This window comes from Stegostoma tigrinum, chromosome 7 (genome assembly GCF_030684315.1).
Source record: "Stegostoma tigrinum isolate sSteTig4 chromosome 7, sSteTig4.hap1, whole genome shotgun sequence".
In the NCBI taxonomy this organism is placed as follows: Eukaryota; Metazoa; Chordata; class Chondrichthyes; order Orectolobiformes; family Stegostomatidae; genus Stegostoma; species Stegostoma tigrinum.
The window spans coordinates 66,644,830-66,866,976 of NC_081360.1; the positions used below are offsets into that span (position 1 = coordinate 66,644,830).

General features: G+C 41.1%; 3 protein-coding genes across 12 annotated transcripts; 1 reads left to right on the forward strand and 2 right to left on the reverse strand.

The window, feature by feature from the left end:
• Positions 1-2,365: 2,365 nt before the first annotated feature.
• On the reverse strand, positions 2,366-32,636 carry faima (Fas apoptotic inhibitory molecule a). 2 transcript variants are annotated; one of them, XM_048535273.2, is made up of 6 exons: positions 32,380-32,630; positions 32,120-32,274; positions 16,914-17,047; positions 12,004-12,232; positions 9,464-9,513; positions 2,366-3,439 (listed from the first exon to the last, which is right to left on the reverse strand). In XM_048535273.2, exons 3-6 carry the CDS (start codon positions 17,022-17,024, stop codon positions 3,290-3,292), a joined length of 540 nt encoding a protein of 179 aa, XP_048391230.1. In that variant the 5' UTR covers positions 17,025-17,047; positions 32,120-32,274; positions 32,380-32,630; the 3' UTR covers positions 2,366-3,289. The 2 variants fall into 2 exon arrangements, with proteins under 2 accessions (XP_048391230.1, XP_048391231.1); XM_048535274.2 differs by lacking the exon at positions 32,120-32,274 and having other exon boundaries at positions 32,380-32,636.
• On the forward strand, positions 32,487-77,220 carry cep70 (centrosomal protein 70). 7 transcript variants are annotated; one of them, XM_059647384.1, is made up of 14 exons: positions 32,487-32,831; positions 44,730-44,865; positions 45,767-45,792; positions 47,038-47,137; positions 48,374-48,497; positions 54,046-54,226; positions 55,883-56,058; positions 60,840-60,957; positions 64,059-64,141; positions 66,128-66,233; positions 73,059-73,227; positions 73,775-73,889; positions 76,782-76,861; positions 77,066-77,220. In XM_059647384.1, exons 2-14 carry the CDS (start codon positions 44,835-44,837, stop codon positions 77,125-77,127), a joined length of 1,371 nt encoding a protein of 456 aa, XP_059503367.1. In that variant the 5' UTR covers positions 32,487-32,831; positions 44,730-44,834; the 3' UTR covers positions 77,128-77,220. The 7 variants fall into 7 exon arrangements, with proteins under 7 accessions (XP_059503367.1, XP_059503366.1, XP_059503368.1 ...); XM_059647383.1 differs by lacking the exon at positions 32,487-32,831 and adding an exon at positions 32,998-33,123; XM_059647385.1 differs by lacking the exon at positions 32,487-32,831 and adding an exon at positions 32,998-33,123 and having other exon boundaries at positions 44,730-44,807.
• A 554-nt stretch (positions 77,221-77,774) lies between these two features.
• On the reverse strand, positions 77,775-219,073 carry LOC125454261 (extended synaptotagmin-3-like). Of its 3 annotated transcripts, XM_048534852.2 has the most exons (24): positions 219,057-219,073; positions 218,217-218,659; positions 201,925-201,966; positions 197,903-198,037; positions 173,288-173,364; positions 137,469-137,538; positions 133,904-133,993; positions 123,046-123,101; positions 111,505-111,625; positions 106,607-106,783; positions 106,345-106,427; positions 105,621-105,669; positions 102,781-102,870; positions 102,260-102,325; positions 100,407-100,475; positions 98,361-98,435; positions 97,404-97,490; positions 92,456-92,605; positions 86,161-86,501; positions 83,737-83,835; positions 82,148-82,279; positions 81,643-81,748; positions 80,356-80,405; positions 77,775-79,513 (listed from the first exon to the last, which is right to left on the reverse strand). In XM_048534852.2, the coding sequence occupies exons 2-24, from the start codon at positions 218,583-218,585 to the stop codon at positions 79,462-79,464; spliced, it is 2,586 nt and encodes an 861-aa protein (XP_048390809.2). In that variant the 5' UTR covers positions 218,586-218,659; positions 219,057-219,073; the 3' UTR covers positions 77,775-79,461. The 3 variants fall into 3 exon arrangements, with proteins under 3 accessions (XP_048390809.2, XP_048390810.2, XP_048390811.2); XM_048534853.2 differs by lacking the exon at positions 219,057-219,073 and having other exon boundaries at positions 102,260-102,322; positions 218,217-218,997; XM_048534854.2 differs by lacking the exon at positions 219,057-219,073 and having other exon boundaries at positions 82,148-82,210; positions 218,217-218,997.
• Positions 219,074-222,147: the final 3,074 nt, after the last annotated feature.

The following is a 222,147-nucleotide window of genomic DNA, read 5'->3' on the forward strand; positions in this document are numbered from 1 at the left end:
TCTTATAGCAGAATTGGGAATAGAGCAGTCTGGGGGTAACTCTTTAAGAAACTAAATCTGCGTCAGAGAAGTACCCTACCATGGAAAGGGAGACTTTGGAATTATATTGGCCCTTCAATAATGTTTAATCTATGCCCGTCATAGAAACAAAGAAATTTTGGGCCAATACGAGGACCGGGGGTTTGTACACAAAGTCAGCCAGTAAAAGGTTGCTGATTGGTTTGTGGAGCTGTGACCAGCTTTGGAAACCAAAGGCCATCAGCCTGACCGCAATTATCTAGTTGGCTCCAAGGTAGTTGAACTGCATGTGGGTGTGAATGATACCGACAGAAGCCTCCGTACTGCTCAAAGGAAATATGGTGTATCTCTCTCAGTCCAGTGAAGTACCTAAAGCCCGAAGAAAGCTGGTTTATTTTCTCCAATTGGTTGTTGCTTTTAATAAATATAGTTTTATTAAAACCAATAGTGTAGTTTTATTAAAACTAATAAATCACACTTTTTTTATAATTTGTGAAACAGTCACTTTGTGCATCCCGTGAAGAAATGAGAGAACTTGAAAGAAAAGGTTAGAGAACCGAATGGAACAAAAAGAACACTGTCAAATCCTAAGGACTGGTTCCCTTGAAATGTTTCCTAGTTATTTCTTTCCCTTCATTCACAACACCATTGGGGTTTGGCTGTGTGTTTGTCCTGTGTACAGGGTTTAGAAGAGGGTTAGAGTTCTAACTAGTATAGTTATAGGTTAACAGTTTATAACTGCTTGAGAGTAGCTCTTAGTAAGTACAGGAACCTGATTTGTGTTTTCTGTTAACCTGGGTCTATCCACTAAGGAAATTGGGAACTTTGCATACTTTGATAAAATTTTTAACTTTTGAGACAACGCCAAGAATGATGGGGCTTCATTTCCAGCATGCTACCCAGTGAAATATAACACCATGGATGTTCAATCTCTTTCCAAGTCCATTCTCCCATCAGGAAGGTCTGAAGTCTCTGCTTCTTTCTTGAAAAAAGATCTGAACAGTCATTATCCTCCTTCAGCTGGCTGAGCTTGGTTTCACTTTGAACTGTTTAACTATGGACTTGTTTCACTTTCTCCTAGTCAAAGGTATGGCTGTGGGTACCTGCCTGTCTCTTTGTAGTGTAACTGCAATATTCCTGTTCCATTCCTACCTCTCACAACTCTTTCAATGAAATCAATGCTGCTTCCTGCTTTTGTCCAAACTGGAAAATCAATTTTGTTTCAAATTTTCATCCTCCTCTCATTTTCACCTGGTCCATTTGGACTGTTCCCTTCCTGGACTTATGGGGATAGACTGACCACCAATATCCATTACAAGCCAATCAACTCCTACAGTAACTCTGACTACACTGCCCCACACCCTACTTCCTGTAAAGGCTCAATTTGATTCTCCCAATTTCTCTATTTCTATTGCATCTGCTCTAATAATGCTACTTCGTAAATGGATGCATCCTCCTTTATCCATGACTGAGGATGCCTCCAACCCTCCTCACCACAGTGGACAGGGCCCTCAGCTACGTCCAACCCATTTCTTCTACTTCTAGCCGACCTGCTGGTGTGCCAAATGAACAAACAGCAGGAAATTCAGTCCCCAGTGGGAGGAAATCTTGCCCTTGAGAACTGCCAGACAATCTAATTGGCCATCATGTCCAGCAATCCCAGCAGCAGCTGAACTGAGTCCCAGGTACTGCATGGGGTTGCAAGGCCCAGGACAGAGACAACCTTGGGAATTGGATTGTTACACCTGGTGTCTTGGGCAGAGAGGGATTGGGAAGTGGGGAGTGAGGTATGTAGGGCATGCTTTTCAGGCCAGGTGGGGAGGAACAAAGTGGTGACACTGCACCAGTGCTCCGAGCGAACACTGAATAATATACCCCGCATTCATTTTTTTCCCATATGCTGTTTTAAAAACAGCATTCACATTTCTGTCCTCATCAACTATACTATAATATGGGCAAGCTAAATTTTGATTAATCATTTAGTTTACGATGTTGTGAGGGTTACTTATTTTGATGCCCATCTGCCTACTGTTTTATGAGGACCAGGTCAAAAAATGTGCAGTAAAACAGCGGTCTAGCTACCTATTGTATTTTTTTCCACACCCATTACCCGAGAGGCATCTAACACCTAACCTGTCATCTAAAGTAATGGTAGAAAGACAACGGGCATGAATATTATAAGTTTCGTTGTGATAAATGCAATGCAATGTACTCTCCTGAAATTTTATTTAATTTCACTGTTACTTTAGAACATAGTCTACTTGCTTTGAGTAATGTAGAAATCCACATAAAAACCATAAAGAGATAATTTAATAAATTGTTTCATGCTCATAGAAAATCAGACTACTCCAATGCAAAAACATTTATTTGTATTAAAAAAAATGTCCATATCATAAAGTCTTCCATAAAAAGAAACTCTACCAATACAATATGCCTACTTGGGCCCATATTTTTCAATGTATTGAGGCAAACAGGATTAGTTACATGAAACAGTTTAAAACATTTACATAAACTCTTGTTTAGGGAGCATCATTTTAAAAAAAAAATGACCTGGCAATTGTTGTACCAGACATTGGTTTCAGCATGGACGTGCATCAACAGAACAGCATACAGCCTGAAAGCCATGTGTTCCGAATAAAGTTCCTTTCTTGTCCATATCAATGTTTATGTCAGCCTTGCCGCTGAAAATAAAATGCAAATTTACCAGGTAAAGAAATCTCAACCTATTTAATGTAGCTGTGTTTTTTCATAATGTGAGGTGCACAGCACAATTTGAAAAACTGATGAATTATATTTGTATTTTTCAAATGATTCTATGGTGTTTAATGCTAGAAGATATGGAAGAGGTCTATTGTCACAAAATAGTGAAAACTAGTTACACTATAAAAGAATGGATTAATTCATTAAAACTAAAAACATGAAAGTTAACATGATGTTTCAATTTTAAAAATTAATATTTCTTAATTCATTCCTTGTACTGAGTATTTTATTGATATGCACCCCATATAATTTGCTTTGAAATACAGAGAATAGAAAAGCTGTAGTTACTCATAAAATGTTTGTCATTGATGGTCGCATAGCAACAGAGTAGTTTTAGGTCAACCAACTAATTCTAATTATCTTTGAAGTTTGATTATTGCACAGAATATGAATTTTCTCAACCAACATCTTCAAGAGTAGTATTTCTTCATATTGTGGCATGAATGATATCAGAGCATCTGAATAATTTTTCAAGAAAATTTGTTCTTCTGTATGGTTGGTGTACAGGTAGTCACTCAGCAGATTCAGGAATTTCCTGGTCATCCATAATAAGAGTGTGGATTATTCCTTCTCTTCGTTTCCCACTGCTAACAGCTTTGATACAGCAGTCATGGTTCCCAATAGTGAAGTGAGTTTCAGTGCCATCATCCACAAATTCACCCTATAACATTAATAAAATGGTTTAGGTCAACAAAGGGACTTGTATCAATATAGAATCTTATGGTTAATAGAGGAATTCTGTCTAACTTGTCCATGCCAACCAGATAGCCTAAATTGATCTAATTCTATTTGCCAGCATTTGGTACATATCCCTCTAAATTCCTCCTATTCATGTACCTATCCAGATGTCTTTTAAATGTTGCAATTGTACCAGCCACCATGCTTCCTCTGGCAGTTCATTCCATACATGCACTGCCCTCAGCATGAAAAATCACCCCTCAAGTCTCTTTTAGATCTTTCCCTTTTCACCTTAAACCTAAGCACTCTAGTACTAGAGTTTCCTACCCTGGGAAAAAAAAACCTTGGCTATTCACCCTATCCATGCCCCTCATGATTTTATAAACCTCTACAAAGTCACCCCTCAGCTTTCAATGCTCCAGGGAAAAGAGCCCCAGCCTATTCAACGTCTCCCTAAAATTCAAACCCTCCAACGCCAGCAATATCCTTGTAAATCTTTTTTGAACCCTTTCAGGTTTAACAGCATCTTTCCTGTAGCAGGGCGACCAGGATTGAATGCAGTATTCTAAAAGTGGCCTCGCCAATGTCCTGTACAGCCACAACATTACATCCCAACTTCTATAATCAATGCACTGACCAATGTTCTAATATTCTAAAGGCTTTTAGAATTTGTGCAATGATCCATAAACAGGAAACAATGAGATATATAACTTGTAAATCTGTTTTTAGTAGAACATCAATGAAATACTGCTCTTAAAACAGCAGTATTTAGAGATACTTACTGGCCTCAGTTTAATGTCTTAACAGAAATACATCATAACTGTCAATGCTACCTAACACCACATAATGGGGTCAAGTCTTGGATTTTACATGCAGCTGCACGGTTCATTTTTGATGGGAGTGAGGGTGGTGCTCACATAAGGCATAATGAATGCCCAGCCAACCATCTTTCCAACCTATAATATAGGGTGGGGATGCTGAAATTCTCAGTGCACCTACCATTTCCTAAATGAATAAAGGTGAATTCAGCTTGATCACCGTTAAATACACCTCACAAGATCTCCCTGCCTATGCTGTTAAATAGTTGGCATTGTTTCACATCATTCAAAGCTGTACATTTTTGCAGTAGATTAGGCAAGCAGGAAAAACAATTAAAATGCCACTTTATTATTTGGATAAGGTACTAACATTTCAATGAAAAGACACACTAGAATAGCATACTTAAAATCTATCCAATCTAAGTGGAATTAAGTGGATATATTGTACAGCCCACTTAGATGTGTTTCATGAATATGGTAGATCATTAAAACTTTTATCTTGTTATTCGCAGACGGTCAATGTAGCATTTTATAAATCCCTACTTTGGAAATAAAACCAGTCTGGCTCCAAATCGATACATAGCCAGATTCTAAACAAGGCCTCATACCTAAAATTCATTGTCTGACCTGGGAGGTCACCTCCGGTGAACTGAGGGAACTGATAAAATCTTTAACAAAAACTGAAAGAACTGCGGACGCTGTAAATCAGGAACAAAAACAAAGTTGCTGGAGAAGCTCAGCAGATCTGGCAGCATCTGTGAAGGGAAAAAACAGAGTTTACGTTTCAGGTCCGGTGAGGTTTCTCAGAAATGATGGTGAAAAAAACCTTTAGTTATCTTGGGACAGTGACTTGAAAGAAATTCTTGAATTTGCATATTAATCCTTTCTAACTCATGAAAGATTTAACAGACTTCTTGGATTTGCTCAACACATTTGCATCAATTTTATGGTTGATCTTCTGCTTATAAATTCTGTATCTGGTACCACCTCTCTCACTGACACCTGAAGAAGCAGCGAGAGTCCAAAAGCTTGTGTCTTCAAATAAACCTGCTGAACTATAGGGGATGAAGGGAGCTCCTCTCTTCTTACCTTGACTCAGTCTTCTCCCCATGGTCTAATCCCTACCCATATACATCCATGATTCATCTGACGTCTTATGCCGGTTTCAAAGCTTCCAGTTTACTGGCTCCAGCCACCTCCTCTTTACTATGGATGTGCAATCCCTTTACACATCCATTCCTCACCTGGAGGGTCTTGGGGTTCTCCGCTTCTTCCTGGAGCAAAGACCTGAACCATCCCCATCCACCACCCTCCTCCACATGGCTGAGCTTGTCCTCACCCTCAACAACTTCTCTTTCAACTCCTCTTATTTTCTTCAGGTAAGAGACCATAAGACCATAAGACATAGGAGTGGAAGTAAGGCCATTCAGCCCATCGAGTCCACTCTGCCATTTAATCATGGCTGATGGGCATTTCAAATCCACTTCCCTGCACTCTCCCCGTAGCCCTTGATTCCTTCCGAGATCAAGAATTTACCAATCTCTGCCTTGAAGACATTTAACATCCTGGCCTCCAAAGCACTCCATGGCAATGAATTCCACAGGTCCACCACTCCCTGGCTGAAGAAATGTCTCCTCATTTCCATTCTAAATTGACCCCTCTCTAATTCTAAGGCTGTGCCCACGGGTCCTAGTCTCCCCGCCTAATGGAAACAAGTTCCCAGCGTCCACCCTTTCTAAGCCATACATTATCCTGTAAGTTTCTATTAGATCTCCCCTAAACCTTCTAAACTCTAATGAATACAATCCCAGGTTCCTCAGCCATTCATCGTACGTTAAATCTACCATTCCAGGTATCATCCGTGTGAATCTCCACTGGACACGCTTCAGCGCCAGTATATCCTTCCTAAGGTGTGGGGCCCAAAATTGGACACAGTATTCTAAATGGGGTCTAACTAGAGCTTTATAAAGTCTCAGAAGCACATCACTGCTTTTGTATTCCAACCCTCTTGAGATAAATGACAACATTACATTCGCTTTCTTAATCACAGACTCTACCTGCAAGTTAGCCTTTAGAGAATCCTGGACCAACACTCCCAGATCCCTTTGTACTTCTAAGAGGGGTTGCCATGGGTACCTGCATGGGCCCTAATTATGCCTGCCTCTTCGTGGGGTACGTGGAACATTCCTTGTCCCAGTCCTATTCCGGTCCCCACCCATAACTCTTTCTCTGATATATCAATGATATCATCGGTGCTGCTTCCCTCTCTCATCTGGAACTGGAAAACTTCAGTTTTGCCTCCAATTTCCACCCTGCCCTCACCTTCACCTGGTCTATCTCTGACTCCTCCCTTCCCTTCCTCGACATTTCTGTTTCTATTTCTGGGGATAGACTGGCCACTAATATTCATTACAAACCCACCGACTCCTACAGCTACCTGGACTATACATCCTCACACTCCAAATCTTGTAAAGACTCCATCCCATTCTCTCAGTTCCTCCGTCTCCATCACATATGTTCAGATGAGGCCAACTTCAATAAAAGGAGCCTCCGAAATGTCCACATTCTTCCACAAACGATGATTCCCCAGCTCCATTATTGATGGGGCCCTCAATCAGGTCCGACCCATCTCCCGCACATCTGCCCTTACCCCTTCTCTTCCTTCCCGCAACAGTGATAGGGTTCCCCTTATCCTCACCTAACATCCCACCAGCATCTGCATCCAGAAGATCATCAGATGCCATTTCCACCACCTCCAGCAAGATGCCACCACCGGACACCAATTCCCCTCCCCTCCCCTCCCTTGTCCGCCTTCCGCAGTGACCGTTCCCTCCGGGACACCCTGGTCCACACTTCCATCACTCCCAACACATCCCCAAAAGCCTACGCCACATTCTCCTGTAACCGGCAAAGGTGCAACACGTGTGCATTTACCTCCTGCCTCCCCAGAAGCCAAGGGCCCAAACATACCTTCCAGGTGAAGCAACACTTCACCTGCACTTCGAGAATCTAGTCTACTGCATTCGCTGCTCACAATGTGGTCTCCTCAACATTGGGGAAATGAAGCATAGACTTGGCAACTGCTTTGCAGAACATCTACATTCTACTCGCAAAAAAGACCCTGAACTACCTGTCGCCTGCCACTTCAATGCACGACCTTGCTCCCTGGCCACCATCTCTGTCTCCAGCTTGCTGCAGTGTTCCACTGAAGCCCAACACAAGCTGGAGGAACAACACCTCATTTTCCACTTGGGGTTGCTACATCCCTCTGGACTCAATATTGAGTTCAATAACTTTAGGGCCTAAACTCTGCCATGTCCCAGCCCCAATCCCACACACCAGGCCTTGTTACCACATAGCCTGCCACTACACACCCCGTTATTAGTCACTAACAGTCCCCATTAACAACTACTCACCCTCCCAGCCTTTTTGTTAGCAACTCCTTTGTCTGTCCAACTGTCTTTCTCTCTCTTTGGGCTCTATCCTATTGTTTACTCCCTATCCCACCAACGTCCCTATTTTTGGAGGAAGGGTCACCGGACCGGAAACATGAACTCTGTTTTCTACTCCACAGACGCTGCCAGACCAGTTAAGCTTTTGCAGCCACTTTGTTTTTGTTCCTGTTGGACTATAACCTGGTGTCATGCAATTTTTGACCTTGTCCACCCCAGTCCAACACTGGCACCTCCACATCATTAAAAATATTCAAGGATTTTGCTGCCACCACTTTTCCAGTTAGAGATTTCTAAACACTCATGACAAAAAAAAATCATCTAACTTTTGTTTCAAATGGATAATTCCTGACTTTTTGGTTTTAAGTAGGAATTCCTGGTTTTAGATTCTCTCATAAAAAGGAAAAAAAATTCTCTCTATATCTCTGCACATTCTCGAGTTTGAACCCAAGTAGTTGAATGTTGGAAGGCTATTTAGCTGGAGGGGAAGCACAGATTGTATTGCACTCGATTCATTTCTGACCTTGAACTTTCAGCACACGTATTCCAGGGAGGGTGATGACGGTTAGGGCTCAGGTTAATTTTTCCCTTTTTTAATCAAAAGACATTCATGACAGATTCAGCATTCTTACATTTAAAATTGTGCTAGTCTTTCTAGTTCATTACCCTATCTAACTGAAGCATTATTCATGCCTTTCAAGTCAGTAACACAGATCCTTGAAAGTTGCCACCCAGGTTGACAGGGCTGTTAAGAAGGCATACAGTGTTTTAGCTTTTATTAATAGAGGGATCGAGTTCCGGAACCAAGAGGTTATGGTGAAGCTGTACAAAACTCTGGTGCGGCCACACTTGGAGTATTGCGTACAGTTCTGGTCACCGCACTATAAGAAGGAGGTGGAAGCTTTGGAAAGGGTGCAGAGGAGATTTACTAGGATGTTGCCTGGTATGGAGGGAAGGTCTTACAAGGAAAGGCTGAGGGACTTGAGGCTGTTTTCATTAGAGAGAAGAAGGTTGAGAGGTGACTTAATTGAAACATATAAAATAATCAGAGGGTTAGATAGGGAGGATAGGGAGAGCCTTTTTCCTAGGATGGTGACGGCGAGCATGAGGGGGCATAGCTTTAAATTGAGGGGTGAAAGATATAGGACAGATGTCAGAGGTAGTTTCTTTACTCAGAGAGTAGTAAGGGAATGGAATGCTTTGCCTGCAACGGTAGTAGATTCGCCAACTTTAGGTACATTTAAGTCGTCATTGGATAGGCATATGGACGTACATGGAATAGTGTTGGTTAGATGGGCTTGAGGTCGGTATGACAGGTCGGCACAACATCGAGGGCCGAAGGGCCTGTACTGTGCTGTCATGTTCTATGTTCTACGTTCTATGTTCTGTTAAATTTGTATGTGAAACTAAATGAACGCAATTTCAGTTCTTGGGGCAACTATAATAACACATGTGCAATATCAGAACAGCAACCTTGGTGCTTTAAGTTTAGAGCAGGCCATCCAAGGGATTGTACAGGTCCTCCCACCCTCAAATCTGATGATAAAAGACTGGTCATTTGTTTCATCATTATAAGTTAAGTTAATTAATGTAGTGGGTTATTTAAAATTTTTCTTGTTGAAAATGCAACCCTAAAAAGAAAAACAAAGTTTATTAACCAAATTCATATTTTAGTTTGGATGCCTCCCTTTCAATACAAAAGAAAAGTAAAGTAATCTGTAAGCTTGTAAAACTTACTGCTGTCTCCACTTTCTTCCCATTGCACCAAACATCCATGGTATCCTTCTCTGCACAGGACCAAAGTCAAAGAATGATTAAAATTATTAGAGAAAAATACCAAATGTTAAGAGTGTATTTCTCAATTTCTCTATTTTGCTAGCCAAACTATTTCTCTAATTTACTTTTCCTTCAACTAAAGTAACATTTCTTCACATTTAGTTACCAATAAACAACAGTGATTTGATTTTTTTTATGGTGGATGCATACAATAAAAATAAATGCACATGAGATTGTAGTTTATAAAATTAGGCCAGTTATTTTGATAAGGGCATAAAAATCTGCAGAAAGGAAAAACATTACACTTGACTCTGGGATGTGTTACACTGAAGAAAATGATAACCCAAATATAAAATGCAGTGAAAACTGTAAAGGAATAGAAAGAACTATGACAGATTAATATTTAAAAAAAAGTGAAGACTTTTACAGGTGTATTAAAATGAAATTAAAAAGTGGGATTGTGGAGAGCATCGAAGTTAAACTCACTGCAAAGATAATAAACAAATAAAGAATTTAGAAATTTTGGTATAATACAGAATGTAGCAAAACATATTATCAAGTTGAGGATGGACAAGAAACAAGATTGCTTATGCTGGAAAAGTCTTGGAAGTGGCAAACTGCAACCAGCTTGTACTAGGTTCACTTCTGTTCCTGAATATACATGATTTGGTCATAGTCTTAGAAATTTATTGACGACACAAATAGATTTTGGTAAATTGTGTAAAATATCATAAAAAAACCTTGAAAAAGACAGATTACAGATTTAACAATGTGTGACAGATCAAATTTAATGTGGATAAGTGGGATACAACACATTTTAGGAAGAACAATATGGAAGAATATATAAAAGGTGTTGAAGACGTGGATGAATGAAGACCTGGGGAAAATCATAAAATATACTCGTCTCAAACCTGTGTCTAACCAAACAAACCAATAGAAAACTAATGGGAATTTAGAAATCGAGGTATAAAGTACAAGAATAAAAAGCAGCGTTCATTATTTGAACAAAAATTTGTGTTGCTGAGACCAGTTTCAAACCACTATCCCTGTGCCCAAACCATAAGGAATTGTGCTGACAGCCAAACCGGAAACTGGTGGCTTCTAACGGTTGGGAGTACCCACACATAATTGGCAATAGCAGACTCGAATATGCAAATCATAGTTCTAACACCTGTTTTCAGGATTTCACTCCAGATTAATCATTGACAGGGCTGCTGAACAATCAAAATTTCTTGAGACCAATTATTCCAGTATTTAAAGAATCAACAAACAGTGAGTTTGAAAATTTGAAGTGGACACTTAACATATACCAGGAAGAGGAAATCAATAGAGATACAAAGGACAGAACTGGGGAATGGGATTCATTGTGGCTGGGGTCCAAAGAACAAATCTTAGTTTACATCAGATTGAATTTGTGAGGCTAATAAAGCTTTAAGAAGCCCTGCTTTGGAATAAGAACATAGAAAAAGTAGGTCATTTAGCCCCTCAAGTACATTCAAACATTCAATTAGATCATAGCTGCGCAGTATCTTAACTCCAAATATCTGCCTTACTTCCAAAACCATTGTTTCTTGTTAGGCAAAGGTATTAGGTTCCCTTTTGACAATTTTATTTTCTGGAAATGTGGTGAAGGCAAGTTCAAATCAAGGAAAGTTCAATTGAGGCATTCAAGGGGGCATGGATGATTATTTGGATGAAAACAGTGTGCAAGGGAATGGGGAAAAGCAGGAGATTGGCACTCATTAATGATGGTCATTTGAGTGCATAGGCCAAATGGTTTTTATCTGCACTGTAACAATTCTGTGATTTTCAAATTGATTATATCTTAACAGCTTTTATTGAAAGTTAGTTCCAGATTTTCACTATACTTTGTGTGAAGAAGTGCTTCCTGGCATCACCCTTGAAAAGTCTAGCTTTGATTTTAAGGTCACACCACCAACCCCCAAAGCAAAATGTCACGATAAGAGTAAAATTGACAGTATATCATAACTGCAGTTCCAAAGAATGCTGACTGTGTATGGGGAAGTGTCACTGCCAAGCGCAAATGGCAAAGCAATTGTAAGAACTTGAATGCAATAAATGGGAAAAGTGAGCACAAATTTTCTTGGGCGTTTGGTTCAAGAATTATGGAATGAAACAGAGAGGTTAGCAATAAAATAGCCTCAAAAGAGAATGGAAAGTTTGATAGTGCCTTTTGAAGAGTCTGATGACAGCAATTTAAAAAGGTGTTAGGAGAAGTGTCTAAGGAAAGCGACATCTTGGTGTCAACAAGAAAGACTAGTTCAGAGAGGTAGTCAAGGTTCTAAGGGGTTAGACTATAAGGAAGTTGAAAGTGCAGCAAATATACATCATGCCAGAGATGGACTGATGAGTACATGTTAAAATGACTGAATTTAGACAGAAACCATTCAGAAACACTTTATAGATTTCTTAAACCAGGTCAATATATATATACAGTCAATTGCAACGAAGGAACAAAACATACCCTAATGTGCACCTACCCAGCACAATTCGTGCATCTATTCCATCCAGATTTAATATCCATGTGTTTGTAGTTTTTGATCTGTTCTCCATGTACTTCTTAAGGCTTTTCCCATTGATCTCCAATGTGTATTCATAAGCAAAACCACTAATTGCATCAATATTGATTGTTGCTTTAGTGTTAGTAGCTCCAACTGCAAATGTTTCCTTCCCAACAAGTTTGAACATCCAGTCCTTCCGTATAACCTCCTGACAATAAAATATTGTTCGTCGCACACAAAGAAAATAAACAATGACTGAAGATTTTCAAACTTTAATGACCGAACCAAGTTATAATAAATAAAACATTGTATGCTGAATCAAAGACTAACACTACGTTACACAATTTAACACACCATTAGAGTATTAAAAAGAACAAAATCAATCAATCAGCAGAGGCTAGAAAGGAAAGCTTGTTAAACCATCACATGGAAAGGAAAGTAAAACAAACAGATTGATAAATTATCAGATTATATAGAATGCATTCAAGCCAATTAACACAGGTACTCTACTCTATTAATAAGGCCTAGAGTACAGTATGGTTTACCAACAGTTCTCTCAACCTGTCTTGCCAACTTCAGTAACCATATGTATAGACACCCAGGTCCCTCTGCTTCTGCAAACTCCTTTAGAGTTGCAGCCTCTCTTTTATACTGTCTTTATTTGTGGTACAATCACAATTAGGTAGATATCATTAGCAGGCACTTTGCATTTGGAGTCTCACAAACAACAAATAAATTAATCACTAGATAATCTATTTCTGTCAAACTATGAAAAAAAAAGAATGTTGGCTGAGACAATGAAAAATCTCCCTGGTCTTTGAACAAACTCAGAATCATTTACTGCTGATAGGTGGCACGTCAAACAAAGCAATGCTCCTGGAGTACTGCACTGGATGTTAAACTACATTTGACAGCTCAAATCCATAATGGAGTGGACTTTAAATATTGCAACTGAAGGAAGGAACCAGCTCCCAACTGAGCCAAGTTAATATACTAACAAAATCATGATGACACATCAGCATTTAATTTCCAATAAGCATTCTTTTTTGACAAATTATTGCAGAGGTTTTGCTTCTTTTTGTGCACATCCAGCTAATGGTTGTCTTACTTGAAAATTTCACAAGGTTCATTTGATTATGCTGGAACATTAAAACAAAAGCAGATAAACTACCTTATATTCAGTATAAACAATAAGATCCCTTGGGGATCGTCAATACATAATAGAAATAACCTTTAGAGTGAAGTACAGAAACCCCAAAGTCAGATAGAGGCCATTTGGCCCGTCATGTCAGCAGTGATTATCCCTTCACGAAAATAATGATCACTGGTTCCCTAGCTCCATTTAGTCTCAGGCATTCCTGCGAGACCCTAAGAAATGAAAACATGTTTGCTTCGAAGTTACTGTAAGGTGAGTATTAGTAATACTAATATTATAGTATTACTGTATTACTATGGTAATTAGTGAGAAATAGTTTGCAATGCATTAGGGAGATGCCAATAGAAGATGTAGCAAATGCACGGAAGTTCACCGATAGAAAACCAGTTGCACTTGTGGCATCCTGAGCAAGAAGCCTTGAAAAGGACACAGTGATGACCCTTCCCTGAAGTTTGGTTGTTTACTGAAGAACACTGCTGGGAAAAAGAGGTGTAGTGTCAGCTTGAATCATTTTCTGATGGTAATTAAACTCAACCATTTTGGCTACTGTAATAAAGTTCATGTCTTCTCTTGTTCAGTAAAGACTTGGTGTTAAATGCACATAGGCAGACAGCTGTGAATGTGTTCAGCAGCAGAGCTCCATAGTTTGAAATAAAAACCAAATGTGTCCATCAAGCTAGGTTTACTTTTTGGGATCCCAGTGAACCAATACGAACATCAGCTGGGAACATAATAATAATTATTGCTGAATTATTCTAATCCTGCTGCTACGAATGTAAATATCCAATAGGTCACCACAAATACAGAAGACAATGTTAGTATATTCACTGCATCATCTGTGAAAGGAATTATCGTGAATGATAAAGGAGCTCCTGAAACTCAAAAGGTCATCCTCAAAGATCAAAAAATAGCCCTGGAGATCTTCTTAAGCACTTAAGGGAAACGGATTTTTTGATTCCTGCTTTGAGATACACAGAGGTGACAGGGGCATCATTTGCCATTTCCACGAAAACAGGGATTGAAGAACTATGCAGGGTGACATTCAAGTACTTGACCACAGCTAGCAATATGTTCTAAGTTTCTTTCTTGCCCATTCTGGGCATCAGCACGTAACCTCTCAGAGCAGCACTCACAAGTAATTGAACTGACATTGGTCAGACTTGTTTTAAATGATCCTCCGTCTCACAATTCCATAGAATTCAAGCCAACCTTATTGCTTGATGGGTAACCAACCAGCAAAATCCCTAGAAGTACTAAACATTAGACCCCCCATGTTATCATCTGCCATGCACGATCTGTAACATAGCATACATAGTGATAAAGTTCAAGTCTAATACTTCTATTTTATTTCCTCAATGCCAGTTTGCCATCAATCTATCAAAACACCTTGCAACTTTTTGTTAGCTGTGTAACTCAGGCATGACAAAGGCAAAGTTTGGAGTGGGTGGTGGGATTGGTGAGCAGCCTCTCTCTGCAGTGAATTAGGTATCTGAAGGAATGTAATGGGGTCATACATAGTTGCCACTCCAGATCGTAAATTGACTGGTTGGAAACATCAGTTACTCAGGAAATTTTTCAGCAGGGCAAATGACATAGTACAGTACTCCGGGAGCAGAAACATGGAAGATACAGCAACTGGATAAGTATCTTTTAAAGTTTAAACTATTTTTATCACTATTGTGTTTCAGAGCAGTACTTATATAAAATGTGTTTTCTAGTTCACATACTTGTAATGTCATTCTATTATCCAGAAAATTCTGATATCTAGAAAGCACTTTGTCTCCGGTATTCCAGGTTGGAGAGGTGATGTTGCATTAATGTGCATCTGTCATGAGAATTAATGATTTAATGCTCAAAATGGAAAGGTGTTCCTTTCTTTGCCATGGACTAACATCAGCTATCAGCTATCTTGCTGAAAAAAATTAACTGAATTAAGATGTAGAACAATAAGATTTTAGAATAATACAATATCACATCTCAGTTGCACAATTTACAAACTTTTTTGGTTACGAGACTTTCAACGACAATAACTTAAAGTCCCAATTTATTCTGTTCTATAATTTTCTGTACTTTATATTTTAATTGCAACGATTGATTGTAAAACCTACCTCATGTCAGCACTTTGCAATGACTGAAGTTGTTTTATAAAATCAGTTAAAAAATCAATTTTATTATTTTTAAATGAAAATGTTTAAATTTTTTAAAATTAAAAACCTGTTAATTTAAACAAACAATTCTCATGAATTTAATAATATAATATTAATAACATATTGGCCTATTGGATATTATTTCTTGAGCACTATTGAAAATCTGTCCAAATAACTAATTTTCTTGTATGGACACAGCGCTGGCAAGTTACTTGACAATGAAAAGCATTGCAACAGATGTTAATAACAAAGTGTGGAGCTGGATGAACACAGCAGGCCAAGCAGCATCTTAGGAGTATAAAAGCTGACGTTTCGGGCCGAGACCCTTCATCAGAAAAGGGGGTTGGGGAGAAGATTCTGAAATAAATAGGGAGAGATGGGGAGGCGGACTGAAGATGGATAGAGGAGAAGATAGGTGGAGAGGAGAGTATGGGTGGGGAGGTAGGGAGGGGATAGGTCAGTCCTGGGAGGACAGACAGGTCAAGGGGGTGGGATGAGGTTAGTAGGTAGGAAATGGAGGTGCGGCTTGAGGTGGGAGGAGTGGATAGGGGAGAGGAAAAACAGGTTAGGCAGGCTGGGACGTGCTGGGTTGGTTTTGGGATGTGTTGGGCGGGGGGGGGTAGATTTTGAAGCTGGTGAAATCCACATTGATGCCATTGGGCTGCAGGATTCCCAAGTGGAATATGAGTTGCTGTTCCTGCAACCTATGGGTGGCATCGTTGTGACACTGCAGGAGGCCCAGGATGGACACGTCGTCTGAGGAATGGGAGGGGGAGTTGAAATGGTTCGCGACTGGGAGGTGCAGTTGTTTACTGTGAACCGAGCGTAGGTGTTCTGCAAAGCGGCCCCCAAGCCTCTACTTGGTTTCCCCAATGTAGAGGGAGCCAGACCGTGTACAGCGGATGCAGTATATCACACTGGCGGATGTGCAGGTGAAAATCTGCTTGATGTGGAAAGTCATCTTGGGGCCTGGGATGGGGGTGAGTGAGGTGGTGTGGGGCAGGTGTCGCACTTCCTGCGGTTGCAGGGGAAAGTGCTGGGTGTGTTGGGGTTGGAGGGGAGTGTGGGGCGGACAGGTGAGTCACAGAGAGAGTGGTCTCTCCGGAAGGCAGGCAAGGGTGGGGTGGGAAAAAATGTCTTTGGTGGTGGGGTTGGATTGTAGATGGCGGAAGTGTCGGAGGATGATGCGTTGTATCTTGAGGTGCGGGAAATGTGGGCGTTCTTGACCACTGCGGGGGAGGGGGGTGGTGTGTGTGTGGTAGTTGCGGCCCTTGAAGAACGAGGACATCTGGGATGTGCGGGAGTGGAATGCCTCATCCTGGGAGCAGATCCGATGGAGGCGAAGGAATTAGTTCTCAACATGGCTTATTGAACAGTTGAAGGTTTGCTCAATTTTCATTCTTCTGAACCAACATCAATATTAGTTACATCATTTCAACTGATATCCCAACTACAGTTCTATTCTATAACTTTTTGGTCTGAATGGATTAGCATGACACCACAAACGTTATTTATTGATTAGGAGAGTTTTATACAAAAAATCTTGGCAAATTAAATATAATGGTTGAGCCAGTATGATATCTTACCTTTCCATCAACATAAACCACTCGCTTTCCTGAGGTGGTGCCATGCTCAAATTCTATTTTGTGAACACCATCGCTTAGAGCAACTTCCCAAAATGCCACCAGGTCAGCCATTTTCTCAGGGGGTAAACGGAGGGCTAAGAAAACACAAATATAAATGCTTGGCAAAAGTACAGGACTGATTATGAATACTGTGAAGTCTGTCAAGGCAACCTAGAATTCTAAATCTACAGACATAACTAACACATCTAAAAATGAATATATCATGAAATATTGAGATTCATGAGTGCAAGTATTCTAAATAATAGATTGCGATTACAATAAACAGCATCACTTCCTCATAAGGAACTTATAACTATACAGTTAATGAATCAGAAATCAACAAGTAGATAACTGAATATTGCCTACCATAACAGGTGTAATGTCAAAAGAACAGCAACACATTACCGTTTTTAAAAAAATGATTGAAGTGGACAGTGAAGAAAGTTATCTAAGCTTACAATGAGATTTTGATCAATTGGGTCACAGGGCTGGGGAGTGCCAGAGGTAGTTTAATTTGGATAAATGTGAGGTACTGCAGTTTGGTAAAACAAACAAGGGCAGGGCTTATACAGTTAATAGTAGGGCCCTGGGTAGTGTTGTAGACAAGACAGACCTAAAGTTTCAGGTACATAATTCTTTGAAATTTGTGTCACTGGTAGACAGGCTGGTTAAGAAGGCTTTTAGCACACTTGCCTTCATTGCGGAGACCTTTTAGTGTAGGAGTTTGGACGTCATGTTGAGGTTGTACAGGATGTTGGGGAGGCCTCTTGTGGACCACTGTGTGTTGTTCTGGTCACCCTGTTATAGGAAGGATATTACTAAACTGGAGAGGGTTCAGCAAAGATTTACCAGGATGTTGCTGGAAATGATCGGTTTGAGTTATAAAAATGGGCTGGATAGGCTGGGTCATTTTTTCACTGGATGGTAGGAAGTTGATCTTATAGAAGATTATAAAATAATGAAGGGCATAAATACAGTGAACAGCAAAGATAAAAGATCTTTGCATGAAGGCAGGGAGATCAAAACTTGGGGGCATATTTATAAGGTGAGAGAGGAGAAAGATTTAAAAAGCACATGAGGTGAAACTTTTTTTTTTAAAAAACACAGCGTGGTTAGTTTACAGAATGAACTGCCAAAGGAAGTGGTGGATGCAGGTACAGTTACAATGTTTAAAAGACATTTGGATAAATCCGTGAACAGGAAAGGTTTGGAGGGATATGGGCCAAAATTCAAGCAAATGGGACTAGTTTAGGTTAGGAACATGGTTGGCATGCACTAATTGGACCCATGTGTCTGTTTCCATGCTCTATAATTCTATAGCTAGGACCTTGACTCTATATTTAGGGAGAGATTCTCGGATGATAGAAAACTGCAATATGGATCAGTTGTCTTGTAGGGGGTAAACACAAGACAGGCTTGCAAAATGAATGTGACATATTTTTGCAGTAAAAGCTCTTGATTATCTTGACCATCCAGTATTGTTCTCATTATTTTACAATATTGATCATCTATAAACTTTTAAATTTTCCATTACAATTGTGTTGTTTAAGCAACATTACAGCATTAATTGATGCATTTGAGATATTGTCTTTGTAGACTTTACATCATTGCTAGCTACATGTTCAAATCATTTCATGAAATCCTGTTGTACTTTAATATCAGAAATATCTACAAACACAAAGGCAAATAGTATCAAATGACAACATTTTTATTTATTTTAGATTGTTTGTTTTTGTTAATTTATAATACAATCAGTAATTATATGTAACAAATTCTCACATAGAAACCAATTATCAAGCAAAACAGACAGATATGTAGCAATAATGTCACTAGAATTGGAAGGTAATAGTAATAGTCTACCATCCCAATACCAAAGAAAGCACATGCAATGTGCCTCAACGACAACCGTCCATTTGCTCTGACCTCCATAATCATGAAGAACTTTGAAAGGCTGGTCATATAGTCTATGTCAAATCTAGCCTCCCAGCCTGCCTTGATCCCTTGCAATTTGCCTACTGGGGAAACAGATCCACGATGGACGCCATTTCCCTAGTCCTACTGTCATTCCTGGAACATCTGGATAAAAAGGACATCTACATCAGGAACCTACTCATCGACTACAGATCCACCTTCAACACGATTATTCCTTCCCGACTAATCTCAGAACTCCAAGACCTAGGTCTCAGCTCTGTCCTCTGCAACTGGATCCTCAGCTTTCCGAACAACAGACCACAATCAGTGAAGCTAGAAAGCAGCACCTCCATGACAATCCTTAATACTGATGCTCTGCAAGTATGTGTTCTCAGGCCCCTATTGTACTCCCTGTACATCCATAACTGTGTAGCCAAATTACGTACAAATGCCATCTACTTGTTTGCTGATGACATCGCTGTGGTATGCAGGATATCAAACAATGATGCATCAGATTACAGGAAGGATATAGAGTGCTTGGTCTTGCAGTGCAATGATACGATCTCTCTCTCAATGTTGACAAAAAAGGAAGAACTGATCATTGACAAAGAAAGGAGGAGCACATGCCCCTACCTACATCAATGGAGCTGAGGTAGAGAAGGTGAACAGCATCAAGTTCCTAGGAGTGACGATGACTAACAATCTGTCTTGGACCTCCCGTGTAGATGCAACGGTCAAGATGGCACAACAATGCCTCTTCTTCCTTAGGCGGCTTAGGAAATTTGGCATATTAATGAGGACGCTCATCAACTTTTGCAGATACACTATAAAAAGCATTCTATCCAGTTGCATATTGACATGGTAAGGCAACTGCTCTACCCCGGATCGTACGGAACGGCAGAAAGTTATGTACACAGTCCAGACCATCACGGAAACCAACCTTCCTTACATTGATTCCGTTTACGTGGCTCGTTGCCACAGAAAGGCTACTAACATCATCAAAGACCCCTCCCACCCCAGTAATGCTCTCTTTCAACCTCTTCCATCAGGCAGAAGATACTGAACCAACAGGATCAAGAACAGTTTCTTCCCTATTATTATTAGACTTCTTGATGGACCTCTCTAACTCCGAATAATGTTGATCATGTTAATGTTAACCTTGCATGGTGTACCCCCTGTGCAGCTATAACCTTGTATTCCTCACTCTGTCTAAGCACTCTAAGATCTGAGTGACCTTGTTTGCTATGAACTACCTGTGCTGCTCGCAAAACAAAATTTTTCACTGTACTTAGGTGAATAGGAGTACAATAAATCAAATATGGTCATGGTTTGTCTTGAGATGATTTTGTAATTTGTTCTTAACAACTTAAAGAGTACATTAGTAATATATACCAGTACTTTTAAACTACATGAACATTCAGTAACTCAGGAGACAATGAGCTTATTTTAATCAAACTCTACTAGATTTGCACTAGATTTTAGGATATTTTTTCTACTTACAGATTTATGGGCAAATTTAGTACAGTGGGTTTTGAATCTCGAATCTTCTGAGTCAGAGGTATTAGTGCTGCCAAGGGAGTCACAGCTGACACACAAGATCAATGGATTATGTTGTGAATGCTAGTAGATTAAACAAGACATGGTGGCAAAGTGGTTAGTACTGCTGCCTCACAGTGCCAGGGTCCTGGGTTCGATTCCAGCCTAGGGTCACTTTCCATGTGGAGTTTGCACATTCTCCCCATGTCTGAGAGTGTTTCCTCCGGGTTCTCTGGTTTCCTTCCACAGTCCAAAGATGTGCAGGTTAGGTGGATTGGCCATGCTAAATTGCCCATAGTGTTCAGGGAGGTGTAGATTAGGTGGATTATAGGGGGACGGGGCTGGGTGGGATAGAACATAGAACAGTACAGCACAGAACAGGCCCTTCAGCCCACAATGTTGTGCCGACCATTGATCCTCATGTATGCACCCTCAAATTTCTGTGACCATATACATGTCCAGCAGTCTCTTAAATGACCCCAATGACCTTGCTTCCACAACTGCTGCTGGCAACGCATTCCATGCTCTCACAACTCTCTGCGTAAAGAACCTGCCTCTGACATCCCCTCTATACTTTCCACCAACCAGCTTAAAACTATGACCCCTCGTGCTAGCCATTTCTGCCCTGGGAAATAGTCTCTGGCTATCAACTCTATCTATGCCTCTCATTATCTTGTATACCTCAATTAGGTCCCCTCTCCTCCTCCTTTTCTCCAATGAAAAGAGACCGAGCTCAGTCAACCTCTCTTCATAAGATAAGCCCTCCAGTCCAGGCAGCATCCTGGTAAACCTCCTCTGAACCCTCTCCAAAGCATCCACATCTTTCCTATAATAGGGCGCCCAGAACTGGACGCAGTATTCCAAGTGCGGTCTAACCAAAGTTTTGTAGAGCTGCAACAAGATCTCACGACTCTTAAACTCAATCCCCCTGTTAATGAAAGCCAAAACACCATATGCTTTCTTAACAACCCTGTCCACTTGGGTGGCCATTTTAAGGGATCTGTGTATCTGCACACCGAGATCCCTCTGTTCCTCCACGCTGCCAAGAATCCTATCCTTAATCCTGTACTCAACTTTCAAATTGGACCTTCCAAAATGCATCACCTCGCATTTATCCAGGTTGAACTCCATCTGCCACCTCTCAGCCCATCTCTGCATCCTGTCAATGTCCCGCTGCAGCCTACAACAGCCCTCTACACTGTCAACGACACCTCCGACCTTTGTGTCGTCTGCAAACTTGCTGACCCATCCTTCAATTCCCTCGTCCAAGTCATTAATAAAAATTACAAACAGTAGAGGCCCAAGGACAGAGCCCTGTGGAACTCCACTCACCACTGACTTCCAGGCAGAATATTTTCCTTCTACTACCACTCGCTGTCTTCTGTTGGCCAGCCAATTCTGTATCCAAGCAGCTAAGTTCCCCTGTATCCCATTCCTCCTGACCTTCTGAATGAGCCTACCATGGGGAACCTTATCAAATGCCTTACTGAAGTCCATATACACCACATCCACAGCTCGACCCTCATCAACGTTTCTAGTCACATCCTCAAAAAACTCGATAAGGTTTGTAAGGCATGACCTACCCCTCACAAAGCCGTGTTGACTGTATTTGATCAAGCCATGCTCTTCCAGATGGTCATAAATCTTATCCCTCAGAATCCTTTCTAACACCTTGCAGACGACAGACGTGAGACTTACCGGTCTATAATTGCCGGGGATTTCCCTATTTCCTTTCTTGAAGAGAGGAATTACATTTGCCTCTCTCCAGTCCTCAGGTACGACTCCAGTGGAGAGCGAGGATGCAAAGATCTTCGCAAGTGGCGAAGCAATTGCATTTCTCTCTTCCCAAAGCAGCCGAGGACAAATCTGATCCGGGCCTGGCGACTTGTCAATCTTAATGTTTGACAAAATTTTCAGCACATCGGCTTCGTCTATCTCTATCCATTCCAGCATGCACACCTGCTCTTCAAAGGTTTCATTCACTACAAAGTTGGTTTCTTTCGTAAAGACAGAAGCAAAAAACTCATTTAGGGCTTCCCCCACCTCCTCAGGCTCCACACACAAGTTCCCTATGCTATCCCTGATCGGCCCTACTCTTTCTTTGACCATTTTCTTATTCCTCACGTAAGTGTAAAATGCCTTTGTGTTTTCCCGGATTCCTTCTGCCAAGCCTTTCTCGTGCCCCCTCCTGGCTCTCCTCAGACCATTTTTGAGCTCCTTCCTTGCCTGCATGTAATCCTCTCTAGCTGAACTTGACCCTAGCTTCCTCCACCTTATGTAAGCTACCTTCTTCCTTTTCACTAGAAGCTCCACCGCTCTCGTCATCCAAGGTTCCTTAATCTTACCCCTTCTTGCCTGTCTCAGAGGGACATATTTACTCATCACTCCCAACAACTGTTCCTTAAACAGTCTCCACATGTCTATAGTTCCCTTACCATGGAACAACTGCTCCCAGTCCATGCTTCCTAACTCATGTCTAATCGCATCATAGTTTCCTCTTCCCCAATTAAATATCCTCCCATTCTGCCTAATCCTCTCCTTCTCCATAGCTATGTAGAATGTGAGGCAGTTATGGTCACTATCACAAAAATGCTCTCCCACCACAAGATCTGATACCTGCCCCGGCTCGTTTCCGAGCACCAAGTCTAGAATGGCCTCTCCCCTCGTCGGCCTGTCAACGTACTGTGTTAGGAAACCCTCCTGAACACACCTTACAAAAACAGCTCCATTCAAATCTTATGCTCGAAGGAGGTTCCAATCAATATTAGGAAAGTTAAAGTCACCCATTACAACAACCCTACTGCGTGCACACTTTTCCAAAATCTGTCGACCTATGCTTTCTTCAATCTCCCTGCTGCTATTGGGGGGCCTGTAGTAAACCCCTAACGAGGCGACTCCTCCCTTGCTGTTCCTAATTTCCACCCATACTGACTCAGTAGGCAGATCTTCCTCGACAATGGAAGCTTCTGTAGCTGTGATACCCTCTCTGATTAGTAGCGCTACACCCCCTCCTCTTTTTCCCCCCTCCCTATTCTTTTTAAATGTTCTAAACCCTGGAACATCCAGCAACCATTCCTGCCCATGAGATGTTCTGAGGTTCAGAACTTGTTTGGCTGAAGGACCTGTTTCCACACTGTAGGGATTCTATTCTGTGTAAAGGCAGAACCTAAAAATGACTCTATGCTATTAGCCCAGTTTACTTGACTGGTAACGTATTACAGCACTTTAATGACATTCACATTTAACTTGCTGTACTGACAAACAAACTGTGTTAATAACTTTCCATTATAATCAATGCTGAAAGCAGTTTTTTTGTGGTAGAAACCCTGCTGGCTGGTTTAATGTTCTTTTGTAGCATACTGCTTACATAAAGGTCCTTTAAATACTTTAACTGGTTAAGAGTTGTGACTGTACACTGAATAATTTGGCGAACACATAGTAAGCAGAGTGCATTTGCTGAAAAATTAAATTTTAGTCGTTATAATTATTTTCTGTAAAATAATAACACCTTACAACAGATCACTAACCTGTAAAGTTTGAAAACATGCCCAAAATTTGATGTTTTCAAACAACAGACAATTGACAAAGGAACATCTCCTTTCAAAGCAGCTTGTATTTATTACAATTTTATCTGAATAAGGCAAAGTAATTTCATTCATATAATTTATTCACACTAATATAAATATAATTATGACTTTACAAGTCATAGTTTCATGCATTCTACATAGATATATAAATAAGGAAATATCTTCTGGAGTAATAATGGAGTTATTATACCTTTCTTTGATTCAGCACTTTTCAAACTAACCACTGACAGCACAATTTACACTGTAAAATATAAGCCAGTATTTCGGTAAGAAATCTCTCCCTTCCACTCCTGGTTTTACAAAATAATATACAATACATCACAGAAACTGGCTCTTTGGCCCATCAAATCTGTGCTGATTCCTAATACTTATTTAGGCCTGCTACTTATTGCCCATATGCGGTTTTTATTCCTCCATCTGCCTCCTGTTCATGTGTCTATCAAGATAAGCCTACAACATAATGTGCTTGCTTCCACCAGTTCCACTGGCAGTGCATTGCAGACACTTACAACTCTCTGTGTGAAGAGTATTCCTTGCACTTCTCCCGTAAACTTACCCCCTCTCATCTTGAACATGTGCCCTCGTCGGTGACCTTTCCACCCTGGGAAAAAGACTTTGACTATCCAACATATTTTCATAATTTTGTAGGCCTCTATCAGGTCGTCCCACAGCTTTATTTTTTCCAGTAGAAACTATCCAAGTTTATTCAACCTCTCCTCATAACTAAAACCCTCAGACCAGGCAACATTCTGATAAACCTTCTTTGCACCCTCTCCAAAGCAGGCACATCCTTCTGGTACTGTGGTGCTCAGAACTGCACACAATATTTCAAATCTGGCCTAGATGAAGCTTTATTCAGCTGTAACACACCTTAGCAACTCTTGAGGTTGTAGACTTGCTCGCCAAGCCAGTGTGTTTGGTTGCAGACATTTCATCACCCTAAGTAATATTGTCAGAGCGCCTCCAGTGAAGCACAATCTGTGACTACCACTGCGACAAACCACAAGATGATAAAACACGGCCAGACATAATACTCACCCTACCGTACATTTGGGACATATCAAATATGACCACAAGAATACTTAGGCCCCTAGGTACCACGGTAGCCCACAAACCAACAAATACTCTGCAACTTTACTGATGAACGTAAAGGATCCTGTAGCCAAAACCAATAAAACTAACATTGTGTATAAAATACCATGCAAGAACTGTGAAAAACATTACATAAGCCAAAATGGAAGAAAACTGACAATAAAGATACACGGACATCAACCAGCTAACAAGAGACATGACCAATTCCCACTGGTCTCAATACATACAGACAAACAGGACATAAATTTGACAGAGACAACATATCCATAATAGCACGAGCCAAACTAGAGACATGTCAAGGAATGCCTGGAGGCCTAGCATTCCAACCATAACTCCATCAGCAAATATACTGAGATAATAAAATGTGAGGCTGGATGAACACAGCAGGCCCAACAGCATCTCAGGGGCACAAAAGCTGACCTTTCAGGCCTAGACCCTTCATCAGAGAGGAGGATGGGCTGAGGGTTCTGGAATAAATAGGGAGAGAGGGGGAGGTGGACCGAAGATGGAGAGAAAAGGAGATAGGTGGAGAGGAGAGTATAGGTGGGGAGGTAGGGAGGGGATAGGTCAGTCCAGAGAAGACGGACAGGTCAAGGAGGTGGGATGAGGTTAGTAGGTAGGAGATGGAGGTGCAGCTTGGGGTGGGAGGAAGGGATGGGTGAGAGGAAGAACAGGTTAGGGAGGCAGAGACAGGTTGGACTGGTTTTGGGATGCAGTGGGGGGAGGGGAGATTTTGAAGCTGGTGAAGTCCACATTGATGCCATTGGGCTGCAGGGTTCCCAAGCGGAATATGAGTTGCTGTTCCTGCAACCTTCGGGTGGCATCATTGTGACACTGCAGGAGGCCCATGATGGACATGTCATCTAAAGAATGGGAGGGTGAGTGGAAATAGTTTGCGACTGGGTGCAGTTGCTTATTGCGAACCGAGCGGAGGTGTTCTGCAAAGCGGTCCCCATGCCTCCACTTCGTTTCCCCAATGTAACTACACTTGCCACCACACCTCCTTCCTCACCACTATCCCAGGCCCCAAGATGACTTTCCATATCAAGCAGAGGTTCACCTGCACATCTGGCAATGTGGTATACTGCATCCATTGTACCCGGTGTGGCTTCCTCTATATTGGGGAAACGAAGCGGAGGCATGGGGACCGCTTTGCAGAACACCTCCGCTTGGTTCGCAATAAGCAACTGCACCGCCCCCAGTCGCAAACCATTTCCACTCCCCCTCCCATTCTTGAGATGACATGTCCATCATGGGCCTCCTGCACTGCCACAATGATGCCACCCGAAGGTTGCAGGAACAGCAACTCATATTCCGCTTGGGAACCCTGCAGCCCAATGGTATCAATGTGGACTTCACCAGCTTCAAAATCTCCCCTTCCCCCACTGCATCCCAAAACCAGCCCAGTTCGTCCCCTTCCCCCACTGCACCACACAACCAGCCCAGCTCTTCCCCTCCACCCACTGCATCCCAAAACCAGTCCAACCTGTCTCTGCCTCCCTAGCCTGCTCTTCCTCTCACCCATCCCTTCCTCCCACCCCAAGCCGCACCTCCATTTCCTACCTACTAACCTCATCCCACCTCCTTGACCTGTACGTCTTCCCTGGACTGACCTATCCCCTCCCTACCTATACTCTCCTCTCCACCTATTTTCTTTTCTCTCCATCTTCGGTCCACCTCCCCCTCTCTCCCTATTTATTCCAGAACCCTCAGCCCATCCCCCTCTCTGATGAAGGGTCTAGGCCCGAAACGTCAGCTTTTGTGCCCCTGAGATGCTGTTGGGCCTGCTGTGTTCATCCAGCCTCACATTTTATTATCTTGGATCCTCCAGCATCTGCAGTTCCCATTATCACAGCAAATATACTGAACTGGACTTGACATACAAACCACTGAAAAACAGAACCAGAAGTAATGCCAACCACCTCAGCAAATCAAGGTATATAAAGAACAAGCAGGACAGAACACCGATGCTTCACCGGAGGTGCACTGATGATGTTACCTCGCAGAGTGATGAAACATCTGCAAGCAAACACACTGGCTCGTTGAGCAAGTCTACAACCTTGTCCACAACCTGAGCTACAAATCTTCTCAAAACTTGTCAATTCTTATATTCAATGCCCCAGCCAATGAAGGCAGGCTGACTGCCTTCTTGGCCACCTTGTCCACCTGTGTTGCCACTTTCATGGATCTGCGGACCTGTTTGATCAGATCTCCCTGTATGTCAATGCTCTTAAGGGCTCTGCAATTTGTTGTATAATTTTAAGTGTCAATATTTAATTTTGCAGAAGTATTCAAACTACGTTATTCTCAAGGCCAATGTTTGGGTAGATTGTAACTTTTCAAAAATAACATAATGGCACAACACTGTGATGAATTATTCCAAAGTTTTCAAGGAGATCGCTCTTTGACTCAGTGGACAAAAATCTTCCCACCCCTGAACAATGTGGTTCATGGCAAGAAAGCTGGGAAAATTGGGGAAGATGCCTCACAAGAGTTTCCATTTTCCAACAAAGTTTTTAATGGCGAGTTGAGATTCATGCTAGTGAGTAGAGAGAACCTATTTGTATGAATTATCACACATTATGCACCGAAATTACTTCATTTTGCCACATTAACATGCAGTTTCCAAGTCACACAGGAAAGGAAGAAAGGAACTAGACATCAAGAATTCCCGACATGAAAGTCAAATGGTTACCTGGTGACTCCTCCGAACATCCATCTTGGAGACTGCTACCAACATTCAGGGAACATTCCATGGGCAGTGTCTACATGCACCTCATGTCCACAGACCTTGGCTTCTGACATGTGCCAGTCTCACTACATCATCATGGCATCTCTCATCCTCACAGCGGAGTTCTGGCATTTAATTCTATACTTAGAAGTGCACTGGCATCTCTCATTGCAACGCTGCAGCAAGACACTGCGTGCACGGCCGGGCATCCAGTCTAATTCTGAATTAGACGAGAGTGGATTTCAGGGATCCTCATATGCTGTTTTAGCACTCACTTATTTTAAGCCCAATTGAATACTCAAAGTCTCTACTTCGCCTCACCTTGTCTTTCCTTCTGTGTTTTCCCTCAGACTAATAGGCTCCTGTATTTCTGTTTTGCCTTGCCTTTCAGTGCTGATACAAAGTCAAGCAGCTTGTCATCAGTCACGAGTCAAGGAGTGGAAATGTTGGTGATGGCACCATGCTATGTCAATGTCACATCTACACCATGTACTCATCATACGTGTGCTAAATGCACTGCATGAGCATTATGGGCAAGTCAATGGCCTAGTGGCATTATCACTACACCAGTAAACTAGAGACCTAGGTAAAATCTAGGGACTCAGGTTTGAATCTCACCACAGCGGATGGTGAAATTTGAATTCAATCCAATTTCTGGACCACAAAACCAATGGTATAAAAACCTGTAGGATTGACAAATATCTAGACAAGGAAAATAGCCTCTGTGTGAGTCTAGACCCATAGCAATATGGATGACTTTTAACTGCCTTCCTAAATGGCATATCAAGCCATTCAGTTGCATCAATAACAACTTCAGTTGTATAAATTGCTAGAAAGCCAAGCTAGTTGGACCACCTAGAATTTAGTACCTGAAATTACAATGGTAAATGCAGCCCTGTTGACTCTGCAATATCCTACTTACTAACACCAGGAGGTTTGTGCCAAAATCAGGAGAGGGTTTCACAGACCAATGAAACAAAAGCCTGACAAAGACATTCACAAGGAATCACACCTTACACATATTTCAGAGAACATTAGCACCCCTGGGTATAGACTGGCAAGACAGATGCATAGTGTAGTGTGATGGTAACACAATCAGCACAAAACATCCTGCTGATTACCAACTATGATCTCCCCCTGCCTCCTTCCAAGCAGATGAATCAGTACACTTTTGTGTACAACACCACTTGCAGAAAGTAATGAGGATGGTTATGGCGAAGAATGTTCTGTGGGTTTGGGACTTCAATGTCTACCAAGAATTGCTCAGCAGTATTACTACTGATGAAACTGACAAAGTCCTCAAGAACACGGCTGGATCTGCTGCAGGTGGTGAGGGAATCAAGAGGGAAAAACACCGCTAACCTCACCCTCATCAAGCTGACTGTGGCAAATACATCTGTTTATGACAGTATCGGTATGAGCGACCACGGTATGGTGGTCTTCTGTGAAGACGAAGTTCCATTTCAAATTGAATAAACCTTGCACTGTTCTGTGTAACACAATCACCACGTGAAATGGGATAGATCAGATAGATCTAGCACGTCAAGACTGGGTATTCATGAGGTGCTGTCGGGCATTCGAACTAACAGAATTGTATTCCAATCTATGGCCATAAGACCAGGAGTCTGAGAGCAGAAATAGGTTATTCAGCCATTTAATTTTGCTGCATCATTCAATGAAATCATGGCTCATCTTGTAATCCTTAACTCCATCACCTAAACTTTTCACCATAATCCAGGAATGCCTTATTAATGAAAAATCTATCCATCTCAGCCTTGAACATACTTGATGACCCAGTTCTACAGTCCTCTGCAGTAAAGAATCCTGCAGATTCATAGAGTCAAACAGCATGGAAACAAACCCAGCAGTCCAATTAGGCAATGCCAATCATATTCCAAAACTAAATTAGTCCTAGTGCCTGCATTTGGCCCACATCCATCCAAAACTTTCCAATTCATATACTGATCTCATCTCAAAGTCCCTACAGTGTGGAAACAGGTCCTTTGGCCTAACAAGTCCACACCAACCCTCAGAGCATCCGACCCAGACCTATCCTTATAACCCACCTAATCTACACATCTCTGAACACGACGGGCAATTTAGCACAGCCAATCCACCTAGCTTGCACGTCTTTTGACTGTGGGAGGAAACCAGAGCACCCGGGGGAAACCCACTCAGACACTGCTAGAATGTGCAAACTCGACACAGACAGTCACCCGAGGGTGGAAGTGAACCTAGGTCCCTGGTGCTGTGAGGCAGCAGTGCTAACAACTGAGCCATCATGCCAACCTGTAAAGAGGGTTGTGGTGGGGTCTGGAAGGTTGGTTGAGGACTTATCCAAATGTTTTTTAAACACTGTAACTGTACCTGCATTCACCATTTCCTTTAACAGTTCATTCCACACACAAACCACTGTGTGTAAAAAAAAATTGCCCCTCGCCATTCTAAAACTTTCCCCTCACACCTTAAAAATATGCCCCCTAGTTTTGAATTCACCCACCTTAGTGAAAAGACCTTTGCTATACACATTTTCTTTGAGTCTAATGATTTTATAAACCTCTACAAGGTCACCCCTCAACCTCCTATGCTCTTGTGAAAGAAGTCCCAGCATATTTCTATAACTGAAACCCCCTCATTCCAAGCAATATCTTGCTAAATATTTTCCGAACCCTCTCCAATTTGATAAAATCCTTCCTAACCAGAACTTTAAGGATAGACTGTTAACCTGCTTTTGTTTGTGATAATAGTCCTACACAATCTACTAACACTCAACTAAATCGTTCTTTAAAAAAAAACAGCTTGGCTATCAATGCTGCTGGTTTGATTTCATGGTGAGGTTTTTCTACCATCTGATACATATGAAATCTTGACCATGTAAATTATCTATGTTTCAATGCCTGTGTTTTCTGTATTCCTATATGCCCTGTCATAGGAACTCCATGTGCATTTTTTTCTTATGATATCTGGGCAGATATTTGATGAACAACCATTCAGACTTTGTCATCAAAACTTTGCTTGTAGTACATAAACAGTCTAGAACTCCGGCAGCCTCAATGTTAGCTTTCTGTGTTAACTCACTTCACTCTGGATTTGCTCTGCAAGCCTCTAATAATGAAAAAATGCCAAACACTTCTTTTGAATTATCTTAAGAACATTCTTAAGTACAGTTTCAGCTACCTTGGCATCTGCTGTGGTATTACTGTGGTCCAGCGATAGATTTTCTGTGGCTATTGCTCTGGTTGCTAATCAGTAAAGCAAAGGAACAACACCTACTCCTGCATCTCTGGTCATATAATAAGCCACTTGCTTTGGAAGAAGTATTCGTTCACAATTAAAGAAATTTTAGTTTAAAATAAACACTAAATCATGGGACACTTTTGAGTGAAAGGTGGGAGGTCTGGAGGAGACTTGGGGAAATTTTTATTTTGCGCGGAGGGCAGAGGATCTGGAGTGCGCTGCCTAGAAGGCTGGCTGAGGTGATTAAACTCCCATTCTTAAAAAAAAACTTAGATGAACACTTGAAGTGACATTGGTGGTTAAAATTGTTTCTAAGATAGTAGGGACTGCAGATGCTGGAGAATTCTGAAGAAGGGTCTAGGCCTGAAACGTCAGCCTTCCTGCTCCTCTGATGCTGCTTGGCCAGCTGTGTTCATCCAGCTCTACACCTTGTTATCTCTGATATTGGTAGTTATTTACTTCATTTGCTTTACTCGTTAAGATGCCGTCCTAAACACTGATTACAATCATGAGTATATTTTATTCTAGCCTATGAAACGGTTGGTAAATACTGACTGAATATATTTGCTTTAAACGCCTTCAACTAGTTGGACCACCTGGAATTTAGTAAGTTCAGCGATAAACAATGACTTGTTACTTCATTAAAATGTCAGGAGACAGCCATGTGTGATCTGCTCTAAAAAAAATACTAAATAGAAACCAGAAGAACTGCCGATGCTGTATGTCAGGAACAAAAACAAAGTGGTTGGAAAAGCTTAGCAGGTCTAGCAACATCTGTGAAGGAAATAAAAAAACAGAATTAGCGTTTCGGGTCCGGTGACCCTTCCTCAGAACAGAATCTACTTTTTTGATGAAGGGTCTAGGCCCGAAACGTCAGCTCTTGTGCTCCTAATGTGCTGGTTGACCTGCTGTGCTCATCCAGCTCCACACTTTTGTTATCTACATTAATCCCAGTTTACAGCACTAATGACTTCGATAAGGGACTTAAAAATTAACTCTAAAATAGGAAGGTAAAGTTTAATCTTAGACTGAGCAGGAATCACAATGTTTCTAAAGGAAAATTTAAAGGCCACCTGTTATTTATTAGCTCTGAGCTCCTCCGCGTCTGGCCAACACCGACCGTAACTATGGCAACTCGCAGCCACAACCTTCCTCGCGACAGCGGCCGTGTTCTTCACATAGATATCCAAGGAAAACCCCGGATCGCTGCCTGATTTGCATCTGACACCTTCAGCAGTAAACACAGCCGTCAGGATAGTCGTGCACACAAAATACACATTTTCCCCTAACTCCCTCCACTGCTGCGCAGACCAGATCTCGCGAAAACACTCACCTCTCTCCCGCTCCAACGGGAAGAATCCCCGTTCGCGTTCCCTAATCCGATTGGCTAATCCGATTGGTTCATTGCATGTGATTTCATTGGCTAACTCCCACCGATCCGATTTGTTTATTCATCCTCTGATGAAGGGTCCAGGCCCGAAACGTCAGCTTTTGCGCTCCTGGGATGCTGCTTGGCCTGCTGTGTTCATCCAGCTTCACACTTTATTATCTTAGATTCTCCAGCATCTGCAGTTCCCATTATCTCCGATTTGTTTATTTCCTGCTTTCTGATTGGTTTTTTCTCTGTATGTAACCTGAGTGGCTAATTTGTACTTGAGGGTGCGGTTACCTTGCGCGTCGACGTTCAGGGGGTTGGCTCTGCCCATGGGAGCGTATCATCTTGAGGGAAAGGGAGAAGCTGATAAAGGCGATTGAAATTATTGACGATGATAAAGAAGCTAAGCAGTAAGTATGTGTGTTTTGGAAACGGTTTGAATTTGTTTGTGGTAATATTGGAAAAGTTGTAGTAAACCTTTTTTTGAAAAAAAAAACGATGTTGATAATATGGAATAACTGTAATTTGCTCCCCCCCCCCGTATCGCTTTGTGGTGGGGTCTCCCCTCCCGCCGAATGTCCGGCTGTTGAACAGCTCGGCCTGTGGAGGGTGGGTTAACGGCGGTTGCGTATTAGAAAGAAGAGACCGGAGGGAGGCGTTCATTCATTTTTGAAACTGTAGATACAGTAAGGTGGAGAATTGGTATGTATTAAGCGACGATATTGGCCGAAATATTATTCTGCTAGTGGTTTGAAGTAGTAATTGAGGTACAGTCATTGATTCAATATTTCGATATTCACACAGCTTTCACTCAGGTTGTTTGATCCAGCTGAACGTTGCCAGCATTTTCTGTTACTATTTCTGAGTATGTACACTCTTACTTGCTCTCCGTTGATAACTGCAACGAACCGTTTCTCCTACTTATCATTTACAGATTTTTCAGTCTGCAGATCCGACAACTCATGTCATCTCTGCTTTGTGGCTGTGGCCTGTCTGTGAATAAGATATGCATATATTTGCTATTTTAAAAATGACATGTACTTCATAGAATATGAAAAAGTGTTTGATCATGTTTATCGCCCAAAAAAAGGTAATAGACATGTTGCTGAAATATGATCAGAGATAATGGGAACTGCAGATGCTGGAGAATCCGAGATAACAAAGTGTGGAGCTGGATGAACACAGCAGGCCAAGCAGTATCTCAGGAGCACAAAAGCTGTCGTTTTGGGCCTAGACCCTTCATCAGAGCGGGTCTGATGAAGGGTCTAGGTCTGAAATGTCAGCTTTTGTGATCCTGAAATGCTGCTTGGCCTGCTGTGTTCATCCCGCTACACGCTTTGTTATCTTGCTGAAATGTGATATTGATAATGAAGATAAGAATCCAAAGTCTGGAGAGGTTCTAAGTAGTGAACACTGGCCTACAAAGAAGCAATGAAATGCATTTTGAGTAAAAGGAAAAGTGTTGTAAACCACATTATTGTTCAATTTATTTACAGAACAAGTGTTTAGGATTAATCAGAAGCAATAACTAATCTTGTGTGCTGATGAGCACATTGCTGCTTGCAGAACTGGATGTGGGCTAACAAAATATCAAGTAAAATCTATAAATTCAGAATATTCATTGTGTGTATACCAAAAAGGCAATAGAATGATTGTTTAAAAATGAGTACATTGAAAGAAACCAGAATGAAATGAATGTTGTTACCTGAAATAATTACTTAAATTGGCTACTTAGGACAAACGAAGACAGAAGATGACAGATGCAGTGCAGAGGTTAGAAAAATGATTGAGATAGTTAGAAATGCTTGTTGTGAAGATGGAGACTGTGATGACCAGAAAACTGAAGTTTGTAACAAGGCAAAAACTGAAGATATCACATTTTGTGTTGCTTTGTATCTGAACAGGAGTTCACGTACAATAGGAATCTGTGCTTAAAAAAGGGGAAGAGCATCCAACAGAGGCTCGTTGTTCTCTTATATGTCCCTGACTTTTTTAAAACAAAGTGTGGAGCTGGATGAACACTGCAGGTCAAGCAGCATCTCAGGAGCACAAAAGCTGACGTTTCGGGCCTAGACCCTTCATCAGACCCCCTCTGATGAAGGGTCTAGGCCCAAAACGACAGCTTTTGTGCTCCTGAGATGCTGCTTGGCCTGCTGTGTTCATCCAGCTCCACACTTTGTTACCTTGGATTCTCCAGCATCTGCAGTTCCCATTATCTCAGGGACATGTAAGAGACCAACTTTCCCTTCCTACTGGTAGCATATTAAAGGAAAGTGAGCTCTTGTGGGAGTGGCCGCTTTGGAGAAGGGCTGTGAGCTTGAGTTCAACGTGTGGGCTTTTGTAATGAGGGCAAGTAACATTAAGATGCAGCAAGGTCAAGTCTTTCCTTTTTCCTTTTTAATCTAGTAATTTCCAGAGGGGTAGTAATGGAAGTTGGAGTGGTATGCACCCCCTGAGAGATCTGGGAGAGGTCATGTATCCCTGACAACTGTGTCCACCTTGCAGCTCCTCTTGAACTTTGTGGATGGGTTGGAGCAGTAGTTGGACTCATTGCGAAGTATACTGGAGGCAGAAAGTTTTATAGCTATAAGTTTTGGGATATGGCCAAAACAAAGGTTCAGTCACTGATGTGTTTGCCAGGAGGGGCAGGCAGGAATTGTACGAATCCACTGTAGCTATTCATCTGTCAAAGAAGTATATTAGTTTGGATATTAGTGGGTTGTGGGGAGGGAAGATATGGGCTCTTTCAGGATAGCAACTGCAGCAGTTAGGACAGTGGCACCATGATTGACTCTGTTGTACAACAGGGAGGATCGAAGTTTAGGTGAGTGGTTGTAATAGGAGACTCTGTAGTCTCGTTCACAGATGTTTCTCTGGCCATGAGCAAGGCTTCTGGATGATATGTTGCCTCTCTGGTGCAAGGTTTGAGAATGGCTCTAAGTGGGCACATAACATTCTGAAACGGAAGGGTGAGCAGTCAGAGATCATGGTCCATATTGGTACCAACGGCAGAAGCAGGAAGAGAGATGAGGTCCTGCAAAGAAAGTTTAAGGAATAAGATAGAAAAACGAAGAGCAGGACTTCTAGCATTGTAATCTCTGGACTACACCCTGTACCATTTGCTAGTGAGGCCAGAAGTTTTGAAAGATAATGTGGTTGAATGCGTGGCTGAGGAGCTGGTGTAGGAAGGAGGGCATCAGTGTTCTGCATCGTTGGGATCTCTTTCAGCGCAGGAGAGATGGATACAAGAAGGACCTGTTGCCCCTAAACTAGAGGGGTACCAATATTCTTGCGGGGAAGTTCGCAAGTGCCACTCGTGAGGGTTTAAGCTAGTGCTGCAAGGAATTGGGAATCAGTGCAGTGTAAGTCACTTGAATAGGAAGAGCAGGCCTGACAAGGTTATTGAACTAGATCAGAGTGGCAGCCTGAAGTGTACTTATTTCAAGGAGCATAATAGTTAAGGCAGATGAACTTGGAGAACTGGATTAGTAAAAGGAACTACAATGTTGAAACTTGTTTGAGTGAAGTTCGGTACTGGCAGTTCAACATTACAGGATTTAGACGTTTCATGCATGTTAAAGAGTGATACAAAGGACTGGGGGAGTTGCATTACTGATTATGGCTGCACGAACAGGACTTTTGGAGGTCTTATCCAGTGAGGCAATATGGGTAGAACTCAGGAAGAAGAAAGGTGCAATCATTATGATGGGGTATGCTACATGCCTTCGAGTAGCAAGTGGGTGACAGAGGAACAGATATGTAGTCAGATCATGGAAAGATGTAAAAACAGGATTGTTGTTGTGGGTGATTTTTTTTATTTTTAACTTCTCCAATATTGACCAGACTCCCTTAGTACCAGGGGTTTAGATGGGGCAGAATTTGTTAGGTGCATCCTGGAGAGCTTATTAAAACAATATGTAGATAGTCCAACTAAGGAAGGGGCCGTATTAGAGCTGGCCAGGTGATCCAAGTTTTAGAGGGGGAGCATTTTGGGAACAGTGATCATATGCTTTTGGGGGTGTGCTCTAGGTGGGATGCTGTAAGGGTCAGTGTGGACTTGTTGGGCTGAAGGGCCTGTTTCCACACTGTACGGATTCCATGATCTGTGATAATTCTGTTAAACTTTAAGATAGTTATGGAAAAGGATAAATGTGCTAAATTGGAGGAAGGCTAATTGCAACATTATTAGGGAGGAATTTGAGAAATTAGATTGGGGGTGGATGTTTGAGAGTGAATCCACATTTGATATATGGGAGTCTTTTAAATACTAATTATGTGGGTTCAGGACTAGTATGTTCCTGGTGGCAGGGGGTTGGGGGGGAGCGGAATGAAATATAAGGATGGCAAGATGTTGATGCCCTTTTTTTTTAAGGGATGCAACTTCATCTCCACAGTGGTCGAAAATGCCCTCAACCATGTCTCTTGCATTTCCCGCAACTCATCCCTCACACTCCCTCCCTGCAACAACAGCCAAAACAGAATCCCCCTCGTCCTCACGTACCACCCCACCAACCTCCGGATCCAACACACCATCCTCTGGCACTTCCGCCATCTGCAATCTGATCCCACTACCAAAGACATTTTTCCCTCCCCACCCTTATCTGCCTTTCAAAGGGACCACTCTCTCAGTGACATCCTTGTCCCCTCCACAGTCTCCCCCAGCCCCACCACACCCGGCACTTCTCCCTGCAACTGCAGGAAGTGCTACATTTGCCCCTACGCCACATCGCTCACCCACGTCCCAGGCCCCAGAAAAACCACCTCCATCAAGCAGATGTTCACCTGCACATCTGCTAATGTGGTATACTGTATCTGCTGTTCCTCTACATCTGGGAAACCAAGCGGAGGCTCGGAGACCACTTTGTGGAATACCTAAGCTCGATTAGCAACAAATGACTGCACCTCCCAGTTGCGAACCATTTCAACTACCCCTCCCACTCCTTCGACATCTCCATCCTGGGCCTCCTCCAGTGCCACAACGATGCCACCTGAAGGTTGCAGGAACAGCAGCTCATATTTCGCTTGGGAACCCTGCAGCCAAATGGTATCAATGTGGACTTCACAAGCTTCAAAATCTTTCCTGCCCTGACTGCCTCCCAAAACCAGCCCAGCTCGTCCCCGCCTCCCTAACCTGTCTGTCGTTCCTCCCACCTATCCATTCCTACCTACCAGCCTCATCCTGCCTCCTTGACCTGTCTGTCCTCCCTGGACTGACCTATCCTCACCCTAACTCTTCATCTCTACTGGCTCCATCCCCGCCTCTTTGACCTGTCTGTCTCCTCTCCACCTATCTGCTCCTTTATCCATCTTCCATCTGCCTCCCGCCGTCTCTCTATTTATTTCAGAATCCCCTTCCCCTCCCCCATTTCTGAAGAAGTGCCCAGACCCAAAACATCAGCTTTCCTGATCCTCTGATGCTGCTTGGCCAGCTGTGTTCATCCAGCTGTACACCTTGTTATCTCAGATTCTCAAGCATCAGCAGTTCCCACTATCCCTTATTAGGGATAGTCAGCATGGCTTTTTGCAGGGAGGTCTTGACTCAAAGATGGTTTGAGGGTAGGGCAATGACTGTTGACTATATGGATTTACTAAAGAATATCAGCGAGGTCGCACATGGTAGGCCTGTCCAGAAGGTTGTTACATTGGATCCATGATAAGTTGGTAAATTGGATACAAAATTGGTATGGTCTTCGAAGATAGGTTAGTTGCGAAGCAGTGATTTTCAGACTGGAGGTCTGTGACCAGTGGTGTTCCAAAAGGATCAGTGCTGGTAATATATAAATGACTTGGATAAAAATTTAGGCGGTCTTCCTGGTAATTTTGCAGACAACATAAAATTTTGGAGTTGAGGATGGTGTGGAAGGTTGTAAGAGAATATAGTAGGATATTGGTTGGAAAGTTGGGTGGAGAAACAGTCGATGGAATTTAATCTGGCTAAGTGAGATATTTTGCATTTTGGGAGGTAAAGTGCAAGGGGAAGGTATGTGCTAAATGTTAGGATCCATAAGAGCATTGCTGTACAGAAGGACTTTAGGATGTATGTCCATAGCTCCCTGAAAGTGGCAACACAAGTGGATAAGATTGTAAAGTACGTGTATCATGTGCTTGTCTTCATTGATCAGGGTACAGAGTAATAATTTGGCAAGTCATGTTGCAGCTTTATTAACTACTTTTGGGGTGTTCTACGCTGTTCTGTTTGGCACACTGTATGAAGGATGTGGGGGCTTTAGAGAGGATGCAAAAGAGGTTTACCAGGATGTTACCTAGATTAGAGTGCATTAGCTAGAAGGAGAGGTTGGACAAACTTGGATTGTTTCTGCTTGAGTGTTGGAAGCTGAGGGACTACCTGATTGAAGTTTGAGAGGTGTGGATAGTGTGGACAGTCAGTCTTTTTATTTCTCCAAAGTAGAAATGTTAAATACTAGGGTACATAGGTTTAAGGTGAGAGGGGAAAAGTTTAATGGAAATGTGAGGCAATTTTTTTTTACACAGAATCTGGAATATACAGGAATGGGCACTTTGGCCCACTTTGTTATGCCAATCATGGCACCACATTAAACTAATCCCTTCTGCCAGCCTTTGGCCCATATCCCTCCATTCGTTCCAGAAATTCCCTCGTTTATCCTTAAGTGGTCTTACCTGCTCCCTAGTTATCTCCTTAGTTTTTTAATAAATGAATTGAATGCCTTGGGATTCTCTTTAACCCTACTTGCCAAAGTCATTTCATGGCCTCTTCTAGCTGCCCTAATTCCCTGCTTTCTTTATATTCCTCATGGGCCCTGTCTGAGTTTAGCTTCCAAAACCTTATGAATACTTCTTTTTATTCCTTTTGACTAAATTCATAACTCCCTTGTTGTCCAAGGGTCCCTTACCTTGCCATCCTTATCCTTATTCCTTACTGGAGCAGGCCAGCCCTGAACTCTCATTAGCAGATCTTTAAGCCATCCCCGCATGTCAAATGTGCACTTGTCTGATAACAGTTCCTCGCAATTAACACTCCCTAACTCCTGCCTAATACTGATGTAATTTGCCCTCCTCCAATTTGGTAACTTGCCACAAAGTCCTGGCTTATTCATTGCTGCCTTAAAACTTAAGGAGTCCAAAATGCCCTCCCAATGAAAGTTCAGTCACCTGGCTGTCCTCAAGTTGGATTATCCCCATAGTGTTTCAAGAAACCCCCTTGGATGCACTAACAGTCATTGAGATATACAGCGTGGAAACAGACCATTTGATCTAATTTGCCCAGACCGACCAACTATCCTAATTAAATCTAGTCCCATTTGACCCATATCCCCCTCAACCCTTCCTATTTGTATATCCATGTAGATGCTTTTTAAATGTTTTAATTGCACCAGCATCTTCCACTTCCTCTGGCAGTTCATGTCACACATGCACTACTCTCTATGAAAAGTAAGTCCCTTTTAAGTCCTGCCCTCCTCATCTTAAACCTGTACCCTCTAGTTTTCAACTTCCCCACCTAGGGAAAATACCTTGTCTATTTACCCTATCCATGCCCCTCATGTTTTTATAAACCTCAATAAGGCCATCCTTCAGCCTTCAATGCTCTAGGGAAAATAGTCCCAGTCTATTCAAACTCTCCTGATAGCTCAGGTCTCTTTTTGTTCAGCATCACTCCCCAGGACCTCACCATTAAATGTTTAGGCTGTGATTTGCCTTTCCAAAATACAGTACCTCAGATTTTTCTAAATTAAACTCTGTCTGCCATTCCTTGGCCCATCTGATCAAGATCTCATTTTATTCTGAGGTAAGCTTCTTCACTGTCCACTACACATCAAATTTTAGTGTTCTCTGCAAACTTATTAAACAGACAAATTCAGTCTCATCTAAGCCTCTTGCTCTAAGATAGGCTTGGTCAATATTGGAGAAATTAAAGTCACTTACTACGACAACTCTGGTAAATATTGCATCTCCATTATCTGCTTACATATTAATGCCTCAATGTCTTGGTGGATGCTGGGGGGCCATTTTGTATAATTCAATCAGTGATTGCACCTATCTAATTTTTGAGGTCTACACATGTTGCCTCAGTGGATGAGCCCTCCAGTGTGTCTTCTCTGGGTGCAGATGTAATATTCTGCCTGATTAGTAATGCAACTCCTTCACCTTTTCTTACCTTTCTCTCTAACTCGTCGAAAACACCGAAACCCTGGAACATTGAGCGATCTTGTTCATCTCTTAACCAAGTCTGTGTATATGCCACAACATCATTGTCCCATGTACTGATCCATGCTCTACTTGTTAATACTGCTTGCATTGAAATAAACACACTTCAACCTATTAGTACTGTCATGATCATTTACCTGTCTCTGCCAGTTCTTTCTCTCTGAATTACAGGTCCTGACATCTAACTTCCTCTTAAGTTCTCTACTTGTTGATCTTGTGTTCTGGTTCTCACCCCTCTGCCACTCTAGTTTAAACCCTCCCAAGCAGCACCAGCAAACCTCACTGTGAGGATATTGGTTCATCTCCAGTTTAGGTGCAACCCGTCCTACTTGTACAAGTTATCCCTGCGCCAGAAGAGGCCCCAATGATCCAAGAACCTGAAACCTTGCCCCCTGTACCACGCCCTCAGCCATGCATTCATCTTTCCTATCTTTCTATTCCTAGCCTCACTAGCATGTGGAATTGGTAGTAATCCCAGAGATTACTACCCTTGAGATCATGCTTTTCAGCTTCTTTCCTAATACCCTGTACTCATTCTGCGTGTTTTGAGTCTGAGATGACCTATTTGCTCCATCACCAAGTCTGCCTAATTCAGTTTTTAGTATTGACAAACCCTTGCCTTTGTCTTGGTTCCATCTCCTGCTAAAATCCATATGGATACCTTTGCCACGTTTACACTATTTCACTGTTCTGCTGTCTGTCTATCTTTCATTCTCCTTTAACTTGAATTCAGCCAAACCTCTGCCTGTCTTGTTACTCAGACCAATCCCATTCTTTTGTTAACTGTCCTACATTGCCTCCTGATGTGGCAAACACCCTCTGAAAATTTTGATTTGTTTTGAATCTGAGCATGGTACTACAATTTTTGAACTCTAATCTAGCCCTTACACAATCTCTGTACATGTTTGATTTAATCTTGCGCACATCCTGATCTCAATTGCTTTGCTATACCTTCAGCTGCTGATACACAGCTATTTTTTGTATACTGACTTATCAGATGAGGGTATTACTAGGTTGGTCAGTATTATTGACAGTCCCTCTGTCACTGCTGCAGACAATAGAATTGGTCTTTCTGGGAGTCAACCAAATGTCAATTCCTTGTTCTAGAAAGGGAGTAGGGATAATCCTAGAAATTACAGACTGGTCAGTCTTACTTCTGTGGTTGGCAAATTATTGGAGAGGATTGTGAGAGAGAGTATTTACGCATATTTGGAAAAGCACAATTTGATTAGAAGTAGTCAGCATGGCTTTGTGAGGGGCAGGTCATGCCTCACAAGTCTTATTGAATTCTTTGAGGATGTGACAAAACACATTGAAGAAAGAGCAGTGGATGTGGCGTATATGGATTTTAGCAAGGTGTTTGATAAGGTCCCAAGTGGTAGGATCATTCAGAAAGTAAGGAGGTATGGGATCGAGGGAAATTTGGCTGTCTGTATACAAAACTGGCTGTCCAATAGAAGACAGAGGGTGGCAGTAGATGGAAAGTATTCAACCAGGAGCTCGGTGACCAGTGGTGTTCTGCAGGGATCTGTTCTGGGACCTCTGCTGTTTGTAATCTTTATAAATGACTTGGGTGAGGCAATGGAGGGTGGGTTAGTCCGTTTGACAATGACACGCAAGTTAGTGGAGTTGTGTACGGCATGGAGGGCAGTTCTAAGTTACAATGGGACATTGACAGGATGCAGAGCTGGGCAAAGAAGTGGTAGAATCCAGAAACCTATGAAGTGATTCATTTTGGAAGGTCGAATTTGAATGCAGATTACAGGGTTAATGGCAGGATTCTCCGAAATGTAGAGGAACAGCGGGATCTTGGGGTCCATATCCATAGATCCCAAGTTGATAGGGTTGTACAGAAGGCATATGGTGTGTTGGCTTTCATTGGCAGGGGAATTGAGTTCAAGAACCGTGAGGTTATGCTGCAGCTTTATAAAATTCTGGTCAGAATATTGTGTTCAGTTCTGATCGCCTCATTATAGGAAAGATGTGGAAGCTTTAGAGAGGGTGCAGGGGAGATTTACCAGGATGCTGCCTGGACTGGAAGGCAGGTCTTATGAGGAGCTAGGGCTTTTCTTCATTGGAGCGAAGAAGAATGAGAGGTGATTTGATAGAGGTGTACAAGATGATGAGTGGCATGGATAGAGTGAATAGTCAGAGACTTTTCCCAGGGTGGAAATGACTATTATGAAGCGGCATAATTTTAAGGTGATTGGAGGAAGGGATAGGGGAAATGTCAGAGGTAGGTTCCTCACACAGAGAGTGGTGGGTGTGTGGAAGGCGCTGCCAGCAATGGTAGTGGAGTCAGGTAATTTAGAGACTTTTAAGTGACTCTTGGAAATGCACATAGTGGATAGTAAAATGTAGGGTGTGCAGGGTAGATTGATCTTAGTAGGATAATACATTGGCACAACATCGTGGACTGAAGGGCCTGTACTGTGCTGTTCTGTGTATAACACAAGGAAAGCAACAGGCCCAGATGGAGTCCCTGGATAAGCTCTTAGACTTTGTATGGACCAGCTGGCGGAGCTATTCACTGGTATCTTCAACCTCTCCTTCCAACAAGCCGAAGTCCCCACCTCTTTCAAGACGGCCAACATCATGCTAGTATCGAAGAAAGCACATGCAGTGTCCCTTAATAACTGCCATGCATTGGCTCTGACCTCCAAAATCATTGAGAGGCTGGTCATAGCCCACATCAACTCTAATCTTCCAGCCTACCTAGATCCCCTACAATTTGCCTACAGATATAGCAGGTCCATCAGAAACGTAATTTCCCTGGCCCTGCACTCATCCCTGGAACATCTGGACAACAAGGACATCGTTGACTCCTGCTTATCAACTACAGCTCCACCTTCAACATCATTATCCCTTCCAGACTAATCTCAAAAGTCCAAGGCATTGGTCTCTGCTCTGCCCTCTGTAACTAGATCCTCTGCTTTCTCACCCACAGACTGCAATCAGTGAAGATAAACAGCTGCACCACCCCACAATAACACTCAACACTAGAGCCACCCCAAACCAAAGCATGCATCTTCAGCCCCCTACTGTACTCCCTGTTCGCACATGAATGTGTTGCCATCTACAGCATTGCTGTCAACAACACCGTTGTAATATAGATACCTAACGAGTCAGAATACAAAAAGGAGTTAGACGGCTTGGTGACGTGCAATGAGAACAACCACTCTCAACATCAGCAAAACTGAAGAACTGATCAGTCTTTTCAGAAAGAAAGGAGGACAACATTCCCCATTGACATCAATGGAGCTGAAGTTGACGGAATGGAAAGCGTCATGTTCCTAGGGGTGACAATAAACAACAACCTGTTCTGGACTTCACATGTAGGTGCAATGGTCAAGAAGGCACAACAATGCCTCTTTCTTCTCAGGAGGCTCAGGAAATTTGGCATGCCCATAAGGACTTTGACATAAGCTTTAAACAATGCCTATTGCCTTTTGCTGTCTCACTGTAACCCTTGATTTTCCCCTTTTTATAATCAAGAGCCGATCTAATTCTGTCTTAAATATAATCAATAATTTGGTATCCACAGCCCGCTTTGACAAGAATTCCACAGGTTAACCATCCTCTGGCCTAGAACACTATGCTGAGGGACTTGTGCAGAAATGTCTTATTCTGATGCTGAGACGACTGACCTTTAACAATCAGAACCGTCTTCCCTTTGTGCGAGGCATGACTCCAACGAGTGGAGAATTATTCGTCTTCCCATTTTCTACAGATCTTTACCACATTTTTTCAAATGCAGCTATGGTGTCAAGGGTAAACACTCTCCCTTTAATATCTGGAATTCAACTCTTTTTGTTTATATTTGAATTAAGGCTGAATGAGGTTGGGAACTGTAGCTCCGATGGAACCCGAACTGAGTATCAGTGAGCAGGCTATGGTCTCTTGAAATCTCTTCCTAAGCCCCTCTACTTCTGCTGCCTCCTTTTTAGAGTTCCTTACATCACCCTATACATAATGGTTCAATGTCAAAATTTGTATGATAACTGTTGCGAAGCACAATAGAAAAATTTCAATATTCACAATGCTATGTACATACAATATATTGTTGCTACTTTGATCACAAAAAGTGATATTATGCTATTTTCACTTTTTTTCTTCTTATCCAGAACTGGACAACAAAAAGACTTTGCTGTTTGTTTGCCTGTCCAACATCTGTTTTGTTGGCTGATGAAAGAACAAAACTCGTACGTTGTAAAGGCACTAGTGATGCAATGAGCTCCACCTATGGACACTTAAGTTGGGGTACAATTTTGTCTATTGATTTATTTTTCAGCAGTTAACAACAGTGTGAGGCATTCTGTAATGAACCTGTTCAGAGATACTATTACACTTGGAACAGGTGGAAATTGAATGCAGGCCCCCCAGGCCAACCAGTTAGGGACACCAATATTGCACCATTGCAAGCTTGAGCATTGTACTTTTCCCCAAAATTGAATATTTTATTAATGGTACAAGTTGGGAAGTGGTAGCCTGCAGATGCATAATAGTATACATTTTGACATAAAAAAAACTGTATGATTTAAAAACCAACACTATAGATCATCCAGACAAATGTAACCTTTAGTCCAAGTATTCATCATCCAGACATAGAAAGCAGAAGCTCTTTTGAAATTGGTCACCAAAGGGACCTGTCAACATGCTAAGTTCTGGCCCTTTGGAAAAGCACTTTGCTTGGCCTGAACAGAGTGAAAAGCAAAGGGCCAAACCCCTTTTCTGATGAAGTGTCTAGGTCCGAAACGTCAGCTTTTGTGCTCCTAAGATGCTAGTTGGCCTGCTGTGTTCATCCAGCAACCCCCCCCCCCCCCCCCCACCACTTTGTTATCTTGGATTCTCCAGCATCTGCAGTTCCCATTATCTCTGATCTCAGTGTGTCAACAGGTCTGTCTGAGCCCACCAGGGGGTTGAAACAAATTTCTCGTTTTAGGTCTGTTTGCATGAAAGGAAGATCTTTTTTTAAATCCAAAGGACTCGATAGACTATATTGGACCCAAATACCAAAAATATCTATAGACCAGTTCAGCTGATAGATTCCTGATCTATATTGTAAATGATCTCGGCTAAAATTAATTGCAAGTTTACATTTTTAAGGAAGATGATAAGATTGAGTTCCACTCTGTACATGACATTTTGTTTCTTATTACAGGGGCGGATAAAGATAACTTGCAACAGGTAAATGCTTTTTAAAGAGATTTAGAATTGTCTTTGCTATGGATGGTAAAGAATACCTTTATTTCAACATGTGATAGTGTAACATTATGCTATTTGTAAATAATGCCGAAAACAATTGATGAAGACTTGACTGATAAAGGTTAATGTTGGAATTTTTGGGGAAAAGTAATTTAATTTTGTTGGTTAGTGAGCTTACTGGGCTTTTGGGTATATGCAACAAAATTTTGGCTGATGTAAAATTTACACTGTCGTAAATTTTATTCTCCTGTTGTGCTGAATAAATGCTAAGATGCAGCAAATGCAATCAATCCAAAGACTGCTCACTTCCACGTCCTGTAAAATCACCGGACTTTGCTTTGGTTCTGCTTATACATGCTTTTCTTACCTCCAGTCTTGGCTTTTTCAAAAGTCATATGATTGGCCTACAACCTTGCACCCTTCCTAAACTTGAGTCCATATTCCAACACCTATTCACTCAAGCTTGCTGGAGATTAAGCAAGCTACTTGGTTCCTGGTCCAGCAATGTCTGGGTGTTTAAAATTAGTCTTGATATATTGCATTGTTGTCTTACTGTGGCTGTCTAATTCTCCAACTCTGAGATGCCAAGCGCCTTCAACTCTAGTGTCTTGTGTATCTCTGATTTTATTAGCTCACTTGCCACATGTTGTCATCTGCCCAGGCCTTAAACTCCAGAATTCAAGTGAACATAAGAAATAGAGGGAAGAGTTGGCCATTCAATCGTTCAAGCCTGCCCCAGCCATTCGATAGATCATGCCTCCCCTTTCAGGCTTCAACTCCTCAATACTTAAAAATGTATGAACTCCTGTAAAGTTTGTTGTGCTCCCCTGCAACCCTGTATAAGGTCAACATTTGTTCCCTTTCCTAAATTGAGAAGGTGGTGATATGACTTTTTGAGCCTCTTCAGTCCCTTTTGTGAAGATGCACTCTTTCTGCTGTTTCTGAAGGGCTAAATATTTTTTTTTGTTTTGCCTTGAATTGTGCCCTGGGATCTTTTTACATCCTGAGAAGGCCAGTTTAATATCTCTTCTGAAATACAGCACAATATTTGTAACATTTAAAGTATGTGTTTTATTTGCTGCTCTGCAGACAGACTTTGATTAAAGCTACAAGTGTACTATTTCAGTATCACACTTAAAATAAAAAGCAATCCAGCATAGTTATTCAATTTTCTGCCTGCTTGGAAAACTTTTTATTTACAAAATGTTCTTTCTCTTCCCTCTGTAGTATGAACGATCTGAATGGGACAGGTTAAACAAGCTCCTTCGGCAACATGGCTTCAAAGCAGTCCAGCTTGCAGATCCACAAACGACTAAAAACTGGAGAGGTGAACAAGTGGCTGAGCTAGTGTACTGATATCTTTGATGTCAAATTCGTGTTTCAGTTAGAGATTCTGTCTTAACAAGTGGAACATGATAATCTTTTGTTGGAGACACCCCGTAACAACTGTCCCCTATTTCAATCAAGTTGTTATCATTACTTGTAACTGCTGTTTCATGTGTTGTGTTATCTGTGGGAAAACTGGTGTGTTGTTTCTCCAGTGTGTGAGTTTGGTTAAAATTTACAAAGACCTTGGTCTGTCTGTACATTACAAACCACCTCTCAATTTCAGACAGCAGGCTGCACTCCAGTTTTTTTTTTGTTCAAGGTTTATTCCCATAACCTTCTACTCTTCTGAAAGTATCCACAAGGGACTGGTACCATTTGTCCATAGATAGAAGTTTACATGAGTGCCAGGCTGTTTACATACTAGTAGAACTGAACAGTGCATGGCTGGGCTGAACATCCTCTGGAATCCAAATAGTTACTTTGGGGCCATGGGACACATGGGACAGTTCATGTGTCAGCATGAAGAGTCAAAGCAGTGGACCTGCTTATGGCTGACTATTGATGGAGATACTTTGACTTGTGGTTTTTTTTTCAAATTGCTGCTGGCCAGGGCTATAGGCTGTAAATGATTACCATGATGTGACATTTAATTTGACATTCCCTGTGATTAAAAATTCAATACTCAAACTATTTTTTTTCTGGTGGGTAATTTTTTTTAAAATCAAGAATGTTTAATTTTCTGATTAAAATGATGTTGCTTGGGAGTGAAATTGGGGAAGCACTTTCCACGGTGACACGGTTGCCTGGAACTTAGTCCAGGTGGAAGATGACAGAAACATTGCTGTTTTGACAAGTGCAAAGGCAATGCAATGAAAGAGCTACTGAAGCCTTCTCTTGAGACAAAAGTGTTGTTGTCACCCTTCTGTTTCAAGCACTTTGGAAGAATTACACTGCTCCATTTTACATAATAGCAAGCAATGTGGAGATCTGGTGAGCTTTAACTGTCATTTTGGAACAATACAGTAATGATATAACTTTAATTATTGTAAGATAAAGATTTATTATAGCGATCAATTTGTTACGGTACCTGAGATTGCGAACCTTTAGCCACCTCCAGTGTTCTCGTGTTTTACATTTCCAAATGTCTAATTATTGTGAGTAGCCATTGTTCTCTTGACTTATTACTTTTTGTTGGCAAGCATGCTCACTAGATTTTTTTTTGAAAATTTGGTAGGTATGGTTCTTCTGGATAAACAGTCAATTGTGGAAATAAACAAGATGGTGAGCACTTTAATGAAAGATGCAGAACGACGACAAACTTTGATCTGTGATCTTATTCAGTCCAATAGGGAATTGAGGTAAAGCTATTTATTGACAGTTTCACCGAACCAAAAAAAGTTAAAATCCAATTTTTTTATTTTTTGCTGCATTCACAAATATAAATAATGTCACCTGCTCTAATTTGTATGTAATGTTACAGTACTGTATAAATGTAATGTTTGTTGGTCTGTGGTAGATGTGTCATTAAATCATGATTGCCACCTGGGCCGAGAAATGGAAAGTAACATTTGTGCCACACAAATGCCAGGCAATGACCATCTTCATGAAAAGACAATCTGACTACAGCCCCTTGACATTCTATAGAGGAGTGTTACCATCACTGAATCCCCACTTTCAATATCCTGGGAGTTGCCTTTGACCAGAAACTCACCTGGGCAGGTCATATAAATATAGCGGTTACAAATACAAGTTAAAGGCAAGGAATACTGTAGAGAGTAACTTACCTCCTGACTCCCCATAGCCAGTCCACTATCTACAAGGTGCAAGTCAGGAGTATGATGGAACACTCCCAACTTGGTTGGATAGGTACAGCTCTGACAACACTTAAGAAGCTTGATAACATCAGGTCAAAGCAGCCTGCATCCACAAACATCTACTCCCTCCACCAACAATCCCAGTAGCAGCAATATGTATTATCTACAAGATGCACTGCAAAAATTCACCAAAGATCCTTAGCACCTTCCAAACAACGAACTTTACCATCTGGATGGACAAGGGCAGCAGATGCCCAGGAACACCACTGCAAGTTCCCCGACAAGCTGTTCACCATCCTCACTTGGAAATTTATTGCCTTTTCATCATGCTGGGTTAAAATCCTGGAATTCTCTCCCTGAAGACATTACGGATCACCCTAAACCATCTGGACTGCAGCAGTTCAAGAAGGCAGCTCATCACCATATTCTCGAGCAACAAAAACAAAGTTACTGGAAAAGCTCAGTGGGTCTGGCAGCATCTGTGGAGGAGAAAACAGAGTTAACGTTTTGGATCTGGTGACTCTTCCTCAGAACAACCCCCAACCCTTCTGTGACCCCCCCCTCCAAAAAAAAATACTTTTCAGTTTGACCGAATGTCGCATTTTAGCTTGTTAAACAATAACTTATAGCCTTCTTAACAACAGAGTATAATGTCTCAAGCTGTTTTGTAGGAGCCTAAACAAATAAGATTTAACACAAAACCATATTAATCACACCATTTGTAAAGAACAGCACCAGATTGGACAAAGGTGAGTTTTAAGTAGCATTGTGAAGGAGGACATTGGAATGGAGATGTCTAGGGAGGAAATTCCTTAAGGCCATGACAAATGAAAAAAGGGAGTCAGAGTTGTGGATTGTCTAGTTCATGCTTGCTTTGATATTAATGGATAAACATAATTTTGTGAAAATGTGGCATTTTGAAATACTACATCAGTTTTAACTGGTAAATGTTTAGTAGGTACACTTTTTTTTTGAAACTTTGGGTGAGGATTAGAATGAGAATTACTACAATTGACAGCCATTTTTGTATGAGACCTTTTGGAGCTGCTCGATTACAAGTTGTAGAGTGCTAAGAACGCTGTTGAACCTAAACTACTGCTGCTTTTCCAGTTTAATACCTAATTATTAGAGCATATGTATTATAGACATAAACTTGTTCCTTTTTTTTAGTCTAGTAAAAAGAAGTTTAAATATACTTAGATCTTACGAGAAGGAACAAGCCCTTTATTTTTTCGGTAGTAGTCGGTTGACTGCTACACTTCTAACCAACTTATTGACTGATTAATATTGTAACTGAGTCTGGTTTCCAATTACTCTTTTTAGAGTTCTAAGCAATGCTATGTACTTGCAAATTTTCAAAGGAATAGTAAAAATTAAACTTCACTAATCTCATTTTAATAAGAAGAGGACCCCAATTCGGAGCTCGGACAGATTTTAATGTATAATTTACACTAAGGATCATCAACAGCTCCAGCAGATTGTGAGAAAGTGGAAACCCAAAGCCAGGACATTCAACTCCTTTTAAAAACTAGTTGGATGCTTTGAGGGTGCTAGCATTGCTTTCTTATAAGGTCATCAATGGGCTTATTTTCTCACTTCTGTACATAGTCTCAAAATGGTATGAGTTCTTTTTAGAATACTATGTTTCTTTTCCACTGGGTGTAGATTCAGCCTGATAGAGATAATGTAGCATGAGTTGGATAGAGGAAAAGTATTTGTTTTGCTTTGTAGAATGCAGTGATTACTATCAGAACTTTTGGATTTCTAAACAATAAAATATAGTCCTTGGTTATTATTCAGAAGGTTTTAGCAAAATGTTGTAACGCACTTCAGCCTGTCATATGATAACGGATTAAATTCGCCTGTTACATGGAGAAAAGATTTTCATTTATACTAGAGATAGTAGGAACTGCTGATGCTGGAGAATCTGAGGTAACAAGGTATAGAGCTGGATGAATACAGCATAGTAATCACTGCACTCTACACAGCAAAGCAGATACTTCTCGTCTATCCCACTCATGCTATATTATCTCTATCAGGCTGAATCTACACCCAGTGAAAAAGAAACATAGTATTCTAAAAAGAACTCAAATCCTTTATACAGTGATAATGGGAACTGCAGATGCTGTAGAATCCAAGATAAAGTGTGGAGCTGGATGAACACAGCAGGCCAAGCAGCATCTTAGGAGCACAAAAGCTGACATTTCGGGCCTAGACCCTTCATCAGAGAGCTCTAGGCCTGAAACGTCACCTTTTGTGCTCCTGAGATGCTGCTTGGCCTGCTGTGTTCATCCCGCTCCACATTTTGTATCTCAAATCCTTTTTATACAATGTGTTTTGAGCAACTGGCTTTTCAAACTCTCTGCCACAACCTGCTTTACAACAATGAAGTACTTTTTGAGTGTAGTCATTGCAGGAAACGCAGCACTTGCTTTGTGAAAAGCTGTGTTAGCAACAAAAATTAGACAAGCTGCTGTAGTGATTCTGGTGGAGGGATAACTAATAGAAGATCAGGACAAAATTGCTTGCACTTGAATATATTGCAATGGATTCCTTTTAATGTGCTCATGTAAGCAGGTAAAGGCTTTAGTTAAACTTCTCATGGTCCCTGGTGGTATTTAACTGTGCAGCAGACCTTTGTCACTGCATGGAAGTGTCAGCCTAGCTTCTTTGTGGGAGGGGGCACAATTCAAGGCAAAACAAAAATCAACATGCTTTAATGTGTCAACACATGTTTAACTTATGACCTCAACATTAATATTCTATAAATCCAAACTTTACTAAAACACTGCCCAAGCTCAGGAAAAATATAGTCGAGATTCTGGATACTTATCCAATTCAGGTAGTCATATGACTTTTTAATCATATGTGCCCCTCTGTGGTATGTTGAAATCCTAATGTTGGAGTGAAGGAGTGTACATATTAACTATTTATTCTGGATGTGAGTTTGCTCGCTGAGCTGGAAGGTTAGTTTTCAGACGTTTTGTCACCATACTAGGTAACATCATCAGTGAGCCTCCGATGAAGCGCTGGTGTTATGTCCCGCTTTCTATTTATCTGGTTAGGTTTCCTTGGGTTTTTTGGTGATGTCATTTCCTGCTTTGGTGATGTCATTTCCTGTTCTTTTTCTCAGGGGATGGTAGATTGATTTGGAGCCAATGTGGCTGGTGATGGAGTTCCGGTTGGAATGCCATCCTTCTAGGAATTCTCGTGCGTGTCTCTGTTTGGCTTGTCCTAGGATGGATGTGTTGTCCCAATCAAAGTGGTGTCCTTCCTCATCTGTATGTAAGGATACGAGTGATAGTGGGTCATGTTGTTTTGTGGCTAGTTGATGTTCATGTATCCTGGTGGCTAGCTTTCTGCCAGTTTGTCCAATGTAGTGTTTGTCACAGTTCTTGCAAGGTATTTTGTAGATGACGTTCGTTTTATTTGTTGTCTGTATAGAGTCTTTTAAGTTCATTAGCTGCTGTTTTAGTGTGTTGGTGGGTTTGTGGGCTACCCTGATGCCAAGAGGTCCGAGTAGTCTGGCAGTCATTTCGGAAATGTCTTTGATGTTATGCCAGTAAAGCAGAGGCAGTAATGCAGAGACTCGAACAAAGAGCTCTGTCAATCATCCAACCCAAACTTTGGGTCCGCTATGTGGATGACACCTTTTGTCATCACTAAACAAAACAAATTAGAGGAAACCTTCAAGACCATCAATAATACACTTACTGGCATAACATTCACAAAAGAGGAGGAAAACAACAACACACTGCCATTCCTAGATGTCACAGTACAGCGAACAGTCAATGGGGAACTTCAACCAGCGTCTACGGGAAAACAACACATACGGACCAAATACTGAACTACAGGAGCAACCATCCCAACACCCACAAACGAAGCTGCATTAGAACATTATTCCAACGAGCCACTACACACTGCAGCGCAGAGGAAAATCACCTATACAGCGTATTCAAAAAGAATGGGTACCCTATGAACATAATCCGCCGATTCCTCAGCAATAAACCCAAACAAACAGACAAAACGGGCTCAGAAACCATAACCACTCTCCCCTACATCAAAGACATTTCCGAAATGACTGACAGACTACTCGGACCTCTTGGCATCAGGGTAGCCCACAAACCCACCAACACACTAAAACAGCAGCTAATGAACTTAAAAGACCCTATACAGACAGCACATAAAACGAACATCATCTACAAAATACCTTGCAAGAACTGTGACAAACACTACATTGGACAAACTGGCAGGAAGCTAGCCACCAGGATACATGAACATCAACTCGCCACAAAATGACATGACCCACTATCACTCGTATCCTTACATACAGATGAGGAAGGACACCACTTTGATTGGGACAACACATCCATCCTAGGATAAGCCAAACAGAGACACGCACGAGCATTCCTAGAAGCATGGCATTCCAACCGGAACTCCATCAACAACCACATTGATTTGGAGCCAATCTACCATCCCCTGAGAAAAAGAACAGGAAATGACATCACCAACCCAGGGAAACCTAACCAGATAAATAGAAAGCGGGACATAACACCAGCGCTTCGTCGGAGGCTCACTGATGATGTTACCTAGTATGGTGACGAAACGTCTGAAAACGAACCTTCCAGCTCAGCGGGCAAACTCACATCCAGAACCTCAACCTGAGCTACAAATCTTCTCAAAACTCGCCATCTATTTATTGAAATGCTGGGGACAAAATTGGCTATATTCCATTTTCTGAGATCAAGGAGGAAGAGATCTTGCCTTCTGATGCCTTCTGGTGCTACATCTTCTTGAGAGAAAGGAATGAATTTATACATGGATTTTCTTTTTCAAATTGAAGTTGTAGCAATACTCCATTGAATAATATCAAGTGGCTTATTGTTATAAAACTTTGAAAGCATATAGCTTTGCATTATGAAACTTTTAAAAAATTTTTCCTTGATTAGAGATTAATTAAGACGTACGAAGGCTTGTGAAGGAAGTTGAATACCCAATTATATTCTTTACTTGGTACAATAAAACAGAATTTTACACATTTTATTGTGCTTTTACCTGTTTTTAAGCTGAATTTCTTTTTCTTCCATTACAGGAATGAGCTTTGCCAATGGCAGAATAAAATGTCTTCCAAAGAACAGCGTACATCTAATGCAGAGCAACTCCAATATGCTGCTAAACTGAAAATTCAGGAGATGCAAGGTGACTATTTTATGAAGTGTTGTCGCCTGCGAAAGCAAGTTGAGCACCTGCAGCGTGATGAACAAGATATGCAGGTAACAGAGTTGATGGAAACTAGTGTTTTAAGACTTCAAATTCATTCTTGTCTCAGACTGTGGGTAATAAATTTGATTTCTGTTATTCATGAATGTTCTAACAATTATTTCAATGATTAGTGCAATTTTAAAAAAAATCAATAACACTGACATCCGATTCCCTTACACTTCCTTCGCCTATCAGGATAGGATGGTCAGAGTTCAGACGCAAAAATAGAAATTGCTAGAAAAGCTCAGCTGTCTGGCAGCATCTGACCTGAGCTCTTCCAGCAATTTCCATTTTTGTTTCTGATTTACAGTGTCTGCAGTTCTTTTTGGTTTTTATTTGGTCAGAGTTCAACTTTATTTTCTGTAAAGGTCCAATTTGTCACCACTTTCCAACCACAAAGAGGGAGGTGGTTGACAAACTGCTGCTTCCACTCTACTCACTTGCTGCAAGAAGAAAGTTCCAATTTTTTTTTCTTTTGTGAGAGATGTGGTGCATCCTGTGACTCCAGAGTGGGGAGAAGTTGCGTAGATCATTGCCTAACTTCTGAGATGGTGTTTTTTTAAAAATTCCCTTTGAAGGCATCATTGGAGACTGTCCACATCATCATGATTGTCATAGAATCCCTACAGTGTGGAAACAGGCCCTTTAGCTGAACAAATCCACACTGACCCTCAGGGCAATCACCCAAACCCATCCGCCAATAACCCACCTAATCTACACACCCCTGAACACTACAGGCAATTTAGCACGGCCAAACCATCTAGCCTGTACATCTTTGGACTGTGGGAGGAAACTAGAGCACCTGGGGGAAACCAACGCAGACACTGGGACAATGTGCAAACTCCACACAGACAGCCGCCCGAGGCTGGAATCGAATCCAGGTCCCTGGCGCTGTGAGGCAGCAGTGCTAACACTGCCAGCAGGGGAAATTTAGGTGACATGATGTGTTTTATCTTGGCTATGGGGACACAGTGCAGTAAAAGTTGAAACACTTTGGATGGAGTTCCACTTCATGTGCTCCTTCGCTGCCACCCCTTTCCTGAACAAGTGCCAGATTTTTCCTAAGAATCTGTGGAAGACCAAGCCAATCAAGATTTGTGATACCTTGTAAGGCCATGTATAAAATATGTCATCCTGTTTAGGGCAGCAGAGACGTTTGCACTCCAGAGCCTGCTTTGCTTTGACCTGGTCATCTCATTGCTTTTTGAGTGCCTTGCTGTGTGCAAAATAATTTACTACGGGCACCTGCATTTGTCAATAAACCTTTGACGTTATTAGTGCAGCAGACATTCTGAGCCATTTAAAACAGAAGATGAAGTATGACTGGGACCTTTTCTTTTATTTGGGACATTAACACTTTTTAGCAATTTTTGAATGAAATTACTTGATTAATCACTTTTTTGAGTTTTCAGTTGCATTGAAGTAGACAAATTAACTAAAATTTGGTGCTCTAATTTTTAGTTATTGTTTTTATTAATAGTTAATTGCGAAGTCAATGTATCTATGACACAGTATTTGTTTCAACAATTAAACTTACTGCAATTCAGATTTATTATTGAAACTTATGCTTAGTCATTACACAGAGAGGGTCTAAAATTAAACCATGCTATACTTTTTTGTGATTGACATCTTGTATGTTATTATGAGCATTTTCACCTGCCCATCAGATACAGCTTCAGCAGCTGAACCAAAATTTACAAGAGAAGGAGAAAACAATTGTACGATTGAAGAAAAAGTTGTACATGATTGTGACTGAGGAAGAACAGCACATTGAACGACAAAATAAATTGTTCCTTCAGTTTCATAAGCTGACTACTAGAGAGCAGACTACATCAAATAAAATGTAAGGCTACATGTTTGTTTGAATTTTTTGGCACGGTGGAAGTAGAATATATTATCCTTTTTCACATCAGTTGGAATGATTGGCAAATAGCCAATCATTCAGCTCCCTCCACATTATGCCATTTGGTTGATGTCTGTGTTACACACTTTTTTTTTTTGTAAAGTGACATCTTGATTCTCTGTGCATGAAAATGTGCATGTTTCAAGTCCAAATGAGGCCACAGATGCTGCTAAACACGTTGAGTTTTTACAGCACTTTTTAAAAAAATTTCAGATCTCCAGCATCCACTGTATTTTGCTAACATATGGTTCACGAATGCCGTTTAGAGAACACAGTCTGGCCTACCTGTGACTGTAGAGCTACAGCAATATGGTTGACTTAACTGCTTACTAGACAAGGTGGGATGGGCTATAAATGTAGGACTAGTAACGCTGACTTCCTATAGTCAAATTTTAAAGGTGAAAATGATCCTAGATTGAGAGCAAGTGGACATTGATTGTTAAGAAATTTTCAAAAGCAAAACTTATGAGGAACTAAGTTTTCAAATAACTAGTTAGGATCTGGAATGTACTGCCTTGGAGAGTGTGTTGGAGGTAGGTTCTGTAGAGCAATTCAGAAAAGAAACTAGGTAGTTGTTTAAAATTTAAGAAATTGCAGCATTCTGGGGAGAAGGCAGAATGAATGGCACCAAGTGAGATGTTTACCTGGAGCATTGATGCTGGCATGATGGATCAAATGGCCTCCTGCGCTGCATTTGTATATTTGATTCTGTGGAAATAAAAACAAAATGATGGACCTTGCACTTTTTTTGGCCAGGCGTTGTTGACTGACGCCTTCATCTATGGGCAACTAAACATAGAACATAGAACATAGAACAGTACAGCACAGAACAGGCCCTTCAGCCCACAATGTTGTGCCGACCATTGATCCTCATGTATGCACCCTCAAATTTCTGTGACCATATACATGTCCAGCAGTCTCTTAAATGACCCCAATGACCTTGCTTCCACAACTGCTGCTGGCAACGCATTCCATGCTCTCACAACTCTCTGCGTAAAGAACCTGCCTCTGACATCCCCTCGATACTTTCCACCAACCAGCTTAAAACTATGACCCCTCGTGCTAGCCATTTCTGCCCTGGGAAATAGTCTCTGGCTATCAACTCTATCTATGCCTCTCATTATCTTGTATACCTCAATTAGGTCCCCTCTCCTCCTCCTTTTCTCCAATGAAAAGAGACCGAGCTCAGTCAACCTCTCTTCATAAGATAGGCCCTCCAGTCCAGGCAGCATCCTGGTAAACCTCCTCTGAACCCTCTCCAAAGCATCCACATCTTTCCTATAATAGGGCGCCCAGAACTGGACGCAGTATTCCAAGTGCGGTCTAACCAAAGTTTTATAGAGCTGCAACAAGATCTCACGACTCTTAAACTCAATCCCCCTGTTAATGAAAGCCAAAACACCATATGCTTTCTTAACAACCCTGTCCACTTGGGTGGCCATTTTAAGGGATCTATGTATCTGCACACCAAGATCCCTCTGTTCCTCCACGCTGCCAAGAATCCTATCCTTAATCCTGTACTCAGCTTTCAAATTGGACCTTCCAAAATGCATCACCTCGCATTTATCCAGGTTGAACTCCATCTGCCACCTCTCAGCCCATCTCTGCATCCTGTCAATGTCCCGCTGCAGCCTACAACAGCCCTCTACACTGTCAACGACACCTCCGACCTTTGTGTCGTCTGCAAACTTGCTGACCCATCCTTCAATTCCCTCGTCCAAGTCATTAATAAAAATTACAAACAGTAGAGGCCCAAGGACAGAGCCCTGTGGAACTCCACTCACCACTGACTTCCAGGCAGAATATTTTCCTTCTACTACCACTCGCTGTCTTCTGTTGGCCAGCCAACATGCATGCTAATTTGGAAACTCACATGATTCCATGCACAATAGGTGACCATGTGGGATTTACAAGTGATGTCACGGACAAATGTAGTACCCTGCATGCACAAGGAAGGGTGCACGCTTTAGAAATAGAGTTCATTGGTGAGAGGGGACACCGGATGTGATTTGAGGAAGGAAGAAAGCGCAGTAGCTGGTATTGTGGGGCAAAAAGAGGGCCTTGGATCCAGAGGTAGGGGCAATAGGGAGACCGCAGGACCTCCACTCAGCCTTTTACTGATCTGTCTCTGGCTGTCTCTCACTCTTCTTTTCCCTCCCCCCCACCCCCACTCTCTCCCCTATTTTCTGACAGTATTTTCCATTGCCTAAGGTACCCCATGAGTATGTATGTTTTTTGTTTTCTGATACTTATTTTTATTCATGCATACTGCAGCATTTTTGCATCTTGAAGTAAACCATTGCTTGCCATGATCTGAAACGTGAATTTATATGCAAAATGTTTAGTATAGCCTGTTGATAGTCAGTAAAATACTGCAGATGCTGGAGAACTGAAATTAAAGCATAATACAGGAAACCTAGTAGGTCAGGCATTCTCTTTTTGGTTCCAATATTTCTGGTTGACCTGTTGTCAAGGTGTTCTTTCCAGAAGCTAATACAAAAAAAAGTAGCTTCCACAAAACAATAGAGCTGCAGAAAACTTGTTCTAAGGGATTACACATCTTTCTTGTTATTGTAATGAGGTACAATGGATCACTTCTTGGGTATTAACCTTGCTAATAGTCAACCTCTGCTATCTGTTTAAACATAATGCTCTTCCCTCATGAAAAAGCATCTAATGAACCTTTTAATCAGGAACTAACAACTTTCAGGCCTCGCCTCAAGAATAAAATAAGCTTGTTTGTTCTCTTTTCCTTCCAGTAGGAGCTATTAATCAGAGCGCAAAATGCATCTTTAACTCTCAGTTCACAACTCCAAATCAATATTGATAAAAGAATAAAAATAATAAAAAGTCAGTCAGGGCCCTAGTCCCTTTATTGTAAGGAATGATTTTGTAACATTCCAAGCGATCTAGTGTTTTTGTTTTGCTTTTTGCATTCAGTACTCACGTGAACCCAGACGAGAGCTTGCATCCTATGTTTTTGCGTTACTGTTGTTGGGTGTACACGAATGAAGACTGACTTTGTGTAACTTCTGTTCATAACACTTAGAGTACAACAGAACCAGCTGAAATGAAATTCCAACATGTGTGTGATCTCAAAAATAACAATTTTAATTCTTCTGCATATGCAGAAAATGTCCTCAGTTTTGTAGTGGCAAGTCTTTGCTATTTTGACAGAAATCGGTCAGAATTTTAATATGTTCAGTCAAACAAATAATGATATGAAATGTAGGTTACAGTGGGTTTGTGAAGTAGATAACATCTTTGAAAACTGAAATAATATAACTACAAATCTATTATCCTGTGTCTGATTTTTCAGTTATAACTGAGAATTAACTTGTAGGTTAATTATACCATTTAGAATTGTTGTACGTTCTCCATGTATAATGTAGTTATCATAATTTAATTGGTTTTGTGAAAAGGTGATGATGAATATTGAGTAGTGCAATTGATTTGTTTTACGTGAACTCGAGTAAAGCCTTTGACAAGGTCCCCATATGGAAGCCTGGCCCAAAAGGTAAGGATCTTTGGGATCCAAGTTAAGTTGGCAAACTGAGTCCAAAATTAGCTTACCAATAGGTGACAAAGGATGATCATGGAGTGATGTTTTTGTGATTTATAACCCTGTGTCCAGCAGTGTATCACAGGGATTGGTGCTGGAACCCTTGCTGCTTAAATATGTTAACAACTTGGATATCAATATTGCAGGTATAATTAATAAGTTTGCAGATGACACAGAAATGGGAAAGAGGATGATCTCCGGCTACTGTCTGATGTTGATCAGCTAGCAAATTGGGCAGAGCAATGGCAGAATTTCAGTAAGTGCAAGATGATGCAGTTTGGGAGGCGTAACAAAGGAAGGAAAGACACAAGTCCATAGATTCCTGAAGGTGTCAGCACAGGTAGACAGGGTGGTGAAGAAGGCTTATGGGATGCTTGGCTTCATTAGTTAGAGTGTAGAATATAGGAGCATGGAAGTCTTCTTACAACTTTATAAAACATTTGATTAGGCTACAGAAGGAATGCTGTATGCAGTTCTGGTCACCACACTATTGGAAGGACGTGATAAAAATGTGATTGTTCTGGAGAGGATGCAGAGGAGATTTATCAGGATGTGGCTTGGGATGAAAAATCTCAGTTATGAGGACAGACTGTGTTTGTTTTCTTTGGAGCAGAGGAGGCTGAGGGTGGAATCTGAGGTCCACAGAATTGAGGCATGTACAGAGTGTATCGTGGGAATCTTTTTTTTCCCACTGCAGATGTTAGCCGTGATGTGGAGGTGCTGGTATTGGACTGGGGTGGATAACCTGGTATTGTTACTTCTGACCATGGCAGATGCGCCTAGGACCAGAGGGCATAATGCTTAACGCTGGGAGTAGGTGGTTTAGAGGAGATCTGAGAAGAATTTTTTTTCACCAGATGATGGTAGAAAAATGGAACATGCTGCCTGAGAAGATGGTGGTGGCAAGTACTCTCTCAAAACATTTTAAGAAGCATCTGGTTGAAAACTTAAATTGCCATGGGCAGTAAGCTATGGACCAAGTGCAGGAAAATGGGATTAGTGTAGTTTGGTGCTTGTTGGTCAGCATAGACATGGTGGACAAAAGAGCCTATTTCTGTGCTCTGTGGCTAACTCTAAAATTAAAGTATTTGAGTAGTATTGTAAATGACCAGATGCTTTACTGGTTTCGTTTTGTAATGGATCCTTTTATTTATCATAGTACTCGCAAAAGTGTATTTGAAGACATTCCCAGAAAAAGAAAAGAGCAATTAGGAAACAATAGGAAACAGAAATATTCAGTCCTGGATGAGATCCCAGAAGGCAAAATATTGATAAAGGTATGATTTGAATAAATTACATTTGAGATTCAAAACGTGTGGGTTAATTAGATGCTTACAAACATTTACTTTACATTAATTGTATTTAAAGAGTACATTTTGATCATTCAAGATACCAGTTTTTAAGAGTTATCAAGAAGGATAAGGAAGTTTTGGCTGTAAGTAATTGAGATTATTGTGACATCAATTTTATTTGATTCACAGAATCATTTCACGCATGAGGAGCTTATTCAGCTCATCATTTTTACAGCAGGAGAAATTGTTGGGAGCTTGTTAGGACCTACAGAATTAATCCTAATCCTTGACTCTTTCCCTGTCATTGGCTAATGTATCAAATTTCCTTTGAAAGTTACTATTATGAAGCTATTATTGTTACATCATCTGACTTCACTAATCACTCTTAACAGCTTTTGGCAGATAGAATCCACTATCCTGATGCAAGTAGATAGATAAATACTGGAGACCACAGTGGATTTGAAAATTGCTGCCAGAGCCCCGATATCATCTTTGTTGGCTTTGTCAATGACTTTTGATACATCCAATCTCGGTCTGCAGATTTATCCACTTTTAATGCTGCTAAATTTGCTAATACTTCCTAACTATTTTCATTTCTTCTGATATTTCACAGCCCTCTATCATGTTGTCTATACTGGCATCATACTTTTCCATCGTGAAGACCAATGCAAAGTATTCATCGAGAACCTTGCGAACATCTCCCAGGTCCACCATCAAATTGCCTCTGTGATGCCTAATGGCTTAACTTTATGCCCAGTTATTCTGTTGCTCTTTTATATATTTAAGCAACGCTTAAATTTTCCTTTAATCAACTCGTTATTGTTTTCTCCTGCACTTTCTTTCCTTTTAAGTTTCTCTTTCCTTCCCACCACTGCACTTAGTATATTTATCTAGCAACTCTACCCTAAGTTTCCCTTTTAACTTAATTCTAATCCTTCTGTCCTTTGTATCCAGGATTCTTTGGATTTAGTCACACCTTTTGTCTTTAGGAGTGCATATTTGCCCTGTACTTTATAACACGGGTGGAGCTGGAGGAACACAACAGGCCGGGCAGCATCAGAGGAGTAGGAAAGCTGACGTTTCGGATCCTTTTTCAGAAGAAGAGCCCTGACCCAAAACGTTAGCTTTCCAGCTCCTCTGATGCTGCCTGGCCTGCTGTGTTCGTCCACCTCCACACTGTGTTATCTCAGCCTCCAGCATCGGTAGTTCTTATTATCTCTTTGCCCGTATTTTGCTATTTCCTCCTTGAATGCCACCTACTGCACTGCTATTTTATCTGAAACTAACTGTATCCGGTCCATTTGGACCAAGTTGTGTATTTTCTTCTGATATATACTAGATTGTACTATGTAAGTGTACAATTCTCCTCACATCCCAACATCAGATTTCTTTAGCTATTTGTTTTGCCGCAGTCTCTGTAGAGAGGGATAACCATGTCCATTGTTTGTTAATAAAAGGAAAAATTTCACTACAAAATTTTCCATTTGAAGACAGTGTAACAAAGAAACTACAAAAAATTGAATGAATGTTTCTCAATTTGCATCTAATAGACTAAAATAAATAAAAGGTATGTTCTCATTAACACAATCAAAAATGCTTTATGCTACATTTGTATGTCACACCACATTCTCACTAGTTATATGCCCTTGTGGATTACATCTCAAACTCCACCTAGATTTCTAATAGAATCCCTTCTCTTTGATACACCAGTGCAAGTTTTCAAATGTCCTTGGCAAAATCCCTTCACTCAGCCTCTCTCTTTTGTATCGTTGAGCTGGTTTCCCATAAATGGGCATCACCTCGGTCTTTAAATCACTATAAATCCAATCCCTGCAAACAGGCTGCATTTTTCACCAAAACAGTCGTCTCATTCTCTCTGTCTGTCTTTTTTTTTTGCTAAAATGTTGAGGTTCATATTAATCTAAATAAAAGTTTTTCATTTTATAGAATTGAGTACAGAAGACAAGCGTGTAATAAAGTAGCTCAACACGCTATGTTATGTATTTGCGACCAGAAAAGGCGCTCAAACTTCACTTGTAGACAAAATAATCCACCCATCACCATTCTGCTACCCCGACCCCACCTTATCTACAGTTCCCCTGCCACCAACTCCACCTTATTTGTAGTTATCACTACCCCACCTCATCCACCTCTAAAGAAGGATAATACCTGAAATGTTGACTCTTCTCCAGATACTGCCTGGCTTGCTGTGTTTTTCCAGCCTCCTGTTTATTTATCTTCCTTTGCTGCGCCTTCCAATTGCCACCTACTGGATGCAAAAAGATACCTTTAGAACGTAGGGAAAACTCACGCAGAAGTATATTTGACACATTATGCCCCTGCTAAACTGGTTTTGTAGAACTTTCTAATTTATGTTCAGTCTTCTCCTCAACACTTCTGTTTTTTTTTTAGTTTTGCCTCTACCTCCTGTTCCTGAACCCCCCTCTTTCCGTCCCTGGCTGGAATCCGCACATCACCACACGGTTACTTAATAAGCCTTATTATTTTGCAGTTTTCTTTGATTGCTACTCATAAATCTGCATTGATGACCCTTTCAAGTAATGTATTCTAGATCAGTGATTTGCTGTGTTAAAACAAAATGTTTTTTCATGTTTGTTCTGGTTCCTTTTCTAAGCACACTAAATTCCTCTGTTTATTGGAAGAATTTCCCCTTATTTACTGTATCAGGAGTACCTGTAATATTCTTCTTTTGAAGACAGTTAAGTAGAACTCAAAATTGTAACAATTCTTATTTCACCACAAGAAAGTGAACAGTGGGGGCATAGCGATGGAAAATTTGAAGGATTTTGTGCAAAACTAGAAAAACAAAACTCAAAGGCCCAAATGTATTTTTATGAAAATACCAGCTAAATATTTAAAAAACTTAGGAGTGACCAGGCAAGGCACAGGGCAGTTGATTGTCGAACAATGCAAAAGGGAATAGATTAATTCAACTGGGGGAGTAACCTGGATAAAATGGTCTGCCTATCAGTTCATGTCAACTTGATTAGGATAAATGAACGGCAAAATATCTTACTATTTTCCTATATTTTTGTTTTAAAACAAAGTAATTTTTTTTCACTTAGGCCTGTGAAGACCAATTAAAAGGAACAAGCTACAGAAATCATCAAACTTTTGAGAAAAATCAAAATTTTCAAGCCATTGAAAGGTGAAAAAACTGAACTATCTTTCCTCATTGATGATGTGTGTAATGATTGAGAAAATGTGTAATTTTATTCAAAAGTTCTGATTCATTGCTTTTAATTCCCACAATTTGCCAGCGACAACTAATCACACATTCAGTTCATGCTTAAATCCTTACAAATATATTTTAATTCATTCATTATTTTCTTTATAGTAGTTCAACAGTTAAATATTTTTCTACATTATTTAAACTGAAAAGGCATTCATTTACTTTTTGCCATGCTATATTTTAATACTGGTACATGGTGACTGGCTTTATAAAACTTCTTTTACGTTTGAGTTAGCCACCGGAAAATTGTATTGTTCATTCGTTCACCCACCACATCAAATTAAAGTTTTATTCAATTGTTACAACTAGTAATATTAAATTTAAAGAAGACTATCCTTTATCTGATCACTTTTTACTTGCTCTATATTATCCATCACTAATTTGTTTGCAATTTATGAAGTTCCAAAATGAATTTAATATGTTTCTGTCATCTGGCATGAAGGAGCAACCAAGTCAATCTTTAGCACATTACAAATTTGTAGTAACAAACAAGGGTGTTTTGTGTTTTTCTTTTTGTTTTTGTTTTTTTTTGTTGCAGCATTGCAACAAAAAAAAAATTCTTATTTCACCACAAGAAAGTGAACGGTGGGGGAATAGCGATGGAAACTTTGAAGAATTCTGTGCAAAACTAGAAAAACAAAACTCAAAGGCCCAAATGTAATTTTATGAAAATATCAGCTAAATATTTGAAAATCTTAGGAGTGACTAGGCAAGGCACGGGGACAGTTGATTGTCGAACAATGCAAAAGGGAATAGAGGGGAGTAACAGAGCACAAGTTATACAATGCAACTTGGTTAATATGAATGAATGTGACAAATTATCTTCATAAACTGATGTATGATGTATTATGTAAAGTATGTTCCCTACTTCATTCAATGTAATGGAAAGAATAAGTGTATAATTTTTAAAAATATGCATTCTAATTTAGCCATAGCACAATTTGTAATGCAACTTCTATTTGTGAAATGCAATTTTTCAGTGTGCACCATTGCTTTAGAATGAAGAAGACATACTGGGGGTTAAATAGTATCACATTTCATTTTTTAATCATACCATCTTCAACAATAATTAAAATATAAAAGCATGGAACTAGTTACCTGTGGTGAAATAAGAATTGGTACTGGAGAGTGATTAGCTATAATTAAGACTTAAAAGTGCTTTTTTTTGTAAGGTGGCATTTTATTGGTATTAACAAATCAGAATCACTTCTGGAAATTTCAATGAATATCTATCATGTAGAGCAACATCACACTGCATATTTTCAATGCTGAGTCGCTCAATAAGATAATGATTTAGTGAAGGTTCCTGAGGAGTAGGCAACTGAAGGCACCAGCTTCCTGTTTTCTGTGTTCAACTATGCATCTGTGGTTGCTGTCAATTTTGCACTTTAATTTTGACAAATGCTAAATGCCTTACTGTTTTCTTTACTGTAAGATTGAGAGTTCTGAATTTATTAGTTGCTTTATAGTAGGATACCTGATTCTTTTCTTGAAGTTAAATATGGCAGTTGCTAAAAATTGGAGCTGAAAACAAAGTGCTGGAAACTCTCAGCAGGTCAGGTGTTATCCATGGAGAAACAAGTAGAAATAATCTTTCAGGTTAAGGATGTTTTTATCAGATTTTGGAAAAGTGAAAAACATTTTTGAGCAAGGGGTGAGTGGGACAAACATTTTCTTGGCCTGGTTTTTCTTTCTTCCCAATCCCTCACTCGTTTGTTTATTCATGCCAGTTGAAGAGTATTAATGTTTTTTCAGTTATGATGCAGATTCTGTGTCTGAAAATGCTGCTTTGCTGAGATACCTCTGTATTTCTTCACTTTCTGAGATTATTTTCTTATGATTGAAGCCCTTTTTTTTGTTTAAACCATCAAGGGTGTTTTATTTATAATGTTTTGGATTTAGTTTCACAGGTAGCAGCTGTAACGCTGAGAATGAAGAAGAATTTATCAGTGCTAAGGTTGAAGCTGTAGATTGCATGCAGGAAGCTGCCTGTAAAAGATTACTCAAGGTATTGGGTGTATTCTTTATTAGTGGTCAGTGTCTGAAGTGCCTTAGATTTAAATACATGGTTGATTCATGTCATGATATTAGCAAGTCATTCTTGTTTTCTACTGTATGGAAGAAAATGTCTTCTCCGTCTGAAAACTTGGTTTCAGAGCCTTTGATGTTATCTCTTTCTAAATGGTGAGAAAATTCGCAAAGCTGAAGTACAAAGGGATCTGGGAGTGTTGGTCCAGGATTCTGTAAAGGTTAACTTGCAGGTAGAGTCCGTAATTAAGAAAGCGAATATAATGTTGTCATTTATCTCGAGGGTTGGAATATAAAAGCAGTGATGTGCTTCTGAGGCTTTATAAAGCTCTAGTTAGGCCCTATTTGGAATACTGTCCAATTTTGAGCCCCACACCTCATGAAGGACATACTAGCCCTGGAGCATGTCCAGCGGAGATTCACACGGATGATCCCTGGAATGGTAGGTTTAACGGATGATGAATGGCTAAGGATCCTGGGATTCTACTCATTAGAGTTTAGAAGGTTGAGGGGAGGTCTAATAGAAACTTACAAGATAACGTATGGTTTAGAAGGGGTGGACGCTAGGAAGTTGTTTCCGTTAGGCGAGGAGACTATGACCCGTGGGCACAGCCTTAAAATTAGAGGGGGTAAATTTAAAACTGAAATGAGACGACATTTCTTCAGCCAGAGAGTGGTGGGCTTGTGGAATTCATTGCCACGGAGTGCAGTGGAGGCTGGGACGTTGGATGCCTTCAAGGCAGAGATCGACAAATTCTTGATCTCAAAAGGAATCAAGGGCTATGGGGAGAGTGCAGGGAAGTGGAGTTGAAATGCCCATCAGCCATGATTTAAATGGCGGAGTGGACTTGATGGGCCGAATGGCCTTACTTCCACTCCTATGGTCTTATGGACCCTTTCTTCTGCCAGTTGGGCACTATCCTCATGTCAAGTGTAGCCTCAGGTATTTCGCCGATGGATGTTTACTGACTTCATGCTGTTTCTGAATCTGTAAAATTTAGGCTGTCACATGCAAAATAAAAATTGATCTTCTTAATTTTAGAACACGTTAACTCCAAACTAAAAGGCCATGAGTTATAGGGCACTGTTTCTTTCACTAACCCTTTTGATACTACAGTTGTTTTCTGCCGCCTGAAAACTTTGTGAAATGGAAGCTCCTTGGAATGAAGAAAAAAACATGAATTTACTAGTTTTTATTCTGTGTTGGAGATTATGGATATGACACTTATATTCAATTCTGCATTACTAAATATTAGTACCTGTCTGTTTTTCAAAAAAAAAGTGTGGTGTGATTTACTCAGTATTAGACCCACTATATACAATTGTTGTAATTACTGGTTCCCCAAAGACCACTGTTATAGAATGGATATTATATTGCTAAATCATTTAGCAGAAGAAAGGTCTGGGTGATCTAGTGGATCGGCCGTGTGCTTTTGAACTTCAGATCTGCATAATGAACCAACCTCTTACTGAAGTGCATCTGGCACTGATTAACAGATAAAGCAGAGAATAGGAATAAGCGGATCACTCTTGGGATGGCAGACTGTTACTAAATTATGATAAGTCCACAGCGTTAGACTTAAATCTGACAGTCTGGAAATACTGAATAAGTACTTTACATCAGTGTTTACTGTGGAGAAGAAAATGGAAGATAGAGAACATGGGGAAATAAATAGCAATATCTTGGAAAATTGTCCATTTTACAAAGGTGGTGGTTCTGGACATCTTAAAATGCATAAAGGTGGATAAATCCCTGGGACGAGATCAGGTGTACCCTAGAACTCTGTGGGAAGCTAGGGAAGAGATTGCTGGGCACCTTGCTGAGAGATCATCAATAGTCACAGGCGGGGTCCCAAAAGACTGCAGGCTGGCTAATGCAGTGCCTCTATTTGAGAAAGGTGGTAAGGAAAAGCCAGGGCACTATAGACCAGTGAGCCTGACATTAATGGTGGACAGGTTGTTGGAGGGAATCCTGAGGGACAGGATTTAAATGTATTTGGATAGGCAAGAACTAATTCAGTAAGGCGCTTGATAAGGTTTCCACATGGTAGGCTGATGGCGAAAGTGAACTCGCATGGGGTCCAGTGTGTGCTAGCTAGATGGATAAAAAACTGGCTAGGCAACAGGAGACAGTAATAGTGGGAGGGGATTTCTCAAATTGGAGACCTGTACCAGTGGTGTTCCTCAGGGATCTGTGCTGGGACCACTGTTTGTGATATACATAAATGATTTGGAGGAAGGTAGAGGTGGTCTGATTAGCAAGTTTGCAGATGACACAAAGATTGGTGGAGTAGCAGATAGTGAAGGGGACTGTCAGATTACAGCAGAATATAGATAGATTGGACAGTTGGGCAGATAAATGGCAGATGGAATTCAATCTGGACAAATGCAAGGTGACGCATTTTGGAAGATCTAATTCACGAGCGAACCATACAATAAATGGAAAAGTCCTGGGGAAAATTGATGTTGAGAGAGATCTGGGTGTTCAGGTCCATTGTACCCTGAAGGTGGCAATGCAGGTCAATAGAGTGGGCAAGAAGGCATACGGCATGCTTTCCCTTCATCGGATGGGGTATTGAGTACAAGAGTTGGCAGGTCATGTAACAGTTGTATAAGACCTTGGTTCGGCCACATTTAGAGTACTGCATACAGTTCTGGTTGCCACATTACCAAAAGGATGTGGATGCTTTGGAGAGGATGCAGAGGATGTTCATCAAGATGTTGCCTGGTATGGAGGGTGCTAGCTATGAAGAAAGTTTGAGTAGATTGGATTATTTTCATTAGAAGGATGGAGATTGAGGGGTGAATCTGATTGAGGCTTCCAAAATCATGAGGGGTATAGACAAGGTGGTTAGCAAGAAGCTTTTTCCCAGAGTGGGGGACTCAATTATTAGGGGTCATGAGGAGAAAAGTTCTTTCCACAGAGGGTGGGGGGTGCCTGGGACGTGTTCCCAGTGGAGGTGGTAGACGCAGACACGACAGTTTCTTTTAAGAGGTATCCGGACAGGTACATGGATGGGCAGGGAGCAAAGGGATACAGACTCTTAGAAAATAGATGACAAGTTTAGACAGAGGATCTCGATTGGTGCAGGCTTGGAGGGCCAAAGAGCCTGTTCCTGTGCTGTAATTTTCATTGTTCTTTGTTCTTTAATTAAGGATAGTCAGTGTGGCTTTATGTGTGGAAATGGTGTCTCAAACCTGATTGAGTTTTTTTTGAAGAAGTAACAAAGAGGATTGAGGGCAGGGTGGTGGATGTGATCTATATGGACTTTAGTAAGGTGTTCAACAAATTTCTTCATGGTAGACTGGTTAGCAAGGTTAGATCACATGGAATAGAGGGAGAATTAGCTGTTGGGATACAGAACTGGTTTGAAGGTAGAAGATAGAAGGTGCGATTTGGTGGAGGCTTACTTTTCAGACTGGAGGCCTGTGACCATTTGTGTGCCACATGGATCATGCCACATACTGGGTCCATTGCTTTTCTTAATTTACATAAATGATTTGGATTTGAACATAGGAGGTATGGTTAGTAAGTTTGCAGATGACATCAGAATAGATGGTGCAGTGGACAGGAATGAAGGCTATCTCCAAGTACCTCTTATGTTCAAATCCAAATCATTGGGAATAGACCAAGGGTTGGCTGATGGAGTTTAATTTAGATAAATGTGAGTGTTTCATTTTGAAAGGTAAATCAGGAAAGTACTTACGCTTAATGTTAAGGTCCTGGGGAGTGTTGCCGAACAAAGAGACCCTGGTTCATAGTTCCTTGAACGTGGAGTCACAAGTAGACAGCATAGTGAAGGAGGTGTTTGGTATGCTTGCCTTTATTAGTCAGTGCATTGAGTATAGGAGTTGGGGAGGTCACAATATGGCTGTACAGGACATTGGTTAGCCTGCTTTTAGAATACTTGTGCAATTCTGGTCTCCCTGCTGTAGAAGTATGTTGTGAAACTTGAAAGGCTTCAGAAAGTATTTACAAGGATGTTGCCAGGGTTGGAGGATTTGAGCTATAGGTTTATAGAGGTTTATAAAATCATGAGGGGCATGGAAAGAGTGGATAGCCAAGGTCTTTTCCCCAGGGTGGAGAAGCTCAAAAGTAGACGAATTGGTTTAGGGTGAGAGGGGAAAGATTTGAGAGATCTAAGGGGCAACATATTCATGCAGAGGGTGGTGCAAGTATGGAATGACAACACTTAATTAACATCTAGATGGGTACATTAAGAAAGTTTTAGAGGGATGTGGGCCAAATGCTGGCAAATGGGACCAGATTTATTTAGGATATTTAATCGGCATGGATGAGTTGGACTGATTAATTTCAGAGATGGCTGGATTATGTTCAGAGGAAAGATTGAGGAGACTGTCTCTGTATTTTCTCTATCCCTCGTTTTCCAAAACTCTAGTCTCATTGAAACATGTTTTAGTACATGTTCGTAGGATGTCGTCATTGTTGATGATGCCAGCATTTATTGCCCATCCCTACTTTCCACAGAGGTTCGTTCCATCAATGCTATTGCTTTGGGTCTGGAGTCACGTGCAGAGGAGACCAAGTAGAAAAGGCAGATTTCTTTTTCTGAAGAACATTAGTGAACCAAATGATCTTTTTTTAATAAAAAATGGCACATGGCAGTTATCAGGTCACTGGATTAGCTTTCTTATTCCAGATTTATGCATTTATTTATTATTTATTTATTGAAATTCAAATCTCCCTGTCTGCCGTGTTATGATATGGACACGTCCTCAGTGTTGACTTAGCATGACTATAAAACCAAAGTGCACAATCACAGAGGAAAGAGTAGGCCATTTCGGATATAGAGGAGGAGGAATTTCAGCGGTCAGACTAGTAATTCTTTGAATTCTGTAGCTCAGAGGGGTTGCTTAAGCTCAATCATTGAGCATGTGTTCAAGGCAGAAGTCAAAAGAATTTTGGATACCAATGACATGAAGTAATATGTAAGATGTGGGCAGGTGATACTGTGTTAGATGATCAGCTGTGTCTTGAAGTAGGCTTAAAGTGCTGAATGACCTACATCATCTACTATGTTTCTATTCACTCTTAAACCCAAAGAAATTTGCTTATATAATGCTTAAGGGACTATGTTTACTATATTTTATCATCCAGTTTTGTTTCCTTTCTCAAGAATATTTGCAAAGAATTGGGAGTCACTGATTGTAAATGATCTTCTACCTGTGGTTTGTGAGAGGTCTTGGTTCACAGCAGCTCATTCCAGACTACAGAAAGTAAATTTCAGAATAAAATTTCATACACTTCTCCTTTACTCCAGACTATTTACACTTTTTAAAAAAAATCCTTGTGGGGTGTAGAAACTGACAATGGGTAGAACGTGTTGCATATATCAAGGAAATATGTGGAGTATTTTTGTCAACCAATTAGATCAAAAGGTTCATTTAAAGCAGTATAAATGTGACATGGGTCTCTATTAGGCACGCTGCTACAATGTTGAAACTGACTTCAGTTCCAAGAATCTGTGGAGTCTGGACAGGTAGAATGTTTGATTAGAAGAAAGAAAACATTATTTGCTGCTATCCTTCAACCACTTCAATATGTTAATTCTAAACTTCAACCTTTTCACTTGTTCTTGTGCAGAATTCATCTGTAATAACCAATTAAGGATAGAAAAACTGCCAAAAGGCCAGATCTTGCTGATTAAATATTTTAGTCTCCATAGTCTTAAAAGACCATAGACTGCACTCTCATTAGAGACAATTGGTGGTTTAACCTAAATTTTATACTGGCTTTGACAAACACGTCATTAATAGCTACAGTTCAACTGATATTGCCGCTATTTTCTTGTTCCGCATTCACTAAGATGGTTGATTCTCAATGCAATATTTCCACTTTCTGCCCCTGTATTTGATACCTTTAAAATCTACAAACTTGTATGTCTATCCCTTTCCTCTAACAAGTAGAAATCTCTATCTTGGATCTATTTATTCAATTATCAGTTACCTTTTTTGCCATGTAAATCTGTTTACCTAGTTGCGTAATGCTTCTGCCTGTTTGTTTACTGTTTCTAACATTATCTATTAGTTTATGAAGACAGCACAGGAGAGTAATTTTTTTGCATGACTCTCTTCAAAATATAATACCTTGGGACAGGCATGTGCAATCTCCTGGTGGGTTGGCATTTAGAATTAGTTGAAACTTGCCCGCCATCTAAAATTGTGAACATAAGAACTCAATTTTGTTTTAGTAACACTACCAGCTAATTCTGTAAGTCACAAGAAAAGTATGTTGAGGTACGTGGAAAGTGAGCCTGCCTTTCTGTTGTATCAGAGATAATGGGAACTGCAGATGCTGGAGAATTCCAAGATAATAAAATGTGAGGCTGGATGAACACAGCAGGCCAAGCAGCATCTCAGGAGCACAAAAGCTGACGTTTCGGGCCTAGACCCTTCCCGAAACGTCAGCTTTTGTGCTCCTGAGATGCTGCTTGGCCTGCTGTGTTCATCTAGCCTCACATTTTATTATCCTGCCTTTCTGTTGTAATTGTTTTATTTCTATAAATGATCCAATGGGTGCAGCAATTTGACCTCTGGATCAGGGCTGAGTGATCATTAATGTTTGTGCTTTTTTTTAAACTTTGGAGATTTTATATGTACACATTTCTCTAACTGCTTTGCCAATAGGACATTTGTGTTAAAAATTTTTAATCTAGTAATTGATTTTGGCATTATACGATAAGTCTTGTTTGCTGATATTGATAAAATCATATTGCTAATAATTTATTGTCACCTTTTGTGAAATAATGAGGGATAAGGATAAACCAGTTGTTTACCTTTCTAGGGATGTAAGAGTGCTTCACCACAAACACTGGAGGCTATTGTATCTCATTTCCAAAAACTGTTTGATGTGAGTTCTCTCAGTGGAATCTATCCTAGAATGAATGAAGTATATTGTAAACTTGGTGAGATGAACAATGCTATGAAAAATCTCCGACAAGTTTTAGGGTTGGGTAAGAAACTTAATTTGTGTACTTTTTATGGGTCTCATTATGATTTTAAAAAAAATGTAATAATGTTAGGGGAGGTAATGGCCTAGTGGGATTATCGCTAGAGTGTTTATCCAAGAGGCCCAGATAACATTCTGAACCTCGGTTCAAATTCTACCGTGGCAGATGGTGGAATTTGAATTCAATAAAATATCTGGAATTAAGAATCTAATAATGACCGTGAATCCATTTTGGAAAAACACACCTGGTTCAAAAATGTCCTTTTTAGGGAAGGAAATCTGCCCTTGTTACGGGGTCTGGCTTACGTGTGACTCCAGACCCACAGCATTGTGGTTGACTTTCAGCTGCCCTCTGGACAATTGATGATGGGCAATAAATGCTATCCAGCCAGCGACACCCTCATCTCATTAGTGAATAAAGGAAAAAAAAATAAACTTGGCACGAATTAAATGATGGCTACCTAAACTTTAGTTAAATCTTATTTAAGTAATTTTAACATTTCTATTTTCTTGCAATAGTATAACTTTGAAAACTTCCAACTACTTTCCAGCTGAAACCACACCACCAAGTGTGTTAGTAAATATGATTGGAAAACTGTGTTCTCTTGTCAATGCTGACACCTACAGTCAAGTGCAGCGACTTCTGGGCACTCAGGATGTAGACAGGTAATGTTTTGTCATTAATCAGTTAACATTTGTATATGGTTTGATGTTTATAGAATCGTATCATAGAATCCCTGCAGTGTGGAAGCAGGCCCATCGGCCCAACAAGTCCACACTGACACTCGGTGCATCTCACTCCGACCCCCCCCCCCCCCCCCCCCCGCCCGCCCAATAACCCACCTAATCTATACATCCCTGGGCAATTTAGCATGGCTAATCCACCTAGCCTGCACATCTGTGGAAGGAAACCCATGCAGACATGGGGAGAATGTGTGGAGTTTACACACAGTCACCAGAGGTTGGAATCGAACCCGGGATCCTGGGGCTGTAAGGCAGCAGTGCTACTCGCCGTCCTGCCCTACGTAATCTACATAGCTTCTCATTGAAGAATCTTTGAAAATAGAATTAATTTGCTGTTGGCGTTGCCGACATCTTAGTTTCTGCAAGTTTATATTTTGGTGATAATCTCATCAGAAAAAACCTCAATCAGGATTTTTGCTTTTAAAGTTTATGGGAACTGCAGATGCTGGAGAATCTGAGATAACACCGTGTGGAGCTGGATGAACACAGCAGCCCAAGCAGCATCTTAGGAGCACAATAGCTGATGTTTTGGGCCTAGACCCTAGGCCCGAAATGTCAGCTTTTGTGCTCCTAAGATGCTGCTTGGCCTGCTGTGTTCATCCAGCTCCAAACTTTATCTCTTTTTGCTTTTTAAAAAGGAATAGAAAGGTGGCAGTGATTTTAAGTATTGTTGACAGTTAAGCCTACATTATCTGTTGACAGATTCAGGTGTAACACCGCTGAGCCAAAGCTAATGCCAGATAACCAAGTGTGGAGCTGGATGAACACAGCAGGCCAAGCAGCATCTCAGGAGCACAAAAGCTGACGTTTCGGGACTAAACCCTTTATCAGAGAGGGGGATGGGGAGAGGGAACTGGAATAAATAGGGAGAGAGGGGGAGGCGGACCGAAGATGGAGAGAAAACAAGATAGGTAGAGAGGACAGTATAGGTGAGGAGGTAGGGAGGGGATTTGTTAGTTCAGGGAAGATGGACAGGTCAAGGAAGGGGGGTGAGGCGGTAGGTAGGAAATGGAGGTGCGGCTTGAGGTGGAAGGGATGGGTGAGAGGAAGAACAGGTTAGGGAAGCAGAGACCGACTGGGCTGGTTTTGGGATGCAGTGGGGGAAGGGGAGATTTTGAAGCTTGTGAAGTCCACATTGATACCATGGGGCTGCAGGGTTCCTAAGCAGAATATGAGTTGCTGTTCTTGCAACCTTCGGGTGGCATCATTGTGGCACTGCAGGAGGCCCATGATGGACATGTCGCCTGAGGAATGGGAGGGGGAGTTGAAATGGTTCGCGACTGGGAGGTGCAGCTGTTTGTTGCGAACCGAGCAGAGGTGTTCTGCAAAGCGGTCCCCAAGCCTCTGCTTGGTTTCCCCAATGTAGAGGATGCCACACCAGGTGCAATGGATACAATATACCACATTGGCAGATGTGCAGTTGAACATCTGCTTGATATGTAAGGTCATCTTGGGGCCTGGGAGAGGGGTGAGGGAGGAGGTGTGGGGACAAGTGTAGCACTTGCGCGGTTGCAGGGGAAGGTGCCAGGTGTGGTGGGGTTGGACGGGAGTGTGGAGCGGACAAGGGAATCACGGAGAGAGTGGCCTCTCCGGAAGGCAGACAAGGGTGGGGATGGAAAAATAGCTTGGGTGGTGGGGTCGGATTGTAGATGGCAGAAGTGCCGGAGGATGATACGTTGTATCCGGAGGTTGGTGGGGTGGTATGTGAGAACGAGGGGGATCCTCTGGGGGCAGTTATGGCGGGGGCTGGGTGTGAGGGATGTGTTGCGGGAAATGCGGGAAACATGGTCAAGGGCGTTCTCGACCACTGTGGGTGGAAAGTCGAGGTCCTTGAAGAACGTGGACATGTGGGATGTGGAGTGGAATGCCTCATCCTGGGAGCAGATGCGGAGGAATTGGGAATAGGGGTTGGAATTTTTGCAGGAGGGTGGGTGGGAGGACCGCTTTGCAGAACACCTCTGTTCGATTCGCAACAAACAACTGCACCTCCCAGTCGTGAACCATTTCAACTCCCCCTCCCATTCCTTAGATGACATGTCCATCATGGGCCTCCTGCAGTGCCACAATGATGCCACCCAAAGGTTGCAAGAACAGCAATTCATATTCCGCTTGGGAACCCTGCAGCCCAATGGTATCAATGTGGACTTCACAAGTTTCAAAATCTCCCCTTCCCCCACTGCATCCCAAAACCAGCACAGCCTGTCTCTGCCTCCCTAACCTGTTCTTCCTCTCACCCATCCCTTCCTCCCACCTCAAGCCGCACCTCCATTTCCTACCTACCACCTCATCACCCCCCTCCTTGACCTGTCCATCTTCCCTGGACTGACCAATCCCCTCCCTACCTCCCCACCTATACTCTCCTCTCTACCTATCTTGTTTTCTCTCCATCTGCTGTGTTCATCCAGCTCCACACTTTGTTATCTTGGATTCTCCAGCATCTGCAGTTCCCATTATCACTGATAAAGCTAATGCCAATTCTTTTAAACATGGTGGAATGGTTTTTATCACCAGCACTGCAACCCCGGTAATTGATAGCATTTAACATTTTGGAAATTCCAAACTACATGCTACCAGCGTACTACAATGTTATTATAGTACAACAACTTTGCTGGAAGATGAACAAAGGATCACTGTTGTATTATTGATTGGTTGCACATTGCTATGTAAAAGGACCAGGAGGATTGGTTTTTTCACTGTCCACAATCAAATGAATATCAATGACATAAGGTATATGATCTCTAGGAGTGCATGTGCAGTAGTTAAAAGCATATTGATTGCTTTGAAAGACATTTCATTTTACTACTTCTTTTAAAGCATAATCACTAAATTGGAAGAACATGAAGAATTCTTTCCAGTATTCTACACTGTTTTTAAGGACTTGCTTCAGATATTAGGTAAGAACTACTCATTTTACCAATTCCAGTCAAATGTAGATTTTTGTGTGAATCTCATATTCAGAGTGGTTAACGTCTGTGGTGTCACCCTGTATTTATCATAGGATTTCCTAAAAAGTTGGAAAATTACATTGATATTTTAAGCATTATTTGGACTTAATACTGTTTCCTATTCAAATTTTTGCCATGCTTCTTTTGTTTCAGAGGTCGATAGTATGGATCATGTTTTACCAGCAGTCTCTGCACTCAAGCTGAAAACCAGATAAAATAAAGCTCAGAATTATAAGCATCTCTATTGGAAACCACTCCAGTCTTCAGTTTTACAATATGATGTTATAAAGTCTGTACACTTTTCTATTTTTGGACATACTTGGTAAAATAAATTTAATCAGGTTTGTGAAACGTTCTCTTTGCTAGTCATTTACTTAACTTTACTTCATGTATGAAATGTTCATTTCTGATTCTGAGAGCAATAAGACTTCACAACTGAGTCTCTTTATTTCACCAAACTGCAGAATTTTTGATATTTCCTACAGAGATATTAATCAAGAAAATCTTAAAGCAAGTACTTCATATGATAAGATCTTATGGAAGAAGCAGTATGAACTGTCCCCCTTCTATCCATCTAACAATCCAATTTCAGACCTTATTTACCTTGCCTGCTGAAACTTTTCTTTGGGACAGTTTTCACTTACCATCTCCCTGTGCAAAGAATGAGTAAGTGCAGTGGATTAGCCACACAAGTTGAATGGGCTATGTCACTAACTTGGCTGTAGAATCTGAAAGTTAAACAATAACTAATGGCTTGGAATTTTTTTTTATACCTAAGCTTTGTAGGTTGATTACATTTTAGTGACTAATCACTAGAAAGTCAGGTTTTTGTTTGTTACATTTATTTATTGCCAGGAACCAGATCAAGTAAACACAGTTGTTTATTTGAAATTAGTTTATTTACAGCTGCTAACAAATAGCAAATCATTTCAGTGGCCATGCTCAGTCATGAGCATATTCTTTAAAGCAGCATACTCTAACCAACATCAAATAATATTTACAAATGTAAACACTTCGATAAAAATAGACCTATTTTCCTTAATATAAGTGTTAACTGGCAATATTTGCAACATTTTTAATTGTTGTAAGAATTAGTCAATCAGTTCTTAAATTGTTTTCCATAACCCATTAATGTGAATCAATAGCATGACTCACTATTTGGTTATTAGACAATTCCAGCTCCACAAGTAAAAGTACCTTGTACAAAGTTGGTTTCTCAAGCCAGGAAACTTATGTAAAAATTAATTAGTAGCAAAACAAGTTAAATAGGATCTGGGGAAATAATCAATTAATGCATGCACCCAGAATACTAGTACAAATCAACTTTATCTAGTGTATAAGCTGACATCAGCAATGAGATTTTTAACATAGTTCATTCAGAAAAGTAAAGAAAATGTTTGGTACTGTCAATTTTTCTCAGTTCAATGAGTTCAACACAAATGGGTATGAAAGCCAAGATGAGATTGTTATGGCACATAAGCTATCAGATATTTCCTTAAAGATTGAGAAATGGGGAAATGAGAGAGAGTGAAAGATCTTGAGTCCATGTACACATTGGTAAAGTTACTGCGTGGTTTCTAAAATCCCAATATTTTAAATGGGATAGAACACTGGACAGGCTACTCGCAGGAAATACCCAAGATTGACCATGGTTGTATTTAAAGATTTGGAGTAATCACAAGGTTTACTCCTGCTGCTGTATCTTGTGATTATTCAGTCCCCTGACCCTATTCGACTATTCAGATGGGTCTTACTGATCTGTACTTAAGCTCCATTATTTGGCTTTGATCTACATCCCTTTTTGCCAATCAACTCATTTGTAACATCAATTAGCTAAGGATTTTGAACCAACAGCCTTGATTGGACCCGAACTTGAATACTGTATATCATTTCAGGCTTTACACCACAAATGATCACACTACTTTTCTCTAAAACCAATAACTGGTATTTTGAAGGACTAAACTGATGATAGTTTGCTTAAACTCTCAAATTGTATAAGCTTCAGATATGTAGTGATTCATTTTAGATTCTATAACAAATAAATCTTAGTGGACTAACAAAAACACTGTATCAAATCTCTAAATTCAGGACTGGAAGTGGGAATGTAGATTGTTTTTCCTTCAGAAGGCTTTGGTCCTGGTTTAATGAAATTTGCAAGACTTTGCTGTTGATCTTGGACAAAGTTGTCGAGGATTTAAAGTGCAGGACAACTTGAATTACATTTCTATTAACCTATATATACAACTGACTAGGGCGATTGGCCGTGCAGGCTGGAGGATGAATAGTGCACTTCTTTTCTGTAGCGCTATATCCATAAAGCTGTAGCTACTTAACTTGAATATAGCAGTGATTAGAGCACCTGGCTTAGTGAAAGAATTGACCTTTTTGGATACGTAGTCAAGAAATGTAGGCATATACACAGTTCTGTCTCCTGCAATGTGGTCGTCAAGTCTTAACAGTATGCACATTCAGTGATTTAACATGAAAATATACAGATCTTTCACCAAACAAAACCACTAAATATCAAACGAGCTTCTGGATTAATAGCATTAAAGGTTTTCTGTCACTTTGCTTGGCAATCCATCATTGGTCAGTTTATACCTATGAAGATGACGAAAAGGAAAATCAGTAAAATGTTAGGAAAGAAACAAATTTTCCACATTGAACATTGCAAATCTGACACATTCAGCAAAATGTTTGTTAAAAGCCACAGTCATTGAGTACTCATTTCACTATTTCCCCAGGTCAAAATTGTAGCTAGTGTCAGAATGGACATATTAATTGGCAACTCCAGAATTCAGAACCATTTAATTTAAATTATTGTGCGCTACACTGAAGACATATTGGATGTTTAACAAAATTGGTGATGTAAATTTTGACCTCTTTCTTCTTTTCCACATGTCCAGCCCAACCAGGTTACTTCACTCATTTAGTAGTATTGATTCCAGGAAATTAAGAAAAAGGGACCTAATTGAATGATAAACAGATTTGGATCACAATGTTCTTGTACTTTCTTTTCAATTGCACAAGATTAAAAAGTTAGTTAGTTTAAGAAAGAAATAGTAAGAAATCAGGTTAATATTTCAGGACTAAATGAAAAAGCAGTTGACTGCTGTGAATTTCAGAACACACTCTCCATAACCTGCAGTCCTTAGTTTAGTTACACATGTGAAATTGATATTTGGATTGTTCTCGTATTTCTTCTAAATCAGCTAAAGACAGACAATAAGAAGCAAAATTGGCTATATTCTGATTTACACCATTGTGGCAGGAGGGGATGAAGAACAGGCAATATGGGGATTTGGAAATACTTAAGAGGTCATTGAAGTAATACTTGAGTTTAAAAGTTTTTGTAAAATAGTTTAGTTTTTGTCATAATTGTTTAAAAGAAAAATCAATCTTGGTGATTACTTTAATATTTAGACACAAAGAATACATCTTACCATTCTGTAAAACCTGGGGTTAATTTATCATTTGGGATGTCAATCAAAACCTTCAAAAAAAAAATCAAAATAAGTTAGACTATAATTGCCAATATTTATTTTATTTATACTTGATTTACACACTGAAAATCAAATGCTACAGAAACATGGATTTTAAAAGAAATCCCAATACTGAGGTTATCTTGGATAGAAGAATCTACGCATTAATATTTCTGCAGTAAAGTTTCAACAATTAAAGGAAAAGTAATGAGTCACATAGCAAACAAGCTTGCAATGGCTAAATGCAGAGAGTAGACAACTACGAGACACTAGTCTGATTCAGAATTCTGCCAAGTGTATGTGTAGGGTGCTGCAATATTTCTGTCCTTAGAGGCAAGCTGGAGCAGGGGTGCCGCATGCGTTCCAACTTCTATTCGCTGTTCAATGATTCCTGCTCATAATAGCAAGAGGAGAGGGGCATCAAGCTTTGCTGTAAGCAGCATTCTTCTCTCAATTCAGACACTTAGCAAGATTTCCATCTTCAGTTCAGGAAGTTACTGAAAGCCTGACTTCCAAAGTGAGCTCATTCACCCAGTTTTTGGTCTCTGGGATTTGGGTGTATGCTGAGGTCTAGCCCATGACCTGTCAAGGTGACAATGGACGTGGGTGGATGACAAGGCCAGCAGATGGCCTGACTCAATTTATTAGAAAATAGGGTGTGTTGAATTTATTTCCCCCTTGCCCCTCCATCCCCCAACAAAAAGGAAGTGGTGAATACTTGATTGAAATTCAAAAAATTTTAAAAAAAACAAAGACATGCCAATGTTTTGTGATGGCTTTATAAGCCAGGAACAGGAATGAGGGTAGATTCCTACAATTTGTCCTAGAATGGACAAAGGCGTGAAAATCCAGCTCTCAAGTGAAAAATAGCCATCTGCACAGGATTCCTCAGGGTTGTTCAATCCATGAAACCATCTAATGTAATTTTCTACCTTTTGATACAAAGTACATTCATACATAAGAAATTTGAGTGAGATACTGAAAATTTCTTATGTAATTTAGTTTTTGCTACATCAAATCTGATGCAATTAAGTTAGACAATAAAAGCAAAATTATGCACAATTATTCTATAGGCACTTATTAACTACTTAACTAAATTTGATTTGTAGTAGATGCAAAATACTGATCGTTCTGCTGTTTCTAAACCATAAATGTATTCTTAGCAATAAACAACTGCTCATGGAATGCTAAGAACCTGAATATATTACATCATATTTTGTGCAATCATGATATCTAGAGATTACTTACCTTTCCAAGTTCTTTCCTTTCATGGGATCCAAATGACCGGTTGTTCTTTACAGCAATATCTAATTTTCGTTTTGGAATGTCATCTATTGAAACTGTAAACTCAAATCTGAAAAACAGGTGCAAATGAAACTACAATCAGTGCTGATTTAAATTAAAAACACAACATCTATTAAGCATATACATGCTGAGAATCCTGGATATGTTCTACATTCTCTCTAATTAGCCATGTCCTCTCCATCTGGATCAAATACAAACTGGGATTCTGTTGCTATCATGGAAATGTAACTTGGCAGCCTTTTAAAAGATAATGGATAATAGCCTTGCAAATTGATTGTACAATTAATCATAAACGCAAAAATTAGTTTCAAATGATTCAGTGTTTAGGTATTCAAAACTTACTGTCAATCAGAACAAAAATTTCATGCCACTTGAGCAATCATGTCTGCTTAGTTCCATGGTTTATGAAGCAGATACACAGTATACTTCTGCCTATACATGTACTTACTTTTCATCGTATTGTGGATCCACAGTCTTCTTTTTGACATGTGTTCTCCTCCGGCCTGACCAGCTTTTGTTAGGAAGAAGATAAAGCCGTACATAAGGATCTGATCCATCATTTGAACAGGATATCAGGTTTCTGCAGTACAAATATCAAGCCCATTCAAATTAAATTAAATGGTGCACACAATTCCAGTTATCTTTAGTGAATATAAAAACTTATGTATTACACTAACACCATAAAAAATCTTATATAGTTTGAGGCTTTACAAATATCCTTTATTTGTAATGGAATGAGGGCGTCGCTGATCAGGCAGCATATATTGCTCATTCCAAATGGCCCAGAGTCAATCACACTGCTGTGGATCTGGAGTCACATGGAGGCCAGTCCAGGTAAGGATGGCAGTTTTGCTCCCTAAAGAACATTAGTGAACTAGATGGGTATTTCCAGCAATGAACAACGGATTCATGGTCAACATTAGATTCTTAATTCCAGGTATTTTATTGAATTCAAATCTTCCCACCTGCCATGGCGAGATTCGAGCCTGGGTACCCAGAACATATGTTGGCCAATGAATCCTTTGTAAGAACCTTTTACTTGTATTCTGCTGTTCTATGGCAGAGGTGTGCCTGTACCTAAGCAGTCGGCCTTTGATCCATATATCTTTTTAAATATCCATATTTTTAAAAAAAATCTGTAACTATCAGGTCTTGAATATTGTAAGTGAATCAACTCATCCAGGCTTTTTGGGAAAGGATTCTAGAAACTCATTAACCTTTGTTTGAATTTGATTTAACTCCTAACTGGTTACTCTATATTTTTCAAATTGTACTCCTTTACTCTGGATATCTCAGTGAACAATATTTCTCTGCACTGACCCTCTTAGAATAATTTTAAGTTTCTTAAATATGTTGATTCATCCTTAGTGGCAACGTTTTTACCTTTTGAATCCCAACTTCTTAGGTTGCATTGAAATTCCTAATTTGTTAATCAATAAAGAATATCCAAGTATTAGGTAAAAATAAGGACAGACTCTTGACTTTTAGGTAACTGAATCACATGTGTACCTCCTAACTCAATTATTTCCCAACTTTTATTACAACTTGACCTGAATACCATACCTGCTCTTGCACCACAAGCTATCAACAGAGTACTGGCAGGGAAGTTATCCAAAAAGGAGGATGATGCAGCAAAGTCAACTAATGCATAACATTAAAGATGCTATCGATAAAACTATACATACAAAAATGTTTAGAATTTTTAAAAATAACTTACCTCCTGATTTTAAGACTAGAACAGGCCCTAACACTCTTTTGCTTTGAAAATGCCCATAAGCTGTATGCTTAAGTTTCAGCCTGCAATCTTGAATCAACAGATTAAAACGGTTCATGAAAAACTATGGCATACTGGTGTGATGACCAATGTTTCATTCTATAGTTGCTAGAAACAAAATCAGGCCTCTAGCAAGATTGGTTCGTTGCTTGATTTATTTCACTCCCATTCAGCAGGCAGGGCATGTTTAAGCCACTTATTTTCCTTTATTATCTTTTGCTAATTTATGTACTAACTTAATTGGATCAATTCAGAAGTATTACCTGCAGCAGTGAACAATTACAATCAGACTGTGACGTGCAGTAGAATATCGCACGGTGAGCTGGATTTTGCCTAAAGATTCTTTATTAAGGGCCACACCACTGAAAGAAAAAAATAATTTAAATAGTTTGCTTACTTACTACACATCTGAATGTATTTCAAGTGGTTTGAAACCTTCATTTATGCAATTACTTAGTTGTGTCTTCTCGACATTAGTTACAATAGTTAATACGTACAAACTATGGCAATTAATGTTCACTGACAAACATTGAACTTGACTTGATCACTTTGTAGACTAAGTACCCCTTCAAAGGAAATGTTCTGAATTTCCTAATTCCACTTAATTTTACTTTACAATAGTGTATCTAGAAATTAACATTATTAGCAGCTATTCAGAAAATTTAAAAGCTCAAGAAAGACATTTAGACTCTAATTGTATGCCAACTATCCAACTATTATCCTAGGATAATGTCTGACCGGATATCTGTCCATTAGCTTCAGAGGACGACCCAGGGCATGAGAATTCCTGTCAAAGGTATTACTTGTATGGGCAAGCTGTGTTTCCATTACCATTTCCCTAGCTAATTTATGGCCCTTTCTGGTAAACCCATCATATTTTGGGAGTACGAGATAACAAAGTGTGAAAGATGCTGCTTGGCCTGCTGTGTTCATCCAGCTTCACACTTTGTTATCTCGGATTCTCCAGCACCTGCAGTTCCCATGATCTCTGATCATATTTTGGGAGTAGGCGGTTCAGCATCTTAAGCTTGCTCTACCATGTAATACAATCATAGCTGATTTCATCTTTGCCTCAATTCCGCTTTCTTGCCTGCTGGTCCTTCAACCCGTTACAAAGTAAATATCTGTCTACCTCCTTCTTAAACTTATTCTATGTCCCCACACCACTGCACTCTGGAGTAATGAATTCCAGATTCATGGCCCTTTGAGAGAAGAATCTGTTTTAAATCTGCTACGCCTTATCCTAAAACTATGACCTTTCATTCTAGATTGCTCCACACGAGGAAACATCCATTCTATGTATACTTTATCAATCTACTTTAGCATCTTATATGCCTCAATTTGACATCCTCTTGTTCTTCTAAACTCAACATATAGCCCTGGAATTGCTCAATCTCTCTTCATTAGACCAACTCATCTCTGGAATCAATCTAGTTAACCTACTCAGAACTGTCTTCAATACATCTCCACTTAAGTGAGGAGACCAACATTGCATGCAATATTCCAGGGCAGTCTCACTAATGCCTTTTCATGGATTTACTCTAATTGGTTAGAGATATGTGAACAGATTTTTCATTATACTTTCTTCCTATTCTACTGTAAAATATGGTTAAGAAACTTTCACATCAAGCTTTTGTTAGCTCTCCTGTTTGTGAATAATTGTTCCTAAAATATTCTGCTCAGCAGGGACAGTTTTGATATTGAAATTTTATGATTTAATTTCCAATTTCTAGGCATTAGTAGTTATCTCATTCTCTGATTTATTTTGATTGTGATCAGCCGGCATGGATCTTGCTATACATTCAAAGTCTAGTAACTTTAGGCTACATTTGGGAAAAACTTATAAAGTAACTGAAAATCAATTGATAGCTCTGCAATTGAAGATACAACCTATAAATAAAATGTGAAAAACTGAAGCAGAAACTAAGACAAAGCCAAATCCACAAATAGATCAAGGTGAGATGAGATTAGTTGAGAATGTCAATGTTTTTCTGGCTATTACCCAGGAAGTTTCAAATAATACTTATCATTAGAATTAGAATTATCAGAAAATAACATCAGCACTCATTAGTTTACACAGTAAATTTTATATTTGAGAAAGTAAGGTGGTGGTTTTAACATCTTCAATGGTTTGTATTGTTTTGCAAATCACTGTGCCAAATTTTAGCCTGATACAAGTTAATTGTTCTGTGCTTCTTTCAGTCGTCATCATCTCAAAGTTGTGATGACTCTTAGTTTCACCCGAAATTCCTACCTAGTTAGATTAGATTAGATTCCCTACAGTGTGGGAACAGGCCCTTTGGCCCAACAAGTCCACACCACCCCTGGAGCATCCCACCCAGACCCATCCCCACATAACCCCTGAACACTACGGGCAATTTAGCATGGCCAATCCACCTAGCCTGCACATCTTTGGACTGTGGGAGGAAACTGGAGCACCCGGACGAAACCCACGCAGACACAGGGAGAATGTGCAAACTCCGCACAGACAGTAGCCCGAGGCTGGAATTGAACCTGGGTCCCTGGCACTGTGAGGCTGCAGTGCTAACCACTGAGCCACCGTGCTGCCCCGTTATATTTTAACATGTGTCTCACAGGCTAAAAAAGTAATCTTTAAACAATTAAATTCTGTACTTTAAGTTTCAAAACACAAAATGTTTAATTACAAAAATCAAAATAGACCATACTTTGGCAGCTGCTGAGCGTCAAGGGTAGAAATGGTGAATGACGAGTCAAAAGCAGTCCCAGTCATATCTTTTATAGCATCTGATGAGCTGGATTGTGTTGGAGATATTGGCAGTTCTGATTTAATTTCGTCAGCATCTTTAGGCTGCCTTTCTTCTTTCTCCATTGGGTCATATACTGTACTATCACCACATGACTTTGGAACACTTGTTGATCCTAAAGTTGGAGGAGGAGTGTTTGGCTGGCTTCCATTTTTCTTTTTCTTTATTGAAATAGGACCCTTTTTAAGGGCATTCAGTCCTGTGTAGACACTGTCAGGATCTGGTTCCTCAGTGGTGAGTATCTGTATTTCACAAAGAACAAATATCAACAAGAAACTCTCACCTGGAAACTCTCAGTTTCTAATATTTATCATGATAATTTAATAGTTACTTTTCTCAGATGCTTAGAAGTATGAAGTGATGGATCTTGGTAGAAAGAACATGGACAGACAATGCAAAATAAGGAGAACAATTCTTAAGAGGATGCAGGAGTGGAGGTACCTGGATATAGATATGTATAGATTGTTGAGGGTGGCAAATGGCAGAATACAGCATACAGTATTCTGGTTTTTAAAAAGGGGCAGATAGTGCAGGAGCAAGGTTATATTGAACTTGTACGAGACACTGATAGTCAGCTGGAGTATTGTGTACAGTTCTGGGCACTGTATTTTAAGAATGTAAACATTTTGGAGAGGGAGTGCAGAATAGGTTAACAAGGCCTGTTCCAAAGATGAGAAACTTCAGTTACGAGCATAGCTTGGAGTAATTGAGACTGCTTTCCTTCGAGAGAAAGCTAAGAGCAGATTTGATTGAAGTTTTCAAAATCTTGAAGGAGCTGGACTGAATAGATGAGGACAACCAGTGTCTTCTCAAAGGGTTTGGGAATGAGACGACACAAATATAAGGCAAATTGCAAAAGCAGCAACTGTATTGTGAAACAAAAGTTTCACACAGTGAGTAAATAGGATGTAGAAAGCATTGCTTGGACACATAGCGGAGGCCATTGTTCCCCATAAGCTGTACAAATGCTCTGAAGGTCCACGTGCAGCGATCTGTGTGCCAATGCCATTTGTACGATTTGACATTTGGAACTCGACAATAGATGATTAATTAGATAGAAACAGTACTCAGGGTTATGTGGAAAATGCAGGAGATTGCCATTAAGTCATTATGCTCCTTGGAGATAGCTAGTGCAGACACATTGGGCATAACAATTCTGTGAATCAATTCCATAACACAAAACTGACCAGAATTTTAATGTCATTCTAAATGTTGAGGGTATGACTTCAGATTGTTAAATCCAGGCATGGAAACTGAATGTGCTCATGTTATATGCTTCTGTGCCTTTTTAAAATTAATATATAGCAAGTGCAACTGAAAAGTATATTAACTTGAACAGTAGGAACTTTATTTAAACATAGAAACATATGCATTGGGGGAGTAGGCTATACAGCCTTTCAAACCCACTCTGCCATTTGATAAGACACTGGTCAATCTGACTGGGGCTTCACCTCAACCTTCCGTTATCAATCAAGAATCTGTAACTCAGCATTAAAAATATATATTTAAGAATACATCACTGAAAAAAAACTCTGGTGTTAAATGGAAAATATGGTACGTTGCTGTGATCAAAATCCTCGTTAACTGAGAGAATTGTAGAATATGGAGAAAAACAAAAAACCCAAGGACACAAATTATGTGATATAAAATCCCACCGTCAGCACTAACAGAGAAGGACTGTGCAATAAGGATGCATTTAGACAATGAAGTAAAAAGTAATTTTTTGACTGTCTGACTGTTGTCTGGGATAATGATACAGGTCATTTCAGGATGCAAAGGAATTGATCACATAATATGAAAGTACTGGAATGAGCCCAGTACTGCTTTGAGTTCCCTTGAGGGAAGTAGATAATTTAAACCTTCGTCCATCTTAGGTCAGGTGCTGTTACAACATCATCTTCAAACAGCAGGTGAGATGGTTAGGATTCTTATGAAGTTGTCTGGACTGGTCTTTCCACAGATAAGAATGGAATTTCAACTTCTTGAGAAGATTTGTAGCTCAGTTCGTGAACGAGGTTGTAGACTTGCTCACCGAGCCATTGTGTTTGATTGTAGATGTTTTGTCTCCCTGCTGGGTAACATTGTCCTTGCACCTCCTGTGAAGTTCGCTGACAGGCACACTTACAATGCTACCGAGCAGGGTGACGAAGCGTCTGCAACCAAACACACCTGGCTCGGTGAGCAAGCCGACAACCTCATCCACAACCCAAGCTACAGATCTTCTCAAAAAAAGTTTAAACATCTACAGGCACAACACCCTCAAGCTGGCCTGCAGAAGGAAGACAAATGCCATCAGAGTGTGGCCCGCAAACAACTATACTTCCTGCACACTTCACCGGAGGCACGCTGACAACGTTACCTAGCTGGGCGACGAAACATCTGCAACCAAACACACCAGCTCAGCGAGCGAGTCTGCAATCTCAAGAATGTAATTTATTTCAAAGATCATACTTGTCTGGACCAAGACTGGAATATTCAGGATGATTGCACCTCAGGCATCCTGAACACAACCATGGATGTCCAGGTCCTATACACCTGCATTCCCCATACAGAGAGTCTAAAGGCCCTCCACTTCTTCCTGTCCTGCAGCCCCGACCAGTCCCCCTCCACTGACACCCTCAACAACTTCTTTTAATTCCTCCCATTTTGTACGGACAAAGGGGGTGGCCACGGGTACCCGCATGGGCCCAAGCTATGCCTACCATTTTGTAGGTTACATGGAACAATCCTTCTTCCGTACCTACACTGGGCCTAAACCCCTCCATTACATCGATGCCTGTATTGGTGTCACTTCACGATCCCATGAGGAGTTTGAACAGTTCATCCACTTCACCAACACCTTCCACTCCAACATTAAGTTCACCTGGGCCATCTCTAATACCTCTCTCTCCTTCCTGGGCGCCTCTGTCTCCATCTCCGGCAACCACCTAGAAACCGATATCCATTTCAAGCCGACCAACTCCCACAATTATCTAGAAGACACCTCCTCCCATCCACGTTCCTGCAAAAATGCCATCCCCTATTCCCAATTCCTTCGCCTCCACCACATCTGCTCCCAGGGTGAGGCATTCCACTCCCATACATCTCAGATGGCCTCATTTTTCAAGGACTGCAACTTCACTCCCTCAGGAGTCAAGAATGGCCTTGACTGTGGGTCCTGCATTTTGTGCAACTCATTCCTCAGACCCCCTCCCCGCAATAATAATAAAACTAAAACAGTAACCCCTCGTCCTCACGTACCACCCCACCAACCTCCAGATCCAACGCATCATCCTCCGACACTTACGCCGTCTGCAGTCCGACCCCACCACCAAAGACATTTTTCCCTCCACACTCTTATCTGCCTTCTGGAGGGACCACTCTCTCTGTGACTCCCTTGTCCGCTCCACACTCCCCATCCAGCCCCACCACACTTGGCATGTTTCCCTGCAATCACAGGAAGTGCTTCACCTTTGGCAGCACGGTGGCTCAGTGGTTAGCACGGCAGCCTCACATGACTACGGACCCGGGTTCGATTCCAGCCTCGGGCGACTGTCTGTGTGGAGTTTGCACATTCTCCCCGTGCCTGCATGGGTTTCCTTTGGGTGCTCCAGTTTCCTCCCAAAGTCCAAAGATGTGCAGTCTAGGTGGATCGGCCATGCTAAATTGCCCGTAGGGTTCAGGGGTGTGTGGGTTATAGGGGGATGGGTCTGGGTGGAATGCTTCAAGGGGCAGTGTGGACTTATTGGGCCAAAGGGCCTGTTTCCACACTGTAGGGAATCTAGTCTAATCTAATCTAAAAAAAACCTTCCCCTACACCTCACTCCTCACCCCCCAAACCCATCCCAGGCCCTAAGAAGATCTTCCACAGCAAGCAGATGTTCACCTGCACATCTGCTAATGTGCTATACTGCATCTGCTGTTCCCGTTGTGGCTTCCTCTACTTCGGGGAAACCAAGCGGAGGCTTGGGGACCGCTTTGCAGAATACCTACGCTGAGTTCGCAATAAACAACTGCACCTCCCAGTCGCAAACCATTTCAACTCCCCCTCGCATTCCTTAGACAACATGTCCATCCTGGGCCTCCTGCAGTGCCACAATGACGCTACCCGAAGGTTGCAGGAACAGCAACTCATATTCCGCTTGGGAACCCTGCAGCCTAATGGTATCAATGTGGACTTCAAAAGCTTCAACATCTACCCCCACTCCCCCACCCTCCACTGCATCCCAAAACCAGCCCAGCTCGTCTCCACCTCCCTAACCTGTTCTTCCTTTGACCTATCCCCTTCTCCCACCTCAAGCCCCATCCCCATCTCCTACCTACTAACTTTATCCTGCCCCCTTGGCCTGTCCATCCTCCCTGAACTGACATCTCCTCCCTACTTCCCCACCTACACTTACCTTTACTGGCTTCATCCCCGCTTCTTTGACCGATCTGTCTCCTCTCTACCTATCTTCTCCTCTATTCATCTTCTATCTGCCTCCCACTCTCTCCCTATTTATTTCAGAACCTCCTTCCCCTCCCCCATTTCTGATGAAGGGGCTAGGCCTGAAACGTCTGCTTTCCTGTACCTCTGATGCTGCCTAGCCTGCTGTGTTCATCCAGCTCTACACCTTGTTATCTCAGATTCTCCAGCATCTGCAGTTCCTACTATCTCATGGACAACCACAACATGTTTGATATGAATCATCTTAAAAAGAGGTGAAATCAAAGTAACTTAACTGCAGTTGAAGACTCAGCACTGACCAGTCTGATAGAGGCCTACAATCAAAAGTGGACTGTCCAGCCATGTTCGCGATTCTACTCGTTCCAGCCAAATCCTAGTGATCTTATCAGGAGTGTCTGCCTTCATTTTGGGGATGGGATGGTTTGGGGCTTGGTGTCAAGAATAATCAGTCTGTCTTGCAGACCCACAGTTGCAGAGGGTTGTAAATTATCAGCTACATCTGAGGAGTGTTGAGTCTGAGATTTTCAAAATTGAAATAAGAGTAACAATCAATCGAATTCAGAGAATTTATGACTGAATTAAGTGAGGTTTGGGGCAGAAACATAGGATATTGCCAGTGGTTTCTCAGTAAAAGGTATTAAGTTGGGGCGACTGTGTGTTTTGATTGGGAGTGCAGGTTAAATTGTGGAGGGATTTAAATCAGATGAACCAAGCAAGGCATTGTATTATTTAGACCAGCTCAGACATTCTGAATCAGCAAGTCAGGAGGTTTATTTAATAAACAAGCTTGTGGTTGTGACAAACCCTGTGCTCATACAATTTTGTTCTTAATGAAAATCTCAGATTGTTGGTCTGGTGGGTGGTTGTTGGGGTTGGGGGCGGGGGGAGCGGTTTGTTGACACTGATGGATTCTATTCTGAATCTGTTTACAAATCTACTAAAACTGGTCGTTACTGAATTTCTATGATTTCAACAAAGATGCTGGATAAATATTGATAGCATTGAATTTAGCTTGCTTAAAAAGTTAACAAAGTCCTCCATGTTTTCACATCCGTACAGTAACAGCACATGTAAGAAAGCAAGATGCACCAAAATAGGTCTAAAATTCACTGATATATTTAACCTACAATAGGTCTGTAACAAAGTGGGAATAGAGGTATTCTTCCTCTGAGCCAGTAGCTCCAAGTTCAAATCCCATCCCAAGACTTTATGAACAAGGAAAGTATATTATTTAATGGCCTAACAGAATTTGCACACTGCTGTTGAACCTAAGACAGGATGGATTCCTGGTCAAAAAAAATCACTATTCATTGTGACTATATCATACATGTCAAAGTCTATAGTGACAAAGTAACTGAGACGCACCTCTTTGGATGGCTCAACTGGCTGAACAGCCAGTGTGGATGGCATTTGCGCCAACAGCATATCAACAGTGCTTGAGTAACCACAATCTAACAAGATCCCTTCAACTCATGGAATCAAAGTACATTCTACCTGACTGCCACCTCATGATCTCTTAGGGATACCAGCAAACACTGCAGCAAGGGAGGCAACCATTATTTACAAACTGCTCTAATGGCAGAAGCTAAATCAAAAGACATAGAACATTACAGCACAGTACAGGCCCTTCGGCCCTTGATGTTGTGCTGACCTGTCATACCAATCTGAAGCCCAAAAAGAACCGCACTTTCCACTGCCACATAAGGCGAAAGGTAACAACAGCATTTCTTTGTATTGGAAAACATTAAGAAAAAATATTATTTAACCTACCCGAAGAACCATCTTCAATTTTACAAGGCTGTTGGGGCCCGAGTGTTCTAGTGGAAACCTTTGGTCAAGGGTCATATCTGATGCTTTCAACAACTGATACAAAGGAATGGTCAAGATCCCAAGGGCACACTCCCAGTCTTTGTCTTTGATCTTTTCGAAACAAATTATAACAGTAGTTTGTATACTTTACTTAACAAAACTGAACATAGAACAGAACAGTTTTGCAATAAATTAATGAATATGCATTTATTAACAATATTAGCCAATAATCTACTTAATTCCAGGAAGTAACTTTAAATTATATTGCTTATCCAAACATGCTTCATGTCTATGCAAATTTCTAAACTGTTGGGAAGGGAGAATATTAATTGGATTGTTAATTTTCTAGATGGTAGAAACTAGGAAGTGATCAAAGACAATTATGTGAACTGGACAACTATGAACCAAGCTGTTTTCCTAGTGATAGTGTCAGGGACTGTACGTGTTTGAATAACAGGGTCATTCCAGTTTTTGGATTGTGTAAAGCTCATGAACTGTAATGCTATTCTGGAGCACTCTAGCCTACAATTATCACTAGGCTCAGTTCAACAGTTAGCCCCTATGAATCACAAGTGCAGTTGGCAGACAATCATTCAGCTGCCCACAGTTGTTGGTTTACCAGCACATCAGCAGTGCTCGAGTAACCGCAGTCTAATGAGATCCCTTCAACTCATGGAACCAAAGTACATTTTTGCCTGATTACATCATAAGACACCATGAGGTGGCAAAGGTGCCAGTGTTAGACTGGGGTGAACAAGGTTAGAAATCACACAACACCAGGTTACAGTCCAAAAGATGTATTTAAAATCACAAGCTTTCAGATCGCTTGTCTTTCATCGGCTAAAATGAAGAGAACCACGCAGGCACAGAACTTTCAGGCAGAGATCAAAAGACCTTACAAACGGTGTCAGTACAGTGTCGACAAGCTGAATAAATATCTACAGGTGATTGAAAGCATCAGACGGTGTGAGTAAAGTGTCAACAGCTATATAGCAAGTGAAGGGATGACTTGTGATCCGATTAATTGAGGCAGAGACAATTACAAAAAAAGAATAAAAATAAGATGATTTTGGAGACAAACCAAATAGCTGCACTAATACGATAGGTATAAGAGTTGCATACCGAGGCTCTAAACAAAGTAATACGTAATCCAAACCTGAACAACTTAATTAAGGTAGAGAGATCACAGCAAGTTATCAAGGTGATGGTGTCAAAACAGGACAGTAAGGAAGGTTTTATAGATACAGAACTGTGTCGTGGGGTTAATAATACCACAACATGAGCCCATGATCACAGCTGAGACTGTCTTCATGGGTACGGAACTTGGCTATCAGTTTCTGCTCATCACTTCCACATTGTTCTGTATCTCGAAGATTGCCTTGGAGGACGCTTACCTGAAGATTGGAGGCTGAATGTCCTTGACCCCTGAAGAGTTCCCCGATTGGGAGGGAACATTCCTGTTCCTTACCCATGAAGACAGCCTCAACTGCAATCTTGGATTCATGTTGCACCTCATGTAACCCCACCACACAGTTCTGTATCTGTAAAATCTTGCTTTGACACCATCACCTGATAGCTTGTTATGATTGCTCTAGCTTAATTAGTTTGTACAGTTTTGGGTTAGTTGTTACTTAGTAGACCTTCCGCATGCGACTCTTATACCTATCATGTTATTCTAGTTGGTTTGTCTCTAGCACCGTCTTATTTTAAATTTTCTGTAATTATCTCTCTGCCTCAATTAATTGGATTATAGGTCAACCCTTCAGTTGCTGTGACTAGTCAGTTGCTATACAGCTGTGACACTTACACTATCTGAGACTTTCAATCACCAGCAGAGGCTTATTATTCAGTTTGTCGACACTCCACTCACACCATATGTATGATCTTTTGATTTCTCTGTCTACAAATGCTGTGCCCGTGCGGTTCTCTTCACTTCACCTAAGGTAGGAGCAGCGCTCCAAATGCTTATGATTTCAAATAAACCTGTTGGGCTAAAAACTGGTGTCATTGGACTTATGATTATGATCTCTTAGATTTGCAAGCAATCACTGCAGCAAGGGAGGCAAATGCACTCTATAAGCTGCTCTGTTGGCACAAGCCAACTCAAAAGCATTACACTTGCCAGCATCCAGGGTTGATGCTCCTGCCTCAGAAGGGGAAGGGTGAAAACAGCTAGGCCCCAAACGTCAGCTTTTGTGCTCCTAAGATGCTGCTTGGCCTGCTGTGTTCATCCAGCTCTACACTTTGTTTTCTTGGATTCTCTAGCATCTGCAGTTCCCATTATCTCAGAGGTTACGAGGGGTTTGGTTGCTGGCAATATTTGAAGGGTTCTGCCTCAAGCTCCCTTAAAGGAAATTGCCTATATTTGTGTGCGAAAATGCACTGGATCTTTTCAGTACTCCAGGCAATGCACACTGGCACCATGTGCAAGTGACAAGGAGCTGTCTTTTGAAGCTGCACAGGATGCACTTTCCTGTGTGACGCACAATTCCGGAGTCAGCAGCCAGTTGGGATGTGCTAAAAGGCGATGGACATTTCTAGCATGTTGAGACAGGCCAGTCAGAACGTTTACTAGTTACTTGACATTACTGGACCCAGACATGATCTGAAAGCAATATCTCAATGCCATAGACCAACCTTTTCACTGTTAGAGTGATACTTAGATCTATAGCACAGAAAAGTGGCCATTTGGCCCATCAAGTCTGTGCCAGTAAAAGTACCTAACTATCCTAATGCCATTTTCCAGAATTTAGCCCATAGATATGTACACTTGGCCCTAATCCTATGGTAACAGAACCTACACCAGGAGCCAGCACTGGCTGCAGACCATATTGGGCAAGAGGGGCAGTACAGACAGCGGGCTTGGCCCAATATAAAGTCTAGATGGTTTAGGGGGGCTGTGCTATATGGATAGATTTCTTTTACCATTCTGTTTGTGATGGGCCAGCTGGATGGGAGGTTGTGGCACCCTCTATTCAACGTACCTCACTGCCTGAGGAAAATTTTCATATTGCTTTTATTGCAAAGAATAGTGCCATGTTTATTTTCCTATCTGGTTGCAATGTGATAATATTGAAGCAACAACCCTAGTTCAGAAACCTCTAGGCTGTGTGTTAATAGTACACATCTAGCTGCCATACCATGGGCCGCCAGTCCCATGGAGGGTTGCATTTTCTGGGACAGAAGGCTGACTTGGAAATACTAACCCTAGACAAGACTCCCCAGGTCCATGACATCTTACCTGAGGTCACTAGTTCTATTCTGCATCTCTACTGCTCCACAGATAATTCGGATTCTACACTTTAGCACAGCAATGGCTAAGCACCTTCACTGACTGAGCCTCCAGTATCATGAACTGCATAAATGCTAACGCTTCTCGCTTCTCTAACCTCTTGGAAAAAAGAAGCAACCATTAGAGTCACTTTCAAATGTGCACTGCCTACGTGTATTCTAAAATGCCTACGCTGGCTGTGGATCGCCAGCCAGGGAAAAGATCTTTGCTTCCTTCAGCTCATAGATGCTTGTCACTTCTCTGCATAACTTCCACGAATTGTCTGTGCAGGGCCCACTCTGCGACAGTCCCAGGCCCAATATCTGGCCTTTGAACAGATGGGACAGAGTGTGCTACATCAAACACAAATTCTGCAGCTTTGCTATCTTAGGGTGATCTTTCATGAACAGATATTTGTATCAGACACACTGTACAGCCTCAAAATTAATACTCAATTATTTCTGGGTGCACAGAGAGGGTGTAGTCCCCAGTTACTAAATTTGAAGAGTTCCCATTTTCAGCGATAATGGGAACTGCAGATGCTGGAGAATCCAAGATAACAAAGTGTGGAGCTGGATGAACACAGCAGGCCAAGCAGCATCTCAGGAGCCTGAGATGCTGCTTGGCCTGCTGTGTTCATCCAGCTCCACACTTTGTTATCTTGAAGAGTAAAGGTTATGGTTTTACAGATATTGGACCTTGAGCCTCACTTCAATATTACTGAGGGTGCATGGAGTCGGCCAAAAAGGAGACGTCCAGGTTTGGGTTACAGCCAAAGTTGTAATCACTCTCAATAATCATTATCATAAATAGGAGCTTGTGTTGGGGGTGGGATTAAGAGTTGAGAGCAGAGAAGAGATTGGTTTCCACGTGGAGCGGTGATGGAAGAATCAAGTTGTTGACTTGTGACAGGCTCTATTAATGTAAGAACAAAAACAGAAATTGCTGGAAAAAATTAGTAGGTCTAACAGCATCTGTGATCTATGATCTGCTACACCGAGTTCTGAAGAAGGGTCGCTGAACCCGAAGCATTAACTCTGCTTTCTCTTCGTAGATGCTGCCAGACCTGTTGAGTTTTTCCCGGTAATTTCTGTTTTTGTTTCTGATTTCCAGCATCTACAGTTCTTTTGGTTTTCTATTAGCATAGAATTAGGCGGGCCACTCATTCTTCCTAGCTCCACATTCTGACAAGCCATTTGTGTTCTGTGATGTTTGTGAATTTGTATTGTAGCAAATCTGTGATGTTTGCAAACCCAATGGACGTTTTGTTGGACAGCCCCTTGGAAAAGCATTATCACAGAAGGTGGTCTGAAATAAGACTGAAGCCTCTGAATAGCATCTGGCAAAAATGTGTAATGTCTCTTATTCCTCTTGCTTTTTTCTTAAGGTATATGGTGGCTTACAAACTTCAGGTAAGTGATTTGTTCAACCTTTCCATCAGCCATACTTGAACTTCATTAAGCAGAGTAAGCCTGTTCCTATTCTCATATATTTTGAAGCTTTCTTGAAGAAATTTCAAAATTTGAACACCTTAAGGCATTTTAGTGCTGAAAATGAACCTAAACTTATTCCATACAATAATGTTATCTTTAATTTTGTCTCAAGTATTGAAGACAGCTTTTTACATTATTGTTTTACCTCTAAGCTTAGCTGTTCGGAGTGAACATTTTTGATGAAGAATACAAATGCTTGTTCCCAAATTGGTGAATTTGTATTGTAGCAAATCTGTAAATCCAAAATTGATAGTTAGATATACAACAGTTCACAACACTAATAACATCTGTAAATTATCTAACTGACTTGAATTAGTGATTCACTCAAACAAGTCAGGAATTTCTTGCTGGTAAATAAAGTGTTCCCTTCTTGAGAAGAAATTGTGTACATTTGAGCCGTAAGAAATTCCCCCTCAAGAACTCAAGTAACTGAATGTTGAAAATGAGGAACAATATATGACATTTCATGAACGCTTTGAAAGTCAAGACTGCCCAATTTCCAGTAAATCGCTCAAGTTTGCAACATTATTTCCTGCACCATTCAAATTGGTTGAGGTAATTGAAATCTATAATTAGCAAATGTAAAGGGATCTACTGACGACTGCTCAAAAAAACAAGCAGCCAAACAAGTATTTGGAGGGGTCAGAGGAAACAAAAATTGCCTAACCTACAAAGTAGTATCAGCCTGTTGCTAGCCCCATTGAAGCCTGCGCCAGGATTTCTCTCTTCCAAACCTTGTGACAGATACTCATCCAATTTGCTATTTGGTTCATTATGGAAGTGGATGATTTTTGTTGTCTATTTACAACCATCAAATTGCAATCATTTGCTGTCCACAACTTGCCTGAAATTTTTAACTGACAGCCAATCTAGTTCTGGTTCAGCTCTCTCATTACCAGTTCTGGGCCAATATAACGGACATTCTAATGATTTTATTCAGGTCTTGGGTACAATTTTTAGACCACCCTGTCCCATCTTAGGTGGAAGTGATTCCAAGCTGTTACTGCACTGAAAGTATATTGAAAAATTAACGTATGCAATTTTTTTTATACGACAGAGAAATTGTGCAAACATGTGCAGATTTGAATATGGCAACTCATACCTTACTTTCTTGTATGTTGTTTTCAACAACAAGTTGAACAGAGCAGCTAGGTTCCAAGTTAGCCCTCTTTGTTGACTGTGAATATAAAAATATTATAATCCTCCATTGAAAACAAGCTGATACATTTGATGACAACACTAAATTCAACAGATATTAATGACTACCTGCTATTTATTATCCAGTTCATAACAACTAGATTTATTTTGATTTGACTGTTTTTAACTTTAACTTTAGATGGTATTAGTGAAACCCTTACCTTATGGATGCCACTCATTCTTACAGTTCCTATATAAAACATCATGATGCTCATTATCCAAGTTCAACAAAAATAATGTCAAAGTGGCTCATCTATACTGATGATAGTGAGACTACATTTTGGGAGCGGACTGTAGAGTTCTGTTTGATGTCTTTTCCTTTGTTTTTAAACATGGTTTCTGGCATCTGCAAACTTTGTTAGAGAGAGGTTGATCTGTAGCATACATCACTGGGAGGCAGAAAATACTGGAGATAGCATGACCATTAAAGTGGAACGCGGTAGCAAGAAAGCAGAGCTATCTGTTAACAATTGAACACTACAGAAATGTGGACAACTGTGTCTCCATTGTGCTGAAAAGCTAGAGATGCAGCTCCTGGAGGTGTACTTGGTCAGAAACCACATGACACCAGGTTATAGCCCAGCAAGTTTATTTGAAATAACAAGCATTCAGAGCGTCATTCCTTCTTCAAGTGTTAGTGAGATAGGTAGGATCAGAATTTATGAGTAAAAGATCAAAGGTCACACCACTGATGAGGTGTAGCAGAGGTGGTTGACCTGTCCTCAGGCTGAAGCCCACATTACTAGCTGTATGAAGTAAAGTTATAACATAGTCAATGCATTTACTAAGGTTTGCCCCAATTGCTTGCCTGCAGCAAAATATAGAGAGACCCAAGGCAGAAGGATGAGCCAGGGCCAGACTTCATTAAAACAAATCAATTTTTCAGTTCTTTTTCCAATGTCAATATTGAATTTTTATGAAATTCTCCTCTTTTTTTAGAAACAAATTTACCATTCTTAAAAGAGATAACAAAGTGTAGAGCTGGATGAACACAGTAGGCCAAGCAGCTTCTTCAGGGCACAAAAGCTGACATTTCTGATGAAGGGTCCAGGCCCGAAACGTCGGTTTTTGTGCTCCTAAGATGCTGCTTGGCCTGCTGAGTTCATCCAGCTCTACAATTTGTTACCTTGGATTCTCCAGCATCTGTAGTTCCCATTATCTCCGTTACCATTCTTAAAAATCAGGTCAAAGTGACAAAGGTTGCACAAAACTCACTATGTGTTCTGTGATTTGTCAGTTGTGGAAAGGGAAATGCCAGTGGTCTCAAAGCACTGAGGGTAGATGTCTTGAATCTGATTCTCCAATGTCAGGCTCAAAGGATTCCTTAGTTGTTTACAGATTCCTTGGTGAAAATAATAACTCTAGTTGCAAAGGTTAACTCTGGTCTCTCAAAATCCATCTCCAGAAGGTGTGCATCATGTCCAAAAATACAGACATTTCCTCAGAGAAACTTTTTATTTAAAGCTAAGGATATAGAGCAATCTGGCGTACAATACGTAGCAGGTTAGAAACAAGTACCTGATGTTTAACTGTTCTCAGGAAATATCATGAGGTATAGTTGCTCTGAAGGGTGGTGCTAGCTTGGTAGCAGTCAGGGACGGAAAGCAGGTGCAGTGACGTTATTGGCAATATTGGTCCTGATGTTTAGCTGCAGTTGGTTGGAATGCTGTACTTAGCCAGAATGGGGAGATATCCCACTTTTGCCCTTGTACAGTCATGCCAAACTGTTGGGTTTGACAGAACAGGACCATGTAGGGACAACTTGCTATGTATTCTGAGACTTTCCAGCTGTGAAAACAGAAAAGTCAGTGGTCTCAAAGCATTGAGGGTGGGGGTCTTGAGCCTGGAAACAGTGAATATAAACTTCTCACAGACCCCCTAAATTGAACTAATTGTTTAGAATTTAAACATGATTATGCATTTTCTTGAACATAATATCATAAATAATTACCTTGATGTAGTTTGATTTGTTCTTTTTCTTAACACTGGATTCATTATTTGTGTACTCAAATTGATTTCTCTTGGAGAAAGAAATAAATTACTTTCATTATCCACAAATACAAGTTTTGTAAAAACATAACTCATGAGCAGAATCAGGTCATTTGGTTCCTCAGTCCTGCTCTATAACTGAAAAAGATTATTTGCCATTTGCCCCTTTTACCTTATCAAGGATCTACCTACTCCAACTTAAAACATATTCAGAGGCTCTGCTTCCACTGCCTTTTGAGGAAGAAAGTTCTAAAGACTCATGATTCTTAGAGGGAAACAAAAATTCTTCACCTGTCTTAAATAGATGACTCATCACTTTTAAATAGTGACCTCTAGTTCTAGGTTATCCCACAAAAGGAAGTATCCTTCTCCCATCCACTCTGTCAAAGGCCTTGAGGATCTTTCAAGTTCAGTCAAATAACCTCTTACCTGAAGTTCCACAACTTACAAGCCCTACTTTTCCTCATAAGACAACTCACCCATGCTAGATTTTAGTCTAGCAAACCCTCTCTGAACTTCTTCTAATCTATTTACACCCTTTTTTAAAGAAGGGGGCCAATACTGTACACAGCATTCCAGATGTGGTTGCACACATGCCCCGTATAATTGTAGCACAGCCTCACTACTTTTGTATCCAGTTCCCCTCATGATATATGATAATGTTCCATTAGGTTTTCATAATTACTTGTTGAACCTAATTACTAAATTTAATGACATGTGCACTGGGACACCAGATCTCTCTGCAATCACTCAACGCATAAATAATGTGCTTTTTCACTTGTTTTTTGCCAAAATAGCCAATTTCATTTTTCCCCACAATGCACTCAACTTGCCAGATCTTTACACACAACCTGACTATGTCCCTTTTTGGCTTCCTCCTATCCTCTTCACATCTTTCTTTCCACTCTTTGTAAATTTAATAACAATACATTTGGTCCCTTCATCCAAGTAACTTAACTAAATTATACGTAGTTGAAGACCAGCACAATACTTGTTATATTGTGCCAACATGAAAATGATCATTTATGCCTACTCAGTTTCAATTTAGCTAGCTAGTCTTCTATCATACCAATCTCTTGCATTATGACGTTTCAGTCTGCACAACAATTTTGATACAGCTTCTTATCAAATGCCTTCTGGTAATCCAAGTACAATACGTCCACTGGTTCTCCTTTATCGACAAACACAGCTTGCTAATTTCAGAAGATTTTCTCTATGCTATATTTTTACTGAATAGTGGTATGCCACCCTGTGAGATGGAGGCTATGCTGTTAAGAATTATAGAATCCCCACAGTGTGGAAACAGGCCCTTCGGCCCAAAAAGTCCATACCGACTGATCTATAACATTAGGATGTAATCAAAGAGGTGGAATAGGAAAAGGTTATAAGAAGTAGATGTGATAATTAAAAGCACTATGCAGAACAATTTTGATATAGCTTATCAAATGCCCGCTGGTAATCCAAGTATAGTACATCCACTGGTTCTCCTTAACATACGGCATATTGTTTCCTCATAGAACTCTAATAAATTTCCTAAACATGATTTTCCTTCCACGAAACCTGTTCCCAAATGCCTTGCATTATTTTTAAGTGGATGTTACAACAATTTTTAATAATAGCTTCTAATATTTTCTCTATGACTGATGTTCAGCTAACTGGCCTTTGATTTCCTGCTATCTGTCTCCCTCACTTAAAAGAGTTACATTCATTAGGCCTAGAAAAATTACTTTATTGTTAAATTAATATTTTTAAAAGCTAACATAAATTACTTCACAAATTCAGTCAAACTCACATTAAAAACAACTGTTTACTTACGGGCAGATGACATGCACTATCCAGATAAACAACCAGTATTGCATTTGATTGACCTGGAACAGTCTGCTGTGAATTAGAGGAACAAAGTGAAATTTTCTTTTCTTTTTCATGTGACTTTATTGCTGTATTCTTTTATCATGCTAGCTTGAAATCGTGAATGTTTGTTGGCATAGCACAATTTTGATCAAATCTATCACATTTTCTTATTTAATTATGATTTTAATATTTGCTTAAATTAGATGATTTTCTGCTTTTTAAACATGTCTTGCTAACTGCAGAAGATTTTCTCTGTGCTGTATTTTTAATATATATTGGTATCCTACTCTGTGAGATGGAGGCTATGCTGTTTTATAACATTAGGATGTTATCAAAGAACTGCAATAAGAAAAGATAATAAGAAGTAGATGTGATAATTAAAAGGAACTATGCACTGTGTGCAATTGTTCTTTTATAATTACATCTATAGTTTTGTATATAAATTTCCTTTGCCTCAATTCACATCCGTGCGGTTCCAAACATACCATAGGTTCTTTTTCTAGATCAGTGACCAAAGACAGCCATTCAAGCTTTAGTTGAACTTTCCCATGTTCCACATCGTTCAGAGGAAACCACTGTGCAACAGGCAGAATGTTTGAAAAAAAGTTAAGGCAATGACAATTGAATAAAATGCTATGAAATGGAAGTACGGTATACAATGAATCTATTTTAAATTTAGACCAGCCGTCAAGGTGATCAATAATTTGTACTGAGTATTAGGTCATGGGTCAATTATTTAGAAATGTTTCTCGGTGTTTTTTGTAGATGTATCCAAGGATTATCATTTTATCAAGGATGAATCATTTTCCTTCCTTGCAAGTAAAAATAACTTCCCTTCATAACAATATTTTGCAGTGACAAGTGATTTATGAACAGTTTTTAAAAACTGTTATTCAAAAATACCGTTTGGTTGCTTTTTAAAAAAAATTTGTAACTTGCTTGGGTTTAATGCTTTAGTTTTGCAACAAAAAGATTTTTATAAATCAGACAGACAGATCCCGAGAAAACATTATAAAAATCAACACTGATGACTCTTGAATTTGACTATATAGGAATGTTAATATTGACCACTTGGGCAAGTTGCTCCTTGTATTTCTCTTTATTTTCTAAAATCAACTCAAAATTGTTTTCTGAAATGATTGACGATAACCACTACTAAAGCAAAGGCAAATTACACTGACTAGTGCCACAGGATAATGCCAAACACTCAACTAATTTATACACTTCCTAAACAGAAAGGAGAGTAGGTCTTTGTTATCTGACCCCCTTCTGGACTTGCTCCACCATTGGTTAAGGTCATTGCTGATCTGATTGTGGCTTCAATTCCATCTTTCCTCTTTCTATAACCCTAAACTCCCTTGTGATCAATAATCTGTCTACAATCTTGAATATATTCATTGTTCTCTGTGGAAGTGAACTCCAAAGACCAACAACCTTCAGAAGAAACTCGTCCTCATCCTAAATGGGAGTCTCTGATTAATAGGTTCACTCAAGAGGAAACATCTTCCCAGTGGAATTGAACACAAAATTAGGGAGGTTATGATTCAGTTAGACAACATTTGGAGTATAGTACTTGTCTCCTTATTTAAAGGAGGGCATAAATGCAATTCAGAAGTTTACTAGACTAATACTTGGAATGGATGGAGTGTTTTACAAAGAACGGTTGGCCAGGATAGTCACGTATGTGCTGGAGCTCAGAAGAGTAAGAGGTGATTTGATTGCAACATATCAGATCCTGAGGGCTATAAAATTATGGTGGATTTGGTGAGGACATTTTCCGTTGTGGAAGAATCTAGATCAAGTGGACACTGTTTAAAAATAAGGAATTATCTAGTTAAGAAGAGGATGTTTTCTCACGAGTTACAGGTCTTTGGAACTCACTTTCTAAAAAAGTGGAGAAAGCGAAGACTTTCGATATTTCAAGGCAGAGACAGATACTTGATTAGCAATGGGTTAAAAGCTTAATCAAGCATAGCTGGGTACATGTGGGGTAAATCAGATAAATCATGAACGTACTGAATAGTGGAGCAGGCTCAAGAGGTTGAGTGGCCTGTTCCTAATTTACCTGTTCATACACTCTGTCAAACCCTTAGGATATTGTATTTTTTAATAAGGACATCTGTCATTCATCTAGACTCCAAGAATTGGCTTAAATATTCCTCCTTGCTAACTGCTTAAGTAAGGAGACCAAAACTGTGTACAATTAGAGCAAAATAACAAAGTGTGGAGCTGGATGAATACAACAGGCCAAACAGCATTTTAGGAGCACAAAAGCTGACGTTTTGGGCCTAGGCCATTCATCAGAAAAGGCTTCATCCTTTTCTGATGGAGGGTCTAGGCCCGAAACGTCAGCTTTCTGCTCCTGAGATGCTGCTTGGCCTGCTGTGTTCATCCAGCTTCACACTTTGTTATATCGGATTACCCAGCATCTGCAGTTCCCATTATCTCTGATTACAATTAGAGCAAGGCTTCTTTACTTTTATTCTGTGTTCTTCTTGCTATTAAGATCAGCTAATTGTTCATTACCTGCATGTCAATGTTTTGTGAATCATGTACAAGAACACTTAGATCCCTCTTTACTCTCATCATTTTAATATTTTGTTCAATTCTCTCTGTTAAAGTGGACAACTGATATTTTTTCCACATTATACTCCATTTGTTAATATTTTGTCCACTCACTGAAACACAGTATTTATTATCTTTTGGATGCCTGAAACGCTTCTCAGAAAATAATCAAAGATAATGTACAACACTGCACAGTACCTTGAAATATACACAAAAAGGTTAAGGAAACCTTGCAAAAAATTGTACACTTAAAACATCCACAGTTTCATTCTGTTTCAGACATAAAATTTGAAAGTAAAACCAGAAATTGCTGGAGAAACTCAACAGGTCTGGCAGCATCTGTAGGAGAGAGGAGTCAATGTTTCGACTCTGGCGACCCTTCAAAAATTCCAACCATCTGTTTTTGTTTCTGATGTCCTGCATCAGTAGTTCTTTGTTTTATTACAGTAAATTTAACAAGGTTGTTCAACTTTCTTTTAGTGATACGTTAAATAGAATTCTGATCTCACATTCAGATACTCCCAGTACAAATGTTAAAAAAAAAAATCACAATTGCACTCTGTTACAATCATTACTTAAAAGCCAATGAAATCTTGCACTGTTCGCCTTATCTATTCAAAGGTACAATCTACAACAGGCATTTATGGAGTTGTTTAAAAAATCTGATGGAAGGTTTAGCCTCTGCTCTGGATTAAATAGCTACTGTAATCTTATTCTATCTAACTTCTATCAGTAAGAGTATAATTATTGGTGTACTTACCTCTTCCACAACTCTGTCTTTCATCACCTCACCAAGATCTATAACGAGGCTATACATCAGAACATTTAAAATAAGTTACAAAAAGTCAGAATATATACACAGACTTTGGGACAAGTTTCAATTTACATGCTTTGAATTGGAAAACTGGCAATAACCCATGATGATCAATGAAAGTATTAAGTGAGTCAATTGTTCTGCATAATCAGTGAATATAGAATTGCACTGCCTGATGTAGTAGAAATTTATAAAGACACAGAAAAGTTCAAGTTGACTACTTTGTACTAAGTGAGTTAAGATCAGCTAAGCAAACAAATAAGGATTCTACCATGGGCCTCCCTGATCTCAATTTTTTGACCCCATGTGCTGAACATGTGCAGAACATGTGCAATTTTTTGGGTTTGGACGTCAGGTAGAAGCAGAATGTGTCACTGTTTTAATAATCGTTTTCAAGTTTTATAGGTGAAGACATGGAGAATACTGACTCTTGCATAACCTTGCAGAATTGTTCAGGAGCCTCTTTGAGAAAGGAAAAGTGAGGTGGTGGGAAAGAGTCTGATTATTACTGCGGAACTATTCATTGGGAGTTCAGAAAACTTCCATCTTCACATACCGCCAGCCAACCTCTCATTTAAAGGCACCAGGAGGCTGGCAATGGAAGTCACTTACTGTCAATAACTAGAGGAAAGGCTTAAATTTCAAAATACTGTGAAGGGTTACATCTGACCTGCCGAGGAAGTCATCCTTGTCTGGGTCTTCATCAAAAAGTTCCAACTCCAAATCTTGACCAGGGGCTTCATGAACTACAGCCTAAAATGATAACAGCAAAAGTTTTATAATCCATTCACTCTCTCTCAAGAACAACTAAAATTTCCCTATTCCAGTGTCAATGTAGGAATAATGGATCAAAAATGCCAAGTTCTCAGGGGTGGGGCTAAGGGGAGAAGTGGGTGCAGAGAGGAAAGGTCCCGAAGTCTAAAGGATCTTACCTCGTAGATTTCATACCATTCAGGATTTAAGTTAACTTTAATTGTTTTGCTGCGAAATGTCTGTGTGCCAACTCGAATAAGAGCATAGGGATCAGATTTCCCCTGTACCATGCCCATAAGGAATGTATCTTTGCTTATTAAATCTGCAGCTTTGTTCAGATAAATTCGCACCACACCCTGCAAAATAAAGGAATTGCCAACATCACTACATAAAATATTATTCAGATGCAGATTATTTTTCTGCTACTGCAAGAATTGTTGCATAGTATTACACATGCTCAAATTTGTTTTTGTTCTATCCCTGATACTGCCAGAAATTGAGTGTTAGCCTGCCATTTACACCCAAACACCATGGACTAGAATTTATACTTCCCAGGAGGTGTGTTTGGGAGACCCAAATCCGGTGCATGGCCTCCATGCCACTTACCTTTGACCTATACGAAATTTTACAAGGATGGACAGATAGGCAGCTCATACAATCTTGGGTTGATCGACGTCCTTTGTAAGCCAATTAATGGTCATTCAAATGCCTTATTTTGTCACTGGCATCAGAAGGTCCACACCATGTGGGTAGACAAGCACTTTGAGGTTTGTGAGTTCAGGTTGGGTCAGAGAGGTATATCAAAATTGGTTGGAGGCACTGGACACTGCAAAGACTACGGGGCCCTGACAACATTCCCTCAATAGCACTGCCGAGGTGTGCTCCAGAACTTGCTGCTCCACTAGCCAAACTGGTCCAGTACAGTTACAATACTGGCATCTACCCACCAATGTAGAAAATTGCCCGAGGTATGACCTGCCTACTAAAAGCACAACAAATTTCAACCAGCCAATTACTACCCTTCAGTCTCCTCTCAATCATTAGTAAAAAAGATGGAAAATGTTGTCAACAGTGCTATCAAGCAGCACCTGTTCACTAGTAACCTGCTCAGGGACACCCCGGTTGGGTTCCACTAGGGCCACTCAGCTCCTGACCTCATTACAGCTTTGACAAAACACTTAAATTTCACAGGTGAGGTAAACGTCACAGCCCTAGACATGAAAGAGCCTTGGCAAAGCTGGTGTCAATGAAAGTAGGGGGAAATCTCTCCACTGCTCGGAGTCATACGCGACACAAAGGAAAATGGTTGTGGTTGATGGTGGTCAATCATCTCATTTACATGACATCGCTGTAGGAGTCCCTCAGGGCAATGTCCTACACCCAATCACCTTCAGCTGTTTTCTATGACCTTCCATCCTCTATAAAGGTTGGAAGTTGGAATGTCTGCTGATGATTGCACAACGTTCAGCACCATTCACAAGTCCTCAGATATTGAGAGAGTCCATGCCCAAATACAGCAAGACATGGGCAACATCCAGGCTTGGGCTGAAAAGTGACAAGCAATATCCATGCCACACAAATGACAGGCAATGACCATCTCCATTAAGGGAGAATCTAACTATTACTCTTCTCCTGACTCCTGAAGTTTGTCCACCAGAGACAAAGGCACAGGTCAGGAGTGTGATGAATATTGCCCTCTTGCCTGGATGAGTGCAGCTCCAAAACAGTCAAGAAGCTTGACACCAGCCAGGACAAAACAGCCAATTTATTACCGTCCTATCCACAAACATTCAGTTACTCCATCACTGACACTTAGCAGGTGTGTATAATATCTAGATAACATACTGCAAAAACTCCCCCAGAGACGTTCGACATTACTTTCGAAAACCACAACCAGTATGATCTAGAAGGACAGGTAATAGGAATATCATCCGCATCACACACATCATCTTGACTTGTAAATATACCACCACTGCTTCAGTATTGCTGTGTCAAAAGTTCTGGAAGTACCACTCACAGCATTGACTACTCTTAGCAGCTTGATTTTTGGAGAAGATACCTGAAAGTCAAGACGACTGATTGGGTGGAGCATGTGGCATGAAAATTACAACTTTATTTGATTAAAAACTGAAGTTGTCTCTTATCGAATGGTACATTTTTTTGAAGGCAGTGAAAGCTCAGATGAAGGTGGCGATTGGCAGGTTAAACTTATTATCCTTATGGTCTTGGTAAATCTTTTACAAAGCAAAAAGTGTGTGAAAGGGCAGACAGAACACCAAACTTGAAGAAGTGACATGTAGCAGAAGGAACACTAATGTTGGGATATAGGAACGTATCAATGAAGAAGGTAATACAAGAAATGTGTTTTAGGCCTTGCATGCTAACAGCAGAAGAACATGAGTGACAAACGCTTTCAAGATGGCATCCAATGAGGACCACATTTAAAAAATACAGAAATGTGTGAAGATGACATATCAATGTGAAATTCTAAGAGAGAATTAAAGATGGAGCAAGGATGCACATATGGAGAAGTAAGTTGTTCACTCTGAAGTAGCAAATGTGCTGGAACAAATTGCACTGAATAGATCATAGAAAAGCTCAGTACCTGACAAATAGCATGACATGAAATGAATAATGCAGCCCTGAGCTTAAGAAAACATCTTTCAACTGCCTGAGAAACTTACATCATAGTGAAATCGATTTTAAAACAATTTCAACATGGCAGTGGTCTGAAGGAACAATGCAAAAATAAAAAAGAATTTGGGTTTAGTTAAATGTTTTTAGTCATTGGTTACTGTAAATATCACAAGTCGTGAACTCTTGTTATGTTGCCGTTGTATCCAGCAAATAACTGGATTTTCAAATTTCTTTTTAAATGTCAGTCTCCATGGGGATATAAACAAATTTTCTTGATTTGCATTGTGCGACCACACTCAGATGCAGGTTAGCCAATTTTATGGGCTTTAATTTGAACCAGTACACTGTGGTGTCAGCATCTGAGCCACTATGAGAGATCAAATGATTGCTTAACAACAAAAGCAATCATTGTACCCCTGAAGCAGTGATAAGCATCCCTATATTGCTGCGTGCGTGAGAGACTTGCTACAAAACAAATGCAATCAAGATAATCTTTGGGTGCTCAAACAATGCTTCTGCTATCTGGATTACTTTGAAGGAGCCCTGCGATACTCTCCAGACCATGTCATAATTCATATTTTCTGTTGCATCCGGTGCAACTTCACTCACATGGGCACAGCCCTTACCATCAGTAAACATTGCAAGTTAATTAAAGCACCCTTGTGCAATCACTTATTGCCTATTTTCTGTGTGCCATCACCAGGCCTATTGCAGCACTATCTCAATTGTTGCTCCATGATTGGCACAAAGCTGTAGCTGGCTTTAGACTACTGTCATATGCGGCTCTGGCCTAACAGACCCGGATTTAAAACTGCACCATTATGCTGCTGCAGTGTAGATTCCCTGGCTGACAGGCAATAACAACGGCACTGTGCAGAGGTAGTGGGGAACAGTAGTTATCATTTTTTGAAGGCAGCATGTTCATGCAACAATCGAGCCATTGCCAAGCCCTCGGGCAATATCTCACCAATACTTAATCTATAACATAGATTGCTGAACTGCTGTGAATGCCTGCAGACCCTGCGGAATATAGCATCTTTAGTCATAATGGCCTAGTGGAAGCAAGCTGGCTTTGCACAGCTTTAGTCCAAGCTTCCATTGCCACATCTTGATTCTGTGTGATTTCTACTTGGAGGCAGACCTCAGCAAGCATCCTGTATGGGTTACAATGGAATTGGCCACCACTTTATCGTTATGGTGACATATATGCACAATGTACAGTGATGATGTATAATGAGGTCAGTGTCACATGATTGCATAGAGAAATCTGGGGGAAAAAAGGCAGACACTCTACTAGTATGAGAGAGAAGGCATTCAACTACTACGCTGTAAAGAAAGGAATTTTAAAAAAGGCGACTTGGGCTCAAGCAGTAGAACTTGGGAGACTAAAGCTACTTAGATTCTACATACATGACACAAAGCCCTCTGCGAAATTGGTGCCAGACTCTTCAATACTGATCACAAACTTTCTGGAAAGTTGGCCAAGGTACTAAATATTTGTTTTCAGTACACAGCTCTAGAAGTACTCAGCTCAGTACTCTGAAGACATTGTGAGAAGGAGCTGTTACTGTCACTGCCTCTTTGTTCTGTTGCAAGGCCATTTGTGTCTGCTGTTTCATCACGTGCAGGTTCCATTTCTAAGCCATTCTCTAAAGCATACAGTGTCAGGATCTAAGCTTGTTGCTGCAACTGATGGTGTTTCTTTATCATCCCTCTCCTGTTCCTCTGCCATTTCTTCCACCTGCACCAATGTGTGGCCTGTGTCTAGTTCTTGTGTATCCTGCATTTCAGTTACCCAAAGGTAAGGCTTTGGTGACGGGAGTAGGGGAAAAAGAATCATTAAAGGTCTACAGCTTGTAAATCAGAAAATATTGAGGCATGAGAGTGAAGCAGGCGAATCAATGGCTTCAACTCCATTGTTGGCCTCAGTCATAGCCACTGCATGTGGTGAACACCGATCTCCTCCTTGCACGTACAAAGATGCAACCTGCTCGGTTTCTCACTGGTTATGTGTAACTCACGTCACTTAGGTTAGTCATAGAACATAGAACATTACACCACAGTACAGACCCTTCGGCCCTCAATGTTGTGCCGACCTGTCATACCGATCTGAAGCCCATCTAACCTACACTATTCCATGTAGTCACATATCACAATTCTCGTGCCTGTTTTAGGTCCCATCTTACATTCTGGGTATGTGCATATTTATGATCCTCACAAGTGCCATAAAAATATTCATTTCACCATATGGGAGAAGGTGCTGAGGGTAGAGTAGGTCACCCAATAGACAAGCTATTTTGTTTAGTAAAAAGAAACAAATAGCTCAAGATTTTTATAGAGGAATCAGAAATATTTCAAATTCTCAATATATATTAAACTGACAAAGCTTAGAGACTAAACAACTAGTCAGAACATGCAATTAACAATACCAGTTACTTACATGTGGTAAAGGAAACCGTAGCTGAGAAACATTGACACCATTAATTAGTGGGCAGGTGAATCTATTAGGCAAGACCATGTAGGAAGCAATAGTGTCAAGAATTTTTGTATCTGACAATTCACTGAAAAGAAGAAAAACATCTTTCAGAAATGACAAAAGAGCAAAATCAATGTGAACAATGTACTATTTTAGTACTGTCATCACAGGAACCAGTGAGCCTCCTTTTACATTTTGTTAACTCTCAAACCTATCCCAGAACACCATGCTTGAATCTCTCTAATCAGGTTTCCATTCCTGATGCAGTATTGAAAACTATGCATAACATATTCAAAAATGACGTGCGAAGTTGAGCATTATCCTCCTCGGCCTGCATGCACACTTCGACATTATTGACGACATCCCCTCCAATGCCTTTCTCCTGCTGTTCAGACAGATGGTCTGCTCTCATTTGTACTCTCATTACTTTTTAGTCAAATTGCACCCAGAGCATCATCCATAATGACTTCTCTCCCAGTGCTGCATCATTACTTCTGATCGTGCAAGCAGGCACAGATTATTATGATGGAAAGATGGAATATTATGAATTATCATAAACTGGTCCAGTAATATTAAAACAAAATTCACAATGTTTCTTCACTCTGACACAAATTTTGCCCCAAAGTGTGTTTCACAACCCTCAGCATATATTTCTCTTACCAGAAATTGTGATGCTATTGCAAAAACAAAACACCTGTCAGCTGCACTCCCCACAATGGTCATGAGAAGGCTTGATTTACTCCACAAATACAAATTAAACTCATTACAAGTTCAGGCATCTATTTCATGGCTACTTCCTGTTAATGGGATGATTAACAGCCTTGAAAGATTAATACAACCTTAAACAGCTTTTCAACTTCTCTCCCTCAATTCACCTTCCTTTCAGTTTCTCTTGCTGTATCTAAATTTGACTCTAATTTTACCACTTCCATCTCAGTCTTTTTCCATTTACCTTCTTTACAATTAATCAGTTAAGGATATAGTTTATACTTCTTGTTGATCACCAAAGTCCCCAGATGCTCCACTAAATAAACCGTAGCTTCATCAATTCAGCAATTTGCAGTGCAAAAATAAATGATGCTGAAGTATACAGAAAAAAAAATCAATTCACGGCGCCTGTGACAAAATGCACTGTGCCAGCAAGTTTTGGCTCAATTATTAAACATATGCATGCTACATGTTAATCAGTCTTCTATTTTGTAATGATCACTTTCCATGTAAATATATTTATCCATGAATAATTGCTTTCAGTACAGAAATTGAGCATTGCAATAAAAAGGACATTCTGACGTTATGTCAACAATAACTACAAGTCAGTTTTGTCAAATATAAGTGCGAGGTGAAAAGCTATCTTTTTCTTAGCAATACACTGCGTGAATATTTGATTAAACAACAATGTGCGTGTTTGATTTAACCAAGGAACTTGCATTTATATGACACATTTTATGATCTCAAGGCATTCCAGAACAATTTACAAATAGAGTCAGTTTTTAAAGTTTAGTTATTATTGTAGGAAACATAGCAGCCAATTTGTCCATAGTGCAAACAGCAACATCATAATGACCAAATAATTATTTTATTTTTAAGACAAAAGAAATGGTGTTGGCTAAGGGATAAATATCAACCAGGGAACAGATAAGATCTTCCTTGCTCTTCCTCAAAGCCACAATAGAATACTTGACTTTTGTCTGCTGTCTTAATTGGATGTAAAATTAAGAATTATAATTTTTCATCTCAAATGAGTATGATTTATCTCTTGATAGCAGTATTTTGGCAGTGTCTTTTGTATGAAAACTGTTTTATTGCATTTTTGAGAAGAATACAAAAACCATACTTGTAAAGTATCATTAAATTCTAATTATTGTTTAATTATTCCATTAACAGATATTCTCACTTGGGATCTGAACATTTTTCATTTTATTCAGAAGATAGCAGTATTTCTCACTGAAGAATCAGTATAGCGTGTGCGACCTCAACTTCAAAACAACGCAATAGATTCACTTCAACTCCAGAAGAGCATCACTTACTGTAATGTACATTTTCAATTTCATATAACAAATATTTTGGCCTTGCCTGGTGGTGCTGTCATTTGGTACCAAGTAATAAAACATTTTGCACTGTGAATTGAAACTGCTTCAAATCATTTCCATGACTTTCATAGCAAACAGATGGAGTAAGTCTTCATTACATCAATCGGAGGTAAATTCAAACCCCTATTTTAAAAAGTTTAAGCAATGTACTCTACTAAAAACTAAATAACAAGTTAGCTTATTGAGCACTCCAGATACTATTTGAGCCAAGAGCTAAGTGGCGCAAGATTAAAGAGGAAATTGCACAACTCGAGCACGGATATGGGAGAAACAGGTTTGAATTTATAGATCATAGAACCATAGATCTAAGAACCCCTACAGTGTTAAAACAGGCCATTCGGCCCAACAAGTCCACAATGCCCTTCCAAAAAGCATCCCACCCTGATTTCCCACATCTAACCTAAACATCCTTAGACACTATGGGCAATTTAGCACGGCCAATCCACCTATCCTGCACATCTTTGGACTGTGGGAGGAAACCCACGCTGACACGGGAAGAATGTGCAAACTCCACACAGTCAGTTGTCTGAGGCTGGAATCAAACTCGGTCCCTGGTGCTGAGAGGCAGCCGTGCTAACCACTGAGCCACTGTGCCCTCCTAAATTCCTGGGATGTTGGCACCAATACTGGGATAGGAGGAAGCAGCTCTGATTGGACAGGCTCCACCTGAATCACACTGGGGTCAGATTCCTGGTGAATCACAGAACTAGACTGCAGACAGGGCTTTAATCTAATTACTGGGGGCAGGGTTCAGTTGTTGGTTAATTATAAAATCAAAGGTAAAAGGATAAGACAGGATTGCTAGTTAGTAATGGGGATGATTGTTATTGGAAAATAAAAGGAAGGGACAGAATGTGAGAGTGTCATATTGTACCAAGGAACTTCACCAGCAGAACAAACTTACAGGCTTTGTATCTTAATGCACTAAGCATTTGGAATAAGGGAGATTAACAGACAGTGCAAATCCACAAGCCGCACCTCCATTTCTACCCACCCCCTCATCCCGCCTCCTTGACTTGTCTGTCTTCCCTGGACTGACCTATTCCCTCCCTACCTCCTCACCTATACTCTCCTCTCTACCTATCTTCTTTTCTCTCCATCTTCGGTCCGCCTCCCCCTCTCTCCCTATTTATTCTAGTTCCCTCTCCCCATCCCCCTCTCTGAAGAAGGGTCCAGGCCCGAAACGTCAGCTTTTCTGCTCCTGAGATGCTGCTTGGCCTGCTGTGTTCATCCAGCCTCACACATTATTATCTTGCATTCTCCAGCATCTGCAGTTCCCATTATCACTAAATGAATATGCCCTCATAGCCACTACAGGAACATGGTTCCAAGGAGATCAAAACTGGGAATGTAGTATACAGGAGGCATAGGAGGTATGGAAATGGTGGTGGGGTAGTATTGTTAACAAAGTGGAACGAAGACAGTTGAGAGTGAGTTGGGATCAAATGATGTAGAGTCCATTTGGGGAGCGGTTTTAAAACAAGAACAGTAAGAGAAAGGAGACATGTGTAGACCCCCAAATAATTGCCACTCTGTGGGAAAGGCTGTAAATAAACCAAAAGGAGCATGTATAGAGCAATAATTATGGATGATTAAAATATTCATGTTGATTGGTTTTCCAGAGCAATGTGTCATGGAGCCAACTATGGAGCAGGATCTCTTGGATCTGGTGATAGATAATGCGGTACGTTTAATAAATTAGCTCAGAGTAAGAGATCTCCTCGGAAGCAGTGATCATAACATGATTCAATACATTATTCAGTTTCAGAGTGATAAACTTGGATGGGATACGACTGTGTAAACTTTAATAAAGGGAATTACAATGAAATGAAGATAGAGTTAGCTAAAGTAAACTGGACAGACAGATTCAGAGATAATGGGAACTGCAGATGCTGGAGAATTCCAAGATAATAAAATGTGAGGCTGGATGAACACAGCAGGCCAAGCAGCATCTCAGGAGCACAAAAGCTGACGTTTCAGGCCTAGACCCTTCATCAGAGAGGGGGATGGGGAGAGGGAACTGGAATAAATAGGGAGAGAGGGGGAGGCGGACCGAAGATGGAGAGTAAAGAAGATAGGTGGAGAGTGTATAGGTGGGGAGGTAGGGAGGGGATAGGTCAGTCCAGGGAAGACGGACAGGTCAAGGAGGTGGGATGAGGTTAGTAGGTAGATGGGGGTGCGGCTTGGGGTGGGAGGAAGGGATGGGTGAGAGGAAGAACCGGTTAGGGAGGCAGAGACAGGTTGGACTGGTGTTGGGATGCAGTGGGTGGGGGGGGGGAGAGAAGAGCTGGGCTGGTTGTGTGGTGCAGTGGGGGGAGGGGACGAACTGGGCTGGTTTAGGGATGCAGTAGGGGAAGGGGAGATTTTGAAACTGGTGAAGTCCACATTGATACCATTAGGCTGCAGGGTTCCCAGGCGGAATATGAGTTGCTGTTCCTGCAACCTTCGGGTGGCATCATTGTGGCAGTGCAGGAGGCCCATGATGGACATGTCATCTAGAGAATGGGAGGGGGAGTGGAAATGGTTTGCGACTGGGAGGTGCAGTTGTTTGTTGCGAACTGAGCGGAGGTGTTCTGCAAAGCGGTCCCCAAGCGTCCGCTTGGTTTCCCCAATGTAGAGGAAGCCGCACCGGGTACAGTGGATGCAGTATACCACATTGGCAGATGTGCAGGTGAACCTCTGCTTAATGTGGAATGTCATCTTGGGGCCTGGAATAGGGGTGAGGGAGGAGGCGTGGGGGCAAGTGTAGCATTTCCTGCGGTTGCAGGGGAAGGTGCCGGGTGTGGTGGGGTTGGAGGGCAGTGTGGAGCGAACAAGGGAGTCACGGAGAGAGTGGTCTCTCCGGAAAGCAGACAGGGGTGGGGATGGAAAAATGTCTTGGGTGGTGGGGTCAGATTGTAAATTTTTCCATCCCCACCCCTGTCTGCTTTCCGGAGAGACCACTCTCTCCGTGACTCCCTTGTTCGCTCCACACTGCCCTCCAACCCCACCACACCCGGCACCTTCCCCTGCAACCGCAGGAAATGCTACACTTGCCCCCACGCCTCCTCCCTCACCCCTATTCCAGGCCCCAAGATGACATTCCACATTAAGCAGAGGTTCACCTGCACATCTGCCAATGTGGTATACTGCATCCACTGTACCCGGTGCGGCTTCCTCTACATTGGGGAAACCAAGCGGACGCTTGGGGACCGCTTTGCAGAACACCTCCGCTCAGTTCGCAACAAACAACTGCACCTCCCAGTCGCAAACCATTTCCACTCCCCCTCCCATTCTCTAGATGACATGTCCATCATGGGCCTCCTGCACTGCCACAATGATGCCACCCGAAGGTTGCAGGAACAGCAACTCATATTCCGCCTGGGAACCCTGCAGCCTAATGGTATCAATGTGGACTTCACCAGTTTCAAAATCTCCCCTTCCCCTACTGCATCCCTCAACCAGCCCAGTTCGTCCCCTCCCCCCCACTGCACCACACAACCAGCCCAGCTCTTCCCCCCACCCACTGCAACCCAAAACCAGTCCAACCTGTCTCTGCCTCCCTAACCGGTTCTTCCTCTCACCCATCCCTTCCTCCCACCCCAAGCCGCACCCCCATCTACCTACTAACCTCATCCCACCTCCTTGACCTGTCCGTCTTCCCTGGACTGACCTATCCCCTCCCTACCTCCCCACCTATACTCTCTCCACCTATCTTCTTTACTCTCCATCTTCGGTCCGCCTCCCCCTCTCTCCCTATTTATTCCAGTTCCCTCTCCCTATCCCCCTCTCTGATGAAGGGTCTAGGCCCGAAACGTCAGCTTTTGTGCTCCTGAGATGCTGCTTGGCCTGCTGTGTTCGTCCAGCCTCACATTTTATTATCTTGGACAGACAGATTGGCAGGAATGACAATAAACAAGTAGTGGTAGACATTTAAGTGGATATTTCATGACTCTCAGCAAAAATACAGTCCTGTAAGGAGGAAATATTCTAGGAGAGGGATAAACTAACCAAGGAAGTTGATGGGAGTATTAAGTTGAAAGAAAAAGCATCCAAGCAGGTGAAAGTTCAGTGAAAGCACAAAGACTGGAATAAAATCATGATCCAGCAAAAGGAGGACTAAAAAGGTAATAAAGTCAGAGAAAATTAACCAAGAGGGCAAAACGGTGAGGAATACAAGAACTGACTATAAAGAGCTTCTTTAAATATATTAAAAGGAATAGAGAAATCAAAGTGAAGACAGGCCCCTTAGAAAATTCATCTGGGAGGAATGTTATGGGGAGCAAGGAGATGGCAGAAGAATTGAAACAAATATTTTGCAAAAGTTTTTACGGTAGAAGATACTTTAAACATCCCATTCATAGTAAAGAATACAGGGAGGAATTAAGGATTATCACCTGTTAAAAAAAGTATTAGACAGGCTAATGGGATTAAGGGCAGGTAAGTCCCCTGGCCCTGATGTCTTGCATCCTAGGTACCTAAAAGAGGTACCTAAATAGATAATGGAAGAATTGGATATAAATTTTTCAAAAACCATTGGATTCTGAAGAAGTACCAGAGGATTAGAAAACTGCTGAGGCGACATCCCCATTCAAACAGGGAAGGAAGCAAAAAGTAACCATAAGCTTAGCATCTATTGTCGGAACAGTATTGGGATCAATTATTAGGAAGTAATAGCAGATCATTTGGAAAATCATAAACTGATCAAGCAGAGTCAGAATGGCTTCATGAAAGGGAAATTGTGTTTGACTAATCTATTAGAGTTTTTTTTTGAGAAAGTCTCAACCAGACTGGATAGATTGGAGCTAGATGATGTACTATATTTGGTCTTCCAGAAGGTGTTCACCAAGGTACTTCACAAAAGTTTAAGTCATAAGATAAGCGCCCACTGTGTTGAAGTAATATATTGGCAAAGATATGGAACGGGCTCGTAGTTAATATAATGGCATATAAATATATTGGTTGCTACTTTATCACCAGGGAGAGTACATGACACCAGATTGAGAAAGTATAGTTTGACGAGAAACGTAGAACACATGGATAGTGCCAAAGTGGAAGTGTAAACATTAAAAAGTCAAAATCTAACAACTGAAACATCAGCTTTCCTGTCCCTCTGATGCTGCCTGCTTTTATTTCTCCAGCTCCACACTTTGTTAAATCTAACAATTAGACGTGTTCAAAATCTCAGAGGTGAAGAAAGTTAAAAGTCAAAATAACTTCTACTCATTGTTCGCTTAATAACAAGTGGAAATGAATTTAAGATTCCCACAAGTATAGATGGAACATTTGAAGTACTTCATACATACAATTGGATATTATAAAGTGAAATACATAATCACAAGTGCTATAGATATCAGTCACAATAATAAGACAGAAAGAAAAATAATTAAAACATACATAGTAAAAACACATGGAAAAATGGCACGAAAATAGGGTTGGTATAGCCAAGATGGGCCAAATGGTGAGTGGTTATTTGCTATTCTACATTGCCACTAAATCTCCCACATTAATACCTGAGCACTTCTACTAAAGTCATAAATGTAAACTTTTATTGGCTAATAAAACATTAAGGGTTGAAACAAATGCAAATTAAGAGTCTTTAGACTCAGTTATGAGGGAAAAAGTCGTCACTTGCCTCTTGCCCAACAGGACAGTAGTGCTGAAATCAGTTTTTAGAATTAACATCACATTACCTGAAGTGAGATTGTACTGTACAAATAGTCTGACACTATTTTTGTCTTTATTATTTTTACAGTTCTCCCTTACTTGCATAGCACAGTTAAAGAAAGCAAACATAAAAACACGAAAGTTATAACAATTGCTATTTTAATGCTTGTAATTCAAATAATTTTTGCTTTTCAAAGTCTGTAATTGATTAGTTAAATAACATCCTTGTATTAGGACAACATTTCTCATTGAAATTCAAGCTCTCTTCCACTGAATGAAGTATATATTTCAAATGGATTACAGTTCATCTGACTCAAGTTACAAGGATAGTTAAACATTAAACCTTCAATACATATCATCTCAGCTATTGACTTGTGGTACATTATGGAATTACGAAAAAGCACCCTAAGTTACATCAATGTTATGATAATGTTTACACAAAATTAAAGTGCGAACAGTGGTGTCTCTGTAGAATATTGCTGAAAGTGCAAAGTTACTTGACGTGTATTTTGTTAGCAAACCATTGCGTCTGTTTTACTTTAATAGCATTGGTTTCAAATTTCACAGCACTCTGTAGGGCACTTTGTATTTTCTAATAACCCTGTTATATGTTTGTTTAATGTCAAGCAACTTATTGGAGTAAGGAGGAGTGGAGTAATAAGTAAGGAAGGAACAAAGCACCACAGTAAGATCATAGAATTATCTTAGAAAAGCCATGAAGATCATAGCATTAAATAGCCAACCCAATTGTCAATGACTGGGTAACTACAGGACAGAGTTAATGGGAAGTGCAGATACTGGAAAATCTGAGAAAACAAGGTATAGAGCTGGATGAACACAGCAGGCCAAGCAGCATCTGAGGAGCAGGAAAGCTGACGTTTTGGGCCTAGACCCTTCATCAGAAAATTTCTGCTTTGGTTTGTCAACACGTATTAGCTAACACTATGTCTGAGTTATCTAAATCTTTTGCAGCTGGTTAAAAGACACTGTGGTAGCTGGCAGTGCTCACAGAACTGCCCATGCCTTCCAAATGAATTATTCACCAACAGGAGTTTTTATTAATTGTACTTGTCACAAATGCATAGGTATAACATCACATTTTGTAAAAAAAGCTAATCGGTCTTTAAAATAGACACAAGGAACTTTCCAACGTGACTTCCAGAAATACCCTATGTTGATTCAATTTGTACTAAAATAAAACTATAACTATCAAGAAGAAATCACAATGGAACTTCTGAACTTCAATGAGCATTCCCACAAGTACGCAGGAACATCTTGACAATGTCTCTCTGGAAGTGCAAATAGCTCTTAATTCAACAAAACTTGACATAATGAGAGACATCAAGCAAATAGTGGAGACAGTTACAAAGTTAATTATCTTGACTAACAGACAATTGGCCTGCGCTCAAGACCTAGACACACTCAGCCCTAAATATCGAAGCATAATTCAACAGTTTTGAAATAGTGGCCATTTTAAGTTTTGTACTGTATAGAAATCTAACTGTGAATAAACACTGCGCTCAGAAAATGCAGGAATCTTTGGAACACCAAGAGCAAAACATTCCAAAGCAGTCTCTGATTTTCAACAGGGAGACAGAAGGAGGAATAACGTACTGCTATACTGGGCTAGGTTACCTTGAGACGCAATCTGCAATAGGAACTTTCAATCACTCCCAGGATATGTTCTCTTCAGCTCACCAGTGTGAACAATCTTTAACTATATGACTACAGAAGCTATCACAGCAGCTGAATCTGACTTCAATCTTTCAAATCTACTCTTAGAGACAGAGTGTTAAAGCAAGCTAGGTCAGCAATGGTGGAAGAGACGGATCTCATCTTCATCTACATACATAAACTTTTACCCTCACTTACCTTAAATCTTTGTAACTGTGCTTTAGCTAATTATGTTAACACTTTTATTTAAGTTACTTTCACCAGAATGTTCATCATTTCTTTCCAGTAAATAAGAGACAATGGGCGGGGAAGTGCCACAGCTTGACTGGGGAACATTAGGGACTATGGGGTAGGTAGAGGGGCTTAACCTAGGTTACAGAGCATGTGAAGTGGGTTCACAGATATGAGGTTTCTTGGATGGGGCATGGGCACTTTTTGGATGGTAAGGAGTTATAAGGGCCAGAGTCCCATGAAGCTGAGGCATAAAGTTTAAACAGTTTGCCTTAGCACCTGACAGGTTCCGTGGATGTTTTTACTGTTTTCCTGGGTTGACTAGCCTGACTATAACCTGAACCTGACACATGTTCCTGGTAATCCAGACTGTGACCTTGCTATCACTTTCTTCTGAGATGGATTCACAAAGCTAGGAATTTTCCAAACTTCTGCTGCTTGCCTTGAAGATGACAAATCTGGGTCAAAGTATTAACTAATACTTGAAATAAGTACTTTTACCATCCCATCAGAAATAAAAACACAATAAAAGTCCCAAACTTAAATGGATTTAATTAAAATAGGAAAAGCAATAAGACACTGCAAGTGTTTAGATGAACATGTGAGATTAAGAATTCACTATTACATACCAAACCCATCAGGATGGGATGCCTCCCACAGTGATTAATTAAATATACTGAAATACTAACCTGAGGGAATATTTTCTTTATGTACCATGTATAGCTAAATCATAAACAAGTTTGTAAAGATTACACAGAATACAAATTTACTGTACACACTACATATTGAATCCCACATCTTAAATAATGTGGCTTTGATTTAATCCAGAAGTGTCATACTTGTCTCAACTAAGGCCTCCTCTGTCATTAATTTTTATCGTCAAACCACTAAAACTGTTATACTTTTATTGTATTACAGTAAATCAGTTAACAAATGAATTCCATTTATCTAATCTGAGTTGCCAATTAACACATTTAAACATTACAAGAATATTGTAAAAAAAAGTTAATGATCATAAAAAGCATTTTTAAAGTGTTTTCGTAAGGTACTTAAAATACAATTGTTTCATGCATGTCTAGTTAAACATTTGAAAAACAAGAAAGTGTCTCCTGCCAATTATACACAGAAGCACATTTGTTTACGGAAAGGATTGTGTTGGCACAGCACTCAAGGCAGCTCATTAAAGGAGACTATAAACTCAATGGCACCCTTTCTATTTGTAGCACTTTCTGAAATCAAGAATTGGAAAGTTGTTCAATTTTAATTTGCCCAGTGAGCAAACTTCACAATTCCTGGAAGTGACAAGCAACAGTCTTACTACTTGCAACATTTTGCCCCACTTTACAAATTATATAGAACAAGAATACAAGAGGACATTACAAAGAATGCAATTCAGTTAATGTTGATACATCAAGCCAATCTTGCATAGATTGTAAAATTGAATGGATTGCAAGATTGTTTAAAAACTATTTAACAAACTGATACTTTGGAATTACTTCTAAGTTTTGCTGTTGAGTTATTGAGAAAATTCCCTGCTTTACCAGTCCCTTGGTTAGGACAAGGTCTAATACAATTGGTTGACTTTTTGAAGTAGGCTCATACATCTAAATACGAGACATATTTTCCTACATTCAAAAACTTCAGTAAAATTGAGGATGCAGCGACATTTTATACATACACACACACACACACACACACACACACACACACACACACACACACACGGATGAAGTTAGCGAACAGTTGAAGATATTCCTAGCCTTACTCAATTAATCATTATTCTGTTATTTCATTGTAATGTCAATAGCTAAATCAACTCTCACTTCCAAATCTGTGTAAAAGTTAGACAATGTGAAATACTAACCTGAAACCAGGAATATCCAGTAGGTTGGTCAGCCCTGTCCAGTTGATTTCCAGGACCTGATGAAAAATTAACAACATCAGAAGCAGCAAAGCAAGCAATAGATTTATTGAAGGCAACTCTTTCTGTGCAATGATATTCAGCTTACACTTCAAACATATTTAGGCTAGAAAAATAACATTTTTCTGAAAGATGATGGTGTTCTTTTGAAGGTTGCTATGGAAAGCAGTTTGTTTCTTGCACAGTACATAAAACTATAAAATACCAAAGGTCTAGTTAGCCAGACAAGTCACGGTGCTGTGTGTTAAGTGGCTGAGCTTGAAGCTTGGAGCAAAGTTTTGTAGGCCACATTCATTTGCTGTGTGATGAGTTGATATTGTGTGGCTGCAATCCCATGCTGATCTGCCCTTGACTTCCTATTTATGAAAGACATGTACTGTTCTTGCATGGAGAGAATGTTTGAACATAGTCCATAGCTTTTGGTGGGAAGTAGAAGCCTTGGACATTTTTAGTGTCAGATCATTCACCAGACCTTTGTTGGTGGTGCTGGTGTCAGTTCAGAGGTTGTGCTTCCTTCTTTTTGTCATCAAAACCAGCATCATTCAAAGCAAGGTTTGAGAGATGTGAATTGCATAGTCAGTAGGTTCTGCAGGACTTCATGGATAGCTTATTCTAGGTTCATTTCCTACTTTCAGTGATTTTGCATTCAGATGCAAATCAGGGATGGAACAGACCAAAGCCCAGGAGCTAATTCACCTGCTTGATATCAACCTTCCCAATTATGAGCAAATTTAGTTGTTTGTAGGCTGTCATAAAAGGTTGCCTCAAATACAGAGCCTTGTTGCAAAGTTTAGACAGAATTCTCGAAGACCATTTCACCTTCTCCCACTGTTTGGCTTTCTCAGCCTCCCAGTCTCAAAGACAACATTGACAAAAAGGAGTAGGTTGCCTTTCTTAGACTACACAACATGGGCAATCAAGGTGTCACCGCTACAGGAAGTATGTTGTGAAACTTGAAAGGGTTGAGAAAAGATTCACAAGGATGTTGCCAGGGTTGGATGGTCTGTGCTATAGGACAGGCTGCGGCTATTTTCCCCAGAGAGTTGGAGGCTGAGGATTGAGCTTATAGAGGTTTAAAACAGCATGAGGGGCATGGATAGGGCAAATATACAAGGTCTTTATCCCCCTGAATGGGGGAGTCCAAACTAGAGGACATAGGTTTAACGTGAACGGGGAAAGATTTCAAACGGACCTATGGGGCAACATCTTCATGCAGAGAGTGGTGTGTGTTTGGAAAGAGATACCAGAGGAAGCTGTGGAGGCTGGTACAATTACAGCATTTAAAAGGCATCTGGATGGGTCTATGTGTAGGAAAGGTTTAGACGGATATGGGCCAAATTCTGGCAAATGGGACTAGATTTATTTAGGATATCTGGTCAGCATGGACGAGTTGGACCAAAGGGTCTGTTTCCAATCTGTACAACTCTATGAATCTATGGTAACCACTGTGAAGGAATCGGTGTTGGATTGGGGTGGACCAGGTCAGAAGTCACATAACACCAGGTTAATGGTCCAACAGGTTTATTTGAAATCACAAGCTTTCACAGCACTGCTCCTTTGTTAGGTGAAGTGATTCTCTGACATCAAGACTCAGGACAACAGAACTTACTCACTTTAATTGTTCCCTTTGATGACCCTTTCCCCATTCTCCTTTCTTAATTATTAAAGAACTTTCCTCTCGCTATCTGGCGTTCCTTTATAAACTCCTTACAGTCCAAACATTTGATCAGATAAACTGCCACAAAATGTGCATATCTGCAGAAATGAGATCAAGATCCACTTCAAAGCAGTAACTGCTGTTGGAAATAACTGGAGGCAAAATTACAACTGCAACTGGAATGAAAACTCAAACTGTAGTCATTGTAATGAGGTCAGCCATGTAGATTTAATAGAATGAGTTCTCTGATCAGGACTGTTAACCTAGTTCAAACAGGCAGGCTTGGCTGGCAGATATGAACAGGAGCACCAGAGGTGGTGTTCATTCAGAGCTGGCTCTGAAGAAGTCAGATCAGTGTCAAGTACTACACATGTGTAAATAAAGAACCACTTGATGACAGGATACCAGCCTCTGCAGAGTTATTTCAATAACAATCACTTAATTTCGTAGACTAGGGCATCAATGAGAATATTCTACACTTACATAACTTCAGCACAAAAACACTGGACAGTGTTTTACAGAAGGAGAAATGAAAAGGGCAAGCTGCCAAACAATTTGGTGAGATTTGGAAAGGAGAATGAAAATCTGATCAAAGAGATCGATCGCAAGGTAGTTTTTGAAAGGTGAAGAGAGAAAAATAAAACAGAACTGGATTGGATTTTGGGAGAAAGTTACAGCAATGCCAGCAGTCCTACCAGACCTGCAACTGTAGATCAAAGAATGGGTCAGATGTGTGAAAGCCAAGGCTAGTGTATTGAGAAATGCAGAAAGGGACAAATTGGGATAAAAATATTGCAAAATGCAATGTCATGTCATATGATGAAAACACAGGAGGATAAGCAGGAATCTTTTTAAAATTAAGTTTGTTGTCAGGTAGTTAAGTTGGCATTCCCCATTTTCCATGTAAAATTAATTATTTTGCTTGAGATTGCCAATGTTATTGGGTCTGTCATGAATATTTAGTGAAGGTGCTAAGAGGAAGATTGGATAGCTTCCAGCAAAAAGACAGGCACTTTCGGAAAATTAGTATGAAATACGCCTGAAGCACAATGACCCTTTGAATATCAAACTTGCTTGCAAATGGCAAGATATGAACAAGAGTCAGGCTTGGGCTGATAAATGGCAAAATGAGAGGAGGAGGGGGAATTTTTTCAGTCAGAGGGTGGTGAATTTGTGGATCTGACTGCCACAAAAGGTTGCGGAGGCCAAGTCATTGAATTTGTTTAAGACAGAGATAGATAGGTTCTTGATTAGTAAGGGGATCAAGGGTTATAGAGAGAAGGCAGGAGAATGGGGTTGAGAAACGTATCAGCCATCATCGAATGACTGGAGCAGACTCAATGGGTCAAATGGCGTAATTCTGTTCCTATACCTTGTGGTCTTAAGTAACAATCTATGCCACTCAATGCCAGACAATGACTATTTCCCACAGTGGAACCATCTTCCCTTGATGTTCAAGTAGTATTATGGTTGCTGAATTGCCCACTTGCTTATCTCCTATTTTAGGAGACAAAAATGTTACTCTTCGGCAAGAGATGCCACAGATGATCTTGGTTTAAAGCACTCCCTCCACATTTGGAATCCCCCTTTGACAAAAGAGAAATGCTTGGAAAAGGCAGGCCAATAGAATATCTCAGACCTCAGTGCCAGAAAGCACTGTCAAACATGTAAACAAACGATGTGCCATCAGCCGCGTTCAGTAATTTGATCTTTGCTGATGACATCAGTTGTGCCCTCAAATCTCCATCATTCGACACCCTGGACAAGATCCTTAACCAAGAGGTTACAAGCTTGATGGACTATCGTGCATATAGAATCTCACAATGAATCCCTCAAAATCCATATCCAGTCTATTCCACCTCCATGATGCAAACACCAAAAGAAATGCACATTTACATGGATGCTTAGGGAGTAAATCATGAACCCAACATAAAATACTCGGGAGTATGTTGTGGACTCAGGAAGGGGGAGGCCTGCTATCTTCATCCAGCTCTACACCTTGTTATCTTAGAATAGTTAAGTGCTGGTTTTTGACTGGCACAGACTCCGGGCTTTGTTAATCCATGACCTTCTAAAGGAAGCAGCAAAGGATGAAGACCACAACAATGGACTAAAAACTTGCTGGAATCCACATGGGATGCTGCTGCCACGACACTTTCAACCTCAGCACTTGCATAGGATACTTCAGAGCAGGGTATCATGCACCAACTTGGCAAAGATCAACACACACATGCGCACGTTAACCTTGTCGACTTTGAACATAATACTCTGCAGCATAACTGGAGATCTTTGTTTAACCCCTCTGTTGGCTTCCTGTCAAACAGGAGGCATGGTGGCTCAGTGGTGGGACCCGAGTTCGATTCCAGCCTCGGGTGACTGCCTGTATGGAGTTTGCACCTTCTCCCCATGACTGCGTGGGTTTCCTCCAGGTGCTCCGGTTTCCTCCCACAGTCCAAAGATGCGCAGGCTAGGTGGATCGGCCATGCTAAATTGCCCATAGTGTTCAGGGGAGTGCGGGTTATAAGGGAATGGGTCTGGATGGAATGCTTCAAGGGGCGGTGTGGATTTGTTGGGCCAAAGGGCCTGTTTTCACATTGTGGGGAATCTAATCAAACCTCAGTCCTCCTAACATCCACCAACAACCCACAGCTGGTTGGAACTTGTCACTCTGAGGATCTGTTTAATCCACCCGACAGCTCATCTTCTATCACGTGCTCATATGCTACAATGTTGCTGAGCAAAGGTCTGCCAGCAAATGATCATTGGATTGAGGAATGGGATACGCAGGAGTTATAACCTGTTCTTTCTGTAAATCCCATCTGTTTGATGACATATTTTGAACTCCCATGACAAGAATGATCCTTGCTAAACAGGTTCAGAACAACCCAGGACTCCTGTGAAACCAGCCTGTACAGTTATGAGCTCAATGCAAACTCCTTATGCACTTGGTTGGGGCAAATAATGCTGCATATTATAGAGGTCTACAGCACAGTTCAAGTCCCTTTGGCCCATTGAGTCTGTGCCAGTCAAAAACCAGCACCTAACTATTCTAAGATAACAAGGTGTAGAGCTGGATGAAGACAGCAGGCCTCCCCCTTACTGAGCACAAATGGTCAGTCCTCAGTAAAGGGCTCACCTTTGTCCCCCCTCCAGCCACACATCAACGAATACCGGTCACGTTTGGACATTGAACAGTTTTTCAGCCGCCTCCGCCTCCACGCTTACTTCTTTAACAGGAGCCTAACTCTCCCTCTACTGACCCCTTCTCCCGCCTCCAACACAAGCCCTCCTCCTGGACACCACCCCAAGGCCTCCTACCCTCCCTTGGCCTCTTCATCTCCAACTGCCATCAAGGCATAAATGGCCTCAACCTCTCCATCCCTCTCACCCACTCCAACATCTCCCCCACAGAATGTACAGCTCTCTGCTCCCTCCGCTCGAATCCCAACCTCATCGTAAAACCCACGGACAAGGGAGGCGCAGTTGTAGTATGGCGCATTGACCCTTACATCGCTGAGGCCAGGCGCCAACTCTCCAACACCTCCACCTACTGCCCCCTGAAACATGACCCCACCCCCGAGCACCAAACCATCATCTCCCAAACCATCCACAACCTTATCACCTCAAGTGACCTCCCAAACAAAGCCTCCAACCTCAGTTTGCCAAACCCTCATCGCCCGCTTCTATCTCCTTCCCAAAATCCACAAACATGATTGCCCTGGTCAACCCATTGTCTCTGCCTGCTCCTGCCCCACCGAACGTATCTCCAGTTATCTTGACTCCATTTTCTCCCCCTTGGTCCAGGAACTCCCTACCTACGTCCGTGAAGCCACCCATGCCCTCCACCTTCTCTAGAACTTCCAACTCCCCGGTCCCCAACACCTCATTTTTACTATGGCTGTCCAGTCCCTATACTCCTACATTCCGCATGCAGATGGCCTCAAGGCCCTCCGCTTCCTCCTGTATTGCAGGCCCGACCAGTCCCCGTCCACTGATACCCTCATCCGCTTAGCCGAGCACGTCCTCACACTCAACGACTACTCTTTCAATTCCTCCCACTGCCTACATACAAAGGAGGTGGCCATGTGTACCCGCATGGGCCCAAGCTATGCCTGCCTGATTGTAGGTTACGTGGAACAGTCCCTCTTCTGCACCTACGCTGGCCCTAAACCCCACCTCTTCCTCCGTTACATTGATGACTGTATTGGTGCTGCCTCTTGCTCCCAAGAGGAGTTCGAACAGTTCATCCACTTCACCAACACCTTCCACCCCAACCTCAAGTTCACGTGGACCATCTCAAACACGTCTCTCACCTTCTTGGACCTCTCTGTCTCCACCTCGGGCAAACACTTAGAAACCGATATCCATTTCGAACCCACTGACTCCCACAGCTACCTAGAATACACCTCCACCCACCATTTCTTGCAAAAATGCCATCCCCTATTCCCAATTCCTTCACCTCTGCCACATCTGTTCCCAAGAGGAGGCATTCCACTCCCGCACATCTCAGAGGTCCTTGTTTTTCAAGGACCACAACTTCCCCCCTGCAGTGGTCAAGAACCCCCTCGACCGTGTCTCCCGCATTTCCCGCAACTCATCCCTCACACCCCCTCCCTGCAATAACAACCAAAAGAGAATCCGCCTCATCCTCACGTACCACCCCACCAACCTCCGGATACAACGCATCATCCTCCAACACTTCCGCCATCTACAATCCGACCCCACCAAAGACAGTTTTCCCTCCCCACCCTTGTTTGCCTTCTGGAGGGACCACTTGCTCTGTGACTCCCTTGTTCGCTCTACACTCCCCTCCAAACACAACACACCCGGCATCTTCCCCTGCAACCGCAGGAAGTGCTACAGCTGCCCCCACACCACCTCCCTCACCCTCATCCCAGGTCCCAAGAAGACTTTCCACATCAACGAGATGTTCACCTGCACATCTGCTAATGTGACATACTGTATCCGCTGTACCCATTGTGACCTTCTCTACATTGGGGAAACCAAGCGGAGGCTTGGGAACTGCTGTGCAGAAACCTATGTTCGGTTCTTAATAAACAACTGCACCTCCCAGTCGTGAACCATTTCAACTCCCCCTCCCATTCCTCAGACGACATGTCCATCCTGGGCCTCCTGCAGTGCCACAATGATGCCATCTCAAGGTTCCAGGAACAGCAACTCATATTCTAATTGGGAACACTGCAGCCCAATGGTATCAATGTGGATTTCACAAGCTTCAAAATCTCCCCTCCCCCCACTGCATCCCAAAACCAGCCCAGCTCATCTCTGCCTCCCTAACCTGTTCTTCCTCTCACCTATCCCCTCCTCCCACCTCAAGCCGCACCTCCATTTCCTACCTCCTAACCTCATCCCGCCCCCTTGACCTGTCTGTCCTCCCTGGTCCGATCTGTCTCCTCCCTACCTGCACTCACCTTTACTGGCTCCATCCCCACCTCTTTGACTTGTCTGTCTCTTCTCCACCTATCTTCTCCTCTATCCATCTTCAATCTGACTCCCCATCTCTCCTTATTTATTTCAGAACCCCCTTCCCCTCCCCCATTTCTGAAGAAGGGTCTCAACCTGAAACGTCAGCTTTTGTGCTCCTCAGATGCTGCTTGGCCTGCTGTGTTCATCCAGCTCTACACCTTGTTATCTCAGATTCTCCAGCATCTGCAGTTCTTATTATCTCTGATACAAACCGAACTATTCTAATCCCATTTTCCAGCACTTGTCCCTAAGGGCTATCTCTTTTACAAATTGGGCGCTGCATTTATCTCAACGAATGAGGCTCCTGCTTGGCTTTCACGATTTGCATCCATAAAATAAGAATCTTGGTATTAAATAAACAATTTCTGTTAGACCAAGATTTATTTACTCCCATGCCAGGAGCAGAGATGGAACAATTGCCAGCTGCACATATCTGAACTTTTAAAAACGGCTGCTGGTTTGGGTTTGCAGGAGAAGGCTACATCATACTAGCCGACACCTTGGCTTCTAAAGGTTTGCCAGATCTCCAAGGCAGACCTTAGAAATGAAGATGAAAGATTTTGGAGTAAATCTGTAGCTCAGGCTGTGGGCGCTGAGGTTGGTTGGCTCACTGAGCTGTGCTATCGTTCCACAGATGTTTCGTTACCATGCTTGGTAACATCCTCAGTGCAGCCTCTGATGAAGCGTTGGTATGTTTTCCCGCCTGGTTTTTAAACTCTGGGTCCGTTGCAACGGATTGCCTCACTTCCGGGTTTCCTCCGTAATGGAATGTATATGGGGTTGAGTTCAATGTGTTTATTAATAGCCTGCTTCACGGAGTGCCATGCTTCCAGGAATTCTCGTGCTTGTCTCTGCCTACCCTGTCCCAGGATGTCGATGTTGTTCCAGTCGAAGTCGTGGTTCTCCTTGTCCATGTGGATTGAGATGAGTGAGTATTGGTCGTGTCTTTTTGTAATCAGCTGGTGTTCATGTACTCTTGTTGTTAGTTTCCTTCCTGTTTGTCCGATGTAGTGTTTCTCGCAGTCTCTGCAGGGGATCCTGTCGATGACATTGGTCCTGTCCATGGTGGGGAGTGGGCCTTTAGTTTGGATGAGCACTTGTCAGAGGGTTGATGTGGGTTTGTGTGCCAAAGGCACCAGAGACTATTAATAAACACATGGAACTCGACCCCACATACATTCCACTATGGAGGAAACCCAGAAGTGAGACAATCCATTGCAACGGACCCCAGAGTTTAAGAACCAGGCAGGAAAACACACTGATGCTTCATCAGAGGCTGCACTGAGGATGTTACCAAGCACAGTAACAAAACGTCTGTGGAACAACAAAACAGCTCGGCAAGCCAACCACCCTCAACATTGAAGAATACAACATGAAACATCCTTCCCCTCCTCCTCCCCAATCCTTACCCGTTACTGACTTCTACATAAGCACCACTAACCACCCCATTAATGTCATACTAAAGCATGCCCCTATATCCTCTCCTAATGCTCTTTCTGGACTAATGCCAAGCCAAGTGGAAGAGGTTCTGCTCCTATTTTATATGTTTCTATGCATCTTTACCTATCCTCTCATAATACTTTATACATCCATGCCAAGTATAGCCATGCTAAATTTCCCAGTGTCTAGGGATACGCTGGCTGGTTGAATCAGCCTTAGGAAACGCAGGGGTACAAAAATTGGGTAGGGGGTTGGGTCTGGGTGGGATGTTCTTCAGAGGGTCAGCGTGGACTCGAAGGGCTGAATGGCCTGCTTCCATATTGTAAGAATTCTATAATTCTAAATGCTCAACCCCATTGTTCTTTCACTCTACACCTAGCATCCACCATAGATAGACCTTAGGACCCATACCAAGTTGAAATAAATATGGTTCTATGTATCAATCGCAAGCTTTATATTGGGGTAAACGCTTTCTTTCAGCAAATCCACTTTTATGTTAAAAAATAATCATTCTTCAACTAAATAAAGCCATAAAACAATAAGTATTTCATTCAGTTGTAGGAGCAATGGAATTCATGCTTCCACAGTAAAGACTCAATAATCACTTGTAACTGTCAATGCTGTGAAAGGTGCCCTACTGCGGTAAAGGATCATTGTGAAATCAGTCATGTAGTATTAATTCAGTACTATAAGCCTTATGTCAAAACGTGACAACTTTCTAAAAACAAAACTCTAGATTTTTGTTCTAAAGAATTAAAGGGCAGCCATTTTAAATGCCTTTATGGATGGGACAGACACCTCTGTCGCTCCACACTGCCCTCCAACCACACCACACCCGGCACCTTCCCCTGCAACCGCAGGAAGTGCTACACCTGCACCCACACCTCCTCCCTCACCCCCATCCCAGGCCCCAAGATGACTTTCCACATTAAGCAGAGGTTCACCTGCACATCTGCCAATGTGGTATACTGCATTCACTGTACCCGGTGTGGCTTCCTCGACATTGGGGAAACCAAGTGGAGGCTTGGGGACTGCTTTGCAGAACACCTCCGCTCGGTTCGCAATAAACAACTGCACTTCCCAGTTGCAAACCATTTCCACTCTCCCTCCCATTCTTTAGATGACATGTCCATCATGGGCCTCCTGCAGTGCGACAATGATGCCACCCGAAGGTTGCAGGAACAGCAACTCACATTCCGCCTGGGAACCCTGCAGCCCAATGGCATCAATGTGGACTTCACCAGCTTCAAAATCTCCCCTTCCCCCACCACATCCCAAAACCAGCCCAGTTCATCCCCTCCCCCCACTGCACCACACAACCAGCTCAGCTCTTCCCCCCCACCCACTGCATCCCAAAACCAGTCCAACCTGTCTCTGCCTCCCTAACCTGTTCTTCCTCTCACCCATCCCTTCCTCCCACCCCAAGCTGCACCTCCATCTTCTACCTACTAACCTCATCCCACCTCCTTGACCTGTCCGTCTTCCCTGGACTGACATATCCCCTCCCTACCTCCCCACCTATACTCTCCTCTCCACCTATCTTCTTTTCTCTCCATCTTCGGTCTGCCTCCCCCTCTCTCCCTATTTATTCCAGAACCCTCACCCCATCCCCCTCTCTGATGAAGGGCCCGAAACATCAGCTTTTGTGCTCCTGAGATGCTGCTGGGCCTGCTGTGTTCATCCAGCCTCACATTTTATTATCACCTCTGACAATTAGTTTTCATAGCCTATTAACAAGTCCAAGGAGTTTTAAAGTAACGGGTTTATACACTTTTTTACCCACATTGATACCGACTTAACAGTTCTGGAGGGCAACTGATCTCGTCTGAAGGTCATCGGACCTCGGCCCAGATACGTCCCAGGACTAGATCCAAGGAGATACCGTAGCTACATCCCTGGCTTGGGAAAATCTAATCTGCACACTTTGAGTTGCACACCGAAAAAAGATGTCAAAATCTGATTTGGAAGGAGTCTACTGATGATTTAAAAAAAGCCAGTTACCTCCACAGACCATACCTACATGAAACTCACCCCACCACCACATAAACAGGAAATGCCATGTTCAGGGGTAGAACCTTAGGTTTCTAAGCCCAATAGATTGAAAGTCTGGATCTTTGAGCTTCATAGCGGTATTTAAATGAGCAAGAGTTCTTTGATCTTGGAGCTGACTGAAAATTAAAATGTGAAACAATGCAAAAAAATGTAAAACAAACTCACTGGTCGGCGAATGAAGAACAAAGTCACAGCTCCAACCAGGGGCATCTGACTAGATAATGGCTCGAGAATCACTCGGAGTGTGCCATGCAGCTGTAGTATAAGCACATACCATAACCATTACCAAATATCAGCTTTAAAGGTCCACAACACTTTCTAATTGTTAACACGAGAAAGTTTTGATGAGATGGGCAAACAAATCACATCACCGTTTAAAGATGATAGCACTGGAACATGAGATTAAAAGAACTTCACAATGTGAGTGGTAATTTCAATCTGAGATAGGAAGGTGTACAGCTGGATGAACACAGCAGGCCAGGCAACATCAGAGGAGCAGGAAAACTGACGTTTCGGGTCTGGACCCTTCTTCAGAAAGGCCCTTCTGAAGAAGAGTCCAAACCCGAAATGTCAGCTTACCTGCTCCTCTGATGCTGCTTGGCCTGCTGTGTTCATCCAGCACTACACCTTATTATCTCAGATTCTCCAGCATCGGCAACTCCTAGTATCTCTGAGGTAATTACAATGTGTTGCTCTTCAGGTTCAAATCAGTCAAGTTTACAGCAAGTATAGATTGTACAAGGAAGTATAATTATTTTGCAATTGCCTATAGTGGATGCCAACAGTTACCCAATTCCTGAAGTTACTCACATTATGTTAATACATTTATTACCCTTATTTTTGCATATTTAAAATCAGAAATCAGGAAATGTGCAAATTTACCAAAAATGCCAGGGTTGCTATGATTTTGCATAGTGAAACTACAAAGATAGGAACAACAGAAAAGACTCTGAAGAAAGAGCAAAGAGACATTTTTGGCAATATTTGTCCTTGGTGCGTGAGAATCACCAGCAAAGCCAGCATTTGTTGTTTATCAATTTCTTTCAGAAAGGTAATTGTAATCCATGCCTTAAACCATTCACTCCTGGTGGTGAAAATGCAGTTGGGTAGACAATTACAGACTGTATGGGTTGATATATGGGGTCCAATTCTATACTGTTAAGGCATGGTGTGCTTATGGTGTGTTAGGTTTTATTGGTAGAGGGATTGATTTTCGGAGCCGTGATGTCATGCTGCAAATGTACAAAACGCTAGTGTGGCCTCACTTGGAATATTGCATGCAGTTCTGGTCGCCGCATTACAGGAAGGATGTGGAAGCATTGGAAAAGGTGCAGAGGAGATTTACCAGGATGTTGCCTGGTCTGGAGCGAAGGCCTTAAGAAGAAAGGCTGAGGGACTTGGGTCTGTTGGAGAGAAGAAGGCTAAGAGGGGATTTAGTAGAGACATACAAGATGATCAGAGGATTAGATAGGGTGGACAGTGAGAATCTTTTTCCAAGGATGATGATGTTAGCTTGTACCGGGGGCATAGCTGCAAATTGAGGGGTGATAGATTTAAGACAGATATCAGAGGCAGGTTCTTTACTCAGAGAGTGGTAAGGGCATGGAACGCACTGCCTGCCAATGTAGTTAACACAGCCACATTCTGGGCATTTAAACAGTCCTTGGATAAGCATATGGGTAATGATGGGATAGTGTAGGGGGATGGGCTTAGATTAGTTCACAGGTCAGTGCAACAGAGGGCTGAAAGGCCTGTTCTGCGCTATATTGTTCTAAAACACGCAGTGCAGGTGAAAGGACACTGGTATTTGTAGTGAGTTAGTGCAAGACCAACGGTACAAGATAGATATTTCCAAAAGTCAAAGAGTTAGAGAATGAGTAGCCATTGCCACCGCTGCATTCTCTCAAGGCTATTTATAAAGTAGAATTAGGAGAACGAAGACCATGTTTCTGTCCCTTCACGACAGCACCTTATATGAAAGATAAAATGGAAACAGAAGAGAAAAGGAGCATAAAGATAGATTACCAACTCATATCATTAAAACGGCAATGTCTTTTCAAAAATCAACACTGTGGGGAATAAAACCTTTACATAATTCTGTAATTTCATAGATCATAGAATCCCTACAGTATGGAAGCAGGCCATTCAGCCCACCAACTCTGAAGAGATCCCACCTTAACCCAACCCCCACCCTATCCCAGTAACCCTGTATTTCCTACGGCTAACACATTTAGCTTCACATCCCTGGACACTATGGGCAATTGAACATGGCCAATCCACTTAATGTGCATGTCTCTAGACTTGAGGGAAACCAGAACACCTGGAGGAAACCCACGCAGACATGGGGAGAATGTACAAACTCCACACAGACAGTCCCCGAGGGTGGAATCGAAACCGGGTTTAAAGTTTTGGCAAAGATCTGTAGCTCGGGTTGTGGGTGAGGTTGTTGGCTTGCTCATCCAACAGGCTTGTTCTCGTTCACATTTTGTCACCATGCTAGGTGACTTCATCGGTGAGGCCTCCAATGAAGCAATGTTGTTCTACTCTGCTTGGAATTTATACTGCCTGGTCCATTATGGTGAGTAGCGTCATTTCTGGTTTTGACCTGTATGGGTTGATATATGGGGTCCAATTCTATGCATTTGTTGGTTGAAGTACGGATGGAGAACCATGCCTCCAGGAATTCCCATGCATGTCTGTTTGGCTTGGGCAACTATGGTTACCTTGTCCTGATTAAACTGATGGTCTTCATCGTCTGAGTGTTCTGATATTAAAGGAGAGTTTGTCCTGTCGTTTTGCTGCTAATGACGTTCATGTATTCTGATAGTTAGTTTCCTTCCTGTCTGTCCGATGTAATGTTTGTGGCAGTCATTGCATGGTATTTTGTATACCATGTTGGTTCTGCATGTTGTGGGAATGCATGGTAGCCCACAGCCAGTCTACGACAAACGCTTACTAGAATTTAACACCACATTCCCATAACGTGCAGAACCAATGTGGTTTACAAATACCATGCAACAACTGCCACAGACATTACATCGGACAGACAAGGAGGAAACTAGCCAGTACATGAACAGCAGCTGTCAGCAAAATGACACGATGTACCTCTCCTTAATGCCAGTACATTCGGATAATGAGGGCCATCAGTTTTACTAGCCCAAGCCAAACATAGTTCAGAGGAAGGATCACCGGACCTGAAACGTTAACTGACTTTTTCTTCACAGATCTGCTGGGCTTTTTCAGCAACTTCTTTTTGTTCCAAACAGACATGTATTGGAATTCCTACAGGCATGGTTCTCCGCCCATAATGCAACCAACAAACATAGAATTGGACCCCATATATAAACATATACATATCAAAACCAGACATGACACTACTTACCATAACGGACAGTATAAATTCCAAGCAGCGTAGAATAACACCACTTCATCGGAGGCTCCACTGATGATGTCACCTAGCACGGTGACAAACATCTGAATGCAAACAAGCCAGTTTGGTGAGAAAGTCAACAACCTCGTGGAACCCTGGTCCCTGGTGCTGCCAGGCAGCAGTGCCAACCACTGAGCCACCATGCCACCCTTATTTGTTACAAGTACTATTGTGCCAAAGGTCACAGATTTCCTGATCGAACATTTCAGAGGAGTTTTAAATTTCAGTTCGGACATAATATCACAACAGGTCATTTATGAAGTAATGTAGAAAGAATCAATTTCAAAATATCCCACGTACCTGCATTCCCTTCAATCCAGCTTTACACACTTTCTTCACTTCCACATTAATTTCACAATCTCCTACGTAGCTGAAAGACAAACATTTTATATTAAACTTGGGGTTTGCCAAATAAATTGTGCACAAAGCCCCAGTGACAACCTTAGAAATCTCATTCTGATAGGCATTTTAACTTGAAACATTAAATCTACCTCTCTCTCTTCATATACTGTCTATTTGTTGTTTATTGCCAGTAATTTTTATTTTATTGCAGATTTCCAGCATTTGCAGTATGTGGTTTTGCATTAGAACAATTATAGTGTTTTCAGTATCCAATTAGTCTCAAAACCGAAAGAACTGCGGATACTGTGAATCAGAAGCAAAAAAACAGAAGTTGCTGGAAAAGCTCAGCAGCATCTGAGCAGAGAAACCAGAAATAACATTTTGGCTCCAGTACCCCGGTCACTGGAGCAGAAATGTTAGCACAGATTTCTCTCCGCAGATGCTGCCATACCTGCTGAACTTCTCCACCAATTTCTGTTTTTATTACAATTAATTTGAATTATATAAGATGCCTTTTGTTATTTATCCTTCAACTAAAAACAATATTTGTTTTTCCCACAATCATGAAAAACAAATTCCAATTCTTATCTGTACTTCTCCAGCAAAAGCAAGTGCTTGGCAGAACATTCTACAAGAGCTCTGGAGGAATGAACATTCTTGTGTTGATTTAAGAGTTAACTGGAATTCAACATTTGTGCACTCAAAATAATCTTCTGGTTTACCCTAGGTCCGAAACATCAGTCTTCCTGATCCTATGATACTGCTTGGCCTGTGTGTTCATCCAGCTCTACACTATGGTATCTCGGTTTACATTCTTTTTAGTTTTATCTGAAAAACTGGGAACTTTGATCAGCAGGAAAGGTCTGGACTTTGGAATTACATTGTGCAAGGATCTGAGGATTTCGTGCCCGTCATGGAAAAATGAACATTTCACTGCTTGTACACTTTATTAGATGATCCTAGTTGAAGAGGTAACATTGATGTTTACTAACAACTCAAAGTCAGCTTGATGGGCTTACCAGCACTGACTCTAGGCTTTATAGTGAAATGAACATTGAAATGATTCAAGAAAACAAAGTGTGAAGCTGGATGAACACAGCAGGCCAAGCAGCATCTTAGGAGCACAAAAGCTGACGTTTTGGGCCTAGACCCTTCATCAGAAATGGGGGGAGGGCAAGGGTGTTCTGAAATAAATAGGGAGAGAGGGGGAGGCGGATTGAAGATGGAGAGGAGAAGACAGGTGGAGAGGAGACAGACAAGTTAAAGAGGTGGGGGATGGAGCCAGTAGAGGAAAGTGTAGGTGGGGAGGTAGGGAGGAGATAGGTTAGTCCAGAGAGGACAGACAGGTCAAGGGGCGGGATGAGGTTAGTGGGGGGGGAAATGGGAGTGTGGCTTGAGGTGGGAGGAGGGGATAGGTGAAAGGAAGAACAGGTTAGGGAGGCGGAGACGAGCTGGGCTGGTTTTGGGATGCAGTAGCGGGAGGGGAGATTTTGAAGCTTGTGAAATCCACATTGATACCATTGGGCTGCAGGATTCCCAAGCGGTATATGAGTCGCTGTTCCTGCAACCTTTGGGTGGCATCGTTGTGGCACTGCAGGAGGCCCAGGATGGACACATCATCTGAGGAATGGGATGGAGAGTTTAAATGGTTTGCGACTGGGAGGTGCAATTGTTTTTTGTGAGCCAAGCGTAGGTGTTCTGCGAAGAGGTCCTCAAGTCTCTACTTGGTTTCCCCGATGTAGAGAATGATTCACATGTCTTTTACCCTCCCACTTATTACTTCCTTGGATTTTATGTTGAGGCTATGAGCCTATTTTTTTTTCCCCTGAGGACTTTAAACGTGCCCTTGGTTTGGAGCTAATGTTTAGGCTGGTATGGTTAATAGATTGGGAGTTTCCCAGGCTGTGTTTATAAAACAGACACCTCATTAAAATTTAAGTAAGTATTAATATGTAAAAATGCAGTGCCAGAATATATTTTGTGCTGACAGTAACATTTTTTTCCAACAGTACTGAACCTTAAGATTGGTTTGACGAATAAAGCAATGAAGGTGCACTAAATTTCAGCCAGTGTTTGTTTTCAGTTCTCCTAATGGTTCAGAAATCTCTAATTACAATTGCCTCCCAGAAGAGGAGGCAACTTTTCGAAAAATGTGGCCCAACTGGTTCTGCTACCATTTGTTGTCACAATCAGTCAGTCACAGAGATAAATACTGAGGAGGTTAGAAATCAGAAATAAAATGAAACATGCTAGAAATTCTCAGTAGATTAGATATCCGTGGAGACAGAAAAAAGAATTAATATTTCAGGTTGATGATCTTTCATTGGAACTGTAAAGAGGAGACATAAAAGGTTTTAAGCAAATAGAAAAGGATAGCAATCGGCAACAGTTGGTCTTTTGTAGTTTATTTTAAAATTTCATTCAAGGGAGGATGATGTCATTGGGTAGGCCAGCATTTATTGCCCATCCCTAATCTCCCAGAAGGCAGTTAAGAGCCAACTACATTGCTATGGGTCTGAAGTCAAGTACAGGCCAGATCTCTCAATGATGGCAGTTTCATCCCAAAAGGACATTTGGAAGCATATGGGGTTTTGCAACAATTGACAATAGTCATCTTCAGACTCTTAATTCCAGCGGTTTATTGAATTCAAATTCCATCAGCCATAGCAAGATTTGAACCTGAGATAACAAGGTGTAGAGCTGGATGAACACAGCAGGCCAACCAGCAGGGGAGCAGGAAAACTGACGTTTCTGGTCTGGAGATAGGAGGAACTGCAGATGCTGGGGAATCTGTGACAACAAGGTGTAGAGAAGGGTCTAGGCCCGAAACGTCAGCCTTCCTGCTCCACTGATGCTGCTGGACACTTCTTCTGAAATGGGGAAGGGGAAGGGGAAGGGGATTCTGAAATAAATAGAGAGGGGGGAAGGCGGATGGAAGGTGGATAAAGGAGCAGATAGGTGGAGAGGAGACCGACAGGTCAAAAAGGTGGGGATGGAGCCAGTAAAGGTGATGTAGGTGGAGAGTTAGGACAGGGGTTGGTCAGTCAAGGGAAGACAGTCAGGTCAAGGCAGCAAGGATGGGGCTGGTAGGTCGGAGTTGTTCAGTGAGAGGAGCAGATCGGAGGGAGGAAAGATGGGCTGGGCAAGGAGGTGGAGACAAGGGGGATTCTGTTTTTGTTGTTATTGCAGAGAGGGAGTATGAGGGATGCGTTGCAGGAAATGCAACTTACTAACTTCATCCACTTTACTAACACATTCCTCCCCAACCTTAAGTTAACCTGGACCATCTCTGATACCTCTCTCTCCTTCATGGACTTCTGTTTCCATTTCTGGCAACCACCTGGAAACCAATATCTTTTACAAGCCTACCAACTCCCACAGCTACCTGGAATACACTTCCTCCCACTCATCTTCCTGCAAGAATGCCATCCCCTATTCCAAATTCCTTCATCTCAGCTGCATCTGCACCCGAGATGAGGCATTCCATTTCCGGACATACCCGATGTCCTTGTTTTTCAAGGACCGCAACTTCCCTTCCACTGTGGTCAAAAACGTCCTCGTCTGCATCTCTCACGTTTCCCTCAACTCATCCCTCACACCCCCTCCCTGCAATAACAACCAAAACTGAATCCCCTCGTCCTCACGTACCACCCCACCAACCTCTGGATTCAACGCATCGTCCTGCGCCACTTCTGCCACCTGTGATCTGGCCTCACTATCAAGGACATTTTTTTCCTTCCCCACTCTTATCTGCCTTCCGGAAGGAGTGCTCTCTTCCTGACTCCCTTGTATGGTCCACACTCCCCACAAGCCCCACACACCCGACACTTTTCCCTGCAACCGCAGGAAGTGCTACACCCGCCCCTGCATCTCCCCCCTCACCCCCATCCAAGACCCCAAGAAAACCTTCCACATTAAACAGACTTTCACCTGCACATCTGCTAATGTAGTATATATTGTATCCTCTGTTCCCGATATGGCCTCCTCTACATCGGGGAAAGCAAGCGGTGACTTGAAGACTGCTTTGTGGAACACTTCCGCTCAGTTCATGACGAAAAACTGCACCTCCCAGTCATGAACCATTTCGACTCGCCCTCCCATTCCTTGGAGGACATGTCCATCCTGGACCTCCTCTAGTGCCACAATGATGCCACCCGAAGGTTGCAGGAACAGCACCTCATATTCCGCTTGGGAACACTGCAGCCCAATGGTCTCACCGTGGGCTTCATAAGCTTCAAATTCTCTCCACACCCGACCTCATCCCAAAAATCAGCTCAGCTTGTCCCCACCACCCTAACCTGTCTGTCTTTTCTCCCACCTATCTGCCCCTCTCATCTCACTGACCAACCCCACCTGCTGCCTTGACCTGCCCACCTTCCCTTGACTGACCAACCTCCATCTTAACTCCCCACCTGCACTCACCTTTAATGGCTCCACCCCTGCCTCCTTGATCTGTTGGTCTCCTCTCCAACTATCTGTTCCTTTATGAACTTTCCATCTGCCTCTCCCGCTCTATTTATTTCAGAATTCCCTTCCCCCTCCCACATTTCTGAAGAAGGGTCCAGACCCGAAAAGTCAGCTTTCCTGCTCCTCTGATGCTGCTGGGCATTCTATGTTCATCCAGTTCTACACCTTGTTATCTCAGATTCTCCAGCATTGGTAGTTCCTACTATCTCAAGATTTGAACACCAGTCCCCAGGTCATTAACAACATAGCTGGAAAAGCTGAGCAGGTCTGGCAGCATCTGTGAAGGAGATAACAGAGGTAAGTTTTGGATCCAGTGACTTCTTCCTCAGAGCTGAGGAAGGGTCACCAGACCCGAAACGTTAGCTCTGTTTTCTTCTCCACAGATGCTGCCAGACCTGCTCAGCTTTTCCAGCAACTTTGTCTTTGTTCCTGATTTACAGCATCCGCAGTTCTTTTGGTTTTTATTATCCCAGGACTTGAAATTAACAGTCCAACGTTAATACCACTAGACCATCAGCTCCCCACATTTGGAGTAGAGATTAAATGACAAGACAATGAAATAGCAAATAAACAAAAAAAAAAGTCCAGAGATGTGATTAGCAACAGCATAATTTTAAGCAGCACTTGCTCTCTAGATAAACAGGGAAGTGATTAAGGCAGAAAATTATTGAACTTGTATCTGAAAGGCTAACCAAAAAGTTGCCCAGGTGTTTCTCCAGTGATTCTCAGTGTATGAAGCTGAGGATAGAAGCCAGAATGAAGGTAGGTCCGAGAATGAAACTGACAAGCAACCGGAAACTCAGGGCCAAAATTGATGACTGAATGGCGGTACAGCAATCAAGAATCTCCAATTGTTAAGCGGTTTCCACACTGGTCAAAACAAATAACTTATTCTCACCAAGAAGAAGTCTAAGTTCGTGGACAGTAGGAAGAGAGGAAAAGGGGCAGATGTTTTAACTCTCTAAACTCGCCACTTGTTCTTTGCTCTATTTTTGTCTCCATGAGCCTTGCTGCATCACTCCTTTGTCTTTGAATCTCTTCCGACAACCCCATTTGCCTGCTTTTCCCAATCCTAATGAAAGGTCACTGATTTGAAATATTAACTTTATCCCTTTTTCTAAAGGCTGCAGCCTGACCTACTTGATCACTTCCAGGATTTAGGCCATTCATGTCTTCATTTATTCTACTTTTCAAATTTCAGATTTATATTTTTATTGAGTCATATCATATTCTAAGCATTAACTCTATCTTTTTCCAGGGGCTGCTAGTCCTCTGAGTTTCTCCAGTATTTTCTGCTTATGTTATTGTGCATATAAATTCTGTAAGTGCAACATGCAACAATTCAGCTCATTATCTTCTAGAGCTTCTATCAAGCACAACATACAAGATTTAAAAATTTTATTACTTTACAACACTATCCTTTGTAAAAGTAGGGTACTGGCATAAGCAAGAAATGGAAATCAAGTTTCGAAATGTAATGAAAAGACAAAATTGTTAAGGGTGAGTAATAAGTTTGTTTCCAATTCTGTGCCTGTAACGAACAGCAAGGTTGTTCTTTATTTTCAGCAACAGACGTTACATTGTGCAACCTCAATCTATTAATTATGGTTTCTCACTAGTATCAAGAGCATAAAAAGAAAACAAAATGCCTACGTTTATAAAAGTGTGTGAACTGGATTAACACAACTTTAGAGGAATGCAACAATCTTCTCTGGGGCAAGAAATGGCTTACTCGTGGTACGTGGCCATGTCCCTCAAATGAAGAAGGATACCTGACAAACAGGTTGGCCATTCAGAAGAGCATGAGGGCACTGAACTTTGGACACAAGAGTGCAGAACAAAGTTTCACCAGCTGGTCAATTGATGATAAAGGCAAGGCTTATCATGAAGATGGAAGGAGGCAGTCATGATGGCAGCATTGAATAAATATAGGCATATACTCTCAGAAGTTCAAACAAGGCAAGTTCCTGTCCCATGTTGACCTTTTTGAAGGGAGGTACCCAAAGTAAGTAAAGCAATTCCATTCATGATGTAAGGTTTTTTTTGTGATGGCGCTGTAATTTGGGAAATTCTAGTGCTGTTCTTGGCAATGAATGCAAACCTTGAAAAGCTATACGTCAGATTTCTCCCAAAGCTTGATACGTGAGAAAGACTGCTGGGAGTAAGGGTGAGGATGACATGGAGGTAGATGGTAAAACCAACAGAAAATAACTGTTGAAATATCAGTTTAAATCCAAATGATTTACTGCATATCATGCAAGTTTGCAGCATCTATGGTTGAGGAATTTTAAAAAAGTGGCATCATTAACCTTCACAATAGGACAAAATTGAAAAATACTACAGTGAAAGCAAAGTACTCCAGATGCTGAGATCTGAACTAAAAATAGAGTCCTCGAGAAACTCAGCAGCTCTAGCAGCAGAGAAACACAGAGTTAATACTGAGTCCAACAAGAAGTCACTGCGAATTAGAAACATTAAAGTCGTTTCTGTACAGGAGATGACAGGCCGGTGTGTTGTGTTTCGCAAAGATTTTGTTTGTATTGCAAACCAGATTAAACTGGTTTTGTAAAGTAGTCCATATGTGTCACAAACAAATTTGTATGGCAAATGTTTCATATAAAATTGAATTGAGAGCACAGAACGTATCCCTGACCAGCTGCCTGTTCAGACATGTCAGGGATTTTCTTGGATCAGCCGATACTGCAGTATTGCATAAAGCTAGTAGTCAGTGCTTGCAATTGTACCTGCTGTAATTTGAGCATAAAATCAATCATGTAGAACATCCAGCATTCAAAATTCAGCTCTGCATTTCTAAACAGCAAGAAAATGACCTGTGTGTACTACAGTTAGGGCTGAGAAAGTGAGCCAATGGACAGTGGCAAAAAAAAGGAGTCTTCGCAGAATAGAACAACCACGATGTGAGACAAATTCAAGGGCATTTTTTTTTTAAAGTGAAACATAAAATGCCAAAAGTACTCAGCATGTCTGGTACAGTGTGTAAGAGAGGAGCAAGGCAACTGTTTTAGGATGAATAAAACAAAGAACTTCAGATGCTGGAGATCTGAAATGAAGAGAAGCTCAGCAGGTCTGGCATCATCTATGAATAGGAAATAATTAACACGGCCAGTGACCTTTTATCAGAACTGTTTTAGGTTGATGCTGTTTTCTGGTGAAAGGTAGTAACCTTGAAATGCTATTTCTTTCCAATGCTGCTGCAAACTTGAGTATTTCCTGAACATTATATTTATATTTCAAATTTTCATTACCCAGAGTGCTGGTCTTTTTTTCAAACTGTATTAAGTGCAGTAGCTTTTTCTAACAGTTCCTCCACAATAAAAAAATTAAAAGTTTTTGAGAAAAGTAATATTGCAGTTGTATGAGACACTGTGGTAAAGGAATTGTATCCACAGAGGGTCAAGATAAATACTACCACTGGACCCTGATGCCATTTATCCTAAGTTGCTGAAGATAATAAAAATGCAATGCTTTGAATCGATTTGCTTTTCTGAAGGAGTAGTAGAAGAGAAGGAAATGAAAAGGTAGTAAAGGGGTTAAGAGAGGGTCAACAATAGTTGATCTAAGAGGTCTATTCAAAAAAGCAAAGCAAAGTATTAGCTCTGAAATAATGGCAAATTCTAAAAGAATCATGAGTCAGCACGAATTTAGTGAACTTTCAGGGGTGCATGGAATAATCTGTCATTTCCGTTAAAGACAAGTCATGTATTTTAATCAGAGATAATGGGAACTGCAGATGCTGAAGAATCCAAGATAATAAAGTGTGAAGCTGGATGAACACAGCAGGCCAAGCAGCATCATAGGAGCACAAAAGCTGACGTTTCGGGCCTAGACCCTTCATCAGAGAGGGGGATGGGGAGAGGGAACTGGAATAAATAGGGAGAGAGGGGGAGGCGGACCGAAGATGGAGAGGAGAGTATAGGTGGGGAGATAGGGAGGAGATAGGTCAGTCCAGGGAGGGCAGACAGGTCAAGGAGGTGGGATGAGGTTAGTAGGTAGGAGATGGAGGCGCAGCTTGGGGTGGGAGGAAGGGATGGGTGAGAGGAAGAACAGGTTAGGGAGGCAGAGACAAGCTGGGCTGGTTTTGGGTTGCAGTGGGGGGAGGGGATGAGCTGGGCGGGTTGTGTGATGCAGTGGGGGGGGGGGGGGGGAGGGGACGAACTGGGCTGGTTTTGGGATGCGTTGGGGGAAGTGGAGATTTTGAAGCTGGTGAAGTCCACATTGATACCATTGGGCTGCAGAGTTCCCAAGCGGAATATGAGTTGCTGTTCCTGCAACCTTTGGGTGGCATCATTGTGGCACTGCAGGAGGCCCATGATGGACATGTCATCTAAAGAATGGGTGGGGGAGTGGAAATGGTTTGCGACTGGGAGGTGCAGTTGTTTATTGCGAACCGAGCAGAGGTGTTCTGCAAAGCGGTCCCCAAGCCTCCACTTGGTTTCCCCAATGTAGAGGAAGCCACGCCGGGTACAATGGATACAGTATACCACATTGGCAGATGTGCAGGTGAACCTCTGCTTAATATGTAAAGTCATCTTGGGGCCTGGGATAGGGGTGAGGGAGGTGGTGAGGGGGCAAGTGTAGCACTTCCTGCAGTTGCAGGGGAAGGTGCCGGGTGTGGTGGGGTTGGAGGGCAGTGTGGAGCGAACAACAGAGTCACGGAGAGAGTGGTCTCTCCAGAAGGCAGACAAGGGTGGGGATGGAAAAGTGTCTTGGGTGGTGGGGTCGGATTGTAGATGGCGGAAGTGTCGGAGGATGATGCGTTGTATCCGGAGGTTGGTGGGGTGGTGTGTGAGAACGAGGGGGTTCCTCTTTGGGTGGTTGTGGTGAGGGCGGGGTGTGAGGGAAATGTCGTGGGAAATGTGGGAGACGCGGTCAAGGGCATTCTCGACCACTGTGGGGGGGAAAGTTGCGGTCCTTGAAGAACTTGGACATCTGGGATGTGCGGGAGTGGAATGCCTCATCGTAGGAGCAGATGCGGCAGACGCAGAGGAATTGGGAATAGAGGATGGAATTTTTGCAGGAGGATGGGTGGGAGGAGGTGTATTCTAGGTAGCTGTGGGAGTCGGTGGGCTTGAAGTGGACATCAGTTACAATCTGGTTGCCTGAGATGGAGACTGAGAGGTCCAGGAAGGTGAGGAATGTGCTGGAGATGGCCCAGGTGAACTGAAGGTTGGGGTGGAAGGTGTTGGTGAAGTGGATGAACTGTTCGAGCTCCTCTGGGGAGCAAGAGGCGGCGCCGATACAGTCATCAATGTAACAGAGGAAAGAGGTGGGGTTTGGGGCCCGTGTAGGTGCGTAAGAGGGACTGTTCCACGTAACCTACAAAGAGGCAGGCATAGCTGGGGCCCATGTGGGTGCCCATGGCCACCCCCTTTGTCTGTAGGTAGTGAGAGGAGTCAAAAGAGAAGTTGTTGAGGTTGAGGACGAGTTCGGCTAGGCGGATGAGGGTGTCGGTGGAGGGGGACTGGTCGGGCCTGCGGGACAGGAAGAAGCGGAGGGCCTTGAGGCCATCTGCATGCGGAATACAGGTGTATAGGGACTGGACGTCCATGGTGAAAATGAGGTGTTGGGGGCCAGGGAATTGGAAGTTCTGGAGGAGGTGGAGGCCGTGGGTGGTGTCACAGATGTAAGTAGGGAGTTCCTGGACCAAAGGGGAGAAAATGGAGCCCAGATAGGTGGAGGTGTGTTCGGTGGGGCAGAAACAGGCTGAGACAATGGGTCGACCAGGGCAGGCAGGTTTATGGATTTTGGGAAGGTGATAGAAACGGGCCGTGCGGGGTTGGGGAATAATAAGGTTGGAGGCTGTGGGTGGGAGGTCCCCTGAGGTGATGAGGTCATGAATGGTGTTGGAGATGATGGTTTGGTGCTCGGGGGTGGGGTCATGATCGAGGGGGCGGTAGGAGGTGGTGTCGGAGAGTTGGCGTCTGGCCTCGGCGATGTAGAGGTCAGTGCACCATACTGCCACTGCGCCACCCTTGTCTGCGGATTTGATGGTGAGGTTGGGGCTGGAGCGGAGGGAGCGGAGGGCTGCCCGTTCTGCAGGGGAGAGGTTGGAGTGGGTGAGAGGGGTGGAGAGGTTGAGGCGGTTAATGTCTTGACGGCAGTTAGAGATGCAGAGGTTGAGGGAGGGTAGGAGGCCTGGGGGTGGTGTCCAGGAGGAGGACTTGTGGTGGAAGCGGGTGAAGGGGGCAGTGGAGGGAGGGTTAGGTATTTTAATACTTTTTTTGAGGTAGTCATCAAATTGCTTAAAAAATACATAGTAAATCTACTATATGTAGAAATTCCAGCTGATATTCAGCATGCCATCTCACAGAACTCACATCTTGAAAGATCAGACATATATTTAGCAATATGAGGATTAATTTATCTTGTGGACAGGAAAGATATGGTTGGGGAAAAGTTTTTTTAGAGGCTGAACAAACTGGAGGGTAGCTAAAAAAGTGCTGCAACTGGTAATCAGTTAATTTTTCTTTCTCCCCCTCACATGGTATATATAATTTTGATTTGTGCCATTGTTGTCAACTATTCATCCATTCAAGACTGGTGTCTACACAGGGTAATAAGTTTTCACAGTGGGTTTTCATGTAACTAAACAGACAGATTCTTGATGAGCATATCTTTTGATACATAGAGAAGGACATCCCATGGGGTAGAAAGATCCAGGATGCAGGATTTGCCACCTTTCATTTCCTTCTCTACCACTACTCCTGCTTCTTCAGCAAATAGATTCAAAGCATTGCATTTTACTCATTCAGGGAAGTGGGCGTGGCTAGCTGGGCCAGCATTTATTGCCTATTCACAGTTGCCCTCAAGAAGGTGGTGGTGAATTGCATTCTTGGGCTGTGGTGCTCCATTTAGATATATCTACAATGCCGCTGGAGAAAGAGTTACAGGATTTTGACCCAGTGATATTTGATTTGTTTTACTGTGGTCACATGTACCCAAGTACACTGAAAAGCATTGTTTATGAGCAGTACAGGCAGATCATAGTAAGTGAGGTCATACCGATCATACAGTGCTTTAGACAGAGTGAGGCATACAGGTTACACTGCACAGGAGGTGTGTGAAGCAAAATCAACATTAACAAGTGCAACAATATTTGAAGTTAGAGAAGTCAATTCATCAATGTAATAATGGCAGGGAAGAAGTGGTTCTTGAACTCGTTGCTGTGTATGTTCAAGCTTCTGTATCTCTTGCCTGAAAAGAAGAGAATGCACGAGAGCATTACAAGTGTGGGAAGGGTCTTTGATGATGTTTGAGACACAAAAAAAGATTCCAGCATCTGCTGTGTTTAAGGCTTGCGGTGTTCTTCTGGCCTCCTGTTTGTCTATTTTTGACGATGTTGGCAGCCTTTGTGTGGCAATGAAAAGTTTAAACGGAGTCCGTGGATGGAAAGGCTGCTGTGATGGTCTGGACTATGTACACAGCTTTCTGTAGTTTTTTTATTTACGGTGCTGGGCAAAGCATTTGCTGTACCAGGCCATTCTGTACCCAGATTGCATGCTTTCTATGGTGCATCTGTAATAGGTTGGTGAGGGTCTTTACAGACATGCCTATTTTCCGATGCCACCCGAGGAAGAAGAGGCACTGTTGTACCGTCTTGACCGTCAAATCTACATGGGAAGTCCAGGGCAGGTTTTTGGATATACCCACTCATAGGAAGTTGACACACAACCCTTTCAACCTCAGCTCCGTTGATATAGATGGGGGTGTGTTCTTCTCCTTTCTTTCTGAAGTCAATGATCACTTCTTTTGTTTTACTGACATTGAGGGGGGAGTTGTTACTAGGACAAGCCCTTTATCTCCTTTCTGTATTCTGACTCATTTTCTGATAGCCATACTACTATGGTGGTTTCATCAGCAAACTTGTAGATGGTATTTGTACGGAACTTGGCTACACAGTGATGGATGTATAGGAAGTATAGTAGGGGGCTGAGAGTGTATCGTTGGGGGTCTCCAATGTTGAGGCTTATTGTGGATCTGGTGCAGTTGTCTACCCACTGATTGTGGTCTATGTGTCAGAAGCTAATAATCCAGCTGCAGAGGGTGGAGCTGAGGCCAATGTCACAGAGTTTTGAGATCAGTCTAGGGGATAAGGGTGTTAAAGGTGGAGCTGTAGTCAATTACTAAGAGTCTGACGTAGGTGTACTTATTGTCCAGATGTTCCAGGAATGAGTGCAGCCCTAGGAAAATGGTGTTCACTATGGACCTGTTAAGTCGGTGGGCAAATTTCAGGAGATCAAGGTTAGGGGGCTACAGTTGATGTGGACCATGACTAACTTCTCAAAGCACTTCAGGTGTACAGAGGCCAGAGCCACTGGGCAGTAGTTATTGAAGTATGTTGCAAGTGGCTTTCTTTGACAGTGAAGGAATGACAAAATATTTCAAAGCCAGGATGGAGAGTGTGTCTTGGAGCAGAATTTGCAGGCAGTGGCATTTCCATATATCCACTCACTTTGGCCTTTAGAGTGGCAGTGGTCATGGGTTTGGAAAGAGCTATCGGAAGATCCTCGTGGAATTTCTGCAGTGCATTTTGTAGATAACATACTCATGCTTCAATGCATCAGTGGTGCAAAGAACAAATACTTGCAAACATGGTAACAGTAAAGCTGGCTACTTTGTTCTGGACAGTGTCGAGCCTCTCGAGTGCTGTTGGAGTTACACTCATCCGTCACACTCCTGACATTAAACCTGTAGATAATGAACGGACTTTGAGGAATCAGAAGCTGAGATACTCCCCTCAGGAATCCTAGCCTCTGACCTGCTCTCATAGCTACAGTATTTATGTTGCTGGTCGAGTTCAGACTCTGATCAATGGTGAATGCTAGGATGTGGACAGTGAGCTCTTTCAGTGATGTTGATGCTATTGAATTTCAACAGGTGATGACTAGATTCTGTCCATGAATGTTACATGCTATTTGTCAGTCCAAGTCTGGACAGTGTTGGTATCTTGTTTCATTTAGCAGTGGACTGTTTCTGTATCTGAAAGATTGAGAATGGTGCCGAACTTTGTACAATCATCAGTGAACAACTCGACTTCCCTCCATTTTAAGATGGAAGATGACTGGTGAAGCAAGCAAAGGACAATCTCAGCCTCAGGACACTACTTGGGAAACATCTGCTGATATGCCCTATGCTTGAGATGACTGATCTCCATCAACCATAACCACATTCCTTCATGCCAGGTATGACTCCAACCAGCAGAGAGAGTTTTCCCCAATTCACAATGACTCCAGTTTTCTGGGGTTCTTTGATGCTGCACTTGGTCAAATGCAGCTTTGATGTCATGTTTGAATCAAGACTGGAATAATGTTGGGAGCTTAGTGGGATAAAATACAAATTAATCACCAAAGAGTAGGTTATTGCTAAGCAAGAGCTGTTTAATAGCATTTTTGATGATTTCTGCCATCACTTAATGTTTGGTGACAGAGCAGTGATTGGCTTGGTTAGATTTATAGAATATACATGGGCAGCTACCTGCATTGCTAGGTGGATGGTAGTGTTGAGGCTGTACTGGATCAGCTTGACTAAGGGAAGGCATTTTTTTGATGTTACATGGAGTGAATTAAATTGGCTAAAGACTGGAATTCGCAACACTGGGGACCTCCAGATAAGGCCAAGTTGGATTATCAATTCTGATTGAAGATTGTTACAAATGCTTTAGCCCTATCTTTCACATTGCCGTTCTGAGCTCACCCAATGTGGAGAATGGGGATATTTGTGGAGCCAGCTCCTCTAGGGAGTTGTTTAATTGTTCATAATCATTGATGACTGATATGGCAGAATTGCAGAACATACAGCTGACACATTAGTTTTGGAATTATTTAACAATTACTTGTTGCTTATGGAAACATAAAATATAGGAACACCAGTAGGCCACTCAAACTTTCAAGAATGCTCTGCCATTCAACTGATCAGTCAAATCATTAACCTGTTCTTGCTTTCTCCCCGTAGCCTTTAGCCCAAAAGAACTATATGTAACTCAACGTACTAGCCTCAACCACTTTGTGGTAGAAATTCCAGAGGTTTGCCAGTCTCTGGATGAAAAAAAATCATCTCAGAATATGGGTTATGCCAATCATGACTAAGACCAAAGCGTCTGTTTCCACGTTGTATGACTCTGTGACCTCTGGTTCTGGACACCCTGGTCATTGGGAACATCCTTCCTACATCTATTGATCTAGTCCTGAAATTTATAGACTATGAGACTTCCCCGCCTTGTTAAACTCCAGTGAATGTAGTCCTAACTGATCCAGTCTCTCCTCATAAGTCAACCTTACCATTCCTCTACAGACATCCTTCCCCAGCTAAGGAGACAAAAAATTATACACAATACACCAGGTTTGGTCTCACACAGGTGCAAAGACATCCCCAAGCCTTTAATCCTCTTGCTAAGAAAACCAATAAAGTTTGGGTTCTTGACTGTCTGCTGCACCTGTACACTTATTTTTTAAAAAAACTGGTGCACAAGGAGACCAGGTTTCATTGTATTTCCACCTTTTTATAACATATTGCCATTGAGATAACAATCTGCCTTCTTGTTTTGCTACCAATGTAGATAACCTCACATTTATCCATATTATATTTCATCTACCATGTATTTTCCCATTTATTCAACTTGGCCAAAATCAGACTGAAGCCTCAATGCATCCTTCTTCATTCAATCTCTCATCAAACCTGGTGTCATCTAGAAAGTAGAAGATATTACATTTTATTCCTCATCAAAATCATTAATATGCATTTGAATAACTGGGGTCCAAGCACTAATGCCTGCAATGCTCCATTGTCAGAGGCTGCTATTCAGAAAATGATTCATTGCTCATCCTGTTTCTGGGCTGTCGACCAGTTCTCTACTCAAATCAGCACACTTCCCCAATCCCATGCACTTTAATTTTCCATGCTAACCTCTTGACAGCCTCATCAATAGCCTCCTGAAAGTCCAAGTCACCTATATCTCTTATCAACTCAACTAGTCACATTTCCAAAATTTTCGATAGATTCAATCATTTGTAAATTGAAACAAACTCTATCCGTGTAGGAGAAACAGGGTGGTGGTGATGGGAGATTTTAATTTTCCTAACATTGACTGGGATTCACACAGTGTTAAGGGTCAAGACGGAGCAGAATTTGTAAGGTGTGTCCAGGAGGGTTTTCTAGAGCAGTATGTATGTAGTCCAACTCAGGAAGGGGCCGTACTGGACCTGGTGCTAGGGAATGAACCCGGCCAGGTGGTTAATATTACAGTAGGGGACTACTTTGGAAATAGCGACCACAATTCCGTGAGTTTTACAATACTCATGGACAAGGATAGGAGTGATCCTAAAGGAAGGAGTACTAAACTGGGAGAAGGCCGACTATACCAAGATTCAGCAGGATCTCAGGAATGTAGATTGGGAGAAACTGTTTGAAGGTAAATCCACATTTGATATGTGGGAGGCTTTTAAGGAGAGGTTGATTAGCGTGCAGGAGAGACATGTTCCTGTGAAAATGAGGAATAGAAAAGGCATGATTAGGGAGCCATGGATGACAGGTGAAATTGTGAGAGTGGCCAAGAGAAAAAAGGAAGCATACATGAGGTCTAGGCGACTGAAGACAGACGACGCTTTGCAAGAATATCGGGAACGTAGAGCGAATCTGAAACAAGGGATTAAGAGGGCTAAGAGAGGACATGAGATATTGCTGGCAAACATTGTTAAGGAAAACCCCAAAGCCTTTTATTCATATATAAAGAGCAAGAGGGTAACTAGAGAAAGGATTGGCCCACTTAAGGACAAAGAAGGAAAGTTATGCGCTGATCCAGAGAAAATGGGTGACATTCTTAACGAGTACTTTGCATCGGTATTCACCGAGGAGAGGGACATGATGGATGTTGAGGTTAGGGATAGATGTTTGCTTACTCTAGTTCAAGTTGACATAAGGAAGGAGGAAGTGTTAGGTATCCTAAAAGACATTAAGGTGGACAAGTCCCCAGGTCCGGATGGGATCTATCCCAGGTTATTGAGGGCAGCGAGAGAGGAGATAGCCAGGGCCTTAACTGATATCTTTGCAGCGTCCTTGGACACGGGTGAGGTCCCCTTGTTTAAGAAGGGCAGCAAGGATAATCCAGGTAATTATCGACCGGTGAGCCTGACATCAGTGGTAGGGAAGCTACTGGAGAAGATACTGGAGGGATAGGATCTTTTCCCATTTGAAAGAAAATGGGCTTATCAGTGACAGGCAACATGGTTTTGTGCAGGGAAGGTCATGTCTTACCAACTTAATAGAATTCTTTGAGGACGTGACAAAGTTGATTGAGGAGGGAAAGGCTGTAGATGTCATATACATGGGCTTCAGCAAGGTGTTTGATAAGGTTCCCCATGGTAGGCTGATGGAGAAAGTGAAGTCGCATGGGGTCCAGGGTGTGCTCGCTAGATGGATAAAAAAACTGGGTAGGCAACAGAGACAGAGGGTAGTAGTAGAGGGGAGTTTCTCAAATTGGAGACCTGTGACCAGTGGTGTTCCACAGGGATCTGTGCTGGGACCACTGTTGTTTGTGGTATATGTAAATGATCTGGAGGAAGGTGTAGGTGGTCTGATCAGCAAGTTTGCTGATGACACTAAGATTGGTGGAGTAGCTGATAGTGAAGGGGACTGTCAGAGATTACAGCAGAATATAGTTAGACTGGAGAGTTGGGCAGATAAATGGCAGATGGAGTTCCAATCCGGACAAATGCGAGGTGATGTACTTTGGAAGATCAAATTCAAGGGCCAACTATATAGTAAATAGCTAATGAACTGAAAAGACCCTATACAGACAACAAATAAAACGAATGTCATCTACAAAATACCTTGCAAGAACTGTGACAAACACTACATTGGACAAACTGGCAGGAAGCTAGCCACCAGGATGCATGAACATCAACTAGCCACAAAACGACATGACCCACTATCACTCGTATCCTTACATACAGATAAGGAAGGACACCACTTTGATTGGGACAACACATCCATCCTAGGACAAGCCAAACAGAGACATGCACGAGAATTCCTAGAAGCATGGCATTCCAACTGGAACTCCATCAACAAACACATTGGCTCCAAATCAATCTACCCTCCCCTGAGAAAAAGAACAGGAAATGACATCACCAACCCAAGGAAACCTAACCAGATAAATCGAAAGCGGGACATAACACCAGCGCTTCGTCGGAGGCTCACTGGTGATGTTACCTAGAATGGTGACGAAACGTCTGAAATTAACATTTTGTCATCTGCCTTTGTGGGATTTGAACCCAGGTCCCCAAAGCATTTCCTGTGTTAGTCCAGCATCATTACCACTATGTCATCACTTCCCCATACACAGGGACAGGAGGTTGCAAATTGTGGTTGAGCACAATTCCACTACTGCCAATGGCCCCTAGGCCAGTCTTTAGTTACTAGACCTGTTTGAAATGTGTCCCATTTAGCACAACGGTCACACTCCACAACACAATGGAGGGTATTCTCAGTGAGAAGAATGGACTTCATCTCTACAAGGACTGTGCGGTGATCATTCCTACCAATACAGTTATGTACAGATTTATCTAGAGCAGGCAGATTTACAAGGATGAGTTCAAGAATGCTTTTCCCTCTGTTGATTCCATCACCACACGCTGTAGGCCCAGTAACAGCCAGTAGTCATGTTGTAATCCACACTTGGTACAAGGTATTGGAAACCCCAAAGTACAATCCTGTCCTAGCCGCATTCAGTGTTTCCTTCAAATGGCATTCAATGTGGAAGAGCATAGCATCATTTGCTGAGGGAGGACAGCATGTAGCGCTCAACAGGTTTCCTTGCCAACGCTTGACTTGGTGCCGCAAGAGATTATGGGAGCCCTGACAATTGACCCTGGATTCCCAGGTAACTCCCTCTAGATTGTACACAACTGTACTGTTATCTCTGCTGGGTTTGTCCAACCAATGGGACAGAACTAATTCGGGATGGTGAGGGCAGTATCTGGGGACATTGCCTGTCGGATATGATTTCCTGAACATGACTACATCAGACTGTTACGTGAGATAATTTTGGCTCAAATTCCTAGATGTTAGGACTTTTCAGGGTTGACAGTTTGCCATTATAAGTTCTAGTACCTAGGTTAATGCGAAGTAGTTGATCTGTTTTGAGTATTTTGAGCTGTTTAATACAATGGAGTGAATTGCTGGGTCATTTTAGAGTCAACCATATGGCTGTGGATCTGGAATCACGTATACGTTAGACCAGGGTAAGGCTGGCCATTCCCAAAAGGGATATTCAGACGGGTTATAACAATTTGAGTTCTGATGAAGGGTCTAGGACCGAAACGTCAGCTTTTGTGCTCCTGAGATGCTGCTTGGCCTGCTGTGTTCATCCAGCTTCACACTTTATTATCTTGGATTCTCCAGCATCTGTAGTTCCCATTATCACAGGGTTATAACAATGGTTGTTTGGTTTTATTAAACTTTAAACTGCAGCTTATGCTTGAATTCGAATTCCTCATCTGCTGTGTTGGGATTGAGCCCAGATCCCCAGAGAGTAACAGTGGGCTCTGGTTTACTAGGCCAGTGACACTAGCACCAGGCCATCACCTTCCCCAAAGCTTGAAGCAACTTGATGGGCCAGTTGCTGCCATTTGCAATGATTGGTAGCAAGCTTCTTCCAATCAGGCTTTTAAGAGAAAGCATTTTTGAAGTATCCTCTTTGTCCTCCCCCGGACTGCTGACTTTGAGTTTTGAGGAAGCAGAAAAGTGGGGGAAGACCTTTTTCAGTAAGGTCCATTGTTGTTGGTCTTGCTGGAGTTTTGCCTAGAAAAAGACACTTGCATTTGTTTGGCAATCCTTCGACTGAATTCAGAAAATATGGCAGAGGCTTTGCTGCTTGAAATTCTCTGGTGCTCATGGGCCACTGGCATACATTCCAGGTCTCACTGCATTACCAGAATGTGGTGACACCAACTGCTGTTTATACTAGGGCTTTTGCTGACTTGTGGCGATGTTTATCACTGCCGTAGTATGTAAAAGGCTGAGCAGGTGTACCTCATACTTTGTTGGGTCTCCTGGTCTGTGGTGGCTTTTCAAAGAGGTAGCTGCCAAGGTATGGGAAGTGCTCAAATTATTCCTCGAGTCTCTCCTTCAGCATGAGGTGTGGAGTGTCTGGTTGATCAGGTCTAACTTGATAAAAGTTTTGATTTGTCAACATGAAAAGGACAGGCTGAGTCTTCTGAAGGCAGAATTAAAGAAATTAAGTGGTTTGCAAATTTGACACAGAATGAGCAACACAATATTTTGCTGCATGTGGTTGGCTTGGTTTTGGGATGGAAGCAGCTGAGGTTAAAGAGCTTTCCATAGATATGCTATTTGCAGTCTCAGAGGGCAGCTGACCGCTGATGGAGTAAATAACCACTATCAGGAAGATTGTAACCGTATGGCTGAGGAAACCCTGCCACTGACAGAGTAAGACTGCAGACTTTTCGGGGGAACTTCTGACATTTATCGCCTCAAAAGCCATGAGGAAAAAAGTTGAGAGTATTGCCAGGAATACTTCATATGTCCGTCAATCTGACCACAACATTTGAATCATTAAATCTTGAGGCTCTGAGGATTGTTTTACAGAGATATGAAGGTCCAATAAACTTTATTACAATATTGCAACTGCGCCATGATGATGGCACAGCAACCACCTCAAGAGAACATAGAACAATACGGCGCAGAACAGGCCCTTCGGCCCTCAAAGTTGTGCCAACCTGTAAACTAATCTAAGCCCCTCCCCCTACACTATCCCATCATCATCCATCTGCTTATCACAGAACTGTTTAAATGCCCCTAATGTGGCTGAGTTAACTACATTGGCGGGCAGGGCGTTCCATGCCCTTACCACTCCGAGTAAAGAACCTGCCTCTGACATCTGTCTTAAATCTATCACCCCCCCAATTTGTAGCTATGCCCCCTTGTACAGGCTGAAGTCATCATCCTCGGAAAAGGACTCTCACTGTACACCCTATCTAATCCTCTGATCATCTTGTATGTCTCCATTAAATCCCCTCTTAGCCTTCTTCTCTCCAATGAGAACAGACCCAAATCCCTCAGCCTTTCTTCATAGGGCCTTCACTCCAGACCAGGCAACATCCTGGTAAATCTCCTCTGCACCTTTTCCAATGCTTCCACATCCTTCCTGTAATGGGGTGACCAGAACTGTATGCAATATTCCAAGTGAGGCCGCACTAGCATTTTGTACAGTTGCAGCATGACATCACGACTCTGGAACTCAATCCCTCTACTAATAAAGCCTAACACACCGTAAGCCTTTTTAACAGCACTGTCAACCTGGGTGGCAACTTTCAGGAGTCTACGTACATGGACACCAAGATCCCTCTGCACATCCACACTACCAAGAATCTTTCCATTGACCCGATATTCTGCCTTGCTATTATTCCTCCCAAAAAGTGAATCACCTCACATTTATCCACATTGAACTCCATTTGCCACCTTTCAGCCCAATTCTGCAGTTTATCCAAGGCTCCCTGCAACCTACAACATTCTTCCACACTGTCCACCACTCCACCCACTTGAGTGTCATCTGCAAACTTACTAACCCATCCACCTATGCCTGTGTCCAAGTCATTTATAAAAATGACAGACAGCAGTGGTCCCAAAACAGATCCTTCAGGCACACCACTAGTAACCAGACTCTAGGCTGAATATTTTCCATCAACCACCACTCGTTGCCTTCTTACAGAAAGCCAGTTTCTAATCCAAACTGCTAAAACTCCCTCAATCCCATGCCTCTGTATTTTCTCCAATAGCCTACCATGTGAAGCCTTATCAAAGGCTTTACTGAAGTCCATGTACACCACGTCAACTGCCCTTCCCTCATCCACATGCTTGGTCACCTTCTCAAAAAACTCAATGAGGTTTGTGAGACACGACCTGCCCTTGATGAATCCAAGCTCACTATCTCCAATCAAATTGTTGCTTGCTAGATAATTATAAATCCTATCTCTTACAATCCTTTCCAAAACTTTTCCTACAACAGATGCAAGGCTCACAGGTCTATAATTACCTGGGTCATCCCTACTGCCCTTCTTGAACAAGGGCACAACATTTGCAATCCTCCATTCCTCTGGTACTAAACCTGTAGACAATGCAGACTCAAAGATCAAGGCCAAAGGCTCCACCACCACCTCCCTAGCTTCCCAGAGAATCCTCGGAAAAATCCCATCCGGTCCAGGGGATTTATCTACCTTTACACTTTCTAGAATTGATAACACCTCCTCCTTACTAAACTTAATCCTTTCAATTCTAGTAGCCCATAACTCAGTCATCTCCTCTACAATATTCTCCTGTTCCTCAGTGAAAACAGATGAGAAATAATCATTTAGCAACTCTCCGATCTCCGCAGGGTCCACACACAACTTCCCACTTCTGTCTTTGACTGGCCCTACTCCTACCCTAGTCATTCTCTTATTCCTCACATACCTATAGAAAACTTTAGGGTTCTCCTTTATTCTGCCTGCTAATGTCTGCTCATGTCCCCTCCTTGCTCTTCTTAACTCTCTCTAAATCCTTCCTAGCTAATCTGTCACTCTCCATCGTCTCACCTGAACCATCTCGTCTCATCGTCACATTAGCCTCCCTCTTCTGCTTAACAAGAGTTACAATTTCTTTGTTAAACCACGGTTCCCTTACCTTTTCACTTCCTCCCTGCCTGACAGGGACATACCTTTCAAGGACACGCAATACCTGTTCCTTAAACCAGCTCCACATTTCGATTGTCCCCATCCCCTGCATTTTTCTACCCCATTCTATGCCTCCTAAGTCTTGTCTAATCACATTATAATTGCCCTTCCCCCATCTATAACTCTTGCCCGGTGGCACGTTCCTATCCCTTTCCATTGCTAAGGTAAACATAACCGAATTACGGTCACTCTCTCCAAAGTGCTCACCTACCACTAAATCAAACACCTGGCCTGGTTCATTACCAAGTACCAGATCCAGTGTGGCCTCCCCTCTTGTTGACCCTTCGACATGCTGTGTCAGGAAACCCTCCTGCACACATTGGACAAAAACTGATTCATCCGACGTACTAGAGTTATTGCATTTCCAGTCAATGTTAGGGGAAGTTAAAGTCTCCCATAATGACCACCCTGTTCCTTTCACTCCTGCCCAGAATCGTTTTGTCAATCCTCTCCTCCACATCCGTAGAACTTTGTGGAGGCCTATAAAAAACTCCCAACAGTGTGACCTCTCCTCTCCTGTTTCTGACCTCAGCCCATACCACCTCAGTAGATGAGTCCTTGTCAAAAGTTCTTTCAGCCACCGTTATACTGTCCTTGACTAACAAAGCCACACCTCCCCCTCTTTTACCACCTTCCCTGATCTTAATGAAAGATCTAAACCCTGGAACCCGCAACATCCATTCCTGACCCTGCTCTGTCCATGTCTCCAAAATGGTCACAACATTGAAGTCCCAGGTACCTACCCATTCTGCAAGCTCACCTACCTTATTCTGGAAAGACAGATATGTGAAACATATGCCTTCAAAATCCAGGCTAGTGTCAAGCAATATTACATTATAGACCCTGTATTATACTAATCTATTTGTGCACTGGAAGCAAGACAGCAAAATTTGTTGACAATGCAGAAGTGAAAACATGTGACACACATTAAAGAGCATTCTAAAACCGCTCCCAAAAGGCATCAAAAGATTAACAAAATGAATTGGCCAGTGGCAGAATCAATTTAATGCACACTTTCATTTTCTTCTCAAACTGTATGTGCATAATCAAAGGCTGAATGCTGTGAAGGATCACAGAAACATCACTCCTTCAAGCCTAATCTGCTATTAAATATGATCATGGCTGATCAATCTTAGAGCCTTTCCGTGCTTTTCCCCCATATCCTTTGATCCCTTTAGCCCAAGTGCTATATCCAACTCCTCCTTGAAATTGCAAAATGCTTTGGTACTATCTGCTTGTCCGGGTAATGAATTCCACAGGCTCACCACTCTCTGGATGTAAAACATTTCTCATCAGTCCTAAATGGATTACCCATATCTTTAGACTAGTTGCCCCTGTCATTGGCAACATCCCCCTTCATTCTTCTGAACTCCAGCAATGATAATCCTACCTGATTTAGACTCCCCTCATTAGGTTGGTCTGCCATGCCAGGACTCAGTTTGGCAGACCTTCACTGCACTCCCTCTACAGCAACGGCATCCTTCCTCAGGTAAGGAGGCCAAAACTGTACACAATATTCCAGGTGCGGTCTCACCAAGGCCCGGTACAATTGCAGTAAGGCCTCACTGCTCCTGCACTCTAATCCTCTTCTTAGAGAAGCGCACATACTACATACTTTCTTGACCACATGCTGCACCTGAATACTTACCTTCAGTGATGTACAAATACACTCAGGTCTTGTTGTACATTCCCCTTAATTTTTACACATTTGGATAATAACCAACTTTCCTGCTCCTCTCAAAGTGGAAAACCTCATCTTTACCCAAATTACACTGCATCTGCCATGGACTTGCTCACTCGCTTAGCTTGTCCAAATCATTCTGATGTATCTCTGCATCCTCCTCTTAGTTTACCCTCCCAGCCAGTTTGGAATCATCTGCAGAATTGGATATTACACATTGTTCCCTGATCTAAATCATTTATATATATTGTGAAGAACTGCGGTCTGACCACTGATTCTTGTCATAGCCACACTCATCACTGCCTGCTATTCAGAAAAGACAGATTTATTTGTACTCTTCATTATCTGTTAGTTAGAAAACTCGTTAACAATCTCAATGCATTACCCCTAATCCCATGTGCATTAATTTTATACATTAATCTCCTCTGTGGGACTTTGAAAGCCTTCTGAAAGTCCAATAAATCACATCCACTGACTCCCCAATCAACTCGACAAGTTACATCCTCAAAGAATTCCAGTAGTTTTGTCAAGCATAATTTTCCTTTCGTAAAGCCATGCTGATTCTGTCCAACCCTGCCACTGTTATCCAAGTACTCAGTTATTAAATCTTGTGGGAAGGAGACTCGCATTTTCCCTCACTCCCATTGTCCAGGTAACTGGTCTATAATCCTGTTATTTTTCCCTCAGCCTCCCTCATTTTAAAGAGCGGTGTTTCACTAGTAACCTCCAATTTGTAAAAACTGTTCGAGTCTGTAGAATCTTGGAAGATGACCAACGAATCCAATACTTCTAGGTTCACTTCCTTAGGTACTCAAGTGTAGGTTACCAGGTCCTAGGCATTCATCTACCATCAACCCCAATTTTCCCAACATCATTTTCATAATAGTACAGGATTTCCTGCAGTTCCTCCTGCTCAACCCTATACTTCCCAACGTTTCCATTATGTTATTTGGAGTCTTCTGTGAGGACAGAACCAAAGAATATATCAAATTAGCTTGCCGTCTTTGTTCCTGACTGCAAGAAACTGAAAATTGTTTTCACAAATCTTGTTCTATTCACATACTTCTGGAATGTTTTACAGTCAATATTTCCATTCCATGCAAGCTCACTCCAAAACGCCATTTTCCCTTTTTCTAAAAAAAACCAATCCCTTTGTCCTGCTTTGCTAAATTTAAAACTGCTGCCATTCTTCAGGTCCGTTGTCTTTTCTGTCCAATTTGTATGCCTCTTCCTTGGCCCTAATGCTCTCTCTAACATCCCATGTAAGCCATGATTGGCAAAAGTAGAACAAGAAAGGTGGTCCAATCAGGAATGGATAATTGTTGCAGTTCACAAATTCGCTTTCAATGTTTGGCATTGCCTCTTCACCATTATCCCTTTAAATAGCATCCCCAATCTATCATGACCAACTCAGATCTTATTTCCTCTATTTAAATTCAGAAGTCTCAGAATCAGTGATCTCATTCTCCATTCTATCATCTTCTTCATCTATCTTTGCTCATCCTCAAGGGGCCCTGTATAACTAGATTGCCAATTATTCCTTGCTTATTACATAATACCCAGTCTAGAATGGCCAGTTCTTTAAACTGGTTTCTAAACGTATCAGTCCAGGAGACCGTCCCATTGACACTCCGGGAATCCATTGTCTATTAACCTTTCTGCAGATTAAAGTCACCCATAATTACAGATGTTCCGTTATTGCATTCATCTCTAATTTCCTCTAATATCATTCCCAGCATAACCCCTACAGTTTCGGAGTCTACATACAACCCCCACAAATGTTTTTTTTTTCTTGGTGTTTCTCAGCTCTACCCAGCCAATCTACCATCCCCTGAGAAAAAGAACAGGAAATGACATCACCAACCCAAGGAAACCTAACCAGATAAATAGAAAGCAGGACATAACACCAGCGCTTCGTCGGAGTGACGAAACGTCTGAAAACTAGCCTTCCAGCTCAGCAAGCAAACTCACATCCAGAACCTCAACCTGAGCTACAAATCTTCTCAAAACTCTCCACCCATACAGATTTCACATTATCAGAGTTAATACCTTTCTTCATTTTGAATTAATTTCTACTTTAACCAGCAATAATGCTCCGTCATTTTTGTCTATCCTTCCTAAAAACTGAAAACGCCCAGATATTCAGCTCCCATTCTGGATCACCATGCTGCCACATCTCCACAATCCAGACTGTATCATACCAGTTTTGATCTATTTGTACAAACAATTCATCTACTTTACTGTGAATGTTCTGCATATTCAAACATAAAGCATTATGGGTTATCTTCTTAGCATTACTTATTCCATTCCCATTATTTTTCCACTAACAGCCCTGCTCGATTCTGACCTGTGATTTCTCCACACAATTTTTCTACTTCCCCTTTCTAACTTTTGTTCTTATTCTGATTCACTTTCCTTTGACTTCTTGCATAGATTGACATAGGAACACGTTCTCTTAACAGAGTACGAAGCAGCAAACATTATTGATTCCTCAGATCTTCTCTCTGGTACGAGACAACAAGCAAACAAACCAAAATGAGGAATGGTTAATTCCCATGGTGCTCCAAATTCCCCCCCCCAAAAAAACACTTATCTCAAATAAGACATAGCCAAAGAATATGTTCTCTTGTGTGAAGAATGAGTCCTAAAAATGCAAGTGTCCAGTTTGTTACTGGGGAAGTGTAGACATCATGTTCAATTCTTCAAAAAAGTGCCGAAAGCATCTTGGGATGTTACAAGGTATGAAATATCAGTGTAAATGATTTTGATTGATTTGTACAAGGTCACTGTCATCATAATTTGAAGTATGGTGAAGAAGTTTCCATGCTGTTACAGAAATAACAATGAAACAATACAATGCATACATCATAAATGCAGTGAAGACACCCATTTCATGGATGGCACAAAAATCATTTTTATCACTATCAAATTAGGCGAGGCGGTGACCTAGTGGTATTATTATTGGACAGTTAATCCAGCTAACATTCTGGGGACACAGGCTCGAATCCTGCCATGGCAGATGGTGGAATTGGAATTCAATGAAAATGTCTGGAATTAGGGATCTAATGATGATCATGAATCTCATGAGATAGTTGGAAAAACAAACTCACTAATGTCTTTTTCGGGAAGAAAACTGCCATCTTTACATGGCCCAAATGTGGAATCCATATTAAAGGAATGATGTGATTGTACTGGAGAGGGTGCAGAGGAAATTTACCTGGAAAATACCTGGGTTGAACAGTTTTAGTTATGAAGAGAAATTGGATAGACTGGAGTTGCTTTCCTTAGAGGAGAGGAGACTGAGACTGCGAAGTATAAAATTATTATGGGCACAGATAGAGTACTCTAAAATGAACTTTTCCTTTGGTGGAGGGATCAATTACCAGAGGGCACAAGTTTAAAGGTAAGGATCAGGAGCTTTAGAGGCAATGAGGGGACAGCTTTTTATTTAAAACCCAGAGGTGGAACTCACTGTCCGTAAAGGATGGTCGAGGCAAAATCCTTCATAATATTTAACAAGTATTTAGATGGGCATTTCCAATGCCAAAATATACAAGTTGTGGAGATGCTGGTGTTGGGCTGGGGTGGATAAGGTCAGAAGTCATACGACTCCCGGTTTAGTCCAACAGGTTTATTTAAAATCACAAGTTTTCAAAGCGCTACTCCTGTGTCAGGTCACCTGACACACGAGCAGTTCTCCAAAAGCTTATGATTTCAAATAAACCTGATAAAGCATACAAGGCTATGGGCCAAACACTGGATAATGGGATTAGCATAGTTAGGTAGTTGTCGTCTTTGACTATCACAGACTCAATGGGCTCAAGGGCCTTTTTCTATGCTGTGCATCTCTGGCATTATCAGGCAAAACCAGTTTTAATAATTTTTACTGGAAGAGAAATCTAACAATGGTTTCCAAATACTTAATAGCTTAACAGAAGTGAACAGAGAGAGAATAAGGGCATCTAACTTTTGTTAATGTAGAAACACTTCCTTGAAATCTTCAGAAGCTAGCAATGACACATCAGGGAGATTGAAAAACAAAATCAAGGAAATAATAAAAAGTAATAAAAATAACATTTTCTTTTCTAAAATGCACTGTGGATAAAATACATGTTTTAACAAGCTTGGACAAGAGGGATGTAATCAACATATAAAACATTTTTAGATGTATTAAAAAGACCTAAAGAAACAGGGAAAACAGGCTGAATTGCAAAGCAAAATGATTTCAAATTCAAAGTATTGGAAAAAGGTATGAATATTTAATATGTACAAGGTCTGTCAAACTTGATAATTAGATTACCATCTGTACTTTTAAAAAATATTATTCATCATGTGTGAGTATTGCTAGTTAGGTCAGCATTTATTGCTCTTTCTTAGTTACCCTGCAGAAGGCAATGGTGAGCTGCTTTCTTGAATCGCTTCTGATCTTGGGATGTGGTGACGCCGTCGCTGGGTCCAAACCTTAGAACTTCATTCCCGACAGCACTCTGCATGTATCTATACCACGTACTACAGTGGTTCAAGATGGCAGCTCACCCAGACTTTCTAAAGGTCAATATGCTGTCGGCAATAAATACAAGCCTTTCCGTCACACCCATATTCCTTGAACAAATAAAAGATTAACAAATGTTCATCAAGCCTTTAGTTATTGCTGATCCTTGGTTTAATATTTAAATTATACTAGCATACCACTGTGCATTGTAGACTGAAATTGTAAAATCTCAGTACTTGAAAAACTGCATCCATCCTTTTAAAATGAGTAACAGTGTTTTAATAAGTTCGACTGAACTTTTTACATGATTTACCATATCATTCAGTATCTGCTGAAATATCAAAAACAGCAGTGTTTTATTTTAGCTTACAAAATCTGGGAATCTGTTGAAGTAGCAACTGTGAAGTAGTGAAAAATTTACAAGTCAAACTCCAACATGCTCAATCTCCCTTTGGTCTGAAAGTATTCAATTTTAAAAACTCTTCCCTAATAAAAGGTACAAATCATTAATTTTATAACGTGCACAGAGCAAAATGAAAGGTTTGCCTTAGAACTAGAAGTCAGAACAGGTACAAAAAGGAATGTTTCAGATGAGTTTACGTGATGTATAACGATAACAGAAGCTTTTCATCTTGCTATTCCATGTCAATGGAGAGGAAGATCAATGTTCTCCCTATCATTTTGGCTGGTTTCTTGGAACAGGTCTTACCTGTGGTCTCTTGAGTTCAATTAGACACTCAAAATTCATCAGATCTAGCTACACCATAAAGCACCATGTTGATTATCATTAAATCAGTCCTTGCCTTTTCAAATGCATGCAAGTCCTGTCCATCAGAATCCCCTCCAACAATTTACCAACCACTAACATAAGGCTCACTGGTCTGTATTTCCTCGAGTTTTCCTTACAGCCTTTCTTAAATAATGGCACCACATTCGCCAGCCTCCAGTCTTCTGGTACCACACTCATGGCTGTCAATGATACAAATATGTCAGCAAGGGGCACAGCAATCTCTTCCTACAAAGTTCAGGGAAACACCTGATCAGGTCCTGGGGATTAATCTACCTATATACATTTGAAGACCTCCAGCACCTCCTCTTCTGTAATATGAACTCTTTTCAAGACATCACTATTCATTTCCCAAGTTCCCTAACTTCCAGGTTCTTCTCCACAGTAAATACTGACATGAGATATTCATTATCTTCACCATCTCTTGTAGTTCTACACATAGATGGCCAACTTGATCTTTAAAGGTGCCTGCTGTCTCCCTAGTTAATCTTTTGTCCTTAATGTATTTATAGAAAAATATTTTTGGATTCTCCTTATCTCCATTGCCAAAGCAAGCTCATGTCTCTGTTCTGCCCTCCGGATTTCCCTCTCAACTACATTCCTACCACCCTTATCCTCCATTCGGAATTCACTCGATCTCAGTTGTCTATACCTGACATATTCCTCCTTTTTCTTGATGACAGCTTCAATTTCTCTCATCATCCAGTATTCCCTACATCAGCCAGCCTTGCCCTTCACACTAACAGAAACACAATGTCTCTGCACTGCATCCACTGTACCCGGTGCGGCTTCCTCTACATTGGGGAAACCAAGCGGAGGCTTGGGGACCGCTTTGCAGAACACCTCCGCTCAGTTCACAACAAACAACTGCACCTCCCAGTCACAAACCATTTCCACTCCCCCTCCCATTCTCTTGATGACATCTCCATCATGGGCCTCCTGCACTGCCACAATGATGCCACCCGAAGGTTGCAGGAACAGCAACTCATATTCTGCCTGGGAACCCTGCAGCCATATGGTATCAATGTGGACTTCACCAGTTTCAAAATCTCCCCTTCCCCCACCGCATCCCTAAACCAGCCCAGTTCATCCCCTCCCCCCACTGCACCACACAACCAGCCCAGCTCTTCCCCCCCACCCACTGCATCCCAAAACCAGTCCAACCTGTCTCTGCCTCCCTAACCGGTTCTTCCTCTCACCCATCCCTTCCTCCCACCCCAAGCCGCACCCCCAGCTACCTACTAACCTCATCCCACCTCCTTGACCTGTCCGTCTTCCCTGGACTGACCTATCCCCTCCCTACCTCCCCACCTACACCCTCTCCACCTATCTTCTTTACTCTCCATCTTCGGTCCGCCTCCCCCTCTCTCCCTATTTATTCCAGTTCCCTCCCCCCATCCCCCTCTCTGATGAAGGGTCTAGGCCCGAAACGTCAGCTTTTGTGCTCCTGAGATGCTGCTTGGCCTGCCGTGTTCATCCAGCCTCACATTTTATTATCTTGGAATCTCCAGCATCTGCAGTTCCCATTGTCTCTGAACTCTTGCTGCCTAATTTTTAAAAAACCTCCACTTCTCAACCATCCTGTTACCCGCAAATAACCTCCCGCAATCAACTTCTGAAATCTCCCATCTATTACTACCAAATATCAGTTCTGAGGAAGGGCTACCAGACTCGAAACTTTAACTTAATTTCTCTTACAGATGCTGCCAGACCTGCAGAGCTTTTCCAACAACTTCTGTTTTTATTACTAATATCACCAAAATTGACTCTACTCCAATTTAGAACTTTAACTTTTTGGTCAGTTCTGTCCTTTTCCACAACTATTTTAAATCTAACAGAATTTAGTCTCAAACATTTTGATATTTATCACCTGCCTCTGCCACTTCTTTTTCTGAGCCCACTGTCAAAGTTCCTCTCAAGTTAAATTAAAGTAAAAGAGTTGCAGATGCTGGGGATCTGAAACAAAGCAGAAATTGCTGGAGAAACTCAGCATGACTGGCAGCATTTAAGGAAAGGCGGCAGAGTGGGTGACCACTTTGTAGAACACATACAACCTGTCTGTTTTTTAAAAAAAGGCCCAGAGCTTTCAGTTACCTGCTGCTTCAATACACTACAGGTGTTCCCATGCCAACCTGTCTGTCTTGGGCTTGCTGTAGTGCTCCAGCAAGCCTCAGCGCATGCTCAAAGAACAGCATCTCATTTTTTGCTTCCAGACCCTGTAGCCTCTAGAACTCAATACAGTTCAATAACTTTGAGACTGATTCCATTCTTCCATATGTTGTCATCCAGCCGTACATGCAATCCTGTTGTGACATGGATTGCTTTTAGCACATCCAACCCCTTGTCATCCACTGTCAATTGTATTATCACATTACTTGGGCTGTTTTCAGTATTGCCTACCCATTCTCTTCTAATCCCAGCTCTCATTATCACTATTCAGCTTTTCCTCTGCCCTGTCCTGCTATCAATAATCCCTTCATTTGTCAACCACTTTCATCTCTATCTCCAGACTCTCTTTCCACCTATTTGCTCGCTTCTTGCAGACCTCCAACCCCTCCCAACTTTTGCTTCACCAGAACGGACAGTAGCTAGGAAAAGTGGTATTTATGCTGACGAGTCACTAGACTCAAAATATTAACTCTGCTTTCTCCCCACAGGGATTGTCAGACCTGTTGAGTTTTGCCATCATTTTTTGTTTTTGTCCTCTTAAAAGGTTCCTGTCTGCATTAGTCCCAAACTTTTAAATCGAACAGAATTTAGTCCAAATTTCTCCAATTTATCTCTCAACTCCCCTCATGCCTCCTCAGTAGTCTACTTGCTAGTGAGACCTTCTCCCTTCCTAACTTTCTTTAAAATAAATTTCTGGCCACCCAAACTCCCTTCCTGGCTTTCACAATAAATGATATTTTTAATGGTTCTCTCCCCTCAGGTTCTGCTTTCCTCTCTTATCCATCAATATCAATCTCATCCTTAAGAGAAAACCTCTGGCATATGTTGCTGAAAACTGCCATCTCATCTGCAAGCTCATTCTCCTCTCTGAAGCCTCTGAACATGTCACTACCACCCAAATCATTGTCCACCTATTCCAGAACTCTACACCTGAATTCTCCACTACTAACTTTGAAGAAGTTAAACCAGTCAATGTTAGAGAGATGTTGCAAGTGTTGATCAGAGGCTAGGGATCCTACAGAAAATGACTGACCTTTTGAATCCTCAACACTTGTCCATCATTTACAAATCAGTAATCTGACAGCATAACTTCTCCACTTGCCTTGGATGAGTGCAACCTCAATAACACTTATGGGGAGGCACTGTTGTGTAAAATCACTGGACTGGTAGGCCAATGGTTTGGGCCATAGATTTAAATCCTATGGAAGATGGTGAAATTTTAATTCAATAAAAATCTTCAAAAAGTTAGCTTAATGATGTTAGCTTTTGTGCTCCTGAGATGCTGCTTGGCCTGCTGTGTTCATCCAGCCTCACATTTTATTATCTTAATGATGACCAGCTGTTCCTGTCAGGAGGACCCTCTACTGGGGAAGATTATCAAAAATGTAGGCGGCCTGATTAATAAGTGTGCAGCTGACACCAAAATTGACAAGTTTGCAAAAAGGGAGGAGGATTGAATAGATTGCAGTTTTGGGGACAGAAATAGCAGATGGGGTTTAATACAGAAATAAAAAGTGATGCATTTTGGAAAATCAAAGTCAGGTGTGAATTAGCTATGTTTAAAGTGTACCTTGTTAGGCACATTAACAGGAGGCAAACAGAGGGACAGAAACAGTTTACGGTGATAAGTAGCGGATCTAAATAAGGATCTGGAATCAGTGCAGGCTTGGTGGGCCTGAAAGACCTGTCTGAGCTGTACTGTATTGTGTTGTCCTATACTGTTACATCAATTTTTTGGTGAAGGAAAACTCAACTGGCTCACTAACCTCCTTGAGGGAAGGAATTCTGTGTCATCCTTAAATTAAAACTGTGAATTCTGGAAATCAAACAAAATCAGAAACTGCAAGAGAAAACTCAGCAAATTTGGCAGCATCAGTAAAGAGAAAGCAAAGTTAACTTTACAAGTCTAGTGAACTTTCTTCAGAACTTCAAAAGGAGGGTTACTGATCACTGTCTGACATTTTTACATGGTCTGGCCTCCAACTGACTCCAAACCCATTGTAATGTGGTTGACTTAACTGTTCTCCAGTAATTAGGAATTGAAAATGAATGCTGGCCTAGCCAGTAACAGACACATCACAAGAATAAATTTAAAAAGCTCTCCAATAAGGTTTTTGCCATTACTGTAATTTGATTATCAAAGTTACAAATGAAACAGTATGTTTTGTTAAATTATTTACATACAAATACGAGTTTTCCTTCGTCTGCTAGTCCTACACTTCTCCAAGGACTCGATTGCTGGTCCATTGTACATGTTCAGACTTCCTTTGCCTAATAAATACCAATTTTGCATTAACCTTTCTTTACCCTAACCTCTCAACTTCACCTATCAAATGTTGCTGGTCCTTTACTTTTCTCTCATGAATCTCCTCAACACCTCGCTCTTTGACTAAGCTTTCAATTAACTATTTAAATACCTATCTTTGTCTCAGTGTTGATAATGATATTTTGTCTAAATAAACTCCTGTGAGGAGACCTTGGGCATTTTACCACATATGTGCAATATAAATGCAAATGGTTTTTGCTTTCACCTGACTTTTGGTATTTTGTACTGATTAACAAGATTATTCTTTTGATAGAGTATAAAGCATCAAAATTTTCCATTTCTCAGATCTTCACCTCAAAAACATGATAACAGGCCAGCATTGATTAATTTACATGGAATAGTAAAAACAGCTACAAGTTTTCTTCAATTATTTTCAAACTATTTTGCAAAAAAGAGCAAGTACTGATGACATCAACTAAATGTGAGCTTGGTAGGGTTAACCAATTTCCTATTACACCAACTGTTCAAGTCAGTTCCTTTTATATTCAATTGCATAAGCTTTGGATAGTTTCCAGGCAGATACAAATGCTAAAAATGCCTGATCAATCATTAACCATCTCTGGGACCATATTTCTGGGCCATTTTGAGAGAAAGTTATGTAGACTATAGTCTACATTAAAAATTTTAAATACAATGACAATACTGTAGGAGGGTTTATTGTATATTCAATTTTTGCCTGCAATATTTTAATATTAGAACTTATTATAAAGCTTTTTTCACTTCGTATATATCAAGCTTGAAAACAAACATTACAGGTGGCCAAAAGTGGAAACCAAAAATAAAGAACAGTAATGCAGATCAGAGTGATCCAAAAGACAGAATCATAGAATCCTTACAATGTGAAAGTAGGCCACTTGGTTCATGGAATCCACACTGACCCTGTGAACAGCATCCCACCCTCATCTACTCCCCTCCCCTATCCCTGTAACCGTGCATTTCCTATGGGTAAGCCAATGTGTCACCCCAAGTTTTTACATTATGGTACACACAAGGTGATGGGGCAGCAATATATTTAAACAAGATCCCTGTAGCCAACTCTTGTTTTTGACATTTCATGCTTGCATAAAAGAAAGAGATTAGATTAGTTCAGTAATTTGATGTGGGGATTACAAGGCAAGTTTACAGCAGCACAGCGGTATAAACAAGGGGCATGATGCAGGGGTGGGGGCGAAGAATGAAGGTCAGAATGAAGGAAAGAGAGAGACGTTCAATCCTAATGGATCTCCACCCCGTTAGTGGCCATATCTTCAGCAACTTATAGCCCAAAGTTCTTTTAAAAAAAAAAAAATCGCTCCACAAACCTCTCTGCATTTTCACCTCTCTCATATTTCAGGGTTTTCTTTAAAACCACTTCTCTTTGACAACAATCTTGGTCATCCCTACCAAAAGGGCTTCTTCAGCATACTGACCATGTTTACTCATTCCCCCATTAAATTCTACTTCTCTGCATTGATGGCAACATACAAATCCAAGTTATTATTGTGGCAGAGAATTAAGAGACAAATAAATAGGAACATACGAATGACTTGAAATAGAAGATCAGATTCCATGTAGTTCAAACTCTAATAGCTTACTGGTGACATATAATAATATAATAATGGCAAATCGTATCTCTGTTTGTAACAGAATCAGACATGTTGCTAGGAAATTTTGTACAGAAGCTTTGTGGTCAATAACAACTAAATTCATCTTTTTCCTTAAGTATATTACACTGACCACATATTTGGTTTCAATTATTAATTTATGGTATTGAAAAACGTTAATTTTTGAAATCTAGGTTAGAAATGGGAAGTATCTAATTGTATTTTTAAAAGCTGCAGCAGGGAAATACTTTATAAAAAATGTTTCATTAACTGAAATACGATCAAAGTAATTCGTTTGCATTCAATAATTTTACCACCGTAGTTTTCTCAATCTACAACTGCGATTGTGTTAAGAGAAGAATTTAATATTAGATTATTGGACGATTTAAGGAATACAATGAAAAGCAACGATGGGTAAAGTAAACCAATTCTAGATAAACTAAGACAATATGCTTCACTCACATTTTGAGAGGAATAAATGATGTTGGAATTAATTAAAATGTGACCAATAAGAAAATAAAAACTTACCTAATTTGCAAATCGATGATCACTTGTCGCTTGTCCACTTGATCAGTGTACACTTTAACACCAGAGACTCTGGGTGGCTGGAAACAGAAAATAAAACCAAAATCAATTTTCACACACATCAAATTTATTGATAAAACAAATCTTAAAAAAGCTCGAAATATCAATTTGCCAAGTTCAACTATAAAATATTCTCACTAGCTGCTTCTGTGAAATTCCTGAATTATTTTGGGCCAGCAGTAGAAAAATTAAACTTAACCCACTTACAAATAAAAAAAGTCTTTGAAACCATAGAGATCTGTGACTTTGTGTTGCAGTGTTTAGGAAGAGTGCTTGTGGAGCTAATTCTTCTGGTGTCTTTCTACCACAGCATTAAAGATAGGACACTAAGTGTGAATCCTTCTTATAGGCCCAGTCGAGCTGGTATTTCCTGTGCTAGGCCAGAGAGATCCCTTACCTACTGACAATTCTGTCTATTAATATAGAAGCAGATGCTAATTCAAACATTCTGGTCTCCTTGCTATAGAAAGGATGTTGTGAAACTTAAAAGGGGTACCGAAGAGATTTACAAGGATGTTGCCAGGTTTCGGAAGGTTGGAGCTAAAAGGAAGAGGATGAATAGGCTGGGGCTATTTTCTTTCAAGCATCACAGGCTGAGGGGTGTCCTTTTGGAGGTTTATAAAAGCATGAAGAGGCATGGATAGGGTAAGTAGACAAAGTCTTTTCCCCAGGACGAAGGAGTCCAAAAGGGCATAGGTGTGAGGTGAGAGAGGGGAGAAATATTTAAAAAGGGACTTAAGGGGCAACTTTTTTTTATACACAGTAGATGGTGCATTGAAGGAATGAGTAAGTGGAGGAGGCTGGTACAATTATACAATTATTTAAAAGGTATATGAATAAAAAGGGTTTAAGAGGGATATGGGACAAATGCTGGCAATGGGACTGGATTTATTTAAGGACATTTGGTTGGCATGGATGAGTTGGACTGAAGGGTCTGTTTCTATGCCGTACATCTTTTGACTCTGACTCTGTACTAGTAGAATTCTCCAACCTGCAATTAAATATCAGGCTTTTCAGATGAGGGTCTTTCAAGTACCATTGGCAATCAGAAGCTGCTGGGTCCAAGTGAAATATTTTATAAATATTGCAGGAGTCTTTTGACATAGGGCTAATCATTGCATTTTAGTTTTTTTGTATGCTTAAATATACACTAGTTGATATTGTATGCATTACGTAGCCAAGCATTAGCAGCTAATGATTGGGGTTGGGACTGCATCGATCCTCCTTTTTACTCTTAAAATAAAAGTTAAACATGTTAAACAGCCCCTTCTTGGATATCAATGCTCCCTTTTACTCTGGATCTAAGGTCACATTTTGTTAAGTGGTAGATACTGAACCACTAGCGCATCTTTACAAGAGGCACTTGTCTCAACATGTTATAGTTTATCAAGTGATAATAAATCGTTGGAAGTTACATTGAATAGATAGACATTGCCACTAAAATATCCTGGGGATTACACCGAGTATAAAGTGAACTGGACTAGCCATATAAATACTGTGGTGACACGAATAGGTCAGACACTAGGAATCCCACATTCATTCCTTCCAAAACTGACGCATAATAACAGAAGTGTGCACACGCTCTATAACGTGCAGAAATTCACTCAGGCTCCTTGTCACAGCATATTGCAAACCCCAACCACTGTCATCTAGAAGGACAAGGGGAGCAGGTTCATGGGAACGCCATCACCTACAATTTCCCCTCCAGGTCATTCACTCTCTTGACTTGGAAATGTCTTGCTGACCCCGTGTCATTGGGTCAAAAGCCTAATTACAGGTCTACCTAATTCGGCCGCTGCAGTTCAAACTAGCAGCTCACCACCACCTCAAAGTCAACAAGAGATGCTCAATAAATGCTGGCCAGGCAGCAACACCAACATCTTAAAACTATTATAATATCGGGGCAGCACAGTGGCTCAGTGGTTAGCACTGCAGCCTCACAGCACCAGGGACCCAGGTTCGATTCCAGCCTCGGGTAACCGTCTGTGCGGAGTTTGCACATTCTCCCGGTGTCTGTGTGGGTTTTCTCTGGGTGGTCTGGCTTCCTCCCACAGTCCAAAGATGTGCAGGTTAGGTGGATTGCCCATAGTGTTCAGGGGTGTGTGGGGTTATAGGGGGATGGGTCTGGGTGGGATGCTTCAAGAGGCGGTGTAGACTTGCTGGGCCGAAGGGCCTGTTTCCACACTGTAGGGAATGTAATGTAATCTTTAAAAAAAAAGTGAATCTCAAATTGTTACTGTCCCTATAGAGAGATTTCTTTAAAAAAGACCCAGTAACTGCACAGCGTTTATTTTTATCTTCTTCCCAGCTCACTCACTTATCTGCTCAGAGGTAAAAATCTTAGCTTGCTTTTGTACCACTGTTCCTTCCACCAGTACTGCTGACTTGCTTGTCTATTTAAGCACCAGCTGCTGCTGACTTAAACTTCCCTGTCTTCTGAAACTTTATTCTTCTGTGATTTTTTTTACAAACACCATTTTTACCTTGACGTAATAAACAACAATCCCATTACTGTTAGAACACTAGTCCAACAATACATTCAATCACTACCAGTTAAAAAAAGGCAGCAAATTCTGGAAAACCCAGCTGATCTAGTAACGTATGTAGAGAGCGAAACGGACATAACATTGAGTCAAAAGGCCTTTTTGGAAATTGGTGTTTTTAAATGCTTTGTTAAAGCAGGAGGAAAAGCAGGTGGAACAGCCAGTGAGGATGTCAAATGCAAAAGAATGCTTATGGGAGACTAAAGGAGATTCCGAGATGTAAAATAGACTTGAATAGTAGGCTTGATGAGAAAGAACTAGGTCAGCACTGCTGACACTGAAACCAACAAGACATAAACAAGGTGCAAAGTTGGGTGGTAGGTGGGTAATCCAAACAGTGCACAGTATGTGTGTTTTGAAGATGTTCAATAAAGTATTGAATCCTCAAGTCTGTTAAGTACCCAAGCAGAAAATGAGTTGCTGCTCCTGCACTCATTCCTCCTCCCCCTTTATCAACAACATATACAATTTTAAAAAAAAATCCATCATTTATCAACTCTTTCAGTTACAAAGAAGAGTTTTTGAGCTCAGGACATGAACTATTCATATCTCTCTCTCTCTCTTTCTGTGTGCAAGCTGACAGATCGGAGTTGCTCCAGCATTGTATGTGTTAGTCCTGATTTTCTACATCCATAGTGTTTTGCTTTCAATACCTTCTAATTGTTAGGGTACAGTGCTGCCACCAACTTTCCTTTCTATACTGGGCCGTAGGGCCTATTTGGTTAAGTGTTCAGGGATGAACCACTAGTGAGTCTTAATTCGCTTATCCTAACAAGTTGCAACTTACTGTATGTTAGCATTATGCAATATGGTGACTCGGTGGTTAGCACTACTATCTCACAACAGAGGCTTGATTCCAACCATGGGTGATTGTCTGTGTGGAGTTTTCACATTCACCGTGTCTGCACAGGTTTGCTCTGGTTTCCTCCCACAATCCAAAGATGTGTGGGTTAGGTGGGCTGGCCATACTGAATAGCCAATGGCGTCCAGGGATATGCAGGCTAGGTGGATCAGTCATGGGAAATGCCGGGTTACAGGGACAGGGTAGGGGGTGGGTCTGGGTGGAATGCTGTTTGTTGGGTGAGTGGAAACTTGAAAGGCCGAATGATGTGTTTTCACACTGTAGGGATTCTACAACTATAGAGTCAGAGTCGTACAGCACAAGACTAGATCCTTTGGTCCAACCAGTCTATACTGACCAAAATCCCAAGTTAAACTAGTCTCACCTGCCTGCAATAAGTCCATATTCCTCCAACATTTGTTATTCACATAAGTATCTAAATGTCTTTTAAACATTGTACCTGTGCCTGCATCCACCACCTCCTCTTCCACACATGAACCACTCTTTAAAAAAATATCCTTTATGTCTTCTGTAAATATTTCTCCTCTCTCAGAGTCAGCATGGAGACAGACCCTTTGGCCCAAACTGATCCGTGCCAACTAAAAATGTCCATCCACACTAAGCCCAATTCCCTGCAATTGGCCCATATCCTTCTAAACCCTTACTATCTATGTATTTGTTCAAATGCCTTTTAAATGTTGTTAGAATATCTGCCTCAACTACTACTGCTGGCAGCTCAATCCATGTGCATACTGCCTTGTGTGTAAATAAGTTGCCCCTCAGGTTCCCATGTATTCTTTCCCCTAGAGGAGATTTACTAGGATGTTGCCTGGTATGGAGGGAAGGTCTTACGAGGAAAGGCTGAGGGACTTGAGGCTGTTTTCGTTAGAGAGAAGGTTGAGAGGTGACTTAATTGAGACATATAAAATAATCAGAGGGTTAGATAGGGTGGATAGGGAGAGCCTTTTTCCTAGGATGGTGATGGCTAGCACGAGGGGCCATAGCTTTAAATTGAGGGGTGAAAGATATAGGACAGATGTCAGAGGTAGTTTCTTTACTCAGAGAGTAGTAAGGGAATGGAACGCTTTTGCTGCAACGGTAGTAGATTCACCAACTTTAAGTACATTTAAGTCGTCATTGGACTAGCATACGGACGTACATGGAATAGTGTAGGTTAGATGGGCTTAAGATCGGTATGATAGGTCGGCATAACATCGAGGGCCGAAGGGCCTGTACTGTGCTGTAAGTTCTATGTTGTATGTTCTTAGCTTAAACTGATGTCCTCTAGATCTGGATTCCCTAACCCTGGGAAAAAGACTGAGTGCATTCACCCTATCCATGCCTCATATGATCTTATATACTTCTATAAGATTCCCCTCCTCAGTCTCCTGCATGCCAAAGAAAAAGGTCCCAGCTTGTCAAGCCTCTGCCTATAACCCTTGAGTCCTGTCAACATCCTTGTAAATTTCTTCTGCACTCTTTCCACTTTAATAACATCCTTCCTATAGCAAGGTGACCAAAACTGAACAAAATACTCCATCTCACCAACGTCATGTACAAATGCATCATAACTTCCCGACTTCTAAACTCAATACCCTGACTGATGAAAGCCAATGTGCCAAAAGCCATCTTCACTGCCTCGTCTACCTGTGATTCCACTTTCTGAGAACTGTGCACCTGAACTCTAAGGTTCCTCTCTTTCCCTACGCTCCTTGAGGCCCGACCATTCACCATGAAACTCCTACCTGGATTTGATGTCCCAAAATGCAACACCTCACACTTCTCTATATTAAACTCCATTTGCCATTTCTCGGCCCACTTTCCCAGCTGATCAAGATCCTGCCGCAATTTCTAATAACCTTCCTCATTGTCCATGATACCACCTATTTTTGAGCGATTCACAAACTTATTAATCATGCCTTGTACATTCTTGTCCAAATCATCAATATAGATAACAAACAGCAGTGGGCCTAGCACTGACCCCCTAAGGCACATCACTAGTCACAGGCCTCCAATCAGACAAGCATCCTTCCAGTATTACCCTCTGCTTCCTACCACCAAGCCAATTTGATATGCAAATTTGGCAACTCTCCATAGATTCCATGTGATCCAACCTTCCAGAGCAGCCTATCATGTGGAGCCTTATCATGCTACCTATTATGAACCAAGTTGGAGGAGTGCACGATCCTTTTCTGGTCCCACCATGCTGTTGATCACAGCAAACATTTAAATGTGTTACCCTGTTACAGATACAGCCAATTATGTACGTCATTTATATTGGCTCAGAATAAAAAGAACTATCGACCAGGCATCTTTAATACATGACTATTTTTGATTTAATATAACTAAGCTTTTTCCACAAAGATGCAACATTGGCTAACAGTTTGAAATATGGAAAATAAATATTGACTCTAAATAATCTTAACACGCACAAAAAAAAGTTCTCGGGAAAACAAGGTTTCGCTGCAGAGATTAATGGAGAAAGAAAACACTCTGCTAAAAACAGTGGTTAATTCATGGAGAATGAAAGGAACAGATTGAAAGGTTCCATATTGATTTCAGCCTGCATGTAGACAGGTTGCTCAATATGCATGATGTTTTTCTGTGCTTCTGAAGACAAAGTTTATTCAGGGTACTGAAAGCAAATCTTCCAGAAGGCTTTCGGGGAGAATAGCTGTTTTAAACCATCAGATATGTACGGGATTCTCAAAAGTGCCATGAGAATTAGATATCGTATCTCTTCAAAAGCTATGTGCTGATCGAACTGCAGATGGTTTCAAATAGCCACACCCCTGACAGATTAACACAAAAAGGTGACTGGGTAAATCCACACAATTTCAGAAAACTGAGAGACATTCAGTAAGACTCTTTTTAAAAAAAAATGTGCCCCACAGTATCTCTTCAGCGATTTCTGAAAAAAAATGCACAGGTCCAGGTATCTCCTCAGTATTCTGAGGGAATAAATTTTCATAATCTTTCAGACACAGCTCCACAAAAACATGCCAATAATGTAACAACCTATGAATATCAGGAGCTGGAGATGACACGTCTGACCCAATTACATGAAATTGGACTCCTGAATCTCCATCTTTGACTGCACAATTGGGTGCAGTTTACTGCAGTCCTCAATGTTAACCTTGTTGAATTTTATAAATAAAAGACTGCAAGACAGAACCAACCAATGCTTACTAATCATGTGATCTTGTATTACTTCCCAAATTAGATTACCTTATTTACATATTCACATTAAAATCTTTACACTACTTCTCGCTCTTTCATATTAAGGTAGTTACATGTCCTTAACTAACAGGGGCTCCAACATGACTTGTTTTTCTGGGCCAGGGAGCAGATTGGCCATTAATCTAAAAATGTACATTCCTGCATTCAATTTGCGCTGTGATTCTGAAAGTTGGCTAGAGCAGATGACCCATAGAAGATTTCACCGATATCCTCTATTACATGCTCAGTCAGAAAATAACATGCATTATATAAACAACCTGGGCCATAGGACAGCATTGGAAATCCTGGAACAATACAAAGGGTTCAAGAGATCAGAGGAAACCCGAACACAGCTTGCTGTTGAGCTCTGCCCTGGGAAATTATTAATTGCCTGGAGACAAAGGTCAATTGAGGGCCTTTAGTATAAAGGCTAAGAATTATTGACAATAATTTTGATATCAGGTTTCCACAAAAATACATGATTTGTGCTTTCTGCTTATATTAGTTTTGTTGGTTATTTAGGTACAAAATACACAGCACTGCAGAGATTCGAACAAAAATGAATGTGGTCCAAATCTGGTTGGAATCCCTATCTTTGACCCAGGTCAGACAGAGGTAAGTATTTGCAGTCCTCTGATATTTTTGGGTCTGTCTTCTGATATAGAATCCTCATAGAAAGCAGCATAGAGAATCTTTGCAGAAGCAATGTCTCGGTTTTTTTAAAAAAATGGAACTTGGCACAATCCAGTCATTAAAATTTGCTGCCCAAAGAATCTGAGCTGCTACAGAGTGATGGTTATTGGGGTGACAGGTAAGAGCAGATTAGGGAGGTAGTCTAGTGAGGCCACTGTATTCAGGACGGTCAGTTGTACAGTTACCCAGGAGTTAGAATTAAATCCAATTCCAACATTTTCTGCATAACTGTCAAGATAAGTTAGTCAGAACCACCAGAAGTCTCCAACTATAATTCAGATTTGGATATTTATTCTGAGGTTTTACGATGCAAGGTAATTGCCCATCGTAAACTGCCCCACCAATTCCTATGCAGTTACCGTGTCAGAACTTCTGAAGAGTCCCACTGATCTTGTACTGGAGGAATGTGTGATGATCAGAAGGTCTGGGCCCATATATCTTGAGCAGATTGCGTATTTGCAACTGTCCTTCACAATCCTACATACACTGCAATAAACTGTGGAATTTCTCAGTTACAGATGATCACATTGAAGGAAATAAAATATTATTATTGTCAGCTTTGTGCTACTGATCCACAAACAACTCAATCGTGCTGCTTTCACATGAATAGCAACAGGTCAACTTTCACAACACCTGACTAACAGATTAAAAAACAGCTCTCAATTCTACTTGAGATAAATCAACACAATCTTTCTTTCCACATAATCAAGGGTTTGTTAAAACATAAATCAGTAGCTCCTATCTGTCTCTGGAAATTCAATCACCAAAAACAACAAATCTTGATGATCAGAACATGTAACAAGATACTCTTGGCATACGTCACCTGAGCTTCTCTGGTTTGGAATAACAGAGTGAAATGGAAGGTTTCCAAAAAAAGCAAAAGAACTGGAAATGTATGCTGGCAAGTGAATTACATGCAAATATTATCAAATACTAAGAAACTAAAGGATTTTCAACTGATTCTGCAACCAAAAAAAATGCAAAATGTGAAGCATACTGCGGTGAGATGAAGAGAAATGGATTACCCAGTGCTCAAGAATTCTTTTCCAAGTTACTAAATTAGAGGATGTATTCATTAGTGGCGCACAATTGATTTATTTGGGTATTAGGAAACACAATCCCAAGAATCAAGTTTGATTAGTATTTAGGAAGCCAACTAAAAGTACTAAAAATGAAATATGAAAGGACAAATAAAGCAGAACTGATGTGTCAGAGATAATGGGAACTGCAGATGCTGGAGAATTCCAAGATAATAAAATGTGAGGCTGGATGAACACAGCAGGCCAAGCCACCACCCACGCCCTCCACCTCCTCCAGGACTTCCAATTCCCTGGCCCCCAACACCTCATATTCACCGTGGACTTCCAGTCCCTGTACACCTGCATTCTGCATGGAGATGGCCTCAAGGCCCTCCGCTTCTTCCTGTCCCGCAGGCCCGACCAGTCCCCATCCACCGACACTCTCATCCGCCTAGCTGAACTCGTCCTCACACTCAACAACTTCTCTTTCGACTCCTCCCACTTCCTACAGACTAAGGGGGTGGCCATGGGCACCCGCATGGGCCCCAGCTATGCCTGCCTCTTTGTAGGTTACGTGGAACATTCCCTCTTCCGCACCTACACAGGCCCCAAACCCCACCTCTTCCTCTGTTACATTGATGACTGTATCGGCGCCGCCTCTTGCTTCCCAGAGGAGCTCGAACAGTTCATCCACTTCACCAACACCTTCCACCCCAACCTTCAGTTCACCTGGGCCATCTCCAGCACATCCCTCACCTTCCTGGACCTCTCAGTCTCCATCTCAGGCAACCAGCTTGTAACTGATGTCCATTCCAAGCCCACCGACTCCCTCAGCTACCTAGAATACACCTCCTCCCACCCACCCTCCTGCAAAAATTCCATCCCCTATTCCCAATTCCTCCGCCTCCGTCGCATCTGCTCCCACGATAAGACATTCCACTCCCGCACATCCCAGATGTCCAAATTCTTTAAGGACCGCAACTTTACCCCCACAGTGATCGAGAACGCCCTTGACCGCGTCTCCCGCATTTCCCGCAACACACCCCTCACACCCCGCCCCCGTCACAACCGCCCCAAGAGGATCCCCCTCGTTCTCACACACCACCCTACCAACCTCCGGATACAACGCATTATCCTCCGACACTTCTGCCATTTACAATCCGACCCCACCACCCAAGACATTTTTCCATCCCCTCCCCTGTCTGCTTTCCGGAGCGACCACTCTCTCCGTGACTCCCTTGTTCGCTCCACACTGCCCTCCAACCCCACCACACCCAGCACCTTCCCCTGCAACCGCAGGAAATGCTACACTTGTCCCCACACCTCCTCCCTCACCCCCATCCCAGGCCCCAAGATGACATTCTACATTTAGCAGAGGTTCACCTGCACATCTGCCAATGTGGTATACTGCATCCACTGTACCCGGTGCGGCTTCCTCTACATTGGGGAAACCAAGCGGAGGCTTGGGGACTGCTTTGCAGAACACCTCCGCTCAGTTCGCAACAAACAACTGCACCTCCCAGTCGCAAACCATTTCCACTCCCCCTCCCATTCTCTAGATGACATGTCCATCATGGGCCTCCTGCACTGCCACAACGATGCCACCCGAAGGTTGCAGGAACAGCAACTCATATTCCGCCTGGGAACCCTGCAGCCATATGGTATCAATGTGGACTTCACCAGTTTCAAAATCTCCCCTTCCCCTACTGCATCCCTAAACCAGCCCAGTTCGTCTCCTCCCCCCACTGCACCACACAACCAGCCCAGCTCTTCCCCCCCACCCACTGCATCCCAAAACCAGTCCAACCTGTCTCTGCCTCCCTAACCGGTTCTTCCTCTCACCCATCCCTTCCTCCCACCCCAAGCCGCACCCCCATCTACCTACTAACCTCATCCCACCTCCTTGACCTGTCCGTCTTCCCTGGACTGACCTATCCCCTCCCTACCTCCCCACCTATTCTCTCCTCTCCACCTATCTTCTTTACTCTCCATCTTCGGTCCGCCTCCCCCTCTCTCCCTATTTATTCCAGTTCCCTCACCCCATCCCCCTCTCTGATGAAGGGTCTAGGCCCGAAATGTCAGCTTTTGTGCTCCTGAGATGCTGCTTGGCCTGCTGTGTTCATCCAGCCTCACATTTTATTATCTCAGAACTGATGTGTTTTAGCTTAAATGATATTTGGTAGATTGAAAGGACAGCAGTTTTATGGTCAATGCTTTCAGATATATCTACACTGAGCAAGTTTAACATAAATTTTATCTATAAGCTTTAAGCATCTCTTACGTAAAACCAAAAGGAGAAACAAAAATAACTGCAGATGGAAATCTGAAACAAGTGAACAGAAATTGCTTGAGAAACTCAATATACCTGACAGCAATGCGAACAATATTTCTTCAGAAAGATCACTGGACTTCAAAAACATTACCTCTGCTTCCTCATTACAGATGCTGCCAGACCTGCTGAGTTTCTCCAGAAATTTGTGTTTTTGTTTGTTTGCTTTTTTTAAAAGGATCTCTTACGATTTGTGGAGATTGGTTTCAGGAATTGGAAGTTTTAATTACTCAAATATTGAAGTTGGGGGCGGTGTTCTTCTCTTTAGAGAAGAGAAGGTTGAGAAGACATTTAATAAAGCTATTGAATTTCACGACGAACATGTCACAGAAGATGAAATTGTTCACATGGATGGGAAGGCTCAAATCCAGTCAAAATGAGTTTGAAGGGATTGGCAAAAGTAATGAATCATGTTGAAACTTTTTTTGGAATAAAAATTGGGCAGTGGTTAGAATCTGGAAAATTTATCCTGAGATTGAATGAAGAATCTTCAAATCACGGCTTTCAAAAGAGAAGCAACCTTTTAAGTTGAAAAGGAAGAAGTTATAGGGCTATGGGAAATAACCACTAGTAACGGAATTTCATTTATGTATAGCAGGTACACATGACAGGCTCCTGAGCTATGACGATCTTGCGATTCATTCATTATAATTTTTTTAAAAGCCCATTTTATTTATTAACACTTCTGATTAAAAATAAACAAGCCAAGAGCAACAAAATCTACTTCAGGACCCTGAGGCAGTCCATGTCCAATTGCAACAAAATCTGAACAACGTCTAGGTTTGGGCTATCGAGTGGTAAACAGTATTGATGCTACATGAGTACTGGGCAATAATATTTCCAAAGAGAAAGAGAATCAAACAAACAAATCAACAATTTACATTTAATGGCAAAACCATCACTGAAACCACCGCTATCACCCTGGTGGCTGTGTTCACCAGAATGTGTACTGGACTAAACATAAATCCTGTGGGTACAAGAGCAGATTAGAAGCTTGGAACCTATGGTCAGTACCTCCTGTTTCCCCCAAACCTGTCCACCATCTACAAGACACAGTCAGGATTGTGATGAAATACTCCCCACTCACCTGGATTAGCGCAGTTTGAACAACATAAGCAGCTTGACATCTTCCAGAACAAAGCAGTTTACTTGATTGGCGCTGCAGCCCCATACCCAATACTCCCTCCGACGCTGACACAGTAGCAACAGTGTGCACAATCTACAAAATGCATTTGAGAAATTCGCTAAGATTCCTTTGAAAACACCTTCCAAATTCATGACCACTACCACGTTCAAGAACAAAGAGGGCAGATACATGGGAACACCACCACAAGCAAGTGCCTCTCCTATATATCAGTGTTGCTAGGTTGAAATCCTGGATAATCCTCCCTAACATTAAATGTATCATCACCAAATAAAGTGCAGCAGCTCATCACCATCTTGCTAAAATAATTAGAGGTTGGACCAGCATTTATTGCCCATCAGTGAATTGCTCCATCTCAAACTAATTTAAAAACACTGTAGTTATAAAAGTTACAAACTAGCTCCTCAGTTTCTTGGAAAATATCTCATTTCATATTTGTTATAACTGCTAGACATGAAAGGTTTTACACTATTTCCTTGAATTCAAGGCAAAATGAATTGTTTAAGAGTGTGGGATGAGACTTTGATATGGGGTGTATGTAAAAACAAATCCATATGACATTTACTTGAAGCAATGCCATGTGAATTGCTGATTAGGGTGAAAGAACACTTACAAATTTTAAGCACATGCTGATCAGTGGCCTAACTCCATATATTGACCTTTGACTTATATGCCTTAATAGCTTTGCTTAACAAAATTTTAAATTTGAAACAGATAAAATTAACAACTAATTTTACATGCATTGCAGTAAATGGAGAATTTCATACTTCTACCAGCCTTTATGTGCAAGAATTTCTGAACATCTTTCCTGACCAATCTGGCCCTAGTTCTCAGGCAATGTCCCTTTGTTCTCTTGAGGTTGGGAGTCAGATTTTGGAAAGGTGCAAGAGTAATAGGGTTGTCGTCACAGATGACTTCAACTTTCCCAATACAGACTGGAACCTCCTAAGTGCTAATAGGCTAGATGGAGCAGATTTGGTCAGGTGTATCCAGAAAGGATTTCTAACTCTATATGGAGAAAGGCCGACTGTAGGGGAGGCCATATTGATTTGGTGCCTGGCAACGAATCAGGCCAAGTGCTAGATCTCTCGGTGGGAGAGCATTTCAGTGATAGTGAGCACAACTCCCCACTTTTACTATAGTCATGGAGTGGGAAAGGAGCAGATGGTATGGGAAAGTATTTAACTGGGGGAGGGGGACTTACAATGCTATTAGGCAAGAACTGCGGAGCATCAATTGGGATCAGATGTTCTAAGGGAAATGCATGACAGAAATGTGGAGGTTGTTTAAGGAGCAGTTGCTACCGATAATGGATAGGTGTGTCCCATTGAAGCAAGGAAAGGATGGTAAGGTGAAGGTACTTTGGATGACAAGACATGTGGAACACCTAGTCAAGAGGGGAAAAAAGGATGCTTCCTCAACCTTAAGTAAGCTAAGGTCGGAGAGGGCTCTAGAGCGCTACAAGGTAGCCAGGGAGGAACTGAAGAATGGACTCAGGACAGCTAGAAAGGGGTATGAAAAAACCTTGGCAGGTAGGATCAAGGAAAACCCCAAGGTGTTCTATACTAATGTGAGGAACAACAGGATGAGCAGAATGAGGGTAGGGCCAATCAGGGATAGTGGAGGGAATGTGTGCGCAGAGTCAGAGGGGAGAGGGGAGCTCCTTAATTAATGCTTTGCATCAGTATTCATCAGTGAGGAGAGGGACATTGATGTTTTTGAAGACAGCAGGAAACAGGCTGATATGCTCTAACAGGTTGATGTTAGGGAAGGAGGGTGTGCCAGAAATTTTGAAAAACATGAGGATAGAGAAGTCCCCTGGGCAAGATGGGATATACCCAAGATTTCTACAGGAAGTGAGGGAAGAGATTGCTGCCCCTTTGGCAATGATCTTTTTGTTCTCACTGTCCACTGGAGTAGTACCAGATGATTGGATGTTGGCAAATGTCATTCCCTCGTTCAAGAAAGGGGATAGGGATAATCCTAGGAATTACAGACTGGTCAGTCTCACTTCTGTGGTTGGCAAATTATTGGAGAGGATTCTGAGAGATAGTATTTGATTATTTGGAAAAGCACAGTATGATTAGAAATAGTCAGATTGGCTTTGTGAAGGGAGTGTTGTGTCTCACAAGCCTTGTTGAATTCTTTGAGGGTGTGACAGAACACATCGCTGAAGGTAGAGCACTGGATGTGGAGTATATGGATTTTAGCAAAACATTTGACAAGGTTCCACATGGTAGGCTCATTCAGAAAGTAAGGAAGCACGGGATTCAGGGAAATTTCGCTGTCTGGATACAAATCTGGCTGTACAATAGAAGACAGAGGGTGGTAGTGGATGGAAAGTATTCAGCCTGGAGCTTGGTGGTGAGTGGTGTTCCGCAGGGATCTGTTCTGGGACCTCTGCTCTTTGTGATCTTTATAAATCACATGGGTGAGGAAATGAAAGGGTGGATTAGTAAGTTTGTTGATGACGCCAAGGTTGATGGAGTCGTGCTCAATGTGGAGGGCTGTTGTAGGTTGTAATGGGACATTGACAGGATGCAGGGCTGGGCAAAGAAGTGGCAGATGGAAGTCAACCCAGAGAAGTCTGAAGTGATTCACTTTGGAAGTTCGAATGTGAATGCAGAATACACGGATAATGGTAGCATTCCTGGCAGTGTCGAGGAACAGAGGGACCTTGGTGTCCATGTCCATAGATCCCTCAAAGTTGCTACCCAAGTTGATAGGGTCATAAAGAAGGCATATAGTGTGTTGGGTTTCTTTGGCAGGGAAATTGAGTTTAAGAGCTGTGAGGTTATGCAACAGCTCGGGAAGATTTTAGTTAGACCACACTTGGAATAGTGTGTTCAGTTCTGATCACCTCATTATAGGAAGGATGTGGAAGCTTTAGAGAGGGTGCAGAGGAAATTTGCCAGGATGCTGCCTGGATTGAAGGGCAGGTCTTAATGAAGAAAGGTTGAGGGAACTAGGGCTTTTTTCATTGGAGCAAAGAAAAATGTGAGGTGACTTGACAGGTGTACAAGACGATGAGAGGCATAGTTCGAGAGAATAGTCAGACTTCTTCCCAGGGCAGAAATGACTATTACAAGGGAGCATAATTTTAAAGTGACTGGAGGAAGGTATAGGGGAGATGTCAGAAGTACGTTCTTCACACAGAGCGTGGTGGGAGTGTGGAAGGCACTGCCTGCAGTGGTAGTGGAGTGAGACATTTCAGAGACTTTTAAGCAACTCTTAGATAGGCGCATGGAGGATAATAAAATGTAGGGTATGTAGGATAGTTTGATCTTAGTAGGATAATAGGTCAGCACCACGTCATTGTCTGAAGGGACCATACTGTTCTATGTTCCAGAATCACCAGCCAGTAGAAATAGTTTATCTCTATTTACCCTGTCATTTCCTTTTAATATAGAAAATAGAACATACAACATTACAGCACAGTTACAGGCCCTTCGACCCTCTATGTTGTGCCAACCTGTCATACCAATCTGAAGCCCATTTAACCTACACTATCCCATGTCAGTCCATATGCTTGTCCAATATCTTGACTGCTCAATCAGATCAGTCCTTAATCTTCTAAATTCTAAAGAAAACAGGCCTAATTTGTACAATCCGTCCTCATAATTTAACCCAAATCCAGGTATCATTCTTGTAAACATATGTTGTATTCCCTCCAAAGATACTATATCCTTCCTAAGGTGTGATGCTTTGACCTGCTTACAGTACTCCAAGTGGAGTGTAACTGGGGTTTAGCATAACTGCAATATAACTTCTGTATCATTATACTCCAGAATAGTTAGATGCCAATGAATTATCAGAAGACACTTTGCTGCTGGCGGAATCTTTCATTTCACTCAGAAAATTTCATGAAGGGAACTTCATTTACAAGGCCATTGGTAGATTCACCCTTATGGATAGGGCAGGGCAAAGCAAACTTGTTAAAATGTATAATATGTAAACCTGGCATGGGATTTGAGACTGTGATGCATTGTGTAAAGTTAAAGAATATATTTCCTGTAGTTGACGTATTATTTGTCTACTGAGTAACATATAGGCGACGTTCATTTTAATTTGTTACAGTAAAAATTTCAAAGCATGAAATCTTATGTAATATCTTTGCATAGGTCAATGGGAAATTCATTTTTTAAAAAAATTCTTGGTTTCTGTAGGATTGCAACATCTTACATACAAGTTGTGATCTGTAAGTTTACTCCTAGTAATATATGTAAAACAAATGTGTTAATTAAGAGTTTTAAACATGGAATATCCTGCTGGACCTTGATTGCTTTGAGGAAATGTCATTCCAAGTCAGCTCTGATACATTTGGCCGTAAAACCAAAAAGTTGAGAAAATAAGAAAAATCAACAAACTGCAGTTGCTGAAGGTCTGAAACTAAAACAGAAATTGCTGGAGGAACTCAGCATGTCTGGGTAACATCTGTGGGGAGAAAATGCAGCCAATGTTTTGAGTCTGGTGACTCTCCACCCGAACAGTTTGATTGAGGTCAGCCATAATCTAACAAAATGTCAGAGCAGGTTCAAGTGAACTATACCTGTTCCTATTTACAGTCTGAATTTATAATAACAAAGTATGTAATAAAATTCTTCACTAAAGGTGCAGAACAAATACAGGCATGGAAAAGAAAATTGGTTGATTGGAAGAAAAAAATTGTACTGGTTAGATGGGTCAATTGGGTACAGCAGTTATCTCTAATGCACTGCACTGCTCAGTTACAGGTCCAGAACTGTTTCTAATTGTATTAGTGACTTTGGTTGGAATCTTCTGTCCTCCTCAAATGATGCATTTTGATGCCATTGAGGCATTTAATCAGATGGGAAGTAATGTTCCACCTTGATTAAATCCATGGCAGGAAGATCTGTGGATAGCCTTCTAAACTTGACAGTGGGGAGGCTCAACATGCAGATAGCATAACCAACAAACCCATGTGGGGGTTGCGTGCAGGTTTTATCATTCGCTGCTTGATCAAAGAATCCATCATCAGGAATGAAGAGCACCATCGAGTGTAAACCTGTGCCAGCCTCTTTCTCCCCCTCAACACTCATATATGGACCATGATCCAGTGACAATCCTGGGTCTCAGATGGGTGCTGACCCAGCAATCTTCCTGGTGATACTCCTGTTCAGTGGGGCTGCTGGTCCCTGATTGAGTGGCAGGTCTCAGCAGATGCTATCCTCTGGTTCTTCATCCAGGGGAAAGGCCCACTGCTGGTCTGTGAAGTCTCTTAGCTGCAGGCAGTGAGGTTATGGAGGAGTGAGGCAATGTGGGGGTCACATTGGTTCTCTTCTGAATAGTCTGCTGCATATTTAGTTTGGGACTTGGTTTTAAGCAATTAGCTTAACTTTGCAAACAATACTACAAACTTTACAAAAATGGACAGTAGAATCAAAGGACCGAGCCAAGAAACTACCGAGTAAATAAGGAAGAATATGGCCGATGAAATAGCATTGAAAAATATACTTTACATAATAGCATTAATATAGCCAAGGATAAATTTCAGAGAGACCCAGGAGTCATAGCAGGCTCGAATACACAACATGTCCAGTCAATGCGGGCTATAATCAAAGCTAGCATAATGTTGAACGACAGTCAAAACTGCATAAAGTAGGCCAGAGGTTTTTGATTAAACAGTGCAGTCTTCTCGTTGGGTTACAGCTTGAATTCTGGTTACCAAGTATTCAAGAGGCTGCAAAGAATAATTCTAAAAATGATCCACGGTGTTGGAGATTGGAGTTATATGAGAAGACTAGAGAAAGTTAGAAAAGGAGGCACAGGAGAAATAGAAACGGGAAGAAGTCATCTGAATCCTTGACTATGCCACACCACCCTTCAGTGGGATGAAGGCTGAGCTTTTGCATAAAATTTGTCTTCCTGCTCTATCCTTCTATCCCTCAACGTCCCAAAATCAAATTGACCCTTGTCTATATTAAATTCAATGAATAAGTATCCATAGATTGCTGGGTGGAAAATTTCAAGGATTCACAACTGACTGTAGAAACTTCGCACCTCAGTCCTCACTGAGCAACCATTTATTCTGAGACCACGTTCTGAGTTCTTGTTCAAAGTTCCCCAGTCAGAGAAATATCTTCTCCCCCCTCCATACATCTAACCTGACAATCTCTTAATAACTTTATATTTTTAAAAATTAGATCAGCTCTAATTCCTCTATTCCATGGAACATAGGACTAATCTATCCAATCTCTCCTCACAGAAGATCCCATAAACTTATGCTGGTTAAGCTTTATAGATCTTTTCTTTGAAAAGGAGAGCTAAGGTATACAAAATACCCTAACGGCGCAGTCACCCAAATGCCTATAAAGTCTTCTTTTAGTTCTTTATTTCAATAAACCTATTCAGGCATAACACACCTCTGGGGCAGGTAGGATTTCCTACTCGAGGTAGGCATACTACCAAGACCATTTTCTTTATTCCCAAATTCCAATCTCTTTGTAACAAAAATCGTATTCCATGCCTCTTTAAATTACTTGTTGAACTTGCTTGTTAACTTTATGATTCATGTACAAAGGTCACTCAGGTCTATCCTCATGCAAAAATATTGAATATCCTAGTGATCTTAGAAGTATACAAAATAGTAAATGATACGGAAGATGATAATACACATCTTACTGTAAAGTTAAGCAGCTGCGAGTAGTACAAAAGCAAGACTGCTGAATTTGTCAAAGGTAAGATTAGTGCTAATACCAGTAAGTTCTTCTGCAGGTAGAGATTGACTAATATTTACAATAGCTTTACAGGAGACAGAAGAGAAAGCCTTAAAATGATTTACGAAGCAATTAGATGTTGCAGTGTGGGATGTTGAGGGTGGTGTATAAAGTGTAATTCCTTTGGATCGAGTACCGAGAAGAAGTATCTTGTAATCTTCTGCGATGTTGAAAAATAGAAGTTTTTTTTTGTAAGATTCAGATACATAGTGTCCACTAATATACTGTTTCAGCACAATTGCACACCCACAGGTCTTGTCATGAAACGTACTTGATTCAGTTAACAAATTTCCCATAATGTAAAAGATGTTTACAGCACAGGCTACATGTCAGAAATCTTACTGAATTGGAAACTCAGGCTATAACAAGGAACAGCTACCATTTCAATGAATAATGAGGAAAGGACATGACATTTTCAATGTTTTTTTCTGTTGCAAAACGATTCACCTAGTCAATTTCGAAGTACAAGAAAAACACTGTCCAAGCATTCAAAAGTTGGATGTTCTTTAATTGATGAATTTAATGTGCTAGTTTGTTCCATTTTGGTTTCAAAAAGCTTATTGTGAGGCCACTGTATACCAATTACAAAGACATACTATTTAAAATAAAAGGAATTGGAGAAATGAAATCAAAATTCATTTCAAAAGTGGAGCTTCAAATACTGATGGCAAAGTTCCAGTGATATTTGAGTTTCAATGTCAGTAGTCAGAAAGGTCACTCTGCAACAACTTTTGTTAGAATTTAGTAGAACTCTGGGGGGAAAAGAGAAGGAAGTAGCCAACAAGAATATAAACTGAAACAGAAATAAGAAATAAAAAGTGTTGAAGTCCAATAAACCAATTTCAGGTTATTCAAGCACCATGTTATGTAGTACATGGAAAAGTGTGGGTGTTCATACACTAATCAAACCAGATGTAGACTTCGAGTACTCCAGACAGTGATGGACAAAGACAGAAGAAAAAAATCTCAAAATATCCGTATATGTAAATATTAATAAACCCAAAACATGTTAAGGGCATGGTTTTCCTCTTCCTGGAGGTGGCGACAAAAAAGTAGTAAGTACGGGAAAATAGTTCAGCAAGTTAGCTCTGGAGAGGGGTTCACTTCCTTTTTGCTACCCCAGCAATGAAACGCTGGGCAAGTCAGTCTGATTTTCTCAACTTGCTGGCGAGTAAGGCCCTTAACGGCCACTTAAGCACCTTTCCTTGCCACCTCCCCAACCCATGAGAAACGTGAATACTTTGCTGACTATGGCACCACGGCAACCGGCCAACTGGACTTTTCGCTGAGGTGGGAGAGCAGTCTCCAATTAACCTAATCTGGTGGCAATTAGAGCTGCAGATCAGATTTAAGGAAGTGACTTCTGAAAGCCATATTTCAGAGGCACTTCCTTCCACAAAAGGCAAAGCCTGAAGCTGCCAGCTTCCGATAGGCTGCAACGCCTAGTGATCCAGTTTGTTGGTGTCAAGACCCATGACATGGAGATTCTCACCCTTAATTGCCTATCAGCTCGTAGTGAGCTTATTAGTGGGTAATTGGGGAAAGTTAAAATCAGCGGACGTGGTGTATGAATTGTCCATTTATGTGCTTGCCCACTCAGTTAGCAAAACATGGAAAAATCACAGAGTTTTGAGTTTTTGATTTTGATGTGAAAACAGTATGCAAACCAGGGAAATCATGCCTGACAAATCTACTGGAATTCTTTAGGGATATAATAATGAGTAGAACTGAACAGGCAGAGCCAGTGTATGTTGTTTAATTAGACTTTCAAAAGACTTTAGGCAAAGTCCCACATGAGATGAGTGTTTAATATTAATACATTTGGGATTAGGGGTAGTGCCCCCAATTATTTTAAAATGTTTTACCTAATTATCATTCACGGATTAATTATAAATTTTGATTGGGAAAATGATTTGACTAGCCACAATCATAAATTGAAATCCTATGATTCACAAAATCACTGTGGTATCAACTTCATAACTTGGTTAAGACAGGCTGGATAATCAGTTTGGCAATTTCATTATATCCATTTTGTAAATCATTTTACAGTGAAAATTATAGTTCAAATAGTTATTTTACTGTATACTTCTCAGACAGGCAAACTAGTTGGTAGATAAGACACAAATGAGGAGGAATAAACTGGTCTTTTACTGAACAGCATACAGTGACTAGTGGGGTACTGCAGGACCAGTGCCAGGACAACTTCACAATATATGTGAATGATTTAGATGAGGGAAGTAAATGTAATAGCTCCAAATTTGCAGGTGTTAGAAAGCTGGGTGGAAGGGTGAGTTGTGAGGAGGACGCAGAGATGCTCCAGTGTGATTTTGACAGGCGGAATGGGAGAATGGATGGTAGATGCAGTGTAATACAGATAAGAGGAACCTTACCCACTTTGGGAGCAAAAACAGGAGGACAGATTATCTGACTGACAATAAATTGAAATGAGGAAATATGCAATGAGACTTGAGGTGTCAGGTAGACTTGTTGCAGAAGGTAATCATGCAGGTACTGCACGGGGTTGAGAAAGCAAATGGTAAGTTGGCCTTTATAGCAACAGGATTCAAGTTTAGGGGCAGAGATGTCTTGATGCAATTATACAGGACCTTGGTAAGACCACACAGTTTAAGGCAAATTTCTTGGCTGTCACTGATGTTTGAGACAGAAAGCAGTTGTCTGAGCTAATCATAACTGATATACGTTGGGGTGGATTTATTTTCCATTAGGCCTTGTTGTTTTCAATTGGCACTGTGCATGGAGTATACTGAAACAAACCTGGTTATAGTTGCCTGTGGACATGTTCAACTGGCAGCTTATTCATCTTAAATGGGACATATTTTATGGGACAGCAGGGAGAGTTATAAAGTGGTCTTATCCAATAGAGATCAGATATTTTTAAGGCAAACATTGACTTTTTTGTATCAGAGACAATGGGAACTGCAGATGCTGGAGATTCCAAGATAATAAAATGTGAGGCTGGATGAACACAGCAGGCCAAGCAGCATCTCAGGAGCACAAAAGCTGATGTTTCGGGCCTAGACCCTTCATCAGATGAAGGGTCTAGGCCCGAAACGTCAGCTTTTGTGCTCCTGAGATGCTGCTTGGCCTGCTGTGTTCATCCAGCCTCACATTTTATTATATTGACTTTTTTGTACCTGTTTAAAACCTATATTGCTCACCTGCCCTGTGACTTTCAGCAATGTGATTCATGGAGGTGTTAAGATGGAGGGGTTCAAGATATAAGATAGCATAGAATAATATAAATTGGAAATTAACCAAAGTAACATGTTCACAAAGGGTGTTACTGAAACTGAGAAGTATACAGTAAAATAACTATTTGAACTATAATTTTTCACTGTAAAATGATTTACAAAATGGATATAATGAAATTGCCAAACTGATTATCCAGCCTGTCTTAACCAAGTTATGAAGTTGATACCACAGTGATTTTGTGAATCATAGGATTTCAATTTATGATTGTGGCTAGTCAAATCATTTTCCCAATCAAAATTTATAATTAATCCGTGAATGATAATTAGGTAAAACATTTTAACATAATTTTAGAAGTCTACCCAACAAAGTTAAGTGGCATTTGTTTTGGTTTCAATAAAAATAATGTTGAATTTGAAAAAGGGAGGAATAGGACTAAATTTTCAAATAAGAGCCAAGAATTTCTACAAAACAGTACAATTGGCAGAAACTTTACACAAAATTGCAATGGTTTTGATGTGAGTTCTCTCAAGTTCCTTCTCAAACTTCCCAAATGTAAAATCATAATCAGAGTAATCAGACAGTATTTTAGAAATTGAAAATAATAATCTTATATTAAAAATTTTCAGAAATATTCAGAGACACATGACACCAGGTTATAGTTCAACGGGTTTATTTAAAATAATGAACTTTCAAAGCGTTGCTCCTTCGTCAGGTGATGTCTTTAGCTCTTCACCTGACAAACAGCAATACTATAAAAAGATAAAGTGTGGAGCTGGATGAACACAGCACGCCAAGCAGCATCATATGAGCACAAAAGCTGATGTTTCGGGCCTAGGGGTCTAGGCCCGAAATGTCAGCTTTTGTGCTCCTGAGATGCTGCTTGGCCTGCTGTGTTCATCCAGCTCCACACTTTGTTATCTTGGATTCTCCAGCATCTGCAGTTCCCATTATCTCAGGAGTACTATAAAAGCTTGTGATTTCAAAATAACCTGTTGGACTATAACCTGTTGTCTTGTGACTTCTGACTTTGTCCACCCCCACCAGCACCTCCACATCATTGACTTATTGGTAAGTACTGGAAACACCAAGGTTAATTAATATAGCTGATTTTCTTAAAATCTAGCATTTTCTTCCCCCCACTGCATTAGTTCAGTATTGAGTAAATAGATTTGAAATAGCTTAAACAGAATACATTTTAAGTTATATAGAACTATTTGTTAATTATACAGACACGGTAGTCAGTTTCTCAGTAAATTAGGAGGTAGTATTCAAACTGTAAAACATGCCTACTGGCGCACTTTACAGCCAAAAAAATGACAACTTATTTACAAAAATTACAGCCTTATTGAAAGCCCACAATTGGGCACAATTAAGAGGAACGGTCAGGAATTAATTTGGCTCATGTGGGCAAGGCCAATTCTATTGATGATTTTATGCTAGTGCATACGATTGTGGAAACTCAATCTGCCCCAACAGTAATTTAAATATAAAACTGTGTGTATTTGGCTGTCTTAAATTATGTCATTGTTTGGAAATAACAAAAAGCCAAAAATTTTAGCATTTGATTTTCCCTCCACACAGGCATCTAATTATCTTTTCATGCCATGTAACTTTGGATGGCAGAACAGCAGCAATAGTCAGATGATGAGAAGCATAGATAGAGTGGACAGTCAGAGACTTCTTCCCAGGGCAGAAATGAATATTATGAGGGGGAATAATTTTAAGGTGATTGGAGGAAGGTGTAGGGGAGATGTCAGAGGTAGGTTCTTTGCTTCTTTACAGAGTGGTGGGTGTGTGGAAGGCGCTGCCAGCAGTGGTAGTGGAGTCAGATACTTTAGAGACTTTTAAGCGACTCCTGGATAGGCACATGGAGGATAGTAAAATGTAGGGTACGCAGGATAGATTGAAGTTAGTAGGATAATAGGTCGGCACAACATCGTGGGCCAAAGGGTGTGTACTGTGCTATGTCACCTTCTACACCTAGAACAAGTACTATAGGTACAAAGAAGCACAAATCAATTTCCATCCCAGCGACAGGCCATCTGGCTTGGACCTCTATTGCTATCTTTCCACCGAGTCAAAAATCTAAAACCCCTTCCTTAACAGACTGTGGGTAATTGGAGACGCAGATGATGAACAAGGAATCTGATCTTGCCCCTGCTTCCCACAACTCCCAACCTATGCGTAAAAGAAAGCATCCCTGTTTGCTCTTGGATTCCACTAAGGAGTAGGCCTAGATTGGCAAACAAGCTGCTAGTTAGAGTTGCCTGGGATATCACTGTCAAGTCCTGTGATAGTTGAAATATTATCCTGTCAGTTTTTAACAAGCTGATTGGCAAGTGATTGAGGGAATATCTTGCCACTGGGTGTGCTGCTGCGCACCTAATACAACATGTTGCTTGAAAATGAGAAATTTACACCATCAAGATTATCAAAACATTTGAATTTGAATTTGAATATTTAATCATTAATAACAGCTCTCATTATAACTTCATGAATGGACTGTCAGTGTGTTTGACTGATTAACCTTTGCACCGACAGAAGTGAATTAATATAAAATAAATTATTTTTATTTGGATTTTATTCCTAACCACTTAGCAGCTTCTCAGTATAAACTACAAATTAGCAAGGTACACTGTACGTACACAAAACAAAATCTAAATATAGACAGAATGAAGACAAGAACTCAACCATAAAACAAAATCATACAGCAGACATGGTTAATTAGATTCCTCTGAAACATAACTCATTTGAGCAGTTTCTTTTGCAATTAGATGCGTAGACGGAAATTGAATTCTTCATAAAAGATAATGTCCTCACCTTTTCTCCAAAATTGAGTTTCGTAAAGTTGAAAGTTTTCAGGCAAACATTTGATCTACATATTGAAGGTTCGATGTTGTCTTTGAAGAATTTCTCCAAATACATCCCGAAATACGGCCAGGCTTGCTTAACAATCTAGATAAAATAATGTGAAATTTTAGAAATGCAGACAGTCTGGTATTGATGCATATGCAATGTGAACCCTGAACTCTCAAGTTTAATTCACAGAAAATGTACAGTTAGCATTTCTGATTAATCTATCCAACCAGTAGCAAGCATCACTATAATTGATGTGTTCAGACAATCCATATTCTCTAAATTTTACTTTATATTAACTATGGTCAGAAGAGCTTCTTGCCCATTATTCAAAGTAGATATGCCAAATCAATGGTAAATATTGGTGTTCTGCCATGTTTATGGGGTGGTTAGCACACAAAACAGTGACCAGGTTTGATTCCACCTTCAAATGACTGTGTAGAGTTTGCACATTTTCCCCATGACTGTGTGGGTATCCTCTGGGATCTCCAGTTTCCTCCCACAGTCCAAAGATATGCAAGATACGTGGATTGGTCATGCTAAATTGCCCATATAGTGTCTAGGGATGTGCAGGCTGAGTGGATTAGACATGGAAAATGCAGGTTACAGGGATAAGGTAAAGGGTGGGATGTTCTTTGGAGGATCGGTATGGACTTGATGAATCGAATTGCCTGCTTCCACATTGTAAGGATTCTATGAAAAGCAGCAGGTAGATTGAGGCCAGGGAGTGGAAGGAATTCGGACGAGCAATCTCTGTTTTCAAGAGGCAATGATCTTTGAGTTGGGAAAATAGCCCTTCTTTATATGACTTCAGCTGGGAAAGGCACAGAATATTTCAGTTCAGGCTCATGTTGCGCGTGAGGTGGAAGTTTACTTGCATATGCTGAAGATCTTGGTAGGGAACTAGTTGATTTTTTAATTACTTTTGTTTTATCAATTCTGTTTATCAATTTTAGTTTGGAACTATGAACTGACAGCTGAAATGACCTTTGAACTGTGGGCTTTAGCTTCTGTTTAAAAAAAAAGCAAAAAATAAGCGGTGGTTTGTTTGGGAGGCTATGCCTGGAAGTTAATTGCATGTCAGATCTTATTCAAATGGTGCTCCAGATGCTTCAGTGAGGAAGAATAGTATGTTTAATCAGATAGAACATGTTTGGCATTTATGAGATCAGGACCAAGAGATTATTGACAGAAAGTGTGAAGAGACTGTACGGTGACTGGGATCTCATGGGAAGACAATCTGGCAAGGAGAGGTCAGAGTTTTGAATTAGATTTTGGACTGTATTTTTGGGAGGAGGATTTTGACTGTTGGTGTGACATCATGAAGATCTGAAATCTCCTTGCCCCCATAGGACGTAGAACATAAAACTGTACAGCACAGTACAGGGCCTTCAGCCCACTATTTTGTCCTGATATTTTACCCTAAACCTATCTAACCTCCACCCATACTTTGTACCATCCTCCATATGGCTATCTAATAGGTGCTTAAATGCCCCTAATGAGGTCGACTCCGCTACCCTCTCCGGCATTGCATTCCACGCCCCCATCACTCTCCTGAGTAAAGAACCTACCCCTGATGTCTGCCCTATATCCACCTCCACTCACTTTAAAACTATGTCCCCTATGATAGCTACTTCCACCTTAGTGAACAGCCAGAGATGACTTCCTATCTATACCTCTGATCATTTTGTACACCTCTAACAAGTCACTTTTCATCCTTTGTCATTCTAAAGAGAAAAACCCTCGCTCTCTCAACCTTCCCTCCATTCCAGACAACATCCTGGTAAATCTCCTCTGCACCTTTTCCAATGCTTCCACATCTTCTCTGTAATGAGGCAACCAGAACTGGTCATGATACTCCAGATGTGGCCAAACCAGGCTTTTGTGTAGCTGGGGCATAACTTCACGGCTCTTGAACTCAATCCCTCTAATGAGAGCACACCATATGCCTTCTTAACAACTCTATCCACCTGGGTGGCAGCTTTCAGGGAACTGTGAACGTGAACCCAGAGATCCCTCTGCTCCTCCACACTGCCAAGAATCTTTCTGTTAACCCTTTATTCTGCTTTCAGATTTGTCCTTACAAAATGAATCACCTCACACTTTTCAGAGTTAAACTCCATCTGCCACTTCTCAGCCCAGCTCTGCATCCTATCAATCTCCCTTTGTACCCTAGAACTCTATCCACCTTTGTATCATCTGCAAACTTACTAATCCACCCTTCCACTCCTACAACCACAAATTTTACAAAAATCACAAATAGAAGAGGACCCAGAACAGATTCTTGTGGTACACCACTTAAAACTGAGCACCATGTTGAATACTTCCTGTAAACTGCCACCCTTTGTCTTCTAAAGAGTCAGACAATTCTGAATACAATCTGCTACATTTCCCCCTTACCCAAGCCTCCTTACTTTCTGCATGAGCCTACCATGGGGAACCTTATCAAATGCCGTACTTAAATCCAGGTATACCACATCCACTGCTCTACCTTCATCCTGGAACTCTGCCTCCACGCCTGTTGAAATGTATTTACTGGTATATTACAGCAGAAACAATACCTTTACTGTACATTACCAATAACAGTTCTTAATCTGCTAGAATTCACGTTAGGATTCTATTATCTAGATGAGGATACAGGTATGATTGTACTCTGAGGAAGCATCACACTGGACCTAAATCGTTAACCGTGTTTTCCCCTCTCCATAAATGCTGCCAGACCTCCTGAGTTTCTCTGGCATTTTCTGCGTTGTTACAGACGTTTCAGCTAATTGATTTCTGGGATCCTGTCTGCCACACACATTATTTTTAAAATGCAACAACCATTGTAAGTAAAACCAATGAAGAACTTTATGTACAATTATGTTAAATGCTCTATATGAAGAACTCCTTAACTTTTCTGTTTAGGCCTATCTCAAGATTGTAGTGACATGAAGACAGACAGCCAAACCACATTAGCCTGTCTACCTCTGTGCATTCACTGCAAAGTAAAATTAAAACCTTGAAAGACCCTAAAAAACTGACCCCAAATGGTCCTAACCAGACTTCCAAATAACCAATCCCAAACTCTGTTAATGGGGCCCCGTGTTGAGAACCAGGCTTCCAGAAATTCCCTTACCTGTTCACTTATCCTAATATGGTCACTTTGTCCCAGTCAAACTGATGCCCCTCATTGTCTGTGTGTACTGAGACAAGTGAATATTGGTCATGTCTTTTTGCTGCCAGCTGGTGTTCATGTATCGTGGTCATAAGTTTCTTCTGTTTGTCCAATGTAATGTCAATTGTACTTGCTCTATGGTATTCTGTTTATCACGTTGGTCTTGTTAACTAAGTATGGGCTCTTTAGCCTTTGATAACATTTGGCGCAGTGTTGCTATGGATTTGTGTGCAATCATGATCTTGTGTGGTCTTACAAGTTTGGTAGTGAGGAAGCATGGGACTCAACATGAGAATCCATTAACACAGAAATATACTCCATATACAGACCATTGCTAGAACAACAGAACCAGACACGACAAGACCATCACACCAGAGGATCACAAATCCCAGTAGGAAGCAGAGCACAAACACTTTGATTAGAGGTCACGCTTTTGATGTTGCCCAGAAGGGTAACAAAACATCTACACACCAGAGAACAACCAGCTCAGCAAGCTAACAACTGCATCGACAACCTGAGCTCCAAATTTTCACTAAGTGCGTAAATGTGGGTTGTATGCCCTTGAAGTTTGAGGAAAAGTCTAATTAAATGCTTTCAAAATTATTAATTTGGGTTATACTGAGAAATTATTTCCTGTAGTGTCAAATCCATTCATCTTAAAATTACCGCTAAACCATTTAGGAGTAAAATAGCATTATATTTAAGACCAAAAATATGCAAAGTAATAGGGACAACAAATCCCACTGCAAACCATTTTCTGAAAAGCTGAGCCTCAGTCTCAAACACAGAACTTGGAAAACAATTATATCTCAAGTGTTAATCTGCTTACCCTGTTCAACCATTCAACTCTTTCAATATCTGGAAAATGAACCTAAAGGAGGAAGAACAAAAAAAACATATAAATAAGCTGACATGTCAGAGAAATAAAGGTAGAATCAACTTTGAAATATACTTTAGTGATATTCCAGTGTGCACCTATGTCCAGATTCTTAGTCATTCCTCCCCCTCGATTTCTCCCTCACAAGTGATCTATATTCTTATTCCAGCCAAGACTGCATGGCTGAATGACTTTTTACTGACTGTTGGTATCCATGAAGTTAGTACATTTGGCAATAGTATCCCTGAAAACATTGGTTTTTGTTCATACCTAATAATCAAGTTGAAATAAATTTCAGAGTTAAATCCCCACAGACACCCACCTTCTCTCAAATGCTACCCTTCCGGGCTATAGGCCTGATTTTGTCGGAGTTTTCTCTAATCCATAGATCTTTAAAAGTATCAGGTTAGGCCTGGATGCAGAATTCCCATTCCAATTTTTGTCCTATCCAAGTTGTGTTGACAGAAGAACAGATGGGAATAGATGCGTAGATAAGCTTAAATGAGGTGGGACCATTTGAATTGAATGGTGATTTCAAACAGACCATTTTGGCTGTTGCAACATCGTTTACCCACAGTTAATGGATATAAAATGCTTGTGAAGGTCAGATAAGGTCTACTACAGAGTGAAAATCTGACATTTTTAAAGCAATTCACTAAATACTGAAATGAGACAGCAGCTATCGGTGAAAGGTTCTTTTTAAACATGAACTATTTGATTGACGGACCATATGGTGCATAATTGGGGGGGCAGCGGGGAGAAATATTGGCACTTGCTGTTGCAGTTTCAGTTGGGCAAATATCAGCAAAGAATTTAAGGATATTGGTATGAATGTCAGGCCAAAGTTCAAAGGCTGTAATTATTTTAGCCGGGGGAGTTCACAAATTTATTCTCAACTTGAAAAGGTTGCTAAAAGATTAGTGGTCTTTAATGTGGATCTGATTTCTTACATTAAGCATGAGTAATTTGAGGAGATTTGAAAACTTTGATCTGAAATCATGACAGCTTTTTCCACCATTAAATGTGCATAAGTGAGAATTATATTTCCTTATTAGAGGTGTAGGCCACCTACATGTGCCTCCTGCCTCTAACCCATCCTGTTCCCTGGAGAAAGAATTGCCAAATATTGGTGCACCTCCTACTGAGATGGATTGTTGATAGCAAAATTCCACTCCAACACTTTAGCAGAGAATAACTTCAATCATGCACAAGTGTTCGCAGATTTGATTAGACTGGGCCACATTTAACCATATCACACGAGTTGAATTTTCATGCAAGTAAGGAAACACTTTTTGGGATACGATTGGTATTTTTTCTGATTTCCTTCTACAATCCCAACCTAAAGCCATTTTTGTGTGGCCTTTTTATGGGTCAGAAATGCTAGCCTACCCCTGGAGGTCTGGTTTCCCATTTAAAACTGGGTTCATAAAGCAGATTTCCTTTCACACAATTTTCACCAAATGTTGTCAGCAAGCTGGGTTCGAAGGTTTGTGGAAAAAAAAAATAAAAAGCCTGGTGACAGGTCTGGAAATATGAAAATTTTATTTTAGAAAGCAATTTTATACTTTTAATAATCACTCTCAGGTGTTATATTGCAGTACAAATGTGTTCCTAACACAATTATCCATCACAGGGTCTGTCCTGCAAAGTTACACTCACATCGATCAACTTTGTACATTCAAAATGGCCTTTCCAATACAGCAAGACCAAACGGCATTGAAAGTTGTTCCAAAATGTCCTGTCTACCTTGTATTGAGATTTGTTCTATTTTGCTTTAAATAGGATGATTAAAATTAAAATTATGCTCAAATCTTGTGATCTGCCTCAGAATCCTATTATACAGCAAACAAGCAACAAAGTTACTTTGCATTTTTTGCCTTATCTTCATTCCTACAGAACTTCAATACTGGGATCCTTGCAGAGAACAGCATAGAGAATAAAAAAAAGTCAGTCATTCTCTTTTTCACAGCAGTAGCTGTTGTATTTTGGTGACGGTTGATAGCGTAAACTACTTTGAGATGCAATGGAATACATTTAAATGTGTAACATTTGTGGGTGAAGGAGAGGGAGCAAGAGCTCAGTGTACAGTTACTCAAGAATTAGAACTGGTTTTTAATGCATCCAATATTGCTAATGATAACTAACCAGCTAAGGGAGTCAGAACTGCCCAAGCTCTCGAATTCTAACTCAGAGCTGGAGACATTTTCAGAGGATCCAGACACAATGATTGGCAATCAGAAACTTAAGCTTCCTGACCAATTCTCACATAGTTGCTGAATTAGGACTTTGAATGGGTCCTGTAGTACATCACATGGGGTACATTTGGTTTCTGACCATCCAGATACTGAAAGACCTGGGCATTGGCTTTTGGCACGAGTCGGGGGTGGGGTGCGAAAGAGTGGTGGAAGACCCTAACCGCTTATTTCCTTACATTGACTAACACACACTGCGCTTTGAAATTGAAATGACCATATTCCGATCTTTGCTTCCTCAAATGTCAATAGTTGGGCAGCTGTTGCCTTTTGGAATGTTGGATTGAGGTTCAATTTCTAACGGGTTTCACTGCAGCAGATGTTACATTCATTTGTGAAAATATGTTGGTTTGGAAGTGCAGAAAATTGTCCTTTTGATCTGGTCTGTTGACAAAAACTAATTAAAATTATAGATGTTGTTTCTGAAATGCATTTCAGAATATATATTTTCTCAGCATCCTTGTTAAGGAAGTTATTAAAGTGATATGTTCATTTTCTCTGGGAATGTAATGTACTTTTATCCCCCCCATTGGTATCAGATCGAGAGGTGTAGGTAGTAATCAGTGGATGAGCGGTTAGGATCTCTAGGTATATAGTTGGCATCAGGTGATACACAAGATCCAAAAATTAGTAGAGGACACATGGCCATATAGAATGGCATGGGTGATTGCAGGGGGTATGAACTGGCATGGAGTCGGGAAGTGAGGTGTAATGTTTTGAACCCTAAAAACACCCCCTTTCTCACATGTGAAACCCCTCATGGATCAGGCGTGCAGTTTGTGAGCCACAAAAAAATTGTGCAGATCAGCATTTTTGCAAACACAACAATATTCAAACTGATGTTTCTGACTAATTATAATCACTGCAATCAATCATTTTTTCCTGCCTTCTTCTGCTATTCACCTGTAAACGCTCAAAAGAGAGGCTGCCTATTTTTCAGGAACGAATGAAATTGTCAAACTAAAGCAGAGGACAAAAGTGTTTAGTCTGTGTAATTCCTGAAAAATCAATAAAGATCTGTGGGGAAAAATAATGAATTAGAATTGTCCAGAACGCTTTGGCATAATTATGATCAAAGTGTGAGACTTTGGGCATTTTATTTGAGGAATCTTGTGCTGCATCCAACAATATACCTGCTGAAACCCTACATCAATTATTCATATAGCTCCATCCTTGTGCAAAATGTACATTCATATGACATTTACTGAATTTATTCAAACAGTGGCGCAGATTTTGAGACTGTAATGATTACAAATCTGCCAGCATTTATGATCATTATTCCTTTTAAAAAAAAAACTGGCATTTTTATTCTTGAATGTGGAAATCCAGATGTTGCTGCCAGTAATTCTACTCTTCTCCAGAGAATGGAGCTTTGAATTCCAGCCTTCAAGTCACTCAACTAACATGAACTTGTCCTCTTACACTATTTATCTCTTTGTAGAAAACAAAAGTCACATTGTTGAAGGCAGCACAGCCTTCTTTGTAATGGTATCATAAGTTCAAGCTTACTGAATAGCGTGACTGATCCTGAAAAGCTAATTTTCAACTTGCTGCATTCAAATTTCTCAGTAATAAAATAATTCACATTAAGAGATTTTCTAACAAGGTTCGGCATTTCAAGATTCCATTTTAATCCCATGTGCATATCCATTTTCTTTATGTTAAATTTTACAGAGAACTAAATGAAGTTTAAAACATGTACTTTACTTGCAGTTAGCTGTCTGCAAAAATATTTCAGAAAGGTGACTAGTTACTTAACCCGCTAATGGCATCACCGTTGGCTGGCTGTAAGGACGGGCATCCAGTTTGTTAGATTTAAACTCATACTGTGATTTAATTTCCTGTGGCTGGGATGTTTCCAATTTTGGTCGGCAGTTTTATTTGAAGTCAGTGCTAAGTTATGTCACTTCATTGCTGTAGAAAATCTAAAACTTGTATTGGTTTAGCATTATGTCTCATAACTGATTTGTCATCTGGGTCAGTAAAAATTGAATTTCTGGAGTTTGAAAGCAATTCCCTGCATTGTTTAAAACAAATATTTGTTGGTTAAATATAATACTAACTCCAAAATTACTAATCTCCATACAGTTGCAACTCCACCGATTCAGCCTTTTCGACGGCAATAGCCTAGTTTGTGAAGTTGGAAAATGGAACAGAATGGGCAAAAAGGGATAGACAGTGAAGTCCTTCAGTCAGAGAAAGCAGCCAAGTAACAACTGCCCCTAAATCTGGCGTAAACTGAGTACAGATATACATTCTGATTTAGGCAAGTGACATAGTGTAGACATCTTATTTTTGGCATAAATTTGATTGGCAAGATCAGTAGGGACTATTCAAATTTTACACTATTTCTTCAAAGTGCAGTCTATGGTCAATATTAGCTTGAAATAACCAATGTCATATCTATACTGTCTTGATGTGAATCCCCCAGCATAAACAAGGCATCCAAGTTTAACAGGCAAAATTATAAAGGTCACATAGTGTAATAGGTTAGTATACAACAGCATAATGGTGTCTCTGGGCAGGGTTTCTTGGGGAACACATCATTGTGAATCACCAATTCAGCCTCATACACATTTAATACTCCAAGGAGCAGGAACTGATAGCAGCCAGGGCTTTGGCCCCTCACTCAATCCAACCGGCCAGCACGTCTACAGTCTCGGGTCTTACACCATCAATGCTTAGGACTGAGACTATAGTGGGGGTTTCCTGACAGGGAGGGGAGAAGAGTCCTGGGGTCTTAGAAGGGAGCTCAAACATAAAAAGGGACTGCCCATGGGATGCTGTACAAGAGGGTAGATTCCCAACGTTGATTGGAGTCCTTTAAATTCTTCAATTTCTGCAAGAGAAAGTGGGGAAAAACTAGCAGGCTTTCCTCCTGAACCTGAATTCCTGCTAACCACACCAGATCTCCCCTGCACCTTGTAAAATTGTAAGTAAATTATTGGCAAGCTGTTTCATTGTTACTTGGGATGAATTCATTTGATATTTCTGGCATCCGTAACATTTTGTTTTTAAATGAATTGACCACATTGCCCGACTTAATGTAAGCTTCTGTAAACAAAAATATTGGACATTGCAAGAACATGCAGTATTTATAGCTGTAGAATAGACTATTTGTCTACAATTGAATTGCTTAATTAAATTTTAATTTGAGCACATTTCACATTTGTATTGTTCATATCATATTTATAGTGAATACCCGAGTAGACCACGTAGTTTGAACAAAACTAAGCAGTTCTTCTGAACATGGTATATTGTTTTCACTGCATTTACATTAATGTTTTAATGTCTAGATTACAATTAATACTTTACATTTTTGTGAATGTAAGTGACAATACTTAAATGTTGTGTGTTCATAAATTTAGAGAAGTGTTTTTTTAAAATATTCATGTAGTTTACAAATTTTTAAATATGTTCAAACAACATAATTGTAGCTTATTTCCAATAATGGCATCCAGCTTGTACTAATATTTCAGGAACAAAAAAGTTTCTACTTTTTGTGTTTTGCATAAAATATGATTTTTATGCATCACATATAAATTAGAGGCTGTTTCTTCACAATGTGACAGTGTATTTTTCAATTGCATTGTCATTTTGTTGCATGTGTGGCTGTGAACCACAAGTTCTGAAGAACAGTCATATCAGACTTGAAACATCAACTAAAAACCAAAAGAACTGCGGATGCTGTAAATCAGGAATAAAAACGAAGTTGCTGGCAAAGCTCAGCAGGTATGGCAGCGTCTGTGAAGGAGAAAACAGAGTTAACATTTTGGTTCTTCAGAGGAAGGGTCAACAGACCAGAAAACGTTAATTCTGTTTTCTCCTTCGCAGACACTGCCAGACCTGCTGAGCTTCCTCAGCAATCACTTTTATTTCAAATCAATTGACTGACTGTTGGTCCTTCTTTACATTACAACACACACCTGCTTAAATACAAATAAATTCTACTCCAATCGAAGATAACTGTACTATGTACTCAATAATAATCGGCTGCTGGGGAAAAGGGAAAAATAACGAGTGGTGACAGAATTTCATGCTTGCCTACTTTCTGCTTTAGAAAACTTGTGCCAACCATCAGGGTAGAGTACAATTACATTTTACTTGAGTAATCTCAGAGATGTTACTGACAAGTGAACATTTTATCCAAGAAAAACATTAAAATGTACAAACTTTGAAAGATCCCTAGCCTTTGGAATGCTTTCTAACGTGGTCAAACCATACAAAAAAACTTTGTCAGAATTAAGGCAGTAAAATACAATTGTTACGTAACAAACAGATAAAATGAATGAATTGTGGATGGTGCACCAAAGCTTGGAGAAAACCCAAAACAGTGAAATATGTAAGTTCACTAAACAAATATTCAAATCCTTTATCAATTATTCTACTTAATCCATGTGATACTAGATATGAATAGAAAGTTTCCTGGGCCAGAAGGTCGAGGTTGAAGCGCCACCTAAGAAAGAATGGGCATTGGGGTGTGTTGTAACTCTCCCTACCCAACAAGTTGACAAAAGGAATAAAGATTTCCCTGACTGACGGGCACTGGGAACCTGTGATGTATCTGCTGATGCACCTACACAGGGTGATTTGGACTTGTTCCCCACTTATTTTTGAGGGGTGGAAAAGTACTAAGATTATTAAGAAATGGGGATTCAGCATGTAAACATTTAGAATAATACATGGTTAATATCAGAGACTTTGCCCCATTGTAGGGACTTTTCGCCATCTGGCCAGGAGTTTGCAAAACCAGTGACATGGGATCTGAAAGAGAGCTCCGAGTGCCACCATCACTAATGGATAGAAGGCAATGAAAGGCTCACTTGTTTGGATATACATGTATGTTAAGCTTATAAATTTGTTTCACATTAAACTGCATGTCTTCTTGTATTAATTTCAGTCAGACCTTAAATGAGTCCATTAGGTACTTTCAGCCTAATGCACTTCAAATTACAAATTCAGGAAAATATTGAGGTGGTGAGGCTACCTTCTCTTTTCTCTCCCACACTGTTGTGAAATACTACACAGATTCAATGAATGGGGCAAAAAAAGTGCCCAAAATCTGAGCAATACATTTATGACATGAGACTCTCTAATAAACACACAGCTTGGAAACATGACTTTAGTATTCCAAAAAAAATCTTAACTTTAAATTTTAAATTTGGGAGAAACATTTTATTGCTTCAGGAGAGATAACGGGAGCTGCAGATGCTGGAGAATCCGAGATAACAAAGTGTGGAGCTGGATGAACACAGCAGGCCAAGCAGCATCTCAGGAGCACAAAAGCTGATGTTTCAGGCCTAGCCCATTCATCAAAAATGGGGGAGAGGGAAGAGGGTTCTGAAATATATTTCTGATGAAGGGTGTGGGCCCGAAACGTCAGCTTTTGTGCTCCTAATATGCTGCTTGGCCTGCTGTGTTCCTCCAGCGCACATTGTTATCTTGGTTTCTCCAGCATCTGCAGGTTCTATTATCTCTGATACAGTCTTAACCTCACTGTGAAGCCTTTTCTAGGGATGCTTAACTTTAAGAAGTTACCCTCCTCCCTCCGGACAAACCTCAGGGGATCTATCTCCCACTGCAACTCTCTCAAATCTCTTTCGCCTTGAAACTGCTATCCGCCTCCCCTTCTTTCCCTATTTATTTCAGAACCCTGTCCCCCTCCCCCATTTCTGAAGAAGGGTCTAGGCCCAAAATGTCAGCTTTCCTGCTTGGCCTGCTCTGTTCATCCAGCTCTATATCTTGTTATCTCTGATTCTCCAACATTTGCAGTTCCTATTATCTCAAACAAATTTAACCCTACTGCGAAGCCTATTCTAAGGATGCCTACTCTGAAGAAGTTACCCTCCTTCCTCCGGAAAAACCTCAGTGGATCTCTCTCCCACTGCAACTCTCGTAATCTGCGCAACCATGTCCTGAAGCAAACCAGGTACTACAGCCAAGTCACCTTCCTTAGTACCTGCCTACGGAACGAGACATCCCCGTTGAGCTACAGTCCACATTCAAGCCTTCCCAATTTGGCCCCAACCGTGACAAACGTCCACATTCAGAACATTGCGATCCTTCAGAAGGGTTTCTCCCTGTGACTCCTGAAACAGGCACACAGCAATGCGCCGGCATCTCCTGGCACTACAATCAAGCCTACCCCACCTCAGAGCTTCCCTCTCCTGTTTTTCACCCTTCGTAGGATCCACCTGAACTCACAATTCTAGTCAGCTTTATTGGAGTCATATTTGCCCGATGGAAACAATCCTAAATACCTGCTTGCAACTCTTGACAGTCAGAGGTAGAAGCAAAGGACAGGGAGGGAAATATTACAATAGGACAGTGATGAAAAGTAACTCCTGAAACCAACAGATTTTGTACTTAAGAAATTTCATGTTACAGGAAACCATTTTGCAAAGTTTGAGATTTGTACTCTCAGAAAGGAAAGAAGGCACTGCTTGTTTCCTTCACCACAGCAACACCAAAATGGACTTTGATATACAGGTAATCAAAAAACAAAAAGTTCCTCAGGCCATTGTTTAGCAATCTTCATTTGGATTCATTCCAGTTGACAATTTACTAGGGGAAAAAAAAGGGACATGAAAATAATGAGACTGCATTGCTGATATTTTCAAGAATATTCAGCCAGTTGAGAACTGAACGTGTTGTACCGTAAACATCTGAGGAATGTTCTAAGTGTACCCTAGTGAAACCCAAAAATCAATCAGGAATTATTCAACTTAAATTTACCTCAAAAAAAACAAACACTCAATTTGGATATTTTCCCACCCTTGTTATTTAGAAAATTTAAGTATCATTTATGTTTTTGATTACAGATTTCAGTTCAGTTCTTACCCAACTTTGTTATTAATGTAAACAGTTTTGTGTGTAATTTTGCATATTTAGTCATAAAAACACTTAAAAAGGTCTAATAACTAGCTCAGATTAAGAGTTGATTCTCCCATTTTAAACTAACAGACTAAGCAAGGGAATTAAGATAGCGAATACAAATATGCACTCAGGCATAAGCATTCTCTTTACACACTGCCTTCACTCAATCTTTAACTATAACACGTAACAGCAAAGTATAAAATAGGAAAGAAAACAACTTTTGCAGTATTCTGCATTGTAATCGCATTCCTTATATAATACATTAAATGCTGTATTTCTGAATGTTTTTACTTTATGCAATTCTCAATATGGTCAAGTGATTGGAACTCAATTAAGTGATCAAAACAACACAAAGAACCTCTGCTATTATAGGCCAACTCACTGAATATGCCACGATTATCTTCAGAACAATCCAGTAAAAAAAAGGGTCAAGCCACACAGCTATAGTTGACCTATAAATAATAAATCTTTCAATAATTGACAATTTACTATACTTCATATTATGTTCAATATTAGGCAGAATCCAACATACGCTGAAAATTAAAAGCTGAAGTTTCACTTGTTCACTTTGCAAGTGAGAGCAAAGGAACAAAATACTATTTAAGTAGGAAGGAAAGAAAAAGAAAGATGCAACACAAAGGGACTTAGGGGTCCTTGAATGAAACACAAAGCTAGCACACAGGTGCAGCAGGTAATCAGGAAGTTGAGTGAAAGTTAACCCTTACTTCAGGTGACTTGCAGTAGAAGAGTAGAGAATTTGTACTACAAAGGCCTGGTGTACTGCAGTACTGACAGCAGTTTTGGTACAAAACGACAAAACGTCCCAGTCATGAACCACTTCAACTCTCCCTCCCACTCCCTGGACAACATGTCCATCCTGGGCCTCCTCCTGTGTCACAACGATGCCACCCAAAAACTAGAGGAACAGCACCTCATTCTTCCTTGGAACCCTACAACCCAACGTGAAGTTTATGAGCTTCAAAATCTCCCCACCCGACCCCATCCCAAGGCCAGTCCCTGCTTCCTTGACTTGTCCATCATCTCTCCCACCTCACTGGCCAACACCCACCCCCACTTCCAGCCTACACTCACCCACTAGCTTCATCCCTGCCTCCTCGACCTGTCTGTTTTCTCTCCACCTACCTGCTCCACTATCCACCTATCATCACCTCCCCACCTCTATTTATTTCAGGGTCCCTTTACCCTCCACCATCTCTAAAGAAGGGTCCAGACCTGAAACATCAGCTTTCCTGCTCCTCCGATGCTGCCTAGCCTGCTGTGTTCATCCAGCTTCTCATCTTGTTATCTCAGACTCCAGTATCAGCAATTTCTACTATCAAATTGTTAAACAGGTTGTGACTCTATTCCCTGGAGTTTAGGAGAATAAGACAATCCCACTGAACCATATAGAATAATTACTCAGATGATATTTCACCTCATGGGAGAGTCTAGGAACAGTAAGCATAGTCTCAGAATTAAGGGGCACCAGTTTAAGACTTCAATGAGGAGGAATTTCTTCTCCAGAGAGTGTCAAATGTCTTTGGAAATCTAACAGAGAACTGCAGAGGCAAAGTCCTTGTGTATATTTAAGGCTGAGAATAGATAGATTCTTGATTAGTAGGACAACAAAGGGCAGGAGAATGGATGTGAGGAATTTTGAATCAGCCACGATCCTACTGAATCCTACAGTAGGCTCAGGGGCCGAATGGCCTATTCCTGTTTCTATTTCTTATGGTTTTCTTATGTGGCAAAAAAAAACTTAGTTAATCACATCATTAAACTAAGCAGAATGCTTTGCTGGCTAATGGGTTATAAAGTAACTTCTACAACAAACAAGACAACCAGGTGTAGTATTCCATATACTTCAAAGGTGTATGAAGATGAATATTCATTTCTTTTAATTATGAAGACTGAAATATAGACTGCCTGTGTAATTGGCTATTTTGTCCATCACAAATTGGTCATTATTTTCTACAATTATATTAAAGTTGTTTGAAATCAAGAAATATATTACAAATATCTGTTGTTTTGAATTCTGATAGAAAGTTTTTGAAAATAAGACTTAATGTTTGATCTGATGCTAACTAACCTACTGCATTTCAGCATTTTCTGCTTTCAAATTTTGTGCCTGCATTTTTGCTTCTTATTTATTCCTTTGTCTGTCTGAAATAGTTATTATCTCCACTTTTTCAGAGAAACAGGAATCAAAACTATGTAGTGTTACTAGAGTAAGGAATTTAAACTGAGACATCCAATGAAGTTATAGATGGAGCTATAAAATGGCAACTGCTCACATCCAGCCCTGCAAAAGCACTTCATCCAGTATTATACACCTCCCTTGCCATTAATTCTGAAAAAAATTCTCTTCAGATGCTTATCCAATTACTTTCTGAAAATGTTGACTGAATTTGCCTGACTACACTGAGTCCATTTGAGATTCTCCTCTCATCTTTCCTTGCTCTCAGCTTTTGTACATTACAATGGTAATGTTGCTAGTTGATGATTCTTTAAACCAATTGTCTTCTTTGGATTTGGTGCATAGGATTTAAAGCTAGATGCCTTTTATACTGCTAATCCTACCTTATTTATCTGTGCTGCAGATTGGCATTGATACATACTGACTTGCTTGGAGTAATGGATGTGATATTTTTTGGCTTAGAAGTGCTAGAATGAGATTTGACCCTAGAGACTTCAAGCTCACAGCGGGGACAGCTGACAGAGTTCTACTTCCTCCAGATCCTAATCATTCATTATGTGAAAACATTCATTGTGAATTGACATCCTTTCATTTTGACCATTCTGTCACAGCAACCAGTTTCTCTTCACAACTTTGAACAACACTCTCAAATACCTGTCAATCTTCTTTTCTCTAGGGTGAACAACACAGTTTCTCTCAGCCTTTCTCGAAACACAAATGCCTCATTCTTGGAACTGTTCTTGTAAATCATTTTTGCACTTTGTCACTTAATTAGGCAATCTTCCTAAAGTGTAGTGTGGAGAACTGAACACACTGCCCAAGTTGAGACTGCGAGGGGAAATGGTGGCTGCAGTTAGAGTTACAATATTTAAAAGACTTTTGGACAGGCACATGAACATGGAAGGTTGAGACAGAGATGGGCCAAATGCAGACAAGTGGGATTAGTTTAGTTTGGGAAACTTGGTCAGCATGGACAAGTTGGACCAAAAGGGTCTGTTTCCCTGCTGTATGATCCTATAGTTCTGAACCAATACGTTTTGTGAATGTTTGTCATAACTTTCCTTCTTCTGTACTCAATGCCTCAATTTATAAAGTCCAAGATTCTGCAGGACCTTTAACCATTTTCATAATATGTCCTGCCATCTAAGTTGGGTATTCCTGGATCACTCTGCTTTTGTGCCCCCTTTAGAATTGTGTCCTTTAGTTCGCATTACCTCTCCTCAATCTTGCTACCTAAATGCATCACTTTATATTTACCTTCATAACATTTCAGTTCCCATATGTCCACCTATCCTACATTCTCCAAAGTAATCTACTCTTCAGTCCACTATGTTACCACGCTTTACACTGACTGCAAATTTTGAAACTGTTCTGAGTTTTGACGTTGAGTTCTGAAGAAGGATCACCAATCCAAAACATTAACTCTGCTTTTTCCACAGGTGCTGCCAGACCTACTGACCTATTCCAGCATTTTGTTTCTGATTTACAACATTCACAGTTCTTAGATTTTGAAATTGTGACTTGTAAAGTCTAGTCATTAATATTACCAAGTAAAGGACCAGTACCAACCTATGGATCCTACTGTATACCAAGACATACTTGCTGGTACACATTCACACCTGTCATTCAGCAAATGTGCTATCAACACTGCCACTGTCTCTGTTCTAAACATTTATAAAATTCTATACTAAAATTAGTACCATAATATTTGTTCTGCATTTACAGGGTGGCACCAGTAAGATATTTGTAATTGCATAGCTGTAAATATTGACTAGAGTTGATTACATTTGTCCTTATTCATATTTTACAGGAAGTCTGATTACCTGGGAAGGTTCTGCAATCAAAGATAACAGTAAGCATGCCAAAAACTGGATCAACTTAATAACTACACTATGAATAAACATAGACCCCTTAAGCTTATTCAACTGTTCAGTTAGCTCATGACTAATTTGCATCTTGAATAGCAACAGCTTATCAAAAATCGATGAAATAAGAGAAAAAGTTATAGAAGAGATGTGAAATAATAGTAAATAATATACAAAACCCTTAAGATCCTTTTCAAATTCATGAAGGTATAAATATTAATAATGATTCAAGAGTTTAGGACATAACCAGTCAGAAAAAGAGCAGTTTTGTATTTACAATTATAGAAACATCCAGAAAAGCTGTAATCTAATATTGGTCATCAAATCCAATTCACTTCAAACAGTTCCAAAGAAGAGCCGGCAGATTTGTAACGTTAACTCAGGTTCTTTCTGCAAGGATGCTTCCAGACCTACTGATTTTCTCCAGCACTCAGTTACTAATTTACCCCATTGCTTCAATACAATGTTCAAGAAATTTGTGTATGTGTTGGCAACTGCATGATTTTATTTGCCATTATCTCAGACAGAATTCTTAAAAGTTCTATATTATTTAAAACCCCACGTTACTTTTTCCTCAATTGCCATAATTTTTAAAACTAAAGTTAGAGTTAATGACACTGACAGGATATTTAAACCATCCAGACATTTTAAAAAGTATTCCAACATCCTCTATCGTGCGCTTGTTTACATGTTGTAGGTTTGACCTCAAAAGAAAGGCAGTAAAGAACCATCAACATGCAACCTATTAGCACAGAACAGTTAACAAAGTGTGAAGCTTGATGAACACAGCAGGCCAAGCAGCATCTTAGGAGCACAAAAGCTGATGTTTCAGGCCTAGGCCCTTGAGTCTTCTCTGATGAAGGGCCTAGGCCTGAAACATCAGCTTCTGTGCTCCTAAGATGCTGTTTGGCCTGCTGTGTTCATCTAGCTCCACACTTTGTTATCCCAGATTCTCCAGCATCTGCAATTCCCATTATCTCTGGCACAGAACAGTTGTTACTGCATGGCACACATTGACGTTTTCTATACTTTAATTATAAGATTAAAATTTTGTGTAGATGAATTCAATAACATAATCAGCTCAAATTATACCTCAGTGCTTTTCTGGAAGTAATCTGCCTAATCGACAATTATGAGGTAGCAACAGGAAGACATTTCAATTGAAATTTAACAACAAGCAGTTCCAATGCTATACAGGGATGTAGAAGTTGTAAATTAATCTGCAAAATGTTTTCTGACTAGCTTTTCTCATGACATAATTGAAGAATTCCACCCCAACAGCTTATCATGTCATGTAACACAAACACCTTAAAGTTATGCCAAAAATGTATTTTTGTTGCTCTGCAGTTTAAAGTGCCCTAGCAATCAGAATAGGTGCTGGTTTTAATGTAATCCTATTCACTCATTTATTTGTTTTCACTAAAGCATAAAAGGTTGTGTATAGCAAAGATAAACATTCCTTGTTGTCAATTTTGCATTAATAAACCAGAAGATTTTATCTAGCTGAGGTGGGCTCAACCAATTATATTGTGCAAACTGCAGAAATTGTCTTGAGGATTTTCACAGACAACTCAGCACCTTGTGGGGCAATTGTTCTCAGCTCTGAATGACTGAAAATAGATGACAATCTCAGTCATGTTGAAGTCACAAGTCTCACTTGCAGTCAGAAATTGTTAATCAATGCAAGCATCTTTGCTTGTTTGGACCGGTTATAGCAAATGTGGGTAAGAAATACAATTACAGCTCCCTGATTTTGGGGGGGGGGGGGGGGGGGGGGAGACGTATTTATAGCATATTCCACAAATAGTCGCTAACTTTCAAACTGGAGACACAGTTGCTCTCCAAGTAAATTTAGCAGGCTATTTAAATTTAAGCAATCAGATAAATAACCAGTTACCTGTCATTTCAAACCAACATATAGGTGCATGTTGTCAAAGATTTCCCTTGGCTTTATTCGTTACAGATGGATCTTTTAGAAAAGGAACTGCACCAGAACTTCCGGGTCCATTTGAAATAACAGGTTCTCTTTTCTAGACTGACAGATTTGCTACATACTTTATAGCCTTTTCTTTCGTTATTTATCACAATCTGTCATTTCAATCCAACATACAGCCGAAGACGACACGATTTTACGGTCAGGTTTTCAGATATTTGACAAACGAACCAGCCGACTTCAGCAGGCATTCTTATTGCGAGGGATAAGAGTGCGGAGCTGGACGAACACAGCAGGCCAGGCTGCAACAGATATTTTTGAAGAGGAGTCCCGACCCGAAACGTCAAATTTCCATCTGCGCTGATGCTGCCTGACCCGCTGTGCTCCTTCAGCTCTACACTTATCTCTGACTCCGGCATCGGCCGTTCTTAACATCTCTTATTGAGATGGAACTTCGATGTCTAATGTCGCAGAATGTAACGATTGGAGGAGCACCCATGTGTCTACAATTTTATTTCAGACACACAGTGCTGGAGAAACTCAGCAAGTCTGGCACCACTTGTGGAGTGAGAAACAGTACGGCATTTCTTTGTAAATCATAACGGATATATTGGTTTTACGTAACGTCTGTTTGCAGTAGATCTTTCTTTAGATTAGACCAGTAAGGAAGTTCTCCTTTAAAAGTTATTATAATAAGTCAAATGGTGACAAATTGCTCAAAAGATGGAGAAACCTGTCGAACTTGGGCAACAGCCGGCCCAGGTCCAATTGCCCAACAGCTTGACAGCATGTGCTGCAGAATTATTCAAACTTCCAGCTCAGGCTGTATAGTTGAACAGACCGAAGGGAGCCAAGGAATTCAGACACCAGAGAGGGAGGGTACGTGCTGGAGTAATAAACAGCTATCAAAAAGTTTTGAAACTACCACCGGGAAACAGCAAGATCCAGAATCGTGTGCTGCCATCTGGTTGCCAAGTAACAATAAATCTAAAATGACAATGATTATAAATTGCGCAGATGAATAAAACAGGTTCCTTGTAGGATACGCCTACATGCACATGAACGCATTGTCTTAAATATCTGATTTGATTTTAATTAGCTTAATCGACGATTATACCCACCCAGGCTGGAAGATCTTGCTTAATCTCATTGGTAATCACAAACTTTTCATCTTCCAACAACTGCAATGCTGTTTGCCAACGTGCAAATTTCCAGCCTCTGTTCCTCTTCCACCAGAACCACACGATCAGCCCGAAGGCGATCCAGGTGAGGCTCAATCCGAAATAGCCAGTCAGGTAGACGGGGAAGAGGTAGCCAAAAGCCTTGGCGAATTGCGTCAGTAGGTCCATCAAACCTGGCACCAGGGGTTTGCCTGAGCTTTCCCTCAGCTCATTGTACAGAACCTCCGAGGACACAGAAGCTCGCCGCTCGGAAAACGAGATGCTCTCTCTCGGTCTGAACCTCTTGCCTTCCGCGGCGGTGGCTGTCATGTTTGCTAGTCGGCTGACTCCAACAGCGCCAGCAGGTTTCTGTCGGGCACACCTTGCTTCCACTTCAAACTTCTCTGATCAAGAAATAAAATAAAACTAAAAAAAACAGCCCTTGCCCTCCCGCACCGCCACTCCTCAGCATATACAAAAGGCGTTCTCAGCCGTCCCAGTCTTGCCTTTAATCCTCCGATCCCTCCTGCGCCGGGAACATGCCTAATTTCTGGTTGGAGTCGCGTTTGAAACACTTTCCAAGCTCCCTCCAACCTTTCATTACCGGGAAAAAGCAAACGTCTGTCTGCGCTCGAAACACGCCCCTCTGCTCAGATATTGTTGGCTCCGCCTCACTCACACTCTCTCTCTCACTGATGCTGGGAAATCTGTTGCTTTACTAACTGTTGTTTATAAAACAGAAACCGAAACCCACATCCGGAATGCAACTCCTCGTATCGAATTAAACATTCGCGTCTTTACTTTAATAGATAGTCAATGTGCATTTGAAGACATCCTTCGTCTTCCTCCTTCAAAAAAAAACCCACACGGGCCGAAAGTAGCGGATCTACCCCTCAATTTTGCTCTAGTCGAATCCAATTCCTACCCAGTCCAGATCATTGACTGGATCAATCAGTGTTAGTGAGTATATTTGCAGATTGGCAGAAACAAGCACGTACCCAGCTGCAAGTCTGAAGTAAACAGCGTGAAATGACTGGTTTTTTAAACACTGAAACCTGACACGTGAAATATAACAAACATACACACTGTAATGGTTTGTTAATATATGTGTGTAAAAACAAGTTCTTGGCGATTGCTTGTCAACACCTGTCATCTAGTGTTTTATTGCGGAGGTGTTTTGGAAGTTTTTTTTTGAAGGGGGTGAGATAGTCATATTGAACAACCAGAGAGTAGGCACTAAAATCAGCTCCCCTATCGAATGATATTACGGGTTTTAATATTCATTCTTTAGATTCAGAGTCATTAGCTAGGCTAGTATTTATTGCCCATCACTAGTTGCCATTGAGACGTTCTCCACTTACTCCATGGCATATGCCTAAAAACATAAGGTATAATAAACAATGCATAATAACTTTCAAGCAATAATTGAAAATTCAAATACCCAATTCATCTTAAAAAAAATCAAGCAATGAATTTTCTTTCATGTAAATTATATCCAAAGCTCACTACCTCTCAATCATGTGTTTAGCTCTGGTTCTGTGGTAGTATTCCTACCTCTGACCCAACAAGGTCTAGGTTCAAACCCCATCTGCTCTACAGGTGTTTAACAACATCTCTGAACAGGTTGATTACAAACATCTCAACTGTCTTGATAGCAAACAGTACTAACCCATTTCTGGCTCAAAGTGAAAAAAAAAGTGTATCATGAGCAAATCAAAGGCATGCTTATTTCTGACATTGAATTTATTATCAAGCAACTTTATATCTTCTAGTAAAAATGGGTTTATATAGGGAGTGACTGAATAAGTTGGAGCTTTTTCCCAGAACATTGAAGGCTGAGGTGTGACCTTATTGAAGTTTATAAAATCATGAGGGGCATGAATAGGGTGAATAGTTTTTTTCCTAGAGTGGGTGAGTCTAAAACTAGAAGGCATGGGTTTAATGTGAGAGGGAAAGTTTTGAAAAGGACATCAAGGGTAACATTTTCATGCAGATGGTGGTGTATGGAATGACCTGCCAGAGGAAGTGGTGGAGGCTGGTACAATTACAATATTTAAAAGGCATCTGGATGGGTATTTGAAGACAAAGGGTTTAGAGGGATATAGGCCAAATTCTGGCAAATGGAACTAGTTCAGATTGAGATGTGTGGTCAGCTTGGATGAGTTGGATCAAAGGGCCTGTTTCTATGCTGTATGCTTCTATAAGTTTGGTTCATGTATTCAAAATAATATTTGCTGATGCTAAGATCAATTTCCAGTGATTATCAAACAGAAGTAAACGATAGCAATCTCTTGTTCTTAACATATATGTCTTTTAGGAACATTGATGTATTTAAGAGGTGAAATATGAGCTCTGAATAGAGATAGGACAACAGTTACTCTACCTTTAATGTTTCCCAATGGCTTGATTTCCACTCTCATTGATGCTGCTACACAATAAAGCTTAATCTAGGGATGAAAATATTTGTGGACAAAATTCAGCTAAGAGAATTTTTTTAAAATTGTTTTTATAAATTAAGTTTTATAAACTTCCAGCTCAGCGAGCAAACTCACATCCAGAACCTCAACCTGAGCTACAAATCTTCTCAAAACTCGCTAAGTTTTATAAAGGGTTTTATAAATTGTAGCTTATCACGGAAAATCGATTGTCTCCTGGTTACATTCTGTCTTCGATTCTTTTTGATCCTGCTTATTGTCTCACATAAAAGGAAAAAAATTATAACACGGAGGGATGACCATTTAGTCCATTGTATTGTAGCCAAAAAAATCCTATCCAGGAAATCTTACTCTCCAAGTTATGATCTGTTGCCTGAAAGGTGATAGCACTTTAAGGCATATATACAATTTTTAAAAAAAATTGACCAGCTTTTCTATAGCTACCAACTTTTCAGGCTGTGAGGTCTGATATCACTTTGGGTAAAAGTATTTCCCCTCAACTCCTTTCTAATCAAGTTACATTAAGCCTAAGCCCTCTGGTTGTTGACTTCTGTGGTAGGCAAAATAGGTCTTCAACTCCATTCTATCTTGACATTTACAGCATTGTGCACCTCAATTCCCTTCAGACTCATTTGTTCCAAAGAAAACAACTTCAGCTTATTATTTTCACATAATTAAAATTTTCATTCCTTGCAACGACCTCCAAAACCTCCTATCATATTGTCTTAAGTGCAATCATATCCATTGTGTGGTGTAGTGACAAGAACTGTATGCAGTATTTTGGCTATTGCTGAACTTTGAGATGTTTAATTTATAACTTTTCTGCTCTTACATTCTCTGCCTTATCTAAGAAGGAAAAACATTCTGTATGTCTTCTTGACTACCTTATGTACTTGTCCTGCTAGCATCAGAGGACGGTCAGCATGTGCTCCGAGGTCCCCCTGTTCCTCTACATTCTTCAGTTTGTTACATTTATTGTGTATTAACTTGTGTTATTTGCTGTCCCCAAATGTATTATCACACGTTTTTTCCAGATGGATTATATTTTCAAAACCTCCACCCATCTAGAAATCTTCAGTTTGCTTCTTCATCATTAAAGACATAAACAATTTTTGTATCATCTGAAAAATTGTTATTCATGCCTTTATATTTAAATCTACATCATTGATGTTTATTAATTCATAAGGGATCAGGTATTGAGTTCTACAGAATGGGGTTGAAAGCTGTCTTTCATTTACATAAAATAACTCAAACCTGAAGCCTTTTTTCTCTTCCCCACGAAGAAGTCCAGCTTTAAGTTAACACCCAAATCTATGTTATAAAGATGGTCGAGATAGGCTGGGATGTCTTTTACTGGAGCATTGGAGATTGAAGAGTGACCTTATAGAAGTTTATAAACTTATTATAGACAGAAATAAGGTGAATAGCAAAAGTCTTTTCCCTATAGTGGGGAAGTT

Coding starts and splice junctions, on each gene's coding strand:
- LOC125454261 (XM_048534852.2), bottom strand. CDS start 218,585: ATGACAGCCACCGCCGCGGAAGGCAAGAGGTTCAGACCGAGAGAGAGC. Junction 173,365..197,902: donor AACTCAATTTTGGAGAAAAG/GTGAGGACATTA, acceptor TTCTGTTTCCAG/CCACCCAGAGTCTCTGGTGT. Junction 100,476..102,259: donor ATAGTGCATGTCATCTGCCC/GTAAGTAAACAG, acceptor TCTTTCTCCAAG/AGAAATCAATTTGAGTACAC.
- cep70 (XM_059647384.1), top strand. CDS start 44,835: ATGAGCTCCACCTATGGACACTTAAGTTGGG. Junction 64,142..66,127: donor AATTTTCAAGCCATTGAAAG/GTGAAAAAACTG, acceptor TTTTGGATTTAG/TTTCACAGGTAGCAGCTGTA. Junction 73,890..76,781: donor GGCACTCAGGATGTAGACAG/GTAATGTTTTGT, acceptor CTTCTTTTAAAG/CATAATCACTAAATTGGAAG.
- faima (XM_048535274.2), bottom strand. CDS start 17,024: ATGGCTGACCTGGTGGCATTTTGGGAAGTTGCTCTAAGCGATGGTGTT. Junction 12,233..16,913: donor TGGTTTATGTTGATGGAAAG/GTAAGATATCAT, acceptor TTTTATTGTCAG/GAGGTTATACGGAAGGACTG. Junction 3,440..9,463: donor GGAAGAAAGTGGAGACAGCA/GTAAGTTTTACA, acceptor TTAATGTTATAG/GGTGAATTTGTGGATGATGG.